Source organism: Callithrix jacchus, chromosome 22 (genome assembly GCF_049354715.1).
Source record: "Callithrix jacchus isolate 240 chromosome 22, calJac240_pri, whole genome shotgun sequence".
NCBI lineage: Eukaryota > Metazoa > Chordata > Mammalia > Primates > Cebidae > Callithrix > Callithrix jacchus.
Genome location: NC_133523.1, coordinates 43,081,301 through 43,316,054, shown reverse-complemented (window position 1 = coordinate 43,316,054; position 234,754 = coordinate 43,081,301). Strand labels below are relative to the sequence as shown.

Here is a 234,754-nt window from a genome sequence, read left to right as displayed (position 1 = left end):
TCCAACTACACAACCTGATTTACCCAATATAGGAAAACACAGAACAAGAAAACAGAAACTATGACCCATTCTCAAGTGAAAATATAATCAACTGAGACTGGAAATGACCCATGTTAGAATCAGAAGGTTTTAAAAATAGCTATTAGAAATAAAATAAATACTGGGGTCCGCAGTGGCTCCGGCCACATGTCGTGGCGCTTGCAGAGGTGAGGCCATGAGTTCAAGGCCAACCTGAGCAACCTTACAAGCTCTCATTGGCCAAAAACAAATAAATAAATAAATAAATAAAAAGAAATAAAATAAATACATAAATAGCTATTGGTCAGGCACAACGGCTCAAGCCTGCAATCCCAGCACTTTGGGAGGCTGAGGCGGGTGGATCATGAGGTCAGGAGTTCGAGACCACCCTGTCCAACATGGTGAAATCTCGTCTCTACTAAAAATACAAAAATTAGAGGGGCGTGGTGGCACACACCTGTAATCCCAGCTACTCAGGAGGCTGAGGCAGGAGAATTGCCTGAACCTGGGAGGCGGAGGTTGCAGTGAGCCAAGATTGTGCCACTGCACTCCAGCCTGGGTGACAGAGTGAGACTTCGTCTCAAATAAAAATAAAAATAAATAAAAAAAAGGAACAGCATGGAAATTCCAGAACTAGAAAGTACATTTGGCAAATTCACAGCATATTAATATCAGAATAATCCTTTCTTTCTTTTTTTTTTTTTTTGAGACAGAGTTTCGCTCTTGTTACCCAGGCTGGAGTGCAATGGCGCAATCTCGGCTCACCGCAACCTCCGCCTCCCGGGTTCAGGCAATTCTCCTGCCTCAGCCTCCTGAGTAGCTGGGATTACAGGCACACGCCACCATGCCCAGCTGATTTTTTGTATTTTTAGTAGAGATGGGGTTTCACCATGTTGACCTGGATGGTCTCGATCTCTTGACCTTGTGATCCACCAGCCTCAGCCTCCCAAAGTGCTGGGATTACAGGCTTGAGCCACCGCGCCCTGCCCCAGAATAATCCTATATTATATAATGGAAGCAAAAACTTGAAATATGAAGTTAAAAAGCGTTTTCATTTTCTATAGCAGAAAAAAACCCCAAGATACTTAGGGATTAATTTAACAACAAATAAGACCTTTACACTGAAAACTACAAAACATTGATGAGATCATTAAAAGACTTCAAGCAATGTGGAGGTATACCATGTTCATAGATTGGTAAACTCACTATTATGAAGATGTCATTTCTCCAAACTGTCTATAGGTTTACAGTCTAACCCTGGGTTATGTCTAACTCTTTTCCCAAGAAGGGAAAAAAATCTACTAAATATGAGTTCTAATACCCAGGTTAGTTTTGCCTGTTCTTGAATTTCCTTTTTAAAAATTATTCATGAATTTTTTTTTTTTTTTTAAAGACGGGGTTTCACCATGTTGGTCAGGCTGGTCTTGAACTCCCACCCGCCTTGGCCTCCAAAGTGCTTGGATTACAGGCGTGAACTACCACGCCCAGCCCCCAAATTATTTTTTTAAATAAAGATGTGGTCTCTGTAAAAGATCAGCCCAGGCCGGCCCTGGACTCAGCCAGCCATCGGTCTCCCACAGTGCTAGGATCACAAGCGTGAACTCAAATACTCTGTCTCTGTCCTCTTCTCTTTCTGATCTATCTCCCTCTCTCTGGGTCTCTGTCTCCCTGTCACTCTGGGTCTCTGTCCCCCTCTCTCTAGGTCTCTGTTCCTCTCTGAGTCCCCATCCCCTGCTCTCCAGGTCTCTGTCCATCTCTTTCTTGTCCCACCAAACAGCGACCACCATGACCTGCCTGCAGGGGCCTGCACAGTCTGAACCCATGCCTCATCTTCTTTCAGTTCCAACCCTCTTCCCGTGGCTCATTCCCTTCCAGCCACCCTAGCCTCCTTGCTGATGCTGCCACATCAGGCCCACTCCTGCCTCAGGGCCGTTTTACTTACTCTTCTCTCTCTCTGGAATGCTCTCCCTCCAGAACTCTCCATGGCTCCCTCCTTCACTCCATTTACCACCAAGACCTTTCCTGGCCACTCAGTCATCAGAATACTGCCACACAGCTACCCATCTCCCTGTTTCACAGCATCTGTCACTCCATGCCATATTTTAGGTCGCTGTGTCCCTTCTTCCCTACAGAACTGGAGCTCTGAGAGGGCAGGGCTTCCTGTCTGGTGTGTGTGCTGAAGACTCCAGGCTTCTTTTCTTTTTGTTTGAGACAGTCTTGCTCTGTCACCCAGGCTGGAGTACAGTGGCGCCATCTCAGCTCACTACAACCTCCGCCTCCTGGGTTCAAGTGATTCTCCTGCCTTGGCCTCCGGAGTAGCTGGGATTATAGGCATGCGCCACCATGCCTGGCTAATTTTTATATTTTTAGTAGAGACGGGGTTTCACCATTTGGCCAGGCTGGTCTTGAACTCCTGACCTTGTAATCCACCCACCTCAGCCTCCCAAAGTGCTGGGATTACAGGTGTGAGCCACCGCGCCCGGCCCAATTTGTTTTTTGTTTTGTTTTGAGACAGTCTTGCTCTGTCGCCCAGGCTGGAGTGCAGTGGCACAATCTCAGCTCACTGCAACCTCTGCCTCCTGGGTTGAAGTGATTCTCCTGCCTCAGTAGCAGGAGAGCAGCTGGGATTACAGGTGCCCGCCACTGCATCCGGCTAATCTTTTATATTTTTAGTAGAAATGGGGTTTCACTATGTTGACCAGACTGGTCTCAAACTCCTGATCTCATGATCCGCCCGCCTCGGGCTCCCAGAGTGCTGGGATTACAGGTGTGAGCCACCGCACCCAGCCATGTTTTCTTTTTTATACCTAGGAATGCCCTCCAACCCTGCCAGTACCCAGCACGCCTCCTTCAAATGCCTGGTCCCCAACTGTGTGCCTCAGCCCCCAAACCATCTCCGGGGCCCCTCTCCCCTTCACAGAGACAGACAGACACAGACAGACACGAAAGGTCCCGCCGCTGCCTTTTATTGGCTCCTGGCAGAGAGGAGGTGCCCAGGGCCAGGCAGGAGAGGGCAGGGCGTGGAGTTTCTCAGTCTGTTGTGGTGGCTCAGATTGGGAGCCGGAGGGGTTGGTGGAGGTTCTCAGGGGCTGAGCTTGGGGCCAGGGTCCCTGGGTCTGGGCTGGGAGACAGCCAGTCAGAAATACGTGTCACTTATCCTCTGGGATGGTGAGGGCCCCTTCTGGGGCTGGGGGTGTCACGGGGACAGAAGGCCACCCAGGGGGTCCATGAGAGCCCAAAGGCAGGGAACGCCAGGGACTGCATCTGCCTCCTGCGGGGCCTGGACAAGGAGGGGCTGGACCACGGCAGCCCCTGCTAAGGTCACTGCGTGCCCCGCAAGGCTATAGCGGGCACATGGGGCTCACAGCTCGTCATGGTGCCGGGTCAGGTCCTCGCCGTAGTTGGTGGCCTGGCTGCCCACAAACATGTTCCAGTTGCCCAGGATCTCCGCTTTGCTCAGCCGCCCGTCCTGGAGGGAGGGCCACAGCTCAGAGGGGACAACACGCCCTGCTTGCAAAAGCCCTCCCTGCAGCCAAGTGTGTCCCCATGTCCCTGGGACCCTTCTCTCTGGGTCTGTCCCCCTCTCTCTCTCTCTGGGTCTCTGTCCCTCTCTCTCTGGGTCTCTGTCCCCCTCTCTCTCTGGGTCTCTGTCCCTCTCTCTCTGGGTCTCTGTCCACCCCCCGAGTCTCTGTCTTCTCTCTTTTCCTCTGTGTCTGTGTCTCCCTTTTTTTTTTTTTTTTTTTTTTTTGAGGCAAAGTCTCACTTTGTCACCGAGACTGAAGTGTAATGGTGCCATCTCGGCTCACCGCAACCTCCACCTCCCAGGTGCAAGCAATTCTCCTGCCACTGCCTCCCGAATAGCTGGGATTACAGGCATGTGCCACCAGACCTGGCTAATTTTGTATTTTTTATAGAGACAGGATTCTCCCCGTTGGTCAGGCTGGTCTCGGCGACAGGCTGGGCTGCACTCCAGCCTGGGCAACAGAGCAAGACTCCGTCTCAAACAAACAAACAAATAAAAATTCCTTGTTTGCCTTCTCCTTAAGTTTTTTGCCCCCTAGGGGCAGGGACAGTGGCAGGGACCCAGGGAGAACTTGGGGGTCTTGTGTGGGTTCCCCAACATCCCATGTAACAGCAAGCAAAGTGTTCGCTGTGCAGACGCAGCTTCAAGACCAGCCTCCCGACCCCCCACCTATACTCAACACAGTCCCTGAGCCTTGATTCTGTAGAATTCCAGAACTCCCGACCTCAGGTGATCTGCCCGCCTCAGCCTCCCAAAGTGCTAGGATTACAGGTGTGAGCCACCTTGCCCTGACTGTCCCTCTTTTTTTATCCCACCTAACAGGGACACCCAGCTGCAGGCCCAGGTCCCGCTCATTTCTGGGCGCTGTCCTCGCTGCCCACCCGCTCCTCCAGGCCCCGTCACTGCACCTTGTCTGTGTCGCTCTCGTGCAGCAGGTGGTTGGCTTCCACCAGGGGCTGGTCCTGGGCAGGGGGCAGGACCCAGTAGCCCACCTCATTCCCGTCCAGGTGGCCGTCCTTGTTCAGATCCCGGAAGTCCCGGAACTGCTGCCTCTCTGTCTGCACCCACGCCGGCTCCTCCTCCCCGGGCTCGGCTGTGTACAGATCCGCTGGGACCGAGACAGAGAGCGCAAGGTCAGGCGCAGCTCTGGGAGTCTAGTGGAGCTGGGGGCCCATCCCGGCTCTGATACTTCCTGACCCAGGCCCTGGAGCAACTCAGGACCCTCTCCCTCGCCTCAGCTGTCTCCTGTTTCAATGGAATTAGTAACAACACCTGACTTAAAAAAGCAATCATTTGTTACAGGCGAAATTCATTTGATTGGTTGATTGAATGATTGATCAATTTCTTCCTTCTTTCTTTCTTTCTCTCTCTCTCTCCTTTTTTTTTTTAAGACATTTTCACTCTTATTGCCCAGGCTGGAGTGCAGTGGTGAGATCTCCGCTCACTGCAACCTCCACCTCCCAAGTTCAAGTGATTCTTCTGCCTCGGCCTCCCGAGTAGCTGGTACTACAGGTGTGCACCACCATGCTTGGCTAATTTTTGTATTAATAGTAGAGACGGGGTTTCACCATACTGGCCAGGCTGTTCTCAAACTCCTGACCTCATGATCCGCCCGCCTTGGCCTTCCAAACTGCTGGGATTACAAGCCTGAGCCACCACACCGGGCCAAGACCCCATCTCTTAAGAAGAGAAAATTGTTGGCTGGAAATGGTGGCTCATGCCGGTAATCCCAGCACTCTGAGAGGCCAAGATGGGCAGATCACCTGAGGTTGGGAGTTCCAGACCACCCTGGCCAACATGGTGAAATCCCGTCTCCACTAAAAATACAAAAATTAGCTAGGCGTGGTGGTGGGCACCTGTAATCCCAGCTACTCAGGAGGCTGAGGCAGGAGAATCGTTTGAGCCCAAGAGGTGGAGGTTGCAGTGAGCCAAGATCACACCACTGCACTCCAGCCTGGGTGACAGAGCAAGACTCCGCCTCAAACAAACAAACAAATAAGCAAAAATTCCTTGTTTGCCTTCTCCTTAACTAAGTTTTTTGCCCCCTAGGGGCAGGGACAGTGGCAGGGACCCAGGGAGAACTTGGGGGTCTTGTGTGGGTTCCCCCAACATCCCATGTAACAGCAAGCAAAGTGTTCGCCGTGCAGACGCAGCTTCAAGACCAGCCTCCCGACCCCCCACCTATACTCAACACAGTCCCTGAGCCTTGATTCTGTAGATTTCCAGAACCCCAGCAGGGCGCGGTGGCTCATACCTGTAATCCCAGCACTTTGGGAGGCCGAGGCGGGTGGATCACCTGAGGTCGGGAGTTCGAGACCAGCCTGACCAACATGGAGAAACCCCCTCTCTACTAAAAATACAAAATTAGCTGGGTGTGGTGGTGCATGCCTGTAATCCCAGTCACTCCGGAGGCTGAGGCAGAAGAATCACTTGAACCTGGGAGACGGTGGTTGCAGTGAGCAGAGATATTGCGCCACTGCACTCCAGCCTGGGTGACAAGAGCGAAACTCCAAAAAAACTCCAGACCCCCAAGAAGGGACGTTTTCTGTGTTATTATCTGCTGTAGCCTCCACCCTGCTGTAATTTAACTGTAGCCCGTATGCAGTAGGTGCTCAATAAGTGTTTCCTGGGCCTGGCACACAGTAGGTGCTCAATAAATGTTGGGTGGCTGCATGAACTCAAGCAGCGCCCCTGCCCCCATGTCTGAGGGCCATGCTCTCTGATGGGTGATGTACATCTGGCTGCCCCCACCAACCCTGCCCTGCCCGAGTGAGGAGAGGCGCCCCGGGAGGAAACAGGGGCACACTCACCGATGTACTCTTCCACCTGGACATAGCCATCTTTGTTTCTGTCCAGGTCCTCCAGGGTTTCCTGGGAAGGGAGAGGCATTGAGGCCGAGGGCCGATGTCCCTTGCCCCTGGAGAAGACTGGACCCCTGGGGTAAGAGGGTGAGGTTTTCTTGGAAATCTAGCTCCAGTCAGCTGTGGCGGGCAGGCAGTAGAGCAGACTCCACAGGCAGCATGTGGGAAATCTGGGGACTTTCGGGGATGTTACGATGATACAGGCACTACTTACATCCCGGGGGCCAGAGCCCGGGGGCCCCAGTGTCCAGCGATGCACAGGTGTGTCGCACACAAGGAGAGCTGATCTGGGTCCCTAAAAACTTAAGCCCCAGCAAACCCCCTTAAAGGGGAAAAGCTCCTTCACATTTAGCAGATTCACCTCTGCTTGCTTGCTTGCTTTCTCTCTCTTTCTTTCTTTGTTTCTTTTTATTATTGTATTTTATTTTTGAGACAGACTCTCGCTCTGTAACCCAGGCTGGAGTGCAGTGGCATGATCTCGGCTTACTGCAACCTCCACCTCCCGGGTTCAAACGATTCTCCTGCCTCAGCCTCCCCAGTAGCTGGGACTACAGGTGCAAGCCAAGATGCTTGGCTAATTTTTGTATTTTTAGTTGAGACGGGGTTTCTCCATGTTGGCCAGGATGATCTCGATATCTTGACCTTGTGATCCACCCACCTCGGCCTCCCAAGGCCAAGTGCTGGGATTGCAGGTATGAGCCACCTCGCCCCGCCTTTTTATTTTTTTGAGATGGACTCTTACTCTGTCGCCCAGGCTGGAGTGCAAGCACAATCTCGGCTCACTGCAACTGCCTCCTGGGTTCAAGCAATTCTCCTGCCTCAGCCTCCCGAGTAGCTGGGATTAATTACAGGCACCTGTCAAGTGCCCAGCTAACTTTTGTATTTTTTAGTTGAGACGGGGTTTCACTATGTTGCCCAGGCTGGTCTCAAACTCCTGACCTCATGTGATCCACCTGCCTCGGCCTCCCAAAGTGCTGGGATTACAGGTGTGAGCCACTGCGCCCGGCGCCCACCTCTGCTTTATGTGTGAACATGGTGGACTTTGAGGGTTCTTCTGACACCTCTCTTCCTTGTTTTTTATGCCTTTCTTTAGCAAAACAACTTTTGTTCCCCCCTTTAAGTCCAAACTCATTCACTGTAAGACTGCGGGTCTCACGCCCCTAATCCCAGCACTTTGGGGGCTGAAGCAGGAGGGTTGCTGCAGTCCAGGATTTCAAGACTAGCCCGGGCAACATGCTGAGACCCTGTCTCTACACAAAACTTAAAAACTAGCCAGACATGGTGGCTTGTGCCTGGTGGTCCCAGCTTCTCGGGAGGCTGAAGTGAGAGGATCGCTTGAGCCCAGGAGTTTGAGGTTGCAGTGAGCCAAGATCGGGCCACTGCCCTAGAGCCTGGGTGACAGAGTGAGGCCCTGTCTTAAAAGAAAAAAAAAAAAAAAAAAAAAAAAAAGAAAGAAAGAAAGAAAAAAAAGTCTTATTCTATAGAACAAAGCACATTTTGGAGCCAGGCACAGTGGCTCACGCCTGTAATCCCAGCCCTTTGGAAGGCTGAGGTGGGCAGAATGCCTCAGGTCAGGAGTTCAAGACTAACCTGGTCAATATGGTGAAACCCCTTCTCTACTAAAAAAAAAAAAAAAAAAATACAAAATTGCCAGGCGTGGTGGCTCACACTCGTAATCCTAGTACTTTGGGAGGCTGAGGTGGATGGATCACCTGAGGTCAGGGGTTCAAGACCAGCCTAGCCAACGTGGTGAAACCCAATCTCTATAAAAATGCAAAAAAAAAATTAGCCAGGCATGGTGACGCACCTGTAATCCCAGCTACTCAGGAGGCAGAGGCAGAACTGCTTGAACCCAGGAGGGGGAGGTTGCAGTGAGCCGAGATCATGCCACTGCACTCCAGCCTGGGTGACAGAGTGAAACTCTGTCTCAAAAACAAAACAAAACAAAAAACAAAATTAGCCAGGTGTGGTGGTACATGCCTGTAATCCCAGTTCATGGGAGATTGAGGCAGAAGAACTGCTTGAACCTGGGAGATGGACGTTGCAGTGAGCTGAGATTGCACTCCAGCCTGGGTGTCAAGAGCAAAACGCCATCTCAAAAAAGAATAGAAAAGAACAAAGCACATTTTGGCAAAAAAAAAAAAAAATTATGAAGGAATAGGTCAAGCATGGTGGCTCACACCTGTAATTCCAGCATTTTGGGGGGCTGAGGTGGGTGGATCTCGAGGTTAGCAGTTTGAAACCACCTTGGCCATCACGGAGAAAACCCGTCTCTACTAAAACTACAAAAATTAGCCGGGTGTGGTGATGCACACCTGTAGTCCCAGCCACTCAGGAGACTGAGGCAGAGTTGAGGCAGAAGAATTGCTCGAATCTGGGAGGCCACAGTTGCGCTGAGCTGAGATTAGGCCACTGTACTCCAGCCTAGGCAGTAAGAGCGAAACTCTATCTCACAAAAAAGAGAAGAAGATGAGGAACCACGTGGGGGGCTGAGGATTTCCTGGGGCTCCGCCTGGGTTGGGGTTCCTGAGGAACTTCTGGGAATGTGGATGTGCCTGTCTGAGGGAAGGCTGGGGGCCTGGACCCCAAATGCAAGCACAGGGATGGGGAGGCCTGACGAGGAGAGATCAGACCCCAGGCATCTGGGAGTAGAGGTGGGAAAGGTCACCCTCCCCTGACCTGCGTTTGTGGCCTAGGAAGATGCAGGACAGCTGGGTGACTACCTGCCCCCAGGTTGGCGCCGGGAAGTAGGTCCTGGGATGGGAAGCCTGAGTCCCTGGAAGGGTGTGGGGGGCAGGGTCCCCCAGCCGCCACTCACAGCAATCACAATGTCCCGCATGTGAGGGAACTCCTCGGGGTGCAGGAAAGCCGTCAGCTCCTCCCGAGTGGCCATCGAGTCCCCATCCTGATCCGCCACCCGGAAACGCCGCTCGTCCCGAGCCAGCATCTTCTTGTAGGTCTCTGCATCCTCCAAGTCGTGAAATTCTTCACCTGGGGAAGGACAGGTCTCAGTGAGATGAACTTTAAATGAGGAAGCACAGGTTAAAACAAGGACAAAGCAAATCCTACTTGGGGCACAAAGACTTCTGTGGAGTTAATAAGTATATATCAATAGGCTGGGCGCGGCAGCTCACGCCTGTAATCCCAGCACTTTGGGAGGCTGAGGCGGGCAGATCATGAGGTCTAGAGATCGAGACCAGCCTGACCAACATGGTGAAACCCCATCTCTACTAAAAATACAAAAAATTAGCTGGGCATGGTGGTGCGTGCCTGTAGTCCCAGCTACTCAGGAGGCTGAGGCAGGAGAATTGCTTGAACCCAGGAGGCGGAGGTTGCGGTGAGCTGAGATCACGGCATTGCACTCCAGCCTGGGTAACAAAAGTGAAACTCTGTCTCAAAAAAAAAAAAAAAAAGTATGTATCGATATATATATATATATAATTTGTATATATATATTTATTTATTATATAAGTATGTAATGTATAATACATTAGATAACATTATATTATTTTATTTTTCTCCCTCTGTGGCCCAGGCTGGAGTGCGGTGGCATGATCTCAGCTCACTGCAACTTCTGCCTCCTGAGTTCAAGTGATCCACCTGCCTCAGCCTCCCAAGATTCTGGATTACAGGAGTAAGCTATTGCACCTGGGCTATATAACACGATATCCACACAATAAATTAGCTAACTTGTGCGAGATTCTATATGCTAAGCTCTTTATATACGATATTTCATTTAATCGTCACAAAAATCACATACAGTGGGTTTTTCCACTTACTGTACTTTGTTTTTTTGAGAGGGTGTCTCACTCTGTCGCCCAGGCTGGAGTGGAGTGGCGCAATCTCGGCTCACTGCAACCTCCGCCTCTTGGGTTCAAGCAATTCTCCTGCCTCAGCCTCCCAAGTAGCGGGGACTACAGGCATGTGCCACCACGCCCAGCTAATTTTTTGTATTTTCTGTAGAGACAGGGTTTCACTGTGTTAAACCAGGATGGTCTCTATCTCCTGACCTTGTGATCTGCCTGCCTCGGCCTCCCAAAGTGCTGGGATTACAGGCGTGAGCCACCGCACCCGGCCCGTTTATTCTACTTTCTGAATGCAAGAGCTGATTTTCAGAGAGAAGAAATAAGTGATCCAATGGTGGCCTCTGAGATGACAGCAGCCCATTTGGCTCCAGACGGCCGCTGTGATAACAGGGGCTCAGATGGTTTGACAGAGAGGAGGGGAAGGGCATTGTCATCAGAGGCCCATGTGAAGAGGAGTGTGGTGGGTTCAGAAGCATCCATTTGGTGCAGAAAATGCAGAAAAACAAAGCTGCAGGTGGAGACATCCTGGCTGAGGAGTGGGACCGTCTCCTGGGGGGCCAGGGAGAGCCATGAGCCAGGCAGGGGCAAAGTCAGTGCTGGGTGTGACGACCACCCCCTGGAGCCCTGTGGAGGACAGGCTGGACGGGGAGGCTGGTGACAGAGACGGAGAGGAGAGGAGGGAGAGAATAAGGGCTACGTGTGGGGCAGGGAGGCACTGGGGCTGGGCTTGGGACAGAAAGGAGGGATCTGAGAGTCAGGGGCAGGGTAACTGGCTTTGGGGGTCTCAGGATGAGAGGTCACAGAGGTCAGGGGTCAGGATGACTAGGCATTAGTCCCCTAGTCATGGTGTCATAGAGGCGGTGGGTCCCAGAATTAAAAATCCTGAAGGGAACCTGGGTAGCTCAGTTGGTAGAACTTTGGACTTTTAATCTGAGGGTCCAGGGTTCAAGTCCCTGTTTGGGTGTGTTCAGGGGCTTTTAGCACCTAATTCTGACTTCATGTTTGAAAAAAAATCATTTTTGGCCGAGCGCGGTGGCTCAAGCCTGTAATCCCAGCACTTTGGGAGGCGGAGGCGGGTGGATCACGAGGTCAAGAGATCGAGACCATCCTGGTCAACCTGGTGAAACCCTGTCTCTACTAAAAATGCAAAAAAAAAAAAAAAAAAAAATTAGCTGGGCACGGTGGCGCGTGCCTGTAATCCCAGCTACTCAGGAGGCTGAGGCAGGAGAATTGCCTGAACCCAGGAGGCGGAGGTTGCAGTGAGCCGAGATCGCGCCATTGCACTCCAGCCTGGGCAACAAGAGCGAAACTCCGTCTCAAAAAAAAAAAAAAAAAAAAAAAGTCATTTTTAGCATGCAGCTAAATACCAGAAAAACGAACAAATAGGCACAACAAAGAGAAGCCTGAAGTGAGAGGCTGGGGAACTGAGAGCGATGGGGCCGTAAGTGGGTAGAGCCTAGTCAGGGGCCAGGGACTCTGGGTAAATGGATTCAGGGTTCTCAGAACGAGGCGGTCCAGAAGGTCAGGGTCACGGTGTGTGGGGTGCAGGGTCGGGGGCTCGCCGCGTACCGGGCGCGTAGTGGCCATAGGTGGCGTTGCGCAGCTCCTCCCAACCCACACGCCCGTCGCGGTCCGTGTCGTACGTGTCCCAGGCCGCGCTCACCGAGTCCCGTATGTGCCGCTGCTGCGTGTGCGCGATCCACGAGCGAAGCTCGGCCAGCGACACCCAGCCGTCGCCGTCCCCCGCGCGGTCCATGCGGTCCACGATCCTCCTGCGAGCGGGGGCGGGCACTTGTCAGTCCCTGGCCCCGCCCCCAGTCCCCCCCCCCCTCACACGGGGTCCCGCCCCCAGGGCACATCTGGTCTGGGGCTGAAAATGCAGTCCACGGTCCGCGGACGAATGGGGAGGCGCGCGTGTCAATTCGGGACCAAGCCCACCGCAGGACCCCTTCCCTTAGCCTAGAGTCCAACCCCGGGACGAGTCATGCCCTTCCCGAGAACCAGCGGGCCAGCCGGGAGCACTGCAGGGAAGGAACCTACGACGATCAAGGGTCACCCTCTCCGCGCCGGCCCCGCCCTCTGCCTGCACGCGCCGCACCTCTCGCTAGGCTGAGCTGGGGTGGGGACAGGGAGAGCGGCGTCGCACTGCGCCTCTTGCCAGGGAGCCCTATTCCAAGACTGACTCTGGGCCGGGCGCGGAGGCTCACGCCTGTAATCCCAGCACTTTTGGAGGCCAAAGCGGGCGGATCACGAGGTCAGGAGTTTGAGACCAGCCTGACTAAAATAGTGAAACCCCGTCTTTACTAAAAATACAAAAAAAAAAAAAAAAATTAGCTGAACGTGGTGGCAGGCGCCTGTAATCCCAGCTACTTAGGAGGCTGAGGCAGGAGAATCGCTTGAACCTGGGAGGCGGAGGTCGCAGTGAGCCGAGATCGCGCCACTGCACTCCACAGCCACGGCCACACCCCGCCAACTCAGGGCCGACCCCGCCCCATGCCCCGCCCCGCCCCATGCCCCGCCCCCTTACCGGGAATGCGCGTGTCAATTTCAGGCTCCTCTCCCTCCAGCTTTGCCATGTGCCACGCACTGTGGCTTTCCCCCACCTGCTCCTGGCCGAGTCAGGCACTGCCCGAGGACCATCACCCCCAACTGGGTCTCCCTCTACCCCTCTCCATGATCCGCCGGGCTTCAGTGCCCCTCCCCTTGGCTTGTCAAGGCACTTTAGGTTCCATGTCGCCCCTTCTCTTGGGCAACGCCTGTCAGCTCCCTGGCCCCTCTCTCCTCCCTTGGTGGCGCCCTGCCAGGCCCAATCTCTAATTAAAAGAGACCATATGGAGCCCTCCTCCCTGTCACCGTCCTCAGGCTCCCAGGGCCCCCTCCCTAAATTTGAAAATCCGAGACAGCAGAGCCTTCTCCAGCCCTGCTTGAGTCACCATCCCCACTCCCGCACCAGGCGGTCTCTGCTCGGGTCTTTCAGGGGCCGACTCTGTTCCTGGACTCACACCCTTCTCTGAGGTTCCTGCTGCTAAGAGCGTGGGTTTCACAGCCAAACATTTTAGGTCCAAATCTGACCACTTTTTCTTCCTGGCTATGTGACTGCGGGCAAGTGACTTAACCTCTCTGTGCCTGTTACCCCTCTGTAAAATGCAGAGAAAATAATCATACCTACCCCAAAAGGGCGGTTGTGGGGAATAAATGAGTCAGGCTGCGAAAGCATTTAGGACAGGCCGGGTGCAGTGGCTCGTGCCTGTAATCCCAGCACTTTGGGAAGCTGAGATGGGCAGATCACTTGAGATCAGGCGTTTCAGACCAGCCTGGCCAACAAGGTGACACCCGTCTCTACTAAAAATACAAAAATTAGCTGGGTGTGGTGGTGTGCACCTGAAATCCCAGTTACTCGGGAGGCTGAGGCGGGAGAATTCCTTGAATCCGGGTGGCAGAGGTTGCAGTCAGCTGAGATAGTGCCACTGCACTCCAGCCTGGGTAACAAAAGCGAAACTCCGTCTCAAAAAAAAATAAATAAATAAATAAATAATAATAATAATAGGCTGGGGCCAGGCATTGTGGATTGTAATCCACGCGTATAATCCCAGCACTTTGGGAGGCCAAGGCGGGCGGATCACCTGAGGTCAGGAGTTCAAGAGCAGCCTGGCCAACATGGTGAAACCCAGTCTCTTCTAAAAATATAAAAATTAGCTGGGCACAGTGGTGGGTGCCTCTAATCCCAGCTACTAGACATGCTGAGGCAGAAGAATTGCTTAAACCTGGGAGGCGGAGATTGCAGTGAGCCGAGATCGAGCCACTGCGCTCCACCGTGGGTAACAGAGTAAGACCCTGTCTCAAAATAATAATAATAATAATAATAATAATAATAAAGCACTTAGTACAATGCCCGGCGTTGCCATTAGTGCTAAGCTAACTGTGCTAACCTATCACTGCCCTTCCTTCTCCATCCCTCCTTCCCCCATGCCCATCCCAGCACAATCTCCCAGCCAACAGTCCTGGGGCCCACTGCCAGTGTCTCCGCGCTGATCTGGCCGTCACCTTGTCTTGCCTCCCCCTGGACTATTGCAGTCACTTTCTCACTGGGCTCCCTGCTTCTTGTTCCGTACAGTTCCCCACCCTGCAGCCAGCAGGATTCTCTCAAAACCTAAGTCAGCTCACATTCTTCAGTGGCTCTCCTCTCAATCGGAGAAAAGCCTAAATCTTCACTGTGGCCTAAAAGGTTTTGCATTGCATGATCTGACCCCCTTTGCATGCTGTCTCTCTCTCTCTCTGTCTCTTCTTTCTCTTTTTGAGACAAGGTGTGACTCTGTCACTCAGGCTGAAGTGCAGTGGCATGATCTTGGCTCACTGCAGGCCCAAGTGATCCTCCCACCTCAGCCTCCCTAGTATCTGGGACTACAGGTGCATGCCACCATGTAGGGCTAATTTTTGTATTTTTAAATTCTTTTTTTTAGAGACAGGGTCTCACTGTGTTGCCCAGGCTGGTCTTAAACTCCTGGGCTCAAGCGATCCTCCAGCCTTGGCCTCCCAAAGTTCTGGGATTACAGTCATGAACCACCACGCTCAACCCTTTTGCTCCCTCTCTGCCTTCACCTCCCACTGTCTCCCTTTTCTCACTGAGCTCCAGCCACACGGGCCTCAGAACTGTCACTCAGACACTCCAAGCTCACTCCTGCCTCAGGGCCTTTGCACTGAACTGTTCTGTCTGCTTGGATTGCTATCCCTCAGAAACCCACATGGCTCAACGACCAAATACCACCTTTTCATGGAGGCCTTCTCCAGCTTCCCTGTTCAAAATTGCAGCTCCGGCTGGGCGAGGTGGCTCATGCCTATAATTGCAGCACTTTGGGAGGCAGAGGCTGGCAGATCACTTGAGGTCAGGAGTTTGTGACCCGCCTGGCCAACATGGTGAAACCCCATCTCTACTAAAAATACAAAAATTAGCTGGCCATGGGCCAGGTACAGTGGCTCACTCCTGTAATCCTCGCACTTTGAGAGGCTGAGGCGAGATGTCTGCCTGAGCTCAGAAGTTCGAGACCAGCCTGGGCAACACAATGAAACCCTGTCTCAACTAAAAATAAAAACAATTAGCCAGGCGTGGTGGCATGTGCCTGTAGTCCCAGGTACTTGGGAGGCTGAGGCAGAAGAATTGCTTGAACCCCGGAGGCAGAGCTTGCAGTGAGTTGAGATCATGCCACTGCACTCCAGCCCAGGCGACGACAGAGTGAGACTTCATCTCAAAAAAAAAAAAAAAAAAAGAAAGAAAGAAAGAAAAAGAAAAAGAAAATTAGCTGGGTGTCGTGGCATGCACCTGCAATCCTAGCTACAAGGGAGTCTGAGGCAGAAGAATTGCTTGAACCAGGGAGGCAGAGGTTGCACCAAGCCAAGATTGCATCACTGCACTCCTGCCTGGGCAACAGGGCGAGAATTTGTCTCAATAAATGAATAAATCAAATTGCAACTCCCCCACCAATAATCTCTTCCCTCCACACTTTCTGACTCTCTTGCTTTATTTACCTTCATTTGATCCACTTTCTGCTCACTGCCTTCCTGCTGCTTTCCTCACCACAGTGTAAACTTCAGGAGGACAGAGATTTCTGTCTGTTGTCAGCTGTTGTGACTTCCGCACCTTCAGCAGTGCCTGGTACATAGCGGGCACTCAATAAAGCTTTGTGGGCTGAATGAGCAATGGGGGATGCATAGATGAAGGGAGCTCTCCTACCGCCCCTCCCACCCCCCGCCCTCAGGCCCTGACCCTCCCACCCTGACAGAGAGGGTGGACAAGGTTCCATTCTAGCCAGGTCACCCTGAAACTCACAGCTCTGCCACTTTCCTACACTGGCCAGGCTCCTTACATGCCAAACCTCATTTTCCACACCAGTCCCTGCCATTTACAGAGCAGGAGAGGGGAGGGGAGATGTCTGGACAAAGCAATAAGGAGTGCTTAGGGGCAGAATCTAAACCTAGATTTTGCTGCCCTCAAAGGTCTCTTTTTTTTTTTTGAGATGGAGTTTCACTCTTGTTGCCCAGGCTGGAGTGCAATGGCGCAACCTCGGTTCACTGTGACCTCTGCCTCTTGGGTTCAAGCGATTCTCCTGCCTCAGCCTCCCAAATAGCTGGGATTACAGGCATGCGCCACCATGCCCAGCTAATTTTGTATTTTTTTTAGTAGATATGGGGTTTCTCCATATTGGTCAGGCTGATCTCAAACTCCCATCCGCAGGTGATCTGCCCGCCTCTGCCTCCCAAAGTGCTGGGATTACAGGCGAGAGCCACCTCACCTGGCCCTTCAGGCGTAAATTTTAACTTAAATTGTTTTTCCCAGGGAGAGAAGATAGACTTTGATTTCTCATAAAGAACTGACTGCAGTCCCCGCCATTTCTCTGACCCCTGTCAATTCCCCTGCGCCTCCCTCCCAAGCCCCACCTCTGAACACGCCCCACCCCCCCATGTCTCTCCTACCCGAGACGGGCCTGGCTTTCCTCTGGGGTGAGTTGGTCGAATTCCTTGGCCACTTCCCGTCCCAGGAAAGCCTCATGGTCGTACTGGAAGTTCCCGTGGGCGTCATCATGGGGGGCGTCGCTCAGGGGGGCCGCCTGGTGCACCCTCCCCTGGCCATGAGGGCCTGCGTCAGGGGACGGCTTCCCCTGCACCCTGTGCCTCAGTAGCAACAGAAGCAGCAAAAGCGATGGTCGCCACATCATTGGTCCCTGGGGAGTGGCAGAGGTCAGGGGTCAGGGGTGAGGGGTTACAGGGACGAGGACAGGCACGGGGCAGGAGGATGGCAGGGTGGAGGGGTTACCAAGGACAAGACCCGGAGATGGAAGCTGGCTGCAAACTTTTGGGCTCAAGAAGGGCGGGCGATGGGGGAAAGGAGGGCGGGGTGCTCAGAGGGAAAGCCACCTATGAGGAGGACCGAACCTCCTGACAGAGGCTCAGGGGGGTCCCAGGCCTGCGAGGGGGAATTTCAGGGAGAGAGGTGGCCCACATCCCACGCAAAGCGCAGGGCATGGTTGTGGCCAGCAAGAGGTCAGGCAGGCTCCCCGTGATTGCTCCCAGTCCTTACCCTGATCCTCTACCCAAGCCGCCCCAAGCCGCCCTCCCTGGACAGACGCCCCCTACCCGCTCCCTTTACCCCGTTATCCAGCTTCGCTACGCTCTGCACGCTCCGCTTTGCGTTCCCGCAAATATGCCCAATTCAGCCGCTCTCCAGTCAGGCCCCGCCTCTGACAGGGCAGAGCCCCGCCCCCCAACCAATGAGCTTGCACGAACGCCCACGGGGCGGGGCCAGTGAGCGCAGGGAGGGCCGTGGGCGCCCCTCGCCACGTCCACAAAGGAAAGCGCGGCCTGACCCTGGAAGGTGGGTGGGCGACGCCGCAGTGACGCGGCCGGGGAGAACTACAACCCCCGGCAGGCGTCGCGGCACTCTGCCGTCCACCTCCAGCTGCTCTAGCCCCAAAGCCTTCACGGGAAATGTATTTTTCCCTCTTTCCCTTTGTCAGGATGATTTAAGAAAGAGCTGTACGTTCCAACGGTTTCATACCAAAAAAAAAAAAAAAAAAAAAAAAAAGAAAGAAAAGAAAACGAAAAAGAAAAAGAAAAAAAAAGGAAGAGTCGAATCAAGGGGCCAGGGGAAACATCCCATTTCCTCCAAGAGGGAACAGTGTGCTCCTCACTCCTCTTCTGCTCCAAGGATTCAGGTGGTCAGATACTAGCCGATAATTACTCAAAATGCCTGGCACGGCAGTCATCCAGTAAATATGTGTAAAATTTATGAATTGAGAATACATGGCCGGACGAGAGCAGTGGCTCACGCCTGTAATCCCAGCCTTTGGGAGGCCGAGGTGGGTGGATCACGAGGTCAGCAGTTCGAGACCAGCCTGGCCAACATGGTGAAACCCCATCTCTACTAAAAATACAAAAATAAGCCGGGCGTGGTGGCGGGCCCCTGTAATCCCAGCTCCTCGAAAGGCTGAGGCAGGAGAATGGCTTGAACCCACAAGGCAAAGGTTGCAGTGAGCCAAGATTGCACCACTGTACTCCAGCCTGGGGGCCAAGAGGGAGACTTTGTCTCAAAAATAAATAAAATAAAATAAAAAATACATGGCCTTGGGCCGGGTGCAGTAGCTCAATGCCTGTAATCCCAGCACTTTGAGAGGCCAAGGCGAGCATATCATTTGAGGTTAGGAGTTCAAAACCAGCCTAACATGGTGAAATCTTGTCTCTACGAAATACAAAAAATTAGCCGGTGTGGTGACGCATGCCTGTAATCCCAGCTACTCGGGAGGCTGAGGCAGGAGAATCGCTTGAACCCAAGAGGCAGAGGTTGCAATGAATGGAGATCACACCACTGCATGCCAGCCTGGGCAACAGAGCAAGACTCTGTCTCAAAAACAAAAAAAAAAGAAAATACATGACCTGATGTATAAATCCGGCAGGTTCCTCGTGGTGGCATGTTACCAGCAGGAGAGCTCTGAGGCCCAGCCATTCAGTCCCTGCTCATTCCCTTACCTCCCCTGCCTGAAAAATGATGAGAACACGCTGATTCAGGCCTAAACTCATGTTATATTGTCGAAGTGGAAAACAGCCATATGTATTAGGAGGGGAAACTGAGGCAGACCACAGGACAGGGCTCCAGAGGGAAGACAACGGGGCCCAGGACTCCTCCTGGGGACTCAGAGATGCCAGTGTTCCAGGACGTCTCACGGCATGAAAGGAGCCTGACTGCACTGGCTGTTAGCAGTCAGAAGGTGGATGCTCAGGCAGTGGCTGGGGCCGAATTTGCATCCTTCCAGTCAGCATCCTGGGCCTCCCCCGGGGTGGGCAGGAGGGCCCCGGCGTCGTCTCCACGGAGGGAGATCCAAGGGGCTGAGGAGAGAGAGGGGGAGATCATCAGAATCTCTGAGGCGCTCTGGGTCTGGCCTGCCCCATCTGTGTCACACACTCTCCCTCAGTCTCTGTCCTCCTTTCTCTGGTTCTCTGTCCCCTTCCTTCTGGGTCTTTGTCTCCTCTTCTTCCAATTCTCTGTCCCCGCTTTCTACATCTTTGCTGCCCTCTCTGGGTTTCTGTCCCCCTTTGGGCCTCTGTCCCCCCTTTTTTGCTTCTTGAGATGGAGTTGCACTCTGTCACCCAGGCTGGAGTGCAGCGGTGAAGTCTTGGCTCACTGCAACCTCCGCCTCCTGGATTCCAGGGATTCTCCTGCCTTAGCCTCCTAAGTAGCTGGGACTACAGGCATCCGCCACCACGCCTGGCTAATTTTTTGTATTTTTAGTAGATGGGATTTCACCAGGTTAGATAGGATGGTCTCGATCTCCTGACCTCGTGATCTGCCCACCTCAGCCTCCCAAGGTACTGGGATTACAAGCATGAGCCACTGCACCCGGCCCCTGTCCTGCTCTCTTTGGGCCTCTGTCCCCCTCTTTGGGTCTCTGTCCCACTCTCTTTGGGTTTATCCTCCACACTGAGTCTCTGTCCTTCCAGGTCTGTGGGTCCCTCTCTCGGGGTCTCTGTCTTTCTCACCGAGGCTGCCCATACCTGGCAACCCACTCTGCATCCTTCGCCACAACAGAGCTCCTCCCACAGCCACTGCTGTCAGCAGCAAGACGCCGACGACGATTCCCACAACAAGCACAGAGGACTTGGCTGGAGATTCTGCAGCCAGAGAACACGGTGAGACGAAGGGCAGCCCCTCCACCCCACCCAGTCAGGACACGGAACTGGGGGCTCCCAGTTCCTCCCCGCCTCAGAAATCCCAGCGCCAAGTGTCTGATGCACAGGAGAAAGGCCAGGCGGGCGATCTGGGCAGAGTGCCCCAGGCTGGACACGAGTACCAGCCACGGCAACACCGGCAGTGGAGCGGCAGCAGCAGGGCGGGGCTGTCCGGGTGCAGACGCGAGGGGCAGGCAGAGCAGTGGGAGGTCAGCCTCATGGGCATTGGCAGTAGCAAGGCAGCAGGCGGTCAGTCTTGGTGAGGAAGGGCATAGCAGACAACAGATGGTCAGATTCCACGAAGACCCGCAGCAGCAGCAGCAGCAGGACAGAAGATGGTCAGACTCAGGGGGGACTGGCCATGGTGGTTAACAGCTCTTCAGACTCAGTGAGGCCAGAAGCGGCAGGACAGAAGGCAGTCGGCCTTGGGGTGGACAAGCCATCAGGCTTTGGGGACACTGGCAGGCGTGAGGCACAAGCCGGTCAGATTCAATGAGGCAGGAACAGCAGGGAAAAAGGTCAAGACTCAGGAAGGACCGGTGGGGCAGAGCCTCACCCAGCTCCACCCTGAGGGGCTGCGCGAGGCCCGCGTGCTGCACGATGCAGCAGTAGTGGTGCTCGTCGCCACTTTTGACTGTCAGTGACGACCAGGCGTGGAAGGAGCCGTCACCATTGGGGCCGAAGTCGCCCTCGCCGGTGCCAGCAGCCAGCCCATTCCGCTGGAACCGAAGTTGCAGCTCCGGGGGGTAGAAGGAGAAGGCACTGCAAGTGAGCACGGAAAAGCCAGGGCTGCCGGGTCGGGCCTTCAGGCGCATGGAGGGCGGCTCTGCAGGAACCAGGGAGACAGGTCTAAGCCCCCAGCCCCGAGCCCGCCACCCCCAGAGCCAGGGCTAGACAGGGACTCAAAGAGGCCTCCATGTTTGCACTGCGCTAACCCCGGAGAATACGGTGGTAAAGGGGGAGGCGCTTCCCAGGTGAAAGAGACTCAACCTATCCACCCTGCAGGTGTCTCCTCAACATGTCACCTCCCTGGGCTGGACATGGTGGCTCACGCCTATAATCCCAGCACTCTTGGAGGCTGCAGTGAGTGGATCACCTGAGGTCAAGAGTTCCACACCAGCTTGGCCAACATGGCGAGACCCCGACCCTACTAAAATAGAAAAATTAGCCGCGTGCCTGTAGTCCCAGCTACTCGGGAGGCTGAGGCAGGAGAATCGCTTGAACAGGGAGGTAGAGGTTGCAGTGAGCCGAGATCGCGCCACTGCACTCCAGCCTGGGTGACAGAGCAAGACCTCGTCTCGGGGGAAAAAAATGACAGTAAGAGGATAATTACGAAAAATTCCACACCAACACATTTGAAAATTTAGAATAAACACATTCCTGAGAAATACAACCTTCTAAACTGACACAAGAAGAAATTAAAAATGTCAGTAGTCCTATAACTAAAATGTTTAATCCACAGTTTCAAACTTTTCGAAAACTAAAATTCCAGGTCCAGAAGACATCAATTAATGAATTCTTCCAAACAATTGATGAAGAAATGATTCCATGCCAATGCAAACTCTTTCAGGGAGTAAAATAGGAGAAACACTCTCAACACATTTTTTTTTTTTTGAGACAGTCTCTCTGTAGCCCAGGCTGGAGAGCAGTGGTGCGATCTCAGCTCACTGCAACCTCCACCTCCCAGGATCCCAGTTCAAGCAATTCTCCTGCCTCAGCCTCCCGAGTAGCTGGGATTACAGGTATGTGCCACCATGCCCGGCTAATTTTTGTATTTTTAATAGAGATGTGGTTTCACCTTGTTGGCCAGGCTGGTCTTGAACTCCTGAGCTCATGATCCGCCCACCTCAGCCTCGCCAAGTACTTCTCCCAACACATTTTATGAGGTCAGCATAATCTTGACGACAAAGGGCACTACAACAAAGAGAACTGGAGGCCAACGTCTCTCATAAAAATAGATTCAGGCCCACTTTGGGAGGCCGAGGCGGGTGGATTACCTGAGGTCAGGAGTTAGAGACCAGTTTGACCAACATGGTGAAACACCATCTCAATTAAAAAAATTTTTTTTTTAATTAAAAAAATAAAAAATAAATAGATTCAGGCCAGGCTCGGGGGCTCATGTCTGTCATCACAGCACTTTGGGAGGCTGAGGAGGGCAGATCATGAGGTCAGAAGTTTGAGACCAGCCTGACCAACATGGTGAAACCCTATCTCTACTAAAAATACAAAAAATTAGCCAGCTGTGGCAGGGACCTTAATCCCAGAAACTCAGGAGGCTGAGTCAAGAGAATCACACGAACCTGGGAGGCGGAGGTTGCAGTGAGCCAAGATGGCACCATTGCACTCCAGCCTGGTTGACAGACTGAGACTCTATCTTAAAAAAAAAAAAAAAAACATTAGGCCGGGAGCGGTGGCTCACGCCTGTAATCCCAGCACTTTGGGAGGCTGAGGCGGGTGGATCACGAGGTCAAGAGATCGAGACCATCCTGGTCAACATGGTGAAACCCCGTCTCTACTAAAAATACAAAAAATTAGCTGTGCATGGTGGCACGTGCCTGTAATCCCAGCTACTCGGGAGGCTGAGGCAGGAGAATTGCCTGAACCCAGGAGGCGGAGGTTGTGGTGAGCCGAGATCGCGCCATTGCACACCAGCCTGGGTAACAAGAGTGAAACTCCGTCTCAAAAAAAAAAAAAGATTCAGAACCCTTGCACATAATAGCATCTCATGCCTGAAATCCCAGCACTTTGGGAGGATAAGATAGGCGGATCACTTGAGCCTAGGAATTGGACACCAGTCTGGGCAACACAGCAAAGCCTAGACTCTACTAAAAATTTAAAAATTAGCCAGTGTGGTGGCATGCACCTACAGTCCCACCTACTCTAGAGGTTGGGGCAGGAGGAATGCCTGAGCCCAGGAGTTTGAGGCTGCAGTGAGTTATGATCACACCTGTGTATAACCACTGCACTACAGCCTGGGCAACACAGTGAGACCCCGTGTCTAAAAAATAAAATGTACATAGAAATGCAAGTAACCTATAAAAACAGGCGATAAAGCTGGAAAAGTTAACTACTAAATAGCAAAATTTTCTTTTTTTTTTTTAGACTGACTCTCTGTCCCCCAGGTTGGAATGCAACAGCACAATCTCAGCTCAATGCAACCTCTGCCTCCCCGGTTCAAGTGATTCTCCTGCCTCAGCCTCCAGAGTAGCTGGGACTACAGGCGCCCACCACCAGCACACCCGGGACATTTTTATTCTTTTTTTTTGAGACAGAATGTCGCTCTGTTGCCCAGGCTGGAGTGCAGTGGCGCAATCTTAGCTCACTGCCATCTCTGCCTCTCAGGTTCAAGTAATTCCCCTGCCTCAGTCTCTCAAGTAGCTGGGACTGCAGGAACACACCACCATACTCAGCTTATTTTTTGTATTTAGCAGAGATGGGGTTTCACCATGTTGGCCAGGATGGTCTCGATCTCCTGACCTCGTGATCCGCCCGCCTCGGCCTCCCAAAGTGCTGGGATTACAGGCGTGAGCCACCGCGCCCAGTCTAGATATCAGAAGTTTCCATAAAGCTAACACAAATCAAGAGAGTGAGGTACTAGCACTAAGTCTGTCCAATAAATCAGCAGAATGGAGAGGGTTAGAAGCAGATCCACACTTTACCTATGAAACACACTCTCCCCTGCGGTTCAGGGAGGGAGCAGGGATGATGGTCTAGCAACAAAGGATGCTGGGTTAGCTGAATGTATGAACCTCCATCCCCACCCTCATCCTAACATGCAACTGACTCGAAATTGATGATATCAAAAATGTGAAAGCTATTTATCAACCAAGCTTCTAGAAGACATAGGTGAATACCTTCACAACTCGGAGGAAAGACTCCTTAAAGAGAATACATTAAAAAAGCTACAGAATGAAAGATAAAATTGAGCTTTGTATAAGTTAAAATTTATGCCAGGTGCAGTGGCTCATACCTGTAATCCCAGCACTTTGGGAGGCCGAGGCAGGCAGATCACGAGATCAGGAGTTGGAGACCAGCCTGACCAACATGGTGAAACCCTGTCTCTACTAAAAATACAAAAGTTAGCCAGGTGTGGTGGTGCCTGTAATCCCAGCTACTCGGGAGGCTGAGGCAGGAGAATCACTTGAACTCAGGAGGTGGAGGTTGCAGTGAGCTGGGATGGCGCCACTGCACTTCAGCCTGGGCGACAGAGCGAGACTCCATCTCAAAAAAAAAAAAAAAAAAAGGTTAAAATTTATAAACTTTATGAAATGTATAAATGGAAATCGATAAACTGAACTTCACCAAAAATATGAATTTTTGTTCATCCAAAGCTTTTGTTAAGAAAGTGAAGAAAGGTTGCGTGCAGTAGTTTATGTCTGTAATCCCAGCACTGTGGGAGGCAGAGCCAGGAGGATCTCTGGAAGCCAGGAATTCAAGACCAGCCTGGGTGTCATGGAGAAACCCCATCTCTATGAAAAACTTAAAACATTAACTGCGTGTGCTGGTTCACACCTGTGGCCTCACTCATTCAGGGAGGCTGAGGTGGGAGGATCGCTTAAGCTTGGGAGGTTGAGGCTGCAGTGAACTCTAATCCCACTACTATACACCAGCCTGAGCACCGGTGCAAGGGCCTGTCTCAAAAAAAAAAAAAAAAAAAAGCCAGGCGTGGTGGCTGATGCCAGCAACCCCAGCACTTAGGGAGGCCAAGGCAGAAGGATCCCTTAAGCCTGGGATTTCTTTTTTTTTTTTTTTTTTAGATGGAGTCTCACTGTCACCCAGGCTGAGTGCAGTGGCATGATCTCAGCTCACTGCAACCTATGCCTCCCGGGTTCAAGCAATTCTCCTGCCTCAGCCCCCAAGTACCTGGTACTACAGGTGCCCACCACCATGCCTGGCTAATTTTTGTGTTTTTATTAGACACAGGGTTTCACCATATTGGCCAGGCTGGTCTCGAACCACTGACCTTGTGATTCACCCGCCTCAGCCTCCCAAAGTGCTGGGATTACAGGCGTGAGCCACCGTACCTGGCCAAGCCCAGGATTTCTAGACCAGCCTGGGCAACAAAGTGAGACCCCATCTCTGCAAAAAATAGAAAATGTGGCTGGGCGCGGTGGCTCAAGCTTGTAATCCAGCACTTTGGGAGGCCAAGGCGGGTGGATCATGAGGTCAAGAGATCGAGACCATCCTGGTCAACATGGTGAAACCCCATCTCTACTAAAAATACAAAAAAAAAAAAAAAAAAAATTAGCTGGGCATAGTGGCGTGTGCCTGTAATCCCAGCTACTTGGGAGGCTGAGGCAGGAGAATTGCCTGAACCCAGGAGGCGGAGGTTGCAGTGAGCCGAGATCGTGTCATTGCACTCCAGCCTGGGTAACAAGAGGGAAACTTCGTCTCAAAAAAAAAACCAAAACAGAAAATGTTAGCCATGGTGGCGTGTGCCTGTAGTCCAGCTACTTGGGAGACTGAGGTGGGAGAATTGCTAGAGCCTGGGAGTCCAAGGCTACACGGAGCTGTGACTATGCCACTCCACTCCACTCCACTCCACTCTAGTCTGGGTGACAGAACACTCCACTCCACTCTAGTCTGGGTGACAGAACAAGATCCTAACTCAAAAAAAAAAGAAAAAAAAAGGCAAAAGATTTCAGCAACTGCCCAGGGCTGGACATTACTGCCCAAGTTCCGCTCAGGGTGGGTGGATCTGGGCAACTGTGGGTCTTGGCTGGGATCTTGGTTTTGGATGCTCAGCAGAAAACACACTTGCTGCTTGAAGAAAGCCCAGCAGCTTTTCTGCCCTCGAGCTGCCTCTCTAGCAAGCTGGCAGAATCTGCTGCAGTCAGATGGAATGGAGGGGCTGGGCTGACGGCCATCAGCAGTTCTGGGTTCTGCTTTGTTTACTATTCTTTTCAGCAAATCTGTATCTTCCTGTGTGGGGCTCACAGCCACATGCCTTTCACCTCCAGGGTACTTCCAATATAGACTAAATCTAAGCATAGGAAATCTGTCTGGCCTCTGGTTTTGTTTAACAAATGACCAAACCAGGCTGGGTACAGCAGCGGGTCACATCTCTAATCCCAGCACTCTGGGGGGCTGAGGCGGGCAGATCACCTGAGGTCAGAAGTTCAAGACCAGCCTGGACAACATGGTAAAACCCTGTCTCTACTAAAACTACAAAAATGAGCTGGGCGTGGTGGCGCGTGCCTGTAATCCCAGCTACTCAGGAGGCTGAGGCAGGAGAATTGCCTTAACCCAGGAGGCGGAGGTTGCGGTGAGCCGAGATCACGCCATTGCACTCCAGCCTGGGTAACAAGAGCAAAACTTCGTCTCAAAAAAAAAAAAAATCCATCCTGGCCATGCTGGTGCAACCCTGTCTCTACTAAAAAAACAAAAATTAGCTGGGCATGCTGGTGTGCACCTGAAATCCCAGCTACTCAGGAGGCTGAGGCAGGAGAATCGCTTAAACCCGGGAGGCGGAGGCTGCAGTGAGCCAAGATTGTGCCACTGCACTCCAGCCTGGAGACAGAGGGAGAGTGAGAGCGAGACTCCCTCTCAAAAAAAAAAAAAAAAAAAAAGATTAAGGCAATGGGCACTGCTGCCTGCTAAAGCCATCAGGAGAAAACCTGACAGAGAACTTCATAACAGCACCTGAATCACGCACAGAAGCGAGCCGTGTTTGCAGCCTGTGCAGACAGACGTACCCACCAACAACCCAGGAAGTTTTCTTGGCATAAAAATTGAACCAGAGCCGGGCGTTGTGGCTCACGCCTGTAATCCAAGCACTTTGGAGGCCAAGGAGGACAGATCACCTGAGGTTGGGAGTTCAAGACCAGCCTGACCAACAAGCTGAAACCCCATCTTTAAAAAAAAAAAATTGAACCAGAATCTGATCAAGCTTCTAGACTGAGCTGCTCCTTTACAGAAGAGAAGGAGGACTATGTCCAGCAACATCACAGAATGCAAAGAGCAAAGTCCAGTCTGCAGGAAACTCAAATAGGACGTGCAGCTGACTTACTTCAAAGCACAATTACAAGGGAAAAAAAGAAAATGGAAACCTATGAATCAAAAGACACTCAAGATCACAATTAACCCAAACTACCTCAAAATGAATCACAAACCTAACTGTAAAACGCAAAACTTTAAAACTCTGAAAATACACAGGAGAAGATCTAGCTGACGTTGGGTTTAGCAATTACTTCTGAGATAAAACACCAAAAGCATAATACATGCTAGAAAGAAAAGAATAAACTGGATTTCATCAAAGTTAAAAACTTCTGCTTTGTGAAAGGCACAGTTAAAACAACTAAAAGAAAACCCAGTGAGTGAAAAAAATATTTGCAAACTACCTCTCTGATAAAAAACTGGACTCCAGTCGGGCATGGTGGCTCATACCTGTATTCAATCCCAGCCTTTGGGAGGCTGAGGTGGGTGGATCATGAGGTCAGGAGTTCGAGACCAGCCTGACCAACATGGTGAAACTCTGTCTCTACTAAAAATACAAAAATCAGCTGGGCATGGTGGTGTACACCTGTACTCCCAGCTATTCGAGAGGCTGAGGCAGGAGGATTGCTTGAACCTGGGAGGTAGAGGTTGCAGTGAGCCAAGATCTCACCTCTGCACTCCAGGCTGGGTGACACAGAGAGACTCCATCTCAAAAAAAAGAAAAAAAAAAAATTGGACACCAAAACAAATAGATTTTTTTTTTTTTTTTGAGACAGAGTTTTGTTCTTGTCACCCAGGCTGGAGTGCCATGGTGCAATCTTGGCTCACTGCAACCTCTGTCTGAGTAGCTGGGATTATAGGTGAGCACCACCACGCCTGGCTAATTTTTATATTTTTAGTAGAGACGGGGTTTCACCATGTTGGCCAGGCTGGTTTTGAACTCTGACCTTATGTGATCCACCTGCCTCGGCCTCCCAAAGTTTTGGGATTTATAGGCGTGAGCCACCACACCCAGCCACCATATTTTTTTTTCATTTTGAGACAGGGCCTGGGTTTGTCATCTGGGCTGGAGTACAGTGTTGCAATCATAGTTCAGAACTGCAGCCTCAAACTCCTCAGCTCAAACGATCCTCCCACCATAGCCTCCCCAGTGGCTGGGACTACAGGCACATGCAACCACACCAGGCTTTTTTAGTGTTTTTTCCTTGCTTTCTTTTTTTTTTTTTTTTTTTGAGACAGAGTTTTGCTCTTGTTACCCAGGCTGGAGTGCAATGGCGCGATCTCGGCTCACCACAACCTCCGCCTCCTGGGTTCAGGCAATTCTCCTGCCTCAGCCTCCTGAGTAGCTGGGATTACAGGCATGTGCCACCATGCCCAGCTAATTTTTTGTATTTTTAGTAGAGGCAGGGTTTCACCATGTTGACCAGGATGGTCTCCATCTCTTGACCTCGTGATCCACCCGCCTCGGCCTCCCAAAGTGCTGGAATTAACAGGCATGAGCCACCACGCCCGGCTGGTGTGTGTGTGTGTGTGTGTGTGTGTGTGTGTGTGGCATTTTTCTATTTTTAGTAGAGACGGGTTTGGCCATGTTGGCCGACCTCAAGTGATCCACCCGCCTCAGCCTCCCAAAATGCTGGGATTACAGGTGTGAGCCACTGCGCCTGGTTCTTGTTGTTTCTACTTAAGTGTGGTTTGAAATTTTCCCTGCCTAGACTGGGCACAGTGGCTCTCGTCTGTAATCACAGCACTTTGGGAGGCCGACGTGGGTAGATCACAAAGTCAGGAGTTCGAGACCACCCTAGCCAGCATGGTGATATCCCGTCTCTAGTAAAAATATAAGAATTAGCCAGGCATGGTGGTGTGTACCTGTAATCCCAGCTGCTTGGGAGGCTGAAGTAAGAGAACTGCTTGACCCTGGGAGGTGGAGGTTGCAGTGAGCCAAGATCACGCCACTGCATTCCAGCCTGGGTGACAGAGTGAGACTCTGTCTCAAAAAAAAAAAAAAATCCCTACTTAAAAAAGGAAGAAGGGGCCAGGCGTGGTGGCTCCTGCTTGTAATCCCAGCACTTTGGGAGGCAGAGGCAGGTGGATCACCTGAGGTTGGAGTTTGAGACCAGCCTGACCAACATGGAGAAACCCCCATCTTTACTAAAAATACAAAGAATCAGTCTGGGTGCAGTGGCTCACACCGGTAATTTGAGCACTTTGGGAGGCTGAGGCAGGTGGATCACGAGGTCAAGAGATCGAGGTCATCCTGGCCAACATAGTGAAACCCCAACTCTACTAAAAAATACACAAATTAGCTGGGTGTGGTGGCTCGTGCCTGTAGTCCCAGCTACTTGGGAGGCTGAGGCAGGAGAATCGCCTGAACCTGGGAGGTGGAGGTTACAGTGAGCCGAGCTCGCACCACTGCACTCCAGCCTGGCACCTGTAATCCCAGCTACACAGGAGGTAGAGGCAGGAGAATCGCTTGAACCCAGGAGGTGGAGGTTGCAGTGAGCTGAGATCGCACCACTGCACTCCAGCCTGGAAAATGAGAGCGAAACTCCATCTCAAAACAAAAAAAAGGAAGATCTACCTGTTTGAATGTCACCTTCTCCTTTTTGGCCCTTGGAATGAGTATCTGCGCAACTCTCCAGCTGACATCTTTCTTTTTCCAGCAGCCTGGGAGCCGCAGACGGTGAACTGTGTCACTTCCCCTTTTGCTCAAGGCCAGAGCAGTGCCTGGCACTGCGAATGCTCTTGGCCAACATTTGTTCAATGAATGGGGATGTGGGGGCTTCCGGGGAGGAAACAGTGAACTCTGCCCTACAGAGCTGAGGGAGGGCTTCTCAGGGGAACTAATGTCCAGCTCCGACCTTGAAGAATAAGGAGGGCCGGTGCATATGCAGAGAGGGGACGGTGGATCAGCAGGGGGAAGTCGCCGAGCAAATGCTCAGAGGGAGGACACTGCTTATGTTGGGTGGCTGTTGTGTAGACTGACGGCTGCGTAGAGACCGGTGCTGCTGGGTGGGTCTGAGGAGGACATGAAGCCAGGAAGGCCGAGCACCTGTCATCGCAGCACTCTGGGAGGCCAAAGTGGGAGAACTGTTTGAGGCCAGGAGTTTGAATCCAGCCTGGGCAGCACAGTGAGATGCCATCTCTACAAGTGTTAAACATTTGCCACGTATGGCCAGACGCGGTGGCTCACGCCTATAATCCCAACACTTTGGGAGGCTGAGATGGGTGTATCACTTGAAGTCAGCAGTCTTGAGACCAGCCTAGCTAATGTAGTAAAACCTCATCTCTACTAAAAATACAAAAAATTAGCCAGGCATGGTGGCGTGTGCCTGTAATGCCAGCTACTCATGAAGCTGTGGCAGGAGAATCGCTTGAACCCAGGAGGCGGAGGTTGCAGTGAGCTGAGATTGCGCCATTGCACTCCAGCCTGGGTAACAAGAGAGAAACTCCATCTCTAAATAAATAAATAGGCAGGTATGGTGGTGTGCACCTGTAATCTCAGCTCCTCAGGAGGCCAAAGCAGGAGGGCCACTTGAGCCTAGGGGTTCCACACCAGCGTGGGCAACGCAGTGAGACACCGCGTCTAGAAAAACAAAAAGTGAGCTGGTGTGCTGCTGCTGGGCTGTGTCACAGCTACTCGGGAGGCTGAAGTGGGAGGATCGCTTGAGCCTGGGAGGTTTAGGCTGCAGAGAGACGAGACTGTGTCACCACACTCCAGCCTGGAGAGACAGTGTGAGAATCTGTCTCAAAAAAGAAAAAAGGCAAAGGCCAGGCACAATGGATCACCCCTATAATCCCAGCACTTTGGGAGGCTGAGGCAGGTGGATCACAAAGTCAGGAGTTCGAGACCAGCCTGGCCAATATTGTGAAACCCCGTCTCTACTAAAAATACAAAAATTAAGTTGCCGGGCGTGGTGGCTCAAGCCTGTAATCCCAGCACTTTCGGAGGCCAAGGCAGGTGGATCACGAGGTCAAGAGATCGAGACCATCCTGGTCAACATGGTGAAACCCCATCTCTACTAAAAAATACAAAAAATTAGCTGGGCATGGTGGCGCATGCCTGTAATCCCAGCTACTTAGGAGGCTGAGGCAGGAGAATTGCCTGAACCCAGGAGGCGGAGGTTGCGGTGAGCCGAGATCGCGCCATTACACTCCAGCCTGGGTAACAAGAGCGAAACTCTGTTTCAAAAAAAAAATAATAATACAAAAGTTAGCTGGGTGTGGTCGTGAGCACCTGTGGACTACAGGGAGGCTGAGGCAGGATTCCTTGAACCGGGAGGCAGTGGTTGCAGTGAGCCAAGATCATGCTACTGCACTCCTGTGTGGGCGACAGAGTGAGACTCTGTCACACACACACACACAAAGGCAAGGAAGCCAGGAGTTTATCCTGGGGGGGTCTCTGGGGAGCCATGTGAAGGCTGTGAGCGGGCGGGGGGCAGGGAGTGCTGGGTTCAGAAGGACGCCTGAGGAAGCGGGGGCAGACCATGGGCTTCAGTGGGAGGCCAACTGAGGGTCCTGGCAGGAGCCCTGAGGCAGGGGTCGTGGCGGGGGAGAGGACGAACAGCTTGGGCTGCAGGGGGCTCACCCTTCCACTCCAGGTTTCCGCGGCCCCTCTCCAGGTGCTCCCGCAGCCGGTAGGGGCAGGAGTGTAGCAGGAAAGTGAGCTCCTTGCTGGCCGCCTTGTCCTGCTGCTGCCACCGCTGACTGATGGCCAGGGCTTCAGGCCAGTCCCCACCCCAGGTGCCCTGCTTGAGGTCGAAACTCATGAACTCCTCGCCGTTCAGAGCGAACTTGGCGGTGGGCACCGAGGCGTTGTCAGGACCCAGTTCACAGCCCAGCAGCCCCTGCAGGGTGTAGGGACCTGGGGCCCCCACACGCAGGTAAGCGGGGCCCAGAAGCACGGCCCCAGCCTCTCGCCCCTTGAGACCCAGGAGTCCGAGTCTCACCTTTGCCATCCAAAGCTTTGAAAGCTTCCAGAAAGAGCTTCTCCTTCATCCTCAGATCTGTGGTTTCTTTCTCCCAATACCAGGACACTTGGTTTTCCCAGACCCAAGCTCCACAGGGCTCCGCCTGGCCCCGGAGACTGCTGTAGCTCAGGTACTGCTGCGGGCCCAGCCAGCCCGACGCCCAGAAGGCAGGAGTCCCCGGGGCAGGCGAGGACACTGCGGTGAGGTGGTACAGGAGGGAGAGGTGGCTCTCTGCAGACAAAGACAGAGCTGAAGCGAGCACACGGGTGGGAACTAGACTGCAGTGGGACAGACACCCAGGGAGGGAGAAGAATCTATTATGGAGGGAGGGGGACAGATTCCGAGAGAGGAACAGAAACCCAGAGAGAGGAGGACAGAGACCCAGAGAGAGGGGAACAGAGATCCAGAGAGGGGAATAGAGACCCAGAGAGAGAGGGGGACAGAGACCCAGAGAGAGGGGAACAGAGATCCAGAAAGAGAGGAGGGGACAGAGACCACAGAGAGAGGGGGACAGAGACCCAGAGAGAGAGGGGGACAGAGACCCAGAGAGAGGAGGGGACAGAGACCCACAGAGAGAGGGGGAAGACAGAGACCACAGAAAGGGGGGAACAGAGACCCAGAGAGAGGGGGACAGAGACCCAGAGAGAGAGGGGGAGACACAGACGGGGGGAAGGGACAGACCCAGAGAGAGAGAAGGGCACGGAGACCCAGAGACAGACGCGACAGGCGGTTCGCAGCCTTAGGCCGGGGAGGAGACCGAGAGAAAGGGAACGGAGTGGAGGAGGCAGCGCTCGGCGCTCCCGGGGAACTCGGGTCCCGCTGGCCTCGCCCCGTCCCGCCTGGGGCCGCCTCCCGCCGCCCGCCCGCTGCACGGCCCCGGCCCGGAGCGGCCCTCACCTGCGCCCAGGCTCCCAGGCAGGAGGAACAGCAGGAGCCCCAGCACCCAGGGCTGCGGCCGCGGGAGCCCCATGCTGAGAGGACGACCTGGGGCGGGAGGGGGCGCGTGACTCCTCCCGACCCCCGGCCCGCCCCTTCCTCCGAGGCTCCGCGGGCAGGGCCGGACCGGGACGCCGACTAGGGGCTCTGCGGGCTCCGTCCCGACGGCCAGCAACGCCCGCCTCCCACCCGAAGAACTTTCACCCCTAAACTGGAGCGCCGCTGGTTAATTAGTTACAGAAACTTGATAGGCTGAGAGTCCAGGCCCCGCCCCTTCCACCGCCTTCAAGCCCCAGCCCCTCCTCCTTCAGACCCAGGAGTCCAGGCTCCTGCCCCTCCTCCCTCAGATCTAGGAATCCAGGCCCCTGTCCCTCCTCCCTCAGACCCGGGAGTCCAGGCCCCCAGCCCCTCCTCCCTCAGATCTAGGAATCCAGGCCCCTGTCCCTCCTCCCTCAGACCCGGGAGTCCAGGCCCCCAGCCCCTCCTCCCTCAGACCCGGGAGTCCAGGCCCCCAGCCCCTCCTCCCTCAGATCTAGGAATCCAGGCCCCTGTCCCTCCTCCCTCAGACCCGGGAGTCCAGGCCCCCAGCCCCTCCTCCCTCAGATCTAGGAATCCAGGCCCCTGTCCCTCCTCCCTCAGACCCGGGAGTCCAGGCCCCCAGCCCCTCCTCCCTCAGACCCGGGAGTCCAGGCCCCCAGCCCCTCCTCCCTCAGATCTAGGAATCCAGGCCCCTGTCCCTCCTCCTTCACCTCAGACCCGGGAGTCCAGGCCCCCAGCCCCTCCTCCCTCAGATCTAGGAATCCAGGCCCCTGTCCCTCCTCCCTCAGACCCGGGAGTCCAGGCCCCCAGCCCCTCCTCCCTCAGATCTAGGAATCCAGGCCCCTGTCCCTCCTCCTTCACCTCAGACCCGGGAGTCCAGGCCCCCAGCCCCTCCTCCCTCAGATCTAGGAATCCAGGCCCCCAGCCCCTCCTCCCTCAGATCTAGGAATCCAGGCCCCTGTCCCTCCTCCCTCAGACCCGGGAGTCCAGGCCCCCAGCCCCTCCTCCCTCAGATCTAGGAATCCAGGCCCCTGTCCCTCCTCCCTCAGACCCGGGAGTCCAGGCCCCCAGCCCCTCCTCCCTCAGATCTAGGAATCCAGGCCCCTGTCCCTCCTCCTTCACCTCAGACCCGGGAGTCCAGGCCCCCAGCCCCTCCTCCCTCAGATCTAGGAATCCAGGCCCCCAGCCCCTCCTCCCTCAGATCTAGGAATCCAGGCCCCTGTCCCTCCTCCCTCAGACCCGGGAGTCCAGGCCCCCAGCCCCTCCTCCCTCAGATCTAGGAATCCAGGCTCCTGCCCCTCCTCCGTCAGACCCGGGAGTCCAGACCCCCAGCCCCTCCTCCCTCAGATCTAGGAATCCAGGCCCCTGTCCCACCTCCGTCAGACCCGGGAGTCCAGGCCACCAGCCCCTCCTCCCTCAGATCTAGGAATCCAGGCTCCTACCCCTCCTCCCTCAGACCCGGGAGTCCAGACCCCCAGCCCCTCCTCCCTCAGACCCAGGAATCCAGGCCTCCAGCCCCAACTCCCTCAGACCCGGGAGTCCAGACCCCAGCCCCTCCTCCCTCAGACCCAGGAGTCCGGACCCCCAGCCCTCCTCCCTCAGACCCAGGAGTCCAGACCCCCCAGCCCTCCTCCCTCAGTTGGGCCCTGTTCTGCTCACGTTCCCTTCAGCCTCGCTCTCTTCCTGCCTGCGGCCCTGGCTGGCTCCAGGCTCCCGTGACTGGAGACCCCGGTTCCTCTCTCACATCCTGTGGGAGGGGAGGCTGCTGCTCCCTGAGTCCAACAAAATCCAGCCCCACCCCCCAGTTGCAGGGCACACCCCAGGCCCCAGGCCCAGCCTGTTTGTTTCTCAAAACGTTTGTGGTTCTTTTTCCTCCTTCTCCATGGTTCCTGTTTTTTACTTGGAGGGTGCCCACCTCCCAGGGAATTCTTGGCAGAGCTAGGAAAGGAACTGGACGCTCCCAGAGTCCACAACTTGGAGGTCTCTGGATCCTCCTCCTGCCCCTTTGTATCTCCGTGGCCCTCCCCAGCGCCCACTGTTCATCAGAACCTTCTGGAAGCCTCCATAGTGTCTCCTTCAAGCCCCGCCGCATCCCCTTAAAAAGTTCCTGCAGGTGCTCTTTAACATCCTGATGGGGCTTCAGTGGCCACACAGTCCCCATAGCTGCGGCCCCACCCACACTCCTGCTACAAAGCTCCCTATGCACTTGTTTCACTGGGGTAAAATATTCCAAATATTTATCCTTACTGGCCGGGCGCAGTAGCTCACGCCTGTAATCCCAGGACTTTGGGAGGCCGAGGTGGGCAGATCACGAGGTCAGGAGATGGAGACCATCTTGGCCAACATGGTGAAACCCCATCTCTACTAAAAATACAAAAATTAGCCGGGTGTGGTGGTGCGTGCCTGTAATCCCAGCTACTTTCGAGGCTGAGGCAGGAGAATTGCTTGAACCTGGGAGGCGGAGATTGCAGTTAGCGGGATGGTGCCATGCACCCTGTCACCATACACTCCAGCCTGGTGACAGAGCAAAACTCCGTCTCAAAAAAAAAAAAAAAAAAAAACTGGGCTGGGCTTGGTGGCTCACGCCTGTAATCCCAGCACTTTGGGAGGCTGAGGCGGGTAGATCACGAGGTCAAGAGATCGAGACCATCCTGGTCAACAAGGTGAAACCCCGTCTCTACTAAAAATACAAAAAAGAGCTGGGCATGGTGGTGCGCGCCTGTAGTCCCAGCTACTCAGGAGGCTGAGGCAGGAGAATTGCTTGAACCCAGGAGGCGGAGGTTGCGGTGAGCCGAAATCGTGCCATTGCACTCTAGTCTGGGTAACAAGAGCAAAACTCTGTCTCAAAAAAAAAAAAAAATTTACCCTTACTGTCATTTAATACATTTACAATGCTTTGCAACTGTCACCTCTATCGAGTTGCAGAGCTTTTTTATCACCCCCAAACAGAAGGTCTGCTCCCGTTAACCACCCCGCTCCCAGCCCCCAGCCACCATTCCTCTGCTTTCTGTCTCAATAGATTCGCCGATTCTGCACATTTCATAGAAATTGAATCATATAACAAACATGAAGTCTTTTCTTTCTTTCTTTTTAAGTTGAGATAGGGTTTGGCTGGATTGCAGTGGAACAATCATGGTTCACTGTAGCCTCAACCTCTCAGGTCAAGCGCTCCACCTGCTTCAGCCTCCCCAAGTAGCTGGAATTACAGGCACCCGCCACCAGGCCCAGCTAATTTTTGCATTTTTGCAGAGATAGTGCCCCGCTATGTTGCCCAGGCTGGTCTCAAACTGAGGGGCTCAAGACAGCCTCCCACCTTGGCCTCCCAAAGTGCTGGGATGACCGTGTGAGCCACCACACCTGGTCTGTTTTTAGTTCTCTTGGGTATACACCGGGAGTGGGACTGCTGGGTCAGGCTCTCTGGAAAACAGAACCCACAGAATGTGTATATGCATACACAGAGAGAGATTCATTTTAGGAACTGGTCTCCAGGATTAGTGGACAATTAGCTGGTTCAGAGTCTGATGGGACGCCAGGCGTGGTGGTGCATGCCTGTAATTCCAGCACTTTGGGAGGCCAAGGTGGGAGGATCGCTTGAGTCCAGGAGTTTGAGACCAACCTGGGCAACATAGGGAGACCCTGTCTCTATTTACAAAAAAAAAAGAAAAAAAAAAAGGCCGGGCGTGGTGGCTCACGCCTGTAATCCTAACACTTTGGGAGGGCGAGGCAGGCGGATCACCCGAGGTCAGGAGTTCGAAACCAGTATGTCGAAACCCTGTCTGTACTAAAAATTAGCCTGGCCCGGTCGTGGGCACCTGTAATCCCAGCTACTCGGGAGGCTGAGGCAGGAGAATCATTTGAACCTGGGATTTGGAGGTTTCAGTGAGCCGAGATCACGCCTTAACACCCCAGCCTGGGCAACAGACCGAGACTTTGTCTCAAAAACAACAACAAAAAACTTAACCATCAGGTAAATCTCTAATCTGTGCTCTCCTTGTCACGAATGTCTTCACCTTCCTGATTCTCCCAGAGTCCTGCGAGAAGATCCACAGAGAACCGCCCGAGGCCCGCTCCTAAGACACAGAAAGAACATGCTTTAACCTCCCGAGTACCCTGATTACAGCATCCTCAGCTCTTCCCAAAAATACCCTGAGGCACCTGCCCTGTCCTTAGCTGTCCCCTCTGGTTTCCTTGGGATCCTGTAAAATCTTCAGGACATTCTTCCAGCAGCCCCTGGGGCCCATTTTACGGTTCTTTGGACCCTGACGGAGTCCTCAACGGCCTGTTTCAGTGCCCCCAGGAGCCTGCTCTGCTTTTCCTGGAAGTCTGCCATCACTGTGGGGTCCTCCTCTAAAACCAGCCTTAGCTCTCATGTCCCCAGGGCCCTGCTGTAATATTACCAGGACATTCAGAAAGCTCATTTTTTTTTTCTTTTTTTTTAAAAGTGGGGTTTGACTATGTTGTCCAGGCTGGTCTTGAACTTCTGACCTCGTGATCCGCCTGCCTTGGCCTTCCAAAGTGCTGGGATTACAGGCATGAGCCACTGTGCCTGGCCTTCGGAAAGCTTCTTGAACCACCTAGGATACTCACAGGTTTTGTGCTCTTGCTGGAGGCTCCAGGGAAGAATCCGTGTTTTTGCCTTTCCCAGCCTCTAGAGGGCGCCAGCATTCCTTGGCTCATGGCCCACTGCTCCATCTTCAAGGCCCGCAGCACAGCATCCTCTCCCCTCTCTGACCCGGATGTCCATCCTCAGGTCTTCTCTCTACCATGTGGACTGCCTGGCCTCCCTCTCTGAAGGAGTCCTGTGATTATGCTTAGGGCCACTTGGCTGATCCAAGATCATCTCTCCATCTGAAGACCTTTCACCTAATCACGTCACAAAGTCCCTTTTTCTATACAAGGCCACAGTCACAGGTTTTGGGGGATTAGGGCATGGACGTCTTTGAGGCCGTGCTTCAGCCCGCCATGGTCATCTGGGGCATCTTTCCTTGCCCCATTCTGATCTCCTCTCCTTGCTATTACAGTGGCCTGGGCTTTAGCCAGGAGGCCTCCCAGGGGTCTGCCTAGACATTCCTCATCACAGCCGTCCTTCCTAAAACTGAAGAAAAAGACCTCAAAGTTGCAGTGAGCCATGATAGTGTTATCACTCCAGCCTGGATGACTGAGCGATACCCTGAAGAAAAAGGAAAAGGCGGGCTGGGTGCGGTGGCTCACGCCTGTAATCCCAGCACTTTGGGAGGCTGAGGCAGGCGGATCATGAGGTCAGGAGTTTGAGACCAGCCTGGGCAACATGGAGAAACCCCGTCTGTACTAAAAATGCAAAAAATTGACGGGGTGTGGTGACATGTGCCTGTAATCCCAGCTATTTGGGAGGCTGAGGCAGGAGAGTCGCTTGAAACCAGGATGCAGAGGTTGCGGTGAGCCAAGATCGTGCCATTGCATTGCAGCCTGGCAACAAGAGCGAAACTCCGTCTCAAAAAAAAAAAAGAGGCCGGGCACGGTGGCTCAAGCCTGTAATCCCAGCACTTTGGGAGGCCGAGGCGGGTGGATCACGAGGTCAAGAGATCGAGACCATCCTGGTCAACATGGTGAAACCCCGTCTCTACTAAAAATACAAAAAATTAGCTGGGCATGGTGGCGCGTGCCTGTAATCCCAGCTACTCAGGAGGCTGAGGCAGGAGAATTGCCTGAACCCAGGAGGCGGATGTTACTGTGAGCCGAGATCGCACCATTGCACTCCAGTCTGGGTAACAAGAGCGAAACTCTGTCTCAAAAAAAAAAGAAAAAGAAAAAGGCCTCAAGGCCCCTGAAGGCCACCTGGGAGACCCTTCTGGATGTCGTGGGGTCCTCCACTGCCTCGGGGCCCGTTTACAGCATCACCTGGGTGTCTCGAATCAAATCCTCAGGGTTCTGCGCTAATGGTCCCTGACTACACCCTCTCTCTTCCTGGGATCCTGCTCTCACGTCCCCGGGGCTACTGTCACTTGGGCTCCCCTAGGACAGCCATAATGTCTTGAGGACCCTACTGTAACGCAATGGAAAGCCTGTGGCACGGCCAGGCGAGGTGGCTCACGCCTGTAATCACTTTGGGAGGCCGAAGCAGGTGGATCACCTGAGGTCAGGAGTTTGAGACCAGCCTGGCTAACGTGGTGAAAATCCTGTTTTGTAACAATACAAAAATTACGTGGGTGTGCTGATGAGTGGCTGTGATCCCAGCTACTCAGAAGGCTTAAGCAGGAGAAACGCTTGCACCCCAGAGGCAGAGGTTTCAGTCAGCCGAGATCGCACCGCTGCACTCCAGCCTGAGTGACTCCCTCTCAAAAAGAAGAAAAAGAAAGCCAGTCCATGGGAGTACACACTCAGCACGAAGCAAAAATGTGGTCTCCTTGGTTCCAGTTTCAACACGGTTCAAGCAGAGCACTCACCAGGCGCTGGTCCCTTCTGATCCACTCTTTGGACGGCATGAGGAGCTGGCCTTCAAGCCAGCCCTGGACCCTGTTTCTGTGCCACAAGTGACACAGGCAACTTTGAGCTGTGCACCCTGACCCACCCTAACCTCCGCCCGTCCTCTCCGCCCCTACGCAATAGTGCCCTCTACTGACCTGGGGGGGCAATCACGCCTGAATTCAAAAGCAAACCTGACTCTTCGAGGTCCACCTCTCCCAGCCAGAGGTCCTTTATCTGTAAAATGGGGATAAAAATTGTGACTTTATTAGAGTGGTGCAAAAGTAACTGAGGTTTCTATCATTAGAACCGCAATCACAGGCCTGGCACGGTGGCTCACACCTGTAATCCCAGCACTTTGTAGACCATACCTGTAATCCCAGCTGAGGCAGGTAGATCATGAGGTCAGGAGTTCAAGACCAGCCTGGCCAATATGGTGAAACCCCCATCTCTACTAAAAATACAAAAGTTATCTAGGCATGGTGGTGCCTGCCTGTAGTCCCAGCTACTCAGGAGGCTGAGGCAGAAGAATCGCTTGAACCTGGGAGACAGAGGTTGCAGTGAGCCGAGATCACGCCATTGCACTCCCGCCTGGGTGACAGAACGAGACTATCTAAAAATAAAATAAAATAGGCCAGGCCTGGTGGCTTACGCCTGTAATCTCAGCACTTTGGGAGGCTGAGGTGGGCAGATCACGAGATCAGGAGATTGAGACCATCCTGGCTAACACAGTGAAACCCCGTCTCTACTAAAAATACAAAAAATTAGTTGGGTGCAGTGGCAGGTGCTTGTAGTCCCAGCTACTTGGGAATCTGAGGCAGGAGAATCGCTTGAACCTGGGAGGTGGAGGTTGCAGTGAGCCAATTGCACCACTGCACTCCAGCCTGGACGACAGAGCAAGACTCTGTCTCAAAAAAAAAAAAAAAAAAAAAAATCACAATTGCTTTTGCACCCACCTACTTACTATCTCATTAGAGTCTTTGGTGGGCCAAAGGCTCCACATGGGGCACACAGGGAATCCAAAGTGGCCTGTTTGTGTTAACACCCCCACTCCCCAGGGATCCCACTGGACTGCAGACTCTGACATCAGGCCCTGCCTGGAGCTGTCTTGCTCACTCCTGCACCGATTCCCAGGGAATAGCACAGCAAATATCTGCAGAAGGAATGACCCTCGGATGGCTTGATGTGCTCCTAAAACTCATCTAGAACATCCTTGGTGTTCTGCTAGAATGTTCTAGCTAAATCTATACTGACCTCTGAAAAAACATCTCTGGATTGTCACCAGGGGTAAGTATGGGTAAATATGAAAAAAAAAAGAAAGAAAAAACATCCATAGGTCTTTTATTTGTACTTTTTTTCTTGAGACAGGGTCTCATTCTGTCACGCAGGCTCATCCTAACCTGCTACAGACTCAGACCTCTGGGCTCAAGTGATCCTCCTGCCTCAGCCTCCTGAGTAGCTGGGACTACAGCCCAGCTGTTTTTTTTTTTTTTTTTTTTTTTTGAGATGGGGTCTCAGTCTGTCACCCAGGCTGGAGTGCAGTGGCATGATCTCGGCTCACTGCAACCTCCATCTGTCTCCCAGGATCAAGGAATCCTCCCACCTCAGCCTCCTGAGTAGCTGGGACTACAGGTGCATCCCACCAGGTAATTTTTTGTATTTCTGGTGCAAATGGGTTTCGCCACGTGGCCCAGGCTGGTTTCAGGTGATCCTTGGCCTCCCAAAGTGCTGAGATTACAGGTGTCAGCCACTGTACCTGGCTCAATTTCTTTTTTTTTTTTTAATTCCTGAGTCTTGCTGTCGCCCAGGCTGGAGTGCAGTGACGTGATCTCGGCTCACTGCAACCCCTGTCTCCCAGGTTCAAGCGTTTCTCCTGCCTCAGCCTCCTGAGTAGCTGGGACTACAGGTGGGAGCCACCACACTGGCTAATTTTTGTATTTTCAGTAGAGATGGGGTTTCACCACGTTGACCAGGGACCATCCATTTTTCTGTCAGTCAGGAAGGACGTTGGTGTTGAGGCTAACAGAGTTATCAAGGACAGTAACTACCACGGCTTCTGAAGTTTTGCCAAAACCTCAGAGGCGTGGCCTTCTGGCCAAGCATCTGTGATTTCATAATGTTGGAGCATTCATGGTATCCCTGGGGGTCGCAGCTTTCTCTGTTTGCTGTGGCTGAAACAAGCAAGCATATGCAGATTGCTACAGAAATTGATTCCATGAAAGATTTTGAGAGGAGGAAGGCTGGTATCGTTTTTCTTTTTGACACAGAGTCTCCCTCTTTCATCCAGGATGTAATGCAGTGGCACAATCTCATTTCACTGCAACCTCTGCTGCCCATGTTCAAACGATTCTCCTGCCTCGGCCTCCTAACTAGTAGCTGGGATTACAGGTGCGTGCCACCATGCCCAGCTGATTTTTGTACTTTTAGTAGAGACAGGGTTTCACCATCTTGGCAAGGCTGGTCTTAAACTGCTGACCTTGTGATCCACCTGCCTTGGCCTCCCAAAGTGCTGGGATTACAGGTGTGAGCCACCGCGCCAGCTGGAAGGCTGGTATCTTTCAGACTGCAAAGTGATCTTGGAATATAAAGAATTTCTTCAGGTCAAATTACCTAGAAGGTTGTCACTGACTTGTGTTCCTGAACACATGAATATGTATGTAGGCTAAGAAATCGTTTCTCTTGGGCCTGGTGCGGTGGCTCACGACTGTAATCCCAGCACTTTGGGAGGCCGAGGCGGGTGGATCACGAGGTCAAGAGATCGAGACCATCCTGGTCAACATGGTGAAACCCCGTGTCTACTAAAAAATACAAAAAATTAGCTGGGCACGGTGGCGCGTTCCTGTGATCCCAGCTACTCAGGAGGCTGAGGCAGGAGAATTGCCTGAACCCAGGAGGCGGAGGTTGCGGTGAGCCGAGATCGCGCCATGGCACTCCAGCCTGGGTAACAAGAGCGAAACTCCATCTCAAAAAAAAAAAAAAAGAAATAGTTTCTCTTGATAAACAATTAACAAATAAACAAATAATTCATTCACTTAATTAAAGACAAAGGCAGTGAAGGAGGGACTCGGGTGGAAACTTAGGGTCAGAGTATTCCACAGGGAACAGATGGTGAAGAGGCTCAGCAGGAGGAGGGCACTGGGGGTTTGGGGCTGAGCGAGAGGGAGAGCAGGTGGGAGGGCACACCAGGGGACCTGCTGACCCAGGAACTGTATCTCCTTTGGTTATCAAAGAACCTATCGGCCAGGCGCGGTGGCTCTCACCTGTAATCCCAGCACTTTGAGAGGCCAAGATAGGTGGATCATGAAGTCAGGAGTTTGAGACCAGCCTGGCCACCATGGTAAAACCCCGTCTCTACCACAATCAGCCAGATGTGGTGGCATGCACCTGTAATCCCAGCTACTCAGGAGACTGAGGCAGAGAATCGCTTTAACCTAGGAGGCGGAGGTTGCAGTGAGCCAAGATCACGCCATGGCACTCCAGCCTGGGTGAGAGAGAGACTGTCTCAAAGCAAAAACAACCAAAAAAAAGAACCTATGGTCCTTATCCCCACTCTTCAGGTGCAAGGCTTGTTGAGGGGTCCCAGGGGGTCTTTCTCCTTGGTCTTTGTAGCCACCAAGTCCAGCAGAGTTCCTTTCCCAGCACACACCCTGATGTGATGGGGTACCAGGAGACGCCCCAATAATCTGGAGGAAGCTGGGGAACCAGGCTGTTGTTGTAAACACAGCAGCCCCACCCCAAACGGAAACACCTGCGGCCAAGGGGAGGGGCTGCCACCTCCCACCCCACTCTGGGTCTCCGTCCCCTCCCTCTGGGGTCCACACTCCCTCTTTGCCCCTCGCTGGATCTCTACTGCCCCAGCATAGGGTGGGGTGGGTGTGCAGTTTCTGTGAATCAGGGCGGTAACCCCCCCAATCCGTCCCTGCCCCTTCCTGCCCACTTCCTCTGGCAGGAACCCTCACCCTCCTCCCCCGCATCGACCTGGGTAAAAGGCAGGGACTGGGCCCACAGGGAGGCAGCATCCTGGAGGTGGCAGCGGCGGTGGCGGCAGCAGTGGCTCCTTTCCCCATAGCCCTGTCTCCCAACCCTTGTACCAGTGCTGGGCTCAGACCCTGGTACAGGCCTGGGGGGCAGGGACCTGGGGACCCCGGCACCGGCAGACCCCGACAGGTGAGGTCAGTGGGCGTTCAGACCTCCCTTCGTGTCCCCATCTCTGCTGTGGCTTGGAGGCAGGCCTTTCCCCTTTGGGTCCCACAAATCCTCTGGTACTCCCCTGCCTCGCTGCCCCCCAACCTGTACCTGTCTCCCCACCTGTGTGTGATGTGCAGTGCACCTGTCCGTTATGCCTGCTTCTCACGGTGGTCTCTGTGCTCTCCCCAGCTTTGTAGGTGAAATTCCAGAACCCCTGCTCCCCATGCCATGACCCTGAGCCTGGCCTGTCCCTCTCAAGGCCCCCTTCTCTGCAGCCTGTGTGTTGGGCCATCTCCGGGAGCTTCCTGCCCACTTCCTTCCCAGTAGCCTGGCCCCAGTCCCGCTGAGCCAGGCTCCAGGGCAGTCTCACCATGCCACTTCCAACACCACCAATTTCCTTACTTCAATTTTGAGGCAGCTGGTGCAAAGGAAGTTTCTAGAACCTGAGAGCTGGAACTCAGCTATTCACTGGGACTCCAGGAGGACTTGGCCTCTCCCAGGGGAATTTCCTCATCTGCAGATGAGCATGGTGCCCACCTAGGAGTGGGTGGTGGGTGCACGGTGTCTTCCTCCGTGGCTGGAAGCAGGGATCGGAGGCTCTGGCTAAAGTCAAGACCTTTACAGTTCACAGCCAAAAAGCAGAGCATCCAGCACACCCCACCCTACCTGGGTGAGCGCACACCCATGGCAGGGGGGCTGCAGCTTCCTCCCCTCCCTACCTGACTCGGTCAGGAAGAGTAGACAAGGGCCTGGAGGACCCAGGGGCCTCCGCCTTCCCTCACTTCCTCCCCAGAGGGCAGAGGTGGGGAACAGCACACCACCAGGGTTATCAGAGGAAAAGGTGACAAGGACCAAAAAAGGAGACCCAGGGGAAGGCAGGCATCTCAGCTCATACTCCCTTGTCCTCACCCACAGCAGCCTTGCCCAGTTCCCACATGGACACCCCCACACCCCCACGCTCTGATAAAGGTACAGCGATCCCAAGTCTGGCTGGGAATGAGAAAATAACTTTATTTGATTGTGGGGAGTGGGCCGACGTCCAGCCTCAGAACTTCTGGAACTGCTTCTTGGTGCCAGCGGCCTTGGTGACCTTGAGCACGTTGAAGCGCACAGTCTTGCTCAGGGGTCGGCACTCGCCCACTGTCACGATGTCACCAATCTGGACGTCCCTGTGGAGGCAGGTGGGGCCGTGTCCTCAGGAGGGGCCACCCCATAAGCCCCAGGAGGCTTTCCCTTCACCTTGCCAGGCTAAAGGCCCTGCTTTGGCTCCACCAAACCCCAGCTGAGCTCCGCTCGGCAATAACCTGCTTCTGTCATTTCTTTGGTACAAACTTTGTGCCAAGAACCAAGCTCAACGCTGTAGACAGAGCAGGACCACTGGGGTGGACGAGCTCCCTTTCACAGCCAAACTAGAGGCCCCCAGATTGTCAGCGGCCTCCTCATCACCCCACCCCAGCAGAGCAGCAGGGGAATCCTGTAGCAACAGTGGTAAGGGACAACCTCAGGTCCCTTATCACTCAGAATCAGTTCAGGCCACTTTCTTCCCCGCCCACAGGACTCCCCACCTTGTTCCCAAGATTCTCCCTGCCCAAAGGCCACCATTATCAGCTGCGCCACATCCCCATCCTTTGTACTTGGCTGACACCTGCCTCCCACCCTGCTGAAAGGTGCCCTCTGAGGGAACAGGACTGTGCCCTGGCTCACCACTGAGCCCCCAGGGTCTAACACCAAACCTGGCACATGATAAGCTGAGGGGATGAACAAATGTGTAATTCCAACATTTCTGAGGTTCCCATCTGGTATAACACCCTAACCTTTTGGTTCCAAGACACCTACCTATTACGGGTTCAACACCCCTAATCCAAAAATTCTGAAACACTGTAAAATCTGAAATTTTGTGTGTGTGTGTGTGTGTGTGAGAGAGACACAGGATCTTACTCTGTCACACGGGCTGGAAAGCAGTGGGGCCATCTCGGCTCACTGCAGCCTCCACCTTGTGGACTTAAGCAATCTTCCCACCCCAGCCTCCCGAGGACCTGAGACCACAGGCCCATGCCACAGCACCTGGTTACTTCTGTATTTTTTGTAGAGGGAGGATTTTGCCATGTTGCCCAGGCTGATCTCAAACTCCTAGGCTCAAGGGATCCTCCTGCCTCATGCTCCTTCAGTGCTGGGATTACTGGCTAAAATCAGAAACTTTGAGTGCCAGCATGAACCCTTTGCTTTCTGATGGTTCAGTGAATCTAAATTTGCTTCACACACACAATTATAAAATATACTGCATAAGATTACTTTCAGGCTATGTAAACAAGGTGCACATGAAACAAATGAGCTTTGTGTTTAGACCTATGTCCCGTCCTCAAAACATCTCATTATGTATATGAGAACATTCCAAAATCTAGCCCCAAGCATTTTTTTTTTTTGAGATGGAGACTTGCTCTGTCACCCAGGCTGGAGTGCAATGGCGTGATGGCGGCTCACTGCAACCTCTGCCTCCTGGGTTCCAGCGATTCTCCTGCCTCAGCCTCCTGAGTAGCTGGTATTACAGGCGCCCACCACCACGCATGGCTAGTTTTTTGCATTTTTTAGTAGAGATGGGATTTTACTATGTTGGGCAAACTGGTGTTGAACTCCTGACCTCGTGATGTGCCCGCCTTGGCCCCCCCAAGCATTTCTGGTAGATATTCAACCTGTGGAACACTTAAATTCTGACGAACAAATGATATACAAATTCTGAGATTCTGGGGCTTCCCAGAGATGTCACCTCAGTCACTGCCTCCCTCAGTTGGCCTTAACTTGGACCGGCCTGAAATCTGAAGGCTGGGAGAGTGGCCTGAACAAGCTGATGGGCCCCTGTGCTCACCTGAAGCAGGGGGACAGGTGTACGGACATGTTCTTGTGGCGCTTCTCGAAGCGGTTGTACTTGCGGATGTAGTGCAGGTAGTCTCGGCGGATGACAATGGTCCTCTGCATCTTCATCTTTGTCACTACGCCTAGGAGCAGGGGCAGATCACAGGTCAGGTCCCACGTGAAAAGAGGGCCATGGGTAACCTGAGGCATGCTAGGAACCAGAGCAGCTGAGCAGGGATTCCAAGAAGCCCCCGTTTCCAGCATCAGTTTTACCAAATGGCTTTCTCAGCAGTGCCCGTGTGGGTATCTGAAGACCATCGTGAAAACAGACATCATCTGCCAATGCCCCTGGACCCAAAGGTGTGCATTCCCAACCACCTCCCTCACCCAGGACCCAGGAGGCTGGGCCCCAAGCCCCTTCTTCCAGTATTTCAGGCCCTTGACACCAAAAAAGAATCACACACTTACCAGAGAGGATCCGCCCACGAATGGAGACGTTACCAGTGAAGGGGCATTTCTTGTCAATGTAGGTGCCCTCAATAGCCTGAAGGGATAGGAAAACAAAGTAGAAAGCCTTGGGCGGCTGGTTCCTGAAAAGAACCGGGGGCGTGGCCTCAAGGAAGTGAACTACAATTCCCATCAGCCCTGGGAGCAGCCACTCAGACATGGGCAGGGCAACTCCTCTTCGGCGCACATGTGCCAGAAGGCCAGGGTCCCCTTCTTTCGTCTGAGGATCCCCGCACCTCTTTGGGTGTCTTGAAGCCCAGACCGATGTTCTTGTAGTACCGCGGGAGCTTCTCCTTGCCAGTTTCTCCCAGCAGGACCCTCTTCTTGTTTTGAAAGATAGTCGGCTGCTTTTGGTAGGCACGCTCGGTCTACAGGTATGAGAAAACGGATGAGCTTGTAAGTTTGGAGCGGGCAGCAACATGGCCTAGAGACCTTCCCAGAACCTCCCAGACCTCACGCTCTGCAGCACAGCGCCGGCCTCCAAGGCCCGGTGCCCCAGAATCACCCTCTAAGACACGACCACCCCTACCCTACCTGTAATTCATACTCAGATCTAAGCCCGGAGTTATTTCAATTTATTTGCTCCAGAAGGCCTTCCAGGGTGTGCAGAATTCATCCTCTAAACCAGGATCACCCCCTCACACCCTGGACACCTTTCATCGAGGATCATTCTCCAACACCCAAGGTGGCCCACCCAGGATTCACTCCTTATGTAGTACATAAATAAATATCAAAACGGCAGGCTCCCTGGACTCGCCCTTAGCAGTCCGTTCTCACAGAATTAACTCTGAAAACCAGAGAACTAAATAAAAAACCTCCTTCAAGTTGGATTTTAATAAGGTAACTAGAAAACGCTTGAGCCTCCATTAAGGCGCGGAGCCCCCAGGATTTAGGAGGGAAGCATTCATGGAAATACACGCAAAAGCACGCGCCCTCCACCCCAGTTAATCCCTAGGAAACAATCACGGAAGCCCAGAATAAACTCCTGAACTTGGATGCCGGGACCTGCCCTCCCGGACGCGCCCCTGAAGGCCGGGGCGGACCCCGCAGCCGGGATTCAGCCCAGAGCCCGCACCTGAATGTCCGCCATCTTCCCGACAGCCTGCAAAAAGGAAAGTGGCCGTGCCGTCCGGGTTTCCTTATCGACTGCGCAGGGGCTGGAGAGGAAGTGACGTAAAGCAACGTGCACGGCCTTGGGCGGGACCTCGAGCGCGACTTTGATTGACAGGCTGCACTTAAACCAGCCCGCGATTCCGGGATCGAGAAGGACTGACGGGCGGAGAGTGGTGGACACTGTCTCGCGAAGTGTTAGGCCATTACGGCACCGGGCGCGATTATTCAGGCAGGGATGGCGTGACCAGCCTTCTGTCCGCCCGTGTTATCGCGAGAGTCGTACGAAGTCCGTCATGTTTCTGCGCGGCGTAGGCTCCCGTAGGATTTGGATACCGCGTGGCTGTGTTCGTTGGGCCTTCAAACCGGATGAGGCAGCGGCCATCTTTCTGAAGGGCGGACGGCCGAAGGGTGCTAGGAGCATGTGTGGCGGTGTCGCCATCTTTGTCAGGGGCAGGAGCTGCCCACAAGCTTTCGGGAGTGTCATGAAAGTTACCCGCCTGGTGCGGTGGCTACGCCTGTAATCCCAACACTTTGGGAGCCCGAGGCGCGGAGGATTACTTGAGCCAGGGAGGTTGAGGCTGTAGTGAGATGTGATCACACCACTGCACTAGAGTTTGGGCAAGAGTCTCAAAAATAAGTAAAAATAAAACAGCACCAAGACTTTTGAGGTAACACACACAGAGAAAACGTCTGTCTATAACAGCGCTGTCCAACAGAACTTTTTTTTTTTTTGAGACGGAGTCTCGTTCTGTCGCCGGGTCCTGAGTGCAGTGGCACGTTCAAGTGATTCTCCTGCCTCAGCCTCCCGAGTAGCTGGGATTACAGGCGCGCACCACCACGCCCTGCTTAAGTTTGTAGTTCTAGTAGAGACGGGATCTGTGTTGCCCAGATTGGTCTTGAATTCCTGGGCTCAAGGGATTTTCCCGCCTCAGCCTCATAGCTGGGACTACAGGCAGATGCCACTATACCTGGCTAATTATTAAAAAAAAAAAAAAAAAATTGGGCCGGGCCGGTAGCTCACGCCTGTAATCCAAGCACTTTGGAGGTCTAGGCGGGTGGATCACCCAAGGTTGGGAGTTCAAGACCAGCCTGACCAACATGGTGAAACCCCGTCTTAAAAAAAAAAAAAAATTGGCAGGACACAGCAGCTCTTGCCTGTAATCCCAGCCCTTCGGGGAATCCCAGCCTTGTCTCAAAAAAAAAAAAAAAAAAAAAAATTCTTGTGAGTCTCCCTGTGTTGCCCGGTCTGGACTCGAATGATTGGGGTTACAGGCGTGAGCTACCACACCCTGTAGAGTTTTTAATTGTTTGAGATGGAGTTTCACTTACTGCCCAGGCTGGAATACGGGATCTCAGCTCACTGCAACCTCCGCCTCCTGCATTCAAGCAATTCTCCTGCCTCAGCCTCCTGAGTAGCTGGGATTACAAGTGCCCACCACTACGCCCAGCTAATTTTTGCATTTTTAGTAGAGACAGGGTTTCACCATGTTCGGCAGGGTGGTCTTGAACTCCTGACCTCAGGCGATCCACCCACCTTCCAAAGTGCTGGAATTGCAGGCGTAGCCCACCGCGCCCAGCCGAGTTCTTTATAGCAGGATACAAGACCTCGTTAAGAGATGACTTGTAAATATTTTGTCGCAGTGTGTGGCTTGTCATTCCTAAGTGTCTTCTGAAAGTCACTTTCCCATTGGCTAGTGGACCATACTTTTGGAGGGCAATGGTAGTTTCACATGGAGTTTGTGAAATTTAAGATACGCTTTAAAATGGGTTATTTCTCGAGTAGGCTTCTCTGTGGAACGGGAACCTATGTGGGGACTCTGGCAGGGGTAGGCAACATCTACGTTCACTGATTTTCAGGGAAAACAGAAGCCACTGTGGTCTCTCGACTTTCCCGTAAAGGTTAATCCCACGACAGACGTTACCTGCTGCGTCGACACAACATATACTGTCCACTTGTCTCTCTGGGGTAAGGTTGGGCACGTAAGTACACAACTACCAAATTACTCCTGAATCCTGGCATCTAATCCCGAGGACGGCATGAATCTAGCTTCCATTACTTACCCACGTTTACCTTGTCTGGTGTTTAGGCCCTGGGCATGACATGTATGACCCCCAGACGTCATCAGCAAAATGGTAACAGGGCCCTTCCCACCCAAGCAAACTTTGACCTGGAACATTTTATGCAGTTACCTAGTACATGCTCCAAATCTATGCCCTTTCAGGGATTCAGACTAACAGACCTAATGTAAGGCCTAGCATTGTCTTGTTAACCCAGTGCTTATCACTATACAGCAGCCTGACAGTGGGGGCATGGGTCCATACTTTGCAGCTGAATTAGAATGAGGGAGTCTTACATTAACTGGGAAGCACCAGGCACTGCCTGCCACCATTGTTTTAAAATGTCTGGTTTGTAAATGCTGCCTATAAAGGATAATTGAGTTTAGGGCAAGTTACAAATAATTTTTTTAGTTTTTTAAGCTCCTCACCCCCTTTTTGCCACCTGCCTCCACAGCAGACACAGTGCAAAGACGCAGGATTTCTTTCAAAGTAATTTATTTGACTCTGATCACAAAACACAGGTGAGGAGCACGGGCATTGTCTGTAACCTCCGGCTGCCCATCTTCCCAGTCTATGCTTCTATAAATACCCTTTGCACCATCAGCAAGCTCATGCTGTTCCCAAGCACACGCACATTCTTTCTTTTTAGAGACAGGGTTTCACCATGTTGGCCAGGTTGGTCTTGATCTCCTGACCTCCTGATCCACCTGCCTCGGGCTCCCGCATGCGCACATTCTAACAGCTGCAGAGTATAGTGCGTTGACACCCCACTCACAACTAAGGCTCCTCTAATTAGTCTTCCAGATCCTTCTGCTAATAGTAACTGGTTGCTGTTCCTATTGCTCAGAGATAAGACACCTGCACAATTCTGGGTGCTTTCAAGCAACCTCGGCAGGCAGTGACTAGACCCTTTCCTTGCTCCGAGCTTCCTATGTCCCAGGCTGCCTGTGGTACCAGGACTGCTGCTGCCCCCAGGTCCCGCATATTCCAAGGCGACGATGGAGGAAGGCAGGCCAGGCCAAGCGTGAGGAATTAAGTCTTTATTGGGCTCAGACCAGGAGTCCATGGGTCTTGAGGACCTCTGTGTATTTGTTAATTTTCTTCTCCACATTCTTCTCGGCTTGTTTCCGTAGCCTCTGCCAAGAATATGCACAGGTGGTGGTGGTCAGGAGGGGCTGCATCACCCTCATTACATGGACTCCATCCCACCCCAACTCTGGCTGCCCCTTTGCCAGTTAGAGTCCTCTGTGGGCAAGACAGCATCTGCCAGGCCCACACGAGAGTGAGATCCCCTCTCAGTGCCAACCCCTGCCCTCACCATGAGCTGTTTCTTCTTCCGGTAGTGGATCTTGGCTTTCTCCTTCCTCTTCTCCTCCAGGGTGGCAGTCACTGCCTGGTACTTCCAGCCAACCTCGTGAGCCAGGCGCCCGAGATAGGCAAACTAGGGGGTGAAGAAAAAGTTGTAAGAGCATATGAGCCTGAGCTGGGAGGTGACTGACAGTTGGGAATATTGTCATGCAACTGTTCTCAAGAGGCCCCAGTTAAAAAAGCACCACCCACCCCTCCTGGCATCAGGTAAGCCATTGGCATTGTCGGCACTCCCGCAGGGACATCCGCAGACCATCGTGAGATAAGGACATCATCTGCCAGGCTTGGGGGGGCCCCAAGCCCCTCAGCAGGCCCAAAATCCCCACAGTAGGCAGCATAGTGGAAGCTGGGACTCACCTTCCTTGTGGGCTTCAGACGTACAACCTTGAGGGCTGCAGGAACCACCATCCGCTTTTTCTGTTAGAGAAATAAAGGGGCTTAAGAGCTCTGGAGGGACCGACAGGGAAGGAGCCCAGCTAGGCGGGCATCTCAGCCAGTGTTGCTTTCATGAGGATCAAACAATGTAGGTAGTTGTGAACATCACAGACGCCGCGGGCAGGGCTGCTGTCTGGCGGGCTTGGCACAGCTCACCTTGTCGTAGGGCGGTGGGATGCCATCAAAAACCTTTAGGCGGTCCAAGGCGGCCTGGCCTCGCTTGGTCTTGTGGGGCAGCATGCCTGTGGGGTGGAGAGCAGGCCCGCTCAGAGGGGCTCCTAAGGACACCCACCCTCCCCACTGAGGCAGGTCCATGGGTGGCCTCAGATGGTAGTGCATGTGGAGTCATCTCATGGTCGGGAAACTCGAACATAGTGGGAGAAGTCCTCATCACCGGCCGCCTGCCCGTCCCCACCTGCAGTCCCCACAGCCCGCTCACCTCGCACGGTCCGCCAGAAGATGCGGCTGGGGGCCCGGAAGTGGTAGGGGCCTCGGGAAGGGTTGGTGTTCATCCGCTTGCGGAGGAAAGCCAGGTACTTCACTAGCGAGACAGCAGAGTGTGAGGCCTGCCCGGTCTGCCAGCACCCCTAAACTCCCACTTCCAAGGACCTTGTCAGGGACCCCAAGTAGCCTCTCCCACCACTGCTGGAATTGCCTTCAAAGCCTCGACAGCCCACAGGGAGACCCCCCCCAAGCTCCTCCCAGGCCATCACTTACACTTGTTTCTGTAGAAATTGCCAGAAATGTTGATGCCCTCGCAGCGAACGACCACCACCTTCCGGCCTAGAGGGAGGGAGAGGATTACGAAGAGCTGAGGGCTCTACCACAGCCTGCACAGGCATCCCCCAGACACAATGCAGTACTTGCCAGAGCCAAGTTCATGTTTAAATGAAAAGCTAGCCTAATGCACAATCACTTCTGAGCCTCAAGTCCCTGGCCCTGGGGAAGATTTGCTGGCAGGTCTCAGAGCGGTGCATGGGGTTGATCTCATGGCCGTGAGACTCAAACGAAAGATGGTGAATGTTGCTCATCACGGACCGCCAGCGGTGGCTCCACAGGGGGACTCTGGGGGGCGACTTACCCAGCAGTACCTGCTTAGCCACGATGGCTGCCAGGCGGCCCAGGAGATGGCCTCGACCATCAAGCACCAGGACCTGTGGGAGACAAGGACAGTCTTTTTTTGTCCTCAAGCAACCTTGAACCCAGCCATCACAGCTGGGAACTATGCACCGAGGCCCACTCTACAGATGAGGACAGGGGCTGAGAACACAAGGCTGCTTCAGGAGTGAGTGAGCAGTGCAAATGCCCGAACCCCTCTCCTATCTCAGGTCTTCTATGTTTTTTTAATGCTCAGACTGTATTTTGCGAAGCAAGAGGATGAGCAAGGACTTCAATGTAGACCAGCAAGGCTCTGCCCACTGATTATCCAGTTACAAGACCTTATAACTAAGTGTAGGAGTGACAGTGAGTGTCTTGCTGTTGCACAGGCGGTCAACCTCCCAGATCAAGCTATCCTCCCACCTCAGCCTCTTGAGCAGCTGGGGCCACAGGCACACCGCCACCACACGCAGCTATTTTTATTTTTTTTTTTTGAGATGGGAGTTTCTCAGACTTGAAATGGGCGAGAAAGGAATTAAAAAAAAAAAAAAAAAAAAGGAATGGAGTTTCATTCTTGTTGCCCAGGCTGGAGTGCAATGGTATGATCTCAGCTCACTGCAACCTCCGCCTCCCCTGAAGCTTGGATTACAGGCTCCCACCACCATGCCTGGCTAATTTTTGTTTTCAGTAGAGACGTGATTTCGTCATGTTGGCCAGGGTGGTCTCGAACTCCTGACCTCAGGTGATCCACCAGCCTCAGCCTCCCATATAATTTTTGTACTTTTTTTGTTCAGTCAGGGTTTTGCCATGTTGCCTAGGCTGCTCTTGTATTCGTGGCCTCAAGTGATCTGCCGGCCTCAGCCTTCCAAAATGCTCGGATTACAGGGTCGAGCCACCATGCCCAATCAATTGTAGAATATTAACAGCATCTATCCTCTGTATAGGGTGTTGCTACCACAAATTTCATTTGGAAGAAAACCGAACTTCAGGTGGGGCGAGGTTAGGCCGAGCAGGCATAAACCCATGCTAGCTCTGCTATTGCCACTCTCCTTGCCTAGGTAAACTGCTCAGGCACCCAGCCTCAGCTTCCTCTAGAGGAGAAATCCTGGCCAGGCGCAGTGGCTCACACCTGTAATCCCAGCACTTTGGGAGGCCTAGGCGGGCGGATCACTTGAGGCCAATACGGTGAAATCTCATCTACTAAAAACACAAAAATCAGCTGAGCATCACGGCGGCCAGCTGTAGTCCCAGCTACTTGGGAGGGTGAGGCAGGAGAGTCACCTGAACCTGAGCAGAGGTTGCAATGAGCCAAGACCCCGCCATTGCACTCCAGCCTGGGAGTCAAGGCGACTCCATCTCAGAAAAAAGGAAGAAAACCCCAGAGTAGATATCTTCATTGTTATAATGCAAAATCACGAGGCATATATTTGTTGTTACACGTCCTTTGTAAGTGTTGGAACGCAATACAGATATACACAATCTAAATCCAGACTTCCCGAAGTCTTGACCTTGGCCCAAACTCACCAATTCCCAAGTTTTGATTCCCTCCCCTGTCAAATAAGGTTAACAGTATCTGCCTCAGGAATATCGTTAACTAGACGAAACAATGCAAACTGTTAGACACAAAGACACACGTTCGGTGAACACCACCACTTGCTTAGATCAGCCTGGCTCAGAAATTCCGCCCCCAACAACCAGACTATTCACAAGGAAACCTTTCCAGGGCCAACCTCCACTTTATAGTTAATTACACAAGGAACAGGAAAAAGGCCCCCCGGGCGTTTGCAGAAAAAGATGTTCCATCCTTGTGGAACCATTTGTCACAGCTCTCCACTTTCAGAAGCCAGCAGGCCTCAGGACAATCGCCAACCCCCTCAAACGAAGGAAAACGATTCATTCCTGAGTGCCCGGCAGGCAACAGCTCTCTCGACCCCCCGCAGAAAAGTATTGAGAATCAAAACCACCGAGCTGCAGGGGACCCCGATTAACACCTCCACGTGAGATTAAAGCAGCCCGCGCACTGGGAAGGATGGAAATACCTTCCATTTTGGGCAATCCTCAGTTTCTCACGGCCCCGAAACGGCCCGGCCAGACTTTCGCGTGTTCCCCATCGCCGAGGACACACAAGGGTCCAATTCAGCCAAGACTCGACCCCGGTGCCCCCACCCATTACCCAAGCTCAAGGTAAGCGAGGTCTAGTTGTAAAGTAATCCGTCCTGTACTGGGAGCTCCATCACCCTCGCCACGAGAAAGAAATGCCGCATTGTAGCCAACCCTAGGCCTAAAGAGAGCCCCGTCCTTTTCTACATTTTCCCCTTACCCTAAAACACTTCTATTTTGCTTAACTGTAGGTGTTAAACTCTGCAACACAGGTAGCAGAACCGAGAGGGTACGACCCCGTTCCGGCCTGAATCCCACCCGGCCCCATGCCACCCCATGCCGCCCCGACACATGCGGAGCCCGCACCTGCACCTCCGCCATCTTCGGGAGCCGCCCGGGAAAGGAGGAGGTCTTGTTACAGGGTTTCTTATCCCTTAAAACAGGGGCGGCAGAAGTGACGTGAGCGCGCAAACAACTTTCTGTGTTGTCATTGGTCAAAGGGTTGTGCGCGCGCGCAGAGATGCCCCACGGAAGGCGGGTTATCTTTTAATTGTCCAATCCGGACACACTTCCGGTCAGACCTCCGCGACCAGAGCTGGGCCCTGCAATAGATCACGTGGGGTGTGGAAGCGGTGCTGCTGGGGTGTGGCCGTCGCGTCTCTGCGGCCGTGTGTTTGAGGGGCTGTAAATCTCGTTCACACGCTCTGTCTGCCTTGTTTCTAAGTGGAAGCGCCACTACTCCTTCAAGCGACTGAAGGCTGCAGGGCCTCTGGTGGCCCTCAGGGGGAGACCAGACCCGCCAGGCCCGCCCTTCCACGCTCAGTCCAGGCTTACTTTATTTTCTAAGACAGGGTCTCGGTCTGTCACCCAGGTCAGAGTGCAGTGGGGCGATCATGGCCCACCGCAGCCTCGACTTCCGAGTCTCAAGGGATCCTTCTGCCTCTTCCTCTCCAGTAACTGGGACTACGGGGGCGTGCCATCACGCCTGGCTATATATATGTATATATTGTTTGTTTTGTCAAGGCGGGGACGGGGGCGGTGGGGAGTCTTGCCATGTTGGCCAGGCTGGTCTCAAACTCCTGGGCTCAAGCGATCTTCCCATCTGGGCCTCTCAAAGTGCTGGGATTACCGGCGTGAACCCCGGTGCCCTGCCCGTTCTAGGTTTAGAGATTTGGATTCCGGTGTCTGGTCGACTTCACTCTGACCTGGACAAATCCCTGGCTTTATCTGGGCCTCAGTTTCTCCATCTGTAAAACAGGTGGAAGTGGTCTTCCCCAGGGGATCTAGGAGTGGATGAAGGAATGACTTCTAGATACCTGGCTGCACCAATCCGCTGAGCGTTCCTCTGAGAAACTTCTCACTTTCTGGACTGTTGGCCTTTGCTTCAGATGGGTCCCTTGCCCAGGATGCCCTCCCCAACCCCTCCAAATCTGGCTTGTCACCATCGCAGTGCCCTTTGGCTCTGGAAAGCCTCTCTGATCTCCCAGCCTGGGTTAGTTGCCACCTACACCCCTGGGCTCCCACACTGCCTCTATGCTATCTCCATAGGAGCCTGTGGCATCCTGCACGCAGGCACGCTGAGTCCCTTGTCTTCTCCTCCATAGCCTAGGAGACCTGGGGCGTCTGGGCTGGTTCTGACTCCGATCCGGGCTCTAGCATTAACCAGTCCCGGCCTGGGCCTCCAGGAGACCTCAGAAAACACCTATCGAATGAAACATTGCATTGCAATGGAAAAACCAAGACTGAAATCAAAACTACCCCATCCACACCCAGACAGACCTGGCCAGAGCTGGTAGAAAAGGATGATTTGTATACATTTCATGGGACAACAGCTTTGTACAGAGTTGGGTAAATGGGGCCGGTGCTGGGTTCTGGTGTTGCCTCCATCCTGGGGAGGAAGCGAGAGGGGCATCGGGCCCAAGGAAGGGACCATCCTCTAGCCAACTTCCTCTGTGTCCGAGCTGTGCAGTCTCTGGCTGGTGACTCCCCTCTGTGTACCTCAGTGTCTTCCCCTGTAAAATGGGATGATAGATGCATCTGTCTCACCGGATTATTTAAGGATCCACAGGCCGGGTGCAGGGGTTCATGCCTGTAATCCCAGCACTTTGGGAGGCTTAGGTGGGCAGCTGAGGATGTCAGGAGTTCAGGACCAGCCTGGCCAGCATGGTGAAACCCCATCTTTACTAAAAATACCAAAAATTAGCTAGGCTTAGTGGTGCGCACCTGTAGTCCCAGCTACTTGAGAGGCCGAGGCAGAAGAATTGCTTGAACCCAGCAGATGAAAGTTCCAGTGAGCAGAAATCGTGCCATTGCACTCCAGCCTGGGCAACAGAGCGAGACTCAGTCTCAAAAAAAAAAAAAACAAAAGCGATCCCCTGGCAGAGAGGGAAAGTACTTAGCTCGGGGTGGGGCTAAGTACTCATACTCAAAACAATTCCAGGCACAAGCAAGCGCTGACTGTGTGCCAGGGCATGGTTGTTCAAGAGAACCTGGCCATGATAGAAATGTTCTCTATTTTTGCTCTTTAATATGGGAGTAACCAGCTACATGTGAATAGTGAACACTTGAGATCGGGCCAGTTCACTACTCGGGAGGCTGAGGCAGGAGGATCACTTGAGTCCAGGAGTTCGAGGCTGGACTCGAAGTTTTTTTGAGACAGCCTTGCTCTGTCGCCCAGGCTGGAGTGCAGTGGCGTGATCGTGGCTCCCTGCCGCCACTGCCTCCTGGGTTCAAGTGATTCTTCCTGCCTCAGCCTCCTGAGTAGCTGGGGATTACAGGTGTGTGCCACCAAGCCTGGCTAACTTTTATATTTTTAGTAGAGAGAGGGTTTCACCATGTTACCCAAGCTGGTCTTGAAGTCCTAGACTCAAGAGATCTGCCTAGGAGTTACAGGTGTGAGCCACCGTGCTGGGTGAAATACAATAAAATTAATATCAATTACTGGCCACGCGTGCTGGCTCATGCCTGTAATCCCAGCACTTTGGGAGGTTGCAGCGGGCAGATAATGAGGTCTGGAGTTCCAGACCAGCCGGGCCAACATGGTGAAACCCTGTCTCTACTGAAAATGCAAAAATTAGCTGGGAATTGTGGTGCCTGCCTGTAGTCCCAGCTGCTCAGGAGGCTGAAGCAGAAGAATTGCTTGAACCTGGGAGGTGGAGGTTGCAGTGAGCAGAGATCGTGCCATTGCACTCTAGCCTGAGCAATAAAGTGAGACTCTGTCTTAAAAAAAAAACAAAAACCCAGTCTCTACTAAAAATGTCAAAAATTAGCTGGGCGTGGTGGCGGGTACCTGTAATCCCAGCTACTCCAGAGGCTGAGGCAGGAGAATTGCTGAGGTTGCTGTGAGCCAAGATAGTGCCACTGCACTCCAGCCTGGTGACAGAGCAAGACTCCATCTCAAAAAAAAGAAAAAGAAAAAAGGCATACATTGAATGCTGAAGGCTTAGGATGACAAAACAAGGTAAAATATTCCAAATGATTCATGTCTCGTTAATCATTGAAAAATATCGATTGCATGTGGAAGTGACGTTTTGGATATACTATGTAAAATAACGACGTTACCTGCTTTTTTCCTTTTTTTTTCTTTTTGAGACAGAATCTAGCCCTGTCACTAGGCACCAGGCTGGAGTGCAGTGGCGCGATCTGGGCTCACTGCAACCTCCGCCTTCCGGGTTCAAGTGATCCTCCTGCCTCAGCCTCCCGAGTAGCTGGGACTACAGGCGCGTGCCACCACGCCCAGCTAATTTTTTATATTTTAGCAGAGACGGGGTTTCACTATGTTGGCCACCACGCCCGGCCTCCTTTTTTAAAAAATGTGTCTATTAGGAAAATGCAAACCGCACGCATGTCTTCCACACTGCTTCCACAGCGTTGCTGTGAGAGCTTTGCCCCTGTCACTTCACTTAACCTCCTGACAGCCCTCTGGCGGAAGGACTGTCATTAGAGCCATTTGTACAGATCAGGAAACTGAGGCAGCAGAGTGAAGGGCCCAGATGCCGGATCAAGACAGCCTCGAGGCTGGGTACGGTGGCTCACGCCTAAAATCTCAGCACTTTGGGAGGCCGAGGTGGACGGATCATCTGAGGTCAGGAGTTCTAGACCAGCCTGGCCAACGTGGCGAAACCCCACCTCTACTACAAATACAAAAATTAGCCGGGTGTGTTGGTGGGCACCGATAATCCCAGCTACTCCAGAGGCTCAGGCAGGAGAATTGCTTGAATCTGGGAAGTGGAGGTTACAGTGAGCGGAGACTGCGTCACTGCACACCAGCCTGGGTGACAGAGCGGTATTCCGTCTCAAAATAAAGAAAGACAATCTGGAGTCAAATCTTGGTTGTCACCCTTGAGCCGTGTGACTTTTGGCAAATTATTTGCCTCTCTGTGCCTTGGTTTCAGTGAAACAGGATCATAATGGCAACAGCTTCTCCAGGAAGTGAGTTCATTTGTAGAAAGCCCAGCACGGGGCCTGCATTACCAGGGCACTCTATGTTCGAGCTATCGCTACGGAAGGTTAGATCTGAAATGTTCCCAGCCTCTCTTCTTGCTCTCACACCTCCCTTGGCTCCTTGCTGCCCCGTGCTGGCCCAAGTTACTGGAACACCCTGAGCTTTCTCATACCAGAGGGCTTCGCAAAGGCAGTTCCCTCTTTCTGGAATGCCATTCCCTTCCTGCCCCAGGAGGCTGCTCTGTCCTGGCTTGCAAACTCCTTCAGGTCCCCAGTGAGCCCAATGTCTTTCCCTAATCTCACTCCTCCCCCAGGTCCCTGCCCCCGTCCACCCATCACTGGGCCAAACCCAGGCTGTCTGTGCCAACTCAAGCCTGTCAGGCCCCAGCCCTGTCCTTCCTGATCTCTGACCCCTGACTCTTTGCCCCACGCACTCCACTCCATCCCCTGGTCCCAGCCTGGCTCAGGCATGGTCCTCGCCCTGGGCCCTCCCATAGCCTCCAGCTTGGTCTCCAGTCCCTCTCCATGATGGCCCAGAAGGGTCTTTCTTTCTTTCTTTTTTTTTTTTTTTTTTTTTGAGATGGAGTCTCACGCTGTCTCCCAGGCTGGAGTACAGTGGCTCAATCTTGGCTCACTGCAATCCCCGCCTCCTGGGTTCAAGCAATTCTCCTGCCTCAGCCTCCTGAGTAGCAGGGACTATAGATGTGCACCACCACACCCAGCTAATTTTTGTATTTTTGACAGAAACAGCGTTTTGCCAAGTTAGCCAGGATGGTTTCAATCTCTTGACCTCATGATCTGCCCACCTTGGCCTCCCAAAGTGCTGGGACTACAGGGGTGAGCCACCGTGCCTGGCTGGGTCTTTCTTTCTTTCTTTTTTTGAGATGGAATCTTGCCCTGTCACCCAGGCTGGGATGTAAGGGTGCGGTCTTGGCTCACTGCAACCTCTACCTCCCGGGTTCAAGCAATTCTCCTGCCTCTGCCTCCCGACTAGCCAGGACTACAGGCGTGTGTCATCACACCCGGCTTCTATTTTTAGTAGAGACTGGGTTTTGCCATGCTGGTCAGGGTGGTCTTGAACTCCTGACCTCAAGTGATCTGCCCACCTCAGCCTCCCAAAGTGCTGGGATTAGAGGCGTGAGCCACCACGCCCAACTCCAGATCTTTCTGCACCCAGAGCTGCCCCTGCCCTTCCACTGCTCACCACCCTCCATGCCTCCAGTGCCCCTCCCCACCTGCAGACACAAAGTGCTGGCTCCACAGCCCGTGAAGGACTCACCAAGATGAGGCCCCGGCTGGGTCAATGCTCCACAAGCAGCAGGTTCTGGGGACTGGGGATGGGGGGCACCTGTGGACCCCAAAGTGTCAGCCACAGGTGGGCCATCCTCTTGGTCCCCCCTGCCCCCTCTGCCCACCCTGCTCACCTGCTCCCCAGCACAGGACATCCTCTGCTGTGTCCTCTGCCAGTGCAGGCACCAGGCAGCGGCCAGCAGCAGGAGGCCCATGGGCAGCAGCAGCAGGAAGAGCAGGGGGGACGGTGGGGCTGTTGGCGCTGTGGCCTCCAGGGCCCCAGAATTCTGTGGGGGTGGCAGGGTCGAGGAGTCTAGGGAGAAAGAGGAGGCTAGGTGACCAAGGAGAAGGGCTGGGGTAAGGAGGGAAAGAGAGGCCTGGCTGGTGCTGGCTGTGTGACCTCGGATGGGCTGCTTGGCCTCTCTGTGCCTCAGTTTGCTTATCTGTAAAAGTAGGATAATCATTGTATCTACCTTGTCAGGTTGTCACAAATTAAATGAGTGAACAGGTGGGGTGCGGTGGCTCATGCCTATAATCCTAGCACTTTGGGAGGCCAAGGTGGGCGGATCACTTGGGGTCAGGAATTCGAGACCAGCCTGGCCAACATGGCGAAACCCCATCTCTACTAAAAGTACAAAATTAGCCAGGCACGGTGGCACAGGCCTATAATCCCAGCTACTTGGGAGGCTGAGACAGGAGAATCGCTTGAACCCAGGAGGCAGAGGTTGCAGTGAGCCGAGATTGCGCCACTGCACTCCAGCCTGGGTGACAGAGCAAGACTCCATCTCAGAAAAAAAAAAAAAAAGGTAAACTGAGGTCCAGAAAGAGGAATAAGCTTGCCCTTGTCATCACCAATGTGAGCAGGGTGGGGTCTGGGACACCGCAGTGAAGGAGCGGCCATGAGGACAGGAGGGAAGTGGGGGTGCCTGGGAGCCTTACCGGGCTGACACTGCAGCTCCAGGCACCGGGAGAAATTCCGGCGAGTGATCCAGGGCTTCAGAGAGACCAGCTGCTCGGAGGTCTCCTGCAGGAAGCGGGAGATGTTGGTCTGGACGAAGCGAAGACAGCTGCGGGGGGGCTGGGGGGCAGGGGAAGGAGACATCATCACCACATCATCCCCCCACCGCCCCTCCACAGGCCAAAGGCTCTTCCTGCTGGTGATGCCCAGCAGCAGGGCCCAGTGAGCTCTGGCTCTCACAGAGAGTTTATTATTATTATTAATTATTTGAGACAGAGCCTCGCTGTCTCAAGGCTGGAGTGCAGTGGCACAATCTCGGCTCACTGCAACCTCTGCCTCCTGAGTTCAAGCAATTCTCCTGCCTCAGCCTCCTGAGTGGCTGGGACTACAGGCGCCTGCCACATTGCCTGGCTAACTTTTTTTTTCTTTGTATTTTTAATAGAGACGGGGTTTCACCGTATTGGCCAGGCTGGTCTCAAACTCCTGACCTTGTGATCCACCCATCTCAGTCTCCCAAAGTGCTGGGATTACTATTATTATTATTTTTTTTGAGATGGAGTTTCACTCTTGTTGTCCAGACTGCAGTGCAATGGTGCGGATCTCGGCTCACAACCACCTCCCGGGTTCAAGTGATTCTCCTGCCTCAGCTTCCTGAGTAGCCGAGGATTACAGGCACGCACCACCACGCCTGGCTACGTTTTGGTATTTTTAGTAGAGACTGAAATATGGGGTTTTCCCATGTTGGTTAGGCTGGTCTCGAACTCCCGATCTCAGGTGATCCACCCACCTCTGCTTCCCAAAGTGTTGGGATTACAGGTGTGAGCCACAGCGCCGGGCCTCCTCAGAGTTTAGAGAGCCCTTCTCCCCTGTTTTCTTTTGGGGGGGAAGAACCCCTCAGTGGCACCCTTCATCATGGCCGAGGAAACCTGGGCCTCAGAATGGGAGCAGAGCCCTCCCGTGGCTGGTTTCCAGGGACATGTTTTTCTGCAGGAACCGGGCTCCGCAGGGGATTGGGTTCTGGCTCCACCTTCCTTGGGTGGCTTTACTTCCAATGCCTAGGAAGGCATCTCTCTCCCCTTCACTTGTCCTCTAAGTTCGGGGCTGACCTGAAAGGCACATTTGGTGACAAAGTGTATCTCCGTGTTCACGCGCTCCAGCAAGCCTCGCATCTTGGACCCAGCCACAGTCTTGAGCCGCTCCATCCAGCGCTGTGCCAGGACCAGCCGCCAGAGGGCGCCGCAGAGCTCCTCCTAGGGGGAGAACCCACGGGTCCGAGGGAGGAGGGGCTGGGCCGGGGCTGCTGGGTCCGAGGGAAGAGGGGCAGGGGACTCGGATTCCTGGCTTTGCAGAGGGGAGGACCAGGTTATGCACTCGCCTGGGTGGGGCATCTTGAGTCTGTGGTCCCCACCTCCACCCTAGGTCCCTCCCAACGTGACTCACGTCCTGCAGATTGGAGGCCACTGTGACCGGATAATCTTGAAGCAAGTAGTCAGACTATGGGAGGAAACAGGGTCAGGCCTGGCTGAAGGGAGCGGGAAACAGAACGGCGGGGACCCAGAGGTGGCAACAGAGATCCAGAGAGACAGGGGGGCAAGACTCAGAGAGGGGAACCCAGAAGAAGCCACAGAACCTTGGCCTCAAAAAGGGGCGACAGCTCCCAGCACAGTGGCTCACGCCTGTAATATCCAGCACTTTGGGAGGCCGAGGTGGGAGGATCGCTTGAGCTCAGATGGAGACCACCCTGGGCAACACAGGGAGAGAGACTCTGTCTCTACTTAAAAAAAAAAAAAAAAAAAAAAAAAAACGGAGGGGGATCCCATGAGGGGTCGGGGCAGCGCCACTCACCAGCTCACGGATTTTGGCAGCGAAGTCGGAGGAGATGGGGCTGAACTGGAAGGAGCAGTCCTGGGTCCCACTGAGTTCCGAGCTCAGCAGCAGCAGCAGCAGGAGACGAGTCTGCAGGGGAGGGGGCGCTGGGGGAGCCCTCCGCTGTCCCACACACAGCCCCCTCCTCCGGGCTTCCCACCTGCGCTGTTCTGTCTTCCGCGGTCTTCCTTCCCCCACGCCGTGTCCTTAAACCGCTTCTGTACTTTCGGGAGACCTGGCCCGTCTCTGCCTCTCCTCCTCCCGTTTCCCTCTGCCTCTGTCCAACGCCGTCCAGTTTGATCCTCCTCTGCCCCACCCCTCTCTCCCCATCTCCCCACGATGGCGTCCTTCTCGGACAGCTTCGTTCTCACGACTGCCCTCCTCCCCCGGGTTCCTCCAGCGCTGTCCCTCCCTCCGCCTTCTACACCCCTGTCGCGTGCCTCTCTTTATCTTGATTCACGTCCTATTTAGTCGTTCCCGGCTCTCTCCACCATCATGCTCCTCTGTCCATCCCCTCCTCCTGTCCATCTTCCGCTTCGCTGTCAATCTCCCCCTCCGCTGTCAATCTCCCCCTCCTCTCCATCTCCTCTTCCTCTGTCCAGCTCCCCCTCCTCTATCCATCTCCTTCTCCTCTGTCCAGCTCCCCCTCCTCTATCCATCTCCCTCTCCTCTGTCCAGCTCCCCCTCCTCTATCCATCTCCCTCTCCTCTGTCCAGCTCCCCCTCCTCTGTCCATTTCCCCTCCTGTCCATCTTCCTCTCCTCTGTCCATCTCCCCCTCCTCTGTCCATCTCCCCCTCCTCCATCCAGCTCCCCCTCCTCTATCCATCTCCTTCTCCTCTGTCCAGCTCCCCCTCCTCTATCCATCTCCCTCTCCTCTGTCCAGCTCCCCCTCCTCTGTCCATTTCCCCTCCTGTCCATCTCCCTCTCCTCTGTCCATCTCCCCCTCCTCTGTCCATCTCCCCCTCCTCTGTCCATCTCCCCCTCCTCTGTCCATCTCCCCCTCCTCTGTCCATCTCCCCCTCCTCCGTCCAGCTCCCCCTCCTCCGTCCAGCTCCCCCTCCTCCGTCCAGCTCCCCCTCCTCTGTCCAGCTCCCCCTCCCCTCCATCTCCCCCTCCTCTCCATCTCCCCCTCCTGTCCAGCCCCCCCTCCTCTATCCATCTACCCCTCCTCTGTCCATCTCCCCTCCTGTCCGTCTCCCCACACCTCTGCCTCATCCTGACCTTGCACCTCCCGTCTCTCCCCCGACCGTTTCTGGGTTTTACGCACTGTTGGACTCCAGGCTGGCACCAGCACTGTCATCTCGGCCGGGGGACCCTCATGCCTTCTGCGGCTGGGTCTTGGAAGGGACAGAAGAACAAGTCTTGGACACCCATGCCCCAACCCCTGCCCTGCCCGCCCCTGCGCCTCCCCTCCTCTGGTGTGTGACTTTGATATGGCCGAGTTTCCCCCGCTTCCTCCCCCAGGCTTCCTGCGTCTGCACCAGTTACGGTGAAAACTCTTCATCTCCACTTCCAAGAACCCCAACGTCTGGTCCCCAGAACCCTCCCCAGGTTAGGGACCCAGGAACCCAGCCCCTCATCCTCTGCTCCCTCTGCCCCAGGAGTAGGGACCTTGGCTCCACCCCTTGGGGAACCCAGAGTCCAAGCCTCCCCACGCACAGGCTTGCCCCAGCTGGGTGGAAGGGGCCAAGCCGGGTGACAGCCAGAGACCGAAAGTGAAAGGAAATTTTTGAGGGGAGACAGGGAAGTAGTGGAATCTGGGTCCAGGCAGAGCGCGCCCCCTGGTGGTGGCAAGCGGCCGCTCACGCCACAGAAGGAGCGTTCCCGGACGCCCTGTGGCGGGGACTATGGTGGGGCTGACTCCCTGGGTGTCACGTGCGCTCAGTGTGTGGTGAGCTGGGGCTGGAACGCGGATCTGTCTGTCTCCGAGAATTAGGAGTTGCTGTGTCTGATCATCCTTTGGGCCCCAACTTTGCACTGCCAAGGCTTGGCACACAGGACTCAGGATGCATCTTGTCACATTGGGCCTGGCAGGTGTCACCCTGGCCCGGGATTTACCACTGTGGGAGTGTGGCCTTTCTAAGCCTCGCTTTCTTCAACTCCAAACGGCGGCAGGGGGGTGAGGTGGTAAATGAGACAAAATAGGAGTTCTCTTCCACATTTGTGGATCTCTGAATCTCTGATTTTTTTTTTTTTTTGAGATGGGGTCTCACTCTGTCGCCCAGGCTGGAGTGCAGTGGTGTGATCTCGGCCTACTGCAGCCTCCGCCTTCCAGGCCCCAGTGATTCTCATGTCTCAGCCTCCCGACTAGCTGGGATTACAGGCCCCCCACCACTATGCCCAGTTTATTTTTGTATTTTTAGTAGAGATGGGATTTACCATGTTGGCCAGGCTGATCTCAAACTCCTGACCTCAGGTGATCCGCCCACTTTGGCCTCCCAAAGTGCTGGGATTACAGGTGTGATCCACCAGGCCCGGCCTGAATCTGTTGCTCACCTGTCTGATTTGTGGCAGACTATCCCAAAACATCTGCTTGAACCTCCCCTGCAGGAGAATTCCAGGCCCCATCCTGGGGAACTCAGACAGAGCCACATTCGGTTTGACCAATGCCATCAGGGTAGAAGTGACACGTGTCACTTCTGGATGGAAGTCTAAGGGACTGGGGACTGGATGGTGGAGGATGCATGGAGAGGGCGCCTCTATCAGCCAAGTTCCCTGTGCCACCCAGAGGAGCTGCCACCCTGCCAGCCCCAGCCCCAGCCCCAGCAACACACTAACGTCGTGGTTGTGGCCCACGGAGATTCAGGGGTTGGGCGTTACCGCAGCAAAGCCTGGCCCGTCCTGGCCTTTGCCATCCATTTCCCTCCCCTCCTCCCTCTGCCTGCTTCACTTCCTGTTCACCCTGGGTCAGCTGTCTTGTCCTACCGAATGGTCAGACCTTCCATTTTTCTTTTTGAGATGGGTTTTGCTCTGTTGCCCAGGCTGGAGTGCAGTGGCACAATCACGGTTCACTACAGCATCAAACTCTTGGGCTCCAGCGATCCTCCCACCTCAGCCTCCGAGTAGCTGGGACCACAGGTGTGCACCATGACACCTGGCTTGCTATTTGTTTATTTATTTAGAGACGGGGTTTTGCCATGTTGCCCAGGCTGCTCTCAAACTTCTGAGCTCAAGCAATCCACGTGCCTTAGCCTCCCAAAGTGCTGGGATTACAGGCGTGAGCCACTGCGCCCAGTCTGGCCTAATTTTTATATATTTTGTTGAGACAGGGCCTCACTCTGTTGCCCAGGTTGGAGTGTCATGGCATGATCTCGGCTCATTGCAACCTCTGCCTCCTAGGTTCAAGCAATTCTCCCATGTCGGCCTCCGAGTAGCTGGGATTCTGGGATTACAGGTGCGTGCCACCGTGCCTGGCTAATTTTTTCTTTTTATGAGATGGAGTCTTGCTTTGTTGCCCAGGCTGGAGTGCAGTGGTACAATCTTGGCTCACTGCAACCTCCGCCTTCCGGGTTCAAGGCGATTATTCTGCCTCAGCCTCCTGAGTAGCTGGGATTACAGGTGCATGCCACCACGCCCAGCTAAATTTTGTATTTTTAGTAGGGATAGGGTTTCACCTTTTTGGTCAGGGTGGTCTCAAACTCCTGACCTTGTGACCCACCTGCTTCAGTTTCCCAAAGTGCTTGGATTACAGGCACCCGGCCTAATTTTTGTATTTTTAGTAGAGATGGGGTTTCATCATCTTCGCCAGGCTGGTCTCGAACTCCTGACCTCAGGTGATCCTCCCACCTTGGCCTCCCAAAGTGCTGAGATTACAGGCATGAGCCACCGCAGCCGGGCACTCCTCGATAATTTTTAAATTTTTTTGTGGCCAGGCACCATGGCTCACGCCTGTAATCCCAATAATTTGGGAGGCTGTGGCAAGCGGACTGCTCGAGCTCAGGAGTTCAAGACAAGCCTGGCCAACAAGGTAAAACCCAGTCTCTACCAAAAATACAACATCAACTAAACACTTAGCCGCCATGGTGGTAGCATATGTGGTCTCAGCTGCTTAGGATGCTGAGGAGGGAGGATCCCTTAAGCCCAGGGCACGGAAGTTGCAATGAGCCGATATTGTGTCACTGCACTCCAGCCTGGGTGACAGGGACCCTATCTCAAAAAAAAAAAAAAAAAATGCACGTAAATTTTTTTGCGGTGACATCTCATCATGTTACCTAGGCTGGTTTTGAACTCCTGGGCTCAAGCGATCCTCCTGCCTTGGCCTCCCAAGTGCTGGGATTACAGGTGTGAGCCACTATACCCCATGCTTTTTTGGATTTCTCATTTTTCTGTCTCCTCTTGAGGTTGACAAAATAATGTCCCCCTCCCAAATATCCACATCCTAATCCTCTGAACTTGTGAATGTGTGACCACACATGGCAAAAGAGACTCTGATTAAGCTAAAGATCTTGAGACAGGCCGGGCACGGTAGCTCACGCCTATAATCCCAGCACTTTGGGAGGCCGAGGCGGGTTGATCACGAGGTCAAGAGATCGAGACCATCCTGGTCAACATGGTGAAACCTCGTCTCTACTAAAAATACAAAAATTAGCTGGGCATGGTGGCGCATGCCTGAAGTCCCAGCGACTCGGGAGGCTGAGGCAGGAGAATTGCTTGAACCCAGGAGGTGGGGGTTGTGGTGAGCCGAGATCACGCCATTGCACTCCAGTCTGGGTAACAAGAGCGAAACTCCGTCTCAAAAAAAAAAAAAAAAAAAAATCTTGAGATAGGGGAGGGGACCCTGGGTTATTCATGTGAGCCCAATGTCATCACAATGACATTACAATGTCTTTGTAAAGAAGAGAGTGGCCAGGTGCAGTGGCTCACACCTGTAATCCTAGCACCATGGGAGGCTGAGGCGGGTGGATCACTTGAGGTCAGGAGTTCGAGACCAGCCTGGCCAACATGGTGAAACCCCGTCTCTACCAAAACTATAAAAATTAGCCACGAGAGGTGGGAAGGTGCCTGTAATCCCAGCTACTAAGGAGGCCAAGGCAGAAGAATTGCTTGAACCCGAAGGCAGAGGTTGCAGTGAGCCAGTCGTGCCACTGCACTCCAGCCTGGGCTACAGAACAAGACTCCATCTTGCGTCCAGGAGGGGGAAAGTCAGAGTGGGCTGGGCATGGTGGCTCCCGCCTGTAATCCCAGCACTTTGGGAGGCCGAGGTGGGCAGATCACGAGGTCAGGAGTTCAAGACCAGGAGTTTGAGACCAGCCTGACCAACAGTGAAACCCTGTCTCTACTAAAAACACAAAAAGTTAGCGGGGCATGGTGCCACACACCTGTAATCCCAGCTACTCAGGAGGCTGAGGCAGGAGAATCGCTTGAACCCGGGAGGCAAAGGTTTCTGTGACATGAGATGGCACCACTGCACTCCAGCCTGGGCGACAGGAAGACTCCATCTCAAAAAAAAAAAAAAGAGTGAAGCCATGATCCAAGGAATGCTGGCAACCTCTAGAAGCTGGAAAAGGCAAGAAATGATTCTCCCCCAAAGCCTCCAGAAGGGACCAATTCTGCCAGCGTTGGCTTTTGTTCGGAGAAATCCATTTCAGACTTCTGACCTCCAGATCTCTGAGATAATGAATACCATCTTGTTGTGTTATTTCAATGGCTAAGGTTTTGGTAATTTGTTACAGCGGTGACAGGAAATGAACACACACTCCAGTCCCTGGGGCACCAGCTCCAGGAGGCCAGGTCCTGTCTTGTCATAGCTGCATTTCTGGTACCCAGAACAGTGCCTGACTCACGGTGGGTGGGTGCTGTGTTTGCTGACTGACTGCAGAGTTGACTAGATTATGAGATCCCACCCCTCGGCCCGAGAGGATTGGACCAGAAGTGGCTGCCTGACCCAGGTTGGCCAATCAGACTCCCTCTTTGGGGGGGAGGGACTGGGCTGGTGGCATATATAAACCTGCCACAGTTGGCTCTGGCTGGTGAAAGTACCAGGCAGATTAACGGGAGGACCCTGAAGCTGCCCGGGAATCCAAGAGGGCGGTGTCAAACCGAGCTCACCCAAGCATAACAGAACCAGAGCTTTTCGGTGATTTCCTGGCAACTCCTGCTCCCATATCTCCTGTGTGTCCAAATGTCTAGATCCTAGAGGAGATCATCTACTCCGCCAAGCCTTAGTCAAATTCTGACACGAGGCCGGGAGCGGTGGCTCCTGCCTGTAATCCCAGCATGTTGGGAGCCCAGAGTGGGAGGACTGTTTGAGCCCAGGAGTCCGAGACTGGCCTGGATAACATAGTGAGACCTTGTCTCTACAAAATATAACAATCAGCTGGGTGTGGCAGTTCACGAGTGTAATCTCAGCACTTTGGGAGGCCGGGGCGGGTGGATCAACTGAGGTCAGAGGTTCAAGATCAGCATGACCGTTAGGTGAAGTGAACTCCATGTTTCTCTTCAAAGAATCAGTATGTATGTTCAGCTCTCTTATCCTTTAATTCTCCATTTTAAAGTTTAACTTCCTTGTAGTTTCGTAAACAACCTTCTCCACCAGTTCTAAGCAGTAGTTCACATCTGTTCCCCGGGTCCCCTGCTCTGTCCTGACTCATCCCAGTCACCTGCTTTCGCCCCTGGTTACCTGCTCTGACCTGTCCTGTAACCGTCCGTCCTGCCAAACTACTCACTCTGCCACTCCAGCTCATACCTCTGTTCTCTCTTTAAAATAGTCAATCACAGGCCGGGCATGGGGTGGCTCACGCCTGTAATGCAAGCACTTTGGAGGCCAAGGCGGGTGGATCACCTGAGGTTGGGAGTTCAAGACCAGCCTGACCAACATGGTGAAACCTCGTCTTTAAAAAAAAATAAAATAGTCAATCACTTCCAAGCACTTCTGCAAAAAAAAAAAAAAAAAGTCAATCGGAATTAGCCCAGACTGTGCTGTCTACCCCTAGCCAACAGGAGAACAACACAGCAGTAGGGGCGACCTCCGTCAGGAGTAAGGACCCTTTCCCTTCCCTCGTCCAGCTGTGCGCTTCCCATTGCTCCATCTGTGAGCCGCACCCTTCTATAGAAGCAAATCGCCTTGCTGAGGAAATTTGTTTGAGTGCTACTTCTTTTGCGGCACTGAAACTTTACATACAGCAATTTGGTGGCCGCTACAGGGACAGCATTCCACTCCGGGGCAGTCTCTGGTCCTCTCTCCTGAGGAGGAACGCTCCCGCTGCCTCATTGCAGTGGCCTCATGAGTGAGAAGTGAGGACTGACCCGGTGCGAGGAATAAGCCCATACTCTCAGAAACGCGGGGCGTGGGGGGAACCAGCCAGAGACCTGAGGTAAAGGATCCTCACATACCACAGTGACCATGCAGATCTGTGCACGGACCAGGGAGGGGTCTTTTCCGTGATGGGCTTCTTAAACCCTGCTGTTCCCAATCCTTACACTACTACGCTCACCAGTGGTCCACAGATTTAAAAGATGCCTTCTGGGCTTGTCCGTTGGCGAAGGACAGCTGGGACCTATTTGCCTTTGAGTGAGAAGACCCTCAGTCCGGGGAAAACAGCAACACCGATGAACAGTCTTGCCCTAAAGGGTTTGCAGAGTCTCCAAATGTATTTAGCCAAATGTTAGAACAAGTCATCTGATTAGCAAAGGTAAGTGGAAAACTGAGCTTAAACAAATGGAAGGCCCGTCCCCTCGCCTCTGCCGGAAACTAGACAAGAACTCAGAAGGTTTTAGGCTTAGTTGGACACTGTACTCTATGGACAGACTCGTATGCCCTAAAGACAAAGCACTTATGTAAAAAGCGCATGCAAGATGGGCCAAACCCCCTCATTTGGCAATTACCAGAAAACCAACAGGTGGGAAGGTTAAAACATCTATGAGTGACTGCCTCTGTCCTAGCTTTGCCCTCCTTCAGGGACCATTTCTTCTTTTTGTCAGTGTAAACAAGGGCGTAGCTTTAAAAACACTTGCCTAGGCTAGGAGCAGTGGCTCACTTTGGGAGGCCGAGGCGGGCAGATCACAAGATCAGGAGATGGAGACCATCCTGGCCAACATGGTGAAACCCTGTTTCTATTAAAATTAAAAAAAATTAGTCAGGCATGGTGGTGCATGCCTGTAGTCCCAGCTACTTGGGAGGCTGAGGCAGGAGAATCGCTTGAAACTGGAAAATGGAGGCTGCAGTGAGCTGAGATCATGCTACTGCACTCCAGCCTGGCGATAGAGAGCGAGACTCATCTCAAAAAAAAAAAAAAATTGATCGGTAGTGGGAGCGGAGAGAGAACCCCAGAGAACCCTGAGAGCAGCCCCGCCGCCGCCGCAGCCGCCAGCCTAGTGACCATCACATCCCAGGAGGAGCCATAGCTGCCACAGCCGGCCCCAGTCACCATCACTGCAACCATGAGCAGTGAGGCTGAGACCCAGCAGCCGCCCGCCGCCCCCGCCCTCAGCGCCGCCTACACCAAGCCCAGCACCACGGGCAGCGGCGGAGGGAGCGGTGGCCCCGGGGGCCTCACATTGGTGGCGCCTGCCGGCGGGGACAAGAAGGTCATTGCAAGGAAGGTTTTGGGAACAGTAAAATGGTTCAATGTAAGGAACGGATACGATTTCACCAACAGGAAGGACACCAAGGAAGATGTTTGTACACCAGACTGCCATAAAGAATAACCCCAGGAAGTACCTTTGCGGTGTAGGAGGCGGAGACTGTGGGGTTTGACGTTGTTGAAGGAGAAGCGGGTGCAGAGGCAGCAAATGTTACCGGTCCTGGTGGCAGTGGCAGCAAATGTTACAGGTCCTGGTGGCGGTGGTGGCAAATGTTACAGGTCCTGGTGGCGGTGGCGGCAAATGTTACAGGTCCTGGTGGCAGTGGCAGCAAATGTTACAGGTCCTGGTGGCGGTGGCGGCAAATGGTACAGGTCCTGGTGGCGGTGGCAGCAAATGGTACAGGTCCTGGTGGCGGTGGCGGCAAATGTTACAGGTCCTGGTGGCGGTGGCGGCAAATGGTACAGGTCCTGGTGGCGGTGGCGGCAAATGTTACAGGTCCTGGTGGCGGTGGCGGCAAATGTTACCGGTCCTGGTGGCGGTGGCGGCAAATGGTACAGGTCCTGGTGGCGGTGGCGGCAAATGTTACCGGTCCTGGTGGCGGTGGCGGCAAATGGTACAGGTCCTGGTGGCGGTGGCGGCAAATGTTACCGGTCCTGGTGGCGGTGGCAGCAAATGTTACAGGTCCTGGTGGCGGTGGCGGCAAATGGTACAGGTCCTGGTGGCGGTGGCGGCAAATGTTACAGGTCCTGGTGGCGGTGGCGGCAAATGGTACAGGTCCTGGTGGCGGAGGCAACAAATGGTACAGGTCCTGGTGGCGGTGGCAGCACATGTTACAGGTCCTGGTGGCGGTGGCAGCAAATGGTACAGGTCCTGGTGGCGGTGGCAGCAAATGGTACAGGTCCTGGTGGCGTTCAGTTCAAGGCGGTCAACATGCAGCAGACATTACCATTATAGAGCTATCCAGGCGTAGGGGTCCTCCACGCAATTACCAGCAAAATTACCAGAATAGTGACAGTGGGGAGAAGAACGAGGGATCAGAGAGTGCTCCCGAAGGCCGGGCCCAACAACGCCGGTAGGCGAAGGTTCCCACCTTACTACATGCGGAGACCCTATGGGCGTCCACCACGATATCCCAACCCTCCAGTGCAGGGAGAAGTGATGGAGGGTGCTGACAACCAGGGTGCAGGAGAACTGGTAGACCAGAGAGGCAGAATATGTATCGGGGATACAGACCACGATTCCGCAGGGTCCCTCTTCGCCAAAGACAGCCTCGAGAGGACGGCAATGAAGAGGATAAAGACAATCAAGGAAGGGCTGGTCGTGGTGGCTCAAGCCTGTAATCCCAGCACTTTGGGAGGCCGAGGCCGGTGGATCACGAGGTCAAGAGATCGAGACCATCCTGGTCAACATGGTGAAACCCCGTCTCTACTAAAAATACAAAAATTAGCTGGGCATGGTGGCGCGTGCCTGTAATCCCAGCTACTCAGGAGGCTGAGGCAGGAGAATTGCCTGAACCCAGGAGGCGGAGGTTGCAGTGAGCCGAGATTGCGCCATTGCACTCCAGCCTGGGTAACAAGAGCGAAACTCTGTCTCAAAAAAAAAAAAAAAAGAAAATCAAGGAGATGAGACCCAAGGTCAGCAGCCACCTCAACGTCGGTACCGCCGCAACTTCAATTACCGACGCAGACACCTGAACCACAAGATGGCAAAGAGACAAAAGCAGCCGATCCGCCAGCTGACAATTCGTGGGCTCCCAAGGCCGAGCAGGGCGGGGCTGAGTAAACACCTCCCGACCGTCTCTACCATAAGGTTTAGTCATCCAACAAGAAGAAATAAGAAATTCCAGCAATAAGAAATGAACAAAAGATTGGAGCTGAAGACCTTAAGTGCTTGCTTTTGCCGGTTGACCAGGTAGATAGAACTGTCTGCATTACCTGTGCAGCATGGGGTTTTTATTATTTTTACCTAAAGATGTCTCTTTTTGGTAATAACAAACACGTTTGTTTTAAAAAAAAAAAAAAGCCTGGTTTTCCTCAATACGCTTTGAAAGGTTTTTTTTTTTTTTTTTTGAGACGGAGTTTCGTCACCCAGGCTGGAGTGCAATGGTGAGATCTCGGCTCACCGCAACCTCCGCCTCCTGGGTTCAGGCAATTCTCCTGCCTCAGCCTCCTGAGTCGCTGGGACTACAGGCGCGCATCACCATGCCCAGCTAATTTTTTATATTTTTAGTAGAGACGGGGTTTCACCTTGTTGACCAGGATGGTCTTGATCTCTTGACCTTGTGATCCACTCGCCTTGGCCTCCCAAAGTGCTGGGATTACAGGCCTGAGCCACCGCGCCCGGCCTACAACTTGATTTTTTCAAAAAAGTCAACGAACTGTAAGAACCTGTTAATAAAAGTCTTAAAAAAAAACAAAAAAACCACTTGCCCAAAGGCACAGAGGCCACTGACAGCCAGTAGCCTTCCTGTCAAAAATCCTTAACCCAGTGGCCCTCAGATGACCCAGATGCATTCAATCTGTGGCAACAACTGCTTTGCTAATGGACAAAAGTAATAAATACATAAAGTGCCTTAAAGGAAGCTAAGATTACAGACTGTGAGCACACCTCAGCAGGTTAGAACTATCCTAAGTCAAAAAAAAAAAAAAAAAAAAAAATCTAGCTGGGTTTCTCAGAAATTATATACGTGGTTTATCTTGCACCTTCCCTTCCCTCAGAACTAAAGGTCTTTTTTTTTTTTTTTTAGAGAAGGAAAGAAAAAAAAATAAGTAAAGGAGAGGAAGAAAGAGGAAGAGAAAGAGGGAGAGTAAATGGAAATATTGCTTTATTTTGAAAAAAATTGGGTATTAATAATGGCCAATCGATGTTTCATTTACACTAATGGGTAGGTGTGATGTGGTATTGACAAGAATGTATATTTTGTGTATTTGAAGTGGAGAGTTCTATGAATATTTATTAAGTTTACTTGTTCCGGATCTGAGTTTGAGTCCTTGATATCCTTATTAATTTTCCGTCTCATTGAATCTAAGTCTCGTATCTGGGTGTTAGAACTAAAGGTCTTTTAGCCCCCAAAGTGCTAAGATTACAGACGTGAGCCACCGCGCCTGGCCTATTTTTTTTTTTTTTTTTTTATAGAGACAGGATTTCACCATCTTGGTCAGGCTGGTCTCGAACTCCTAACCTCAGGTGATCCACCCGCCTCAGCCTCCCAAAGTGCTGGGATTACAGGCGTGAGACACGGCACCCGGCCCTATCTCTCCAACTTTTGACAACCTTTAGTAAAGGTCTTTTAGCGGAGGTGCTACCCCTGGTTTCCAGCACACCAACATCAGTTTGGGGACCATGTCCTTGTCAAAAGTTGGAGAGATAGGGCCGGGCGCCGTGTCTCACGCCTGTAATCCCAGCACTTTGGGAGGCTGAGGCGGGTGGATCACCTGAGGTTAGGAGTTCGAGACCAGCCTGACCAAGATGGTGAAACCCTGTCTCTATAAAAAAAAAAAAAAATAGGCCAGGCGCAGTGGCTCACGTCTGTAATCTTAGCACTTTGGGGGCCAAGGTGGGTGGATCACCTGAGGTCAGGAGTTCAAGACCAGCCTGGCTATCATGGAGAAACCCCATCTTTAAAAAAAAAAAGAAAATGGAAAATAAAAAGTTGGAGAGAAGTCAAAGCTCGACCTGGCCTGGGAAGAACCTTACGTGGTGTCCCTAACTACCGAAACCGCAGTCGGGACAGCAGAAAAAAGATGGACCCATCACACCGGAGTCAAGAAAGCGCCACCCTCTCCGGAGTCATGGGCCATGGTCCCAGGGCAAAACCCTACCAAATTAAAGCCAAGAAAGATTTAACTCTTTCATCTCTTCTATTTACCCTTTTTTCTTTCCTCACTCTATTGCTGACCATCTAGTTATTAACGTAAGGAAGTCAATTTCGCCCGAAGCTATCACCTTTGCTGCTTGCCTTGTTATACCCTGCGGGGGGATTTGCCATCAAAGACAGCTCTCCACTTCAGAAAAATACCTCTGCCCTTCCTGGCTCTCCTCAGACTGGACGTCGGTGAACTGGGGCCATTTAGTCTGGCGAGAGTTCGGTGAAGCCCCTAGTGTCAGCCGCGAGTCTTGGCCCCTGGATACGGAGCTTTTATGCCTTGCTGGTCTAACCTTCTGTGGACCTCTAAAGAGCAAGGCTGGACCGCCTGTAATCCCAGCACTTTGGGAGGCTGAGGCGGGCGGATCACGAGGTCAAGAGATCGAGACAATCCTGGCCAACATGGTGAAACCCCATCTCTACTAAAAATACAAAACTTAGCCGGGCGTTTGGCATGTGCCTGTAGTCCCAGCTACTTGGGAGGCTGAGGCGGAAGAATCGCTTGAACTCGGAAGGCGGAGGTTGCACTGAGCCGAGACTGTACCACTGTGCTCCAGCCTGGCAACAGGGCAAGACTCTATCTCAAACAAAACAAAACAAAAAACCCATATATTCATTTTACCAAAGGAGTTACCGCTCCTGATGGCCAGCTAAACCAATGTAATCCAGTGCAGACACAGCAATGTAATCCAGTGCAGACACAGCAATGTAATCCAGTGCAGACTGCCATCTGTGCTCCCTAGAGTTCTTCCCCTACATTAAGCCATTTCTATGGTATAGGAGCCGAAGTCTCAGGGGAGGACCGCATAGGATCCTTTGAAATGCGCTTAATTGCTCCCCCACCTCCTGCACCCCCTTATTCCTCTTAAGTTCTTCGCTAACCAAACCTTCTCTCTCTTTTTTTTGGGCGGGGGAGCGGAGTCTTGTTCTGTCACCCAGGCTGGAGTGCAGTGGCAGGATCTTGGCTCACTGCAACCTCTGTCTCCTGGGTTCAAGCCATTCTCCTGCCTCAGCCTCTCCAATAGCTGGGTTTACAGGCGTGCACCACTATGCCCAGCTAATTTTTGTATTTTTTTTTTTTCAGTAGAGACGGAGTTGCACCATGTTGGCCAGGCTGGTCTTGATCTCCTGACCTTGTGATCTGCCCACCTCAGCCTTCCAAAGTACTGGGATTATAGGCGTGAGCCACCACTCCCAGCCCCAAACCTTCTCTTGTTAGCTACCTAATGATAAGAAAACCAAAGTAGCTGTTGCAGCGGTTAAAGATTTACAACAAACTATAGGCCGGGCGCAGTGGCTCATGCCTGTAATCCTAGCATTCTGGGAGGCTGAGGTGGGTGGATCACTTGAGGTCAGGAGTTCAAGACCAGCCTGGCTATCATGGTGAAACCCCATCTCTAAAAAAATCATAAAATAAAACAAACTACAGCAATTGAAACAGGGTGTCAGGATGCAAATGCTTGGCTGGAATGGATTAGATATTCTGTTGGCTCACTTAACAAGAACAATTGTTGCGACAGCCGGGCCAGAGACCCAGACTGTCCCCTTTCCACTTGGGTGGGCCTCTCACCGATGGACTGGGCATGAGCTGTATGGTAGCCCTCTTCCAGAACCCACAGCCTGGGGCGATGAGTCATGCAAAACTCTTGTAATCCCAGCACTTTGGGAGGCTGAGGCGGGTAAATCACGAGATCAGGGGTTAAAGACCAGACTGGCCAACATGGTGAAACTCTGTCTCTACTTAAAAAGATACAAAAATTGGCCAGGTATGGTGGCTCATGCCTGTAATCCAAGCACTTTGGAGACCAAGGCAGGTGGATCACCTGAGGTCGGGAGTTCAAGACCAGCCTGACCAACATGGTGAAACCCGGTCTTTAAAAAATAAATAAATAAATACAACAGCCAACAGGGTGAAACCCCGTCTCTACTAAAAATACAAAAAAGTTAGCCAGGTGTGGTGACAGGCACCATAATCCCAGTTACTCGGGAGGCTGAGACAGGAGAATCTCTTGAACCTGGGAGGTGGATGTTGCAGTGAGTTGAGATCACGCCACTGCACTCCAGCCTGGGTGACAGAGTGAGATTCCATGTCAAAAAAAAAAAAAGCTGGGCACGGTGGCTCACGCCTATAATCCCAGCACTTTGGGAGACCGAGGCGGGTGGATCACGAGGTCAAGAGATTGACACCATCCTGGTTAACAAGGTGAAACCCCGTCTCTATTAAAAATACAAAAATTAGCCGGGCATGGTGGTGCGCGCCTGTAGTCCCGGCTACTCGGGAGGCTGAGGCAGGAGAATTGCTTGAACCCAGAAGGCGGAGGTTGCAGTGAGCTGAGATCGTGCCATTGCACTCCAGTCTGGGTAAAAACAGCAGAACTCCGTCTCAAAAAAAAAAAAAAAAGAAAGAAAAACACTCTCCTTGGTGACCCGGCACATTGGCTGATCCCAGCACTTTGGGATGCCAAAGTCTGGGGACTGCTTGAGGCCAGGAGTGTGAGATCAGCTGGGACAACATAATGAGACCTCATCTCTCCAAAAAATTAAATAAAAATAAATAAACAAGTTCTCCTGGGATCATCTGGCTAGAAAGATTTAAATGATAAGCAGACAGGTGGAGATCTGCGGCCACGGACCAAGGACCTGCTCTCGCCCTTCCTGACCAAGTCCTGGGGCCCGCAGTGTGTGTCCTGCCCTATGGCCCCATCTCCTCTAAGGAATCTCTGTACGCTTCCCGAAGACTCCTTTATTTATTTATTTTTTTTGAGATGGAGTCTTGCTCTGTTGCGCAGCCCGGCCAACATGAAACAACTTGGGAGGCTGAGGCAAGAGAATGGTTTGAACCCGGGAGCTGGAGGTTGCAGTGAGCCAAGACTGCGCCACTGCACTCCAGCCTCGGTGACAGACTGAGCCTGTCTCAAAACAAACAAAAAACCCACCCCCAGAATACCAGGGCAGTGGTGCACTGAAGCGGCTCACATCGGCTCTGTTAACATTTCAGGATTCTGTCAGCCATTTGTTCAATCACCTGTACCCTGAAAGCCAGCACAGTGGGAGCATTTATACCACGGAATTTGACAAAAGTCACATAGGACTTTGGTTTTATTCCAGAGAGCTCCTTTTCTGCATTCGGATCCTGAGGCAATGAAAAGGCAGAGAAAAGTAGAGAGCAAGAGCCGCCGAATGAAGACAGGAAGAAATGAGAATCTAAGGCCCTGTCCGGGGCCCTGAGTCCCCGTGTCTGTTTCACAAACACAGCATGGTGCTGGAGCCAGCACCTGAGCTGCTCAACCTCGGAACTAAAACGGCCTCAAGCCAGGTGTGGTGGTGGCACATGTCTGTGGCCCCAGCTACATGTGAGGCTGAAGCATGAGGATCCCTTGAGCCCCAGAGGCTGAGGCTGCTCTGAGCCAAGATTGCGCCACTTTGCTCTAGCCTGGGGTGACAGAGCCAGACTCTATCTCAAAAAAAAAAGAAAAAAGCCTCAAATCTGCCAGATGTTACTACTTCCTTTTTTTTTCCCAATGGAGTCTCACTCTGTCGCCCAGGCTGGAAGTGTAGTGGCGTGATCTCGGCTCACTGCAACCTCTGCCTCCTGGGTTCAAGTGATTCTCCTGCGTCAGCCTCCTGAGTAGCTGGGATTACAGGCGTGAGCCGCCATGCCTGGCCACTACTCCCTTTCTTCCTGCAGAAACACAGCTAGGGTTGGTCGGAGAGTTTATTGGAAGACACAGGAACAAGAAGGGGGAAGTCCCAGGAATCTGTGGGGATCCATCTCCCCTGGTCCAAGACGTCCAAAATGCAGCGGGTGGTGCTCAGGCATCAGTCCCCCATGGGCAGCCATAGGGCCTTGGTCCTCGCAGCTCTCAGCCCCAGTTCCGGGCCTGCCCCCTCGGTCTCCTGGTCCCAGGCCCGCGGGCAGCCCCTGCTCACCCACACTGGTTTGAGGTTTCCTGCCGAGGCCCACTCCACAAACTGCGAGCCCTGAGGTGGGGAGAGAGCGGGGGTCAGCACTTCTATGGGCTTGTTGCTAATCACCTGCTGCCTCCGCGATGAGGACTGTTACTGAAAGGGCCTTCAGGCTGGACCAGGCTCAGTAGCTACAATGCTCCACTCCTCCCAAGCAAAACTTCCAGATGGGAGGGAAAAGCATTTGACCCAGTGGTTAGGGAATTTCCTCTCTATTTTTTTTTTTTTTTGAGACGGAATTTCTCTCTTGTTACCCAGGCTGGAGTGCAATGGCGCGATCTCGGCTCACCACAACCTCCGCCTCCTGGGTTCAGGCAATTCTCCTGCCTCAGCCTCCTGAGTAGGTGGGATTACAGGCATGTGCCACCATGCCCAGCTAATTTTTTGTATTTTTAGTAGAGATGGGGTTTCACCATGTTGACCAGGATGGTCTCGATCTCTTGACCTCGTGATCCACCCGCCTTGGCCTCCCAAAGTGCTAGGATTACAGGCGTGAGCCACCGCGCCCAGCCCTGCAATTTCCTCTCTCTTAACAGCCCAAGTTCAAAGGAATGGGGCCCAGGCTCTTAAGAACAATTTCACATCTGTTAGCAACAGGTTTAAGAGAGTGGATGGTGGGGCATGGTGGCTCACTGCTGTAATCCCAGCACTTGGGGAGCCTGAGGCAGGAGAATCACTTGAGCTCAGGAATTCAAGACCAGCCTGGATAACATAGTGAGACCTGATCACTATTTAAAAAGTAAAAATTATGGCTGGGTGTGGTGGCTCACTCCTGTAATCCCAGCACTTTGGGAGGCTGAGGTGGGTGAATCATGAGGTCAGGAGTTCAAGACCAGCCTGCCCAACATGGTGAAACCCCATCTCTACTACAATAAAAAAATCAGCTGGGTATGGTGATGCATGCCTGTAATCCCAGCTACTCGGGAGGCTGAGGCAGGAGAACTGCTTGAACCAGGACCTGGGAGGCAGAGGTTGCAGTGAACTGAGATTGTGCCACTGCACTCCAGCCTGGGCTATAGAACGAGACTCTGTCTCAAAGAAAAAAAAAAGTAAAAATTGGCTGCGCACAGTGGCTCACGCCTGTAATCTCAACGTTTTGGGAGCCTGAGGCAGGCAGATTTCTCAAGGTCAGGAGTTTGAGACCAGCCTGGCCAATATGGCGAAAGCCCGTCTGTACTAAAAAAAACCAACAGCAATTAGCTGGGCGTGGTGGCCCGTGCCTGTGGTCTCAGCTACTTGAGAGCCAGGAGAATCACTTGAAACCGGGAGGCAGAGGTTGCAGTGAGCCGAGATCATGCCACTGCACTCCAGCCTGGGCGACAGAGTGAGACTGTCTAAATAAATAAATAGTGGACTCAGCCAGTTGTGCCGGCTCACATGTGTAATCCCAGCACTTTGGGACGCCAAGTTGGGTAGATCACTTGAGCCCAGGAGTTTGAGATCAGCCTAGGCAACACAGAGAAACCGGTCTCTACAAAATAAAAAAATTTAGCTTGGCATAGTCCCAGCTACCCAGGAAGCTGAGGTGAGATGGTGGCTTGAGCCTGGGAGGTTCTAGGGTGTGGTCCTTAGCATCAGCTGTCCACTGAGATGAGGTCTTGGGGCTGGGCAGCTCTCAGGCCCTTGTTGCTAAGGCCTGCCTCTTCCTTAGTAACTGGCATCTTAAGGGCGGGGCCTCAGAACCTTGTTGTCAAGGAGTTACTCCCCTTAGCAACAGGAATTCTAAGAGGGTGGGGCTGTGTTTCCAGAAAAGGAGGAGCCTGTTGGAAGTGTGAGATGATGAAGATGGCAAAGAGCACCTGGGCGGATCCGAAATACCACAGGGCCTGGACGTCCTGGTGCAAGGCCAGGCAGCGGGTCAGGTGGTCCCGGTCTCCTGTCACCACGTTGGCCAGGCCCGCTGGAAACAGGGTGGCCATGTCCTGGGGGATGGAGAGAATGGGAGAGTTGGGAGGGCTATGGGGACAGGGCAAGGCTTAGCGGGCATCCAGCGGGACGGGGTTCGTGGACAAAAAGGCCCCAGGCCTGGGTTAAGAATGGGCACTGGGTCCCTGAGGAGTGAAGGCTTGGATGCTGGGGTGGGGACATCGTGGTTATCACGGAGGGTGGTTAAGAGCCACGCTCTTTTGTCTGTCACCCAGAGGCTACGGGGAGCAGAGGCAGGCAGGAAGGCAGGGGACTATACCTGGCAGACCTCCAGGGCCAGCAGGGGACAGGCTGCGCTGGGCACCATGACCACAGTGTTTCCGCAGGCTAGGGCGGGAGCAAGCAGGGACACGAAGGCAAGCAAGGGCCACTCGTCCGGACACACCACAGCCAGCACACCCAGTGGCTCCCGCAGGCACAGCACAGGGCCTCTCAGCCCCGATACCTGCAGGGACAGGCAGGTCAAGCATGGGGCAGGGGAGCCCACCCAGCAGTGAATGAGAGATCGTGTTCTCCCACATCCTCGCCAACACTTGGTGTTAGTCCAGACTGCACCACTGTGTAAGCCCCCCGTCATTTCCCAGACCCTGGTCAAAGCGAAACATTCCACGGGGGCTCAGGCTGTTAGAAACGTCCTGTCCATCCATCTGACTGTATTTCTTTTTCTTTTCTTTTTTTTTTAGAGATGGAGTCTCACTCTGAGATTGCATGGCACAATCTCGGCTCACTGCAACCTCCGCCTCCCAGGTTCAAGCAATTCTCCTGCCTCAGCCTCCCGAGTAGCTGGGATTACAGACACGTGCCACCACACCCGGGTAATTTTTTTGTATTTTAGTAGAGACGGGGTTTCACTGTGTTCCCCAGGCTGGCCTTGAACTCCTGAACTTGTGATCCACCTGCCTTGGCCTCTCAAAGTGCTGAGATTACAGGCGTGAGCTGCTGCGCCCGGCCTCTTTTTTTTTTTGAGATGGAGTCCTGCTCTGTTGCCCAGGCTGGAGTGCAGTGGCACGATCTCAGCTAATTGCAACCTCCACCTCCCAGGTTCAGGTGATTCTCCTGCCTCAGCTTCCCAAGTAGCTGGGATTACAAGTGTGCGTTATCACACCTGGCTAATTTTTGCATCTTTAGTAGAGATGGGATTTCACCATGTTGGCCAGGCTGGGTGTGAACTCCTGACCTCAAGTGATCCACCCACCTCAGCCTCCTAAAGTGCTGGGATTGTAGACGTGAGCCACTGAGCCTGGCTACCTGACTTTTTTTTTAATCACACCCCACCAGTCAAAGGTCCAACTGTAGGAATATCTCCATCATTTCCTGCTGGGCAAAAGTCTAAGGAACATCCTATCACATCCCCCCAGAAAAAGGGCCAAACTGGCCAGGTGTGGTGGCTCATGCCTGTAATGCCAACTCTTTGGGAAGCCAAGGTGGGCGGATCACTTGAGGTCAGGAGTTCGAGACCAGCCTGGCTAACGTAGTGAAACCCTGTCTCTACTAAAAATACAAAAACTTAGCGGGCGTGGTGGTGGTTGCCTGTAGTCCCAGCTACTCGAGAGGCTGAGGTTGGAGAATTATTTGAACCCGGGAGGCAGACGTTGTGGTGAGCGGAGATCGCGCCACTGCATTTCAGCCTGGCAACAGAGCAAGACTCTGTCTCAAAAAAGAAAAAAGAAAAGAAAAGAAAGAAATGTGTTGTGGGGGTCGGGCGTGGTGGCTCACACCTGTAATCCAAGCACTTTGGAGGCCAAGGTGGGCAGATCACCTGAGGTCGGGAGTTCAAGACCAGTCTGACCGACATGGTGAAAACCCATCTTAAAAAAAAAAAAAAAAAAAAAAAAAGAAAGAAAAAAATGTGTTGGGGGGCGGGGGACAAGGGGAGGGAATTTGTAAGACAGGTCAGCAGGTGCAGCAAACCACCATGGCACACATACACCTATGTCACAAACCTGCACGTTCCGTACACATATACCAGAACTTAAAGTCAAATTAAAAAAGAAAGAAAACACATTTTGGCCCATGATATAGTTTGGATGTCCCACCCAACCTCATGTTGAAATGTAATCTGAGACTCACGCCTGTAATCCCAGCACTTTGGGAGGTCAGGACAGGTGGATCACTTAAAGCCAGGATCTAGATCAGCCTGGGCAACATGGCGAGACTCCTGTTTCTACAAAATACAACAAAACCCAGGCATGTGTGCTGGTGTGTACTTGTGATCCCAGATACCCAGGAGGCTGAGGGAGGGAGGCTGGTGCCAACACCCAGCTAATTTTTCTATTTTTTGTAGAGACAGGTTTTCAGTGTGTTGCCTAGACTGGTTTCAAACTCCTTGCCTCAAGCGATCTACCCACTTTTGCCTCCCAAAGTGCTGGGATTACAGGTGTGAGCCACCACACTTCGCCAGGTGTTTCTTTTTGTGACACAGGGCCTTGCTCTGTCACCCAGGCTGGAGTGCGGTGGTGCAATCTCGGCTCACTGCAACCTCTGCCTCCTGGGTTCAAGTGATTCTCCTACTCAGCCTCCCAAGTAGCTGGAAATACAGGTACACACCACCATGCCCAGCGAATGTTTGTATTTTTAGTAAAGATTGGGTCTTACCATGTTGGCCAGGCTGGTCTTGAACTCCTGGGCCCAAGTGGTCTGCCCACCTCGACCTCCCAAAGTGCTGGGATTACAGGCGTGAGCCACCACACGCGGCCCAGGTGTTTCTTTACAGCAATGCAAGAGCCGCCTATCACAGCCACTAAACGGGTTTCAGTCCAGGAAGGCGTCACTAACCGTCATCTGGTGAACGCTACTCTATGAGGTGGGGTGTGCACCCACTCACTACACCGATGAGGAAACTGAGGTACAGAAAGATGAAACCATTGCTGATGATCCTCCCATGGAAGGCCGTGGGGCTGGGCCAGGATCTCACAGCCTCTGTTATGAGCCCCACCCTGCCTGCCCGGCTCTTGTGGCTGCCCACAGACCCTTCACCTGTAGAGTGTGGCCTTGGGCCTGGGCCCGGGCCCCCCATGCCCGAAGTCGCCTCGCGCTCAGCTCCACCTCCACCTCGGCAGCCTTGAGCTCCACTCCCTGCCTCTCCAGCCTGGAGGCCAGGGTTGACTTCCGGCGCTCCAGTGCGGCCGCCAGGGCCCATAGCAGGCCTGCCCGCGCCCCTGGGGACTGTCCCGCCCAGCTGTGGACAGACAGTGCACACTTGGGGTTGGCATCCTGGCCTTGGCTCTCTCAACACCACCTCTGTCCACAGTCCCTACCCTGGGGGTTCAGCCTCCCAGTCTATCAACTGTTGGGGGCCCCAGACTCCCCTCTGCCATGCCATGCCCCCTGGGCTTTCCCGTGTGACCCATCTTACCCAGGGGCAGCCTGGTGAGCGGCCTCCACAGCACCTCGGATGTCCTTGGCTCCGCCTTCAGCCACATAGCCATGGAGGTTGCCGGACGAATCCCAGATGGGCCTGGAGCTTCGGGCCCCAGGAGCCTGGAAACGGCCCCCGATGAAGAGCCCATAGGGGGGTGCTGGGCTGGAGTAGGGTACGACATGAGGAGGAGGTCTGGGGCCTGGATCTGCTAAGGCCTTATGCTCTACCCCACTGGGAAGACGACCTTGGTTCCTGTGAGCCTCTGGGGCATTCCAAATCCCTGTTCCCATGAGCCTCTGGGGGACCCTAAACTCCTGCTCCCATGATTCACTGGGGGACCTAAGCTCCTCCCATGAGATTCTGGAGGACCCTAAACTGCTACCATGAGCCTCTGGGGAACCCCAAATTCTTGCTCCTCTGAGCCTCTGGAGGAACCAAAGTTTCTGCTCCCCTGATCCTCAGGGGACCCCAAATCCCTGTTCCCTTGACCCTTTGGGTGCTCTAAACTCCTACTCCCATGGGCCTCTGGGGATCACTAAACTCCTGCTCCCGTGGGCCTCTGGGGGACACTAAACTCCTTCTCCCATGAGCCTCTGGGGGACACTAAACTCCTGCTCCCATGGGCCTCTGGGGGACACTAAACTCCCTCTCCCATGGGCCTCTGGGGGACACCAAACTCCTTCTCCCATGAGCCTCTGGGGGACACCAAACGCCTTCTCCCATGGGCCTCTGGGGGACACCAAACTCCTTCTCCCATGAGCCTCTGGGGGACACCAAACTCCTTCTCCCATGGGCCTCTGGGGGACACCAAACTCCTTCTCCCATGAGCCTCTGGGGGACACTAAACTCATGCTCCCATGAGCCTCTGGGGGACACCAAACTCCTGCTCCCATGAGCCTCTGGGGGACACCAAACTTCTTCTCCCATGAGCCTCTGGGGGACACCAAACTCCTTCTCCCATGGGCCTCTGGGGGACACTAAACTCCTTCTCCCATGAGCCTCTGGTAGACTCTAATGAGCCTGCTCCCATGAGCCTGAGGGGTATCCCAAATTTCTGTTCCCATGAATCTCTGGAGGACCGAAAGCTTCTGCTCCCATGAGCCTCTGGGAGACCCTATGCACCTATTTTTATGAGCCTCTGGTAGACCCTAAACTTCTGCTCCCTTGAGTCTCTGGAGGGGATCTTAAACTCATGTTCCCATGAGTCTCTGGGGGACCCCAAGCTTCTTCTCCCATGAACCTCTAGGGGACCCCCAACCCTTGTTCCCATGAGCCTCTGGGTACCCTAAACTCCTGCTCCCATAAGCCTCTGGAATACTCTAAAAACTGCTCCCATGAGCCTGAGGGGCACTCCAAATTCCTGTTCCCATGAGCCCCTGGAGGACCCGAAGCTTCTACTCCCATGAGCTTCCGGGTCACTCTAAGCTCCTGCTCCTATGAGCTTTGGTAGACCCTAAACTCCTGCTCCCATGACTCTGGGGGACCCCAGGCTTCTCCCATGAGCCTCTGGGGACCCCAAGCTTCTAGACCCATGAGTTTCTGGGAGAGCACAGACATTCATGGGGCAGAGCTGAGAGTCTCACCAGGCCTGGGGTGGGATGAGTGTGAGGCCACAGTGTGGTACTCAGCAGGATCACGAGACGGCTTGGACAGACCTCGCACCAGCCCTCCAGTCCATGCGGAAGCGAGCATTCATTCCCTTCTCCCTGTTCACCCCCCAGACCACCAGCCCCCAACAACTCACCTGGGCCCGATTTCAGGCCCGGCCGGCAGGGTTGAGGGAACAGCGAGGCCAAAGGTGTCATAGCTCATGTTCTTGGATAGGCAGCACACCTGAGTGGGGGTCCTTGAGAGCCGCAGATACTCATACAGCCCCTGTGAGAGGGACGGTGTCAGGAGGATGCAAGGGGCAGATGCAAGTGTCATGGGCACATGGGGTGGGTGATGAGGAGGGGTGTGCTCACGTCGGGGCCCCCGTGCCAGGAACACCCACTCTCCTTGCAGCCACCTGTGGGCACTGAAGGGTCTCTGAGGCCGTGGGCGTTGATCCAGACGGTGCCCATCTGGAGCCTGTGGGGAAGATGAAGACATCGACAGAGGAAAGCAGACAGCGGCAGGCCAGGGAGGGATGAGTTAAAGGTGTGGGGAGCGAGCCCGGGAGAAGGGAGATGAAGGGAGATGAAGCTGTGAAGACAAAAAGGAGGAGTGAGCACACGGGCCACGGGGACACGCAGACTGACCCATAGCCCAGCTCCAGCGCCTGCCCCAGCCTTTCGCTCCACACGCTGGCGCTGCCCCCACGGGGCGTCCCATTGGCCACTGCCAGTGCCTCCTTGGCTGTGCGGAAGGGGGAGGCCACGACCACAGGCCACGGAACCTGCAAGCAGTGACCGGGAGCTCAGGCAGCCTGGCTCAGCCCTACCCTCCAGTCCCGCCCTCCGGGGCCCACCCACCGGGGAGGAGCTGAGAGCAGGCAGCAGCCCCAGGCCTGGGGCATGTGGTCACCTCAGGGGCTTCCGCAGGCGCTCTGCAGCCCTAAGAGACTTACCTCTGCCTGGGCACAGGGGGAGGCTGGGGGCAGGTTGGAGACCAAGGTTGGGGGATAGAAGGGCCTTTTTGGGGGCACATCGCCAGCCTGGAACACCTAGGGAGAGAAATGATCTAGAAGTCAACCTCCAGTCCCTTCCTGCTGAGACCCAGGAGTCCAGGCCCCAGCCCCTCCCTCAGACCCAGGAGTCCAGGCCCCAGCCCTCCTCCCTCAGACCCAGGAGTCCAGGCCCAGCCCCTCCTCCCTCAGACCCAGAAGTCCAGGCCCCAGGCCTCCTCCCTCAGACCCAGGAGTCCAGGCCCCAGCCCCTCCTCCCTCAGACCCAGGAGTCCAGGCCCCAGCCCCTCCTCCCTCAGACCCAGGAGTCCAGGCCCCAGCCACTCCTCCTTCAGACCCAGGAGTCCAGGCCCCCATCCGCTCCTCCCGCAGACCCAGGAGTCCAGGCCCCAGCCCTCCTCCCTCAGACCCAGGAGACCAGGCCCCAGGCCTCCTCCCTCAGACCCAGGAGTCCAGGCTCCCAGTCCCTCCTGCCTTAGACCCAGGAGTCCAGATCCCCAGCCCCTCCTCCCTCAGACCCAGGAGTCCAGGCTCCCAGTCCCTCCTGCCTCAGACCCAGGATACCAGATCCCCAGCCCCTCCTCCCTCAGACCCAGGAGTCCAGGCCTAGCCCCTCCTCCCTCAGACCCAGGAGCTCTGTCTGCAGGCCTCTCCTCCCCTGACACCTTAAAATCTCTGCCCTTGCCTCACCTGTGCACCCTGGCTCTGGGCCTCATGTACAAAGCGCTGGGCCAGGTCACATGCTGCAGCCCCCCGGGTCCCCATATCCACGGCCCCATCCAGCCCTCGGCCACTCCGAAGACGTCCCATCCGCTCCTGCAGCCGCCTCATGAACTCATCCCACACAGACTCCTGGATGAGGAGCCTGAGGCCGCCCTGTGAGGAAAAGCGGCATCAGGTGCCGACTCAGGGCCACCGCGGCGGGAGGGCTGAGACTCAGAGATGGCGCAGGGTCAGGGAGATGGTGCTCAGGGCCATGCCTGGGGCAGAGGTGGAATCACAAGTTGGTGATCTGAAGAGTGAAGACAGAGGCTGGAAAACGAGGGACACAGACACTCAGAGAAATCAACAGAGTCCCAAAGAACAGAGAGGCCAGGCGAGGTGGCTCACGCCTGTAATCCCAACACTCTGGGAGGCCAAGGTGGGCAGATCATGAGGTCAAGAGAGCGAGACCATCCTGGCCAACATGTTGAAACCCCGACTCTACTAAAAATACAAAAATTAGCTGGGTGTGGTGGCGCCTGCCTATAGTCCCAGCTATTCAGGAGGCTGAGGCAGGAGAATCACTTGAACCTGGGAGGCGGCGTCTGCAGTGAGCTGAGATCGCACCACTGCACTCTAGCCTGGGTGACAGAGTGAGACTCTGTCTCAAAAAAAAAAAAAAAAAAAAATCAACAGAGACCTAAAGAACAGAGAGGTGGCTCACACCTATAATCCTAGCACTTTGGGAGGCCGAGGTGGGTGGATCACCAGAGGTCAGGAGTTCAAGACCAGCCTGGCCATCATGAAAAAACCCCATCTTTAAAAAAAAAAGAAGAACAGAGAGGCAGAGCTCACGCCTGCAATCCTAGCCGAGGTGGGTGGATCACCTGAGGTCAGGAGTTCAAAACCTGCCTGGCCAACATGGTGAAATCCTGTCTATACTAAAAATACACAAAATTAGCTGGGCATGGTGGTGGGCCTCTGTAATCCCAGCTACTCGGGAGGCTGAGGCAGGAGAATCACTTGAACCCAGGAGGTGGAGGTTGCGGTGAGCGGAGACCGTGCCACTGCACTCCAGCCTGGACGACAAGAGTGAAACTCCGTTCTTTTTTTTTTAGAGACAGGGTTTCACCATGTTGGTCAGGCTGGTCTCGAACTCCTAACGTTAGGTGATCCACCTGCCTCGGCCAAAGTGCTGGGATTACAGCGTGAGCTACCACGCCCGGCTAATGCAAAACTCCATCTCAACAAAATAATAAAATGAACAGAGATACAAAACAAAAAACAACAACAAATAAAAACAAACTTGAGGGCTGGAGATAGAGGCAGACCGCCTCCAGGGTGTGCGGGACAGGAGCGCAGGGTCTCACCGGGCCGCGGTCGGACCAGGCGGCGTCCACCACGCCCTCCGCAGCTGAGTCCATGTCCGCGGTGTCTGTCAGCAGCAGCAGCGACTCCATCCCCAGTGCCAGGCCCAGCTCCACGCACTCGCCCGCCAGGCTCCGACGAAGGACACGTCCTTCCTAGGGACCCCGCCTAATTCAGCTGCAGGAGGAGCCTTGCAGCCCCCAGCTATGTTCCACCCCAACCCCCAACCTGAAGATACCTCCAGGGCTCCGCAGAAGGCCACCTTCTGGATTGCAGGCTGGGTGGCCAGGATGGGCCCCAGGGAGGCAGGGCCACTGATGACATTCAGGATTCCTGGGAATGAGCCCAGCTCCCCTGCCAGCTGGGCCAGGAGGAGGGGCGTCGGGGAGGCGGGGGGCACGAGGGCCACTACAGTGCAGCCTGGGGAAGTTGAGCAGCTCAAAGACCTGGGAGCCTAGACCCCAGCCCCTCCTCCCTCAGACCCAGGAGTCCAGGCCCCCAGCCCCTCCTCCCTCAGACCCGGGAGTCCAGACCCCAGCCCCTCCTCCCTCAGACCCAGGAGTCCAGGCCTCAGACCCTCCTCCCTCAGACCCAGGAGTCCAGGCCCCCAGCCCCTCCTCCCTCAGACCCGGGAGTCCAGACCCCAGCCCCTCCTCCCTCAGACCCAGGAGTCCAGGCCTCAGACCCTCCTCCCTCAGACCCAGTGTCCAGGCCCCCAGCTCCTCCTCCCTTAGACCTGGGAGTCCGGGCCCCCAGCCCCTTTATCTCTCAGATTCTAGAGTTTGGGCCCCACCATCTCCTCCTTTCTCAGACCCAAGAGTCAGGACCCCCCCCAGCCCATCATTTACCCACAGCCAGGGCTGGGCAAATCCTCCACATCAACTCAAGGAAGGAGAACGTGGGTGGCAGGATGAGGCCAATTACTCCTACAAGAAAAAAAATGAGGCGAGAGAATTCTTTGAGGCTGGGAGTTCAAGACGAGCCTGGGCCGCATGGTGAGACTCCATAGCTACAAAACATAAAGAAAAAAAAACCAGTTGGGTGTTCTGGTGCATGGTTGTAGTCCCAGTTACTTGGGAGGCTGAGATGGGAGGATCTCAAGCCCAGAAGGTCGAAGCATCAGTGAGCTGTAATTGCACCACTGCACTCTAGCCAGGGTGACAGAGTAACACCCTGTCTGAAAAAGAAAAAGAATGAGGGGGCACAGTGGCTCCTGCCTATAATCTCAATACTGTGGGAGGCTGAGGCAGGTGGATTACAAGGTCAGGAGTTCGAGACCAGCCTAAACAACATGGTGAAACCCCATCTCTACTAAAAATACAAAAATTAGCCAGGCCTGATGGGGCACGCCTATAATCCCAGCTACTCAGGAGTTGAGGCAGGAGAATCGCTTGAACCAGGGAGGTTGAGGGTGCAGTGAGCTGAGATCACATCATTGAACTCCAGTCTGGGTGACAAGAGCGAAACAGTCTCAAAGAATCGAAAGAAGAAGAATGAGGGCTCTGGAGCTGGCACTGCTGGGTCATTTGGGAGGAGAAGGCTAGGGGCTAGAACTCCAGGGTCTTACCCATGGGCTCCCAGCCTGCCAGTGCCTCCTCCTGGGTGGATGCCTGGATTGCATGGTAGTGGAGCAGCTGCTGGGCCAGCTGGACGTCCCCATCCCGAACCTCTCGAACTACTCTCCCCGTCACCAGGGATTCCAGGGTCCACAGCAGCCGCTGGTGTTTCTGGATCACCTTGGCAAGCCTGTGGAGAAAGCAAGAAGTTGCTCATTTTCCAATGGCCCTCAGCCTCAAAGAGTCCTGGGCTGCTCCTATATACCTGGACGACAATCCCCATGAGCCCCACCATTTCCCTGGGGCAGAAGGCAGTGAAGATTTATGGGAATTGTAGTCGTGGAAAAACAAACCCTGAGGATGCTGTGTAAAGGTCTTGGCCACTGGTAAATCTCTGAAGCTTCTGGGAAATTGAGTCTTAACTTTTTTTTTTTTTTCTTTGAGATGGAGTCTCCCGACATGCAGGCTGGAGTGTAATGGCTTGATCTCAGCTCACTGAAAACTCCACCCCCCAGGCTCAAGCAATTCTCTTTCCTCAGCCACCCGAGTAACTGGGATTACAGGTGTGCACCACTACACCCAGCTAGTTTTTGTATTTTTAGTAGAGACAGGGTTTTGTCATGTTGGCCAGGCTGGTCTCGACCTCCTGACCTCAGGTGATCCACTCACCTTGGCCTCCCCAAGTGTTAGAATTACAGGCGTGAGCCCCTGCACCCAGACTGAGTCTTAGCTTCTAATCTCATTTGCATTTTCAGAAATGGGATTTTTGTCTCTAGCTGCCCCTAAAGAAGCTAGGAAATTCACCAGCCCCAGAGAACTGCTGAGCAATGGAGCCTCAACGTGCTCCAAGGATGGTCCTGGGAAATGGAAGCTCTGTGGCTTCTAGTCTCAGTGAACAGTGGAAAACAGATGCAGGTTTTGGCCACTGCCGCCTCCAGCACATACTGGGAATCTGAGCCTTAGCTGCAATTTAATTCAGTGGGATCTTGGGAAACAGCCTTTGTTCCCATGGTCTTGAGCGGATGCTGGGGGTCCCTGCCTCCCGGGGTCCACATCTCAGCTGCATCACCTGGTCAGGTGCTGGCCCCGGATGACTCCAGGCTGTGCACTCCAGCTCTTAAATGCCATCCTGGCCGCCTCCACAGCTGCGGCTACATCCTCGGCCTGTGCTTGCAGGCAACTGGCCAAGCTCTCTCCTGGGAAGAAAAGTGGAGGGACTCAGATGGGAGGAGAGATGCAGGGAGCCCAGGTCAGATCTGGAGGGGGTTGAGATTTTCGGAGCCTGGCGTCATCCTAAGGCTGTAAAGCTGGTCCCATTCTCTGCTGGGTCACAGCTACCATCACTTCCAGAGCAAGGAAGGGATCTTCCCAGAGAGCAGTTTCACAAAGCCTCCACAGAGACCCGGAACCATAATTAGGGTGGACTGCTATCAGAAGGAACCAGACATCGTCGCCCCTCTCCCATCAGCAGCTGCTCCCTGCCCTCAGGCAAGGGGAATGGGTGTTGGTGGGTAGGGCTAGAGGCACACATCCCACTCCTCCACTGATGACTGGAGGACATCTCGCACCTGTGATGGGATCCTGGCAAGGCAATGAATTCCTGTGTTCAGGCTTCAGCCACTTTCCATTCACATAGTGGCCCAAGCACCGGTCCTGGGTGTCCAGCCAGGCCTGGGGGAGGTGGAGAGTTTGGAAAGGGGTCTGGGAGGAGCTGGGGCAGTTCATCCCCTACCCAGAATCCTCTAGGAGGGAACGTCCGTCTCCCTCTGCTCATTCGACTCCTTCTTTTCTCCTACTGCTTAAAAAAAAACTGTGGTAAAAGACAGCGTTTGAAAGTGCGGAGGTCAGCAGTGCGGTGGCACCTCGCACACTGACAGTGTTCTGCAACCATTGCCACTGTCTGTTTCTGGAACATTTTCTTTTTTGTTGTTTGAGACGGAGTTTCACTCTTCTGCCGAGGCTGGACTGCAGTGGGGGGATCTTGGATCACTGCAACTTCCGCCTCCCAGGTTCAAGTGATTCTCCTGCCTTAGCCTCCCCAGTAGCTGAAACTATAGGTGCCCACCATGCCCAGCTAATTTTTGTATTTTTAGTAGAGACAGTTTCACCATGTTGGCCAGGATGGTCTGGATCTCTTAACCTCGAGATCTGCCCGTCTGGGACTCCCAAAGTGCTGGGATTACAGGTGTGAGCCACGGCCCCTGGCTTGCTTTTTTCTGTTTTTCTTTTTTTTTTTTTTTAGATGGAGTCTTGCACACCAGGCTGGAGTGCAGTGGCACTCGGCTCACTGCAACATCCTACTCCCAGGTTCAAGCGGTTCTCCTGCCTCAGCCCCCCAAGTAGCTGGGACTACAGGTGCCCGCCATCACGCCCAGATAATTTTTGGTATTTTTAGTAAAGATGGCGTTTCACTATTTTGGCCAGGCTGGTCTTGTACTCCTGACCTCACGTGATCCACCTGCCATGGCCTCCAAAAGTGCTGAGATTATAGGTGTGAGCCACCGTGCCCGGCCTAGTTCTAGAAGATTTTCATCACCCCAGAAAGAAACCCTGTACCCACGAAGCAGTCATGATGCTCCCCTCCTCATAGCCCCAGCAACCAATAATTTTCTTTCCATCTCTACAAATTTGCCTATTCTGGATAGTTCATATAAAGAGGATCATGGCTGGGCACCGTGGCCCATACCTATAATCCCAGCACTTTGAGAGGCCGAGGCATGAAGATCACGTGAGCCCAGGGGTTCCAGACCAGCCTGGGCAACATAGTGAGACCCCATCTCTACAAAAAACAATTGAAAAATAAAAACAAGCTGGATGTGGCAGTTCACACATGTAATCCCAGCTACTCAGGAGACTGAAGCAAGAAGATTGCTTGAGCCTTGAGCCCAGGTGTTCGAGGCTACAGTGAGCTGTGATCATGCCATTGTACTCCAGCCTGGGCAACAGAGTGAGACCTTGTCTCTACAAATAATAAAAGAAATTTGGGGCCAGGAGCGGTGGCTCACGCCTGTAATCCTAGCACTGTGGGAGGGTGAGGCGGGAGGATCACTTGAGGTCAGGAGTTCAAAACAAGTTTGGCCCCCATAGTGAAACCCCATCTCTACTAAAAATACAAAACAGGCCGGGTGTGGTGGCTCAAGCCTGTAATCCCAGCACTTTGGGAGGCTGAGGCGGGTGGATCAGGAGGTCAAGAGATCGAGACCATCCTGGCCAACATGGTGAAACCCCGTCTCTACTAAAAATACAAAAAATCAGCTGGGCATGGTGGCGCGTGCCTGTAATCCCAGCTACTCAGGAGGCTGAGGCAGGAGAATTGCCTGAACCCAGGAGGCGGAGGTTGCGGTGAGCCGAGATCGCACCACTGCACTCCAGCCTGGGTAACAAGAGCGAAACTCCGTCACAAGAAAACAAAAACAAAACAATTAGCTAGGTGTGGTGGCGGGAGACTGTAATTCTAGCTGCTTGGGAGGCTGAGGCAGGAAAACAGCTTGAACCCAGAAGGTGGAGGTTGCAGTGAGCTGAGATCGCCCCACTTGCCTAGGTGACAGAGCAAGATTCCATCTACAAAAAAATAAAAAAAACTTCCAAATTCAAACACCCACAGGGAAAGACATTTGTGAGATAGTCAGGAATATTCGAACATGAACTGGTTATTAGATGACATTAAAGAATGACTGTTGGCCGGGCATGGTAGCTCACAGCTGTAATCCCTGTACTTTTCCATGCTGAGACGGGAGGATTGCTTGAGCTGAGGAATTTGAGACCTGCCTGGACAGACACAGCGAGAGCCCATCTTTACAATAAAAAATTTAAAAATCTCCCAGTCATGGTGACACACACCTGCGGTCTCAGCTACTCAGGAGGCTGGGGCGGGAGGATTGCTTGAGCCCAGGAGTTCCAGGCTGCATCAACCTGTGATTGCAATACTGAACACTAGCCTGGGCGACAGAGGGAGACCCTGTCTCAAACAAACCAACAGAAAGAATGATGTAATGTCATTAAGTGTGGTGACAGAGCATGGTAGTTATACAATAAAATGAGCCCGTCTTTGTCTGAAGAAAGGATTCAAATATTTATAGGAGAACCAGATGACAGCTAGGGTTTGTTTAAATTACTCCAAAGAAAATACAGAGAGAAACAACGCTGGACTCAACGTTGATGATGTAGAAGCTGAGTGATGGCTAAATAGGGGTTCGAAATAAATACGAATTATTCTGTGGAAGTTGGAAAATTTTCCCCCAAAAGAAAAACAAAATTCCAGAAGGCTGCACAGGGTTCCAGAGGCCTGAGCAGAGGGCCTGGAGGAGAGCTGACAATTCATCGGAAAGACAGAAGCTATTGGTTCCAGATGATTTTTGTCAGGGAAGTCGAGCCAAAAGGTTGACACATTTTGGAATTTTATTTTCAAGAGGAGCTCACGAATGTTTACATGGAATCAATTGTCCAGCATTTCACGTCTTCAAAAGTAAAGTTCAGGCCAAAGAAAACATGTTTGTTGGTTGAGTCTGGCCCTCACACTGCACAGCTGAGATCTTTGCTGGTGTAAGCGAGACCATGGGTCTGGAATTCAAGGGCTCAAGTCCAAACCTCAGCTTCACTTTTTATGATTTATTTATTTATAATTTTTTTTGAGACGGAGTTTCGCTCTTATTACCAAGGCTGGAGTGCAATGGCGCGATCTCGGCTCACCGCAACCTCCGCCTCCTGGGTTCAGGCAATTCTCCTGCCTCAGCCTCCTGAGTAGCTGGGATTACAGGCACGCGCCACCATGCCCAGCTAATTTTTTGTATTTTTAGTAGAGACGGGGTTTAACCGTGTTGACCAGGATGGTCTCAATCTCTTGACCTTGTGATCCACCCGCCTCGGCCTCCCAAAGTGCTGGGATTACAGGCTTGAGCCACCGCACCCGGCCTATGTTTTATTTTTATATTAATCAAGATGGGGGGTCTTGCCATGTTGTCCAGTCTGGTCTCCAACTCCTAGGTGCAAGTGATCCTCCTGCCTCGGTCTCCTGTACTGCTGGGATTATTACAGGTGTGAGCCAACTGCCTGGCCTCAACTTAATTTTTTTTTTTTTTTTTGAGACGGAGTTTTGCTCTTGTTACCCAGGCTGGAGTGCAATGGCACAATCTCGGCTCACCGCAACCTCCACCTCCTGGGATCAGGCAATTCTCCTGCCTCAGCCTCCCGAGTAGCTGGGATTACAGGCACGCGTCACCATGCCCAGCTAATTTTTTGTATTTTTAGTAGAGACGGGGTTTCACCATGTTGACCAGGATGGTCTCGATCTCTTGACCTTGTGATCCACCCGCCTCGGCCTCCCAAAGTGCTGGGATTACAGGTGTGAGCCACTGCACCAGGCCAATTTTTTTTTTTTTTCAAGATGAGGTTTCACCATGATGGCCAGGCTGGTCTTGAACTTCTGACCTCAGGTGGTCCACCCACCTTGGCCTCCCAAAGTGCTAGGATTACAGGCGTGAGCCACCACACCCAGCCAAGTTAATTTTTTTTTTGGGGGGGGACAGGGTCTCATTCTGTCACCTAGGCTGGAGTTCAGTGGTATGATCACTGCACCTCCCAGGCTCAGGTGATCCTCCCACTTCAGCCTCCTGAGTAGCTGGGACTACAGGTATGCAGTGCCACACCCGGCTAATTTTTTTTTGGAGACAGAGTCTTGCTCTGTTGCCCAGGCTGGAGTGCAGTGGTGCAATCTTGGCTTACTACAACCTTTGCCTCCCAGGTTCAAGCGATTCTCCTGCCTCAGCCTCCCGAGTGGCTAGGATTACAGGCCCACGCCACCACATCTGGCTAATTTTTATATTTTAGTAGAGACAGGGTTTCACCATGTTGGTCAGGCTGGTCTCGAACTGCTGACCTCAGGTGACCTGCCCTCCTCGGACTCCCAAAGTGCTGGGATTACAAGGTGTGAGCCACTGTGCCCAGCCCAATTTTTTTTTTGAGACGGAGTTTCGCTCTTGTTACCCAGGCTGGAGTGCAATGGTGCAATCTTGGCTCACCACAACCTCCGCCTCCAGGGTTCAAGCCTCTGCCTCCCAAGTAGCTGCAATGTTTTAATTTTAGTAGAGACCAGGTTTCACTGTGCTGCCCAGGTTGGTCTTAAATTCCTGAGCTCAGGTTAGCCTCCCGTCTCGGCCTCCCCATGTGCTGGGCTGTGCTAGGCTTCTGATCCAGTCCCTTCCACTTGGACCATCGCTCTGGCCTCCTGCACTCCCGTTCAAAGAAGCCTAAGCTCCTTACGCTGGATGCTGGGGACCCTGGGGATCATGAGAGCCCCAAGAGGGAATTCTAACAGCATCTAGGGAAATGACAGAAAGTTTGAGGTGCCCTACTTATTTGCAGGAACCCCATGAGGGTTCTGGGGGCCTCTGAGGGAACATGGGAGTCTTAGGGAGGGTCTGAGGAACACCAGGGGATCATGGGACCCTCATGAGGACTTTAGGGGGGCCCTAAACAATCCTGGGAACCCTATGGGGCATTATGAGAGCTAGAGGGATCATAGGAGCCCCATGAGGGTATCGTGAGGGGCCGCAAGTAATCGCAGGAAGTCCTGATGTGGCCGGGCGCCGTGGCTCACGCCTGTAATCCCAGCACTTTGGGAGGCCGAGGCAGGTGGATCTCTTGAAGCCAGGAGTTTGAGACCAGCCTGACCAACATACTGAAACCCTGTCTCTACAAAAAGTAGAAAAACTAGCTGGGAGTGGCGGTGCGCGTTTCTGGTCCCAGCTAGCCTCTCGGGAGGCTGAGGTGGGAGGATCGCTTGCGCCCAGGAGGTTGAGGCTGCAGTGAGCTGTGATTGCGCCACTGCACTTCAGTTTGGGCGACTGAGTGAGACCCTGGCTCAAAAAACAAAACAAAACAAAAAACAAACCGGGAAGTCCTGATGTATTCTAGGCCCCTCAAAGTTCCCATGGGGTCACATGAACCCCACGAGTATCACGGGGGCTCCATGGCAGTTCTGAAGGTCTCCGGGTATTCAAGGGGATCAAGGGAGTCCCCCGGGAGGTCTGGGACCCTGGAGGACCATGGAAGCCCTAGGATGTTTTGAGGAGTCGTAGAAAGACAATGGGGGTTGTGGGTCACCGGAGCCCCATAATCCTAAGGGGTCTGGGGGATCGCGTCAGGTTCTGAGGGGGTCCTGAGGAATCACAAGGGCTTACAGAGGAGTTTGGGAAAACCGCGGAAACACCATGAAGAGTTCAGGACCAAAGGGCAAGAAACCACTGGGGATGATGGGAACAGACTAAAACACCGAAGCATCCACCGCCAACGCTCAAGGAAGCGTCTCCCAGGGCGCGATGCTATTGGGCGGCGGGAATCACGGGGACTGAAAGAGGCGGAGCTGCTGAGCTGCCGCAATGGATGACGGGAGTCCGCGCGAAAAATCGGGAAGCCCAGGACTGCGGAACACAGCCTGCAGCGCGGGCCGGGCAGGCTCTCACCAGTGCACATGCGTGGCTCTCCGGCACCGGTCCGTACTCCAGCGAGGTGAAGAGCTCGCGGGCGTGAGGCGCTGCACGCGTCGCAGCCATCGCCTACCCGGAACGCTTTCCACGAAGACTGCGGGCGCTCTGTTAAGGGGAACCTTGAGGGTCGAAGGGCGACACCTCCTGTTCCAACCCAAAGGGGCGGGTTAATTAGAATGGGGCGGGGCTACGAGATACAACGAGCAGTCACGCCCACACTTTTTACGTTAGGACGCGAGGGCCCCGCCCATGTCCCGCACCCGGAAGCGTAGTTAGGAGCATGCTCACTGCTTAAAACGGGAAAGATTTAAAAAAAAAAAAAAACAGGGAGGAAGGGGAGCCTGCGATGTGGGTCCCTTGCGAATAGTTATGAGTGTTCTGGTTTTAGAAGGGTCGGCGTGTGGCCGGGCGCTGTGGCTCACGGCTGTAATCCCAACACTTTGGGAGGCCGAGGTGAGCGAATCACCTGAGGTCGGGAGTTCAAGACCAGCCTGACCAATATGGTGAACCCCCCCCCACCCCCCGTCTCTACTTAAAAATACGGTGGCTCATGCCTGTAATGCCAGCACTTTGGGAGGCCGAGACGGGCTGATCAGAAGATCAGGAGTTCCAGACCAGTCTAGCCAATATGGTGAAACTAACTCTCCACTAAAAATACAAAAATTAGCTGGGCGTCGTGGCAGGCGCCTGTAGTCCCGGCTTCTTGCAAGCCTGAGGCAGGAGAATTGCTTGAACCCGGGAGGCGGAGGTTGCAGTGAGCCAGGATCGCGTCACTGCACTCTAACCTTTTAGCGAGATTCCCGTCTCAATTAAAAAATAAAAATAATATAAAAATTAGCCGGGCTGGCCGGGCGCGGTGGATCACAGTGCTCACGCCTGTAATCCCAGCACTTTGGGAGGCCGAGGCGGGTGGATCACAAGGTCAAGAGATAGAGACCATCCTGGTCAACATGGTGAAACCCCGTCTCTACTAAAAATACAAAAAATTAGCTGGGCATGGTGGCACGTGCCTGTAGTCCCAGCTATTCGGGAGCCTGAGGCAGGAGAATTGCTTGAACCCAGGAGGAGAAGGTTGCGGTGAGCCGAGATCGCGCCATTGCACTCCAGTCTGGGTAACAAGAGCGAAACTCCGTCTCAAAAAAAAAAAAAAAAAAAAAAAATTAGCCGGGCTGTGGTGGCACGCGGCTGTAATCTTAGCTACTCAGGAGACTGAGGCGGGAGAACCATTTGAACCCAGGAGGCGTATGTTACAGTGAGCCGATCTGATGCCACTGCATTCCAGCCTGGCCGACAGAGGAAGACCCTGTCTCAAAAAATATAATAATTAAAAAAAAAAAAAGAAGGGTCGGCGTGTTGATGCGTCTTCCTACTGCCTTGTTTTATGGTAGCAGGAAGTGCAGCTTGTATTTTACTTTTTATTTTCTTGAGACAGGCTTTGTCATCCAGGCTGGAGCGCAGTGACGCGTCGACTTTCCGGGCTTAAACGCTTCTCCCGCTTCAGCCTGCACAGTAGTTGGGACTAGGCTAACTTTTTTTTGTAGAGACAAGGTCTCACTATGTTGCTTAGGCTGGTCTTGAACTCCTGGGTTAAGCGATCCTTCTACCTCGGCCTCCCAGTCCGAAAGTGCAGCTTTTAATTCTAATTATATTTACTAGGGGTCTGGATCTAGAACTGGCACGAAGTGATAATTCAAAAATAAAAAGAGTGCCTTTTAGGATAGACATTGAGATTAAGGTTTTGAAAAATGCAGCCTTCACTGCAAAGTAACGGGGCCAGTCTTGGTTGTGGAAAGAATGGGAGTGTGGCGCTTTTTTTTTTTTTTTTTTAAGAGATAAGGCTGGGGCGGGGGGGTGGGGGGGGTGTTAGCTTACTCTGTACCCAAGCTGGTCTCGAACTTCTGGCCTGAAGCGATCCTCTTGCCCTGGCCTGCCAAAGTGTTGAGACTACAGGCATAAACCACGGCGCCCGGCCGGAAGTGTGGCTTTCATAGACACAGGAAGTGTGGCATTAGGGATTCGCCTCGGGGTTTATTTTTGATTGATTGGTGCGAAAGGCGTGGCTTGTCGATAACGCGATACCAGGCTGTGGATGAACGTTGGGGTACTCGGAAGCGTGGCTTACTCCAGTCCGGTGTTTACGTAGAGTCCGGAAGTGTGGCTTCATTTACGATTCTGAACGTAGGACGGAGACTGCATCTAGAGATACAGATTCCCAACTGATTTGACGACGGTGTTTGGTCTTGAATGGAATTGTAGTTTCAGGCCAGTCATAGGTTTCTGAACACCGTAGTAGGTATCCGGAGTCGACTGAGGACCAGAGCAAGCACCAGGGTTCGGATCCTGGGCAAAGTTCCCCACCTTGAGGGTCCCGAGGACGCCTAGATCTCTTTCCCAGGGCCATGGCGAACCCGAAGCAGCTGGCACTGGAGCTAAGCGAGGCGGAGACGATGGGTGCTGATTCGGCGGGATTTGAGGAGCTACTGTTGCAGGTGCACAGTGACCGGATCCTCGGGTATTCGGGGATTTTGGCGGGGTGCTCAAAGACGGGACTACAGTTCCCAGAATGCACTAGGGCGGCAACCGGGCCTCGGGGAATTGAGGATGAGCTTCCAGTTTGCTAAGAAACGGGAGTGGAGTTGGAGATGTTCTTCTAGTCCTCAAAGGAGAAAAGGGACCAAACCGTCTAATTTCTGGCATTATCCACAGCTCTCATACATAATCATTGCTCCATTTGAGGAACCAATGAGGGGTCTGATGGCACAGACTCCAAGCCTGGAGGTAGTTTTCCTTTATACAGGCCTCGAAGGAGCTCCAGCAAGCCCAGACAACCAGACCGGAATCGACACAAATCCAGCCTCAGCCTGGTGAGAAAGAAGACCCGGAGAGAGAGGGACAGGAGACAGAGGGGAAAAAGGAAAGAGACATGCAAATAAAGGCCTGGGGTAGGGGTGGGGTGAACAGACACCCACAGACACCACCAGACATCACCCTAGGACAGAAAGGAGGTAGGGGACAGTGAATCGGAGATAGGAAGATGCTGGGCTCGGTGGCACACACCTGTAATCCCAGCTACTTGGGAGGCTGAGACAGGAGAATTGCTTGAACCCAGGAGGCAGAGGTTGCACTGAGCGGAGATTGTGCCACTGCACTCCAGCCTGGGCGACAGAGCGAGACTGTGTCTCAAAAACAAACCAAAACAAAAAACAACAACACAGTAAAGATAGTAAGAGAGGCTGGGCACAGCGGCTCACACCTGTAATCTCATCACTTTGGGAGGCTGAGGCAAGAGGATTGCTTGAGGCCAGGCAGTCAAGACCAGCCTGTGCAACATCTTGAGACACCATCTCTACTAAAAATAAACAAAATTAGCTGGGCTTGGTGGGTGCGTGCCTGTAGTCATAGCTATTCAGGAGGCCGAGGTGGGAGGATCACTTGAGCCAGGTGGAAGAGACTGCAGTGAGCCAAGATCACACCACTGCACTCCAGCCTGGGTGACACAGTGAGACCCTGTCTCAAAAAACAAGCAGCCGGGTGAGGTGGCTCACGCCTGTAATCCCAGCACTTTGGGAGGCCGAGGCAGGTGGATCACGAGGTCAACAGATCAAGACCATCCTGGTCAACATGGTGAAATCCCGTCTCTACTAAAAATTACAAAAAATTAGCTGGGCACGGTGGCGCGTGCCTGTAATCCCAGCTACTCAGGAGGCTGAGGCAGGAGAATTGCCTGAACCCAGGGGGCAGAGGTTGCGGTGAGCCGAGATCGCCCCATTGCACTTCAGCCTGGGTAACAAGAGCGAAACTCCGTCTCAAAAAAAAAAAAAAAAGAATTGCTTGAACCCAGGAGGTAGAGTCTGCAATGAGCCGAGATCACACCACTGCACTCCAGCCTGGGTGACAGAGTGAGACTCTAAAAAAAAAAGAAAAAGAAAAAAAAAGGTGAGGGAATCTCAGGGGTAGGGAGTGGAGCAGGCCCAGAAAATGGGGAACAGAGCAAAAGGAAAAGAGAAAGAGACTGGAGAGAATGGATGGGGACTGAGATTTGTGCAGAAAAAGTTTCTCAAGACAAACCTACTCCCACCAGGTTTCTGCGTAAAGACCAACTCCTCGGAAGGGAAGGTTTTCATCAACATCTGTCACTCCACCTCCATCCCTCCTCCTGCCGATGTGACTGAGGAGGAGCTACTTCAGATGCTGGAGGAGGACCAAACTGGATTTCGCATCCCCATGAGTCTGGGAGAGCCTCATGCAGAGCTGGATGCGAGTCAGTGCCGTCAGAGGACCCAGGAGTTGGCCTGCTAGGCCCTTTCTTCCCTAGTACCCAAGAATCCTGGGCCCAGGACCCTCCCAGCTCCTGGAGATCTGGCTCCCCAATCTGATTCTGTTCCCTGTGGTAGATCTCTAGTGCCCTGGGCATCCCAACCCTGGGCAGTCCTGATTCTGCCCCCTGGGCAGGCTGGCACTTTTCCATGCCCATCTCAGGGTCTGGAGGCCTGGGCAGAGTGCTCTTTGTGCATTAGCGGATCTCCTGGCTTTAGTCCTGAGCAGGCCGTTGTGGTTTTTTTCTTTTTTGAGATGGAGTTTCACTCTTGTCACCCAGGCTGGAGTGCAGTGGTGCCATCTCGGCCCACTGCAGTCTTCCCTTCCTGGGTTCAAGTGATTCTCCTGTCTCAGCCTCCCAAGTAGCTGAGATTACAGGTGACACCACCACACCCAGCTAATTTTTGTATTTTTAGTAGACACGGGGTTTCGCCATGTTGGTCAGGCTGGTCTCGAACTCTGGACCTCAGGTGATCCACCCACCTCAGCCTCCCAAAGAGCTGGGATTACAGGTGTGAGCCACTGCGCCCGGCCTGCAGCTCTGTTTCATCCTGTTTTCTCTGTGCTTCTCCCCTGTCTCCATCTCTGTCTTGCCTCACCTCTGTCCCTACTTCTGCGTCTTTATCCTTTTTTCTATATGTCTCTTGAAGCTTTCTGGGACCAAGCTCTAGGCAGTGCCCCGGGGGTATCAAATGCGGATTCTACGTTCCAGAAACTCCAGGAGATGGACACAGTATCAGCAGGGCGTGATTCGAGCTACTCTGGAGTGGGGCACCCAACACAGCCTTGAGAGCGCTCCTTACCCTCATGAAGGGGTCAGGGAAGGCTTCCTGGAGGAGGAGGAGGTGTGGAATAAGATTTGAAGGAACAGGAGGAGTTCAGCTGGCAAAGACAGAAGGTTCTAGGCAGAGCCGCCTAGAGCTGGGAGGGAATGATTGGATTGGATCCGCCAGTGATGGAGAGTGAAAGATTCAGTGGGCCAGGTTGCTGGAAGAATGAGGTTTTCTCCAGAGGTGGGAGGGGCACATCACACAGGGTCTCCAACGCCAGGCTTGCGGGGCTCAGACCTAAGAGCTGTGACCAGGGGAGGGACAGGGTCAGCTCTAGGGACATTATACTGATGGACGGAAGGAGATACAAGGCTGGGGGGAGTCCGGAGAGGAAAGTGAGCGCCGAGCTCCCGCTTCCTGATGTCTCTCTGTCTCTGCTCCTTGCGGCTGCTGTCCCTGCATGTCACTTCCCTGTCTGGGTCTGGGCTGTGGGCTTTCTGCATAGGGCTGGGGCACCTCACCCCCTTTTTCTCCCCGCAGAAGGCCAGGGCTGTACCGCTTACGACGTAGCTGTCAACAGCGACTTCTACCGGAGGATGCAGGTTGGGGGCGGGGCTGCGGGTGAGGCCTGGGCAGGGGTCTCTCCTTCCCCGCTCCCCCCCGCTCCTCCCACCCCCGCCTCTGCCCCTCTTCCCTCTCTCTGTCAACCCTAGAACAGCGATTTCTTGCGGGAGCTCGTGATCACCATCGCGAGAGAGGGCCTTGAGGACAAATACAACTTGCAGCTGAACCCGGGTGAGGGGCAGGGCCTGGGCCATCAGGAGGGAGTGGAGCCAAGAGCGATTTGGGGGACAGCCCTGCACGCTGGGGCAGAGTGTCCTGGAGGCTGTGCTACTGGGAGGGGGTGGAGCTTCCCAACGTGAGCGGGAGGAGTCTAGACGCCCTGAAGGGGCGGGGCCAGGACAATCTCCAAGGGCGGGTTTTATTGGGGCATATCATGGGAGGGGCGTGCTTAAGGTGGGCGGGCTTCCTGGAGCCAAGCCTGGGGTCAGATCCCATGACTCCGGGAGGCTCTTGGCTGGGCAAGGAGGCCTCCTGAGAGCACAGGCACCCCTGACCTGTGTGGTGTTTGACTCTGTGCTCCCGACCCTCAGAATGGCGCATGATGAAGAACCGGCCATTCATGGGCTCCATCTCACAGCAGAACATCCGCTCGCGGCAGCGTCCTCGGATCCAGGAGCTGGGAGACCTAAACACGTCCGCCCCCCGGGGAGCTGAGTCAGGGTGGGCCTTCAGCAGATCCCTGGTCTGATGTCTCCTCAACGCTCTTGGGAATCCCTCCCTCCATCCTCCCACACTGGATGGCGCCCTGGGGCCCTGGGGCACTGAGAGAGGGATGAGAGAGAACTCCTGACCTGGAAGGCATCCTGGGGCAATAGGGCTGGTTGGGGGGAGAAAGGGAGCAGCACCCCAGGCAGAGGGCACAGTGCTGGCAAAGACCTGGCAGCTGTCCTCAGCCCTGGGCCTTTTCCCCCTCAGCCCTGAAAAGCCTCACCTGAGCCTGTGGCTAGAAGCTCCTGACCTCCTCTTGGCCGAAATCGACCTCCCCAAACTGGTGAGTTCTGCCCGCTGGACCAGAGCAGGAGAATGTGGTCTGGAAAGATCAAGGACTCTCTCGGAGTGAGAGTGACAAGGGACTGTTGCTGGACTTGGGTCAGCTGCGTCCTCTGTCCCAGGAGGCCAACAGGCCACCTCCCGGTGCTGTCCTGAGGGTGCCCGAGGGATTCTAAGTGCTGGGTCATTGAGACTTGTAATTACTGTCTTCCTCGCCTCTTCCCTGGGAGATGAGACCCTTCAAATATAGTTTCCCAGCATGTGAGGCCACCATCCTGTTCCAGCTGATTGTCCTGTTGCTGGGAAGGGTGACCTGATTGCACCACCTCTCCAGGATGGAGCCCTGGGGCTGTCACTGGAGATCGGGGAGAACCGCCTGGTGATGGGGGGTCCCCAGCAGCTGTATTATCTGGATGCCTACATCCCCCTGCAGATCAACTCTGATGAGAGCAAGGCAGCCTTCCACCGAAAGAGAAAGGTGCCTGGTGTGGGGAGGGGAAGCCAGGACACTGAGGGGCCTGGACTCTGGCTCCGACAGAGGGGGGCAGGGTCTTCTGGGTCCTGGATCCTCATTCTCTTTCCTGTGTCTCCTCAGCAACTGATGGTGGCCATGCCACTTCTGTCGCTGCCTTCTTGATCAGGGTGTCTCCCTGTGCTTCCAAGATGTGGAGAAGAGGCCGCTGGCTTTCCTCAAGTTGAAATAAAAGAAATTTTGCCTCTGTTGTATCTCTGACTGGGGATATGTGGGAGGGAGAAGGAACATTGGGCTGGGCCCCTCTAGTCCCATAGAGGTCACAGCCCCAGCTTAGGCCTCGTCCTTCCCCCTGGGTCCTCCCTGCATCCTCCTGGCCTCCAGCCTCCCCTCGGTAGTCCTTCCCAGGCCCCAGAGCTGGCCCTGCCCTTTCCCTGTTCACAGCCCTCCCGTAGCTCCCCAGCTGCCCTGGGAGAAGGTCCAAGCCCCTCAGGCAAGCACTCAAGGCTCTGTGTGATCTGTGTCCCGCCTCATGGCTTACATTTTTGTTTAAGCGGCAGGGTGTCACTCTGTTGCCAGTCTGGAGTGCAGTGGTGCAATCATAGCTCACTGCAGCCTGGAACTCCTGGGTTCAAGTGATCCTCCTGATGTCAGCCCCTGAGTAGCTAGGATGACAGGCATGTGCCACCATGCCCAGCTAATTTTATATTTTGCATTAAAAAAGAAATGGGATCTTGCTATGTTGTCCAGGTTGGTCTTGAGCTCTTGGCCTCAAGTGATCCTCCTGCCTTGGCCTCCTCAAATGTTGGGATTACAGGTGTGAGCCACTGTGCACAGCCTAGTTTTGACCTCTTCTTCTAACGGGAGGCCAGGCACGCTCCAGTGTCCTGACCACACCCTTTTCCCCATCTCTTAGTTTCTGCTGTTCCTGCCACTTTGTATTCTCCTTCCAGTACACCTATAGGCACCACCATGCCCTGCTAATTTTTAAATATTTTTTTATAGAGACAGGGTCTCCATATGTTGCCAGGCTGGTGTCGAACACCTGAGCTCAAGTGATGAGCCCTCCTCAGCCTCTCAAAGTGCTGGGATTACAGGAGTGAGTCACCGCACCGGCCTTGATAAATATTTCTTGAGTTAATAACTGGTTGTCGAGGCCAGAGGTGGTGGCTAATGCCTGTAATCCCAGCACTTTGTGAGGCCAAGACAGGCTGATCACCTGAGGTTGGGAGTTCAAGACCAGTCTGACCAACATGGAGAAACCCAATCTCTACTAAAAATACAGAAGTAGCCGGGTGTGGTGGTGCATGCCTGTAATCCTAGCTACCTGGGAGGCTGAGGCAGGAGAATCACTTTAACCCAGGAGGTGGAGGTTGCTGTGAGCTGAGATTACACCATTGCACTCCAGCCTGGGCAATAAGAGGGAAAATCTTTCTAAAAAAAAAAAAAAATTGTCAATACTCTCTTCTTCTTTAGCGAATCCTAGGAGCCATAAATAAATGGAGGAATTTCAGTAGTAACTGCTCAAAGCACAATGTGAACTAGAGGCGCGTGGTGATGTACACCTGTGGTCCCAGCTACTCGGGAGCCCGAGGTGGGAACCCAGGGAGGTTGAGGCTGCAGTGTGCTGCTCCTGGGCGACAGAGCGAGACTCTGCCTCAAAATGGAAGGAAGGAAGGGATGAAGGGAGGGAGGGAGGGAGGGAGGGAGGAAGGGAGGGGAAAGGAAGTAAGGAAAAAAGGAGAAAGAAAAACGAGGGAGGGGAAGGAAGAAAGGAGAAAGGGGAAAGGAAGGAAGAAAGAAGAGAAAAGAAAGAAAAAGAAGGAAGGGAGGGAGGGAAGGAGGGAGAAGGCAGGCAGCTAATCACAATGCATCTGTAATGTGAATTGGGAGGGATAGGGAGAGAAGGTGGGGAAGAGGTCAGGATGGGAGTGACTTCGGGTAGGGTCTTTCCAGCCGCAGAATGAATGAGCGAACGTGGGCATTGTGTCCACCAGGAGGCGCAACGTATCCCTGCTCATAGTTTGAGGGAACTACAACTCCCAGCGGCCCTTGGAGTGCGCGGCTCTTCTCAAGCGAACGGTGAGGCTTAGAGGCCGCTGGAACTTGTAGTTGGGACGGGGGAGCCGCTGGAGGAGGCCGAGTAACTCATTCCCAGGTCCCGAAAAAGTGTGGGGCTGGGTCCTTTCTTCCTTCCTCTGTTTCCATGGTGATGGTTTCGGCAGAGGCCCAGCTTTTGGCAGCGGCGGTGCCCCCTTCCCACTCCCTCCTCTTCACCATCTGCTCCACCCTCACACCTGGCCCGGAGCCGCAACCACCGCCTCCGCACCCGGGCCGGAGACTCTGCAGCCACTGGGTGGCGCATGTGAGAGGCTCCCGCGCTACACTTTTCAGCCCCAGGAGTCTCAGTCCCTACCTCCCTCCTGCCTCAGACCTGCAGCCTCCTCCGTTCTGGGGTCCCAGGGGTTTCGCAAAATTGTGAGACCCAGAGACCTAGACAGTCAAAGCTGGAAGCGAGAGCCTGCGGCAGTCAGTGGCTTCCCGGCCACCCCGTCCTTGGCGCCCGCCCGCCGCGCCGCCTGCTCCTCCCACCTCACCGCGCGCCACATCATGAAAATTTAATACCAAATGCATTTGCGGCCCGACGCGGGGAGCTAGTGGGGAAAGGATCACCCTCCTGGGGCCTGGATCTGGAGGTGGACTCACCGCCGGGAGATGGGTTGGTCTGAGGACCTAAGCGGGGCGGGGGGAAGAGGCGGGGCTCTATCCCAGAGGGGCGGGGCTGGAAATCAGGGGTGGAGACAGAGTTCAGTGGGCGGGGACAGATCCCATGGGGCGGGGCAGGACTGGGAGGGCGGGGACAGATTCCAGTGGCGAGGGTCAGCAGTCAGAGGCCGGGGACAGATCCCGGGAGTGGGGGCAAGACTGGAGGGCGGGGAGACATCCAAGGGGCGGAGGCCAGCACTCAGGGGGCGGGGCAAGATCTCACGGGCGGGGCCAGAGATCGGTGGGCGGGGACAGATTCCGGGGCTTGGGTAGGACTCGGAGGTCTAGGGCAGATCCCAGTGGGGAGGGTCAGAAGTCGGAGGGCAGGGACAGATCCCATGGGGCGTGGGCAGGACTGGGAGGGCGGGAACAGATTCGGGGGGCAGGGTCAGAACTCGGTGGACGGAAACAGATCCAGGGGACAGAGAAAGATGCTATTGGGAGGGGGTAAAACTCAGGTGGCGGGAACAGATTCCGGGGGCCAAGGACAGAATTCGGAGGGCGGGGACAGATCCCAGGGACAGATCCTAAGAAGAGGGGACGCAACTCCAAGGGTGGGGAGAGAACTTAGAGGGCGGGGGCAGAACGCAGGTCAATGAGAGATCCCCAGGGAGGAGACAAATTCAGAAGGCGGGTGAGGATGCCAGGGGGTGCGGATCACAGTTTAGGGGGCGGGGACAGATCTCAGCCGGTGGAGACAGAGCCCAAATAGCGGAATGGATCCCCGGGAGCTAGGGAAGAACTCAGAGCGCGGACAGAACCCATAGGATCGGGGAAATAACACAGTGGGGGGACTATGGGGTCGCAGCTGGCACTGGTGGGGGTGTGTGTGAAATACATAACTGTGGGGGACGGAAGCCAGAGGGAAGGAAATAGGGGTTAGAGAATGAAACTCAGGGAGAGAAGCAACAGGGAGGAGAGCGGCGGGAGGGAGAATAGAGCTGGAGGAGTATGGGATTCAAAGGGGAAAGATGGAAACTCAGGAGGGGATGGAACTCAAGAGTGACGAACCCGGGTGGAGAGAGGGACTAGGGGAGGACGACAAGTGGATCGAAGTAGGGGTTAGACTTCAGGAGAAAGAATTTCCTTTGAATGAGAAAGGAAATAACTCCCTGGATGAGACCGTCGGAATTGGGGATGAGGTGGGATGGGGATGGAATTGCTGGGGCGGCAGGGAGGGTGTCCGAGTCCAGGGGTGAAGGAACTGGAGGATGAACTAGAGGGAAAGTCACAGAAGACAGGATTGTAAGGTACGAAAATGCGGGGCGAAATTAGGGGGAACAGAAGTAGGGGAGACAAATGATGGGGATGAGAACTCAGGAGAGGAGAAAAAAATCTGGGTAGGAACCATGGGGATGGAATGGGTAGGGGGAGTAGTTTGGGGAAGGAACAGAATTGGGGGACGTGAACTCGGAGGCGTCAGTTCGGAACCCAGAGGCGTGGTCTTGGGAGGCTTAGTGGGGGACTGGGCGAGAATGAAAGGGCTGAGAGAGGGGGCGGGTCTGGCAGATGGTGGGCGGGGCCTGGTGGGGCTGGGGCGGGGCCTCCAGCGCCCCGCCCCCGGCGCTGAGTCCTGTGACAGCCCCCGGGCCGCCTGCACTCGCAGCCTCCTTCCCCCCGAGCGGAGCTGCGGGGCCGGCCGGGCCGGGGCGGACCCCGGGAACCCGGACGCGGCCGCCCGGGCCCGCGGGCGGGGGGATCGGTGGGGGGGTCCGGCAGGGTGACCGGCGGGGTGACCGGCTGCGGGAGCCGCCACCATGGAGTTCCGCCAGGAGGAGTTTCGGAAGCTAGCGGGTCGTGCCCTCGGGAAGCTGCACCGGTGAGCCTGGCGGGGGTCCCGGGAGGAGAAGAGTGGGAGGATCCGAGGAGGATGCTAATTCCCACCTGGGCGAAGACTGACAGATGGAGGGCGATACCCCGGCATGGGGGTCCACCCATCTGTCCAGTTTTCTCCCATGGGCTCCGACGGCGCCGTTCGTCCTGGTCGAGTCTTGTCCATTATCCTGTTCATTTTCCTGATCCCACCCCACCCAGCTCCACTCTTTCTCTGGTGCTGTAAATCCCCTTCTCCCGGGTCTTTGGCTCCCTCCCCCACCATTTCTGGGTCTCTATCCCCGTCTCTTTCTGGGTGTCTCTGCCCCCTTTCTCTCTGGGTCTCTGTCTCTCTTTTTCCAGATCTCCGCTCCCTTCTCTCGGGGTCCTCCTTCTCCCTAGATCTCTGCCTTGGCTTCTTTTCGTCTCTGTCCCCCTCTCTCTGGTTTTCTGGCTATTGCTCTCAATGGATGTCTCCACCCCTGACTTGGAGTCTCTGTCCTCCTCTCTCTGGGTCTTTTCTTCTCCCTGGATCTCTGCTTCCCCCCTTCTCTGGGTCTCTGTTCCCGTCTCTGGATTTTAATTCTCCCACCATGGATCTCTCCGTCTCTGTGTCTTTTTCCGTTTCTGCCTGGCACAGAGTTTAATCTGCAGCTAAAGCGGATTGGGACTCATAGCCCGTTGTCCTTGAGGGGTTAAGCTGGGTGGAAGAAGTCAGAGCACCCTGGGTCCCTGGGAGAGAAAGGAGTTGGAGGCCGAAAATGTTGTCTCCTGGCGTGTAGGACAACCTTCCCAAAGGATATAGGCTGGAGCTGAGAGGGACTCCCTCCCAGCCAGGGTGATAACCCCAGTGACCCAGGTGTCCCCAGGGTAATCTGGGCACCTCCCTACAGCCTCTCACCCCCAACCCCAGCTTTGGCTCTAAGTCAGAGAAATTACTCAGCTGCGGAAAAGCCTAAAAATATATCTGGCCACAGTACACGAAGGAGATGGCCTCATCAGCACCATGCCCCTGCCACCATGCCCTCAAGGCCTGTCCCCTTGGCCCACAGGCCCTGACTCTGTCTTTCGTTGAGCTTCAGTCCACCTCACTAGGCCATGGCGGTCCTTTACTAAGTCTAACATCAGTCTTACTGCTGCAGATCACCTCTTAGCTCCAAAGTTACCCCACCCTCTAGTAACATGAGAGATAAGGCTGGACAGAAAGCGGGGGGAGCAGGAGGACGGCGCAGTGATGGGGTTTGGCGGTGGAGGGGAAGCTGAGATAACCTCACCCCTTCTCTTTCCAATTTTCCAGCCTCTCCCCACCCTTTTTCTCGCCTCCTTTCACGAGTCTCTCAAAATACCTCAGTGTGAAGTCAGGAGAATGAGAGAGGGAGAAAGAGACGTGCTGGTGGAGGGGCTGGGGGTGGCAGTGGGAGGGATGTGTTCCTTAGCCACCGCCCCCCTCCCCCCACCAGTCTCTGCCTCTCAGTTTCTTGTCTGTGCTTGGGTTTCTCGAAGTCTATCTTTCCTGGCTCTCACCTCTCTGAGTTACCTCCTGGGTCCCCAGAGATCCCCCAGGTCTGGCCAGGACCATCAGCAGGGAGTTTGCGCAGAGAAGAGCATTTGCATCCAAAGCCTGGGGTTCACCCTGTTGGTTGGAGGGAGAGGGGAATATTCTATATTGGACACAACATGTTGATCCCATTGAATCCTCTAGACAAAGATGGAGAAACTGAGTCTCCATTCTGGGGTTGGGGGATCAGTGGATAAGTTCAAGCCCCATGATGTGAACCCAGGTCAGTCTCCCTCCCAAGCCTTGGACAGAGATATTCCTTGAGATGACTGATACCACATCTGGTGGGGGGGAGCTCCCAGGCATGCAGGGCGACTTGGGACAAGGACATGGGGGAAGGGGATGCCGGAGAGATGAGAACCCAAGGTGCCTCCTTTCTGAGAGGCAGGTCTTGGGCAGGGGGATCCTGAGGGCCAGTAAGGGATCAGGTCCCATTGCTGTTCTTGACTGTGACCTTGGAGTGCCACTTCTGCTCCCTGAGTCTCAGTTTCCTTAGTTGTACAATGGGAAGAGAAGAGAGAGCAGAGGGACATCAGGAGGCAAAGACGTGGGGGAGTGGACAGAGATCCTGAGAGAAGGAGAGAGAGCCAGAGAGAGAGCCAGAGAGAGAGCCACAGATTGAGAGAGAGCCAGAGAGAGAAGCTGAGACATCTCCCTTTTGCGTCATGGCCTCCTAAGTGTTGCTTTTCCTCATCACCAGGTCCTCAGCCCTGAATTTGGTGCATCCTGGGGGGGCGGGGGAGAGGGATTTCCATCTAGGATCTCCCCTCTTCGTCCTTGTCCTCTGCAAAGCATCGGGGCCACCTTCCTATCTGCATCCTTGGTCATCTTGCTCTAAAATGATTGAGATCACCTCGCAGTTCCCTCTTTATTCTCCTGCATGTTTGCCCTTGCTCCCATTTTATGGATGTGGGATACTGAGACAACCCCCCACCTTTTTAGAAAGGCTTGATTAGAGATCTGACATCTCCTAACATTAACAAGGAATCTCAAATTTCAGGGGCTGCAATCACATCTTGAGTTTCAGGGTTAAATATCACCTGATGTTAACCTGGTCAAAGTCTAACCTCATTGGCTGTTGTGTTCGGATGTGTGGGGGGAGTCCCTGCCATCCGGTACTATTCATCCTAGTGGGTTCAATCCCCGCTGTCTCTGGCCCTCTGTCTTCTTCCTCTTAGGGTCTCATTCCTGCTCCTCCTGGGTTCTGTCCACTCCCCGGCTTCTCTCACCCACCCCTGTTTCTTAACCGCCCCTCCCCACCTCCTTAAGTTCTAGGATGGGGAGGGGTTGCTGTGTTCTCGCAGCTCTTCCACCTCCCTCCCCCTGGACCGTCTGGCTGTTCCTTCCTCCCCCGTCCCAGTCTCCCTCGCCTCCATCTGTTCCAGCCCCTTCCTGGGATCCAGCCCGATCCCCTGGCTGCCTACCCACCTCAGAGAGGGGCCGCACCTCACAGATCACGTCTCCAGCCTCTCTAACCTCTGTTTCCCAGGCTCTCCATCTTTCTCTCACATTCAGGATCTCTGTTCTCTTTTTTCTGCATCTATGTTCTATCTCTTGGGTTTCTGCCTCCCCCTCTAGGTTTCCATCTCTTCCCTCTGTAGGTCTCTGTCCCCCTATTTCTGGATTTTTGTCTCCCTCTCTGTGGGTTTCTGTCACTCTCTGTCTCTGTCCCCCTCCATCTCTGGGTCTCTGTGACCCCCTCTCTCTGAGTCTTTATCCCTCTCTCTCTGGGTCTCTGTCCCCCTCTCTGTCTCTGGGTCTCTGTCCCCCTCCCTGTCTCTGGGGCTCTGCTCCCCTGTCACTCTCTCTCCCTCCCTGTGGGTCTCTATCTCTTCCTCTCTGGATCTCTGTCCCCCTTTCTCTGCTTCTCTCTCCCTTCTTTTATCTGTGACCCCCACCCCGGGCCTCTGTGCAACTTCCCCCCTCTCTAGTCACCCTCTTTTTGGGTCTTTCTCCACCTGTCTGAAGGCACCTCTCTCTGAAGCCTCTCCCTGGGTTTGAGGCAGCCCTCCAAATACCCTCTCCGTCATCACAGACTCCATTCTGGATCCAGAACGGGCGGGGGCGAGAGTCACGCTGGGGAATGAGCCAATCCCCCTACCAGGGCCATCTGTCCCCTGCCAGGACACCACCCGTCACTCCCCCTCCCTACCCCCTAGGCTGACAGCCTGGACTCAAGATTCCCTAGGGATGCCCGGGACGGGCTGCTGGACTCCCAGGGTCCTGGACATCTCCCCAGCCCCTAGCAGAAGCGGCTGAGAAGCATCTGTTCTTTTGACACCTTTGCTGAAGCATCTCCTTAGCACCTTTTGCTTCCTCGAATAGACTCTTATCCGGGAGAGGTGGCTGGAGTGGGTCTCGGAGTGGGGCACAGGCTCTTGAATCCCAAAAGGTTGTCTGGGGTCTACATCTCCTGAGTTGAGGGATTTGACAGAGCTGTGGAGAGGGGGAGGGAAGGCCCTCAGTGTGAAGAAGGAGGGGGCTGGGGCCTGAATTCCCGGTCTGAGGGAGACAGAGGATTTTTGGATACTGGGGGTCGAAGGAAGCCAGGGACCTGGACTCTTGTAAAGGAGGAGGTCTTGAATTCTGGGTCTTGAAAAGCAGATTTTGTCCTGGATCCTGTGTCTTGGGTCGGAGGGGGCTGGGGGCCTGGACTTCCGAGTCTCTGGCTCTTGCTGCCCCGCAGCCTTCTGGAGAAGCGGCAGGAAGGCGCGGAGACGCTGGAGCTGAGTGCGGATGGGCGCCCGGTGACCACGCAGACCCGGGACCCGCCGGTGGTGGACTGCACCTGCTTCGGCCTCCCTCGCCGCTACATTATCGCCATCATGAGTGGTCTGGGCTTCTGCATCAGCTTTGGCATCCGCTGCAACCTGGGCGTAGCCATTGTCTCCATGGTCAATAACAGCACGACCCACCGTGGGGGCCACGTGGTGGTGCAGGTAGCTCAAGGCCTGATCCCTTGAAGAGCCCCGCCCCGCCCCGAGCTCCGCCCACGCCCCATGACGTCACATTTGTCCACAAACGCCCAGGTCACGCCCCTTCTGAAACGCCTCCGGAGCAGCCCCGCCCAATCCTTAGTTCGGACCTCGCCTTAGGGGCCTGTTTCCTAAGCCCCTCCCTGATGTAAATGAGCCCCGCCCTTATTTCCAGGGGCTTGATTGAAAAAGGTAGACTCCGCCCCAGCATCAGGTTCTCTATGGGTTGCCCCTGCTCCATTTTGGGTCTACTAGCAAATTTGATCATGCCCGTACTCCAAGCTCATGTCCCTAGGTCACATTTATTTAATCCCAGTCCCATCTCAGGTTCCTCCCTGAATTTGATCCTGGCTCTTTTGAAGCCTTGCCACCGCCTACGTCCCGCTGCATGTATTCTGTCCCTTACCTAAAGATCCACAGGGTCTCCCAGGCTACGGTGCAGTGGTGCCATCACTCTGTCGCCCAAGCTACAGTGCAGTGGCAAAATCACTGCAGCCTTGAACTCCTGGGCTTAAGTGATTCTCCTGCCTCAGCCTTCTGAGCACCCTACCCAGCTTTTTTTTTTTTTTTTTTTTTTGGGACGGAGTTTTACTCTTGTTACCCAGGCTGGAATGCAATAGCAGGATCTCTGCTCACAGCAACCTCCACCTCCCGGGTTCAAGCGATCCTCCTGCCTCAGCCTCCCGAATAGCCGGGATTACAGGCATGGGCCACCATGCCCGGCTAATTTTGTATTTTGAGTAGAGACAGGGTTTCTCCAAGTTGGTCAGGCTTCTCTCAAACTCTCGACCTCAGGTGATCTGCCTGCCTCAGCCTCCCAATGTGCTGGGATCACAGGCGTGAGCCACCGCGCCTGGCCTTATTTTTATCTTCGTAGTGACAAATCTCATTACGTTGCCCATGCTGGTCTTGAACTCCTGGGCTCAAGAGATCCTCCTGCTTTGGCCTTCCTGTCCTGGGAGTACAGGCATGAGCCACCGCACCCTGTCCTTTCTCTTATTTTAATTTCAGCACAGGCCTTGTTCCTGCATTAGAAAAAAGTCCTGATTGGTGCTTTTGTCCTACCTGAAGCTCCTCCCCTTGCTCCCTTCCAATCTGGCCTGCCCCTTTGGCTGCTTCCTGTCCTGCCTGGACCCTGTGACCGTCACTCTGCAAACAGCTCATAAATTGGATAGAAGTGGAGAGGGTTGGCTGGACGCGGTGACTCACGCCTGGAATCCTAGCATTTTGGGAGCCAAGGCGGGCAGATCACAAAGTCAGGAGATCCGAGATCATCCAGGCCAACATGGTGAAATCTGGTCTCTACTAAAAATACAAAAATTAGCTGGTCGTGGTGGCGGATGCTTGTAATCCCAGCTACTCAGGAGGCTGAGGCAGGAGAATTGCCTGAACCCAGGAGGCGGAGGTTGCGGTGAGCCGAGATCGCGCCACTGCACTCCAGCCTGGGTAACAAGAGTGAAACTCTGTCTCAAAAAAAAAAAAAAAGGAGTCATGATCATACATAGGCCCCTAGGCCTTCACGGAGGCAAAGAAGCAGGCAAAGCAAGGCTTCTAGGTGGTGAGGGACCCCGTTGTTAAGGCGGAATAGGCCCTAGCAACGTGGAAGATCAGAGTTCATAGGTCTTAATTGACGGAAAGATAGCGTGAGCTCTGATTGGCAGGCGTTTGGAGGCGGGAGTGGTTCCTTGTTGCCGATTGGTGGAGGCGCTAAGTCTGTTGGTGCTGATTGGTGGAGCGGCAGAGCCGGGTCGGGCGCCTGATTTAATGTACATATTGCCCCGCAGAAAGCCCAGTTCAGCTGGGATCCAGAGACTGTCGGCCTCATACACGGCTCCTTTTTCTGGGGCTACATTGTCACTCAAATTCCGGGAGGATTTATCTGCCAAAAATTTGCAGCCAACAGGTACAGTGGTGGGGTCTCAAAGTGGGCGGTAACTATAGTTGTGTGGGTGGAGTTAGAGGGCGTGCGTAGTCTTGAATTTGGGGGCCGGCTCTGGGGACTGGGAGGAACCTGGGTTTGGGGGTGGTCTTACAGAAAGGTGGGGCTTGGGATTAAAGAAGGTGGAAGTCAGAGGTGGGAGGACCTGGGGTCCTGGGGAACACTGGGTCTCGCTTGCCCTGGGCGGGAAAGGCAGAATCCCAGGCATGGCGGGATAGCGTGGACCCTTTTCTCTGACCGTTCCCATCAGGGTTTTCGGCTTTGCTATTGTGGCAACGTCCACTCTAAACATGCTGATCCCCTCGGCTGCCCGCGTCCACTACGGCTGTGTCATCTTCGTGAGGATCCTGCAGGGGTTGGTAGAGGTAAGTCCCCACCTGATGCGACCCTGCCCTCGCTCGGACCCCGCCTCTTCTCAGTCACCTTGGTTTTCTCCTCTTTAGGGGGTCACATACCCCGCCTGCCATGGGATCTGGAGCAAATGGGCCCCACCCTTAGAAAGGAGTCGCCTGGCGACCACAGCCTTTTGCGGTGAGAGGAAGGGGGATCCTGACTCCTGCATCCGAGGGAGGAGGGGCTGGGCCTGGGCTCCTGGGTCTGAGGGAGAAGGAGGCTGGGAGGCTGAACTCCTGGGTCTGAAGGAGGAGACTCTAGGCCTGGACTCCCGGGTCTAAGGGAGGAGGGGCTGGGCCTGGACTCCTGGGCCTGAGGGAGGAGGAGACTCTGGGCCTGGACTCTTGGGTCTGAGTGAGGAGGGACTGGAGGCCTGGATTCCTGTGTCTGAGGGAGGAGGGGACTCTGGACCTGGATTCCCGGGTCTGAGAGAGGAGGGGGCTGGGGCCTGGACTCGCCAGTCTGAGGGAGGAGGAACTGGAGGCCTGGACTTCTGGGTCTGAGGTAGGAGGGGCTTGGCCTGGATTTCTGGGTCTGAGGGAGGAGGGGCTGTGGCCTTTAATTCCATGTCTTGAAAGGTGGGGTGGTGGGGTCGGTACTCCTGGATCTGAGGGAAGATGGGCCTGTTCTCTCCCCCGCATCCTCCCGCTTAGGTTCCTATGCTGGGGCGGTGGTCGCGATGCCCCTCGCCGGGGTACTGGTGCAGTACTCAGGATGGAGCTCCGTTTTCTATGTCTATGGTGAGGGATCTGGATGCCTGGTTCCCAGTGGCGCTGGGGCGGAGAAGGGCGGGTCCTCACCCTGCTCCTATCCCCCTCCCGACCCCCCCCCCCAGGCAGCTTCGGGATCTTCTGGTACCTGTTCTGGCTGCTCGTCTCCTACGAGTCCCCCGCGTTGCACCCCAGCATCTCGGAGGAGGAGCGCAAGTACATCGAGGACGCCATCGGAGAGAGCGCGAAACTCATGAACCCCCTCACGGTCTGGGCCCAAGTCTTTGGGGAAGGGGTGGGGAGAGTTAGCAGGCCTCGAACCTGCACAGCGTGTAGATCAGGAAGAGCTCCTGAAGGCTTTAGAGGAGACCGAACTGGAACGCAAAGAGAGGGGCTAGAACTTAGGAGGCGGGTTGCAACCCGCAGAGGACGGGATATGCAGGTGCTGGGGCGTGGTTAGGCAGGGGGTTAAGCAGGATTAGAACCACCGATGAGGCCTGGTTAAAGCCAGCAGAGAAGGGATTAGAATGGGGGGTTTTGCTTAGACCTTGGATTGAGGCTGGATTTGGGGGGCATTTTTGCAAAAAAGAGACTCCTAGGGCAGGCTCAGTGGCTTCCGCCTGCAATCCCAACACTTGGGGGAGTGGAAGCTGCAGGACTGCTTGAGCCCAGGAGTTCCAGACCAGCCTGGGCAGCACGGCGAGATCCCGTATCTACGAAAATACAAAAAGTAAAAATTAAAATTAAAAAAGAGGCCCCGTGCGGTGGCTCATGCCTGTAATCCCAGCACTTTGGGAGGGAGAGGTGGGCAGATCACAAGGTCAAGAGATCAAGATCCTCCTGGCCAACAAGGTGAAACCCCATCTCTACTAAAAATACAAGAAGGAGCTGGGTGTGGCGGCCGGTGCCTATAGTCCCAGCTACTCGGGAGGCTGAGGCAGGAGAATCGCTTGAACCAGGGAGGCTGAGGTTGCAGTGAGCCGTGATCTCGCCACTGCACTCCAGTCTGGCTACAGAGCGAGACTCCGTCTCAAAAATAATAAATAAATAAACAAATAAGAGACTACCTCCTGGTTCCACATTTGTAGGTCCCTGAGGGGCCCGGACACCTGCGGACCTGAGGGGCTACTATAGGCCCAGGACCCCTTCATCCCTGAATTATCACCTTGAGGCTGGGATCCCTGGGTCCCCACGGCAACATGGTGTGGCCAGCCCTTGGATCCATACAAGTTTCAGTGGGCCGGGATCTCCTGGTCTCTGCAGTACTATAATGGGGTCTCTGAAGGGACGTGGAGAACCCCTTAGTCCTCTTCCCGTCTTAGCGGCCCTTCCCTCGCCCCCACAGAAGTTTAGCACTCCCTGGAGGCGCTTCTTCACGTCCATGCCAGTCTACGCCATCATCGTGGCTAACTTCTGCCGCAGCTGGACGTTCTACCTGCTGCTTATCTCCCAGCCCGCCTACTTCGAAGAAGTGTTCGGCTTCGAGATCAGCAAGGTAGAGCCCACGAGGAGAGGGCGCGGGGCGGGGTCGGGGGGGATCGGAGGGATGGGTCGGCGAGAGCCCGAGGCAGGAAGGAGCCGGTGGTGCAGCAACGCGGAGCCGGCCGCCTGGAGCCCCTGTCTTCCCTGTACACCTGTTCCCGCAGGTAGGCCTGGTGTCCGCGCTGCCCCACCTGGTCATGACCATCATCGTGCCCATCGGCGGTCAGATCGCGGACTTCCTGCGGAGCCGCCGCATCATGTCCACCACCAACGTGCGCAAGCTGATGAACTGCGGGGGTGAGTGGGGCGGGGCCTGGGTCGGCTCTAGGACAGCCTGGGAGGAGCAGAGCGGGATTGGGCGGTGATGGGGCGTGGTTACAGGCGGAAACCGGCAAGCCTGCCTCACGTGTCTCTTTTTAAGCTAAGGGCCGTGGCCAACAGGGCGCAGCCGGGGCGGGGCAGGCCTGGGTGAAACGGACGGTCACACGGCAGTCCAAGGTGCCACCCCGTGGAAGGGCAGGGTGGGCGAGACTTCCCGGGTGGAGCAGAGGCGACCAAGTTGGGCCTGGGAGGACAAGGCCTGCAGGAAGTTGGATGTGGTAGGACATGAACTGGGTGATGAAGAGGGGCTATGAGTGGGGCACCTGGAAAGACAGGGCATAGGGGGCCTCTGTCTAGTGAGTGGGATTTGCTATGCGTGGTGGCGTGAGCCTGTGGTCCCATCTACCTGGGAGGCTGAGAAGGGAGGATTACTTGGGCCCAAAAGTTCGCGGCTGCCATAGCACTCCAGCCTGGGCGACAGAGACTTTGTTTCTAGAAAAATTAAAATTACAATTAAAAATTTAAAAACAGGGCGGGGCACGGTGGCTCACGCCCGTAATCCCAGCACTTTGGGAGGCCGAAGCGGGTGGATCACGAGGTCAGGAGTTTGAGACCAATCTGGACAACATGGTGAAACCTGTCTCTACTAAAAATACAAAAATTAGCCCGGTGCAATGGTGCACACCTGTAATCCCAGCTGCTCGGGAGGCTGAGACAGGAGAATCGCTTGAACCCGGGAGGCAGAGGTTGCAGTGAGCCGAGATGGAGCCACTGCACTCCAGCCTGCCAACAGAGCAGGACTCCATCTCTAAAGGAAAAAAAGGAATTTAAAAACAGGCAGGGCATGGTGGCTCACGCCTGTAATCCCAGCACTTTGGCAGGCTGAGCCAGGTGGATCACTTGAGCTCAGGAGTTTGAGACCAGCCTGGGCAACACCATGAGACCTCGTCTCTGAAAAAGAAAAAGGAAATCTGCTGGGCGTGACGGCTGGCTCACGCCTGTAATCCCAGAACTTTGGAAGGCCGATGCGGGCAGATCACTTGAGATCAGGGTTTCAAGACCAGCCTGGCCAACATGGTGAAACCCCGTCTCTACTAAAAATACAAAAATTATCCTGGCATGGTGGCACATGCCTGTAATCCCAGCTACTTGGGCTGGGCAGGAGGCCGAGGCAGGAGAATAGCTCCAACCCGGGAGGCGGCGGTTTCAGCGAGCCTGGACAGCGCCACTGCACTCCAGCCTGCGTGACAAAGTGAAATTCCGTCTCAAAAACAACAAAAACAAAAACAAAAAACCTCATGAGTAGGGACTGAGGGGCAGGTGTGAAGGCGCGCAGGAGGGATCCTGCGTGTTCAGGGCGTGGCCTAGTCAGGGGGTGGAGCCATGGGAGGCGCTGGAGCTGGTGGGCGTGGTCTGCGTTGGGCCTGGGAGAAGTAGTGGCCTGGTTAGGACCGGCGCGGGTGGGGTGGAGGGCGCGAGGAGGTCTGGACCCGGCGTGGAGGGGGCCAGACTGGGGCAGATAGAGGCGGACTGGGGCTGGGCAGGTCTGTACGGGTGGTGGGGGGCAGCCTGCGCCCCGCTCCGGCGACACTCAGGAGACGTGGCCTCCCGCAGGCTTTGGCATGGAAGCCACGCTGCTGCTGGTGGTCGGCTACTCGCACTCCAAGGGCGTGGCCATCTCCTTCCTGGTCCTGGCCGTTGGCTTCAGCGGCTTCGCCATCTCTGGTGAGAACGGCGGATCCGTAGCTTGGGGTACTCTGGTCAGTCTTGTAGGGAACTTCTGGCTCAGGAACGGGGCCTCTCAGCCTTGCAAAAGGTGGAACATGAGTGGCGGGGAGGGGGAGAGGGCTGAGGACTCCCCAGTGGGAATCACTCCAGTGAGATTCCGGTGCGACGCCTTCCGACTTGTCTCCCCGCCAGGGTTCAATGTGAACCACCTGGACATTGCCCCGCGCTACGCCAGCATCCTCATGGGCATCTCCAACGGTGTGGGCACGTTGTCGGGCATGGTGTGCCCCATCATCGTGGGCGCCATGACTAAGCACAAGGTCGGTGCCGCAGTCCTGACTCGCCCTCCAAATGTGTGCTTGGTACCTTCCTGACCACGTGGTGGCGCCCCCTGGGGTGCCATCCCTGCCCATGCAGCCTCTCTGGGCCTCTGCCTCCCTTTCTCTGGGCCTGCCCCTCTGCACCTGTTTCTCTGTCCTCCCATTTGACTTCAGCCCTGTTGTCCCCTGCAGACTCGGGAGGAGTGGCAGTACGTGTTCCTGATTGCCTCCCTGGTGCACTACGGAGGGGTCATCTTCTACGGGGTCTTTGCTTCTGGAGAGAAGCAGCCGTGGGCAGAGCCCGAGGAGTTGAGCGAGGAGAAGTGTGGCTTTGTTGGCCATGACCAGCTGGCTGGCAGTGACGACAGCGACATGGAGGATGAGGCTGAGCCCCCCGGGGCACCCCCGGCACCACCTCCGTCCTATGGGGCCACACACAGCACATTTCAGCCCCCCAGGCCCCCGCCCCCTGTCCGGGACTACTGACCATGTGCCTCCCACTGAATGGCAGTTTCCAGGACCTCCACTCCACTCATCTCTGGCCTGAGTGACAGTGTCAAGGAACCCCATTCCTCTCCGTCCTGCCTCAGGCCTCAGAAGCACTCTCCCTTGTTCCTACTGCTGTCAAATCCTCTTTCCTTCCCGATTGCCTCTCAGGGGTAGTGAAGCTGAAGACTGACAGTTTCAAGGATACCCAAATTCCCCTAAAGGTTCCCTCTCCACCCGTTCTGCCTCAGTGGTTTCAAACCTCTCCTTTCAGGGCTTTATTTGAATGGACAGTTCAACCTCTTACTCTCTCTTGTGGTTCTGAGGCACACACCCCCTCCTGCCTTTCCTTTATCTCCAGGGGCTCTCAGACTAACCCTTGAGATCACTCAGCTCCCCTCTCCTTTCAGAAAAATTCCAGGTTCTCCTCTAGAAGTTTCAAATCTCTCCCAACTCTGTTCTGCATCTTCCTGGTTGGTTTAACCAATCACTCGTCCTCGCCATTCCAGGGATTGATTCTCACCAGCGTGTCTGAGGGAAAATGGCGGTTTCGAGTCCCCCCTTCCTCTCCCACTTCTCCCTACCAGCAGATTCTGCGAAAGCACCAAATTTCCCAAGACCCACTTCTCCCTAGCTTAGCATAATGTCTGGGAAAACAACCAAAATGGCAGTTTTAACAATATGCCTCTCTCCACCCCCATGCACTTTTTCTGACGTGGTTTTCAGGTCTAAATAGTGGCTGTCACGGCCATGAATGCAATGGTTTGAAGCCACCACCATTGAACGTCCCCACGGTGGTTTCATGACGACCCTCCCCTGATTCCTCGCACTTTATTCTCCTGGGTGGTTTCAAACTACCCTCAGTTTCTCAGTGGCCATTTGTTGTGTCCCTCAGGGGCTTAATGACTCCAAGTCTGGGTCCTTCCCCTCTCAGACACCCCTCTTTCAGCTTAGAATTTGGGGAACATATATAGAAGTCACAGAATCCCATGAAAGGGAACGGGGCACGGGAGAGGGGTGTTTTTCCCGGTGCAGGGTTGTGTCTTTGTGTCTCCGTCTCTGTGACTGTAAATCCTGCCCTGCCCCACTCCCAATAAAAGCTTTGGTGTACAGGCTCAGGGGTTCTTGGCTGTGGGGGGGTCACAGGCATCCTGGCATCCAGCCCATCCATCCTCCCTCAGACTGAGGAGTTCAGGCCCCCAGCTCCTGCTCCTTCAGTTCCAGGGGGTTCAGACCCCAGTCTCTCCTCCCTCAGATTCAGGGGTTCAGACCCCATCCCCTCCTCCCTCAGACCCAGGAGTCCAGACCCCCAGCCCCTCCTCCCTCAGACCCAGGAGTCCAACCCCAGCCCCTCCTCCCTCAGACCCAAGAGTCCAGACCTTCAGCCCCTCCTCCCTCAGACCCAGGAGTCCAGGCCCCCAGCTCTCCTTCCTCAGACCCGGGAATCCAGAACCCTAGTCTCTCCTCCCTCAGACCCAGAAGTCCAGGCCCCCAGCCCCTCCTCCCTAAGTTTCAGTATTCTCAGACTTGTCACCTCAAGCCCCAGGGCCCAGGCCAGCAGAGGGGTCTAGCTACGGGAATATGATATTTATTCGGTCTCAGACCTTGTTCCCTGATCACAAGGCAAGCATCTTTGTATCTTAGACTCTCATCCGGGAGGACTACTCTAGCTAGGCACGACAGGAGCGTAGGGTTTTCCCTCACTGTGGGGATGTGCAGGCCGGCAGGACTCGGTGGGGCTCACACGAAGTTGTTGGGGAGCGTGGCCGGGGACAGGGCCTCCAGACGCTGCGGGCGGCCCCCGAGGGGCGGCGGGGGCAGCTTGGGTGGCAGCGGAGGTGTGGGTGGGGGCTGCTTGGTGGCAATGTGGGAAGGGACCCAGGCATCCGGTGCAGAAAAGTAGAGGTCGTAGGGGTCTTTCGGGGCGTCCAAATGCAGAACTGTGGGAGCAAAGGGGCGAGGTCATCTCCAGGCTGACCCTCCAGGTCATCTCCAGGGGCCTATCCCCTTTTGTGCGGCTGACCAATCAGGAGGCCGGAGAGAGGATTCCGATTCTGCATTTGAACTGAGTTTTCAATCAAAAGGGTGGGGGTCGCTGCAGAAACCGAGTGGCGAGTCGTCCGAGCTGCAGGGCGGAGCCTGCAGTGGGAAGTGGGGAGTGCAGGGCTCACGGCCGCGCACCTGGAGGGGCAGGGGCGGGGCCTGCGGGGACTGTGGGCCTGAAGCCGTCTCCGACCGCATTGGGAGGGGCACTGGACGTGTGTATGAAATTGCAGACAGTAGGGGGCTGGTCGCGGCCATGGAGAAGTCAGGGTTTTCACTGACCTTGGGTGAGGGACCTGCGCTTTTTGGCTGGGCGCCCTAAAGTGCCGGAAGAGACCGGGTTTTGGAAAAGTGCAGGCATTCCAGGGACAGGGCGCTCACCTGGTTCATCTCCGTCGTCCGGAAGCCGGTGGTGTGCGAAGGGTCGGTGTCGAGCTGCCCGGCGGTAGAGACACCAGAGCAGCACAAAGATGCCGATCAGCAGCGCGGTCCCCGCGAAGAACAGGCAGAGGGCCCCGCCCGCTGCGCCACGTGGTCGCCCCACCAGAGTCACGCCTGAAGGGGGAAACCAGCAATCTAAGCTTCTAACTCCCTCCTCTTTTAGACCTAGGGGTCCAGGCTTCTAGCCCCTCCTCCCTCAGACCTAGGAATCTCTGTTCCCAAACCTTTCTCCCTCGGACCCAGGAGTCCAGGCCCCCCGCCCCTCCTTCCTCGGACCCAGGAGTCCAGGCCCCCCGCCCCTCCTCCCTCGGACCCAGGAGGACCCAGGCCCCCGCCCCTCCTTCCTCGGACCCAGGAGTCCAGGTCCCCAGCCCCTCCTCCCTCGGACCCAGGAGTCCAGGCCCCAGCCCCTCCTCCCTCGGACCCAGGAGTCCAGGCCCCAGCCCCTCCTCCCTCGGACCCAGGAGTCCAGGCCCCCAGCCCCTCCTCCCTCGGACCCAGGAGTCCAGGCCCCCGCCCCTCCTCCCTCGGACCCAGGAGTCCAGGCCCCCGGCCCTTCCTCCCTCGGACCCAGGAGTCCAGGCCCCAGCCCCTCCTCCCTCGGACCCAGGAGTCCAGGCCCCAGCCCCTCCTCCCTCGGACCCAGGAGTCCAGGCCCCAGCCCCTCCACCTTCGGACTCAGGAGTTCTCCCACCCCTCACCGGTCTCCTTCACTCGCTCCACCACGATGATCGTGTTGACTCCCTCACCTCGGCTGTGCCTCTGGGGTGCCCGCAGAGTGGCAGGGGCCAACTGATTTGGGGGCCCTGGAAGAGCAGGGGGACCTGCAATCCGGGCTGAGGGAGGAGGGGCGCTGGACCCCTTAGGGCCAGAGTTCTGGGGGGCCTTCGGCTCAACCGTTCCTGGAGAATCTGAAGTGGTCAGTTTCCGGGGGTCGGGCTGGATAGCTGCAGCCGTTTCTGGTTTGGGATTTGGGGACAGCTCATTGAGGGCAGTGGCTTCATCCTTGAAAGGTGAAGGTGTTTTTGGGTAAAGACTAGTGGAGATTTGAGGGTTGGAGGTCCTGGGGACATCTGTTGCATTTTGATAGTAGGTTGTAGGGAATTCTCTTTGGGAAATTTCAGTGGGGCTGGGATTGTGGGTCACATGGGATTCTGGATGGAGGGTTTTAGAAGGGTCAGGATGGAGGGTCTGAAGAAATTCAGAGTTTGGGGTCTCAGTGGAGTTGAGGTCATGGGTTTCTGGGAATTTGGGGTCAGGGGTCTTGGTAGGATCAGTGTTTGGGGTCTCAGGGATTTCTGCATGTGAGCTTTCAGTGGCGTTAAGTTGGGGACTCCCTGGGGATTCTTGGTGTATAGTTTGCATAGTGTCAGTGTTTGGGGTCTTGGGAAATTCTGGGCCTGAAGTTTTGGAAGAGTTAGGTTTGGGGGTCTCAAGGGATCCCGGGTGTGGAATTTCAGTTGGGTCGGGTGTAGGGGTCTCAGAAGACTCTGGGTGTGTCATTTTGGAGAGGTTAGTTTTTGGGATGTCCAGGGATTCTGTTATTGAGGTTGCGAGTGAGTCAGCTTTGGGGGTCTCAGGAGACTCTGGGTGTAGGGTTTCTTGGAGGTCAGGGCTGGGGGTCCCGGTGAAGTCAAGTAGGGGGGTTTCAGGGGAAACTATATGAGGTGGTTTGGAAGGCTCAGGGTAAGCAGTCCCAGGGAATTCTGGGTTAAGGCAATCTCGTGTGGAATCTTCAGAAGCACAAGGGAAGGTCTCAGAGGGGTAGGCCACGTCCGGAAACCCAGAGCCCAAAGGAGGGGCTGATGGAGTGGCCTTGGACCTCGGCCCGGCGAGGAGGAAGATGAGGAAGAAGATCCAGTTGAATGGTTCCATAGCTCTGGGAGATACCTATAGCTGCGGAGGGGAAGCGGGAAGGAAGGGGTTAAGGCCGAAGGCTCCCGGAACCCCGCAGACTCCCAGAGGCCACTGCCCGAAACCCCGCAGGTGGACCGAGTCTGTCCGGGGCCCAGCTGGGCGCCAGGGATGTGGGAAGAACCTAATCGGAAGTCCCTGGAGGCTGTGGGGCGGCGACCGCGGTAGCCAAGGGAGACTGAGGCTTGGGGCTTCTTGAGAGTCGTAGTTAATTTCCTTATTTGTTTCACCGAGGGGGTCCTAGAAAAAATTGGGAAAGAATGACACCTCTCTAGGCCTCCAGGTCTCCTTGACTTTGACTTTGGAGGGTGACAGGCCTTGGAGGGGACATGGGATCATCTTCCTGAGGGCCCCCGGGACACCTTGACTCAACAGTTGTTTACACTACTGGAGGCTCCTAACGGCTGGGGGCTGGACTCAGGGATTTGAGGGAGGAGGGAGACGTTTGGGCTCTGGGCAAGAAAGTTGCTGGGGGTTCAGACTCTAGGGTCTCGCAGGGTGAGGGGGCTGAGGTTCCTGGCTCTTGGTACTTTAGGGAGGAGAAGGCTGGAAGTTCAGATGCCTAGAATTTTGAGGAAGCAAGGTTTGGGGGCTGGATTACAGGGGTGGAAGGAGATAAGAGGCCTTGGACTCTTGGTTCCTGAGTTAGAAAGGAATTGGGAGCTCTGAGTCCTTTAGAAATAGTGTCTGAGGGTCTGGGCTCTGCAGAGTTGAAGAAGAGAGCCGTGGGGCAGGACTCTCAAGTCTGTTGTTGAGGATGGAGCTAGGATTTCAGCATCTCCTGGGCTACTCTGGGCAGAGATGCCTAGGTCTGTGGTCGGGTGGAGGTGGAGGCGGCAGATACCTTGATGGGACAGGCTTACTTGAGGTCCTGGGGTCTCTTACCTGCTCTGGTGTCCAAGGTAACAGCAGATGAGCAGAGCTGGATGCAGAGAACGGTGAATGTTGCAGAATGGCTCTGGGCGGGGCGGTGGGAGGCAGGGTCTCAGGGGCACACAGATGATGCACCTGACCCCCTCCCAGGGGATTCTGGGAGCCTAGCGACAGACTTAGACTCTTAAAGAGACAGAAGTAAAGGACGTTGTCCCTGGGGTGGGGAAGGGAGTTAGAAACTGGGATGCTGTAGCGGAGATGTGGCCCCGTTAAACTATGTTTTTGAAACCAGTGGTCCCAGCCCTCTACCCTCTCCTACCTGGAAACCCAGTGGTCTCATTCCCTGGTACCCTCCTATTTCAAGTCCTCTAAGTTTCATCCCCCAGCTCCCTCCTACCAGACCCAGAAGTCCAGGCCTCTAGCTCCTTCCTTCCTCAGATCCAGCAATCCAAGTCCCCAGCTTTCTTCTCCCCCAGAACCTGGGACTCTAGGTCCCTGTGCCAACCACTGTTAGACTCAGGAGTCCAAGCATCTGCCACCACCCTCCTTAAGAGCCCAAGTTCCCACATCCCAGATAGCTGCTGCTCTGTAGGACTTCCAAGTTTTTCTCATCTCCTCCTCACTGTGCATAGAGACTCCTCTTTTTTTTGAAAGAGAGTCTTGCTCTGTTGCCCAGGCTGGAGTGTAGTGGTGTGATCTCAGCTCACTGCAACTTCTGCCTCCTGGGTTCAAGCGATTCTAATGCCTCAACCTCCCGAGTAGCTGGAATTACAGGTGCCCACCACTACATCTAGCATAATTTTTGTATTTTTGTAGAAATGGGGTTTCGCCATGTTGGCCAGGCTGGTCTCGAACTCCTGACATCAAGTCATCTGCCCACCTCGGTCTTCCAAAAGTGCTGGGATTACAGGCGTGAGCCATCGTGCCTGACTGAGGCCCCTCTCAAGAGTCAGTGTGAGGAGGACTGGGCATTAATCTTTACAGCACCCTAAACTCCCCCCAGATAAGGGCTTAGATGCATCCTTAGGGCAGCTCGGGAATCCCGTCTCTTCCCCTCTTCATGCTCTCTCTGTGCCTTTTCTGATGTTTGCCTGTCACTTTTCCTGTCCTTGCACCCCTGCCACATGTACCTTTTGCCATCTCTTGCCTTTTCCTCCTCTCTGTCTCGCTCTCAATCTTTCTGGTGTCTCCCTGCTGGATTTATCTGTGGCAGCTCTGTCCAGCCTAGGATGTCCTTCCGTTTCCATCTGTCTTTCTGCGAGCCTTTTCCTTCATTCCTCCATCTCCATCTGATTGTTCGTTTCCGTCTCCTTCCCTCTCTGTTCTTGCTTTCTTCCTTTTTATTTCTTTTTGTGTCATTCCCTTTCTTACTCTATTTCCTCCTTGGCCACTCTGTCTTTGTCCTTCTCTTTGTGTCTCTGTTTCTCTGACGGTCCTTCCGCCAGTCTCTATTTTTATCCCTCTGACACACCCCCTGTGTCCACCTCTCTGTCTGTCTGTCTCTCCCCCTCCCTCGTCTCAGGTCCAGCTTTTGGTCCCAATTAGTTGGTGGCGGCCAAGGCATCGGCAGGTCCCCCACCCCCGGCTCCTCATTACCGCTGGCGGCTCCTAATGAGCCTGGGGAGGGGGTGACCCCGCGCCCCCGGCCCCCCGGCCTGCGTCACTGCTCGGCGCGGGGGCTGCGGAGGCGATATAAGGGGGCTGCCAGCGCCGCTGCCCGAGCCCACTGCGCGGTAGGGGGCCGTGCGGGAAGCTGAGGGTGGGTGCATGGTGGGGTCCGGGGTTCTGGGCCGGGATGCCGCCCCACTGAGCCCCTTTCTGGTTCTCCACAGGTGATGGAGGCCCGCCAGGTGTCCACGAGCCCTCGGGTTCGGCGGCTGCTGCTGCTCCTGCTGCTGGTGGTGCCCTGGGGCGTCCGCACTGTCTCGGGAGTCGCCCTGCCCCCCGCCGGGGTCCTCAGGTAGGTGCCAGGCCCAGGACTCCCAGGGAAGGGTGGGGACTTGGAGAAGTGGGAAGAGAACCAAAGAGAAAGGCGGAGGAAGACCCAGACAGGGGGACAGAAACCCAAAGAGAGGGTGACCAAGACCCAGCGAGAAAGAGACTAGCAGTGGGGAAACACCGGAGGGGGGTTTGCTGGTGGTAATGGTGCGGGAAACGGACAGAGAATCAGCAAGAGAAAGAGACAGAAAGACAGATCCTGAGAAAGGCGTGGAGAGGCTCGAAAGGAGTAGATGCAGAAAGGGATTCATCCTTTGAGCAACATTTATTGGGTTCTTGGTGCGCTCCTGGCCATGCGCCGAGCGCTGGGGGCGGACAGGTGCATCAGACTGGCTCTCAGTACCCAGGGAGTTTCGAACCTGGTGAGTAGAGGGGCAGAGACCCACACAGAGAACGAGAGAGACAGGGGGAGCCAGACCGAGCCACTCCACGGACAGGGCAGTAACAGGGCTTCGAGTTAGACAGCGGGGAGGACAGGCGGCGGCGAGCGCGGGTCTGGACGCGCGGTCGTCGCGTCTCTCCACAGCCTCCGCACCCCAGGACGGGCTTGGGTGGATCCCGCCACCCCCCGGCCGCGGAGGAGCCTGGCGCTGGCGGACGACGCGGCCTTCCGGGAGCGCGCGCGGTTGCTGGCCGCCCTCCAGCGCCGCCACTGGCTGAACTCGTACATGCACAAGCTGCTGGTGCTGGACGCGCCCTGAGCGCGCCGCCCGTCCCCGCTTTAATAAAGACCCTGCCGTGCGCTCCGGACTGCGACTCGTTCCTATGCGACCTGCATGTGTGTTGGATTGGGGGGCGGGGCGGGAAAGGAGGGAATAGAAAAGAGACAGGACTCTGTGTCGGCCACTCTGGCATCTCTCCCTTCAGTTCCCTCTATTATAATCTTTCCTCAATTCAGTTTCTCTGCCTTGGTCTTTCTCTGTCCAGGCAGCTGGCTTCTTTCCTATTTCTGGATATTTGCTTCCCTACCGCCCCCCGCCCCAGCTCTGTTGTCTCAGTTCACTCTGGGCCCCCGTCCCACCCTATCCCCATCTCTGCCCCCTTTTCTCTGGTTCTCTGTAATCTCCAAGGTCTCTGTCCCCCTCTGTCTCTGCCCCCTTATCTGGGTCTTTTTCCTCTCTGGGTGTGGGTCCTCGTCTTTTTGAGTCCTTGTAGGAATCTCCCCTATCACCCTCTTGGCTTCCGAGTCTTCTGCCTCCTCTCTCTATTCTCTTTCTGCCTTTGAAACTCTTCCTTCCCTTCTCCATTACTTTCTTTTTTCCTTTTTCCTCTGCCCGACTCCTTCATATCTTCCTTTTTGGTTTTTTCTTCCCCTCCTTTGGGTTTCTGTCTCTCCACCGGCTCTCATCTTTAAATTTCGCGGTTCCTCCCTCCCATCACTTCCACATTTCTCTCCAGGCACAGTGGAAAAAAGATTGCGGGGCTCTGGTGTGAGGCAGCCCTGACATCCAAACCCAGGGTCCTCCAAATCTAGCTGCGGCCTCGTATTGAGAACGTCTTCTTGACGTCAGTCTCTGTGCCTCCTGCTCTTCATCTGTTATGAGGAACCAATAAGATATATTTAATGAGAACAGCGCCCGTCACATAGAGAAACGCTTTTATTTGAAAAGGGTGTCCTCTTCTCACATCAGCCTCCAGCAATTTTCTCAGGGTTTTCTGACTTCAGGCGTCTTTCTCGGGAGACCACTGCGGCGCCAGGCTGGAGCAGGAGGAGAGGAGAGAGGAGCAGACGTCAGGCTCTAAAAAGGACAGAGAAAGGGCGGGGAGATACCTGGGCCGCAGGTGAAGCGAGAAAACAGCCAATGAAAATCTGCATTTCTCCCCGGAGGTTCAGCTTGCCGTTCAGCTCCGCCCCTCAATGGTAACCATGGCAACCCGGTGGTCCGCAGAAGGCTAGAACACCGCGCCTGGGGCGCCTCTCGTGCGGACCGCGCTCTGATTGGTCTAAACAGGGTGGAGCTTGGGGACGTCTGCTTGCCGGGAAGCTGGGCCGCCGCGTGTGGTTGGCAAGGTCTCCCAGAATTTGCATTTTCGGGAGGCGGACCGAGCCCTAATTGGTCCTTGGGCTGTGGGGGCGGGACTGTTTCATCTGTCATTCAGATACCAAATAACAAATGAAAAACTGCATTCCTCAAAACCCTCTGGAGTTGGCCTAATTTTACAAACAAGACCAAGATTCAGGAGGAATTTTCCTAAGTTGTTAGAGCTATCAAGAGACAAAAGGATAAATGGAACCCAGATATGTGCAATTTCAAAAGTCTAGACTTTTCCACTACTCTCATGGGTAAATGGAATTAAAAGGTTGATAAGCGGTTGTTATATACGAGGCACTCTTCTAAGCGCTGTATTTGTATTAGCTTTTTTAACCTCACAGCAACCCTATGAAGAGCCTCCTCCTGTTTCCCTGAAGGCCTGGTAGCTGGGTACTGGCCTGGTCTCTTCCCATACTCTATTTTCTCCCCATCCCTTTCCGAACACTTGAGGTTTTTGCCCAAAATGGTGTCTGGAGCCTCCTCCCTCCGCAAATTCAGCAGTCCCCACACTTTCTGCCATCGCCCACAGGTGACAACACCCAGACCCCCTACTCCAGCCTGGGAGCTCAGGGCTCAGGACTCCAGCCTCTAAATAAACCGAGTCTTTCACTGAACCCACTCCTTATCATGGGTTTCCTAACTTGGGAAGGGTTCCACTGTCTACTAGTCACTGGGTCAGATCCCAGGGGCTGTCCTTGCCCTGCTCCTTTCACCATCCTTTACAGCTTGTCAGTCTGCAGCCAGGTCAATCCCGCCCAGTCCTGCCTCTGCTCTTCCCTTCTCTCCACCCGCAAGCCCTGCCTCAGGCCTCCTCGTTCTCTCCCACCTGGACCACAGCCCCAGACTCCTCCCCACCTGCTGGGCTCCATTTCCATTCCCTTCATTCATCTCCTCTACGGGCCCTGAATGCCCTTCTTCCCACCCAGAGCTCTGCCTTCCCCTGCTCACAACCCTTTCATGGGCACTGGGGAATAAAGTTCAAGCCAGTGTTCAAACCCTTTCACGGGTTCTTGCCTGCCTCTCTTATTTCCCACCACTCTGTAGCCTCCAATCCTTCCCCGGCTCCAAATATTTTCTTTTTATTTTTAAACCAGCAACAGGATGTTGGCCATGGCTTTCCACACACACCGGTCTCTTTTCCACCTCTATGACACCCTCCCTGGGCCCCTGCTGACTGAAATGCAAACCTTACCCATCTTTTTTTTTTGAGATCAGTTTTGTTCTTTTTGCCCAGGCTGGGGTGCAATGGTGTGATCTCACTGCAACCTCCACCTCCCGTTCAAGCAATTCTCCTGCCTCAGCCTCCCGAGTAGCTGGGACTACAGGCGTGTGCCACCACACCCAACTAATTTTTGTATTTTTAGTAGAGATGGGGTTTCACCATGTTGACCAGGATGGTCTCCATCTCTTGACCTTGTCATCCACCTGCCTCAGCCTCACAAAGTGCTGGGATTACAGGCATGAGCCACCTCGCCCAGCGTCCTTTTCTTGAGGTGAAATTTCCCTTTTGTTGCCCAATCTGGAGTGCAATGGTGCAATCTTGGCAACCTGCGCCTCCCGGGTTCAAGCGATTCTTCTGCCTCAGCCTCTGGAGTAGCTGGGATTACAGGTGCCTGCCACCACACACCTAATTTTTTGTATTTTTTCATCAAGTTAGTCAGATTGGTCTGGAACTCCTGACCTCAGGTGATCCACCAGCCTTGGCCTCCAAAAGTGCTGGGATTACAGGCGTGAGCCACCGCATCTGGTCCCGGAAGATTGTTATTTTATTTTTTTAAGATGGGGTTTCACCATGTTGGTCAGGATGGTCTTGAACTCCTGACCTCAGGTGATCCGCCCACCTTGGCCTCCAAAAGTGCTGGGATTACAGGCGTGAGCCACAGCGTCTGGTCCCGGAAGATTGTTATTTTATTTTTTTAAGATGGGGTTTCACCATGTTGGTCAGGATGGTCTTGAACTCCTGACCTCACGTGATCCGCCCACCTTGGCCTCCAAAGTGCTTGGATTACAGGCGTGAGCCACCATGCCCGGCCCTGGAAGATTGTTCTTTACTGACTTAGGATGCAGTTAGGACTGGGTAAACCTAGGCTCCAACCCATGGGGTGGTGGCAGGACAGAGTCAGGATCCTGCTGGGGGAGGGCAAGGCAGAGGTGTAGAGAAGGTAGGAAGCAGAGAGAGATTGGGAGAAGAGGTATCCTAAAGCCCCTTCAAAGTAGCCTGGTGACGTGCCACTGCTGGTGTGTAGGTGGCTCCCAAAGTGTTTTCTTAGGTCCATGGCCTGCAGTATTTTTTTTTTTTTTGAGTCTTGCTCTGTTGCCAGGTTGGAGTGCAGTGGTGCGATCTTGGCTCACTGCAACCTCTGCCTCTCTGGTTCAAGTGATTCTCCTGCCTCAGCCTCAGAAGTAGCTGGGATAACAGGCGTATGCCACCACGTCTGGCTAATTTTTGTATTTTTAGTAGGGATAGGGTTTTACCATGCTGGCCAGGATCGTTTCAATCTCTTGACCTCGTGATTTACCCACCTCAGCCTCCCAAAGTGCTGGGATTACAGGCGTGAGCCATGGCGCCTGGCTGGCCTGCAGTGTCTTTCTGTGTGCATGAGGAGCATGGCAAGGCACTTTATCTGCCTTCCCCGAATGCACTGTTACTAGCACACAGGTTCTGCGTGGCTGCAAGGCAGCTGGTCCCTGGAGAGGTACTTGGCCTCCCAGGTCCCAGCCTCCCTTACAGTTGAGAGTGGTGGTCACACCAAACAGTCTGACTGGTGAGACAGACACAAGTCTGCTGGTGGCTCTGGGCAGGCGACTGCTTCTCTTTCATTATGATTATGATCTGAATCTACCCACTGCACACTGAGGCTACTGCCTCTCTTTATAAAAAGGAAGGGACGAGCTTCCGTCTCCCTGCAGATGTGATGTGGGAAGCTACAACTGCCAGCTCCTGAGCGTGAGGGGACGGGAGAATCACTGAGGCCCTGACCCCAAGGCAGCTGAGACTTCGCTGTGTGCCCACAGCTGCCCTTGCCAGGCTTGTTTTGTGAAGGAATAGTCCTTAGTGCTTAATCTGTGACTGGGGAAGTTTTGCTTTTGTTAAATGTCAACATTAAATAACTAGGAGCCTTCACATAAACCCAGTCCAGGGATGTGGATCCCCCTGTACGGTTTCTGCGATAAGCCCGTGCAACACTGGCCTAACATAGGGGATCCGAGCGGAGAGAGCGCCAGGGGATTTATTGAACTACACACTGTTCTGAGGGACAAGCAGAGCCTCTCACACTGGAGGGGGCTGGAGGTAACAGAGCTGGAGGTGGGGCAAGGTGGGAGGTGGGGACTGGCCCAGCAGCAGGACAGAGAGCAGCAGCAGCAGCAGCAGGCCCAGGACTGGAGCTGGGATCATCGGATACCGAGTGACCCTAGTGGGGAGGTGGGAGAGTGCTTAGGGCAGGGTCCAGGCAGCCCCTGGTCTTCCCAATGTCAGAACACCTTCTTCCTTCTGGAGGTGCCTGGGGGCACACCTGAGTCGCTGTGGGGGCAGGATGAGCTGGCCCCAGGGCCTCCTCCTGACTGGGACCAGCTCCTTCATCACAGGGACCAGGGCTTGCCGGAGATCCTGCTGGGCAGGGCTGCTGGGGGAAAGGAGGGAATCAACACTGGTTTTTCCTTGTCTCCAATTTCCCTCCTGGACCCCATGGGTCCTATTACCTCCTTGGAGGGCTTTCTGCGATGTCTCCAGAGTGAGAGTCTCCTAGAGGGATGGGGAGATCAGCCTGGAAGGACGAAGAGATGCATTTGAGGCACTGGGTTCTGGACTGAGAGGCCCTCAGGTCAGCCCACTGGACACAGTGACCACACAGAAGGTAGTGGAACTCAGGAGTTGAATGAGCTTCTTTGAGACATGCTGCCAGGTTGGGTTCCCAGTTCTGCCAGCTTCTGGCTGAGAGCCCTTGGCATGTTACCACACCTCTCCGTGCCTCTCTTTCCCCATCTGCTAGCCAGGGATGTCCCCACCTCATAGGATTAACATGGAGACTAAATGAATGAAAAAGGCAGGCAGTGACTTGGACAGTGCCTGGTACATAGTGAGTGCTCAATGTCTGTATGAGCTATTCAATATCATCACCTCCATTTTCCATCAGATTCTGGAAGTATCTAAGCTCTTTAAGGGCAGAGACCACATCTTCTACAGGTGCCCACCCCCGTGCTGGACCTCATGCAGAATCCTGTTTTCCTGCCTATGCCAGAATCGGCAGGTGCTTTAATTAAAAACAGCCCATCATAGGCTGGGCATGGTGGCTTACACCTGTAATCCCAACACTTTGGGAGTCCAAAGTGGGCAGATCACAAGGGCAGGAGATTGAGACCATCCTGGCCAACATGGTGAAACCCTTTCTCTACCGAAAATACAAAAATTAGCTGGGTGTGGTGGCGCATGCCTGTAATCCTAGCTAGTTGGGAGGCTGAGGTGGGAGAATCACTTGAACCAGGGAGGCAGAGGTTGCAGTGAGCCAAGATGATGTCACTGCACTCCAGCTTGGCGACAGAGCACGGTTCTGTCTCAAAAAAACAAACAAAAAACCCCATGCTATTATAAATGGTATAAATTTAATTTTCTCATTGCTCATTGTTGCCACACTGAAATATGACTGATTTTTTATTTTGACCTTTAACCCAGCAACCATGCTGAATTCACTGATTAATTCTAGTACTTTATCTGAAGATTCAAAGATTAAAGTCCCAGCTGTTTCTCCAGGGGTCAGGCCCAACCCACTGTACCGCCTCATCCCTCGTGTCTCCCTGGAAGGGCCTCCCCTTATAGGTCTTTGGCCTTCCCACCCCTGCTTCTTTCTGACGAAGATGAGGATGATGATCAATAAATTAAAACAGAACACCAATCATGATCAGTATCTTCACCTCCAACGCCTGTTGTGCTAGGCAGGCACCCAGGCCCTTTACGACGTGGTCCTTAACCCTCATCCCAACCCTGGGAGCTAGGAAGAGATTGTCCCCATGTGAGCGATGAGGAAGCTGAGGTGGATCCCCAGTCTCTGGGGCAAGGGAGTGGACTTTGGGGCCAGGCTGCTGGGAGCTGAGCATCCTGGAGGCAGCCATCTTGGCTGATTTGGACCCTGAAGAGCCCCAAGGGCCCTGACAGTGCCTGACCTACAACAGGCAGACTCCAGCCCAGCTCCTGCATTCCTCAGCTCAGAACCGAGGGCTCCTCACCTCTCCTTACCAAATTTATTTCCCCTTCCTTGCCTGAGAATCAAAATCCTAACTTCCACTGGGCACAGCTACTCTGAGGAGCAGAGGAGCCAGCCTGTGTGGCTGCAGGCAGGGGAGCTGTGGGCATTGTGCCCCCAGGGAATTCTGAGGCTGGCTGGGGAGGGCCAGCCCAACCTCCTCCGAGTGTGGGCGAATGTGCGTGTGCATTTATGCAATCCGTGGGTGTAGCCACGTCTATGAGGCCTGCCGTATGGCGACTGCAGCCTTGTGTGTGGCTGGAGGAGTCCCCTGGGAGCAGCCTGGCCGCCCACTAGCCTCCAAGCCACCCCCCACCTCACTATCGCTCTGTCTCATTAGTTACAGCAAGGGCCTTGTTATCTCTTGGCCAAATGATTTTCCTCTCTGCTCCTGAGGGGTCTGAGGCTGGGGCTTGGGAAAGAGTTGAAACAATTGAGCCTCTGCGGGCTTGGAGTGGATGGGGACCGGGGAGGGGTTCTGGGGACTGCCTACCGTGACCTGGCTCGCCGCAGCCTCCTCTTCCTCTCTTCTGGTTAACCTGAGGACCACAAAGTCACTGCTGGCATCCTCCTCTTCTCCCTAGTTCCCTTTGCCTGCTACAGGCTGGGAGGGAAGCCTAGGAGCAGGGGTCTTAGCACAGGCCAGGCAGCATGGAAGGGCCTCAGGGGTGTTCTGCATATGTATTTTTCAGGGGAATTTTCACCAAATTATTGAAAGGGTCTTTGAATGCCAGAAGAATAAGGGGCCTCTTCATCTCAGATTTGCTTTCTCAGCCACTACTTCCCCAGCTGATACCCCAGCTGGGAACTGAGGCTTCCGGCTCTCTCACTCTCCAAAATACCAGAGATTCAGGCCTCTCTGAGACCCTAGAGCATGTGTAGAAACCCCCTTCCTATGTAGTGGGTTGAGCCATTTTTCCATGACTCTCACTGGGTGTTCTTGGAGAACTGGGACTCCAATTGGGACCTTCCCACGCACAGAATCCAACGGTTGGAGCTCTTCCCCATCCCAGATCCTCTTGGGTGTGTAAGCCCCTCTTCCAGGACAGGAAGAGCTCTGAGGGGGCTGCATGCCACTCATTCATTCATTCAATCACATCTTCCAGTAGACCCTGGGCCTGTAGGCCAGGAGATGAGTCACACCTGGCTCTGCCCTCCGAGTCTCTGGTCTAGGAGGAGATCTGGCTCCTGACCCTGCCTCCGGGGAAGACTCTTAGGGAGGCCCCTCCTAGGATCACAGCCGTCTGAGTCCCTGCCATCCACACCACCAGCCACTGCCTTCATTGGGGTCCAGGGATCCAGCCCTATAGTTGCCACCACTACAAGCTTCAGCCCCAAAACCCTCAAAGATGCCCTCAGGAACACAGCTGTGCTACCACGAAATAAGGGATCTAGTGGTCTTAGGCCCCCCAGCTCTGCCCCAGTCAGACAAACACTATCTGATGCCCAGAAACTTCTACTTGGGATCCAACCCCTCTCAAGGTCCAAGTCCTCACTGCTGGCTACCTTTAGGGGCCATTGCATTCACCACCTTCCTCACTCCCAGCTTTCCAATCTGTGGATCAAACTGCCCCTGCCCTCTGGAAACTCGCATGGTACCTGCCTCCCCTTGTTCCACCACTGCTCAGCCCCTTTCCCCCTCCTTTCTCTGGTGACGCAAAGGGAGGTCATAGCTCCAGAGCTCCCATCCCGCCCAATCTCAGCTCCTCCCAGACAAGTCCAATTAGAGGCCTTGGCAGGCAGCCTCATTAGGAGCCGCAGCTGGGAGCCTGAAAGAGGGGAGGGGAGAGGGAAGCACCACAGGAAACCAGAGGCCCCAAGGCCAGGGTTCTGAAGGAGGGTGGGCCCAGACATCTAGTGCTTTCTCCATCGTCCCAGGCCTGGACACAGCCTCTAACAATCATATCCCAATCACAGGGCTGGGGCCTCACAACATACGACCTAATGCTCACATCTGCCCCACTTCGAAGTACCTGAGCTGGGATTTGAATCCACGCTTATTGCAGAGACCCTCCTCACCCTCCAAATCTCCCAGGTGACTGGGAGCTCTCCAAGGAGGTTTTCTGGAGCATTGGGAGAGGTGTGTTCAGTGAGAGAATGATCGTGTGACTGAGCTGTCCCTTCTGCCTGACAATTGTGTCTTCTTGTCTAAGAGTCTCCTGTACTAATGCCACTCCCACAGGGCTCCATTCAGGCATAGGGCCTCCCTAGGAGCCCGCCCCCGAGGCAGGGTCAGGAGCCAGATCTCCTCCTAGTCCCAAGACTCGCTGAGGGCAGGGCCAGGTCTCATCTCCTAGCCTACCTGCCCAGGGTCTGCTCCTGGAAGATGTAAATGAATGAGTGAGTGGTGGCATGCAGACCCCCTCAGGGCTCATCTAGTCCTCCAACTCTAAACATCCTGAGGCAGATGGACGGCTCAGCTCCTTACCACATGGATGGCTCCTTCCTTCCTTCTCCAGGGTGTGCTGGCTCTCCCTGGAAGTTTCTCTGTGGAAACAAAAAGGTTAGTTCTTCTCTGATTCTTCTCACTCAAAGTCCCAACCCTAACAATGCCCAGTCTCCCCCTGGTCCCAGACCCCATAAGCAAAAGGACTTCTGGGCTGCAACCTGTGCACAAATTCACCACCTTCTACAACCTGCCCTGCTCTCATGCTCCTCTATATGAGGATGACCCTATTATCTCCCTAAGAGCAGAAGCCAGAGACCAAAGGGTTGTTCTTGATGTCACCAAGTCCCCTTGTCCTGCAGGACCCCGGAGTCCTGGTCACCTAAACCTCGTGGATGTCCCACAGATCTCGTACACTTACTTGGGCCCAAAGGATCTCAGCATTTCCCTGCCCAACCGCCTTTTCCTCCCAGCATCCCAGACTTGGGCTGGGTCCATCTGTTCTCACTCAGGACCCAAGAACCTTTTGTTTTCTCCAGAGAAATATGAGCATTGCCCTTGACCTCAACGACCCACTTGACATTGTTTTCCTCTTTTCTTTTTTTCCTCAAGACAGATTCACTTTTGCTGCCCAGGCTGGAGTGCAATGGTGCGATCTCAGCTCACTGTAACCTCTGTCTCCCAGGGTCAGGAGATTCTCCTGGCTCAGCCTCCTGAATAGCTGGGATTATAGGTGTGCACCACCATGCCCAGCTGATTTTTTCATTTTTAGTAGAGACAGAGTTTCACCATGTTGGTCAGACTGGTCTCCAACCCCTGACTTCAGGTGATCCACCTGCCTCAGTCTCCCAAAGTGCTGGGATTACAGGTGTGAGCCACCACGAGCGGCAGACATTGTTTTCTAAATGCAATCCTTGCACTCCAGGCTGGTACACCCAACTGCTTCCAGGTAGCCCCGAGACATCCCCAAGATTTCACCTCACAAGGTTACAAGTTGCAAGTCTTTCCTCCTCTCCTCCCTGCCCAGCACGCACATCCCATCTGTGCCCAGCTCTGTCCCTCCACCCCAATTATGTCTGTCTGTCCCTTTTCCTCCATCCCTAGGGCTCTGGCCTGGCTCAGGCTTCATCACCATTGCTCTGGCCTCCTCCCTGCCTCCAGTAGGTCCCTCACATGGTCCCAGGGGGATATTTTTATGTCCAGAACTGACACCAGCCTTCCTGTGGCTTTACAGAGAAAAGTACAATCTGTTAGCTTGTCAGAGATTTCCTTTCATAATCTGGCCCTGGCCTCATCTCTCACCAGTCACCCCAGCCACCCTGTACTCCCAAGCGTACCGCGATTTTATGCCAAGGCCCTACACAGGCTGTGCCAGTGCCTCAAAGACCTCTCTTTCCTCCAACCACTTAATATCCCTCTCCCTTTCCTTCTTTCTTTCAAATAAACTCAAGTGTTAGTTTCCCTTCAGTATCTCCCCCAGTCTCTGACATGACACAGATAAACCTTCTTGGGGCTCTCACAGGCCCATGCCCCACCTCTAGCACAATGATCATTCTGCACTGGGGCAACCCATTTGCAGGGTCTCTCCTATCAGGCCTTGAGCACTGACAGACCCGGCCCCAAGGGACTCAACTCTGTATCCCTGGGCCCATCTCAGATTGCACCCTGACACCTGGCTCAGTCTTCCCCTCGACAGGTCTGTCATTTGGGGCATCTGACAGCTCAAAGCAGAAGTCCAATCTAACTTACACTTCTGAGGGATAAGGCTTTGTCCCCAACAAGCTGTGTGACTACGGACATGTGATTTCTCCCTGAGCCTCAGTTTCCCGTGAGTAACAAGATGAGGATTCCTGCCTTACAGAGGTACTGGGAGAGTTAAATGAGAAACCAAATAAGCACTGGTGGCAAAGAGAAATGCAGAAGCTTTTCTCAAACCAGGGAAAAAGTGATCAGAGAAATGAGACTCTCCTTAAGGATGGCAAAGAGCTCTGAAGTGGTACAGTTCTCAAGACAATACGGTGTTGCTTATGGAGGTGTTTGCAATATTTTCTTTAAAAGAAAAAAAAAAGAGAGAGCCCAGAGCAGTGGCTCATGCCTGTTATCCCAGCACTCCCGGAGGCTGAGGTAGGCAGATCACTTGAGCCCAGGAGTTCAACCAGCCTGGGCAACATAGGGAGAGAAAAATTAGCTAGGCATGGTGGCATGTGCCTGTGGTTCCAGCTGCTTGGGAGGCTGAGGTGGAAGGATCACCTGAGCCCAGGGAGATTGAGGCTGCAGTGAGCTGCAATAATGCCACTGCACCCCAGCCTGGACAACAGAGAAAAGAGTGAGACTTTGTCTCAAAATAAATTAAAAAAAAAAAAAAAAAAAAAAGCCAGGCGCAGTGGCTCACGCCCGTAATCCCAGCACTTTGGGAGGCTGAGGTGGGAGGACAGTTTGCACCCAGGATTTTGAGACCAGTCTGGGCAACACAGTGAGACCCTATCTTTATAAAAAATTTTTAAAAGGCTGGGCAAGGAGGTGGCTCACACCTGTAATCACAACACTTTGGGAGGCTGAGGTGGGTGGATCACCTGAGATCAAGAGTTCAAGACCAGCCTGGCCAACATGGCAAAACCCCATCTCTACTAAAAGTACAAAAATTAGCTGGGTGTGGTGGCAGTTGTCTGTAATCCTAGCTACTTGGGAGGCTGAGGCAGGGAGAATTGCTTGAACCTTGGAGGTGAAGGTTGCAGTGAGCGGAGATCGTTGACACTGCACTCCAGCCTGGGCCACAGAGTGAGACTCTGTCTCAAAATAAAATAAATAAACAAATACAATTAAAAAATTAGCCAGGCATGGTGGTGTGTGCCTGTGGGCCCAGCTGCTTGGGAGGCTGAGGTGGGAGGACTGCTTGAGTCCAGGAGGTTGAGGCTGCAGTGAGTCAAGTTCACTCCAGCCTGGGCAGCAGAATAAGACAAGATCCTGGCCGGGCGCGGTGGCTCAAGCCTGTAATCCCAGCACTTTTGGAGGCTGAGGTGGGTGGATCACGAGGGCAAGAGATCGAGACCATCCTGGTCAACATGCTGAAACCCCGTCTCTACCAAAAATACAAAAAATTAGCTGGGCATGGTGGTGCGTGCCTGTAATCCCAGCTACTCGGGAGGCTGAGGCGGGAGAACTGCCTGAACCCAGGAGGCGGAGGTTGCGGTGAGCCGAGATCGCGCCATTGCACTCCAGCCTGGGTAACAAGAGCGAAACTCCATCTCAAAAAAACAAAAACAAAAAAAAGACAAGATCCTGTCTCTTAAACAAGCAAACAAACAAACACACACACACACAAACAAAAACCACACACAATGGTGATTGCTGAGTTAAAGATGTCATAGTGAGCTCGCTGGCTTTTCTTAAAGGTGCCTGTATTTGAAACATAAATGCTTAATATATCCTTAAAATACTGGAATAAACAACTTGCTTATGGCTTTACTACAGTAGTACAATTTTAAATAACGTAATTCCTGAGAGTGTTTTCTAAAAAACAAAACAACAGCAAAAGCCACAGTGCAATTTGTGTGTTTGCTTTGTTCACCTTTGTCTACAGCGCCGGCGGGTCAGTCCCTGGGGCAGGGGTGGTGTGTGGTCTGGCTTGTGGTTCAGTGTTTAGCACGCAGTGGGCCCTCAATTAACATTTTCTCATTAAATGGGGAACTAGCAAAGGTGTGAGTGAATGGGTTGGCCAGGGTGGCACCTGGAGTTCCGGGCCTGTTTCTAGCTCCTGGACTTTAGAGCTTTTCCTGTGCTCACCTGTCCCCCAGCTGGGGCTTCAGATAGAAACTCAGCTTCCTTACTGGTTTCATCAATGACTTCTTCCCATTGCCACACTCCACACAGAGGGCTGGAGAGATCGGCAGTTGCCACTTCCTGTTTCTGGGATGGAAGTGGTTTCTGAGTTCAGGGAGAGCCGCATTAAGGTAGAAGACAAGGTCAGAGACAGAAATGGGTTTAGGTGTGCGGCTGAATATAGGATGAGAGGTGGAAAGGGCTGGTGTGGGGCTTGGGGTGGGGAATGGGCAGAAGCAGGGACAGGGGAGGATTTGGTGCCAGGACAAAGGACTGGGTTAGAGATGAAGTTAAGGAGTGAGATGGTCATAGAGGGAGATGAGTCACAGCTGGATCAGACTGGGGTCTGGCACAGGCCTGGGGCTGGGAGTGCATTTGGGGTTGGGATCTGAGAGAGTCAGAAAAACTAAGGTTGCCATGGGAGCCTTGGGCAGCAATGGGTTAGGGCTGGGTTGATGTGAGGATCAGAGTTGGGAGATGTTTGGAGTTTCTGCTTGGTGGCCTGCAGCAGATTCCAGGGGTGTTAGGCCCACCTGCTGAATGGCCTCGATCTCCAAGCCCAGCGATGGGGGCAGCAGCTTGGTCCAGCCCACTGTTGTCACCTGGGCCCCTTCAGGTAGCCTGGCCACACAGAAGGGAGGAAGGCTGCCTCTGTGCCTGCTTGCCACTCATCAGTCAGTGTATGCTGGGCTCCCTTCCCTGCCCACCTTGGGGCTGAAGGCCAGGGCGTCCCTGCCTTAGGCTCCCCTCCTGCCTCTTCCCACCCCCTGAGGTTCCACTCACTCATCTGGCCCCTCATGGGTCTGACTCAGCTGCTCCTCCAGGCGTGAGATCTCCAGCCTCAGTTCCTGCAAAGGAGGAAGTGGGGCACACCTGGATCTCCATTTTTCCCATCCTCCCACCCAACCTGGGCTTCTCTTCCAGGGTTCTTTCCACTTTCCTGCCTGCTTTGGGCTCCCCAGACACTTACTGCCTAGGGACAAGGGGAAGAAAGCAATGACGGAACGTTAGGAAGCCAAAGAGAGACAGAGAGCAACGGGAACCCAGAAGCACAGCCAAGAAAATTGAGAGAAGGAAGCCAGAGGCAGAGATGCATGAAAAAATGAGACATAGAAGGAAACAGACTCACAGAAAGGCAAGAGAAACAAGAGTCTAAGATACTTGTAAAGACCAGAGCCAAACAGAGAAGAGTTGCCCAGGGAGACAGACAGCCTATACCCAGAGGCAGAGACGGGAACCCACAGGAGCCTGGCAGAGACATGTAAAGATAAGAAGGGGAGACGCAGTGAGGAGACACCCACTGAGAATGAAAGGAACAGAGAAAACGTGAAAAGATACAGAAACAGACGTGGAGACTTACAGTAAGCCATACAGTCACATAGTAAGGATGGAAGAAGATGTGGCCACCGACAGAAAGGCACGAGGAGGAGAGGCAGCAAGTCCCAGAGCTGTCAAAAGAGAAGTGAGGAGGGCAGCTAGGTTACCTGTGTTGTCACTCTGTATTCTTCCAAGGTCTGGGCCAGGCTCTCCACATGGCGAGTGCGCTGGGAAAGCCGAAAGCCAAAGGAGACTGGGCCAGTTCCCCAAAGACACTGGGGCTGGTGGTGGTTGGTGGGGGGCTCGCTGGGGGTTAAGGGACAGGGTGAGCTTGAGGGAAGAGCTAGGGCCTGAGGGAGATCACCAGGCAGAAGGGCTTCTAAATCCCTGAGGGGTCACACTTGGGACCTGGGGAAGCCCTCCAATCTCTCAGGGCTGCACATTCAGTGATCAGACCCAGGCAGGACTTCCCTTTTTAGAACAGGGGCAGGTGTAGAAGTGGCATGTGGACATGGAAGGCAAATCTCTTTCCCTCCCCAGGCCCCTCACCTCAGAGAGGATGGTGTCTCGTTGGCAAATGAGGTGTTCACATTCATAGAGCTGCCGCTGCCAAGAGAGGAGCCTGTCCATCTGTCCAGCCTCCCAGGACTCCCCTTGGTCCTGCCCTCCCTCTGGCCCAATCTGCTTTCCTGCAGACTTCAACCTCCTGAGATATCCCAGGACTTCAGGGGTTTCAGGGATGCCTGGGTAGTCCTGGGAGCCTGACAGCTTGATGGAAGACACTGCTCTCATCAGACTGCAGTCACTAAGACCAGAGAAATGGGAAAAATGGCCCCAGGGTGGTGGAAAGTTGTCAGGCACTAGGAAGGAGTGGCACCTTCAAAGTGTCCTTCTCCACGGCCAGCTCCTGACTTCTCCTCTTCACTGCATCCCGCTCGGCAAGCAGCTTCCTGTTCTACAAGAAGGAAGGGCTGGTCATATTCCCTTCAGCAAATGGTGATGTTAAAATTAACAGCAGACATTTGCTAAACACTTGACATGCACCAGACCTTATGCTAAGCACTTCCTATGTTTTAACCCATTTACTTCCTCCAACCATTCTGGTGGGACCTGAGCTTTAATTTTCAGAGGGTGGCTCCCCCATCTATAAAAATGGAGCTAGGCTGGGCGCAGTGGCTTATGCTTGTAATCTCAGCACTTTGGGAGGCCAAAGCAGGCAGATCATGAGGTCAGGAGTTCGAGACCAGCCTAGCTAACATGGAGAAACCCCCATCTCTACCAAAAATACTAAAATTAGCTGAGCGTGGTGGGGCACGCCTGTAATCCCAGCTACTCAGGAGGCTGAGGCAGGAGAATCGCTTGAACCTGGAAGGCAGAGGTTGCAGTGAGCCGAGATTGAGCCACTGCACTCCAGTCTGTGCAACAGAGGGAGACTCCGTCTCAGGGAAAAAAAGAACAGGAGCTAAAAAAGGACCTGCTTTATGGGATCGCTGTGAGGATTTGATAGGTTAATAACTGCTAACACTGAGCACTTTGCATGTGTTGACTCATTTCTTATCCCCCATTTAAAGTCAAAAGAACAATGTAAGAAGCCTGTTATCCACATTATCTATCACCCAGCTTTAGTAATAATACAGATTTTCTCAGTTTTGTTTAAAATGAGATGTTTCTCCTCCAGATGTTTTAAGTAGATTAAAGCAAATCGCAGGGTGTGGGAAGGGATTAAAAAAAGCAAGTCGCAGGCATCCTATTGGTTCACCTGGAGCTACTCCAGCGTTTATCTCCTACTTGAAGACTTATTTTCTTTAGCAAAACTACAACACCACTATCATGCTTAACAAAATTAACAGTAATTCCTTAGTATCATCTCATACTAGAAAGTTTGTGCTCCTTTTTCTTTTTTTTTTTTTTTTTTTTTGAGATGGAGTTTTGCTCTTGTCGCCCAGGCTAGAGTGCAGTGAGGCAATCTCGGCTTACTGCAACCTCTGCCTCCTGGGTTCAAGCGATTCTCCCACCTCAGCTTCCCAAGTAGCTGGGATTACAAGCATGCACCACCACCACTCAGCTGATTTTTAATTTTTAGTAAAGATGGGGTTTCAGCACGTTGGCCAGGCTGGTTTTGAACTTCTGACCTCAGGTAATCTGCCCTTCTTGGCCTTCCGAAGTGCTGGGATTACAGGTGTGAGCCACTGTGCCCAGCTTTTGCTCTTTTTCCATTTCAGTTGTCTCACAGAGATTTCTTTACATTCACTTTAACTGAGGGTCCAAACAAGGTCCACCATGGCTTTTGGTTGAAGTATCTCATTTCTTTTAATCTGACAGTAATTTCTCCCCCTTCCACCTGGCCCTGGTACTCTTCAGGCCCTCATTCTGTGAAAGGAACCAGGTCACTTGTCCTGTAGGACTGGTGCATCCAGTTAGACTGACTCTGCTCGTTTAGCGTGGTTATGTTCACCACTTTCCTCTACAGTTATTTCTTATAAACTGGTCAGCAGATCCAGGGCCTTGTCCAGAATCTTGTTTTCTGGCAAGAAGATTGGGTGATGCTGTACATACCGAATTGTGACATTCAGGAGTAATGCCATGTCTGGTTGTTCTGTTAATAGTATAATCTCAGTTTTACAGAGGAGTGGAGAGGCTAAGAGACTTGACGAGGTTACATGGTAAATGGACTCAAACTTAAATTTGTGTGATTCCAAATCCAGTGTTTATAATCCTCAGACTTTCACCTGAGCCAGACACAGCCCTGGGTGAGAATGGGGACACAAAGGGAACTAGCTTCTTTCTTGGCCACATGGAGCTCACAGACTAGAGGTGGAAATGGATGCAGAAGTGGGTGACAATGCACGAGGCGGGCTCTGATGAGGCCTTGGGCCTGGGCACCATGGGAGCACTAACAAACAGACTTCCTGAGGAGGTGATGCTGAGTCTTCAAGGCTGAGGACTGTTAGCTGGGAAAACAATGGGCTGGAGAGGGCAGCCCTTGCCAGCCATGAAATGGGACCTGTGCATAAAATGGCCCAGATTCCAGTCTAAAGTTTAGGGGTACGAAAAACCTGTTAAGTTGCACAGTTTCAAGGCGAGATGGTCACCGGGGAAATGCACTTTGGGGCATGGAGGCAGTCCCTTTCACTACATCCCTCCTCTTGGCACTCCAGGGGATATACCAAGGCCAGCCTCTTCCTCTTTCCAGCCAGCTCCAAGTCCTTCATCAGCTGATCTCCCTCTCAGTCTCAGCGGGCCTGGGCTGCCAGGTGAAGGGCAGAGGAAGGACGGGAAAGGAGTGCTGTGTCAACATCTGTCCACCTGGTAGGGATTTGCAGGCCAGATCCTGGGCCACTCGGCAGGGAACCTGGTTACTCAGCTGCTCCTGCCTCCTTCTGCAGTAACCTGAGCCAGCTCTGTAGGTTCTCGATAGGAAGGCTGCCTGGATTGTCAGTGTCTGAGTGTCTTGTTACTCCAGCATTATTCTACTGTAACTTGAGAACTCAATCTATAGATGCTCTGTAGGCAGTGTGGAGGGGAAAGGCAGAGGGGAGGGAACCAAGAATAGCTCCAGTTTATCGGGTGCTGAGGGTGTCCCAGGTGCTGCTCAAGGCACTCAACCTGGCAGCAGGCCTTCCTGGTGGGGAGGAGGCAGAGATGAGACTGCTGGTTGCTATTTACTCTGCTTATTCCTTCTGCTTTTGTCCAGGGATCTACTCTCTATGTCTGAGGGCAGATGGGCCCCAGCCTCAGCCCTGGGAGTGAGTCAAGGTGGAAATCTTGGCACAAACAGGAAGCTGAGCTAGTTAGCTAACCCAGCAGCCATTCTCCCCTCTTCTCACTTGTTCACCTCCCATTCTAGAGGCTGAAAAAGGTCAGATACTCCCCGGGCCTCCCTTGCAGCCGGGGGAGTTATGTGATCCAGTTCTGGCCAGTGAGATGTACGAGAGCTGCTGGGGGTGGGGTGAGAGGCTTCTGATGAAGAGAGAGCCATGAGGGCATTTCCCAGCTCCCCTCTGTGCTGTTTTCCTACTTTTGAGTGAGAATGTGAGATTGGGAGCTATTGCAGTCATCTGCAATCACGAGGCCACAGGCAGCCAGGGAGCCACCAAACCACCCAAAGACCACCTTCTTCCCAGAAACCACCTGCTTCTAAACATCTGGTTAAGGAAACGAGTGTCCTGCAGAATGAAGCCATCATTTCTTTGGTGTTCTCTTCCCTGGAGCTGAAAGTGTTCTGGACCCATCAGTGGCCATATTACCCACGTAGTCTGGTTATAATGGTTGAATGCCAATGAACTATAAGGCAGGAAGTTCTGCCAAGGGGCTTCAGGGAAGGTTTTTTATCTTTTTTTTTTTTTTTTGACAGTCTTGATCTGTCGCCCAGGCTAGAGTGCAGTGGCGCAATCTCAACTCACTGCAACCTTCACCTCCCAGGTTCAAGGAATTCTCCTGCCTCAGCCTCCTGAGTAGCTGGGAGTACAGACGCTTACCACAGTGCCCAGCTAATATTTTTAGTAAAGGTGGGATTTCACCATTTTGGCCAAGCTAGTCTTGAACTCCTGACCTCAAAAGATCCACCCATCTCAGCCTCCCAAAGTACTGGGATTATAGGCGTCTGGTCTTTCATTCTTTTACTTTTTTTTTTCTTTTAATTTTGTAGAGATGGGCTCTCGGTATGTTGCCTAGGTTGGTCTCAGACTCCTAGCCTAGGCAATCTTGCTTATCAAAGTGTTGGGATTACAGTTGTGAGCCACCATGCCCAGCCACAAGTTTTTCATTCTTAAAAAGAGATGTTCTGAAAAAATAAAAAAATAAAATAACGAAAAAGAAAAAAAAAGAGATGATCTGAAAGAAGCTGCCGCATCCTGTCTGCGCTCCATGCCTCACAGTGCCAACCATCCTGCTGTGAGATTCCCATTGCCCCAAGGGGGTGATCTTTCATGGAAGAGCCAGAAAATAGCAGAAAAACTTTGGATTTCAGTGTAAAAAAACACACTACACATGTAGGACAAAGATTTTGGGGTGGAATACATGATCTGCCTGGAGTAGGCAGAGATTCTTACAGCTGGGGGAGGAATGTAGGACAGTCAGAGAAGAGAACAGGCTGAAAATGAGCCCGGAGTTTTCCCCAACCCAGGGTTAGCTGTGAGGGGTAGAGGGAATGGATGGAAAACCACAGAGCACTGGGAAATCTTGGAATCTGGGAGGCTCTGCATGTCTTTCCCAGTGCACTCTTAGAATCATCACAGTGTGAGAATAATAGAGATGCTATTTTCTTGTGAAAGCAGAGTCCTCACTGGTGGGTCCTCTCCAGATCTCTGCCACACCAGCCTTGTGCCCTCTGGTCTGTCAAGGCCTGGGTGGGCTTTGGGACCCGTCAGGAAAATGAGTGAGGGACAGGGACTTTCCTAACAGCTCAGGGAGAGCAGAGTAGTCTCTCTCCTGCTTCTCGTTCCCCAGAGGAGCCACATCTCCCCACCATGAGCACCCACCCTGACCTGGAGAAATGAGGCAGGGGCTTTGGGCAGTGACCCCAGCCTGTTCCCTTTCACAGAAAAGCAGCTAAACCACCTCCATTGCCCTGAAAGGGTGTGGAAGTGGTGGAGTGAGAATTCTAGCCCAGATAAGGGATCACCTCCAGAAGCTGAAGAGGATGGTATGTCCAGAGATTCAAAGGCAATGAGGGCCTCACAGTGGATGCCAGCATACAGCGGTGACAAGGGCTTGGACAAAAACCATCAGTCTCATGAACAGCAGAGAGGACAAACACTGAGTGAGGACCAGTGGCCTCCTAGAGCACTAGGCTCCTGCGACAGTCTCCTGCAACTTAGATGCCACCTTGAGGTGGGGGGTGGTGACAGGTTTCATCATCAATTGATGAGTTTGTTTCAATCTAAAAAAAACTAAGTGGGCCCAAAATGAACTAAGATGATGTTTTTCTGTCTCAGATGGAATGGGGCTTGAATTAAATGTGAAGCTGAACTGGGTTTCTTCATTGTTTGCTAGTGCCTTAGTGGAATGCTGTCAATTCCCCAAACAAGGCTACTGAACAGACACCCGTCTTCCCAGTTCTTAGTAAAAGTAGGGCCGGGTGCAGTGGCTCACGCCTGTAATCCCAGTATTTTGGGAGGCAGAGGCAGGCGGATCACTTGAGGTCAGGAGTTCAAGACCAGTCTGAGAAACACAGAGAAACCCCGTCTCCACTTAAAAAAAAAACCAAAATTAGCTGGATGTGGTGGCACATGCCTATAATCCCAGCTACTGGGGAAGTTGAGGCAGGAAAGCTGCCTCCCGAGAGGCGGAAGTTGCAGTGAGCTGAGACTGCTCGATGGCACTCCAGCCTGGGTAACAAGAGAGAAACTCCTCAAAAAAAAAAGAAAGAAAGTAAAAGTAAAGGCTTGGAAAGGAGAAGTCACATGCGTAAAGGCTGCCTGGTGTGTAAGTGGCAGAGATGGGATCTGAACTCAACATTGACTTCAAATCCTAGTTTTTTGTTTTTGAGAGGCTCTTGCTCTGTTACCCAGGTTGGAATGCCACAATGCAGCCTTGGCTGACTGCAACCTCTGTCTCCTGGGCTCATGCAGTCTTTCCACCTCAGCCTCCTGAGTAGATGGAGTACAGGTGCCACTACCATGCCTGGCTTATTTTTGTATTTTTTGTAGAGATAAAGTTTTTCCATGTTGCTCGGGATGGTCTCAAACTCCTAGGCTAAATGGGTCCACCAACCTAGTACTGGTATTCCAAAGTGCTGGCATGAGCCAGTGTGCCTGGCTGTTTCATTCACTAAAAACATACTGACATATAAACAATGCTAGCTAACTTTTAGTAAGCACATCCTGTGTCCTACCTTGTACTTTACAAGTATCCTCTGGTTGAATCCTCACACAACCCAGTGAGGCAGATGCTACTGTTTTGTTCATCTTTATAGATGAGGCAACTGAGGCACAGGGAAGGGAGGGACTGGTCCATGTTTATGTAGGTGGCCTCAGCCTGAACCCATGTCCCATACTCTTGTCAACCATGGCAGTTCCATGGTGTGTTGTGACCTCAGGGACATTCCTACACTACTAAAATTCTGAGGTCTCCCCAAGCAGGCTGAAGGGTGTTTGGTGGCAGGCTGCTGGGGTGTTGGGGGCAGAAGGGAGTAGTGTCAAGAAGATCCTAAGGACTGGGGTGGGGTGGGGGTGGGTGCTTGGCCTCAGCTCACCTCCTCCTGTAGAGTCTCCATCTCAGCCATCAGATGCTGCTGCTCTTTTTCCTAACCAACCCCAGAGAGAGGACAAATGCTTCATTTCCAGCCTCCTTGCCCCCATGTTGTCCTTTTCCCACCCCTGAGAACACAACCAGGGCCTGGGTCATTGAAGGACAGGGTTGGGGGAATGGGTCTGGGGAGCCCTTTGTCATGAGAAGGATGGCAGATGGGTTAAAGTCTAGGGCGAACAGGGCCTGGAGAGAGGGAGAATGCTGGGTGACCTCTGCCCCTTCCTACTCCATAGTCACACTTGGCTGCTCTGACTCCAGGAAACAAGGAAGAGAGAGGGCACCTTCCTTCCCTTGGGCCAGACCCACCGCCTGCCGGGTTTGGGCAAGAAGGCTGCGATTCTGCTCCTCCAGGCTCTTGGTCAGAGTCTTCAGGTCCTCCAGCTCCTCATCCACAGCCTTGGCAAACTGCAAGGCCTGCTGGGTGCTGAATGGGAGTGGAGGCGATAAGCCACATGAGAGGAAGGCAGAGAAGCACAGAGACAGATCCATTCTGAGAGACAGTGGCAACAGAGAGATCCCAAGTGGCAGGTGGGAAGAGAGACCCAGAAAAGAAGAGACCTAGTGTGGGCACAGAGACCCAGTTTTAACCCAAAAGACTGAGAGGTGGGAAAGAGACCTAGAGAGTAAGAGACTAAAACAGGGAAACCACGAAAAACATAAAGAATGACAAAGCACAGAGAGATGAAAGGGCAAATGATTAGGAGAATCAGAGAGGGGAGAAGAACAAAGAGAGAAGTCTAGGCTGGGTGCAGTGGCTTAGGCCTGTACTTCCAGCACTTTGGGAGGATGAAGTGGGAGGATGGCTTGAGCCCAGGAGTTTGAGACCAGGTTTCACACAGTGAAACCTCATTTCTACAAAAAATAAAACAAAATTAGCCAGGCATGGTGGTACACCTGTGGTCCCAGCTACTTGGGCGGCTGAAGTGGCAGGATCACTTGAGCCCAGAGGAGTAGACTGCAGTGGAGGTTGCAGTGAGCTGTGATCATGCCCACTGCACTGTGGCTTGGGTGTCAGAGTAAGACCCTGTCTCAAAAAAAAAGAAAAAAAAAAAAAAAAAAGGCCAGGCATGGTGGCTCATGCCTGTAATCCCAGCACATTGGGAGGCTGAGGCGTGTGGATCACTTGAGGTCAGGAGTTCGAGACCAGCCTGGCCAACATGGTGAAACCCTGTTTCTACTAAAAACACAAAAATTAGCAGGGTGTGGTGGTGGGTGCCTATAGTCCCAGCTACTTGGGAGGCCGAGGCAGGAGAGTCACTTGAATCTGGGAGGCAGAGGTTGCAATGAGCTGAGGTCACCATACTGCACTCCAGCCTGCGTGACAAAGCAAGACTCCATTAAAAAAAAAAAAAAATGGAGAGAGAAAAAAGTCTAAACCTTCTAGGAGAAGATAAAAAGACCAAAACAGAGGGTGAGAGATAAGAACCAGAGTGACACAAAAGATAAAATACAGAAAAGGGAAAAGAAAGGACAGATACTGAGTCAAAGACAGAGCAGGATGCCTACAGCAAGCATAGGAGAGAGGCTGGGCGATGCAAGGAGGATGGAGGCAGGGGTGCTGGGGAGGGTGGGTGTGGAGTGCAGCCCACCTGCGAAGCTTCTTGCGCAGGGCCAAGATCTCCTCCCCAAGGTGTGCTGACCCCTCCTCGGCTGTCTCCACGCTCCGCTGGAGTTTGGCATTCTCCCCAGCCAGACGTCGGTTGCTGAGCTCCAGGTCCTCCAGGCTGCTCAGCAGGTCAGCTGTGGCTGGCCTAGGGGCAGGGAAGGGGCTGGGGTCACGGGCCACAGCTGCTGCCTTATTTCCCCAGGTTAAGATTGAGGTGGTAGGGAGATGTGGCTCCTTTGGGGAAAGAGAAACAGGAGAGAGACTCCTCTGCTCTCCCTGAACTGTTGGCAAAGCCCCTGTCCCTCACTCCTGTCCCTGAAGGATCCCAAGCCCTACCCAGGCCTGGCAGGCTGGAGGACACAGGGCTGGGGCAGGAGGGTCAGGGAGAGATGTGAGGATAGGTACGGCTCGGGTCTGGGGTCTTCGCCTCCGAAGCTCTCCAAGTTGGCTGGCTCCTCAGCTTCTGGGCATCCTGGAGGAAGACAGACAAGAGGGTATTGGTACCTGAAGTGCCCTTAAATGTAAGGTGCCCCAGGTCTATGAGCTTGGTCTCCATCTGACTCCACCCTCACCTGTGCTCTGGAGGACCCCACAGGCTCTCAGGCTGCAATTAGACCCACTGTAAAGCCCTCTGGCTTGTCTTCTACCTTGAGCTCAGGCTGGATCTTCCAGATAACCCCAGCCCCCCACATTCTTTACACCCAACATTAGGCAGCACTTCCCCTTCCCAGATCCCCCACTGGCTACCCAGCCACTGGGCTGACCTGGCTCCCTCACTCCCTGTCACCCCCATAGTCTAGCAGGATCCAGACCTCTCCCTCCTGCCCCTGACTCTCTCTGCTCCACCCCTCCTCTCTGTCTCCACACCCTAGCCCTTGCCTTCTCCTCCTGGACCCTCACCACAGCCTCTTCTCTGGCCTCCCGGCCTCTAGTCCCTCCTCTGCTCACAGCCCTCCCTGGGCCAAGTCTGATGAAGGAGGTTGAAGAGAACTTCCATCCCCACTTTCTTTTTTGTATGTATGGCTGGAGAAATGGAACATGACCACCTTTTCTTTTTTGAGTTGGAGTTTTGCTCTTGTTGCCCATGCTGGAGTGCAATGGCATGATCTTGGCTCACCGCAGCCTCCACCTCCCGGGTTCAAGCGATTCTCCTGCCTCGGCCTCCTGGGTAGCTGGGATTACAGGCATGTGCCACCATGCCTGGCTAATTTTGTATTTTTAGTAGAGACAGGGGTTTCTCCATGTTGGGCAGGCTGGTCTCAAACTCCCAACCTCAGGTGATCCACCTGTCTTGGACTCCCAAAGTGCTGGGATTACAGGCATGAGCCACTGTGCCTGCTCCTCTGCCTTTTTAAAGACAGGGTCCTGCTCTATTGCCCAGGCTAGAGTGCAGTGGTGCAATCACGGCTCACTGCAGCTCTGACCTCCCAAACTCAAGTGATCCTTCTGCCTCAGCATCCTGGCTGGGACTACAGGTGTGTGCCACTGCACTCGGCTAATTTTTAATTTTTAGTAGAGATGGGGTCTCACTATGTTGCCCAGGCTGGTCTCAAACTACTGGGCTCAAATGTTCCTCCCACCTTGGCCTCCCAAAATGCTGGCGTAATCCCAGCATTTTGGGAGGCCAAGGCTCCCTGCGTGAGCCTGTAATCATGACCACTTTTTTATGGAGCACTGCCTCTAAGTGTGAGGTCCTGGGGATATAATGGTGAGCAAACCAACCAAATAAACCCAGGGGCCAGTGGATAACTAAATAATCAGATTTCCTTTGCAGGTAGGTGATCCAGCGGAAAGACCTGCTAGTCCATGAGTGAGCATGGAGCAAGGAACTCTAGCCAGGGGCATCCCAGGGCTTCCCCTTTGCCAGAGGTATGATGGATGAAGGATGGTGTGAAAAGTCGGGCAGGGGGTGGGGATTGAGGAGTGGAGGGGAATAGCCTGAGCAGGGGCCTGTGCTGGGCAGAAGTGAGGCACATTCAAGGTAGGGCAGCAGAGCCAATGTGCCTGAGTGCCTGGACTAGAGTGAGGAGGAGGAGAGGTTAATGATGATGGAGCAGAGGTAGGCAGGGCTTTGTAGGCCTCTCTAATAGGGCTGGTGTGAGGAGGAATTGGAAACTACCCTCTGAAGAAAAAACACCCTAAAAGCTCAGGGAAGGAAGGGATGGAGGACCTAGAAAGCCACACTTACCCAACTAGGTCCCTGGTTCCCACCCTATCCCTTGCTCTGCCCTGGGTGGTAAGTCCCCACACTGTCTGACCCAGGGCCTGCCTGCTTCATTTCTATATATAGAAATCTCACCAGATGGCAGTTGCTGGGAGGTCAGGGCTCCCTCGAAGGCGGTCTCCTCTTCCAGCTCTAATCCCCTGTATCAAAGGGATGAGGCTTACAGCCCCCCTGTAGCCACCCCTCAATCCTCACCAGCCACAGGCAGGGGGATTGCAGGTGGGAGGAGGGGACCAGGTCAGGTAAGAGCTGGCACCACAGGGGAGGATGATGGGGCCAGATGGCCAGTGCCTGCAGCCAGATGGAAAAGCAGGAGGGGCAAGGGCTGGGTTTGGTGAAGGGATGGGGAGGGACTTCTCTGTCAGCCCCCAAGCTCCTCCCTTCTCCAACCCTGTTTTGACTCCCAGGCCCCCTCTGCCTCCTCATCCAAATTATTTTGTCCTCAGACTGACTCTCTATCTACCCTCTCTGAATCCCATCTCTTCATTTTTCTCTCCACAGTCTCATTTCAAACACAGTAGGTCCTTGGGCCTAAAGAATGCTAGCTGCAGTAAGTGGGTATGAGGTTAGATCTTAGGAAGGACTTCCCAGAGGAGGATGAAGGTGTGGGGACTCACCCATGCAGTTGACAGGCAGCAATCCAGTCACGCATCACAACCAGGAAAGTGTCCAAGTCCACGGTGGCCTTAGGGCCCTCTCCATTGGGGTCCAGGCTGTTGGCCAATGTTTGGAGGCGTGCATCCTGGGGACCCTGGCCTGTCACAGCCTCCAGGTAGGCCAGCACCTGGGCCACAGCCACAGTGCCTGGGACAGAGCATGAAGTGAGGGGGTCTGGGGCAGGTGGGGAGTGGTGGGTATGGAATGGCAGCAGCTTGGGAGCAGGATGTCACTGGCTAGGCTGGTGGCACTCCTGCTTCAGGCCCAGTGGAGACACATTGGGCAAGTCCTTTCCCCTCCTCTAAGTCAACTTTTTCACCTGTCCATCACAGGGTGAACCAAAGGGGATGGATATGGAGACAGTACCCCATGCCCCACCCCACCATGGTGGCTGCCTCCCTTCCCCATCCCAAGACCCCAAAACTCTACCCTCCTTCATCAATAGCCCCAGAGTTTTCCTCATTCTAAAAGGCATCCACCCCCTTACTTTCTTCTTCCTGAAGTTGCCCACAGTCATGCACTTTGTTCTTACAATACCCCCAAGAGGCGGCCCTAGCCCGGTTTTCTCTCTGAGGCTCCCCAGTTCCCAGCCTCCATCCCTATCCTGTCCGCACTGGTCCCCAGCACCCCTCCTGCCCCCACCACCTGTCTTGTGAGGATCACAAGCTTCGAATGTGGAGTTGAGTACTTGCTCCTCCAAGTTGAGCGGCGTTCCCAGACTTGCCTCCTCAGGCTGCTTCCAGAGGTACACTGTGGGGACAAGAGGGCCCAGCTCCCCAGTGAGAAGAATGAGGAAGGAAAAGGGGTGACCCCAGGTCTTCAGCCTCCTGGGCTCTGCAGAGGGGAGGGAATTCACTCAGAGCACCTAGAGTTAGGGCTGGTGCGGAACAGCAGGAAGCTTCAGGAGGGGGCAACAATGTGAGGGTCTCTGAGTCACTTCCCCCCATCTTTCAGACTAGGAAGTCCCCTCTGCTATCTTTTTGTGTCCAATTGGCTTAGGAGCCCAGATAAGGATGCTCTGAGATCATCCTCTCCTCCTCACCTCTCCAGCCTCCTAGGCTGGGCTCAGAGAGGGACAGGGCAGGGGAGGGCAAAGAAGAGAGAATTCTGGGAGGAGCTGAGAGTGAAGGGGGCTCAGGAGCCAGGAACAATCCAATAATGCGTGGGCAGCCCAGATCGATCCCGCCTGCCGCATCTCCGGTCTCCCAGCCCACCCTGGGGACCAGGGCTCTCTCCTCCCTGCATCCCCAAGGCAAGGCTGGCATTGTCGGAGCCCATGGCCAGGGGCTGAGACATGAAGGGATGGGGTAAACCAGGAAGGATGGGCAGTGAGGGAGTGGTTATGAGCTGGATTAGTGTGTCAGATCAACCCGGGTGCAGAGCCCAGCTGCTCATCTGTGGACAAGTCTCTTCTCTCAGAGCCTCAGTTTTCCTACTGGTAAAATAGGGGGTGGGTAGAGTGATCCTCCTCACCAGGGCTGAATTAACTGTGTATGTGAAGCACATTCGTATGTACACACACACACACACTCTCTCTCTCACACACACACACATTCATATACATGTCCTGGGGTCTATTTGTCTACTGCTGTAGCCATAACACCTGTACATAGCAGGTGCTCAACAAATGCTCCATATAAGAAGAGAGCCTCTGCTGCAGGAGCCACTGGCTTGGCCCAGCCTCTCTCCAGGGCTGTGAGTGACCTTCTAGGCTCCTTGGCCTGGCCTTGAACAGCTGGGTGCAGCAGTGTACTGAGCATAGGCTGCAGGACTGGGTAGATCCAGGGGGCAACCGAGGCTGGGCCTCAGAGAAGTGCCAGCACCTGGGGCAACTGACTCAATCTCTCTTGAGCCTCTGTTTCTTCCTCTGTTAAATGGGGTTGGTGTTACCTTTTTCCTAGAGAGAAAATGAGATAAAACCTAGAAAGGCTTTGGCAGAGGGCCTGGCACATGGTGGGGACTCAAGAATACAACTGAACACTTACTGAGCCTGTAGTAGGTGCCAGGCCTCTTCGAGCATTTTACATGAACCGTCTAGTAGCATAATAATAACTGATGCTATTATTATCCCTCCTTTACAGATGAGAGGACTAAGGTATAGAGAGATCAGGAACTTGCCAAAGGTCACCCTGTTTAACATATGAGTCACCTTTCTCATCCCCTTAACTCTTCCAGGGTTCTTTGTAGTGAAATTTGCACTCCCTTTGGCTTAAACCCATGCTCCTAGGTTTGGCCCTTGGGAAGGGGCGTGTGAACTCACAGATAGGGGAGACCAGGGCTTTAGCCCCAGTCTGTTTTTCTCCTCTTGCTGTCTTTTTTTTTTTTTGAGATGAGTCTTACTCTGTTGCACAGGCTAGAGTGCAGTGGTGCAATCTTGACTCACTGCAACTTCTGCCTCCAGGGTTCAAGTGATTCTCCTGCCTCAGCCTCCTGAACAGCTGGGATTACATGCGCCTGCCACCAGACCCAGCTAATTTTTGTACTTTTAGTAGAGATGGGGTTTTACTTTGTTGGCAAGGCTGGTCTTGAACTCCTGACCTCAAGTGATTCACCCAACTTGGCCTCCCAAAGTGCTGGGGTTACAGGCATGAGCCACTGCACTAAACCCTCTCACTGTCTTTCTCATGTTACATGGATGAGGACCCTGAGGCCCAGTGAGATCCTTCACCTAGGGCTGCTTGCCAGGGAGAACTAAGCTGGGAACAGAACCCAGGACTGGCACCAGGTCGTGGGGGCTCTGAGGATCAGCATGTGTCTGAATTTGCACCCCAGGATTCCCTCAGGGAGATGTCATTCCTGTTCCTGATAAAGATCTCCTTCCTCAGTGTCCCTATCTCTCTACTCTATGTCTCTGTCCCTGCCTCTTCTTTATGTTTTTCTTTGGGGCTCTCTCTCCATCTTTATCCCAATCTCTCTTCGTCATGTCCTATCTCTCCACCTCCACATCCCTTGCCCGTTTTTTCCCGTCTCTCCATCTTTGTGCTTCCCTTCCCGTATCTCAGCAAGTCTCCATTCCCTAAGCCTTCTCTTTCCTTCCTCTGCTATTTCTCTTTTTCCTTCTGCCTTCCTCTGTCTCCATCTCTCCTTCTGAGTGTGTTCCTACCTTTCCGGAGCCTCTCGAAGTTGGCTTAGCTATTGCCACCCGGATCCCGGTCGCTGCACGCCCTCTGCTGGTGCAGGTGAAGTTTAGATGGCCATCACTAGACAGCCTGTCCCTCTGGTTCCCACACCCCAGTGTCTGCCTCTGACCCTCCTATCTGGAAAGCCTCCTGAGGCCTGGGGCTTTGGAGAAAAAGGCGCAGACTGTGCCATGGATGCCTGGAAGCCTCTAAGAAAGGGGCAGTGGCTCATGCCTGTAATCCCAACACTTTGGGAGGCTGAGGTGGGTGGATCACCAGGTCAGGAGATCAAGACTATCCTGGCTAACATGGTGAAACCCTGTCTTTCCTAAAAATACAAAAAATAAAATAAAATAAAAATTAGCCATGTGTAGTGGCAGGCGCCTGTAGTCCCAGCTACTTGGGAGGCTGAGGTAGGAGAATTGCTTGGACCTGGGAGGCAGAGGTTGCAGTGAGCCGAGATCACGCCACTGCACTACAGCTTGGGTGACAGAGTGAGACTTCAGCTCAAAAAAAAAAAAAAAAAGAAAGAAAAAAGAAAGAAAAAAGAAAAGAAAAAAGGGGCACTGCCATCCTATCAGACTGGGCTCTCTTACTTGGTAGGTGAGTTTCAGAGAGGCAACCCTGTGCCTCCTCCCTACCCCCTCAAGCCGGCTTTCACACCCATTCAGCCTACATCCATCCATTCATTCAACAGTAACTGAGCTCCTACTGTGAATCAGGAGTTGCTCTGCGGCCCCAGCCAATAGGGTAGTCACTCTTTCTGGAGCACTTGAACTGAGGTGAATGTGGATTGAAATGCTCTATTAGTGTAAAGGTACACGCTAGATCTTGAGGACTTAGTATTTGAAAAAGAGAATATCTCAATACATTTTTTATATTGGCTATATATTGACAGGGTATGTCTGAATATATAAGGAAAATCTATTATTACTATTCATTTCACCTGTTCCTTTTTCTTTAAAAAATAATAAATTGGCTGGGTGTGGTGGCTCACACCTGTAATCCCAGCATTTTGGGAGGCCAAGGCAGGCGGATCACGAGGTCAGGAGATCGAGACCAGCCTTGCCAACATGGTGCAACCCTGTCTCTACTAAAAATACACAAATTAGCTGCACATGGTGGAGCATGACTTTAGTCCCAGCTACTCAGGAGGCTGAGGCAGGAGAATCACTTGAACCTGGGAGGTGGAGGTTGCAGTAAGCCAAGATAGTACCACTGTACTCCAGCTTGGCGACGGAGACTCTGTCTCTAAATAAATAAATAAATAGTCTGGGTGTGCTGGCTCACACCTGTAATCCAAGCACTTTGGGAGGCTGAGACAGGCAGGTGGATCACCTGAGGTCAGGAGTTCAAGACCAGCCAGGCCAATATGGTGAAACTCCATCTCTACTAAAAATACAAAAAAAATTTAGCTGGGCACACTGGTGAATGCCTGTAATCCCAGACACTTGGGAGGCTGAGGCAGGGGGACAGTTTGAACCCGGGAGGTAGAGGTTGCAGTGAGCCAAGACTGTGCCACTGCATTCCAGCCTGGCCCACAGGGCGAGATTCTGTCTCAAAAAGAAAATTACATATGTGGCTCATATTATACTTCCACAGGACAGCGCTGCTCTAGGGACTGGGAATACCAGAGTGAATAAAACAGACACTGCCTTGTGGAGCTCATGCACTAGCGGGGGAGACAGAGACAAAACGGATGACGCACTGATGTCAGCACTATGAAGAGAAGTGAAGCAGGGTGGGGGAGAGAGTGTCTCAGGACAGCTGCCTTACATAAAGTAAGTGCCATCTGGGCAGCGATGTGAATGGAGTAAGGGGTGCACTTGCTTGTGCTCTCACACAGTCCAGCCTCCCCACAGGAAATAAAGGGTATGGACAGGTGGGCATACAGCAGGCACTTAATCCACCAGAGTCCCTTCCCTCCCCTCCACCCTGCACCATGCAAAGTCTCAGCCACCCCAAGCCACCTCTCCCAAGTCTCCGAGTCACAGCCTGGTGCCCATTCACCCATGGCTCCCTCCTCACCCTCCCCGGGGCAAACAGGGTCCCAGCCACTTACTTTCTGCAGTAGGGCTGCCCACCGGGCTCTCAGGCAGGTCCATGAGCCACCCCCACTGCTGCGCAGCTGTTTGGAAAGCTACCGGCCTCCCTCCTTCAGGGGGAGGGATGGGTAAAGGACCAGCTGCCTGAGCACTCCTGGAAGGAGAAGCAGGGAATTGTGTCCTTAGAGCAGCCACCAAGGGTCGGGGCCTGCCCTGCCCCACCTGGGTCCCAGGACTTCTGGGTCCTTACAACCTGTTTGCCACTCCTACTGGAACCCGAGCAGCTCGCTCCGACCTGTTTTATGGATTGGAGGTGTGGGCTGGGGAATGGGGTGGCTGACATCAAAGGGGCTAGTGGGTGGTGGGGTCACTGCCTCCCTTCCTCCACATGGTTTCTTGCCAGCCCAGGCTGCCTGGTCCTCTTCCCTGGCCTTTGTCCCAGCCTCCTATCTCCAGGTTTGCCCTCCAGTCTGTCCCTACAGGGCCCCAGAGCCAACCTGCTCCTCCCCTGCTCAGTGCCCTTCCACGGCTCCCAGCACCCTGGGGATGGGCTAGACCCTGGCCCTGGTGCCAAAGCCCTGCGTGGCTGACTACCCACCTCAGCACCCCAAATTGTACGTGATGCTCCAGCCACTCTGAGCTGTGGGCCACTCCCACACCCAGGTCTCTGCCTAAGATGCCCTCCTTCGATCCTTCATCCTGCCTCGACTCTGCATGGCCTCTTCTGGGAAGCGGGGGGCTGTGTCTGGCTCCCACATGGCCCTGGGCAGCTGCTGTTCTTGCCACATCAGCCTGGATTTGGCCGGCTGGCCTCTCACTGGAGTTTGATTCTGCCTCACCCCTGCTCCCAACCCTCCCATGGCTCCCTAGTGCACCTGGACTAAGTCTCAGTCCCTCAGGCTAGAGGGGGCATCCAGTGGTCCTGGAAGCTCCTGCCTGTTTCTGACCCTTTTGTCTCCATCAAGCGACCCCTAGGTCTCTCCTTATCACGGCCCCAAACCTGCTGCTCCCCTGGGTTCCAATTCAGGATGCACAAAGTCCCCCATGCCCAGGCCACCTCCTCCTCATTCCTGCTGGCCCCACTTGCAGCTGCTCTGGGCAGTCCCTGCGGCAATGATAGGATTTTGGGGGTCCACGTCTTGCCTCCATTCTACCCAGGCTGACTGAATGCCTTAGTGGCTGCACTCAGGGTGCTACAGGAGAGACCTGGGCACTGCTATCATCACAGTGGGCAAGGGCACCCCTTGGGGCCACTGGTTGAGCCTGGGTCCACCTGCCCTCACCCAGCTCTCTCAGCACCTGCTCTCCTGAGCCATTCGGGCCTGCCACCACATGCTTCTGGAACATTCTGGAAACACGGGTCTTTGAAGAGGGGCCCTTCCAGGGTCTGGACCACCCTGCAGGGTGAAAAGGGGGCAATGGCCTTGGCCAGGCCCTGGCACACGGGCTGGGTTTGAGACAAGGTCCTGAGGGACCCCCAGGGGTGTTGGCTGATCTTGGGGGTCTCACCGTACTGGGATGCGGACACAGGCAGAATGGAACCCCAGCAGGAGCTCTGGGTAGGGTGGGCCTTGGCAGGTTTTCAAGGGCTCTGACAGGATTTTGGGGGGTCTCTGGCTGGATTTCTGGGGAGTTCCTGGCTGGATTTTGGGGGTCTGTTTCTGCAGGGGTTTCTGACTGGGTTTTGGGGATCTCTGGCTGAATTTCAGGGGTCTTGATTTCTGGGGTATTTTACTGGATTTCAGGGGTCTTGATTTCTGTGGAGGTCTCTGGATTGACTTTGGGGGTCTTGTCTGTGAATGTCTCTGACTGGATTTTGGGGGTTTTGATTTCTGCAGGGGTCTCTGGATTTCTGAGGGATCTGGGCTGGCTTTTCACGGTCCTGATTTAGGGGGTCTGACTGGATTTTAGGGGTCTCGATTTCTGCAGGGGGTCTCTGGATTTCTGGGGGGTCTCTGGCTGGATTGGGAGGTCTTGATTTCTGAGGGGGTCTTGACTGGATTTCTGGGGGTCTCTTATTTCTGGGGGCCTCCACTGGATTTCGGTGGTCTCCATTTCTTGGAGGGGGGTCTCTGATGGACTTCTGGGCTCTCTGACAGAATCCGAGGTCTGACTAGGCTTGGGAGGGGACCTGCCAGGACGTCTGGGGATCTCTGACGGCCGTCCAGTCGTCTCTGCTAATCTGGGAGAGGAACAGGATTTTGCAGAAAGTCTCTGGCAGGCTCTGAAGGAGAAGTCCGACAGAATTTTTAGAAGATTCTGACGGGATTTCGAGGGTCACCTATAAGATTTCCTAGACGGCTCCTTTCAGTGTTTCTGAGGGGATGTGGTCAGGATTTTAAGAGGATTTCGGGGGCTCTGACGCTGGGGAATCTCTCCCTCAATATGGGGGGTTTCGCTAGGATTTCGGGAGGCGCTGCTTCAGGGCCACTCTGGGGAACCTCGCCGCGGGGCAGGGCGCACCTGGAGCCACGTCCTATTCTCGAGACACCGCGGACAGCCACCAACGACGAACGGCAGTTGAGTTGAGGGAGGTGAGCGTGAGCTTTTCCCGCCAGAAAAAGAAGGCAAGGTGTCGCGAGTGCGCGTGCGCGGCGTCTGAGGCGGGGCGGGGGGGGCCCTCCGCCCCTCCCCGCCCGGGCTCTTCCTAAGACGCAGGCGCACACCGGCTGCCGACGCGTGGCGCTCTTGTGCGTTACCCGTAACCGTGCGGATGCGCATGCGTAGGGCTGCCTGGGCGGTGCGCCCAAAGCGGTGGGGCGGACGCATGCGCACTGGCCGAGCCGGCGGCGGCTTCTGGGTTTCTGACAGACTGGTGATCGAAGGCGGGGCCCGGTGCGCCCGCTGTATTGGGGTTCGGGGGTCTTTTCTCGGCATCGGTGAAATGGGGCCGAGTAAGGGGTATATTGAGCGGAGAGACTCCTTGTCCATCTCCCATTTCTTTACTTTTCTTTTCTTTTTTTTGAGACGGAGTGTTGCTCAGTCGCCCAGGCTGAAGTGCAGTGGCGCGGTCTCGGCTCACTGCCACCTCCGCCTCCCAGGTTCAGACGACTCTCCTGCCTCAGCCTCCTGAGTAGCTGGGACTGCCGAGGCGCCCGCCACCATGTCCGGCTAATTTTTGTGTTTTTAGTAGAGAGGGGGGTTCATCATGTTGGCCAGCTGGTCTCGAACTCCTGACCTCAGGTGATCCGCCCACTTGGTCCTCTCAAAGTGCTGGGATTACAGGTGTGAGCCACCGAGCCCGGCCTGTATTTGTGTACTGTCTGACACCCCCCACTGGAATGTGAGCTCTCTGCAGTGCAAGACTATTTCAGGACTAGAAGAACATGCCTGGCCTAAGGTGGGCACTCAAAACATTTTTTCTTGTTGAAGGTATGAATAAATGAATTAATGAATGAAATTCATGCCTCTTAACTAGTGGGCAGTGCAGAGTGATGATGATAAGGCCGTGGACCTGGAGTTAGAAATTCTTGGGTTTGAATTTTGGCTCCAACACTTCCTGGCTGTGACCTTGCCATAGTGACTTACCCTCTTTGAGCCTCAATTTTCCTCCCAGGAATGGAGATAATAATGGCTTCTTACCTTACCTTGGGGACTTAAGGTAATACTCCACAGTTTATCGAAGGTCCTTGTGAATTGCTATTTAGTGCTGTATTTTGAGTATTAGATGGTGACTTGTAAGGTTTAGGAAGAAACCTGTTTGCCAGGTGGTGTGGCAAGTAGTTAAAAGGAATCAGGCAAACCTAGTGGCATTGCTGTGTGACCTTGGCAAGTGACTTCACCTCTTTGGACCTCAACTTCTCTAAAATGGGGACAAATAATATCCACTTCTTGGGGTCTTATGAGTTTAATAAGAATATATGATGACCAGGCACAGTGGCTCACCCCTCTAATCCCAACAGTTTGGGAGGCTAAAACGGGCATATCACTTGATGCCAGGAGTTTGAGACCAGCCTGGGCAACATGGTGAAACCCTGTCTCTACTAAAAATACAAAAAATTAGCTGCGTGTCGTGGCGTACTCCTATAATCCCAGCTACTTGGGAGGTATAAGAATCACCTGAACCCAGGAGGTGGAGACTGCAGTGAGCCAAGATCATTGCATTGCACTCCAGCCTCGGTGACAGAGCGAGACTCTTATTCAAAAAAAAAAGAAAAGAAAAAAAAGTACACCAACTCTTTGCTTAGCTCAGGCTGGCAAGGGGTAGACTTTTTTTTTTTTGAGGCAGAGTCTCATTCTGTCACCCAGGCTAGAGTGCAATGGCGCAGTCTTGGCTCACTGCAACCTCCGCCTCCTGGGTTCAAGCTATCAGCCTCTCAAGTAGCTGGGACTATAGGTGCACGCCACCACACCTGGCATGCACCTATAGGTGTGCACCTATAATTTTTGTATTTTTTAGTAGAGACAGGTTTCACTATATTGGCTAGGCTAGTCTCAAGCTCCTGACCTGATGACCAGCCTGCCTTGGCCTCCCAAAGTGCTGAGATTACAGACATGAGCCACCACGCCCAGTCGACGTCTTTAGATTTATTAAATTATTAAGTTCTTTCATTCTGTCATTCTTTTAGTTTATTCCTTCAGCATTTCTTGGTCCTTCCTTTTTTGGGGTCTGGATAATTTTATAAAACCTAAACAAAATTTTGTGTAGTTTTAACACACATAAAGTACTAAATTTTGTCATAGCTCAATGAAATATTTCTAGAGTAATGTATTAATGAAACCACCAATATATGAAAAAAGAGTATTATTCACAGGTCAGGAGTCTTCTTCACACTTCCCCCTAATCGTTACCCTCCAAAGGTAACCACTTTCGGTTGTGGGTTCTGTGTGTGTGTGTGTGTGTGTGTGTGTGTGTGTGTGTGTGTGTGATGGAGTTTTGCTCTTGTTGCCCAGGCTGGAATGCAATGGTACAGTCTCGGCTCACCACAACCTCCACCTCCCAGGTTCAAGTGGGATTCTCCTGCTTCAGCCTTCTGAATAGCTGGGATTACAGGCATTCCTAACTAATTTTGTATTTTTAGTAGTGTCGGGGTTTCTCCATGTTGGCCAGGCTGGTCTCAAACTCCCGACCTCAGGTGATCTGCCTGCCTTGGCCTCCCAAAGTGATGGGATTACAGGCGTGAGCCACTGCGCCTGGCCTGTTTTCTCTTTTTCTATTCTTTGGAAGTGCTAGTGTAGGATTGATGTTATTTATTTTTTATGTGTTTGGAAGAATTCACCAGCCATCTGGACCTAGAGTTTTCTTTGTGGAAAGACTTTAAATTACAAATTCTATTTCTTTTATAAAAATACAACTATTCAGATGTTCTGTTTTATTTTTGCTAAGTTGTTTTCAAGGAATTTTTCAATTTTATCTAAAATTTCAAATAATTGCATGAAGTTCATAATATTGTCTTACCTTTTTTTGGAGGGGGAGAAACAGGGTCTTACTATGTTAGGCTGGTCTTGAACTTGTGGCCTCAAATGATCCTCCTACCACCTTTTCCTCCCAAAGTGCTGGGGTTACTGGCATAAGCCACCATGTGCAGCCAATCTTTTTAATATCTGTAAGATCTGTGGTGACAGATAATAATTTGTGCCGTCTCCCTGCCCTGCCCTGCCCTGCCCTCCCTCCTCCCCTTCCGCCTACCCTCCCTTCTCCTTCCTTTCCTCTCCCCCTCCCCCCCTCTTTTTGAGACAGGGTCTCACTCTGTCAGCCAGGCTAGAGTGCAGTAGTGTGACCATAGCTCACTGCAGCCTCCACATCCTGGGCTCAAGTAATCCTCTCCTACTTCAGTCTCCTGAGTAGGTGGGACTATAGCCTTGCGCCATCAAGCCCCTGATCTGCTGTTCTTTTTTCAGCTTTTTCCCCCCACCTTCCTGAGTTGAGTGCTTAGGTCCAGGCTGGAGTGCAGTGACATGATCTCGGCTCACTGCAACCTCTGCCTCTTGAGTTCAAGCAATTCTCCTGCCTCTACCTCCTGAGTAGCTGAGATTACAGGTGTGCACCATCATGGCCGGCTAATTTTTGTATTTTTAGTAGAGTCAGGGTTTCACCAATATATTGGCCAGGCTGGTCTTGAACTCCTGACCTCAAATGATCTGCCTGCCTTGGCCTCCTAAACTGCTGGGATTAGAGACACGAGCCACTGTGCCCGGTCGGGTCATTGATTTTTAAATTCTCTTCTAATACACGCATTTAGAGCCATCATTTGCCTTCTGAGAACTTCTGTAGCTACACTTGACACATTTGTTATGTCACATTTCCATTATTATTACTATTATTTTTTGAGACAGAGTCTCGATCTGTCGCCCAGGCTGGAGTGCTGGGGCACGATTTTGGCTCATGCTATCTCCACCTCCTGGGTTCAAGTGAGTCTCCTGCCTCAGCCTCCCAAGTAGCTGGGATTACAGGCATGCACCACCACACCCAGCTAATTTTTGTATTTATAGTAAAGATGGGGGTTTCTCCATGTTGGCTAGGCTGGTCTCCAACTCCTGACCTCAAATGATCTGCCCGCCTCAGCGCCCCCAGACTGCTGGGAGTATAGGCATGAGCCACCATGCCTGGCCACACTTCCATTATTATCAATTCAAAATATTTTCTAATTTGACCTGAGTGATAATTTTTAGAGATATATTGCTTACTTTCCAAATATTTTATGACTTCCCTGCTATCTTTTTGTTATTACTTCCTACTTAATTCACTGTGGTCAGAGAACATATGAACATATTCTGTATGATTTCACTTCTTTGACGTTTGTTGAGACTTGCTTTATCATCCAGGATTTGGTCTATTTTAGCAAATGCTTCATGTGTATTTGAAAAGAGCCAGGCACAGTGGCTCATACCTGTAAGCCCAGCACTTTGGGACACTGAGGTGGGTGGATCACCTGAGGTCAGGAGTTCAAGACCAGCCTGGCCAATATGGTGAAACCCTGTGTCTACTAAAAATACAAAATTAGCCAGATGTGGTGGTGGGCATCTGTAATCCCAGCTACTCAGGAGGCTGAGGCAGGAGAATTGCTTGAACCTAGGAGGCAGAGGCTGCAGTGAGCTTAGATCTCGCCACTGTGCTCCAGCCTGGGCAAGACAGAGCGAGACTCCATCTAAAAAAAGAAAAAAAAGAGTGCATATCCTGCGGGTCAACTTTGTCAGGTCAAGTTTGTTAATCATGCTGTTCAAATCTTTAATATCTTTACTGATCGATACTTACACTGAATGACTAGATTTTTCCGTTTCTCCTTTCAGTTCTGTCATTTTTGCTTTATGTATGTTGAAGCTGTATTATTAAATACATTCAGATTTAGAATGGTTATATTTTCCTGGTGACTTGACCCCTTTATCACCTGGAAATGTCCTTTTTTACTTCTGGCAGTGCTTTTTGCCTTAATGGCTACTTTGTTATACAGATTAGCTTTCTTTGGTTAGTGTTTATATGGTATATCTTTTTCATCCTGTAACTTTCCATCTTTTTGTGTGCTTGTATTTAAGGCATGTCTCTTGTAACAGCATATAGTTGGGTTGTTTTTATGCTGACTGCTGATTTTTGTCTTTACCAAAACTCTCAGCGAAGTGTGATATCTACATAGAACAGTCCATAGATCATAAATGATAAGCTTTATGAATTTTCAGAAATTGAACACATCTTTGTTATCTAAACCCAGATCAAGATGCAACATACTGGCCGGGCATAGTAGCTTATGCCTGTAATCCCAGCAGTTTGGGAGACCAAGGCAGGCAGATCATGAGGCCAGGAGTTCAAGACCAGCCTGACCAACATGGAGAAACCCTGTCTCTACTAAAAATACAAAAATTAGCTGGGCATAGTGGTGCATGCCTGTAATCCCAGCTACTCAGGAGGCTGAGGCAGGAGAATTGCTTGAACCTGAGAGTTGAAGGTTGCAATGAGCCAAGATTGTGCCATTGCACTCTAGCCTGGGTAACAGAGCAAGACTCCGTCTCAAAAAAAAAAAAAAAAAAAAAAAGATACAACATACTTCCTGCCTCCAAGACTCTTCCTCATGGCTCCTTCCAGTCCCTACTCTCCCAAGGGTAACTTTTACCCTAATTTCTAATGGCAGAGATAAACTTTATTATTTTTTTTCATACTCAGAAAAAATAAAACTATACAGAAACTCTTTTGCTTCTAGTTTTTTTTGCTAAATGTCTTATAAGATTCAACTATATTATTGCATGTAGTTGTAGATCAGAAAACCTGTGCCTTTTATTTGGAGTATTTAGTGTCAGTCACTGAAAAATATCTTTATACAGTATTAAAAAAACTTAAACGTTTATAAAGTAAACATAATTAACCCCCATATACCTAACATGTAGCTTTAGCAATAATTAACATTCTACCTTATTTTATTTTATTTATTTATTTTTTAACAGGATATCTCTCTGTTGCTCAGGCTGGAGTACAGTGTGGCACATTCTTGACTCATTGTGACTTCCACCTCCCAGGCTCAAGAGATCCTCCCACCTTGGATCTGGGAGTTGATGTCTTTCATCAATTTTGTAAAATTCTTGGCTAGTAGTTCTTTAGTATTGCTTACTCCTCGTTGTCTTTTTCCTCTCTTCTAGGACTCTAGTATGTGTTTCTTAGACTTTTTAACCAGAACCTGTGTGTGTCATATGTTTTTAATGTATTTTCCCCCTATTTCTCTGTAAATTAATCTAGATATTTTCTATTGATCTGTTTTCCACTGTGTCTAATCTGCTGTGGGACCAATCTACTGAATTTTTATTTATTTCTTTGAGATGAAGTAGCTGGGATTACAGACGTGAGCCACCATGTCCAGCTAATTTTTGTATTTTTAGTAGAGACAGGGCTTCACCATGCTGGCCAGGATGGTCTCGATCTCCTATGTTTGTAATCTGCTTGCCTCAGCCTCCCAAAGTGCTGGGATTATGGGTGTGAGCCACTGCACCTGGCCCCTGAATTTTTATTTTAATTAATTTATTTTTAAGTTCTAGAATTTTTTTTTTGCCTTAAAATGGCAGTAACCCAAAAGAAACTAAAAAATAAATAAATAAAACAAAAAATATTTTAAAGAAGAAAAATATAAAATGGCAGTAACCTTCATTGGCAATAACTTCTAGAATTTATATTGGATTCTTCCCCCTCCTTAGAGTGCAGTTCTCTGATGAAATTATCCATCTTTTAATCTATTTGGGGGGAACATTTTAATCATAGTTATTTGAAAGCCTATATCTGAGAGCTCTAATATCTGGATCACCTTTAGGTATATATTTCTAGTATATGTTTTTTTTCTGGGTTTTCTGTCATTTGGTCTCGTTTCCTGGCAAGACTGGTAATTTTTAAATTAAAATATAAAAATTGTGCTCTCTGGATGGTATTATCTTCCTTTGGAAAGAATTTAATTTTTTTCTGTCATGGTGCTATATCTGTCCATATGTTTGGACAGATCCCCTTGATCCAGTTGAGGCTGTTCTGTTTATGGTTTGCCCCTACTTCTTGGGTATAGCTTTTCCCAGCTGTTATCTAAAGCTTGAGGTGTTTACCAGCTCTCTTCTCCTTGGCAGACTCTGGATTCCAATTCCTGTTTCCCCAGTGCTATAGCACTACCAAACTCTATGCTTAGTCTTTACCCTTTTGGCAGCAGCATTCTGCTTGATTTCTTGTTTTTTGCTTTCTTCTTCTTTTTTGAGACTAGTCTCACTCTGTTGCCAGGCTCGAGTACAGTGGTACAATCTTGGTTCGGCTCACTGCAACCTCCGTCTCCGGGGTTCAAGTGATTCTCCTGCTTCAGCCTCCTGAGTAGCTGGGATTATAGGCATGTGCCACCAAAACCAGCTAATTTTTAAAAATAGAGACAGGGTTTCACCGTACTGGCCAGGATGGTCTCAACCTCCTGACCTTGTGATCCGCCTGCCTTGGCCTCCCAAAGTGCTGGGATTACAGGTGTGAGCCACCAAGTCCAGCCTGTTTTTTGCTTTCTTAGTGTTCTTCCACTATAAGCACAGTATTTAGGAAGTGGCGAATGCTCTGAGGGGAAACTGCATGCAGAATGGTAGCCTCTCTTCATTATGCTTCCCTTCTCTCTGGAGTCGTAATTCCAATTTCTAGCTGCATCGGTTGCCCTTGATGCCTCCAAATGTTTGTTTTTATTTAATTGTAGTCAGCTTTTTTTTTTTTTTTTATAACAGGCATGGCAGCTCACACCTGTAATCCCAGCACTTTGGGAGGCTGAGGCGGGCGGATCACAAGTTCAAGAGATTGAGACCATCATGGCCAACATAGTGAAACCCAGTTTCTACTAAAAATACAAAAATTAGCTGGGCATGGTGGTGCGTGCCTGTAGTCCCAGCTTCTTGGGAGAGTGAGGCAGGAGAATCGCTTGAACCCGGGAAGCAGAGGTTGCAGTGAGCCAAGATCCCGCCACTGCACTCCTACCTGGTGATAGAGCCAGACTCTGTCTGAAATAAAGAAAAGAAAAGAAAAAAAAAAAAGCAGAATCTTTCTCTTGTTGCCCTAGTAGCTGGAATTACAGGTGCTGGCCACCATGCCCAACTCATTTTTGTATTTTTAGTAGAGACAGGGTTTCACCGTATTGGCCAGACTGGTCTTAAACTCCTGACCTCAGGTAATCCTCCTGCCTCAGCTTCCCAAAGTGCTGGGATTACAGGTGTATTCATCTTTTACAGTATTTGGGGGGAGAGTTAGTCACCTACCAGCTACTCTATCATAGTCTGGATGTTCTTTTTGGTGAGTAAATACATCTATGTTACTTCCTTAATTGTAACACTTCGCTCACTTCCGATTATAAATATAATAACATAAGAACTCCTCACTATGCCCCAAAGACCCTGCATGGTCTTCTCTCCTGTACCCTACCTCTACTTTTATGATCTTATCCCCTATTTGTCTCCATCAATAACTGCTCTGTCCACCTTGCCCTCCTTGCTTTTGATCAAGCCAAACCATTTCCAACCTCAGGAGCTTTGCACTTGCTATTCCCTCAGCCTGAAAGCCTCCTTCTGCAGATTGACCCTGGGAAGGATTTGCTCCATCACCCCAGTTCAGTCTCTGTGTATATATCAGAGTGACTACCCTATCTGTGCTGATCTCGGTCCCCTCAGGGTTTCCTATCTGCCTCATATTGCTTTATTCTTCACAGCATTTGCCATGGCTTGATATATATTTATTGTTTGTCTCCCCCAGCAAATCCCATGAGGCTAGGGCATTGTGTTATTCGCTGCTTAACCCCCCTGCTTAGAACAGTGTCGGGGGTCCAGGTGTGGTGGTCCATGCCTGTAGTAATCCCAGGACTTTGGGAAGCTGAGGTGGCCAGATCGCTTGAGCCCAGGAGTTTGAGACCAGCCTGGGAAACATGGTGAAACCCCATCTTACAGAAAAAAATTAGAAAAATTAGTCAGGCATGGTGGCATATGCCTGTGGTCCCAGCTACTCAGGAGGCTGAGATGGGAGGATCACCTGAGTCCAGAAGGCAGAGGTTGCAGTGAGCCAAGATCATGCCACTGCAATCTATCCTGGGCAACAGAGCAAGACCCTGTCTTAAAGAAACCAAATAAACATGTTGGGTGTGGTGGCTCATGCCTGTGATCCCAGCACTTTGGGAGGCTGAGATGGGAGGATCACCTGAGTCCAGAAGGCAGAGGTTGCAGTGAGCCAAGATCATGCCACTGCAATCTATCCTGGGCAACAGAGCAAGACCCTGTCTTAAAGAAACCAAATAAACATGTTGGGTGTGGTGGCTCATGCCTGTGATCCCAGCACTTTGGGAGGCTGAGGTGGGCAGATACACCTGAGGTGGTGAGTTTGAGACCAGCCTGATCAACATGGAGAAACCCTGTCTCTACTAAAAATACAAAGTTATCTGGGTGTGGTGGTACATGCCTGTAATTCCAGCTACTTGGGAGGCTGAGGCAGGAGAATTGCTTGAACCCAGGAGGCAGAGGTTACGGTGAGCCAAGATTGTGCCATTGTACTCCAGCCTGGGCAACAAGAGTGAAACACCATCTCAAAACCAAACCAAAACAAACAAAACAGTGTCAGGGGGGTTCAGTAAGTATTTGTTGAATTAATAAATGTGTTACAAATTGGCGAGGCATGGTGGCTCACGCTTTGGGAGGCTGAGGTGGGTGGATCACCTGAGGTCAGGAGTTCAAAACCAGCCTGGCCAAACATGCCGAAACCCAGTCTCTATCAAAAATGCAAAAATTGGCCAGGTGTGGTGGCGAGCACCTGTAATCCCAGCTACTCAGGAGGCTGAGGCAGGAGAATCACTTGAACCTGGGAGGTAGAGGTTGCAGTGAGCCAAGATCGCACCACTGCACTCCAGCCTGGGTGACAAAGTGAGACTCCGTGTCCCCCATGCCCCAAAAAACAAAGTTTTATGAATTAACACTTTTTCTTCAGTCAAAAAATCTGGATAATATCAGGGAATACCAGACCTGGCAACTGAATAGATGTTGGGGGTCTCGCCCAGGTGTGTGAAGCCCCTGGGAGGAAGATGCTGAAATAGTCTGAGATGTAGTGGTTGTGGGTGGGTCCATGGGTTTTTCCTGGAGGAAGCGAGTCCCAGGAGAGAGTGGTCCATCCTCATCCTTCATTGCTTTCTTCCTCTCTAATTGAGGTAACGCCGTTACACCTTCAAAGATCTTCAGCACTGAGAGGCTCTCAGGCCTCCTCCTCTATAACATAGTGATGTAAGGTGGAGATCAGCTGCTAGTAAAGCACTACATACAAAAGGTAAAACCATAAAGTTAATAAAAGAAAACATAGGAAAGTATTAAGGACTTCTTTTAGAGATCCCAAAAGGATGAATCATAAGTCAAAAAAATTAATTCGATTACGTCAGTATTAAGGGTTTCAATTCATTAAAATCCCAAGGGCCAAGATCATGAGATGAAATGATGGACCAGGGGAAGATGGTTGCAACGTCTAAAATTGACAAGAGCCTGGGTGCTGTGGCTCACATCTGGAATCCCAGCACTTTGGGAGGCCAAGGTGGGCAGATCACCTGAGGTCAGGAGTTTGAGACCAGTCTGGCCAACAGATTTTGTATGTTTGTACTGAAAATACAAAAATTAGTCCGATGTGGTGGCGCATGCCTATAATCCCAGCTACCTGGGATGTTGAGGCAGGAGAATCGCTTGAACCCAGGAGGTGGAGGTTGTAGTGAGCTGAGATTGTGCTACTACACTCCACCCTGGGCAACAGAGCAAGACTGTCTCAAAAATGATAAAAAGTAAAATAAAGACCTAGCGTGGTGGCTCATGCTTAGCCCTTAGAGTGGCATAGTCCCTAAAAGAAGTCCTTAATACTTTGCTACATTTTAAAAATTAACTTTATTGTTTTACTTTTGCATTTAGTGCTTTACTACCAGCTGATCTCCACCTGTAATCCCAGCACTTTGGGAGGCCGAGGTGGGAGGATCACCTAAAATCAGGAGTTTGAGACCAGCCTGGCCAACATGGTGAAACCGGTCTCTATTAAAAATAGAATAATAAGCCGGGCATGGTGGCGGGTGCCTATAATCCCAGCTACTCAGGAGGCTGAGGCAGGAGGGTCGCTTGAACCCAGGAGGCAGAGGTTGCAGTGAGCTGAGATTGCGCCATTGCACTCCAACCTGGGCAAGAGAGTGAGGCTCCGTCTCAAAACGAGCCACTGTGCCTGGCCTATTTTTTATTTATCAAAAGTATATTTATCGAAACTATGCACATACACACAGACTATACCTGACACCTTTAGAAGCTGACAGAAATGTAAACAAGCATAAAGATTCAGTGTTAAATCACACCTGCACAAAATTCCCTGCAGTAAGACTGCACTTTGGTAGTGCTTTTGCAGCCACCTTCTGTTGCTGTCGCAGTGAGCCCAGATGCTGTGGGTATCTGCTCAAAGTGCTGTGTGATGCTAATCATCTTCCAGTGAGCAGTCTGTCTCTTTCCTAAATCACATATTGCAGTAAAGTGATCTCTTGAGGTTATCACATATTTTTCATTGTGCAATGAAAAATTTCATTGTGCAATGTTGTAAACCTTGAGGAACACCGTGGGACCCATATGAAGTGCCATTAATGATGCTGGAAGTGCTCCCATGAAGCAAAGAAAAGTTATGACATACCAGAAAAAGTCGACTTGCTCGATGTGCAGATTAGAGTCTGCAGCTGCGCTTGCCACCATTTCAGACACACAGTTCATCTTATCAACTGAAGACATAAGCTTGGGGTTACCCTGAGTATAGTACAGTACTGTAAATGCAATTTCTCTTTCTTATGGGTTTTTTTTTTTTTGAGATGGATTTCACTCTTGTTGCCTAGGCTGGAGTGCAGTGGCACAATTTCAGCTCACTGCACCTTGTGCCTCCCGGGTTCAAGCCTGGCCAGCATGGTGAAACCCTGTCTCTACTAAAAAGACAAAAATTAGCCAAGCGTGGTGGCAGGCGCTTGTAATCCCAGCTACTTTGGAAGCTGAGGCAGGAGAATCTCTATTTATTTATTTTTTTAAATTTTTATTTATTTATTTATTTAAAGACGAGGTTTCACCATGTTGGTCAGGCAAGTCATGTATTCCCGACCTCAGGTGATCTGCCCGCCTTGGCCTCCAAAGTGCTTGGATTACAGGCATGAGCCACCATGCCAGCCAGGAGAATCTCTTGAACCCAGGAGGCAGAGGTTGTAGTGAGCAGAGATCACGCCACTGGACTCCAGCCTGGGCAACAGAGCAAGACTCCATCTCAAAAAAAAAATTATAGGAAGCCGTTGGTTTGGACTGAGCTCCTATACTAGGCCTGAGAGACCAGTGGAGTCACTCATGCTGCTTCCATGTCAGCAAGCTGAAACTAAGTTACCTAACCTCTGAGAAATTAGGAGAGAGGAGAGAGAGATAATTGCCACATCTCCTAGCTAGCATGATAAAGAAGTCCCCTCTGTTTGAACCTTTACAAGTAAAGTAACTCTGTTTGTTTATTTGTTTTGAGACAGAGTCTCACTCTGTCACCCAGGCTGGAGTGCAGTGGCATGATCTTGGCTCACTGCAACCTCCGCCTCCCAGGTTCAAGCAATTCTTCTGCCTCAGCCTCCCCAGTAGCTGCGATTACAGGTGCCTGATGCCACACCTGGCTCTTTTTTTTTTTATTTATAGAATGAGGTACTCCCCTATTCTAGAATTGCAAATAAAAGCCAGTGTGAAGATACCGTGAGAAAGCAGCCATCCTCAAGCCAAGGAGAGAGGCCTTAGAAGCAGCTAAACTTGGCCGGGCGCAGTGGCTCACGCCTGTAATCATAGCACTTTGAGAGGCAGTGGTGGGCAGATCACCTGAGGTTGGGAGTTCATGACCAGCCTGGTCAACATGGTGAAACCTCATCTCTACCAAAAATACAAAAATTAGCTGGGCGTGGCGATGTGCACCTGTAGTTCTGGCTACTCACGAGGCTGAGGCAGGAGAACTGCTTGAACCCGGGAGGCGGAGGTTGCAGTGAGCTGAGATCGCGCCACTGCACTCCAGCCTGACGACAGAGTGAGACTCCATCTCAAAAAAAAAAAAAAGTTGGGCGAGATGGCTCACGCCTATAATCCCAGCACTTTAAGAGGCTGAGGTGGGCAGATCACCTGAGGTTGGGAGTTTGAGACCAGCCTGCCTAACATGGTGAAACCCTGTCTCTACTAAAAATGCAAGAATTGGCTGGACATGGTGGCGAGCGCCTGTAGTCCCAGGTACTTGGGAGGCTGAGAGGCACAAGAATCACTTGAACTTGGGAGGCAGAGATTGCAATGAGCCGAGATTGGGCCACTGCACTCCAGCCTGGGCGACAGAGCGAGACTCCATCTCAAAAAAAAGAAGTTGACTTGTATTCATTGTATTCACTGCTGGTTTCCTGAGTGGGCGAGTCTATGGGGTGATCTAGCCCTCAGCCTGGGCTTCACTGGAGAAAGTAAATGCCGTGTCTGGGTCCTAGATGGGACTCAGCACAGGGGAGGATCAGATCAGCCTTCTCCTTGGTGAGTCATGAGGGAGGATTTTAGTGGGGGACAAGAACTGCTCTGGGGAAGGACGAAGTGGACAGACCACCAAAGGCAAGCTCTGTGAGCTTCCAAGTTTGGATGAGGCATCAGGCCTGGAAGTGATGGAGTTTGAGGTGATGATCAGGGAGGGACAGTTTGCGCAACAAAGAAAGAGAAACAGCAAGTCGGAGATGGGTCAGTCCGTCAGGGGAGTCAGGGCAAGACGGAGAGGGCAAACATAGGCTGTGGACATACAGAGTCGAGGCTGGAGGTGACACGGGCAGGACGCGAGTGGGGCTGGATAACAGTCCCCCAAAGATGATTACCCTCTAATTCCTGGAACCTGTAAATACGTTGTCCAGGTGGGTCCAGTCCAATTGCATGAGTACTTCAAAGTAGAGAACTGTCTCTGCCAGAAGAGGAAGGAAGGCATACCAGAGATGGGACGCAGGGGTTGGCAGGGTCCCCCGCGGGGCTGGGCTGTGGCTCTGTGATGTCAGGCCCACATGCAGTAACTGGAGAGAGGCCTCTTGAAGCTAAGCGTGGGTGGCCCCCAGCTGACAGCTGTAGGGCTGTGTGCCCCACAGGGTCGTGGGGTGAGCCTTATGCTGTGCTGAGGCGCAGGATCTGAGAAATAAAGAGACAGGACACAGAAGTACAAGAAAACGCAGCTGAGCTCAGGGGGCCACGCCACCTATAAGTGGAGTCAGGCGAGGTCCCTAATGTCCAGAAGCGTGAGTATTTATTGTGCATAGGTTAGGGGGCAGGGCAGTAAGCGAAATCATCTTTAAGGATAGTGATAGAGTCGTGAGCAATAAAACATGGGGTCCTCCCCCATTAGGTCACCTAGGCTTGAAGGTGGGCCGTGCGCAGTGAAGAGGGTGCAGTGTGCAATACTTCTATCTATGGGCAAACTACTTCTAAGAAGATTTATAGGAGGAGGCTTTAAGTCACATAGCAGTGACAGAGCTGTCAAGGTTGCCGCTGTGGGTAACCCCCCTTATAGGCACCGAGGAATGAGAGCTAAGCAGAACCCTGGCACAGTTAGGGCTTGAGGAATATCTCACTTTATAGTGTTACCACTCAGCTATTTCCTTTTATATAATCCTTTATATAATCATATATTAGTTTATAGAATTAGGGCTTGACGAATCCCTTTATATAGTCCTCAATATATAATCATATAATAGTTAATAGTATGAGTGCCTAAAGAATATTTCCCTACATATATACCTATAATTATATCTTAGTTCATAATCGGAGGAATGCCTGGAGTGGACACAGTACAGAGCATGAATTAAGGAATAAGCAGCTTATAATCGGAGGAATGCCTAGAGCAGACACAGTGCAGAGCACGATTTAAGGGAAAAACAGTTATGCCAGGACAAGAATCCATGGCCCAGGCAGCAGTGTTCAGTATCGTAAAGATACCCGCTGTATGGCAGGCTTGGGGCGAGAGCCACTCCTCCTGATAAAGGAGTTGTAGGACCTTGCTCCAGTTCTTATGGAAGGCTGCCCTCAGAACGGCAATCCACCTTGGTGACTGTGAACTTACCAGCTCTTGCTACTGTGCTGCTTGAAAAGCATCTTCCCATAGAACCCATTGGAAGCTGCCAGAAGGTGGCAGTAACCCTGACAGCTCTGTCACTGCTATGTGACTTAAAGCATCCTCCTATAAATCTTCCTACAAGTAGTTTGACCATAGATAGAAGTATTGCACACTACGCATGGCCCACCTTCAAACCTCGGTGACCTAATGGGGTGGACCCCTTACTGCGCACGGCCCTTGCCTTCATGGGAACGGGCCCCTTACTATGCACTGTCCACCTTCTGCCCTAGGTGACCTATTGGGGGTGGACCCCATGTTTTATTGATCACGACCCTATCACTATCCTTAAAGATGATTTCACTCACTGCCCTGCCCCCTAACCTATGCACAATAAATACTCATGCTTCTGGACATTTGGGGCCTCGCCTGACTCTGCTTATAGGTGGCGTGGCCCCCCAAGCCCAGCTGCGTTTTCCTTGTACTTCTGTGTCCTATCTCTTTATTTCTCGGATCCTGTGCCTCAGCACAGCATAAGGCTCACCCCACGACCCTGTGGGGCCATCAGCCTTACATCTGGCTCCCAACGTGCCCTACAACTGCCACCTTCTGGCAGCTTCCAATGGGTTCTATGGGAAGATGCTTTAAGAGCTGGTAAGTACACAGTCACCAAGGTGGATTGCCGTTCTGAGGGCAGCCTTCCACAAGAACTGGAGCAAGATCCTACAACTCCTTGATCAGGAGGAGTGGCTCTCGCCCCAAGCCTGCCATACAGCAGGTATCTTTACGATACTGAACGCTGCTGCCTGGGCCATGGATTCTTGTCCTGGCATAACTGTTTGTCCCTTAAATCATGCTCTGCACTGTGTCTGCTCTAGGCATTCCTCTGATTATAAGCTGCTTATTCCTTAATTTGTGCTCTGTACTGTGTCCACTCCAGGCATTCCTCCGATTATGAACTAAGATATAATTGTAGGTGTATATGTAGGGAAATATTCTTTAGGCACTCATACTATCAACTATTATATGATTATATATAGAGCATTATATAAAGGGATTCTACAAGCCCTGATTCTATAAACTAATATATGATTATATAAAGGATTACATAAAAGGAAATAGCTGACACTATTTAGATGTTTTAGAAGAGAGGACCCAGGGCTCTTTTTATAGTAACACTATAAAGTGAGATATTCTTCAAGCCCTAACTGTGCCAGGGTTCTGCTTACCTCTCATTCCTTGGTGCCTATATGGGGGATTACCCACAGACAGCCACTGAGAATGCGGGGACCTCAGTCCCACAAGCCCAGGAACTCAATTCTGCTGAAAATCTGAATGAGCTTGAAAGCAACTTCTTCCCAGAGCCTTCCAATGAGAGCTCAGGTGGGGGCTGGTGGAGCCATCCTGGATTTCTGACCACGATGATCTGGGAAGTAATGCATTTGTGTTTTTTTTGTTTGTTTGTTGTTTGCGTTCTGTTTTAAGTGGCCAAGTTTGTGCCCATTTGTTATGGCAGTAACGGTATAGGGGCCAACTGGACAGACAGGCCTGGAGTGAAAGAGTTGGGGGCCAGGCACAGTGGCTCAAGCCTGTAATCCCAGCACTTTGAGAGGCCGAGGTGAGAGGTTTGCTTGAGCCTAGGAATTCAAGACCAGCCTGAGCAACATAAGGAGACCCCATCTCTATAAATAATATAAAAATTAGCTGGGCGTGGCAGCACACACCTGTGGCCCCAGCTACTCGGGAGGCTGAGGTGGGAGGATTGGTTGAGGCTGCAGTGAGCCGTGATTGTGCCACTGCACTCCAGGCTGGGTGACAGAGTAAGACCCTGTCTCAAAAAAAAAAAAAAGCTGAGAGTTGAGAGTGTAGACAGGGCTAGAGGTGACAGGGTTGGGTGCTGAGTGGATAGATGGGGTTAGAGGACAGATGTCTGAATGAGAAAACCAAGCCTGGGAGATTTAGGCAAGAGCTAGCACAGCCACCTGTCATGCTCAGAGCTGGGACTGGGGGGCTTTGCCGTGGCGTGGTTGGCAGGGGGTTGGGGATAAATCCTGAAAGGAGATGGCATGGTTAGATGTAAGTAAGAACTTTTATTTCCATATGGTGCTTGGGGTGGGATCTGATGGGGGCTACAGGGAGGTGCTCCCCGGTCCCCACCCCTACAGCTGCCGGGAGGGCCTAAAGATGTACAGTAAGTGGGTCTTTCGGGGGAACAGCCTGAAGTGGGAGAAGCCCTGGGTCCTCTCTTCTAAAACGTCGTCACGGGTCCCCTCACGGAGCCCATCCCGGATGGCCTGCAGGCGGTGTCGCTTCTCGCTGAGCCAGTGGCCACCCTCAGGGACATCCTGGTGGGACCTCTGCCGTGGCAGCTTCATGATCCAGAAGGCCACCCGGGGATGGAGTTCTGCGTGGTAGCTGTTCATGGCCTTTTGGATGGGCACCAGGGCCTCCTTCTCCTCCATCCTGGGTACCTGGGGAGGAAGAACAAGGAGACCCTTTCTTACTCCAAGCAACACCCCAGGATGGCCAGTCCCCACTGACCTATTCAGCCTACTTTGCAGATGACAGGGTGCTTTGCGGGTTCAAAAGCCCTCTTTGAGGTTTACAAAGCACTTGAGTTTACACTTAAGGATTAAAAATATTCAGGTTTGGGATGGAAATTCATTTGGGGGCTTTCAGAAGGGAGGTAATAGAGCACTTCAGGGATTATTATGCTTGTTGGGATTACAGAGCACTTTAGGGTTAAATCCTCTCTGAGGTTTAGAGGGTAGCAGTTTAAAATGTACAAAGCACTTTGGGACTAAAAGCTGTTGGGTTTACTGAAGACTCAGGACCATAAATGCAATGTGTGATCCTTCATTGGTCCTGGATCAAAAGCTTTCAAGGACAGCTTTGAGTCAAGGGAGGAAGTTTGAATACAGACTGAGTGTCTATTTGGTCCTTGCAGTTCAAAGGGTGGCTGCTGTTGTGACGTATACAAACTAATGGGTTCCACCCCACCCAGCCCTGCTGAATCAGTCTGCCTTTTAGTATGATGAGGTCTCAGAAGCCCTGTAGGAGACTGTTATGGGTTAAATTGTTTCCTTCTGAACAGGCTCGAAGGCTCATCCCTGTAATCCCACCACTTTGGGAGACTAGGGTGGGCAGATCACAAGGTCACGAGTTTGAGACCATCCCGGCCAACATGATAAAACCCCATCTCTACTAAAAATACAAAAAATAGCCAGGCATGATGGCACGTGCCTGTAATCCTAGCCACTTGGGAGGCTGAGGTGGGAGAATCGCTTGAACCCGGGAGGCGGAGGCTGCAGTGAGCCGAGATCATGCCACTGCACCCAGCCTGGGTGACAGAGTCAAAAAAAAGAAACTACATTGTTTCTTCCCCAAATTAATATTTTGAAATCCTAACCTCTAATACCTCAGAAGGTGGCCTTATTTGGAACTAGGGTCATTGCAGATATAGTTAGTGAAGAAGAGGACATTAGATTTGGCCCTAATCCAACATAACTGGTGTTCTTTTTTTTTTTTTTTTTTTTTTTTTGAGATGGGGTCTGGCTCTGTCGCCAAGGCTGGAGTGCAGGGGCACGATCTCGGTTTGCTGCAGTCTCTGCCTCCCGGATTCAGACAGTTCTCCCACTACAGCCTCCAGAGTAGCTGGGATTACAAGAGCACACCATCATGCCAGCTACTTTTTCCATTTTTAGTAGAGATGGGGTTTCACCACGTTGGCCAGGCCGGTCTTAAACTCCTAACCTCAGGTGATCTGCCCACCTCAGCCTTCCAAAGTGCTGGGATTACAGGTGTGAGCCATCACGCCCAGCCTGTGACTAGTGTTCTTATGCAAAGGGAAAATTCGGACACAAATGCACATGGGAGTACAGCAAATGGAGACAAAGGCAGAGATCAGGGTGATGATTTCATAACCAAAGAACACTATAGGTGGCCAGCAAAGCACCAGATTGTCCCTCACAGCCTCGGAAGGAACCACCCTGCTGACACCTTGATCTTCAATGTTCAGCTTCCAGAATTGTGGGACCATCAATTTCTGTTTGAGCCACCCAGTTTGTGGTACTTCGTTACGGCGGCCCTAGTGAAGTAATACTGTACTTACAGCTTGATAGGCCAGGCACGGTGGCTCATGCCTGCCATCCCAGCACTTTGGGAGGCTGAGGTGGTGGATCATTTGAGGTCAGGAGTTCGAGACCAGCCTGGCCAACATGGTGAAACCCTGACTCTACTAAAAATACAAAAATTAGCTGGGTTTGGTGGTGTGTGCCTATAATCCCAGCTATTTGGAGGCAGAGGCCAGAGAATCTCTTGAATTTGGGAGGAGGAGGTTGCAGTGAGCTGAGATCACACCACAGCACTCCAGTCTGGGTGACAGAGTGAGACCCGCCTTCAAAAAACAAAAACAAAAATCCCAAAACAGTTTGATAGCCACATTTTCTTGGGTGTGAAAATGGTACTGTGGGCCAGGTGCAGTGATTTACGCCTATAATCCCAGCACTTTGGGAGGCCAAGATGGGTGGATCATCTGAGGTCAGGAGCTCAAGACCAGCCTGGTCAACATGGTGAAACCCCATCTCTACTAAAAATACAAAAATTAGCTGAGTGCATGGCATGCACCTTTAATCCCAGCTATTCAGGAGGCTGAGGTAGGAGAATCGCTTGAACCCAGGAGGCGGAGGTTGCAGTAAACTGAGATTAGGGCACTGCGCTCTAGCCTGCGTGACAGAGTGAGACTTGGTCTCAAAAAAAAAAAAAAGAAAATTAAATGGTATTATGGTCTTGTGGGAAAATACAGTCTCTGGAGAGTCTGCTGAAATATTTATGGGTGAAGTGTCATGATGTCAGCCATTTCCTGTCATATGGTTCAGAAATAAAAAAATAAAATAAAAAAAAAAATAGATAAAATGTTAACAAGCCTCAATCTAGGCCGGGGTTCTCAATTGAAGTTTGGAGAGATTTTTGGGAGTTACAACCAGTGTGAGTGAGGACGCTACCTCTCTGTTTTTTTTTTTTTTTTGAGACGGAGTCTCATCCTGTTGCCCGGACTGGAGTGCAATGGTGTGATCTCGGCTCACTGCAACCTCTGCCTCCCAGGTTCAAGCAATTCTCCTGCCTCAGCCTCCCCAGTAGCTGGGATTACAGGCATATGCCACCATGCCCGGCTAATTTTTTTGTGTTTTTAGTACAGACAGGTTTCACTATGTTGGCCAGGCCGGTCTCAAACTCCTGACCTCGTGATTCTCCCACTTCAGCCTCCCAAAGTGCTGGGATTACAGGTGTGAGCCACTTCGCCTGGCAGGAGGCTACTTCTCTCTCGTGGGTAAAGCCCAGGGATGTTACCAAATACCCTACCATGCACAGGGCAGCTCCACAACAGATTCTCCAGCCCCATGTGCCAATTATGCCAACCTTGAGAAATTCTGGTTTATGGAAAAGAGACTATAGGTATATTTATTGTATTATTAAAAAAAACTTTTCTTGCCTGTAATCCCAGCACTTTGGGAGGCAAAGGCTCCTAAAGAGGTGGGTGGATTGCAAGGTCAGGAGATCGAGACCATCCTGGTCAATATGGTGAAATCTGGTTTCTACTGAAAATACAAAAATTAGCCAGGCATGGTGGTAAGCGCCTGTAGTCCCAGCTACTCGGGTGGCTGAGGCAGGAGAATTGCTTGAACCTGGAAGGTGGAGATTGCGGTGAGCAAAGATGGTGCCACTACATTCCAGCCTGGGCAATAGAGTGAGGCTCCAAAAAAAAATAATAATAAAAAGAACATTTTTTACTTGGTATATCCTCAAAACAAAACACTCTATTGCCCAGGCTAGAGTGCAGTGGCATGATCTGGGCCCACTCTAGCCTCAACCTCCTTGGCTCAAGCAATCCTCCCACCTCAGCCTTCTGAGTAGCTCGAACCACAGCACATGCCACCACACCTGACTACTTTTTTGATTTTTTTTTTTTTTTGGAGACGGAGTCTCACTCTGTCCCCAAGGCTAGAGTGCAGTGGGGTGATCTTGGCTCACTGCAACCGCCTCCTGGGTTCAAGCAGTCTTCCTGCCTCAGCCTCCCGAGTAGCTGGAACTACAGGTGGTCACCACCACACACGGCCAATTGTTTTGTATTTTTAGTAGAAATGGGGTTTCACCATGCTGGGTAGGCTGGTCTCAAACTCCTGACCTCATGATCCACCCACCTCGGCCTCCCAAAGTGCTGGGATTACAGGTGTGAGCCACCACACCTGGCCGAGACTCTGCTTTAAAAAAAGAAAAGAAAAAAAGAAAATGTTGAGGCCTGGACACTCTGAGGGCACGGCATGTCCTAACCTTCCAGTCACCCTTGAAGCTCCCCTCTGCCGGCTGGATGGATGCCACCACCTTCTCAGAGATCAGCACATCTCCTGTCTTGTTGTCTGTCACCTGTGAAGATCAGATGAGAGAGTGAGAGCAAACCTGCTTTCCTCCTTTGCCCTCCATCCCTCCCAACTGATACTGCAGCAGGAGGGATGGAAGGATGGAAGGATGGAAGGATCCCAAGGGAACTCCAGGAAGGGCTTCCCTGCACAGGCACCTTGTCGATCTGGAGGTGGCTGGAGATGGTGTTGTTTCCCAGCTGGTGCTCCTGGTTCTCCTCTTGGTGGTAGTTCCTAGGGAGGCCCCGGAAGTCCATGGGGGCAGAGAAGAAGCTGTCCATGCCCCGAAGCAGGTCATCCTGTGGCTGGAGGAGGGACTGGTGAGCTGCTGGACCTCACATCTCCCCGTACAGCCCCTTCTAGGATGTCCCCGAGGCCTTGCCCCTTGTCCCTCCCATCCCTTTTACTTTCTGCATTCTGACACTAAAGGCCTAACCTCTGGCCTCCATCCCCCATCTATTCCGTCTCTATTCTCAGTCTCTTTGCCTTATTATCCCTGCCCCTCTTCTGTCCCCAACGCTCTCTCCTCCTGTCTCTTTCCCCAGTCTCTCTCTCTTTTTTTTTTTTTTTGAGACAAAGTCTTACTCTTTTGCCCAGGCTGGAGTGCAGTGGTATGATCTTGGCTCACTGCAACCTCTGCTTCCCGGGTTCAAGCGATTCTCCTGCCTCTGCCTCCCAAGTAGCTGGGATTACAGGTGCACACCACTGCACCCAGCTAAATTTTTTAATTCTAATTTTTTTTAGAGATGGGGTTTTATCATGTTGGCCAGGCTGGTCTCAAACTCCTGACCTTGTGATCTGCCAACCTCAGCTTCCCAAAGTGCTGGGATTATAGGTGTGAGCCACCGTGCCTGGACATTCCCCAGTCTCTTGTCTCTTTCCCATCTCCCTCTCTCCTTGCCTGTTACCTTTCCTCTCATTTATGCATGTATATATTTATTTATTTAGGGACAGGGTGTCCTTGGTCTGTCACCCAGGCTAGAGTGCAGTCTCGATCTCCTGGGCTCAAAGGACCCTTCCACCTCAGCCTCCCAAGTAGCTGGGGTTACAGGCGCATACTACTATGTGTGACTAATTTTTTTTTTTTTGGTACAGGTGAGGGTCTCACAATGTTGCCCAGGCTGGTCTCTAACTACTGGGCTCAAGTGATCCTCCTGCCTTGGCCTCCCAAAGTGCTGTGATTACAGAAATTTGCCACCATACTCGGCCCCTTCCCTCTTGCTATCCCTTGGTCTTCCTGTTGCCCTGTCTCTCTGTCCCATTGACTCTTGTCCTGTGTGTCCCCCTGAACCATCTCCCAGTCTGTGTGCCTGAACCTCTTCTTAGCCCCCCCCCCCCCGCCATTGCTTACTTTCAGGAAAAGTCGGCTAAAGACTTGGAGCAGGCTTTGGAGGCCTGTAAGACCAAAGGAGCTCTCTTGGGCATCAGCATGGTGGATAGGTGCTGCAGTGGAGGGGCTCACCAGGGCAGAGAGGAGCAGCAGCAGGACCAGTGGGTGCCGCATTGCGGGGACAGGCGGGGAGGCTGTGGCAAGGGTCCGGGTCAGAGCCCCACCTCCTCACGGTTCCCACCACCCCACAGTGACCATGGCCCCACCCAAGACGCCCCTCTCCAGCTCCTTGCCCAAGCTGCCTCCCCAGTCCAGGCAACTCCCACACTGCACATATTTCCCCCACTGCTCCTTTCTTCTACTCCCACACCTTCCACCCTGCCAGGCCCCCTCTTCTCCCAGGTCCGGTTCTTCTGGGTTCTTATTTTTTTTTAGTTTTTGAGATCCAGACTCTGTCGCCCAGGCTGGAGTACAGTGGCACAATCACGGCTCACGGCAGCCTCGACCTCCCCGGGCTCAGGTGATTCTCCCACCTCAGCCCCTCCCCGCTCCCACCGAAGTAGCTGGGACCACAGGCTTGCACCACCATGCCCGGCTAATTTTTGTATTTTTTGTAAAGATGGGGTTTTGACACATTGCCTAGGCTGGTCTCGAACTCCGGATCTTAAGCGATCTGACCACCTGGGCCTCCCAGAGTGCTGGGATTACAGGTGTGAGCTACAGCGCCCGGGCAGATCTAATGGTCTGTTTCCTCACTTTTGCCCACATTCACGACCAGACCTCAATCCTCACCTTCTACCACGCCCCACCCCTTCTTCTGGGTTCCGCCTTTATGCTAGACCACAGCCCGTTCACTGGACTCCCGCACTCCGGCCGCCCACGGACTGTTAAACACAAACAGTTCTGGTCTCGAGCCCAGGTCTGGTCTCGAGCTTTGGTTGCGCTCTACGAACCCTAGCCACGCCCCTATTGTTTGACCACGCCTCAAACTTGCTGGTCTCACCCGTGAGCCTCGGCCTCTTCTTCACGACCTCGCCGTTGGTGACAGAGCCACGCCCCATTCTTCGTTCACCACACCTCTTAAGCCAGAGCTTGAGTTCAGTCCCTGGCCACGCCCACTCAATCAGACCACGCCCCTGTCGGTTGACCTGAGCCCTGGGAGCCCCGTCTGGTCTGCTTTTTCTGATTGCGGCCCTCTTTTCGGAGTCCCGCCCAATCGCAGGTGGCCACGCCCCTTGGCTTAACGCCACGCCCCTGCTCTCCAGATCTTGCCCTTAGCACCTGGAGTTCCAGTCCTAGACTCCTGCTGGAGACGCCGGAATCCGAGAAGCCCTTTTATTTATTATTTATTTATTTATTTATTTATTAAGGCTCTATATGCTCTGACGAGCAGACTTTTTAGTTCTCACTCTAATTTTGTATCTGTCTCGGGAGCCTTTTCTCCGTGTCCCGTCTGGTTTTCCCACTCCGATTCCACTAAAAAGTCCCGTTCTCTCCGGAAACCCTAGATCCAGTCGTCTATTTCATCTTCCAGGGAACCAGGAATCCGAGTTCCCTTTTCCCTGAGGACCCCAGGTCCGGGCCCTAGCCCCCTCTAGTCCCGTAATTTTGAATACCTAGCCCTTCACCCATAAGGGACCGGGCCCTAAGCCGTCTTCCCTCAAGGCACCAGGGCTCTCTTTCTGGTCCTGGGACAGCCGCCAGCCACCTCTAGTCCACTAACGCCTGTGGATGAGGAATCTGCACCTACGTGGGCCTCCAATAAACTCCCGGTGGTTTTGCCCACGACTCTTAACTATGTTGAGATTACACCTTGTTGTCATAGGAAACTGAACAGTAAAGATTAATTATATTCGTATCACTTCCACGGCACCCAATACACAAACACTAGAGGGTAGCCGGGATTCCAGAAAGCCCAGCCCCGTCCCTTCTCAGACTCAGGAGTCCGTATTTCCAGTCCCATACTACCCCAGACCCAGGAGTCCCAGCCCCTAGCCTCTCCTCCCTCAGACCAGGGGTTCCTGGCTCCCATCAACCTCTTCCCTCCGACCTGCAGTCCGAAGCCCCAAACCCGCTCCTTTCCCAAGCATCCAAATGCTGAGTTCCTACCAGCTCCAAGATAGACTTATCTCTCCCAAAGCAAAAATCCGCCCCCAAACTGTCACCGTCGGATACCCCTTCCCGCTGTCCGCCGCCCGGGCCCGCCCCCCCTCCGGTCCCTCCCACTTTTCCCAAACAAAGCTCCCGGCAACTTTCTCCCTCGCAGCGCCCCGCCCGCCCGCGGCTCCCCAGCCCCTGGCCGGGAGGTAGGAAGGCACCAGCGGGAGTCGGGGATCCTGCTTTGGGGTGTGTGAGTTGGGGTGGGGAGTGGATGGTTAGGAGGTGAGCCGTGCGTTTGCGGGACCCTCTCCGAACGGCTTGCCGCCCTCTTTTTGCCCGGGGCCCGGAGTTTGCGCCCCAGACCAAGCCTTAGTGAGGATTGGGAACTCTGGTCGGAGTTAGGGTGCCTGCGGCTGGGTCTGAGTTTGGGCGTGCGCATAGGAGCGGGTGCAGGGCCGAGGGCGCTGGCGGGGTGTGGGGCGTGCGAGTGTCTGCGCGGTGTCACTTTGGAGTGAGAACGACCCAGTGTGTAATCTTGGGGGCATCTGGTCCTTCTTACGGAGAAGGGAGGGTCTCTGGGGTGGCCGAGGGGAGGTGACGGGGCTTTCTGGATCTTAACTCTTGCCTCTTTGTAGGTTTAGGGTCTGGGGCGGGAAATTAGGGGGACCTTTCTTACCCGGCTCCACCGTCCCTTTGTCTGGCCACATGGGGGAGGGCTGGGCTGGGATTTTGGCCTACGGGGGTCCTGAACGCCGCAACGTCAGTGGGCTTGGCCTGGGGTCTTTGTCTGCTAGGGTCTGCGGGAGGAGGGTTATGGGGGCTTGGACTCTGGGGTCCTGGGAAAGCTGTGGAGGACATGGAGCCTCCGGGGAGGCGGGATCTGACTGTATTGGAAAAAGTTTTCCCTGTTCCCGGCCTCCGGAAAGTCGCTGGGAACTTGAGTTGGATCTGAGCCCAGGGCGCACGGGGGAGGGGAGGAGAGGGGCGGGGCCCGGGGCCGGAGGGGAGTCGCCCTGGCCGGCCGGCCCCTCCCCTGATGGGGGTTGTGGGAAGCTGGGGGAGGGGACGCCTGGGCCCTTTGTTCTGGCTCTCCTGATGGCAGGGCGCCCCTGTCCCTCAACCTGGTTCTGTGGGTCTCTCCTGGTCTCGGCCTCTGCTGCCCTGAGTCTCTGTCCCTGCCGTCTCTAGGCCTCCCTCCCTCTATCTGGGTCTCTTGTCGCCCTCTCTCTGGATCTCTTTCTCTTTCTCTCTCTAGGTCTCTGTCCCCCACTTCCCCCCTCCCCACCAACATCTCCTCTGTGGGTCTCTGTCTCCCTCTCTCTCTTGGTCTCTGTCCCCCCCTCTCTCTTGGTCTCTGTCCCCCTCTCTCTGGGTCTCTGTCTCCCCCACTCTGGTCTCTGTCCCCTTCTCTCTCTTAGTCTCTGTCCCTCTCTCTCTGGGTCTCTTCCCCCCTCTCTCTGGGTCTCTGCCCCCCTCTCTGGGTCTCTGTCACCCTCTCTCTCTGGGTCTCTGTCCCTCTTTCTCTCTGGCTCTCTATCCCCCTCTCTCTCTGGGTCTCTGTCCTCCTCTCTCTCAGGGTCTCTCTCTGTCCCTCTCTCTCTCTGGGTCTCTGTCCCCCTCTCTCTCTGGGTCTCTGTTCCCCTCTCTTTCTGGGTCTCTGTCCCCCTCTCTCTCTGGGTCTCTGTCCCTCTCTCTCTCTCTGGGTCTGTCCTCCTCTCTTTCAGGGTCTCTGTCCCCCTCTCTCTCTGGGTCTCTGTCCCCCTCTCTCTCTGGGTCTCTGTCCACCTCTCTCTCTGGGTCTCTGTTCCTCTCTCTCTCTGGGTCTCTGTCCCCCTCTCTCTCTGGGTCTCTGTCCCTCTCTCTCTCTGGGTCTCTGTCCCCCTCTCTCTCTGGGTCTCTGTCCCCCTCTCTCTCTGGGTCTCTGTCCACCTCTCTCTCTGGGTCTCTGTTCCTCTCTCTTTCTGGGTCTCTGTCCCCCTCTCTCTCTGGGTCTCTGTCCCTCTCTCTCTCTGGGTCTCTGTCCCCCTCTCTCTCTGGGTCTCTGTCCCCCTCTCTCTCTGGGTCTCTGTCCCTCTCTCTCTCTGGGTCTCTGTCCCCCTCTCTCTCAGGGTCTCTGTCCCCCTCTCTCTCAGGGTCTCTGTCCCTCTCTCTCTCTGGGTCTCTGTCCCCCTCTCTCTCAGGGTCTCTGTCCCCCTCTCTCTCTGGGTCTCTGTCCCCCTCTTTCTCAGGGTCTCTGTCCCTCTCTCTTTCTGGGTCTCTGTCCCCCTCTCTCTCAGGGTCTCTGTCCCCCTCTCTCTCTGGGTCTCTGTCCCTCTCTCTAGGCCTCCTCTCAATCTTACTGGGCCCCTCTTTCTTGTCACAGCTGCTGCTCACATCCTCGCACCTGTTCTCGGGGTGGGACTGGGAAGGTCTCACCACACCCTCCTTTCCTGATAGTAGCTCTTGCCTCCTGTCTTTTTTCAACCCATAGTTCATACCCTAACCTTTAGCCCTCATGGCCCTTGGCATTCCTCTGGGGTAATCACTCTAGTGTAATCAACGTGGTTGACTTCATCACAATTCAAGTTCCTCTGCAAACTCAGAGAACACTGTCATTCTTGGCTTTCCCAGAATCCAGCTCCTTCTCCTCCCTCAGCCTCAGGAGTCCAGACCCCAGCCCCTCCTCCCTCAGACTCAGGAGTCCAGGCCTCAGCTCCTCCACTCTCAGACCCAGGAGTCCAGACCCCCAGCCCCTCCTCCCTCAGACTCAGGAGTCCAGGCCCCAGCTCCTCCACTCTCAGACCCAGGAGTCCAGGCCCCAGCTCCTCCTCCCTCAGACCCAGGAGTCCAGACCCCCAGCCCCTCCTCCCTCAGACCCAGGAGTCCAGGCCCCCAGCTCCCTCCTGCAGACCCAGCGGTCCAGAGGCCCAGCCCTCTCAGCTTCAAGACCCTGGAGGGTGGGGTTCGAGGGAAGCTTGCTGAGTTCTGTGTTCTCCAGGCCCAGATGGGGGAACCCCGGGCTGGGGCCCCCCTGGATGATGGCAGCGGCTGGACGGGCAGTGAGGAAGGCAGTGAGGAGGGTACCGGTGGCAGTGAGGGGGCCGGGGGTGATGGGGGCCCGGATGCAGAGGGGGTGTGGAGTCCAGACATTGAGCAGAGCTTCCAGGAGGCCCTGGCCATCTACCCACCCTGCGGCCGCCGGAAAATTATTTTGTCCGATGAAGGCAAGATGTATGGTGAGTCTGCTCCTGTCTTTTTCCCCGCCCCCCACCCCCCATGAATAATGACAGCTGCTCATGGGAACATTTATTACAGCCTCGCAATGACTCTGAAGTAGGCGCTAGCATCACCATTGCACAGATGAGGAAACTGAGGCACAGATAGGTTAAGTGATTTGCTTATGGTCACACAGAGCTAGTGTGTGATGGAGCTGGGATTTGAACCCAAGCAGTATGGCTTCCATGTAGCTGAGGAAGGGGGCCACAGCCAGTTACTGCAGACCTTTGGGGACCCTTGCTATCTCTTCTTCCCTGGTGTCCTTGCTGTGGGGAAGTTCTGCTGAAGGTCTAACTCTGTTCCTTCTTTGAATCCTCAGGTCGGAATGAACTGATCGCCCGCTACATCAAGTTGAGAACAGGGAAGACCCGAACTCGAAAACAGGTCTCAGAACTGACTTGTGGGCTTCCGTCTGGGATGGGCCGGTCTTAGGGTCATCTTCCTATGGGCAGGTTCAGGTTCAAGGAAGAAACTGGTTCCTGGCCCGGCACGGTGGCTCATGCCTGTAATCCCAGCACTTTGTGAGGCTGAGGTGGGCGGATCACCTGAGGTCAGGAGTTCAAGACTGGCCTGGCCAACATAGTAAAACCCCGTCTCTACTAAAAATACAAAAGTTAGCCAGGTGTAGTGGCAGGCGCCTGTAATCCCAGCTACTCAGGAGGCTGAGGCAGGAGAATCGCTTGAACCTGGGAGGCAGAGGTTGCAGTGAGCCGAGATCATGCCATTGCACTGTAGCCTGACGGACAAAAGTGAGACTGAGTCTTAAAAAAAAAAAAGGCGGGGAGGGGCGGGGCGCAGTGGCTCACATCTGTAATCCCAGCACTTTGGGAGGCCGAGGTAGGCAGATCGCCTGAGGTGGGGAGTTTGAGAACAGCCTGACCAACATGGAGAAACCCCGTCTCTACTAAAAATACAAAATTAGCCGGGGTGACACATGCCTGTAATCCCAGCTACTCGGGAGGCTGAGGCAGGAGAATTGCTTGAACCAGGGAGGCAGAGGTTGCTGTGAGCCAGATAGCGCTACGGCACTCCAGCCTGGGCAACAGGAGCGAAAACTCTGTTAAAAGAAAAAAAAAAAAAAAGAAAAGAAAAGAAGCTAGTTCCTGTGCTTTCATCTGTCTTCTTGGTGTGTGCATTAGTCCACTGGCGTTGCTATGAAGAATTACCTGAGGCTGGGTTATTTATATATTTGTTTATTTATTTTTTGAAATGGAGTCTAGCTCTGTCACCCAGGCTTGGGTGCAGTGGAGTGATCTTGGCTCACTGCAACCTCCACCTCCCACTTCTTAGCCTCCCGAGTAGCAGGGATTACAGGCATGCACCACCATGCCCGGATAATTTTGTATTTTTAATAGAAATGTTTGTCTTTCTCCATGTTTGTCTTAGGCTGGTAAACTCCCAACCTCAGGTGATCCGCCCGCCTCGGCCTCCCAAAGTGCTGGGATTACAGGCGTGAGCCACTGCGCCCAGCCTAAACAACCAGATATTGAGTGAACTGAGAGAGAAGTCACTCGTCATCAAGGAGATGGTGCTAAGCCATTCATGAGGGGTTTGCCTCCATGACCCGATCGCACCAGGCCTCACCTCCAGCACTGGAGATCGCATTTCAGCATGAGATTTGGAGGGGACGCCGGGCGCGGTGGCTCACGCCTGTAATCCCAGCACTTTGGGAGGCTGAGGCGGGCGGATCACGAGGTCAAGAGATCGAGACCAGCTTGGCCATGGTGAAACCCCGTCTCTACTAAAAATACAAAAATTAGCCGGGCGTGGTGGCACGCACCTGTGGTCGCAGGTACTCGGGAGGCTGAGGCGGAAGAATCGCTTGAACCCAGGTGGAGGTTGCAGTGAGCCGAGATTGTGCCACTGCACTCCAGCCTGGCGACAGAGTAAGACTCCGTCTCAAAAAAAAAAAAGAGATTTGGAGGGGACGAACATCTGAGCTGTATCAGCATGTCTGTTAGCGTGCTCTCACTGTGCCTATGTGGGGATCGATCGTTTTTCTAGCAGTTGCGTTCGAGCCAGCGGAGCCACAGAGAGCATGGTGGAGGGAAGGAAGCCTGGGTGGGATGGGCCCGGGAGGATCCGTGGTGTTCGTCAGCTCCTTTGTGGACATTTGTGTTGGCATGCTCCAGAGTTGGTGCTCATCTTCAGTGTGGTTTTTTTTTTTTTTTTTTGAGACAAAATCTCACTCTTGTCGCCCAGGCTAGAGTGCAATGGTGGAATCTCGACTCACTGCAACCTCTGCCCCTGGGTTCAAGCAATTCTCCTGCCTCAGCCTCCCAAGTAGCTGGGATCACAGGCATGTGCCACCACGCCCAGCTAATTTTTGTATTTTTAGTAGAGATGGGGTTTCACTATGTTAGCCAGGCTGGTCTCGAACTCCTGACCTTGTGATCCATCTGCCTCAGCCTCCCAAAATGCTGGGTTACAGGCCACCGCATCTGGCCTTGTCTTCAGTGTGTTTGTCACCTTTCCTGTTCCAGCAGCTCAGTGAGGCACCTGAGGGGAGAGAAGGGACAGAGCACAGGGCAGGAGCCGCGGCCTAAATCTGCTTCTCTGTTGATCCTTCCAGGTTTCTAGTCACATCCAGGTTTTGGCCCGAAGGAAATCGAGGGAAATACAGTCCAAGTTGAAGGTAGGGACCAACGGAGACATCCTAAGAGGGGGACAGAGACTTGTCGGGAGAACTGAGACCCAGAGAGAGATGGACAGAGACCCAGAGACAGAGGGAGACAGAGACCGAGAGAGAGGGGGACAGAGGCCCAGAAAGAGAGAGCGACAGAGACTGAGAGAGAGGCGGACACAGGCCCAGAGAGAGGGGGACAGAGACCCAGAGAGAGAGGGGGACAGAGGCCTAGAGAAAGAGGGGGACAGAGACCCAGAGAGGGGGACAGAGACCCAGAGAGAGAAGGGGACAGAGGCCCAGAGACAGAGGGGGGCAGAGACCCAGAGAGAGAGAGGGACAGAGGCCTAGAGAGAGAGAGGGACAGAGGCCCAGAGAGAGAGGGGGACAGAGACCCAGAGAGAGAGAGGGACAGAGGCCCAGAGAGAGAGGGGGACAGAGACCCAGAGAGAGAGGGGGGACAGAGACCCAGAGAGAGAGGGACAGAGGAATAGAGGCCCAGAGAGAGAGGGGAATAGAGAGCCAGAGAGAGGGGGGGACAGAGACCCAGAGAGAGAGGGACAGAGGCCCAGAGAGAGAGGGGGACAGAGACCCAGAGAGAGAGCGGGGGACAGAGACCCAGAGAGAGAGGGACAGAGGCCCAGAGAGAGAGGGGGACAGAGACCCAGAGAGAGAGGGGGACAGAGACCCAGAGAGAGAGGGGGACAGACGCCCAGAGAGAGAGGGACAGAGGCCCAGAGAGAGAGGGACAGCGACCCAGAGATAGGGATAGATACACACACAGAGAGAGGGACAGAGACCCAGAGAGAGAGGGACAGAGACACACACACACAGAGGGACAGAGACACAGAGAGAGAGAGGGACAGAGACCTCAAGTGAGGGACCTCTGGACGGGACAGGGCGTGCAGACATCTTGGGTGAGAGTCAGTGGCCACAAAGGGAGCTGGATAGGGACGGTGATGCAATGGCTGAGACCCTGGGCAGGGAGCGGCGGCATGGAGGGGCTCAAGGTTTTGCTCAGGACGGCGGGAAGGATGAGCCGTCAGTCCTCTCCCTTGGCTACTGTTCCTGTCCCCTCCCTTCCCTCAGCTCCTGTCCCTCCTTTCCCTCTTCCTGGTGGTCTCATTCTTCCCCCTCTTCCCCTCTCGCGCTGTGAAGGCGTCTTCGTCTCCCCTGGTTTCTTTGCTCGTTTCCTGGGCTTCGCGTGGCCCGCCTACTCTTTGTGACCATAAATCTTCACTTCCTGGTGGAGATTCCGTCCGTTTTCTTCTCCTCATCCTTCGGATTTCCTGGCTCCTCCTGGCCTGGGACCCTCATTTTCTTCCCCTTCTGGGTGTACAGGGTTTTTCTGTCTCTTTTTCTGGACTTGAGGACAGTCGTTTTCTGGTGTGTGTGTGTGTGTTGGGATGGGTGAGTGTGTGGTGTGTGTGTGGGTGTGTGGTTGTGTGTGTGTTGGGATGGGTGTGTGTGTGGTGTGTGGGTGTGTGGTTGTGTGTGTGTTGGGATGGGTGTGTGTGTGTGGTGTGTGTGGTATGTGGGGATGGGTGTGTGTGTGTGGTTGTGTGTGTGTTGGGATGGGTGTGTGTGTGGTGTGTGTGTGGGTGTGTGGTTGTGTGTGTGTTGGGATGGGTGTGTATGTTTGTGGTGTGTGTGGTATGTGGGTGTGGGGATGGGTGTGTGTGTGTGGTTGTGTGTGTTGGGATGGGTGTGTGTGTGTGGTGTGTGTGGTATGTGGGTGTGGGGATGGGTGTGTGTGTGTGGTTGTGTGGTTGTGTGTGTGTGGGGATGGGTGTGTGTGTGGTTGTGTGTGTTGGGATGGGTGTGTGTGTGGTGTGTGTGTGTTGGGATGGGTGTGTGTGTGTTTGTGGTTGTGTGTGTGTTGGGATGGGTGTGTGTGTGGTGTGTGTGGTATGTGGGTGTGGGGATGTGTGTGTGTGTGTGGTGTGTGGTATGTGGGTGTGGGGATGTGTGTGTGTGTGGTGTGTGTGGTATGTGGGTGTGGGGATGTGTGTGTGTGTGTGGTGTGTGGTATGTGGGTGTGGGGATGTGTGTGTGTGTGGTGTGTGTGGTATGTGGGTGTGGGGATGTGTGTGTGTGTGGTGTGTGTGGTATGTGGGTGTGGGGATGGGTGTGTGTGTGTGTGGGGTTGTGTGTGTGTTGGTGTGTGGTTGTGTGTGTGTTGGGATGGGTGTGTGTGTGGTGTGTGTGGTATGTGGGTGTGGGGATGGGTGTGTGGGTGTGTGTGTGGTGTGTGTGGTATGTGTGTGTGTTTGTGGTGTGTGTGTGGTGTCGGTGTGTGTGTGGTGTGTGTGTTGGGATGGGTGTGTGTGGTGTGTGTGGGTGTGGGCGTGTGGTTGTGTGTGTGTTGGGATGGGTGTGTGTGGTGTGTGTGTGGGTGTGGGCGTGTGGTTGTGTGGGTGTGGGCGTGTGGTTGTGTGTGTGTTGGGATGGGTGTGTGTGTGGTGTGTGTGTGGGTGTGGGCGTGTGGTTGTGTGTGTGTTGGGATGGGTGTGTGTGTATATGGTGTGTGTGGTATGTGGGTGTGGGGATGGGTGTGTGGGTGTGTGTGTGGTGTGCGTGTGGTGTGTGTGGTATGTGTGTGTGTGTTTGTGGTGTGTGTGGTGTGTGTGTGTGTTTGTGGTGTGTGTGGTGTGGCTGTGTGTGTGGGAATGGGTGTGTGTGTGGTGTGTGTGTGTGGTGTGTATATGTGTGGGGTGTGTGTGTGGGTGTGGGGATGGGTGTGTGTGTGTGTGTGTTTTAAATACCCAGAAGCTTTCCCTTTCTTTCTCTCTAGATCTGAAACCCTTCCTTTTCGTCCTGTTCTCAGCCTTCTCTCTTACCTATCGGTTCTGTCTGGATGAGGAAACATTCACCTCATCTTCCCACTGGCTCTGAAATTCTCATTTCCTGTCGCCTGGACATCTGCGAACTTTCTGACTTTCCTTGTTCTGCAAACCCTCATCGATGTCTTTCTGGGCAGGGAGCCCCTTTTCCCCTCCAGGGCTGGCCACCTCCACTTCCCCTGGGATTGCTCAGCTCAGAGTGGCGGGGCCGTGCGGGCGGGTAGGGCAGGGAGGTGGGGGAGTCCGGGCCACACTTCCTAAGTCATGTTTTCTTTCCTCCTTTGGCACCCTCCCCCACCCCCATGGGCAGGCTCTGAATGTGGTAAGTCCCCCTGCCCATCCTACCACCCATGTTCACGCCGGGTTCAGACTAGTACCCCGTCCTGAGTAGGGGCAGAGGGCTACGGTGAGAGGCTCAACCCTCCCCCAACCCTTTGCCTTTTTTTGGAGACAGGGTCTCGCTCTGTCACCCAAGCTGGAATGCAGGGGCGTGATCTCCACTCACGGCAACCTCTGCCTCCTGGGTTCCAGCGATTCTCATGCCTCAGCCTCCCTAATAGCTGGGATTATGGTCGTGCACCATCACACCTGGCTAATTTTTGTATTTTTAGTAGAGACGGGGTTTCACCATGTTGGCCAGACTGATCTTGAACTCCTGACCTCAAGTGATCTGCCCACCTTGGCCTTCCAAAGTGCTGGGATTACAGGCATGAGCCACCATGCCCAGACACCAACCCTTTGCCTTGACTCCCCACCTCTGCACCTCCCCATTCTCGCCCCATCTCAGCATTGTTCCCCTCTTGCCATGTTGACTGGCATGCCCCACTTACGGGAACTTCCACCTCTTCCTCCAGGACCAGGTTTCCAAGGACAAGGCTTTCCAGACAATGGCGACCATGTCCTCTGCCCAGCTCATCTCTGCACCTTCCCTGCAGGCCAAACTGGGTCCCACCGGGCCTCAGGTGGTCCAGGTTGGGGACTGTGGGACTTGGGGGCAAAGGGGGATGGCTGGGGCTGCAGCTGTCCACAGGGGACTGACTAACCATTTTTCTTTTTGTCCTCTCCAGGCCTCTGAGCTTTTCCAGTTTTGGTCTGGGGGCTCTGGGCCCCCCTGGAATGTTCCGGAGTGAGTACTGTGTGTTCTGGTTCTGCACCTGCTCCCCACCCTCACAGCCCGACAGAGACCACTCTCACTCCACCTTCTAGCTCCCATCTCCCCGCCTTTTATTTATTTACTGAGATGCAGTCTTGCTCTGTTGCTCAGGCAGGGGGTCAATGGCATCATCTCAGGTGATTCTCCTGTCTCAGCCTCCTGAGTAGCTGCAATTACAGGTGCCCACCACCATGCCCAACTAATTTTCAGTAGAGATGGGGTTTTGTCATGTTGGCCAGGCTGGTCTCGAACTCCTGGTCTCCATAGATTCGCTCACTTTGGCCTCCCAAATGCTGGGATTACAGGGGTGAGCCACTGCGCCTGGCCCATCTCCCTTTTGAACACAGAGTGTTTTTGAACACAGAGCTAGGATTTGAATCCTAGCTCTGCCCTTATTGGTTATAGGCCTTTGGGTAGGTGACTTCAGTGCTCAAAGCCTCCGTTTCCTCATCTCTAAAATGGGAATAATTGGGCCAGGCGCAGTGGCTCAAGCCTGTAATCCCAGCACTTTGGGAGGCTCAGGCGGGTGGATCACGAGGTCAAGAGATCGAGACCATCCTGGTCAACATGGTGAAACCCCATCTCTACTAAAAATACAAAAAATCAGCTGGGCACTGTGGCGCGTGCCTGTAATCCCAGCTACTCGGGAGGCTGAGGCAGGAGAATTGCCTGAACCCAGGAGGTGGAGGTTGCGGTGAGCTGAGATCGCGCCATTGCACTCCAGCCTGGGTAACAACAGCGAAACTCCGTCTCAAAAAAAAAAATAAATAAATAAAATAAAATGGGAATAATAATAGTAGCTCCCGCACTGTGTTGGCGTTGGAATAAATGAGGTTTTTTTTTTTTTGAGATGGAGTCTCAACTCTTGTCACCTAGACTGGGGTACAGTGGCACAATCTTGGCTCACTGCAGTCTCCATCTCCTGGGTTCAAGCAGTTCTCCTGCCTCAGTCTCCTGAGTAGCTGGGACTACAGGAGCCTGCCACTATACCTAGCTAATTTTTTGTTTTTTTTAGTAGAGGTGGGGTTTCACCACGTTGGCCAGGCTGGTCTTGAACTCCTGACTTCGTGGTTTGCCTGCCTCAGCTTCCCAAACGGCTGGGATTACAGGCGTGAGCCACCGCGCCCAGCCTGGAATAAATGAGTGTAACGTGGACAGTGATGAGAATGGGAGCTGACACATAATAAGTACTCAGGACTAGGTCTGAATTGGGATAGGGAGGAGGTCCCTGGTCAGAGATAGGAGGAGGGATGGGAAGGAAGGAGGAGGGATGGGAAGGAAGGAGGAGGGATGGGAAGGAAGGAGGAGGGATGGGAAGGAAGGAGGAGGCAAGGATGGCGTCTTCGCTGACTGGTGAGTGGAGTTGGTGGGGCTGTCTGGAGATGGCCGTCTGGGGAAGAGCAGGTTTGGGGATAAAATGAGCTCAGCATGGCGGGTCGCGGTGGCTCAGGCCTGTAATCCCAGCACTTTGGGAGGCTGAGGCGGGCGGAACACACGGTCAGATTGAGACTATCCCAGTCAATATAGTAAAACCCCATCTCTACTAAAAATGCAAAAATTAGCTGGGCGTGGTGGCGTGTGTCTGTAATTCCAGCTACTCGGGAAGCTGAGGCAGGAGAATCGCTTGAACCTGGGAGGCAGAGGTTGCAGTGAGCCGTCATTGCACCACTGCACTTCAGCCTGGGCAACAGAGTGAGACTCCGTCTCAAAAACAACAAAAAAAGGGAGTACAGTGACAGGCTGTGGGATCCAGACTGGGAGAGAAGGAAGGTCACTGGGGAGCTGCTGCTGAATGGGGACATGGAAAGCATCAGGTCAAGTCCCTGGGGGGGCGAAGGTTTGCAGGGGAGGGTGCTGAGCTGGAAGGTAGGGGGTTGGGCAGGCACCGCGCTGAGCCTGGGGTTTCCGCTTTCACGGAGCTGTTAGTTAAATGGGGTAAATAAGTGTTAATCAAATCATCACCTGCATAAACAAAACTGGAGTGTGTGAGCTGCTGTGAAGAACCACAGCAGGTTCTGGGGTTGAGGAGAAAGTTCTAGGGGTTTCTCTGACAAGGTAACATCGAAGCCTGGGTAGGACTTAGCCAGGTGAAGAATGGGAGTGGGAGGCTGGGTGGGGTGGCTCAGGCCTATAATCCCAGCACTTTGGGAGGCCAAGGCAGGTGGATCACCTGAGGTCAGGAGTTCGAGACCAGCCTGGGCAACATGGTGAAACCGTCTGTAGTATGAGATTTCTGTCTCAAAGAAAAAAAAAGAATGGGAGTGGGAATATATTAGGCAGAGAGAATAGTTTGTGACAAGGTCCTGAGATAGGAGATCTTGCTGGGTTCCAAGAAGGCAGAGGAGCCCAGTCCAGTATTTGCTGAGGCCTGCTAAGTGCCTGATTCTGTGCTTGGTTTGGGGGTCACAGCAGTGAGTATGACAGGTGGAATCCTTGCCTTCATGGAGCTTCATATGTTTGGGGCTGGGAGGGGACAGACAATAAACATACAGACGAAGAATTAATAAGAAAAGGAGGCCGGGTGTGGTGGCTCTTACACCTGTAATCCTAGCACTGGTTTCTTTTTTCCTCTTCTTTTTTTTTTTTTTTTTTTGAGATGGAGTCTTGCTCTGTCACCCAGGGGTGTAATGGCATGATCTCGGCTCACTGCACCCTCTGCCTCCCAGGTTCTAGCAAATCTACCTCAGCCTCCTGAGTCACTGGGATTACAGGTGCCTGCCACCACACCAGGCTAATTTTTGTATTTTTAGAAGAGATGGGGTTTCAGCATGTTGGCCAGTCTGGTCTCGAACTCCTGACCTCAAGTGATCCACCCACCTCGGCCTCCCAAAGTGCTGGGATTACAGGTCTGAGCCACCATGCCTAGCCGGTTTCTCTTCTCTTTCCGACATTTTGTGAGAGATACCAAAATGTCATCACCAAGAGCCTGAGATACCGGGCTGAGACTGACCTGGGTTCAAGTCCCTGCTCCGCTGCGTCTCAGCTGTGTGACTTTGGGCAGGTCAGTTGACCCTCTGTACCTCAGTTTCCTCCTTTGTACAATGAGAAGAGCAGTGATTCTACCTACCTCATGGGCTGTGAGGCTTCCTTGAGATTGTGCACAAAATGTCTTAGCACAGGGTCTGGCTTGTGGCCTCTGTCTACATTTGCTGGTAACATTAGCATCTTTCTACCTGGCTGACCCCGGCTTCCTTTCTCTCTCAGCGTGAAGCCATTCTCACAGACACCGTTCTCCTTGTCACTGACTCCCCCATCTACTGACCTCCCAGGTAAGATCCTTCGGTCCACCCTCCCTTGTCTTCCCTCTCTCTCTTCGACCCCTACTGCCTTTCTTCAACCTTCCGTCAACTGGGGAGAACATTCTTTTTTTTTTTGGAGACGGAGTCTTGCTCTGTTGCCAGGCTGGAGTACAGTGGTGCGATCTCGGCTCACTGCGACCTCTACCACCCGGGTTCAAGCAATTCTCCTGCCTCAGCCTCCCCAGTAGCTGGGACTACAGGTGCGCATGACCACGCCCAGCTAATTTTTGTAATTTTATAGAAATGGGATTTTACCATGTTGGTCAGGATGGTCTCAATCTCTTGACCTTGTGATCTGCACGCCTTGGCCTCCCAAAGTGCTGGGATTACAGGCGTGAGCCACCGTGCCTGGCCAGTTGGGGGATACATTCTTACTGAAGGCCAGCTTTGAGGCAGGGTGCGTGTGTTGTGGGCAGGGGAGCAGGGGGTTGCTGGAGAGCTGAGTGGTGGAACGTGTGATGGTTAAGAGCGTGGTCTTTGTAGCCATGCACACTGGATTCGTGTTCTGCCACTGGCTAGCTTATGAGACACTGGGGAGGTGTGTTCGTCAAGATGCTTTCACCTGCAAATGATAGAAATCCAAATCAAGCTAGCTGAAATAACATTTCAAAAAAGAAGAGGCCCGGTGTCGGGGCTCATGCCTGTAATCCCAGCATTTTGGGAGGCCAAGGTGTGTGGATCACCTGAGGTCAGGAGTTCAAGACCAGCCTGGCCAACATGGTGAAACCCCGCCTCTACTGAAAATAAAAAGATTAGCCAGGTTTGGTGGCATGCGCCTGTAACCACAGCTTCTCGGGAGGCTGAGGCAGGAGAATTGCTTGAACTTGGGAGGCAGAGGTTGCAGTGAGCTGAGATTGTACCATTGCACTCCAGCCTGGGTGACAGAGTGAGATTCCTTCTCCAAAAAAGAAAAAAGAAAGAAAGAAAAATTTATTGATTTATTGGTTCCAGTAACTGATAATTCAGAATTGTGGTTTCAGGCATGGCTGGATCCAGCAGCTCAAGTGATGGCATCAGAAATTACTTTGATCTGCTTTCCACTGTGGTGGCTTCATTTCCAGGCAGACTCAGCTACTTGACAGCAAAGATGGCTTCTGGAAGTCCATGCTGATATGGCTCTGAGAACTCAGATCAGTGAAAGAGGGAGTCCCTAGTTCCCTTAGTTTCCATCGATTTATCAATTAGGAATACTTTTGGCTGCAAGTAACAGAAGACCCAAATTGACAGTGCCTTAAATAGTAAAAGCATTCATGTCTTGAGTCCACACACTAAAAAGTCAGGAGGTGGGCTGTTCTCACGTGGGCTTAGCAATATCAGGGCTGGCATCTCTGTAGTTCCCCTGATGTCTGTCTGATTGTCCCAAGATGGCTGTGGCAACTCCAAGCACCATATCTGTGTTGGTGCATTTGCATTGCTATAAAGGAATGCCTGAGACTGGGTGATTTAAATGGAAAGGAGGTTTTTTTGGTTCACAGTTCTGCAGGCTGTACAGAAAGTATGTTGCCAGCCTCTGCTTCTGGTGAGGCCCTCAGGAAGCTTAGGATCATGGTGGAAGGGGAAGGAGAGCCACCATGTCACATGGCGAGAGGGAGCAAGACAGTGAGGCCGGGCTCCTTTAAACAACCAGCTCACATCAACTCAAAGAGTGAGAACTCACTCATTACTGTTTAGGGAGGGTACCAAGACATTCATGAGGGATCAACCCCCACGACCCAAACACTTCCCATCAGGCCCCATCTCCAACCTTGGGGATCACATTTCTTTCTAATTTTTTTTTTTTTTTTGAGTTGGAGTCTTGCTCTGTCCCCCAGGTTGGAGTGCAGTGGTGTGATCTTGGCTCACTGCAACCTCCACCTCCTAGGTTCAAGCGATTCTCCTGCATCAGCCTCCCAAGTAGCTGGGATTACAGGCACCTGCCACCACGCCCGGCTAATTTTTTGTATTTTTAGTGGAGATGGGGTTTCACCATGTTAGCCAGGATGGTCTCAATCTCCTGACCTTGTGATCCACCTGCCTTAGCTTCCCAAAGTTCTGGGATTACAGGCATGAGCCATGGCCAGGGATCACATTTCAACATGAGATTTGGAGGGGACGAATATCCAAACCATATCAGTGTCCCAAGCAGGACTTGGCCACGGCCAAAAGCTTTCTCCTCCCAAAGTTCTGTCTTTTTCATTCAGGAAGAAACTCCTTCCCAGAAGCCCCCCAGCAGATTTCCCCTAACGTCTCATTGGCTAGGACTGTGTCACATGGCCACTTCTAACTGCAAGGGAGGCTGGGAAAGTGAGTATTTAGCTTTTTCAGCTTCTGAGTGGAGGCAGGCAAGAGACAACAGTACCTGATGTATTCAATAAATGTTAGCAATCTGTATTGTTCTTTCTTCTCTCTCTCTAGGGTATGAGCCCCCCCAAGCCCTCTCACCCCTGCCCCCACCTGCCCCATCACCCCCAGCCTGGCAGGCTCGGGCCCTGGGCACTGCCCGGTTGCAGCTGGTAGAGTTCTCAGCCTTTGTGGAACCGCCGGATGCAGTTGATTCTGTGAGTGAAATTTAGGTATAGTCACTGAGGGATTTTGGGATATAGAGGATGACAGGGAGGGAAGGTATAAAGTCACGGTTCTCAAACTTTAGCATGTATCAGAATCATCTGGAGGGCTTCTTAAAACACATTGCTGGGCCCCCATCCCCAGAATTTCTGATTTGCTAGATGTGATGTGGGGCTCGAGAATTTGTGTTTCTAGTAAGCTACCAGGTCAGTTGTGGCAGCTGGTCTGGGGACTGTACTTTGAGAACTAGTAACACAAAGAACTGGAAGGTCATGGGGTGACAAGTTGGGAAGGTCAGAAAAACTCCTCAGGACATAATGTATTCATTCATCAAACATGTTTGAGTTTCTGCTGTTCATTAGGCTTTGTGATGCATCCTGGTAACTTGGAAAAGGTCTTATTTCTGTGCTTGAGCTTCTCCTGGTTTAGGATGGAGTGGGCTGTTAGAAGAAACAGCTCCTAACTCTTAGGGACTGAACGCCAGATAAGTTTCATGTAACATTTCAATGTAAGTTCAGCAGGAGCCTGGCACTCAAGTGATTTGGGGATATAGGCTCCTTCCATTTTGTGGTTCTGCCATTTTCTAAGGCTTCAGAATGTGCTGAGGGAGCCTCTGCATCTGCCTAGCAGATGGAGGAAGGGAGAGAGTTAAGATTATGCCGAAGGTTTTAGGAGTCTGGCCTGGATGTGTCAACTGTCCGACCTGGTCACATCCCATTGACCAGAACTTAGTCATGTGGTCACACCTAACTGCAAAGCAGCCTGGGAAATGTAGTTTTGCACTGCATCAAGGAACCAGGATTTGTGAACACATAGCAGTCTCTGCCACACCATATAAACATCAGTCAAAACATTAATCATAAGACCTCTGTGGATTCCCATTCATTCACACTCATCCATCCACTGAACATTTATGAGCACCTGTTCTATATAAAACCAGGCCTAGGGAGTGTGAGCTTTGTCCTGAGGGTGCTGGGGAGTTGTGAGAGGGCTATGACCAGGGGAGAGCCAGGGTCAGCTCCGGAACCATGTGAGGGATGAACTGGGGAGGCCAGGTTGGAGGCTGGGGTGAAGGTGGGAGGCCTGAGCTGAGGCTGAGGCAGTGAGGATGGAGTTGAGGGGGTGCGGCAGGGACCTGGGGACTATGGGACTGCCGGGCTGCAGGGGACTGTGAGTGCAGGAACAGGAGTGGGGACAGTGGGTGGAGGTCCGGCCCAGTGCTGGGTGGACAGTGTGGAACAGCTGGCATGAGGTTGGTTCAGGCAGCATGGGCTGGAGGTCCAGCCCACCTCCAGCTTCTCACCCACGGCCAACCCTCCTCAGTACCAGAGGCACCTGTTCGTGCACATCAGCCAGCACTGCCCCAGCCCCGGAGCACCGCCGCTTGAGAGCGTGGACGTCCGGCAGATTTACGACAAATTCCCCGAGAAAAAGGGTGGCCTCCGGGAGCTGTATGATCGTGGGCCCCCCCATGCCTTCTTCCTGGTCAAGTTCTGGGTAAGTTTTCACAGCAAAACCCAAAGTGCTCACAAATCCTGTGGTGTCCCAGCAGAGGCTTCTGGCCCTAAGACAGACAGTCGTGAGCCCTACCAGGTCAGTCTGGGACGTACCGGTCACTCCTCATGGCTTGGAGTGTCAGCCTGCTTTGCCACAAGGAACTCCGAGGAGGGTGGCCCCCAGGGTGGGTTGGAGGCGCTGGGGCCTCCCTGGATCCCACTAGACATTGCCACATGTAACTGATATGCTTAGTTACCGGGCTGTGTAACTCATATGGGCCTGGGCATTGGTTTGCCTCATTTCAGGCTTCTCTGTGCCCCACCTCACTGCACCAGGCCTTGCTGCTAAGAAACGATCCCCTCGCCTTAGCCAGTGGACTTGTGCAGGCTCTGGTCTCTCAAGAGGGGACTGATGCTTTGCGTCAGTTCCACCAGACCTTGTGCTAGAGAATGGCTTTGAGAATTGATTGAAGGAGCCATGGAGTGGCTTTGTCAATTCCCGTGTTTATTTATTTATTCATTCATTTATTTTTGAGACAGAGTCTCACTGTCACCCAGGCTGGAGTGCAGTGGCTGGATCTCGGCTCACTTCAACCTTAGCCTCCTGGATTCAAGTGATTCTCCAGCCTCGGCTTCCTGAGTAGCTGGGATTATGGGTGTCTGCCACCATGCCCAGCTAATTTTTTTATTTTTAGTAGAGATGGGGTTTCACCATGTTGGCCAGGCTGGTCTCAAATTCCTGACCTCAGGTGATCCGCCCACCTTGGCCTCCCAATGTGATGGGATTACAGGTGTGAGTCACTGTTCCCAACCTAATTTTTGTATTTTTAGTAGAGATGGGGTTTCACCACGTTGGCCAAGCTGGTCTCGAACTCCTGACCTCAAGTGAGCCATCCATCTTGGCCTCCCAAAGTGCTAGGCTTACAGGTGTGAGCTACAGTACCTGGCCTGGGCTCAATAAATGTTTCCTGGATAGTAACAAGGGTGGTCGAGAGACGCAATCCCTGGAAGAAAGTCTAGTCCCTGGCTAGATGCAGTGGGTCACTCCTAACTTCCCAGCACTCTGGGAGGCTAAGGTGAGACCAGCCTGGGTGACACAATGAGATCTCAACTCTACAAAAAATGAAAAAATTAGCTGGGCAGTGCACACTTGTGGTCCCAGCTTCTCCAGAGGCTGAGGTGGGAGGATCACTTAAGCCTGGGAGGTGGAGGGCTCAGTGAGCCAAGATTGTGCCACTGCCCTCCAGCCTGGGTGACAGAATGAGACCCTGTGTCAAAAAAAAAAGAAAGCCTGCTGAGGGGCTGAACTTTACTGCTCTTGCTGAGAATGTCACTGTCATGGTTCTGAAGCTTTCCTCCATGTGACGTGGAGGCCTGAGACCGCTCTAGGGAAATGCAGCTGAGGGCTTAGGCATTGTTGCGGCTGAAGACAGGCCTCATCAGGTCCCAGGTCTGGACAGCCAACCGCTTAGGAAGCCCAGCTGCTGAAGGGGTTCAGAAGAGCAGCTGGTAAGGCCTTTGGTTTTGCCATAGTGAGGGATGGAGTCGGGCCCCTGAGAAGACTGACCTGGTGAAGTGTTAGCAACTAAAGTTAGGAAGAGTGGCTGGGCGCAGTGGCTCACGCCTGTAATCCCAGCACTTTGGGAGGCTGAGGCTGGCGGATCATGAGGTCAGGAGTTCGAGACCAGCCTGGCCAACATGGTGAAACCCCGACTCTACTAAAAATACAAAAAATTAGCCGGGCATGGTGGTTCGTACCAGTAATCCAAGCTACTTGAGAGGTTGAGGCAGGAGAATCGCTTGAACCCAGGAGGCAGAGGTTGCAGTGAGTGGAGATCGCGCCATTGCACTCCAGCCTGGGTGACAGAGCAAGACCCCATCTCAAAAAAAAAAAAAAAAATTAGGAAGAGGAAGAAGCATGCCTCTCAAGGAGGTGACTCAGAACAAGGGTGTGATGAGGTCTTATACTTCCTTAGGCCCCACTTGGCCTAGTGACACTTGGCTGCTGTCCATGCACTTAACCACTGGCGTAATGGAGGGAGTCTGGCCTCTTGGATTCGGCTTGGGGGAGGTGTTCTAAAGAAGAGTCAGGCCTCCTTGGGCTCCATGAGGTTCTGTTGCTAGGGAGTAGCCATTTGCCTTAGCAACCAGGATTAGAGGGGCGCCTCCTTAGCAACCAGGCCCTCGGAAGGGGCTGAACTCTTGAGTTGTGGGCTTCAAGAGAAAAAGGTTGAATTCCAGGGCTCCTTTGGTTACTGGGGAGAGAGAGCCAAGACCATTTTGTGGACCCAGACTTCTTCAACGCTGATGGGCAGTGGATCTCCTCCAGAAACCAGCCCTTGGAGAACTTTGAAAGCCCCAGGTGCAGTGGTGGCTCATGCCTGTAATCCCAGCACTTTGGGAGGCCAAGGTGGGAGGATCACTTGGGCCCAGGAGTTTGAGACCAGCCTGGACAACATGGTAAAACCCCGTTTTTACAAAAAATTAGCTGGATGTGGTGGCATGCACCTGTGGTACTAGCTACTCAGGAGGCTGAGGTGGGAGCATCACTTGAGCTCAGGAGGTCGAGGCTGCAGTGGACTGTGATTGCACCACTGCATTCCAGCCTGGGAGACAGAGCCAAACCCTGTCTCCAAAAACAAAACAAATGCTGAGGAATTGAGCTGGGAACTGCAGGGGTAACGGAGTCCCCACTGTTGTTGTTTTTTTTTTTTTTTTTGAGACAGAGTTTTGCTCTTATTGCGCAGACTGGAGTGCAATGGTGCAATCTTGGCTCACTGCAACCTCCACCTCCCAGTTTCAAGCGATTCTCCTGCCTCAGCCTCCTGAGTAGCTGGGATTACAGGCGTGCACTACCATGCCCAAAAATAATTTTGTATTTTTAGTAGAGACGGGGTTTCTCCATGTTGGTCAGGCTGGTATTGAACTCCCAACCTCAGGTGATCTGCCAGCCTCGGCCTCCCAAAGTGCTGGGATTACAGGCATGAACCACTGTGCCTGGCAGTCCCCACTGTTTATAAGGGACATCCCCTCTGACTCATCTGTGCCTTCCCATCTCCCAGGCCGACCTGAACTGGGGCCCAAGTGGTGAGGAGGCGGGGGCCGGTGGCAGCAGCAGCAGCAGTGGTGGCTTCTACGGAGTGAGCAGCCAGTATGAGAGCCTGGAACACATGACCCTCACCTGTTCCTCCAAGGTCTGCTCCTTTGGCAAGCAGGTGGTGGAGAAGGTGGAGGTGAGGCTGGAGGGGTGGAGCTCTGGGCACGTGAGCGCCCAGCCACCCACCACTCGGGGGTGCAGAATGGATCAGAAGCCATGATGGCTCAGGCATTTGGGGGTGTGCATGGAGGGAATGGCTCCCAGCCTCTTTGAGGGTTTAATGCATGAGTTGGGAGCAGTTGTGGAGTTCAGAAGTCACAGGTAGGAATCATTCTGAGGGCTAACGGGGAATGTGTGGTATAGAGATTTAGTCACGGAGATTGAGAAGGGTCTTATGGATATGGAGACATTCCTAAGGCAAGAAGGTTCAGAAGTCACACTTAAGGCTTGGCGAGGTAGCTCACACCTATAATCCCAGCACTTTGGGAGGCCGAGGCGGGCAGATCACAAGGTCAGGAGTTTAAGACCAGCCTGACCAACATGGTGAAACTCCGTCTCTACTAAAAATACAAAAATTAGCCAGGCGTGGTGGCAGGCACCTGTAATCCCAGCTAGTCAGGAGGCTGAGGTGGGATAATCGCTTGAACCCAGGAGGTGGAGGTCGCAGTGAGCCGAGATTGCGCCACTGCACTCCAGCCTGGGCGACAGAGCAAGACTCTGTCTCAAAAAACAAACAGAAAAGAAAACAGAAGTCACACTTAGGGGCTGCCGGAGACGGGGAAGTAAGTGTAGAGGTCAGATAGAGTTTGCAGATTTCATGGAGGGATTTTTGGAGGGTATCTGGGGGCTGGGAGGTTAGAGGAGTTCAGAGGTCTTTGAGGGGCTTGTGATTTGCAGGCACAAGAGATCCTGAGCTGGATACCCAAGGGTTCAGGTCCAGTCTCCAGTCACTGTGGGTGGGGTGATGTGAGGTAGGAGCAGTGGGAGTCAGTTGGTGGCATCTAAGAGGCACAGGGTGAAGCTCAGTTCCTGGGGTGACCCATGTGTCTCTCAGCCACCATTCTCCCCACTCCCTGCCCCTTGGTTCAGACGGAACGGGCCCAGCTGGAGGACGGGAGATTTGTATACCGCCTGCTACGTTCGCCCATGTGCGAGTACCTGGTGAATTTCTTGCACAAGTTACGGCAGCTGCCTGAGCGATACATGATGAACAGCGTCCTGGAGAACTTCACCATCCTCCAGGTGATGCCCGGGGCTGAGCTGGAGTGGGGCCCCCGGATGTCAAGGGACAGTACCTGTAACAGACTCTCAGTCTAGGGGGAACTCCTCACCCAGGAACAGACACAGCAAGGACTCCGAAGTGAACCCTCAGCTTGAGGCTCTTCTAACCAGGAAACTGATACAGTGGGGACCCCACAATTGACCCTTGGTTTAGGCGACACCTTCACCCAGGGAACTGATATAGTAGGGATGTCACAGCACTCTCTTTTTTTTTTTTTGAGATGGAGTCTCGCTCTGTCATCCAGGCCGGAGTACAGTGGCATGATCTCGGCTCACTGCAACCTCCACCTCCCCGGTTCAAGCGATTCTTCTGCCTCAGTCTCCTGAATAGCTGGGAATACAGGCACACCCCACCACATCTGGCTAATTTTTGTATTTTTAGTAGAGATGGGGTTTTACCATGTTGGCCAGGCTTGTCTCGAACTCCTGACCTCAAGTGATCTGCCTGCCTTGGCCTCCCAAAGTGCTGGGATTACAGGCGTGAGCCACCGCACCCAGCCCCACAGCACTCACATGTCAGGCAGTCCCTCCTTCCCTGGGGAAGCTGACTGGAGGGCACTTTAAGGCGGAGCCTCAGCTTCTCTGAGAACGTGATATGGTGGGAGCCCCTTTAACGTTGGGGACTGTGCTGAGGCAGAGACCCCTTGACTGCAGAACCTGAAGGGAGGGTTCTCCCTTTACCTGTGACGTGATGGGGACCCCTTTTACCTGGGCAGTGTGATGTGATGGGAACCCGATTAACCCTGAGACGTGATACATCATCACTGCCAACCCTCAGCTGAGGGTAACCCCCATTGCCCAGGGCACCTGACTTGTTGGGCATCCCTTTCTCTTGGGGAACATAATATGGTGGGGGCCTGCTTCCTGGAGATGGAAAAGAGGCCTGCTGGTGTCCCGTGATAGCTTGGGGGAGGGCGCAGTGGTCCCTGCCCTCCCTTCTAAGCCTAAGTCCCTTGTCCTGGCCTCCCTGGCAGGTGGTGACAAACAGAGACACCCAGGAACTGCTGCTGTGCACCGCCTATGTCTTCGAGGTCTCCACCAGTGAGCGTGGGGCCCAGCACCACATTTACCGCCTGGTCAGGGACTGAAGGGGTACCCCAGAACTGGCTCAACCCCAGAACACCTTCCTCCCAAGGAAGGTTCTCCAGTTCACCTCATGCTTCTTATTTGGGGAGGGGGCTGTGATGTGAAGGGGTTGACCTCAGAGGCCTAAGCAACTGGGGCGGTCCTTCCTTAATAGGGGCCCCTATTCATTAGAGGGGCCCCCAAAACTTGGAGAGCTGGACAGGCTGGGACTGAGGAAAGGATAAACCCCGATATTAGGACCTCACAGTGGGTGTCTGATAGGACAGATCACTCCAGAGTATCAGGGATTGTGGGGACAGGAGTGAGACAACCCCCAGGTACAGCACTGGCTTCTCAGCCCCTAGCAGGGCCCCTCCACACTCCTCTGCATGTCTTAGAGGACCCTAGTTACACATTTGCTTGTCCCCTTTACTTTTTCCCAGCCACCCCTCCCCCTGAAATTTCTGCCTATCCCTCCCACCTCCACTCCTTGACCTGTGAGATCACAAAGTGAAGATTAACCCTTTCTGTGCAGGAGCAGAGTCAGGTGGGCCTTGAAAGTATTTTTTTTTTTTTTTAATATAACGAGATATTTATAAGTGGGTGCTAGGGGCTTGACTTTATCTCAGCTGCACAAGCAGTGGGGTGAAGCTTTCAAATCTCATTCCCCCCTCCTTCTAATGAGCCACAAGCTACTCTTTCCTCCCTCCCCTCCCAAAGTTTGTTGGTTTGTGTTCTGACAGAGGATAAAGCTATTTTACCAAAAACCACAGGGGATTTATTCGAGGTTTGGGCGAAAAATAATCTTGTGGGAGGTGGTAGGCCGACAGATGGGGACAGGAAGCTGGTGGATGAAAGCCCCAGGTCCCATGAGAGAGGTGACAACAGCGTGGTCAGGCAGCCACCTGGGTCCCCAGGGGAATGTGAAGGCCGGAGTGGGGGGAGTCTCTAGGCCAACTGGGGATTAAACAAATATTTACAGGCAGCGGGGACGTGCCCAGCGCACGTGACAGGGGCGGGGCGGGACTTTGGGGAGGGCGGGCCTAGCGGTATCGGGCGAGCCGGTTGTAGACGTGGTCCAGGTTTCTGCACAGGAATATCGAGAGCGTCATGAACCCGAGCTATAGAGAAAGGAGATGGGGTCAGAGTAGTCGAAGGGGTGCTGGCGAGACGGGGGTGGATGGGGCTGGAGAAGAGGCCAGGCATAAATGGGCGGGGCTCGGGGGGAGCTGATGAGGCGGGAACAGCTGCAACAGGTGGGGGTTGGGGAAGCATCGCTGCAATAGTTGGGAAGGCGGGGTTGGGGATAGAGGCTGGAAGGAGTAAGGTCAGAAGCAAGCACAGGGTCCTTTATTCTGGAGGCTCATCTGTCTCCCCCTCTGCCTCGGCCTCTAATTCTGCCTCGGTCTCTAATTCTGCGCCCACAATCCCGGTATCAGGCTGGTCCACGTCTTGAACCCACAGCGGCCAGGGCCCCAGGGCCATGGGCAGCTTGCCCTGTGGGGCCTTGTCTCCCCAGTTGGGGCAGGCACCCGCCATGCCCCAGCCACTCCACAGATTGACGTTGCGCCCGCTGCTGCTGAGCACGCCACAGCGCCCGCCGCCGCTGCTGTCAGCGATCAGGCTGGGCCCGGGGCTCGAACCCCGGGCTCCCGGCACGTGCGGCTCGCGTTTCCGGCGGAGTGCCCTGCGCTGTAGCTGTACGCTCAGCACCATGACAGTCATCTGCGGGGAAAGGGGTGGGAGATCGCAGCCAATAGCAGGAGGTTTTCCTACCTACGGCCAATGAGGGCTCCCTGAAGCTAGGCCTCCTCCACCCCTCGTGCTGGGTGGGGCGGCTGGAGGGCCCGGGTAGGCTGCGCTCCGCCCCGAGCGCGTCTTTCCCAGGCAACCGGAGGACGCGAAATAAAGGGCGGAGCCATCTAGGGATTTAGGGCCGATTTCGAGTGGGGGCGGGGCCAGATCACCTCGAGTAGGCCGACGCCCAGGCAGATGCCCACTATGGAAATCAGGTTGTTGTGCAGCCACTTCCGGAGGCTCTGCGCGCAGCCCTGGGGGTGTAGGGAAAGGTTAAAGGGATTCTTTCTGGGACGTTTAAGCCCAGGCCCAGTGTTCTTTTCAGCCCAACCCTCACCGCCTTCAGGCATCAGGGCTCTCGGGTCTCCTTACTAGCGCATATTCACTTCACCTCTCCAAGCCTGGCCCCTCCCTAGACGTCTGTATTCCAGATCCAGCCCAGCCTTTTCTTTAGGCCCCGCCCTTCGCACAGGCCTCGCCCCCCACGGTACCGTTCCTTTTCTTGTGGCCCCGCTCTTCCTGAGGCTCCGCCCCTCGCCGGCAGCCCTCTCCTCCCGCAGGTTCGGCCCCATTCTCCAGGTTTATGCTCCGAACCCCTGCCCACCTCGCGGTAGATGTGGCTCTGTACAGGGACCGCGCAGATGTCTGTGCTGTGTCTGGACCGCGGTCCGAGCCTGCTGAGCTGGGGCAAGATCACATTATCCAGGATTGTGGAGTCGTTGGTCGCCGACAAGTTGTAGCAGGAGCAGGGCACGCGGTGCGTCTCCGACCCGTTGCCTCTGAGGACGTGGACCCGGAACCAGTCCTGCGGGGAGTGCCAGCCGCAGCAGCGCAGCTGGGAGAGGGGTACGGGTCAGAGGGACCTCGGGACTGGAAACATGATGCTGGGGATCAGGGGACAGGGTGATGGGTATGAGGTCAGGTCGGGAAGCAGGGGATTAAGTGGTGAGTGTGGGGTAGGGGACAGTGGGCTGGAGTCGCGATGGGGCCGGGGCCCGGGGACATTACGGGAACATGGGGCTGGGAGAGACACGAGTCACAGGGTGACCTGGGGCTGGGGGAGGAGCTGCAGCGTCGCGCTGTGGACCAGAGATTGGGTGGGCAGTATAATTGAGCCTCTGATACCGCACAGGTGAATGGGAGTGCGAGGCAAGTGCGTCTCATCGGGGGCGGGGCCTGGTGGAAGCCGAGAGTCTACGGGGTGGGAAGCCGGGTTTCGGGACTAGGGACCGGACTACGTCGGGACGGGGGCGGGGACGGGGACGGAGTTTTAGAGGTAGAGGGCGAAGCCCCGCCAGGGTCTGGGTACTGGGAAACTGAGCCACGCCAGGGTCAGTTATGTCATCTGGGGAGTGGGGGATGTCGGGCCTAGGAGGCGTTGAAGTACGTTAGGGTCCTAGACCTGGGGGCCGGAGCCACGTGGGGGTGGAGTCTCCGGGTAGCATAGGGCTGAGCCGGGTTAGAGTCCCGGAGGGAGCTGGAGGAGGGGGACGCACCTGGAACTGCACGTAGTCCCAGCTCTCCTCGGCCGGTGTCTCCTCAGGGTTGGTGCGGTAGTTCTGGATGGTTTTCTCTACGATATCCTGCACGCTTCGCTCCAGCTGAGAGGCCGCCAGTGAGGCTGGACTCCCTTTGCCCTGCCCCGCCCCTCCCAGGCTGTGCCAGCCCCAGGGGGTCCTGTGCATCTCTGGGTGGGCCTCAGATCCTCACTGAATGGCTAGCTCTATGTACTTCAGCTCCGTCTGTTTCTCCCAGTATTTCTAGGGTTCATTAAGTCTCTGGCTCTCTTCTTTCAGGGCGTCTATTTCTCTTGTTCTCTCTTTTTCCTGCGTGTTTCCCTTTGGAACTGTTTATCCCTCTCTCCCTCGGTCCAGGTCGGTGTGTCTTTCTCTGACCTTGTCATTGACTCTGTCTCTCCCTCTCTGTCAGGCTCTATATTTGTGTCTCTCTGTCCTCTGCCTCTCTCTCTCTCATTTATGATTTATTATTATTATTTTTGGGGACAGGGCCTTACTCTGTCACCCAGGATGAGTGCGTGGCTCACTGCAGCCTTGAACTCCCTGGCTCAAGCGATCCTCCCACCTCAACCTCCCAAGTAGCTGGGACCACAGGTGCGCACCACCACACTCTGATAATTTTTCTTTTAGTAGATGGGGTCTCACTATGTTGCCCAGGCTGGTCTCAAACTCCTGGACTCAAATGATCCACCTGCCTTGGCCTCCCAAAGTGCTGGGATTACAAATGTGAGGCACCAGACCCAGCCTTTTATTTCTCTTTATCTAGGTCAGCCACTGTCTGCCTTTGTTTCCATCTCTCTCCACCCACTCCCACTACTCCCTTCCCCCTCCCCACTGGAGGTGGGTGGTAGTGGCTGCAGGAAGCTCACCTGGGCCCGCTGAGTGGCGATGAGGATTCCCAGGGTTATCTGTGTGGCAAACAGGAGCAGCAGCACCCCGAAATACTGGGGGACAGAGGGGAGAGGTCAGGCTGACCACTCCCCCCAGCCTCTGCCCAGGCAATTTTTGGGGGTGGGGATGGAGTGGTGCTAGGGATGGAGAGGGATGGGGCACTCACCAGGCCCAGGAGGCAGCGGAGCTCCTTGAGGGCCCCCACACAACCCAGGAGGGCGAGGCCCATGGTGAAGATTCCCGAGATGGCCAGGACTTTGGACCAGATCTGCAGGGGCACGAAGGCCAAGCCTGGGAGAGGCGAGGGGGTGATGATGAGCCGGGTGGCACAGCTCCAGGCAGCCCCATCCCCTGCCTAGGCAGCCACCCAAGTGGGGAGCAGTATCCTGGTGCCCTTCTCTCTGGGACACTGTCCCCGCCCCACCCTGAGTCCCTGTCTCCTTCTGAAGCTTTCTCTTCTTTCTAGGCCTCTGTTCCCATCTCTGGATCTCTTTCTCTTTTGCTCTCACCCTCTCCTTCCTCCTTCAGCTCCTCCTCCTCCCTAGTAGTTTCAGCCCTATCCCTTGTTCTGTGACATTGGCTTGGCTCCTTACACCTCCCTGAGGCCTAGAGAATGGTATCTGATTTCCCAGGGTTTTTTTTTTTTTTTTTGAGACGAAGTCTCACTCTGTCGCCTTGACTGGTGTGCAGTGACTCGATCTTGGCTCACTGCAACCTCTGCCTCCCAGGTTCAAGTGATTCTTCTGCCTCAGACTCCCGAGTAGCTCGGATTACAGTCACTTACCACCACGCCCAGCTATTTTAGTAGAGACAGGGTTTCACTATGTTGGCCAGGCTGGTCTCCAACTCCCAACCTCAAGCGATCCACTTACCTCAGCCCCGCAAAGTGCTGGAGTTACAGAAATGAGCCACTGCATCTGGCCCCTAGGGTCATTTTGACAGACACATGGCAACACGTGTTCAACCCACTCTTCAACGCGGGGCAAAAACTCTTTAAATATGAGTGTCTAGCATTTTGGTGGTTACGCCATCATTTTGTTTTATTTTATTTTGAGACGGAGTCTCACTCTGATACTCAGGCTGGAGTACAGTGGCGCGATTTCTGCTCACTGCAACCTCCACCTCCCAGCTTCAAGTGATTCTCCTGCCTCAGCCTCCTGAGTAGCTGAGACTATAGGCACATGCCACCATGCCTGGCTAATATTTTGTATTTTTAGTAGAGATGGGGTTTCACTGTGCAGGACGGTCTCGATCTCCTGACCTCATGATCTGCCTGCCTCAGCCTCCCACAGTGCTGGGATCACAGGCATGAGCCACCGTGCCCGGCCAGGTTACTCCATTATTATTTTCCTATTATTGTTATTAACGTTATTTCTGCTCTTTTACTTCCTTGCTGTGTGACGTTCAGCAAGAGACTTCCCCTCTCTGAACCTCGAGAGGGGAAGGTTTGTGAGGCCATCTGACCAGCCACCCAACCCAGGTCCCACAGATAGGAAGTGCGTGAGAAATGGCCCTCACGATCATCAGTTTGTATGCACAATCCCATTTGCCAGAGGAAGACGCAGCCTTCAAGAGGCGAAGCAACAGTGAGCGGTGGATGGGAGCCTGTGGCCTGCCTGCAGAGTCTGGCACTATGGGTCTCCCTGAGACCAGGGACACCCCAGGAAGTTGCTCAGGTTGGGGGAGGCCCTCCCGCCTGCCCCAGGCCCCCTCACCCACAAAGGACACGAAGCTGGTCTTGTCGATGAGGATCCAGATACCGAAGCAGAAGATCAGGCTGCCCAGCACCTGGGGAGAGGAGATGCGGCCGTGGGGCTGGGCACAACGGGGAGGTGAGGGCCGGGTTATCGGCAGTGGCTGGGCCCGGGCTGGGTAGCCATGAGGCAACTCACGAAGAAGAAGAGGTTGAAAACGAAGAGGAAGTACTTGATGAGGCTGAGGCAGCTTTCCTGGGCCGACATCTTCACCTAGAGGGGTGAGCGGTCTGCTCACCACACAGAAGAGGTGTTGACAGTGGGGGAGATGGGCAGAAAGACAGGCTGAGAGAGAAAGAGAGAGGGAGAGCTGAGAGAAAGGAAGAACCCCGAAAGAGGAAGTTCCAGGGTGGGGCTCCACCCCCTCTGCTTCACGAGAGGTGGCTCTCTTCTCTGTCTCTGTCCCTGTCTCCCTCACCTGCCCCACTGGGACACACGCCCTGGTACCTGAGGGGGCTTGGAGTTTGTGGGCACCAAGGACTCACGGGGCAGTTCCTCCCAGGTCTCCATGGCTCAGCTGGGGGTGGGGGGTGTCTAAAGGGATCCTTGATTTACTGGCACCCACCCCTGGGCATGGGGACCCCAGGGCTGACCCTGGACTGCAGCCGACCTCACAGACACTCTGACCTCATGGCCTGCTATGTTCTGCCATCTCTGTGTGCAGCTGTGCCTCCCCTCCCTGCCCTGGGTCTCTTTGTCCCCACCCTCCTGCCACTCCCTGTCTCTGTCCCCTTCTCTCAGCAGTCTCTCCCTCTTCTGGGTCTCTCTCCTCCTCCTGCCCCCCGGGGTCTCTATCCTCCCTCTCTCTGTGTTTCTTTACTTTATTTATATATTTGTTTCTTGTTGAGACAAGGTCGCACTTTCACCCAGGCTGGGGTACAGTTGGGCAAACGGCTCATGGTAGCCTGGGCTCAAGCAGTCCTCCCACCTCAACCTCCTGAGTAGCTGAGATTACAGGTGCACACTACCATGCCTGGCTAATTTTTATGTTTTTCTTTTTTTTTTTTTAAGACGGGGTTTTACCATGTTGGTCAGGCTAGTCTTGAACTCCCGACCTCAGGTGATCCGCCTGCCTTTGCCTCCAAAGTGCTTGGATTACAGGAATTAGTCACCACACCCAGCCTTTATTTATTTATTTATTTATTTGTAGAAATGGAGTTTTGCCATGGAGTGTGCTTATTTCATTTTTTATATTTAATTTAAAAAAATAGAGAGAAAAAAAATGGGTCTCACTAGGTTGCCCAGGCTGGTCTGGAACTCCTGGACTCAAGCGATCCTCCTGCCTTGGTCTCCTGAACTGCTGGGATTACAGGCTGGGCCACTGTGCCTGGCCTCCCTCTGTGTTTTTGGCCCCTTCTTTGGGTTCCTTCCTCCTTTCTCTCTTCATGTCTTTCTCTTCGTTTTTGAGACAGGGTTGCCCAGCCTGGAGTCCAGTGGTATGATCATAGCTCACTGCAGACCCGACCTTCCCAGGCTCAAGCGATCCTTGAATCTCAGCCTCCCCAGTAGCTGGGACTACAGCTGCCTACCACCATGCCTGGCTCATTTTGTTTTTGGTAGAGAAGGGAATCTCACATATTGCCCAGGCTGGTCTCAAATTTCTGGGTTCAAGTGATCCTCCTGCCTTGGCCTCCTAGGGTGCTGGGATTATGAGCGTGAGCCACTGTGCCTGGCCTGTCTTCCTTTCTCTGTCTCCCCCTTCCCCACTTCTCTTTGTGCCTCTCAGAGTCTGCAGGCTGTTCTAGACCGGGGAGCACCCACGTGCTGGGGGCAGGGGCTGGGTACCTGGGGAAGTGAAAGTGCTACAGGCTTGAGGTGGGAAGGTCCCTGAGAGTGGGGAGGGCACTGGGCCGTGCCAGCACCTCCAGCGGAAGCTGAGCATCAAGCAGTACTTCCTGCCTCTGCAGTGGGGCCCAAAGGGGCAGAGGCCCCAGAGGAGCAGGTGCTGAGCCTGGGATCCTGACAGATCTGGGTTTGCAGTTCCTGGTTGCGGGGGCACAGCCAGCGGCCTCTGCAGCTGCCCCTGGCATTCCCATGGGCTCCCCGCTCTTGTCAAATCCAAAATCCCTCACAGATTTCCAACTTCGGGGGTTTTCCCACTACCCGTTCATCCACGCAGACTCTAGGAAATCTGCCTCTCTGGGGACTCAGCTGCCTCTCTCTTCTTTTTCTTTTTTGATTATTTGAGCTGGAGTCTTGTTCTGTCTCCTGGGCTGAGTGCAGTGACACAATCTCGGCTCACTGCAACCTCCGCCTCCTGAGTTGAAGCAATTCTCCTGCCTCAGCCTCCCAAAAAGCTGGGACTACAGGTATGTGAGACTACATCCAACTAATTTTTGTATTTTTAGTAGAGCTGGGGTTTCACTGTGTTGACCAGGCTGATCTTGAACTCCTGACCTCAAGCGACCCACCCACCTCAGCCTCCCAAAGTGCTGGGATTACAGACGTGAGCCAAGGTGCCCAGCCCTTATCTACTTTTTCTTTTTCTTTTCATTTCTTTTATTGAGACGGAGTCTCCCTCTGTTGCCCAGGCTGGAGTGCGCTGACATGATCTCTGCTCACTGCAACCTCCGCCTCTCAGGTTCAAGCGATTCTCCTGCCTCACCCTCCCCAGTAGGTGGAACTATAGGCACGTGCCATCACGCCTGGCTAATTTTTTGTATTTTTAGTGCAGACATGGTTTCACCGTGTTAGCCAGGATGCTCTCAATCTCCCGACCTCGTGATCCACCTGCCTCGGCTTCCCAAAGTGCTGGGATTACAGGCATGAGCCACCGCGCCCGGCTTATCTACTTTTTCTAAATGTCTCCTGACCTCCAGCCAACTGTCCCCTGGATGTTCCCCTGGGACCCTCGCCCTTACCACCTCCCACAGAGAGCTCAGGATCCCCCTCAAATTCTCTCACCTGGTTTCCTCATCTGAGGCAGCCCCACCATCTCTCCAGTTACTGGGTGTAGGGTCCAGCCCTACAGGGTCCTGTGAGTCCCTCTCTGCTGGTTTGGAGACGAGAAACTATGGAAATAAAAGACACAAGTCACCAAGAAAGAGAAAAGAGTTTGGGCCCGGGGGTCCACTGCCAACCAGAGCACAAAGTCCAGTAGTGGCCCTGAGTGCCCGGACGCTCTGACTTTTATTGAGCACAAAGCAGGCGGCAGGGAAGGTCGGGTGAGGTAATGGTGGTCCGTGGTAGGGTCAGGTTAATCACGTGTCTTGAAGATAGGGGCCCGGGGCTTTCAAGTAGCTGAGATGAGGGGAAAACCTAATGTGTCAGCACTTTTTGCATATTTGTCAGATATACCAAGGACATTAAGATTATGTTACTATTATTAATTCTTATCTTCTAAGAAAAAGAAACCAGGTGCAGAAGCGGAACGGGAGAGCAGACATGGAACGTGAGCACCGAAGCACAGCATCACATAGAGACAGTTAAGCCCCCGGATGTCTGTGGGTCTCCCTGACAGCCCTCAAGCCTTGCCACAAGAGCTTGGGGGAGTGGAGTTTTCTCCTAACTTCCCCAGGAAGGAGATATCTCGGCCATTTTGGACGTCTCCTTCCCTAGCTGGCGCTGCTGCACAGCCGAGGCGGCCTCCCCTCCAGCAGCCCTTATGGGGGCGTGACAGAGGCTTAGAGCATTTTGCCTTAGGCTCACCTTGTTCACAATGTCACCTCAGTTCCATGCTTCATAACCTGATAGTCATTAGTACAATTAAAGGTTATATTGAGTATATATCTTTATGATTCTAAGTAACTATAAGATTACACGTGATTATATAAAGGAATAACTATGTGCTTATATTTCTAATTCTTTTCTAAATCAATATTTATATGGGAGCAGGCTGAGGCTTCAGACCCTTGCCACGGCACTTGCGGGGTTCCCCCCACAACTGGGTCAAAGCCCCGTCTAGTCCCCTCTTCCACAACAGTTCATTGGTTTCTAAGCCAGGTCTCTCCTGCCTCCTGAGTCTCCCCTGCACCCCTCTTCTCTGTCCTCAGGGCTCGGTCAGGCTCAGGGCTCCTGCTCTCCTACCTGGAACCTGACTCTAGGGTCTCCCTGACCTCTAGTCTCTCCCTTCCAGTCTATCCCCCACAAAGCCCCAGAGGGGTCCCTTTGAAACCCTGACCTGAGCCACACAGCTCTGTATCCGAACACTGAGTCACCACCTGCGTCGTCCCTCAGCTTCTGTTTCTTTTGTTGTTGTTGAGACAGTCTCTGTTGCCCAGGATGGAGTGCAGTGGTGCAGTCTTGGCTCACTGCAACCTTCACCTCCTGGGTTCAAACAAACGATTCTCCCGCCTCAGCCTCATGAGTAGCTGGGATTTACAGGCACCCGCCATCATGCCCAGCTAATTTTTGTAGTTTTAGTAGAGGTGGGGTTTCGCCATGTTGGCCAGGCTGGTCTTGAACTCCTGACCTCAGGTGATCCGCCAGCCTTGGCCTCCCGAAGTCCTGGGATTACAGGCGTAAGCCGTTGCACCCGACCTGGCAATCTGTGTTTTAACAAGCCTTTCTGGTGACTCTGATGTGCATTAACGTTTGAGAACAGCATTTCTAACTATTTAATTCACCAGATTCCCCCCCCCTCTTTTACTGGCAAATTCCCTCTTGCTTTTTTCTTTCTTCCTTCTTCACTGGCTGATTCTCCTCAATCTATAGTGGATCTTCCTTTTTACAGCTTATAAAATCTGGGGAGTCCCAGCCCTTTCTAGGTGCACTCACTCACGAGATGATATCATGCAGTCCCATAGTGTTCCTCGAAATCTACCATACTGTTGACTCATCAGTTTATATGCCTAGCCTCAAACGCTAACCCAGAACTGCAGACTCAGGGAGATCTGTTTGCTGAGTCAACCTCTCCCTTTGGCTGTGTAACTGACATCGCAAACTAACCTGCTCAAAACGAAACTACTGATTCCCTCCTACCTTCTGCTCACTCCAGTACTTTTCTTTTCAGTAAATTGTGACTCCATCTTCCAATTCTTCAGGCTCAAAGTTTTGGAGCCCTTTTTTTTTTTTTTTTTTTTTGAGGCAGTCTCGCTCTGTGTCACCAGGCTGGAGTGCGGTGGCAGAATTTTAGTAGAGATGTGGTTTCAACATATTGGCTGGGATGGTCTCAAACTCCTGACCCCGTGAGCCACACCTGCCTCAGCCTCCCAAAGTGCTGGGGTTACAGGCATGAGCCACCTTGCCCAGCCTTAGTACAATTTATAATCACGTAATTATTTGCGAGTCATCATATATCTGTTTTCCTGCTGTGTGAAGCAAACTGAGGGCAGGAATGGGGTCTCTTTTGTTCTCTACAGTATTCCTAATTCCTAGCATTTAATAGACTCTCAGTAAATACGTGTTGAAGGATTGAATGATTCCCAAAGATTGTGATGAATTCTTAAAGCACCCCCACAATTTCCTCTTCATCTCTTTGTTCAATCATAACAATTTAAGCCTATGATTCTCCAAGTGTGCCCTAGGGACTCCTGGGGGCTCTTGAAACACTTCTGGGAGTCTGCGAGGTGAACATTATTTTCGTAATACTACTAGGATGTTATTTGCCTTTCACTGTCATTTCCTTTTTGCATACTGTGATGTTTGCCAGAAGCTACAAGACACGATCTATTTTGACACACTTAATGCAGAAGCAGATACGAGAATCCAGCTGTCGTATATGAAGCCGGGCATTAAAGATATTTGCAAAAATGTAAAACAATGCCATTCTTCTCCCTAAAATTTCTTTTGGTGTAGAAATTATAGTTATTTTAAATAAAAATGTTATTTTGACACATAATGAATTTTAAACAATGTTTTAGAAATTTAATATTGATAGATATAACTCACATAAACATGCAATCCATATAAATGTAACATAAATTATTGGAGTCCTTAATAATTCTTAAGAGACCAAAAGTATGAGAATGGATGACCTACGTCAATCTTTGAGTTTTTTATTCTTGTTTGAAACCGTAGTAGGCTTCTGAGCTCTCTTAAGGCAATGTCCCTGTCTGCCTTGTTGGACACATATTTAAGGTTTCATTTCTGGCAGGCGATCTTAGTGTGAAAGGTTTGAAGGCAGGCCGGGCGAGGGAGTTCGAGACCAGCCTGACCAACATGGAGAAATCCTGTCTCTACTAAAAATACAAAATTAGCCGGGGGTGGTGGTGTATGCCTGTAATCCCAGCTACTTGGGAGGCTGAGGCAGAATTGCTCGAACCTGGGAGGCGGAGGTTGTGGTTAGCCGAGATTACGCCATTGTACTCCAGCCTGGGCAACAAGAGCAAAACTCCATCTCAAAAAAAAAAAGAAAAAAAAAAAAAAAAAAAAAAAGCCTTATGCCGGTGCAGTGGCTCACGCCTGTAATCCCAGCACTTTGGGAGGCTGAGGTGGGCGGATCACCTGAGGTCAGGAGTTCGAGACCAGCCTGACCACTATGGTGAAACCCCACCTTAAAAAATATAAAAAAAAGTTTGAAGGCTAAAAGGAATGAATGAGAAGATCAACCTTCCCACCTCATCCCCACTTCCTCTTAAATGGCAGTGGAAGCAAAGCGCATGCGCCAGAGGCCCCACCTGAAGCATGGGGTAGTGGGTGTCAGGGGTGGGGTGCGCTGGGGTGGGGTGCATTAGGCAAGGGAGCGGCGCGTGCGCAGTCAGTCAGAGGATGTGCGCATGTGCCTAGGTCGGGGAGCGCGGGGAGTTAGGAAGGGAGTGGCGAAAGCGTTTGCTACAGCAGGAGGGAGAACACTTGGGGCGCGGCGGCGCATGCGCAGAGAATCGGCGGGAAAGGTCGCGCGCAGGCCACGGATCCGTCGAGGCCTGAAGGGGCCTTAGGCGGTGACTTGGTTTCTCTGCTGAGGCTTCTTCATCCTCATTTTTGTCCAACTGACCGGACTGAAGAAACTGGTGGAAGCCTCGAAGCTAGGGTGAGGGTCACTTGGCCCAGGGAGCCCTGAAACGTACTCATATCTGGAGTGTGGGGCGGGGCGCCATTTTCGAGGTCCGGGCTCGCTGGGCTCGGCTGCTGGGTGACAGGTCGCTGTCTGGGAACCTCCTGGGTGCCCTGGGCTCTGTGGAGCTGACGGGTCAAAGGCGTCCCTCCTTTATCCCCTGCCTTCCAGGAAGACACGGGAAACTGCCTTCGGCTCTCCTCACTCATCCAGTCCGAGTCTGAGCCGATTCCCCGGCACGGTTCGGCCCTCGGTCCCTGCCCCTGGGGAGAGCGGGGGGAACCCGGGTCCAGCCCCGGCACTGGGCTGGTGGGGCGGTGGTTTTCTGCCTTTGGAAGAAACCGGACACCAGCTCCCTCTTTTCCTTTTTTGGAGGTTATACTTCCAGAGAAGGAGGTAATGTGAGGGAAATGGCCTTTCCGGGGGATCCTGAGCACTCCCCAGACGGCATGAGCCCAGGAGAGGAGTTGCTTGGGATGACGTCGCGGGGGCACCGTGAGGGTTGCACCCAAATGGAAAGGAGAGTCCGCCTGGGGCTCAGGGGACTTCATGGGTGTTGGAAGTGGCCAGTTGGCCAAAACTCAGTTCTCTCATTTCCGTAAAGCTTGCTTTTCAGGAAAACGATTGTAGAATGTGTTTAAGAAAGGTGACTTTAGGGGGCCGGGCGTGGCGGCCCACGCCTGTAATCACCTGAGGTCGGGAGTTCAAGACCAGCCTGACCAACATGGTGAAACCACTTCTTTATATATATATAAAAAAAAGTAAAAAGTAAAAAAAGAAAGGTGACTATTGTTTATTTATTTTGAGATGGAGTCTCATTCTGTCACCCAGGCTGGAGTGCAGTGGCTCGATCGTGGCTCACTGCAACCTTGGCCTCCTGGTTTTAAGCGATTCTCCTGCCTCAGCCTCCTGAGTAGCTGGGATTACAGGTGCACACCACCATACCTGTCTAATTTTTGTATTTTTAGTAGAGAAGGAGTTTTACTATGTTGGTCAGGCTGGTCTTGAACTCCTAACCTCCTGATCTGCCCACTCCGGCCTCCCAAAGTGCTGGGATTTACAGGTGTGAGCCACTGCGCCTGGCCTTCTCCCCATTTTTATCTGGATCCTGTGTGCCCTTCATCTTTTTTTTTTTCCTTAAAATTATCTTTTTTTTTTTTTGAGACAGAGTTTCACTCTTGTTACCCAGGCTGGAGTGCAATGGCACGATCTCGGCTCACTGCAACCTCCGCCTCCTGGGTTCAGGCAATTCTCCTGCCTCAGCCTCCCGAGTAGCTGGGATTACAGGCACGCGCCACCATGCCCAGCTAATTTTTTGTATTTTTAGTAGAGACAGGGTTCACCATGTTGACCAGGATGGTCTCGATTTCTTGACCTCGTGATCCACCCGCCTCGGCCTCCCAAAGTGCTGGGATTACAGGCGTGAGCCACCATGCCTGGCCAAAATTATCTTTTAATTAGTTTTATTTTATTATTATTTTTGAGATAGTCTCTTACTCTGTTGCCCAAGCTGGAGTGCAGTGGTGCAGTCTTGGCTCACTGCAGCCTCCGCCTCCTGAATTCAAGTGATTATCTCACCTCAACCTTCTGAATACCTGGGGCTACAGGTGTGTACAAAAAAAATGCCTGGCTCATTTTTGTGTTTTTTGTTAGAGATGGAATTTCACCATGTTGGCCAGGCCGGTCTTGAACTCCTGACCTCAAGTGATACTCCTGTCTTGGGTTCCCAAAGTGCTGGGATTCCAGCCATGAACCACTGCACCCAGCCTGTTTTATTTTATTTTTTTAGGGGTAGGGTCCCACTCTATTGCCCAGGCTGGAGTGCAGTGGTGTGATCATAGCTCACTGTAACCTTGAACTCCTGGGCTCAAACGATCCTCCCCACTTAGCCTCCCAAGTAGCTGGGACCACAGGCATGTGCCACTATGCCTGGCTAATTTTAATTTACTATTTTTTTTGTAGATATGGGCTTATGCTGCATTGTCAAGGCTTATCATGAACTCCTGGCCTCAAGTGATCCTCCCACTTTGGTGTCCCAAATTACTAGGATTATAGGCATGAGCCGCCATGTCTGGCCTATCCTTCATTATCCTTGTCCTTGTATTGCTCAGTTTGGCTTTACTCACAGGAATTTCTCCTCATTGTGGCCTCTGGGTTGGAAAAGACCCCTGGTTGGTTAATCTTAAGAGTTCATAGAATCTAGACTGCCCTGGTCCCTTCAGTTTCTGTTGTAGACTCAATGCACTCAGCCGTTACTGGATTAGGCAAGACATCTCCTAGTTTAAGGTGCTATTTTCTAATAGGCTTTCCATGATTTCTGGTGAGTACCTGTTGATTATTTTGAGAGTATTTTCCCCCCTCAGGTCTGTCAGATGCTCTTTTGTTCCTTTACTTCCTCCCACACAGATGCTGATTCTATACAAGCCTGTGGCTCTTGGTGGTTTGTTCCCATAGGACTTGTATTTTGGGATTTATCTTGATATTTTAAACATTATCCATGGATTTTGGGCTTGCAATCTAGTAGAACTACTTGTTTTCATGTGGGTATTTGGGAAGATTTTAAAATGATGGGTGCCTTTATTGCCATTACCTCCCCAGGATTTTACTCTATATTACAAAATTATTTTGTAAGTGGTATCTTTAAATTGTATTTTCTAATTATGTGTTGCAGACATAGACATATAATTACTTTTCATTTATTGCTGTTTTTTTTTTTTTTTTTGACGGAGTTTTGCTCTTGTTACCCAGGCTGGAGTGCAATGGCGTGATCTCAGCTCACCGCAACCTCCGCCTCCTGGGTTCAAGCAATTCTCCTGCCTCAGCTTCCCGAGTAGCTGGGACTACAGGCGTGCGCCACCATGCCCAGCTAATTTTTGTATTTTTTTTTTTTTTTTTTTTTAGTAGAGACGGGGTTTCACCTTGTTGACCAGGATGGTCTCGATCTCTTGACCTCGTGATCCACCCGCCTCGGCCTCCCAAAGTGCTGGGATTGTAGGTGTGAGCCACTGCGCCCGGTCTTATTGCTGTTTTCATCCAACAATCTTCGTAAATTATCTTATTAACTTAAATAATTTATCTGTAGTATTTTGGATCTTTCACATAACTATATCATCTGTGAATCATGGGTTTTGTTTTATCTAATCTTTGTCTTTTATTCCCCTTGCTTTACTGTACTGTCTACACTATTTAATGCAAGGGGAAGGACGTGCTGATAGCTGGTCTCGTTGATTGTTCTTGATTTCAAACAGAAAGCTTTCTTCATATCACTGTTAAGTATGTGACTATGTTTAAGCATATGTTCACTATTATGTTCTTTTTTGGTAGACACCATTTATCAGATTAGGAAAATTATTCCTAGTTTGCTAAAAGTTTTCTTCTTTAAATCATTATTGTATGTTGTACTTTATGAAATGCTTTTCCTGTATCTCTTGAGATGATGACATTTTTCTTTATTATATTATCAATATGACTAATTATATTGATTTTCTTTAGTGGCATGCTTTGAATAATTTCTACTAAGAGTTTTTTGCTTTGTAGTTACCATGAAGCTTATATAAAACATCTGCTAATAACAGGTTATTTTAAACTGATTACTGCTTAACTTTGTTTTTCTTTTTCTTTTTTCTTTTTTTTGAGACAGAGTTTCACTCTTGTTACCCAGGCTGGAGTGCAATGGTGCGATCTCGGCTCACCGCAACCTCCGCCTCCTGGGTTCAAGCAATTCTCCTGCCTCAGCCTCCCGAGTAGCTGGGACTACAGGTGTGCGCCACCATGCCCAGCTAATTTTTTTGTATTTTTAGTAAAGACGGGGTTTCACCATGTTGACCAGGATGGTCTTGATTTCTTGACCTTGTGATCCACCCGCTTCAGCCTCCCAAAGTGCTGGGATCACTTGCATAAACCGTATACTTTTACACCCTAGACCCACAATTTATTTTTGATGACATATTTAGTATCTTTTATAGTTTGTCCCTTAAGAAATTATTGTAGTTATAATTGTTTTTAGTAGTTTTGTCTTTTAAACTTTATACTGGAAATATAATTGGTTTTCACGCCATCATTACTCAAAACAACATTAATGAGTGTTCTGAGTTTGACTCTATATTTATGTTTACCAGTAAGCTGTATATTTTCATGTTGCCAACTTAGCAACCTTTTCCTTCAGCTTGAAGCACCCCTAGGGCGTTTCTTGTAGGGCAGGTCTAGTGATAATACATTCCCTCAGCTTTTGTTTGTCTGAGAAAGTTTCTGTCTCCCTCTTCTTTTTTTAATATGGAGTCTTGCTCTGTTGCCTGGGCTGGAGTGCAGTGGTGTGATCTTGGCTCACTGCACCCTCTGCCTTGCAGATTCAAGTGATTCTCCTGCCTCAGTCTTCCAAGTAGCTGGGATTTCAGGCACCTACAGAAATGCCTGGCTAATTTTTGTATTTTTGTTAGAACAGGGTTTCACTGTGTTGGCCAGGCTGGTCTCAAACTCCTGACCTCAACTGATCCACCTGTCTTGGCCTCCCAAAGTGCTGGGATGACATGCATGAGCCACTATACCTAGCTCCCTCTCATTTTTGAAGGATAGGATTGTTGGATATAGCATTCTTGGTTGACAGGTTTTTTTAAAATATTGATTTTTTTTTTTAGTATTATATTTTTTCTCCCACTTAACAGCCATAAGATTTTACATTTTGTTTGTATTCACTTAGTGGTCACCTTATAACTTAAATAATGCACACTTAACTTATTGAAGTCTGAAGTTTCCCCTTCTCTCATAAGACATGAAGAATTTAGAATATTTTAATTCTATTTACTTCTCCCAACTTATATGATATTGTTTTGATGCTTTTTACTTTTACTTTTCAATCTCCCAGGACATTATTATTTTGTTTCATATAGATGTTTTTCATTCAGATTTTCATACATATTTATCTTTTTTAAAATACTTTATCCCTCCTTTTTCTTAAACCTCCTATCTGGGATTACTTTTCTGAGGCCTGAAACACTTATTTCAGAATTTCCTTTAATGAAAATCTGTTGGCAACTGTCTCTAAAAATTTTCATCTTGGTTGTGCATGGTGGCTCAGCCTGTAATCTGAAAACTTTGAGAGGCTGAGGCAAGTGGATTGTTTGAGCCCAGGAGTTTGAGACCAGCTGGGGCAACATGGCAAAATCCCATCTCTTAAAAAAAAAAAAAAAAAGAAAGAAAAAAAACGATGAAAAAACCTAGCTGGGCATGGTGGTGTGTGTCTGTGGTCCCAGATACTCAGGATGTTGAGGTGGGAGATTCAGTTGAGCCTGGGAGTTTGAGGCTGCAGTGAGCTGTGATAGCACCACTATAGTCCAGCCTGGGTGACAAAATGAGACCCTGTCTCAAAAATTCTTTTCATCAAAAAAATAAATATCTTTTTAAATGAGGGTAAAATTTGTAATCTATATGTATTTTACCCTCATTTAAAAAGATATTTATTTTTAGGGTTTAAAATTCTAGATTGGAAGTTCTTTTTTTTTTTTCTAACTTGTTGATCATATACCACCACTGTCTCATGGCTTCCATTTTTGATTTTGAGAAGTCATCTGTCTGTCTTCTTTCCAGATACTCTTATAGTTGTATTTTTCTTGTAGTTGTTTTAAGGTCTTTTATAAAAATTTGTCTGTATGTAGAGTTTCTTTTGTCTTCCATACACCTTTTTTTCTTGACTATTACAAAAGTTTAACAAAAAGTTTAAAATGAAAATATATATGATTCACTTTTTTTTGGTCCTCATGGTATGACTTAAGTTTTTTTTTTTTTTTTGAGATGGAGTTTCATTCCTGTTGCCCAGGCTGGAGTGAAATGGCGTGGTCTCGGCTGACTGCAACTTCTGCCTCCTGGGTTCAAGCAGTTCTCCTGTCTCAGCCTCCTGAGTAGCTGGGATTATAGGTACCCACCACCACACGTGGCTAATTTTTGTATTTTCAGTAGAGATGGTGTTTCACCACGTTGGCCAGGCTGGTCTCCAACTCCTGACCTCAGGTAATCCACCCACCTTGGCCTCCCAAAGGTCTGGGATAACAGGCATGAGCCACTGTGCCTGCCCTCAAGTTTTTAATGATAGTAAAACAGGCCCTTTGGAAAGAGGATGTGGATTTCTCTACTGATCAGCCATTATTTGTACTTACTCCAAGGCATCTAACATGATGATACTGTTTCCTCATATTACCTCCATTCCAATGTTGTTCTCCTGCCCACTAGTTGGATTTTTGTATCTAATTCTTTCTTCAGCCTTTTCTCCCCTGCATGGTTTCTAGCTTCTGTCTTAATGTTAGGAAGCATAGTTTGTCTCAGGGAGATGCTCATCAACGCAGTGGCCTACGTGTTGTTGCATGTCCTGGCACACAGCTTCTGCAAGCTACTGGTTCATGGAGCGGAAGGTCTTTGGCAAGCGATTGGTTCTATTTCCCACAGGTTGCTGGGGAAGTATTCACTTACGTCCTGAAACACTGGACCACTTCACCAGGAAAAAAAGATGCGAACTGACTCTTCAGTGATTACAGTTTGGTCCTATTTCTTGTTTATGTAGCAGAAGTTTCTCTGTTTTTGACATAAGGATGGAACCTATTTTTCAGAAATGATGCAGATATCCCCATATCTGTCATATTTTAAAATCGTTTGTTTTTCTGTTGGGTAGGGGAGATTGTGGGTAAGTTTGGAGGTCAGTGTTCGTGTGGCTGTCTTTCTTGGAATAAATTTCATTTTGTTTTGATGGTGAATTGTAGGAGTGGCAGGTGCTTGGAATTTTAAAATTAAAAAAATTTTGGCATAATTTCAGACTTCCAACACTTCCATCTTTTGTTGTCTTCACGATTTTGACATTTTTACTGAGCACAGGCCAGCCATTTTACAGAGTGAACTTCAATTTAGATTTGTTTTCTGATGTTCCCTCATGATTGGAGTTTTGTTATACATTTAAAAAAATATTTTATTTTATATTTTTTTCTTATCTTTTTTTTTTTTTAGAGGTGGAGTTTCACCATATTGGCAGACTGGTCTCGAAGTCCTGATCTCAGGTGATCCACCTGCCTCAGCCTCCCCAAGTGCTGGGATTACAGGCGTGAGCCACCGCGCCTGGCCTAGTTATACATTTTTGGCAGCAATATCACAGAAACGATGTTGTGTTCTTTTTTTTTTTTTTAAAGACGGGATTTCACCATATTGGTCAGGCTGGTCTTAAACTCCCGACCTCAGGTGATCCCCCGCCTTGGCCTCCAAAGTGCTTGGATTATAGGCGTGAGCCACCACGCCCGGCCTGATGTTGTGTTCTTAATGCTTTGTATCAGGAGTTATATGATGTCAGTTGACTTTTATTACTTGGTTAAGGCAGTGCGTAACACTCTAAAGATACTATTTTTCTGTCTTTTTGGGGGAATACCTTATGGGGAGATACAGTAATACTATGCAATTATCCTGTCCCCATCAAATTTTCATCATATTGTGTTAGCTGCCGTTGGTGATTCTTTCGTGAATCAGTTATTACTCTGCTCATTTCCAAACAATGATTTTTTAAAAGGACATCTTTACTGAGGTGTGACTGACATGTAAAAAACTGTACATATTTAATGTGTGCAACTTGATGAGCAATGACATTCTAATTCATCATTCCTTGTACATTTATTAGTTTGTATTCTAATAAATAGAATACAATTACATGCGAATTCATGTGATAAGCAATGACATTCTAATTCATCATTCCTTGTACATTTATTAATTTGTATTCTATAAGGAAGAGCTTTTCTTTTTTTCTGAGTTGTATCTCTGTGGATTCATAAATTCTTGTTTTAGTCTGTTGGTTTTCATCTGTTACTATTATTTATTTTGATGTTCTGATTTGTTCAGATTTGGCTCATGAGAGCTCCTTCAAGATTTCCTTTTTTTGAGATGGAGTTTTCACTCTTGTTGCCCACGGTGGAGTGTGATGGCGTGATCTTGGCTCACCGCAACCTCTGCCTCCTGGATTCAAGCAATTCTCCTGCCTCAGCCTCCCAAGAAGCTGGGATTACAGGCATGTGCCACCATGCCTGGCGAATTTTGTATTTTCAGTAGAGATAGGATTTTTCCATTTTGGTCAGTCTGCTCTTGAACTACCGACCTCAGGTGATCAGCCTGGCTTGGCCTCCCAAAGCGCTGAGATTACAGGTGTGAGCCACTGCGCCCGGCCCTTCAATTGGATTTCTGTGTCTATTATGATCTTTTTATTTTTACTTCTCTCTCTCTCTCTCTCTGTATGTGTGTGTGTGTGTATATATATATATATATATATATTTGAGACAGAGTCTTGCTGTGTCTCCCAGGCTGGAATGCAGTGGCATGATTTCAGCTCACTGCAACCTCTGCCTCCCTGGTTCAAGCAGTTCTCCTGCCTCAGCCTCCTGAGTAGCTGGGAATTTTTGTATATTTAGTAGAGACAAGGTTTCACCATGTTGGCCAGGCTGATCTCCAACTCCTGACCTGTCTGCCTCAGCCTCCCAAAGTGCTGGGATTACAAGCATGAGCCACCATGCCCAGGTATCTTTCCCTCCCTCCCTCCCTCCCTCCCTTCCTTCCTTCCTTTCTCTCTCTTCCCCACCCCCCCCCTTTCTTTTTTTTGAGATAGAGTTTTGTTCTGTCACCCAGGCTGGAGTACAGTGGCACTACCTTGGCTCACTGCAATCTCTGCCTCCCAGGTTCAAGCAGTTATCTGCCTCAACCTCCTGAGTAGTTGGGATTACAGGCGCCCAACACTATACCTGGCTAATTTTTGTATTTTTAGTAGAGATGGGGTTTCACCATCTTGGCCAGGCTGATCTTCAACTCCTGACCTCATGATCCACCTGCCTCAGTCTCCCAAACTGCTGGGATTATAGGCGTGAGCCACTGCACCTGGCCTGTTTTTCTTGATTATTATTATTTTTTGAGACAGACTTTCACTCTGTCATCTAGGCTGGAGTATAGTGGCACAATCTTGGCTCACTGCAACCTCTATCTCCCAGTTCAAGTGATTCTCCTGTGTCAGTCTTCCTAGTAGCTGGGATTACAGGTGCCTGCCATCATGCCTGGCTATTTTATTTTATTTTATTTGTAGTTTTAGTAGAGATGGGGTTTCACCATGTTGACCAGGCTGGTCTCAAACTCCTGACCTCAAGTGATCCACCTGCCTTGGCATCCCAAAGTTCTGGGATTACAGGCATGAGCCACTGTGCCTGGCCACATTTTTCTTGATTATTAAAGTAATACAGGCAAGCAGGGAATGGTGGCTTGTGCTTGTAATGCCAGCTATTCTGGAGGCTGAGGTAGGAGAATCACTTGAACATAGGAGTTCGAGGCCAGCTAAGCAATATAGTGACACTCCCATCTCGAAAAAAACTTTTCTTTTTTGAGGCAGTATCTTGCACTGTTGCCTGGGCTGGAGAGCAATGGTGCAATCTCAGCTCACCGCAGCATCTGCCTCCCAGGTTCAAGCGATTCTCCCGCCTCAGCATCCTGAGTAGCTGAGATTACAGGCACATGCCACCATGACCGGCTAATTGTTGTATTTTTTAGTAGAGACGGGTTTCAATATGTCGGCCAGGCTGATCTCAAACTCCTGACCTCGTAATCCGCCTGCCTCGGCCTCCCAAAGGGCTGGGATTACAGGCATGAGCCACCTTGCCTGGCCAAAACTTAAAAATTAGCTGAGTATGGTGCCACATGCCGATAGTCCTAGGTACTTGGGAGGATAAGGTGAGAGGATCCATCCTTTGAACCCAGGAGTTCAAGGCTGCAGTGAACTATATGAATCATGCCACTGCGTTCCAGCCTGGGTGACAGAGTGAGACTGTGTCTGAAGAAAAGGTAATACAGGATTTAAAAAATTTTAGTGTAAAAGCAGGGAGAAGGATATGAACATATTTGCAGCCATTGTCATCTTTTTTTTTTTTTTTTTTTTTTTTTTTTTTTTGAGACAAAGTTGCCCAGGCTGGAATGCAGTGGCTTGATCTTGGCTCATTGCAACCTCTGCCTCCTGTGTTCTAACAATCCTCCCTCCTCAGCTTCTGAGAAGCTGGGATTACAGGTGTGAGCCCCTGCGCCTGGCCTGATCATCTTCTATATATTGATGTATTTCCTTTCAGCCTTTCATTGCATTTTTAAATTTCTAGAACTAAAGGTAGAAATTTGTATCTTAGTTTTATGTTTTTAACCTGTCATTGAATTTTAAGCATTTTCCTGAGTAGCACAGAGCTCTCTGGAAGCTGTGTCTCACAAGCAATTATCCAGGTGACCCACATGTGCCAGTGCTGCCTTGGTGCCCACCTACTGCCTCTGCTTTTGGAAAGCATGCTCCTTCCCCCTCT

The 234,754-nt window shown here is 52.8% G+C and overlaps 14 protein-coding genes, 1 long non-coding RNA gene, 6 other non-coding genes and 2 pseudogenes across 107 annotated transcripts; 7 read left to right on the top strand and 16 right to left on the bottom strand.

Moving 5' to 3' along the window:
• Window positions 1-2,968: 2,968 nt before the first annotated feature.
• Window positions 2,969-17,405, bottom strand: RCN3 (reticulocalbin 3). 2 transcript variants are annotated; one of them, XM_008988397.4, is made up of 7 exons: window positions 17,350-17,405; window positions 16,677-16,924; window positions 11,778-11,980; window positions 9,221-9,393; window positions 6,352-6,412; window positions 4,450-4,649; window positions 2,969-3,487 (listed from the first exon to the last, which is right to left on the bottom strand). In XM_008988397.4, exons 2-7 carry the CDS (start codon window positions 16,916-16,918, stop codon window positions 3,380-3,382), a joined length of 987 nt encoding a protein of 328 aa, XP_008986645.3. In that variant the 5' UTR covers window positions 16,919-16,924; window positions 17,350-17,405; the 3' UTR covers window positions 2,969-3,379. The 2 variants fall into 2 exon arrangements, with proteins under 2 accessions (XP_008986645.3, XP_008986646.3); XM_008988398.5 differs by having other exon boundaries at window positions 4,534-4,649.
• Window positions 11,100-11,172, top strand: TRNAK-UUU (transfer RNA lysine (anticodon UUU)). Its single transcript has one exon. It is a non-coding gene; the product is annotated as a tRNA-Lys (tRNA).
• Window positions 17,406-18,759: 1,354 nt separating the features above from the next.
• On the bottom strand, window positions 18,760-34,549 carry FCGRT (Fc gamma receptor and transporter). Of its 5 annotated transcripts, none has more exons than XM_078359427.1 (7): window positions 34,460-34,549; window positions 32,723-32,809; window positions 31,805-32,074; window positions 31,444-31,719; window positions 20,479-20,748; window positions 19,749-19,865; window positions 18,760-19,082 (listed from the first exon to the last, which is right to left on the bottom strand). In XM_078359427.1, exons 2-7 carry the CDS (start codon window positions 32,793-32,795, stop codon window positions 18,973-18,975), a joined length of 1,116 nt encoding a protein of 371 aa, XP_078215553.1. In that variant the 5' UTR covers window positions 32,796-32,809; window positions 34,460-34,549; the 3' UTR covers window positions 18,760-18,972. The 5 variants fall into 5 exon arrangements, with proteins under 5 accessions (XP_078215553.1, XP_035139933.1, XP_078215555.1 ...); XM_035284042.3 differs by having other exon boundaries at window positions 31,805-32,056; XM_078359429.1 differs by lacking the exon at window positions 34,460-34,549 and having other exon boundaries at window positions 32,723-32,974.
• Window positions 34,550-42,660: 8,111 nt separating this feature from the next.
• LOC144580769 (uncharacterized) lies at window positions 42,661-44,366 on the bottom strand (annotated as a pseudogene).
• Window positions 44,367-44,414: 48 nt separating this feature from the next.
• Window positions 44,415-47,936, bottom strand: RPS11 (ribosomal protein S11). Its single transcript, XM_008988395.3, has 5 exons — window positions 47,862-47,936; window positions 47,023-47,154; window positions 46,748-46,823; window positions 46,293-46,422; window positions 44,415-44,598 (listed from the first exon to the last, which is right to left on the bottom strand). Exons 1-5 carry the CDS (start codon window positions 47,874-47,876, stop codon window positions 44,475-44,477), a joined length of 477 nt encoding a protein of 158 aa, XP_008986643.1. The 5' UTR covers window positions 47,877-47,936; the 3' UTR covers window positions 44,415-44,474.
• On the bottom strand, window positions 46,534-46,620 carry LOC118150368 (small nucleolar RNA SNORD35). Its single transcript, XR_004738475.1, has one exon. It is a non-coding gene; the product is annotated as a small nucleolar RNA SNORD35 (small nucleolar RNA).
• Window positions 47,937-50,435: 2,499 nt separating the features above from the next.
• Window positions 50,436-55,361, bottom strand: RPL13A (ribosomal protein L13a). 2 transcript variants are annotated; one of them, XM_002762345.7, is made up of 8 exons: window positions 55,325-55,361; window positions 52,842-52,914; window positions 52,478-52,543; window positions 52,200-52,301; window positions 51,917-52,002; window positions 51,683-51,742; window positions 51,276-51,398; window positions 50,436-51,093 (listed from the first exon to the last, which is right to left on the bottom strand). In XM_002762345.7, exons 1-8 carry the CDS (start codon window positions 55,337-55,339, stop codon window positions 51,007-51,009), a joined length of 612 nt encoding a protein of 203 aa, XP_002762391.1. In that variant the 5' UTR covers window positions 55,340-55,361; the 3' UTR covers window positions 50,436-51,006. The 2 variants fall into 2 exon arrangements, with proteins under 2 accessions (XP_002762391.1, XP_078215552.1); XM_078359426.1 differs by having other exon boundaries at window positions 52,852-52,914.
• On the bottom strand, window positions 51,520-51,605 carry LOC118150367 (small nucleolar RNA SNORD35). The gene has a single exon (XR_004738474.2). It is a non-coding gene; the product is annotated as a small nucleolar RNA SNORD35 (small nucleolar RNA).
• On the bottom strand, window positions 51,808-51,876 carry LOC118150365 (small nucleolar RNA SNORD34). The gene has a single exon (XR_004738472.1). It is a non-coding gene; the product is annotated as a small nucleolar RNA SNORD34 (small nucleolar RNA).
• Window positions 52,078-52,161, bottom strand: LOC118150363 (small nucleolar RNA Z195/SNORD33/SNORD32 family). The gene has a single exon (XR_004738470.1). It is a non-coding gene; the product is annotated as a small nucleolar RNA Z195/SNORD33/SNORD32 family (small nucleolar RNA).
• On the bottom strand, window positions 52,718-52,801 carry LOC118150364 (small nucleolar RNA Z195/SNORD33/SNORD32 family). Its single transcript, XR_004738471.1, has one exon. It is a non-coding gene; the product is annotated as a small nucleolar RNA Z195/SNORD33/SNORD32 family (small nucleolar RNA).
• Window positions 55,362-56,749: 1,388 nt separating the features above from the next.
• Window positions 56,750-65,239, bottom strand: FLT3LG (fms related receptor tyrosine kinase 3 ligand). Of its 26 annotated transcripts, none has more exons than XM_054250442.2 (11): window positions 65,128-65,239; window positions 64,784-64,853; window positions 63,495-63,605; window positions 63,280-63,390; window positions 62,756-63,143; window positions 61,631-61,769; window positions 60,826-61,004; window positions 60,681-60,749; window positions 58,248-58,353; window positions 57,182-57,279; window positions 56,750-56,970 (listed from the first exon to the last, which is right to left on the bottom strand). In XM_054250442.2, exons 2-11 carry the CDS (start codon window positions 64,814-64,816, stop codon window positions 56,777-56,779), a joined length of 1,428 nt encoding a protein of 475 aa, XP_054106417.1. In that variant the 5' UTR covers window positions 64,817-64,853; window positions 65,128-65,239; the 3' UTR covers window positions 56,750-56,776. The 26 variants fall into 26 exon arrangements, 22 of the variants coding, with proteins under 22 accessions (XP_054106417.1, XP_054106415.1, XP_035139726.1 ...); XM_054250440.2 differs by having other exon boundaries at window positions 65,176-65,239; XR_008478721.2 differs by lacking the exon at window positions 58,248-58,353 and having other exon boundaries at window positions 62,756-62,899; window positions 63,090-63,143; window positions 64,784-65,130.
• A 6,530-nt stretch (window positions 65,240-71,769) lies between these two features.
• LOC100410912 (Y-box-binding protein 1-like) lies at window positions 71,770-73,962 on the top strand (annotated as a pseudogene).
• Window positions 73,963-79,605: 5,643 nt separating this feature from the next.
• ALDH16A1 (aldehyde dehydrogenase 16 family member A1) lies at window positions 79,606-100,852 on the bottom strand. Of its 9 annotated transcripts, XR_013530839.1 has the most exons (20): window positions 100,745-100,852; window positions 98,849-99,016; window positions 92,957-93,059; window positions 92,458-92,584; window positions 91,400-91,578; window positions 90,681-90,758; window positions 90,071-90,252; window positions 89,835-89,987; window positions 88,453-88,638; window positions 87,706-87,801; window positions 87,398-87,534; window positions 87,122-87,227; window positions 86,902-87,032; window positions 85,152-85,319; window positions 84,773-84,974; window positions 84,392-84,636; window positions 83,867-83,960; window positions 82,056-82,241; window positions 81,670-81,792; window positions 79,606-79,885 (listed from the first exon to the last, which is right to left on the bottom strand). XR_013530839.1 is itself a non-coding variant. In XM_035287412.3 (18 exons), the coding sequence occupies exons 2-18, from the start codon at window positions 98,936-98,938 to the stop codon at window positions 79,724-79,726; spliced, it is 2,409 nt and encodes an 802-aa protein (XP_035143303.3). In that variant the 5' UTR covers window positions 98,939-99,016; window positions 100,745-100,852; the 3' UTR covers window positions 79,606-79,723. The 9 variants fall into 9 exon arrangements, 8 of the variants coding, with proteins under 8 accessions (XP_035143303.3, XP_078215544.1, XP_078215545.1 ...); XM_035287412.3 differs by lacking the exons at window positions 83,867-83,960; window positions 84,392-84,636; XM_078359418.1 differs by lacking the exons at window positions 83,867-83,960; window positions 84,392-84,636 and having other exon boundaries at window positions 100,752-100,852.
• Window positions 100,853-101,034: 182 nt separating this feature from the next.
• PIH1D1 (PIH1 domain containing 1) lies at window positions 101,035-106,299 on the top strand. 3 transcript variants are annotated; one of them, XR_013530843.1, is made up of 9 exons: window positions 101,035-101,361; window positions 101,670-101,736; window positions 102,954-103,133; window positions 104,500-104,561; window positions 104,673-104,754; window positions 105,114-105,243; window positions 105,499-105,574; window positions 105,858-106,051; window positions 106,169-106,299. XR_013530843.1 is itself a non-coding variant. In XM_002762344.7 (9 exons), exons 1-9 carry the CDS (start codon window positions 101,272-101,274, stop codon window positions 106,208-106,210), a joined length of 873 nt encoding a protein of 290 aa, XP_002762390.3. In that variant the 5' UTR covers window positions 101,035-101,271; the 3' UTR covers window positions 106,211-106,299. The 3 variants fall into 3 exon arrangements, 2 of the variants coding, with proteins under 2 accessions (XP_002762390.3, XP_078215551.1); XM_002762344.7 differs by having other exon boundaries at window positions 105,908-106,051; XM_078359425.1 differs by lacking the exons at window positions 101,035-101,361; window positions 101,670-101,736; window positions 102,954-103,133 and having other exon boundaries at window positions 103,960-104,561; window positions 105,908-106,051.
• A 4,110-nt stretch (window positions 106,300-110,409) lies between these two features.
• On the top strand, window positions 110,410-123,650 carry SLC17A7 (solute carrier family 17 member 7). Of its 2 annotated transcripts, none has more exons than XM_035287409.3 (12): window positions 110,410-110,630; window positions 114,868-115,120; window positions 116,941-117,059; window positions 117,346-117,460; window positions 117,539-117,626; window positions 118,142-118,228; window positions 118,324-118,466; window positions 119,544-119,693; window positions 119,845-119,977; window positions 121,616-121,726; window positions 121,922-122,049; window positions 122,242-123,650. In XM_035287409.3, exons 1-12 carry the CDS (start codon window positions 110,569-110,571, stop codon window positions 122,533-122,535), a joined length of 1,683 nt encoding a protein of 560 aa, XP_035143300.1. In that variant the 5' UTR covers window positions 110,410-110,568; the 3' UTR covers window positions 122,536-123,650. The 2 variants fall into 2 exon arrangements, with proteins under 2 accessions (XP_035143300.1, XP_078215532.1); XM_078359406.1 differs by having other exon boundaries at window positions 114,786-115,120.
• Window positions 123,651-124,107: 457 nt separating this feature from the next.
• On the bottom strand, window positions 124,108-131,673 carry GFY (golgi associated olfactory signaling regulator). 2 transcript variants are annotated; one of them, XM_017967886.4, is made up of 7 exons: window positions 131,576-131,673; window positions 131,055-131,338; window positions 127,819-130,576; window positions 127,058-127,173; window positions 125,721-126,915; window positions 124,960-125,133; window positions 124,108-124,475 (listed from the first exon to the last, which is right to left on the bottom strand). In XM_017967886.4, exons 5-7 carry the CDS (start codon window positions 126,892-126,894, stop codon window positions 124,276-124,278), a joined length of 1,548 nt encoding a protein of 515 aa, XP_017823375.4. In that variant the 5' UTR covers window positions 126,895-126,915; window positions 127,058-127,173; window positions 127,819-130,576; window positions 131,055-131,338; window positions 131,576-131,673; the 3' UTR covers window positions 124,108-124,275. The 2 variants fall into 2 exon arrangements, with proteins under 2 accessions (XP_017823375.4, XP_002762415.5); XM_002762369.7 differs by lacking the exon at window positions 127,058-127,173.
• PTH2 (parathyroid hormone 2) lies at window positions 129,638-130,554 on the top strand. Its single transcript, XM_054250421.2, has 2 exons — window positions 129,638-129,766; window positions 130,331-130,554. The coding sequence occupies exons 1-2, from the start codon at window positions 129,642-129,644 to the stop codon at window positions 130,503-130,505; spliced, it is 300 nt and encodes a 99-aa protein (XP_054106396.2). The 5' UTR covers window positions 129,638-129,641; the 3' UTR covers window positions 130,506-130,554.
• On the bottom strand, window positions 131,388-164,101 carry KASH5 (KASH domain containing 5). Of its 20 annotated transcripts, none has more exons than XM_078359398.1 (21): window positions 163,965-164,101; window positions 162,801-162,898; window positions 161,519-161,655; window positions 156,983-157,087; window positions 156,298-156,484; window positions 155,756-155,820; window positions 153,793-153,928; window positions 153,440-153,601; window positions 152,157-152,274; window positions 151,795-151,845; window positions 145,477-145,554; window positions 145,149-145,205; window positions 144,767-144,826; window positions 144,066-144,130; window positions 143,816-143,903; window positions 143,247-143,369; window positions 139,506-139,564; window positions 137,571-137,616; window positions 135,540-135,604; window positions 135,353-135,463; window positions 131,388-131,503 (listed from the first exon to the last, which is right to left on the bottom strand). In XM_078359398.1, the coding sequence occupies exons 2-21, from the start codon at window positions 162,833-162,835 to the stop codon at window positions 131,467-131,469; spliced, it is 1,785 nt and encodes a 594-aa protein (XP_078215524.1). In that variant the 5' UTR covers window positions 162,836-162,898; window positions 163,965-164,101; the 3' UTR covers window positions 131,388-131,466. The 20 variants fall into 20 exon arrangements, with proteins under 20 accessions (XP_078215524.1, XP_078215527.1, XP_078215530.1 ...); XM_078359400.1 differs by lacking the exon at window positions 131,388-131,503 and adding an exon at window positions 135,051-135,250 and having other exon boundaries at window positions 162,785-162,898; XM_054250412.2 differs by lacking the exon at window positions 131,388-131,503 and adding an exon at window positions 135,051-135,250.
• A 161-nt stretch (window positions 164,102-164,262) lies between these two features.
• Window positions 164,263-212,291, top strand: TEAD2 (TEA domain transcription factor 2). Of its 18 annotated transcripts, none has more exons than XM_054249337.2 (13): window positions 189,049-189,074; window positions 191,846-192,083; window positions 192,443-192,507; window positions 194,696-194,758; window positions 197,900-197,911; window positions 198,444-198,551; window positions 198,657-198,715; window positions 201,947-202,011; window positions 204,436-204,578; window positions 205,909-206,082; window positions 209,144-209,314; window positions 210,268-210,420; window positions 211,434-212,291. In XM_054249337.2, exons 2-13 carry the CDS (start codon window positions 191,852-191,854, stop codon window positions 211,545-211,547), a joined length of 1,359 nt encoding a protein of 452 aa, XP_054105312.1. In that variant the 5' UTR covers window positions 189,049-189,074; window positions 191,846-191,851; the 3' UTR covers window positions 211,548-212,291. The 18 variants fall into 18 exon arrangements, with proteins under 18 accessions (XP_054105316.2, XP_054105312.1, XP_035142974.3 ...); XM_035287083.3 differs by having other exon boundaries at window positions 198,444-198,560; XM_035287086.3 differs by having other exon boundaries at window positions 189,051-189,114.
• On the bottom strand, window positions 181,093-188,971 carry DKKL1 (dickkopf like acrosomal protein 1). 3 transcript variants are annotated; one of them, XM_078359415.1, is made up of 6 exons: window positions 188,878-188,971; window positions 187,772-187,847; window positions 186,790-186,962; window positions 185,597-185,743; window positions 185,353-185,445; window positions 181,093-181,493 (listed from the first exon to the last, which is right to left on the bottom strand). In XM_078359415.1, exons 2-6 carry the CDS (start codon window positions 187,827-187,829, stop codon window positions 181,182-181,184), a joined length of 783 nt encoding a protein of 260 aa, XP_078215541.1. In that variant the 5' UTR covers window positions 187,830-187,847; window positions 188,878-188,971; the 3' UTR covers window positions 181,093-181,181. The 3 variants fall into 3 exon arrangements, with proteins under 3 accessions (XP_078215541.1, XP_035142996.1, XP_078215542.1); XM_035287105.3 differs by lacking the exon at window positions 188,878-188,971 and having other exon boundaries at window positions 187,772-187,868; XM_078359416.1 differs by lacking the exons at window positions 187,772-187,847; window positions 188,878-188,971 and adding an exon at window positions 187,561-187,654.
• CD37 (CD37 molecule) lies at window positions 212,280-218,073 on the bottom strand. 6 transcript variants are annotated; one of them, XM_035287098.3, is made up of 9 exons: window positions 217,931-218,073; window positions 217,622-217,713; window positions 217,445-217,517; window positions 215,896-216,020; window positions 215,708-215,782; window positions 214,818-214,922; window positions 213,926-214,156; window positions 213,492-213,575; window positions 212,859-213,249 (listed from the first exon to the last, which is right to left on the bottom strand). In XM_035287098.3, exons 2-9 carry the CDS (start codon window positions 217,688-217,690, stop codon window positions 212,875-212,877), a joined length of 1,137 nt encoding a protein of 378 aa, XP_035142989.3. In that variant the 5' UTR covers window positions 217,691-217,713; window positions 217,931-218,073; the 3' UTR covers window positions 212,859-212,874. The 6 variants fall into 6 exon arrangements, with proteins under 6 accessions (XP_035142995.3, XP_035142992.3, XP_035142989.3 ...); XM_035287099.3 differs by having other exon boundaries at window positions 217,969-218,073; XM_035287102.3 differs by lacking the exon at window positions 217,931-218,073 and adding an exon at window positions 216,396-216,525 and having other exon boundaries at window positions 217,622-217,777.
• Window positions 214,123-221,267, top strand: LOC118150299 (uncharacterized). Its single transcript, XR_013530838.1, has 2 exons — window positions 214,123-219,792; window positions 220,828-221,267. It is a non-coding gene; the product is annotated as an uncharacterized LOC118150299 (long non-coding RNA).
• The last annotated feature ends 13,487 nt before the right edge of the window (window positions 221,268-234,754 follow it).

Coding starts and splice junctions, on each gene's coding strand:
- RCN3 (XM_008988397.4), bottom strand. CDS start 16,918: ATGATGTGGCGACCATCGCTTTTGCTGCTTCTGTTGCTACTGAGGCAC. Junction 11,981..16,676: donor GAAAGCCAGGCCCGTCTCGG/GTAGGAGAGACA, acceptor CCCCGCTCGCAG/GAGGATCGTGGACCGCATGG. Junction 9,394..11,777: donor CTATGGCCACTACGCGCCCG/GTACGCGGCGAG, acceptor GTCCTTCCCCAG/GTGAAGAATTTCACGACTTG.
- FCGRT (XM_078359427.1), bottom strand. CDS start 32,795: ATGGGGCTCCCGCGGCCGCAGCCCTGGGTGCTGGGGCTCCTGCTGTTC. Junction 32,075..32,722: donor GCCTGGGAGCCTGGGCGCAG/GTGAGGGCCGCT, acceptor TGCTCGCTTCAG/CTCTGTCTTTGTCTGCAGAG. Junction 19,866..20,478: donor GCCCCTCAGGGTGGAGCTGG/GTGAGGCTCTGC, acceptor CTCTGGCTGCAG/AATCTCCAGCCAAGTCCTCT.
- RPS11 (XM_008988395.3), bottom strand. Junction 46,824..47,022: donor GCTTCAAGACACCCAAAGAG/GTGCGGGGATCC, acceptor CTATCCCTTCAG/GCTATTGAGGGCACCTACAT. Junction 44,599..46,292: donor CACCTGTCCCCCTGCTTCAG/GTGAGCACAGGG, acceptor CTGCCTCCACAG/GGACGTCCAGATTGGTGACA.
- RPL13A (XM_002762345.7), bottom strand. Junction 52,302..52,477: donor CAATTTCTACAGAAACAAGT/GTAAGTGATGGC, acceptor CTGTCTCGCTAG/TGAAGTACCTGGCTTTCCTC. Junction 51,743..51,916: donor TCCCACCGCCCTACGACAAG/GTGAGCTGTGCC, acceptor TTTCTCTAACAG/AAAAAGCGGATGGTGGTTCC.
- FLT3LG (XM_078359421.1), bottom strand. CDS start 65,020: ATGAAGAGTTTTCACCGTAACTGGTGCAGACGCAGGAAGCCTGGGGGA. Junction 61,005..61,630: donor GGAGCTGCAGTGTCAGCCCG/GTAAGGCTCCCA, acceptor CTTTCTCCCTAG/ACTCCTCGACCCTGCCACCC. Junction 57,280..58,247: donor TGGAGTAGCTGGGATTACAG/GTACCCGCCACC, acceptor TCTGTTGCCCAG/GCTGGAGTGCAATGGCACGA.
- ALDH16A1 (XM_078359417.1), bottom strand. CDS start 100,826: ATGCCTGTAGTCTCAACACTTTGGCAGGCCAGGGCAAGAGGATCGCTT. Junction 92,585..98,848: donor AGAGCCACGCATGTGCACTG/GTGAGAGCCTGC, acceptor TTTTCTTCCCAG/GAGAGAGCTTGGCCAGTTGC. Junction 87,802..88,452: donor CCCAGAGCCAGGGTGCACAG/GTGAGGCAAGGG, acceptor TTCTCTCCCTAG/GTGTTCCAGGCTGGCGATGT.
- PIH1D1 (XM_078359425.1), top strand. CDS start 104,121: ATGATTGGATTGGATCCGCCAGTGATGGAGAGTGAAAGATTCAGTGGG. Junction 105,244..105,498: donor CCCCGGGGAGCTGAGTCAGG/GTGGGCCTTCAG, acceptor TTTCCCCCTCAG/CCCTGAAAAGCCTCACCTGA. Junction 105,575..105,907: donor AAATCGACCTCCCCAAACTG/GTGAGTTCTGCC, acceptor CCACCTCTCCAG/GATGGAGCCCTGGGGCTGTC.
- SLC17A7 (XM_035287409.3), top strand. CDS start 110,569: ATGGAGTTCCGCCAGGAGGAGTTTCGGAAGCTAGCGGGTCGTGCCCTC. Junction 119,694..119,844: donor TCGGCTTCGAGATCAGCAAG/GTAGAGCCCACG, acceptor CTGTTCCCGCAG/GTAGGCCTGGTGTCCGCGCT. Junction 122,050..122,241: donor GCGCCATGACTAAGCACAAG/GTCGGTGCCGCA, acceptor TGTCCCCTGCAG/ACTCGGGAGGAGTGGCAGTA.
- GFY (XM_017967886.4), bottom strand. CDS start 126,894: ATGGAACCATTCAACTGGATCTTCTTCCTCATCTTCCTCCTCGCCGGG. Junction 125,134..125,720: donor GGAGCGAGTGAAGGAGACCG/GTGAGGGGTGGG, acceptor TTCCCCCTTCAG/GCGTGACTCTGGTGGGGCGA. Junction 124,476..124,959: donor GGACGACGGAGATGAACCAG/GTGAGCGCCCTG, acceptor TTGCTCCCACAG/TTCTGCATTTGGACGCCCCG.
- PTH2 (XM_054250421.2), top strand. CDS start 129,642: ATGGAGGCCCGCCAGGTGTCCACGAGCCCTCGGGTTCGGCGGCTGCTG. Junction 129,767..130,330: donor CCCCCCGCCGGGGTCCTCAG/GTAGGTGCCAGG, acceptor GTCTCTCCACAG/CCTCCGCACCCCAGGACGGG.
- KASH5 (XM_054250412.2), bottom strand. CDS start 162,835: ATGTGGTGGCAGGCCCGAATGGCTCAGGAGAGCAG. Junction 145,206..145,476: donor TGGAGAAGGACACTTTGAAG/GTGCCACTCCTT, acceptor CTCTCTTGGCAG/CGGCAGCTCTATGAATGTGA. Junction 144,827..145,148: donor GAGACACCATCCTCTCTGAG/GTGAGGGGCCTG, acceptor CGGCTTTCCCAG/CGCACTCGCCATGTGGAGAG.
- DKKL1 (XM_078359415.1), bottom strand. CDS start 187,829: ATGGGGCGTGGCTCTGTCACCAACGGCGAGGTCGTGAAGAAGAGGCCG. Junction 186,963..187,771: donor GAAGAGGCCGAGGCTCACGG/GTGAGACCAGCA, acceptor CCCTTGCCACAG/CCTCCCCGCCTGTCCCCGCA. Junction 181,494..185,352: donor GCTTCAAGGGTGACTGGAAG/GTTAGGACATGC, acceptor CTTCCTCCCCAG/GTACCCAGGATGGAGGAGAA.
- TEAD2 (XM_035287083.3), top strand. CDS start 191,852: ATGGGGGAACCCCGGGCTGGGGCCCCCCTGGATGATGGCAGCGGCTGG. Junction 192,084..192,442: donor CGATGAAGGCAAGATGTATG/GTGAGTCTGCTC, acceptor TTGAATCCTCAG/GTCGGAATGAACTGATCGCC. Junction 204,579..205,908: donor CGCCGGATGCAGTTGATTCT/GTGAGTGAAATT, acceptor AACCCTCCTCAG/TACCAGAGGCACCTGTTCGT.
- CD37 (XM_035287098.3), bottom strand. CDS start 217,690: ATGTCGGCCCAGGAAAGCTGCCTCAGCCTCATCAAGTACTTCCTCTTC. Junction 213,576..213,925: donor AGAGCCACATCTACCGCGAG/GTGGGCAGGGGT, acceptor CTACACCCCCAG/GGCTGCGCGCAGAGCCTCCG. Junction 213,250..213,491: donor TGGGCGTCGGCCTACTCGAG/GTGATCTGGCCC, acceptor CTTTCCCCGCAG/ATGACTGTCATGGTGCTGAG.